The sequence below is a fragment of the Lepidochelys olivacea genome, assembly GCF_965140295.1.
Source record: "Lepidochelys olivacea isolate rLepOli2 genome assembly, chromosome: 26".
In the NCBI taxonomy this organism is placed as follows: Eukaryota; Metazoa; Chordata; order Testudines; family Cheloniidae; genus Lepidochelys; species Lepidochelys olivacea.
Window position 1 is genome coordinate 18089814 of NC_140436.1, and position 288358 is coordinate 18378171.

A 288358-nucleotide genomic window follows, 5' to 3' on the forward strand; every position below is an offset into this window, starting at 1 on the left:
TTCACAGCTCTGTTTGCTAGCTCCTGAGCCGCTGTCTGACTGGCTGCTACCTTTATAGGACCCCTAGTCAGTGAAGCCCCGCCCCCTAATCAGGGCTCAGCTTCTCTCCAAGCACAAAGCCCCTCCAAGCCTCTACACGTACAGATACTACCAATACAAAAAAACACACAAATACCTTCTCCTCCAACAGAACTCCCACTCAAACTCCCCTGTTTACAGCTCTGTTTGCTCGCTCCTGTGCCGCTGCCTGACTGGCTGCTACCTTTATAGGACCCCTAGTCAGGGAAGCCCCGCCCCCTAATCAGGGCTCAGCTTCTCTCCCAGCACAAAGCCCCTGCACATACAGATACTGACAATACAAAACCAAACACACACAAATACCTTCTCCTCCAACAGAACTCCCACTCAAACCCCCCTGTTTACAGCTCTGTTGGCTAGGTCCTGTGCCACTGCAGCTGTCTGTGCTGCTGCCTGACTGGCTGCTCCTTTTCTAGGACCCCTAATCAGTGAATCCCCGCCCACTAATCAGGGCCCAGCTTCTCTCCCATCTCAAAGCCCCTCCAAGCCTCTACACATACAGATAATACCAATACAAAAACACACAAATACCTTCTCCTCCAACAGAACTCCCACTCAAACTGCCCTGTTTACAGCTCTGTTTGCTAGCTCCTGTGCCGCTGCAGCTGTCTGTGCCGCCGCCTGACTTGCTGCTCCCTTTATAGGACCCCTAGTCAGTGAAGCCCCGCCCCCTAATCAGGGCTCAGCTTCTCTCCCAGCACAAAGCCCGTACACATACAGACACTACCAATACAAAACCGAACACACACAAATACCTTCTCCTCCAACAGAACTCCCACTCAAACTCCCCTGTTTACAGCTCTGTTTGCTAGCTCCTGTGCCGCTGCCTGACTGGCTGCTACCTTTATAGGACCCCTAGTCAGTGAAGCCCCGCCCCCTAATCAGGGCTCAGCTTCTCTCGCAGCACCTAGCCCCTCCAAGCCTCTACACATACAGATACTACCAAAACAAAAACACACACAAATACCTTCTCCTCCAACAGAACTCCTACTCAAACTCCCCTGTTCACAGCTCTGTTTGCTAGCTCCTGAGCCGCTGTCTGACTGGCTGCTACCTTTATAGGACCCCTAGTCAGTGAAGCCCCGCCCCCTAATCAGGGCTCAGCTTCTCTCCCAGCACAAAGCCCCTACACATACACATACTACCAATACAAAAACACACACACACAAATACCTTCTCCTCCAACAGAACTCCCACTCAAACTCGCCTGTTTACAGCTCTGTTTGCTAGCTCCTGTGCCGCTGCCTGACTGGCTGTTACATTTATAGGACCCCTAGTCAGTGAAGCCCCGCCCCCTAATCAGGACTCAGCTTCTCTCCAAGCACAAAGCCCCGCCAAACCAATACACATACAGATACTACCAATACAAAAAAACACACAAATACCTTCTCCTCCAACAGAACTCCCACTCAAACTGCCCTGTTTACAGCTCTGTTTGCTAGCTCCTGTGCCGCTGCCTGACTGGCTGCTACCTTTATAGGACCCCTAGTCAGTGAAGCCCCGCCCCCTAATCAGGGCTCAGCTTCTCTCCCAGCACAAAGCCCCTCCAAGCCTCTACACGTACAGATACTACCAATACAAAAGAACACACAAATACCTTCTCCTCCAACAGAACTCCCACTCAAACTCCCCTGTTTACAGCTCTGTTTGCGAACTCCTGTGCCGCTGCCTGACTGGCTGCTACCTTTATAGGACCCCTAGTCAGGGAAGCCCCGCCCCCTAATCAGGGCTCAGCTTCTCTCCCAGCACAAAGCCCGTACACATACAGACACTACCAATACAAAACCGAACACACACAAGTACCTTCTCCTCCAACAGAACTCCCACTCAAACTCCCCTGTTTACAGCTCTGTTTGCTAGCTCCTGTGCCGCTGCCTGACTGGCTGCTACCTTTATAGGACCCCTAGTCAGTGAAGCCCCGCCCCATAATCAGGGCTCAGCTTCTCTCCCAGCACAAAGCCCCTTCAAACCTCTACACATACAGATACCACCAATACAAAACAAACACAAATACCTTCTCCTCCAACAGAACTCCCACTCAAACTCCCCTGTTTACAGCTCTGTTTGCTAGCTCCTGTGCCACTGCAGCTGTCTGTTCCGCTGCCTGACTGGCTGCTACCTTTATAGGACCCCTAGTCAGTGAAGCCCCGCCCCCTAATCAGGGCTCAGCTTCTCTCCCAGCACAAAGCCCGTACACATACAGACACTACCAATACAAAACCGAACACACACAAATACCTTCTCCTCCAACAGAACTCCCACCCAAACTTCCCTGTTTACAGGTCTGTTTGCTAGCTCCTGTGCCGCTGCCTGACTGGCTGCTACCTTTATAGGACCCCTAGTCAGTGAAGCCCCGCCCCCTAATCAGGGCTCAGCTTCTATCCCAGCACAAACACCGTACACATACAGATACTACCAATACAAAACCGAACACACACAAGTACCTTCTCCTCCAACAGAACTCCCACTCAAACTCCCCTGTTTACAGGTCTGTTTGCTAGCTCCTGTGCCGCTGCCTGACTGGCTGCTACCTTTATAGGACCCCTTGTCAGTGAAGCCCCGCCCCATAATCAGGGCTCAGCTTCTCTCCCAGCACAAAGCCCCTTCAAACCTCTACACATACAGATACCACCAATACAAAACAAACACAAATACCTTCTCCTCCAACAGAACTCCCACTCAAACTCCCCTGTTTACAGCTCTGTTTGCTAGCTCCTGTGCCACTGCAGCTGTCTGTTCCGCTGCCTGACTGGCTGCTACCTTTATAGGACCCCTAGTAAGTGAAGCCCCGCCCCCTAATCAGGGCTCAGCTTCTCTCCCAGCACAAAGCCCGTACACATACAGACACTACCAATACAAAACCGAACACACACAAATACCTTCTCCTCCAACAGAACTCCCACTCAAACTCCCCTGTTTACAGCTCTGTTTGCTAGCGCCTGTGCCACTGCAGCTGTCTGTGCCGCTGCCTGACTGGCTGCTACCTTTATAGGACCCCTTGTCAGTGAATCCCCGCCCCCTAATCAGGGCTCAGCTTCTCTCCAAGCACAAAGCCCCTTCAAACCAATACACATACAGATACTACCAATACAAAACTAAACACACACAAATACCATCTCCTCCAACAGAACTCCCACTCAAACTCCCCTGTTTACAGCTCTGTTTGCTAGCTCCTGTGTCGCTGCAGCTGTCTGTGCCGCTGCCTGACTGGCTGCTACCTTTATAGGACCCCTAGTCAGTGAAGCCCCGCCCCCTAATCAGGGCTCAGCTTCTCTCCCAGCACAAAGCCCCTACACATACAGATACTACCAATACAAAACCAAACACACACAAATACCTTCTCCTCCAACAGAACTCCCACTCAAACTCCCCTGTTTACAGCTCTGTTTGCTAGCTCCTGTGCTGCTGCCTGACTGGCTGCTACCTTTATAGGACCCCAAGTCAGTGAAGCCCCGCCCCCTAATCAGGGCTCAGCTTCTCTCCCAGCACAAAGCCCCTCCAAGCCTCTACACATACAGATACTACCAATACAAAACCAAACACAGACAAATACCTCCTCCTCCAACAGAACTCCCACTCAAACTCCCCTGCTTACAGCTCTGTTTGCTAGCTCCTGTGCCGCTGTCTGACTGGCTGCTACCTTTATAGGACCCCTAGTCAGTGAAGCCCCGCCCCCAAATCAGGGCTCAGCTTCTCTCCCAGCACAAAGCCCCTACACATACACATACTACCAATACAAAACCAAACACACACAAATATCTTCTCCTCCAACAGAACTCCCACTCAAACTCCCCTGTTTACAGCTCTGTTTGCTAGCTCCTGTGCCGCTGCAGCTGTCTGTTCCGCTGCCTGACTGGCTGCTACCTTTATAGGACCCCTAGTCAGTGAAGCCCCGCCCCCTAATCAGGGCTCAGCTTCTCTCGCAGCACCTAGCCCCTCCAAGCCTATACACATACAGATAATACCAATACAAAAACACACACACCAATACCTTCTCCTCCAACAGAACTCCCACTCAAACTCCCCTCTTTACAGCTCTGTTTGCTAGCTCCTGTGCCACTGCAGCTGTCTGTGCTGCTGCCTGACTGGCTGCTCCTTTTCTAGGACCCCTAATCAGTGAAGCCCCGCCCACTAATCAGGGCCCAGCTTCTCTCCCATCTCAAAGCCCCTCCAAGCCTCTACACATACAGATAATACCAATACAAAAACACACACAAATACCTTCTCCTCCAACAGAACTCCCACTCAAACTGCCCTGTTTACAGCTCTGTTTGCTAGCTCCTGTGCCGCTGCCTGACTGGCTGGTACCTTTATAGGACCCCCATTCAGTGAAGCCCTGCCCCCTAATCAGGGCTCAGCTTCTCTCCCAGCACAAAGCCCCTCCAAGCCTCTACATATACAGATACTACCAATACAAAAAAACACACGAATACCTTCTCCTCCAACAGAACCCCCACTCAAACTCCCCTCTTTACAGCTCTGTTTGCTAGCTCCTGTGCCACTGCAGCTGTCTGTGCCGCTGCCTGACTGGCTGCTCCCTATCTAGGACCCCTAATCAGTGAAGCCCCGCCCCCTAATCAGGGCCCAGCTTCTCTCCCATCACAAAGCCCCTCCAAGCCTCTACACATACAGATAATACCAATACAAAAACACACACAAATACCTTCTCCTCCAACAGAACTCCCACTCAAACTCCCCTGCTTACAGCACTGTTTGCTAGCTCCTGTGCTGCTGTCTGACTGGCTGCTACCTTTATAGGACCCCTAGTCAGTGAAGCCTCGCCCCCTAATCAGGGCTCAGCTTCTCTCAAAGCACAAAGCCCCTCCAAGCCTCTACACATACAGATACTACCAATACAAAAAAATGCACAAATACGTTCTCCTCCAAAAGAACTCCCACTCAAACTCCCCTCTTTACAGCTCTGTTTGCTAGCTCCTGTGCCGCTGCCTGACTGGCTGCTACCTTTATAGGACCCCTAGTCAGTGAAGCCCCGCCCCCTAATCAGGGCTCAGCTTCTCTCGCAGCACCTAGCCCCTCCAAGCCTATACACATACAGATAATACCAATACAAAAACACACACAAATACCTTCTCCTCCAACAGAACTCCCACTCAAACTCCCCTCTTTACAGCTCTGTTTGCTAGCTCCTGTGCCACTGCAGCTGTCTGTGCTGCTGCCTGACTGGCTGCTCCTTTTCTAGGACCCCTAATCAGTGAAGCCCCGCCCACTAATCAGGGCCCAGCTTCTCTCCCATCTCAAAGCCCCTCCAAGCCTCTACACATACAGATAATACCAATACAAAAACACACACAAATACCTTCTCCTCCAACAGAACTCCCACTCAAACTCCCCTGTTTACAGCTCTGTTTGCTAGCTCCTGTGCCGCTGCAGCTGTCTGTGCCGCCGCCTGACTGGCTGCTCCCTTTATAGGACCCCTAGTCAGTGAAGCCCCGCCCCCTAATCAGGGCTCAGCTTCTCTCCCAGCACAAAGCCCGTACACATACAGACACTACCAATACAAAACCGAACACACACAAATACCTTCTCCTCCAACAGAACTCCCACTCAAACTCCCCTGTTTACACGTCTCTTTGCTAGCTCCTGTGCCGCTGCCTGACTGGCTGCTACCTTTATAGCACCCCTAGTCAGTGAAGCCCCGCCCCATAATCAGGGCTCAGCTTCTCTCCCAGCACAAAGCCCCTTCAAACCTCTACACATACAGATACTACCAATACAAAAAAACGCACAAATACGTTCTCCTCCAAAAGAACTCCCACTCAAACTCCCCTGTTTACAGCTCTGTTTGCTAGCTCCTGTGCCGCTGCCTGACTGGCTGCTACCTTTATAGGACCCCTAGTCAGTGAAGCCCCGCCCCCTGATCAGGGCTCAGCTTCTCTCCCAGCACAAAGCCCCTCCAAGCCTCTACATATACAGATACTACCAATACAAAAAAACACACGAATACCTTCTCCTCCAAGAGAACCCCCACTCAAACTCCCCTCTTTACCCCTCTGTTTGCTAGCTCCTGTGCCACTGCAGCTGTCTGTGCCTCTGCCTGACTGGCTGCTCCCTTTCTAGGACCCCTAATCAGTGAAGCCCCGCCCCCTAATCAGGGCCCAGCTTCTCTCCCATCACAAAGCCCCTCCAAGCCTCTACACATACAGATAATACCAATACAAAAACACACACAAATACCTACTCCTCCAACAGAACTCCCACTCAAACTCCCCTGCTTACAGCACTGTTTGCCAGCTCCTGTGCTGCTGTCTGACTGGCTGCTACCTTTATAGGACCCCTAGTCAGTGAAGCCTCTCCCCTAATCAGGGCTCAGCTTCTCTCCCAGCACAAAGCCCCTACACATACAGATACTACCAATACAAAACCAAACACACACAAATACCTTCTCCTCCAACAGAACTCCCACTCAAACTCCCCCGTTTACAGCTCTGTTTGCTAGCTCCTGTGCCACTGCAGCTGTCTGTGCCGCTGCCTGACTGGCTGCTCCCTATCTAGGACCCCTAATCAGTGAAGCCCCGCCCCCTAATCAGGGCCCAGCTTCTCTCCCATCACAAAGCCCCTCCAAGCCTCTACACATACAGATAATACCAATACAAAAACACACACAAATACCTTCTCCTCCAACAGAACTCCCACTCAAACTCCCCTGCTTACAGCACTGTTTGCTAGCTCCTGTGCCGCTGCCTGACTGGCTGCTACCTTTATAGGACCCCTAGTCAGTGAAGCCCCGCCCCCTGATCAGGGCTCAGCTTCTCTCCCAGCACAAAGCCCCTCCAAGCCTCTACATATACAGATACTACCAATACAAAAAAACACACGAATACCTTCTCCTCCAAGAGAACCCCCACTCAAACTCCCCTCTTTACAGCTCTGTTTGCTAGCTCCTGTGCCGCTGCCTGACTGGCTGCTACCTTTATAGGACCCCTAGTCAGTGAAGCCCCGCCCCCTAATCAGGGCTCAGCTTCTCTCGCAGCACCTAGCCCCTCCAAGCCTATACACATACAGATAATACCAATACAAAAACACACACACCAATACCTTCTCCTCCAACAGAACTCCCACTCAAACTCCCCTCTTTACAGCTCTGTTTGCTAGCTCCTGTGCCACTGCAGCTGTCTGTGCTGCTGCCTGACTGGCTGCTCCTTTTCTAGGACCCCTAATCAGTGAAGCCCCGCCCACTAATCAGGGCCCAGCTTCTCTCCCATCTCAAAGCCCCTCCAAGCCTCTACACATACAGATAATACCAATACAAAAACACACACAAATACCTTCTCCTCCAACAGAACTCCCACTCAAACTCCCCTGTTTACAGCTCTGTTTGCTAGCTCCTGTGCCGCTGCAGCTGTCTGTGCCGCCGCCTGACTGGCTGCTCCCTTTATAGGACCCCTAGTCAGTGAAGCCCCGCCCCCTAATCAGGGCTCAGCTTCTCTCCCAGCACAAAGCCCGTACACATACAGACACTACCAATACAAAACCGAACACACACAAATACCTTCTCCTCCAACAGAACTCCCACTCAAACTCCCCTGTTTACACGTCTCTTTGCTAGCTCCTGTGCCGCTGCCTGACTGGCTGCTACCTTTATAGCACCCCTAGTCAGTGAAGCCCCGCCCCCTGATCAGGGCTCAGCTTCTCTCCCAGCACAAAGCCCCTCCAAGCCTCTACATATACAGATACTACCAATACAAAAAAACACACGAATACCTTCTCCTCCAAGAGAACCCCCACTCAAACTCCCCTCTTTACCCCTCTGTTTGCTAGCTCCTGTGCCACTGCAGCTGTCTGTGCCTCTGCCTGACTGGCTGCTCCCTTTCTAGGACCCCTAATCAGTGAAGCCCCGCCCCCTAATCAGGGCCCAGCTTCTCTCCCATCACAAAGCCCCTCCAAGCCTCTACACATACAGATAATACCAATACAAAAACACACACAAATACCTTCTCCTCCAACAGAACTCCCACTCAAACTCCCCTGCTTACAGCACTGTTTGCCAGCTCCTGTGCTGCTGTCTGACTGGCTGCTACCTTTATAGGACCCCTAATCAGTGAAGCCTCTCCCCTAATCAGGGCTCAGCTTCTCTCCCAGCACAAAGCCCCTACACATACAGATACTACCAATACAAAACCAAACACACACAAATACCTTCTCCTCCAACAGAACTCCCACTCAAACTCCCCCGTTTACAGCTCTGTTTGCTAGCGCCTGTGCCACTGCAGCTGTCTGTGCCGCTGCCTGACTGGCTGCTACCTTTATAGGACCCCTTGTCAGTGAATCCCCGCCCCCTAATCAGGGCTCAGCTTCTCTCCCAGCACAAAGCCCCTACACATACAGATACTACCAATACAAAACCAAACACACACAAATACCTTGTCCTCCAACAGAACTCCCACTCAAACTCCCCTGTTTACAGCTCTGTTTGCTAGCTCCTGTGCCGCTGCCTGACTGGCTGCTACCTTTATAGGACCCCAAGTCAGTGAAGCCCCGCCCCCTAATCAGGGCTCAGCTTCTCTCCCAGCACAAAGCCCCTCCAAGCATCTACACATACAGGTACTACCAATACAAAACACACACACACAAATACCTTCTCCTCCAACAGAACTCCCACTCAAACTCCCCTGTTCACAGCTCTGTTTGCTAGCTCCTGTGCCGCTGCAGCTGTCTGTGCCGCTGCCTGACTGGCTGCTACCTTTATAGGACCCCTAGTCAGTGAAGTCCCGCCCCCTAATCAGGGCTCAGCTTCTCTCCCAGCACAAAGCCCCTCCAAGCCTCTACACATACAGATGCTACCAATACAAAAACACACACACACAAATACCTTCTCCTCCAACAGAACTCCCACTCAAACTCGCCTGTTTACAGCTCTGTTTGCTAGCTCCTGTGCCGCTGCCTGACTGGCTGCTACATTTATAGGACCCCTAGTCAGTGAAGCCCCGCCCCCTAATCAGGGCTCAGCTTCTCTCCAAGCACAAAGCCCCGCCAAACCAATACACATACAGATACTACCAATACAAAAAAACACACAAATACCTTCTCCTCCAAAAGAACTCTCACTCAAACTCCCCTGCTTACAGCTCTGTTTGCTAGCTCCTGTGCCGCTGCCTGACTGGCTCCTACCTTTATAGGACCCCTAGTCAATGAAGCCCCGCTCCCTGATCAGTGCTCAGCTTCTCTCCCAGCACAAAGCCCCTCCAAGCCTCTACATATACAGATACTACCAATACAAAAAAACACACAAATACCTTCTCCTCCAACAGAACTCCCACTCAAACTGCCCTGTTTACAGCTCTGTTTGCTAGCTCCTGTGCCGCTGCCTGACTGGCTGCTACCTTCATAGGACCCCTAGTCAGTGAAGCCCCGCCCCCTAATCAGGGCTCAGCTTCTCTCCCAGCACAAAGCCCCTGCACATACAGATACTGACAATACAAAACCAAACACACACAAATACCTTCTCCTCCAACAGAACTCCCACTCAAACTCCCCTCTTTACAGCTCTGTTTGCTAGCTCCTGTGCCACTGCAGCTGTCTGTGCTGCTGCCTGACTGGCTGCTGCTTTTCTAGGACCCCTAATCAGTGAAGCCCCGCCCACTAATCAGGGCCCAGCTTCTCTCCCATCTCAAAGCCCCTCCAAGCCTCTACACATACAGATAATACCAATACAAAAACACACACAAATACCTTCTCCTCCAACAGAACTCCCACTCAAACTGCCCTGTTTACAGCTCTGTTTGCTAGCTCCTGTGCCGCTGCCTGACTGGCTGGTACCTTTATAGGACCCCTAGTCAGTGAAGCCCCGCCCCCTAATCAGGGCTCAGCTTCTCTCCCAGCACAAAGCCCCTCCAAGCCTCTACACATACAGACACTACCAATACAAAAAAACACACAAATACCTTCTCCTCCAACAGAACTCCCACTCAAACTCCCCTGTTTAGAGCTCTGTTTGCTAGCTCCTGTGCCGCTGCAGCTGTCTGTGCCGCTGCCTGACTGGCTGCCACCTTTATAGGACCGCTAGTCAGTGAAGCCCCGCCCGCTAATCAGGGCTCAGCTTCTCTCCCAGCACAAAGCCCCTCAAAGCCTCTACACATACAGATACTACCAATACAAAAACACAAACACACAAATACCTTCTCCTCCAACAGAACTCCCACTCAAACTGCCCTGTTTACAGCTCTGTTTGCTAGCTCCTGTGCCGCTGCCTGACTGGCTGGTACCTTTATAGGACCCCCATTCAGTGAAGCCCTGCCCCCTAATCAGGGCTCAGCTTCTCTCCCAGCACAAAGCCCCTCCAAGCCTCTACATATACAGATACTACCAATACAAAAAAACACACGAATACCTTCTCCTCCAACAGAACCCCCACTCAAACTCCCCTCTTTACAGCTCTGTTTGCTAGCTCCTGTGCCGCTGCAGCTGTCTGTGCCGCTTCCTTTATAGGACCTCTAGTCAGAGAAGCCCCGCCCCCTAATCAGGGCTCAGCTTCTCTCCGAGCACAAAGCCCCTCCAAGACTCTACACATACAGATACTATCAATACAAAACCAAACACACAAATACCTTCTCCTCCAGCAGAACTCCCACTCAAACTCCCCTGTTTACAGCTCTGTTTGCTAGCTCCTGTGCCGCTGTCTGACTGGCTGCTACCTTTATAGGACCCCTAGTCAGGGAAGCCCCGCCCCCTAATCAGGGCTCAGCTTCTCTCCCAGCACAAAGCCCCTACACAAACAGATACTAACAATACAAAACCAAACACACACAAATACCTTCTACTCCAACAGAACTCCCACTCAAACTCCGCTGTTTACAGCTCTGTTTGCTAGCTCCAGTGCCGCTGCAGCTGTCTGTGCCGCTGCCTGACTGGCTGCTACCTTTATAGGACCCCTAGTCAGTGAAGCCCCGCCCCCTAATCAGGGCTCAGCTTCTGTCCCAGCACAAAACCCCTACACATACAGATACTACCAATACAAAACCAAACACACACAAATACCTTCTACTCCAACAGAACTCCCACTCAAACTCCCCTGTTTACAGCTCTGTTTGCTAACTCCTGTGCCGCTGCCTGACTGGCTGCAACCTTTATGGGACCCCTCGTCAGGGAAGCCCCGCCCCCTCATCAGGGCTCAGCTTCTCTCCCAGCACAAAGCCCCTACACATACAGATACCACCAATACAAAATCAAACACACACACAAATACCTTCTCCTCCAACAGAACTCCCACTCAAATTACCCTGTTTACAGCTCTGTTTGCTAGCTCCTGTGCCGCTGCCTGACTGGCTACTACCTTTATAGGACCCCTAGTCAGGGAAGCCCCGCCCCCTCATCAGGGCTCAGCTTCTCTCCCAGCACAAAGCTCCTACACATACAGATACCACCAATACAAAACCAAACACACACAAATACCTTCTCCTCCAACAGAACTCCCACTCAAACTCCCCTGTTTACAGCTCTCTTTGCCAGCTCCTGTGCCACTGCAGCTGTCTGTACCGCTGCCTGACTGGCTGCTACCTTTATAGGACCCCTAGTCAGGGAAGCCCCGCCCTCTAATCAGGGCTCAGCTGCTCTCCCAGCACAAAGCCCCTACACATACAGATACTAACAATACAAAATCAAACGCACACAAATACCTTCTCCTCCAACAGAACTCCCACTCAAACTCCCCCGTTTACAGCTCTGTTTGCTAGCTGTCTGTGCCGCTGCCTGACCAGCTGCTACCTTTACAGGACCCGTAGTCAGTCAAGCCCCATCCCCTAATCAGGGCTCAGCTTCTCTCCCAGTACAAAGCCCCCACAAGCCTCTACACATACAGATACTACCAATGCAAAACCAAACACACACAAATACCTTCTCCTCCAACAGAACTCCCCCTCAAACTCCCCTGTTTACAGCTCTGTTTGCTAGCTCCTGTGCCGCTGCAGCTGTCTGTGCCGCTGCCTGACTGGCTGCTACCTTTATAGGACGCCTAGTCAGTGAAGCCCCGCCCCCTTATCAGGGCTCAGCTTCTCTCCCAGCACAAAGCCTCTTCACATACAGATACTACCAATACAAAACCAAACACACACAAACACCTTCTCCTCCAACAGAACTCCCACTCAAACTCCCCTGTTTACAGCTCTGTTTGCTAGCTCCTGTACCGCTGCAGCTGTCTGTGTCGCTGCCTGACTGGCTGCTCCCTTTATAGGACCCCTCGTCAGTGAAGCCCCGCCCCCTAATCAGGGCTCAGCTTCTCTCCCAGCACAAAGCCCCTACACATACAGATACCACCAATACAAAACCAAACACACACACAAATACCTTCTCCTCCAACAGAACTCCCACTCAAACGCCCCTGTTTACAGCTCTCTTGGCTAGCTACTGTGCCACTGCAGCTGTCTGTGCCGCTGCCTGACTGGCTGCTGCCTTTATAGGACCCCTAGTCAGTCAAGACCCGCCCCCTAATCTGGGCTCAGCTTCTCTCCCAGCACAAAGCCCCTCCAAGCCTCTACACATACAGATACCACCAATACAAAACCAAACACACACACAAATACCTTTTCCTCCAACAGAACTCCCACTCAAACTCCTCTGTTCACAGCTCTGTTTGCTAGCTCCTGTGCCGCTGCATCTGTCTCAGCCGCTGCCTGACTGGCTGCTACCTTTATAGGACCCCTAGTCAGTGAATTCCCGCCCCCTAATCAGGGCCCAGCTTCTCTCCCAGCACAAAGCCTCTACACATACAGATAATACCAATACAAAAACACACACAAATACCTTCTCCTCCAACAGAACTCCCACTCAAACTGCCCTGTTTACAGATCTGTTTGCTAGCTCCTGTGCCGCTGCCTGACTGGCTGCCACCTTTATAGGACCCCTAGTCAGTGAAGCCCCGCCCCCTAATCAGGGCTCAGCTTCTCTCCCAGCACAAAGCCCCTCCAAGCCTCTACATATACAGATACTACCAATACAAAAAAACACACAAATACCTTCTCCTCCAACAGAACTCCCACTCAAACTCCCCTGTTTACAGCTCTGTTTGCTAGCGCCTGTGCCACTGCAGCTGTCTGTGCCGCTGCCTGACTGGCTGCTCCCTTTATAGGACCCCTAGTCAGTGAATCCCCGCCCCCTAATCAGGGCCCAGCTTCTCTCCCAGCACAAAGCCCCTCCAAGCCTCTACACATACAGATAATACCAATACAAAAACACACACAAATACCTTCTCCTCCAACAGAACTCCCACACAAACTCCCCTGTTTACAGCTCTGTTTGCTAGCTCCTGTGCCACTGCAGCTGTCTGCCGCTGCCTGACTGGCTGCTACCTTTATAGGACACCTAGTCAGTGAAGCCCCGCCCCCTAATCAGGGCTCAGCTTCTCTCCCAGCACAAAGCCCCTCCAAGCCTCTAAACATACAGGTAATACCAATACAAAAACACACACAAATACCTTCTCCTCCAACAGAACTCCCACTCAAACTCCCCTGTTTACAGCTCTGTTTGCAAGCTCCTGTGCCGCTGCAGCTGTCTGTGCCGCTTCCTGACTGGCTGCTACCTTTATAGGACCCCTAGTCAGTGAAGCCCCGCCCCCTTATCAGGGCTCAGCTTCTCTCCCAGCACAAAGCCCCTACACATACAGATACTACCAATACAAAACCAAACACACACAAATACCTCCTCCTCCAACAGAACTCCCACTCAAACTGCCCTGTTTACAGGTCTGTTTGCTAGCTCCTGTTCCACTGCAGCTGTCTGTGCCGCTGCCTGACTGGCTGCTTCCTTTCTAGGACCCCTAATCAGTTAAGCCCCGCCCCCTAATCAAGGCCCAGCTTCTCTCCCATCACAAAGCCCCTCCAAGCCTCTACACATACAGATAATACCAATACAAAAACACACACAAATACCTTCTCCTCCAACAGAACTCCCACTCAAACTCCCCTGTTTACAGCTCTGTTTGCTAGCTCCTGTGCCGCTCCCTGACTGGCTGCTACCTTTATAGGACCCCTAGTCAGTGAAGCCCCGCCCCCTAATCAGGGCTCAGCTTCTCTCCCAGCACAAAGCCCGTACACATACAGATACTACCAATCCAAACCGAACACACACAAATACCTTCTCCTCCAACACAACTCCCACTCAAACTCCCCTGTTTACAGCTCTGTTTGCTAGCTCCTGTGCCACTGCCTGACTGGCTGCTACCTTTATAGGACCCCTCGTCAGGGAAGCCCCGCCCCCTAATCAGGGCTCAGCTTCTCTCCCAGCACAAAGCCCCTGCACATACAGATACTGACAATACAAAACCAAACACACACAAATACCTTCTCCTCCAACAGAACTCCCACTCAAACTCCCCTGTTTACAGGTCTGTTTGCTAGCTCCTGTGCCACTGCAGCTGTCTGTGCCGCTGCCTGACTGGCTGCTCCCTTTCTAGGACCCCTAATCAGTTAAGCCCCGCCCCCTAATCAGGGCCCAGCTTCTCTCCCATCACAAAGCCCCTCCAAGCCTCTACACATACAGATAATACCAATTCAAAAACACACAAAAATACCTTCTCCTCCAACAGAACTCCCACTCAAACTCCCCTGCTTACAGCTCTGCTTGCTAGCTCCTGTGCCGCTGCCTGACTGGCTGCTACCTTTATAGGACCCCTAGTCAGTGAAGCCCCGCCCCCTAATCAGGGCTCAGCTTCTCTCCCAGCACAAAGCCCGTACACATACAGATACTACCAATCCAAACCGATAACACACAAATACCTTCTCCTCCAACAGAACTCCCACTCAAACTGCCCTGTTTACAGCTCTGTTTGCTAGCTCCTGTGCCACTGCAGCTGTCTGTGCCGCTGCCTGACTGGCTGCTCCCTTTCTAGGACCCCTAATCAGTGAAGCCCCGCCCCCTAATCAGGGCTCAGCTTCTCTCCAAGCACAAAGCCCCGCCAAACCCCTACACCTACAGATACTACCAATAAAAAACCAAACACACACAAATACCATCTCCTCCAACAGAACTCCCACTCAAACTCCCCTGTTTACAGCTCTGTTTGCTAGCTCCTGTGCCGCTGCCTGACTGGCTGCTACCTTTATAGGACCCCTCGTCAGGGAAGCCCCGCCCCCTAATCAGGGCTCAGCTTCTCTCCCAGCACAAAGCCCCTGCACATACAGATACTGACAATACAAAACCAAACACACACAAATACCTTCTCCTCCAACAGAACTCCCACTCAAACTCCCCTGTTTACAGGTCTGTTTGCTAGCTCCTGTGCCACTGCAGCTGTCTGTGCCGCTGCCTGACTGGCTGCTCCCTTTCTAGGACCCCTAATCAGTTAAGCCCCGCCCCCTAATCAGGGCCCAGCTTCTCTCCCATCACAAAGCCCCTCCAAGCCTCTACACATACAGATAATACCAATACAAAAACACACACAAATACCTTCTCCTCCAACAGAACTACCACTCAAACTCCCCTGCTTACAGCTCTGTTTGCTAGCTCCTGTGCTGCTGCCTGACTGGCTGCTACCTTTATAGGACCCCTGGTCAGTGAAGCCCCGCCCCCTAATCAGGGCTCAGCTTCTCTCCCAGCACAAAGCCCCTACACATACAGATACTACCAATACAAAACCAAACACATACAAATAGCTTCTCCTCCAACACAACTCCCACTCAAACTCCCCTGTTTACAGCTCTGTTTGCTAGCTCCTGTGCCACTGCAGCTGTCTGTGCCGCTGCCTGACTGGCTGCTCCCTTTCTAGGACCCCTAATCAGTGAAGCCCCGCCCCCTAATCAGGGCTCAGCTTCTCTCCAACCACAAAGCCCCGCCAAACCCCTACACCTACAGATACTACCAATAAAAAACCAAACACACACAAATACCATCTCCTCCAACAGAACTCCCACTCAAACTCCCCTGTTTAGAGCTCTGTTTGCTAGCTCCTGTGCCGCTGCAGCTCTCTGTGCTGCTGCCTGACTGGCTGCTCCCTTTACAGGACCCCTCGTCAGTGAAGCCCCGCCCCCTAATCAGGGCTCAGCTTCTCTCCCAGCACAAAGCCCGTACACATACAGACACTGCCAATACAAAACCGAACACACACAAATACCTTCTCCTCCAACAGAACTCCCACTCAAACTCCCCTGTTTACAGCGCTGTTTGCTAGCTCCTGTGCCGCTGCCTGACTGGCTGCTACCTTTATAGGACCCCTAGTCAGTGAAGCCCCGCCCCCTAATCAGGGCTCAGCTTCTCTCCCAGCACAAAGCCCGTACACTTACAGATACTACCAATACAAAACCGAACACACACAAATACCTTCTCCTCCAACAGAACTCCCACTCAAACTCCCCTGTTTACAGCTCTGTTTGCTAGCTCCTGTGCCGCTGCAGCTGTCTTTTCCGCTGCCTGAATGCCTGCTACATTTATAGGACCCCTAGTCAGGGAAGCCCCGCCCCCTAATCAGGGCTCAGCTTCTCTCCCAGCACAAATCCCCTGCACATACAGATACTGACAATACAAAACCAAACACACACAAATACCTTCTCCTCCAACAGAACGCCCACTCAAACTCCCCTGTTTACAGCTCTGTTTGCTAGCGCCTGTGCCACTGCAGCTGTCTGTGCCGCTGCCTGACTGGCTGCTGCCTTTATAGGACCCCTAGTCAGTGAAGCCCCGCCCTCTAATCAGGGCCCAGCTTCTCTCCCAGCACAAAGCCCCTCCAAGCCTCTACACATACAGATACTACCAATACAAAACTAAACACACACAAATATCTTCTCCTCCAACAGAACTCCCACTCAAACTCCCCTGCTTACAGCTCTGTTTGCTAGCTCCTGTGCCGCTGCAGCTGTCTGTGCCGCTGCCTGACTGGCTGCTACCTTTATAGGACCCCTAGTCAGTGAAGCCCCGCCCCCTAATCAGGGCTCAGCTTCTCTCCCAGCACAAAGCCCCTACACATACAGATACTACCAATACAAAACGAAACAAACACAGATACCTTCTCCTCCACCAGAACTCCCACTCAAACTCCCCTGTTCACAGCTCTGTTTGCTAGCTCCTGTGCCGCTGCCTGACTGGCTGCTACCTTTATAGGACCCCTAGTCAGGGAAGCCCCGCCCCCTAATCAGGGCTCAGCTTCTCTCCCAGCACCTAGCCCCTCCAAGCCTCTACACATACAGATACTACCAATACAAAAACACACACAAATACCTTCTCCTCCAACAGAACTCCCACTCAAACTCCCCTGCTTACAGCTCTGTTTGCGAGCTCCTGTGCGACTGCAGCTGTCTGTTCCGCTGCCTGACTGTCTGCTACCTTTATAGGACCCCTAGTCAGTGAAGCCCCGCCCCCTAATCAGGGCTCAGCTTCTCTCCAAGCACAAAGCCCAGACAAACCCCTACACATACAGATACTACCAATACAAAACCAAACACACACAAATACCATCTCCGCCAACAGAACTCCCACACAAACTCCCCTGTTTACAGCTCTGTTTGCTAGCTCCTGTGCCGCTGCAGCTGTCTGTGCCGCTGCCTGACTGGCTGCTACCTTTATAGGACCCCTAGTCAGTGAAGCCCCGCCCCCTGATCAGGGCTCAGCTTCTCTCCCAGCACAAAGCCCATACACATACAGATACTACCAATACAAAACCGAACACACACAAATACCTTCTCCTCCAACAGAACTCCCACTCAAAATCCCCTCTTTACAGCTCTGTTTGCTAGCTCCTGTGCCACTGCAGCTGTCTAGTGCCGCTGCCTGACTGGCTGCTACCTTTATAGGACCCCTAGTCAGTGAAGCCCCGCCCCCTAATCAGGGCTCAGCTTCTCTCCCAGCACAAAGCCCCTACACATACAGATACTACCAATACAAAACCGAACACACACAAATACCTTCTCCTCCAACAGAACTCCCACTCAAACTCCCCTGTTTACAGGACTGTTTGCTAGCTCCTGTGCCGCTGCCTGACTGGCTCCTACCTTTATAGGACCCCTAGTCAGTGAATCCCCGCCCCCTAATCAGGGCCCAGCTTCTCTCCCATCACAAAGCCCCTCCAAGCCTCTACACATACACATAATACCAATACAAAAACACACACAAATACCTTCTCCTCCAACAGAACTCCCACTCAAACTCCCCTGCTTACAGCTCTGTTTGATAGCTCCTGTGCCGCTGTCTGACTGGCTGGTACCTTTATAGGGCCCTAGTCAGTGAAGCCCCGCCCCCTAATCAGGGCTCAGCTTCTCTCCAAGCACAAAGCCCCGCCAAACCCCTACACATACAGATACTACCAATACAAAACCAAACACACACAAATACCTTCTCCTCCAACAGAACTCCCACTCAAACTCCCCTGCTTACAGCTCTGTTTGCTCGCTCCTGTGCCGCTGCCTGACTGGCTCCTACCTTTATAGGACCCCTAGTCAGTGAAGCCCCGCCCCCTAATCAGGGCTCAGCTTCTCTCCCGGCACAAAGCCCCTGCACATACAGATACTGACAATACAAAACCAAACACACACAAATACCTTCTCCTCCAACAGAACTCCCACTCAAACTCCCCTGTTTACAGCTCTGTTTGCTAGCTCCTGTGCCGCTGCCTGACTGGCTCCTACCTTTATAGGACCCCTAGTCAGTGAAGCCCCGCCCCCTAATCAGGGCTCAGCTTCTCTCCCAGCACAAAGCCCCTACACATACAGATACTACCAATACAAAACCGAACACACACAAATACCTTCTCCTCCAACAGAACTCCCACTCAAAATCCACACTTTACAGCTCTGTTTGCTAGCGCCTGTGCCACTGCAGCTGTCTGTGCCGCTGCCTGACTGGCTGCTACCGTTATAGGACCCCTAGTCAGTGAAGCCCCACCTCCTAATCAGGGCTCAGCTTCTCTCGCAGCACCTAGCCCATCCAAGCCTCTACACATACAGATACTAACAATACAAAATCAAACGCACACAAATACCTTCTCCTCCAACAGAACTCCCACTCAAACTCCCCCGTTTACAGCTCTGTTTGCTAGCTGTCTGTGCAGCTGCCTGACCAGCTGCTACCTTTACAGGACCCGTAGTCAGTCAAGCCCCATCCCCTAATCAGGGCTCAGCTTCTCTCCCAGCACAAAGCCTCTTCACATACAGATACTACCAATACAAAACCAAACACACACAAACACCTTCTCCTCCAACAGAACTCCCACTCAAACTCCCCTGTTTACAGCTCTGTTTGCTAGCTCCTGTACCGCTGCAGCTGTCTGTGTCGCTGCCTGACTGGCTGCTCCCTTTATAGGACCCCTCGTCAGTGAAGCCCCGCCCCCTAATCAGGGCTCAGCTTCTCTCCCAGCACAAAGCCCCTACACATACAGATACCACCAATACAGAACCAAACACATACACAAATACCTTCTCCTCCAACAGAACTCCCACTCAAACGCCCCTGTTTACAGCTCTCTTGGCTAGCTCCTGTGCCGCTGCAGCTGTCTGTGCTGCTGCCTGATTGGCTGCTACCTTTATAGGACCCCTAGTCAGGGAAGCCCCGCCCCCTAATCAGGGCTCAGCTTCTCTCCCAGCACAAAGCCCCTGCACATACAGATACCACCAATACAAAACCAAACACACACAAGTACCTTCTCCTCCAACAGAACTCCCACTCAAAGTCCCCTGTTTACAGCTCTGTTTGATAGCTCCTGTGCCGCTGCCTGACTGGCTGCTACCTTTATAGGACCCCTAGCCAGGGAAGCCCCGCCCCCTAATTAGGGCTCAGGTTCTCTCCCAGCACAAAGCCCCTACACATACAGATACCACCAATATAAAACCAAACACACACAAATACCTTCTCCTCCAACAAAACTCCCACTCAAACTCCCCTGTTTACAGCTATGTTTGCTAGCTCCTGTGCCACTGCAGCTGTCTGTGCCGCTGCCTGACTGGCTGCTGCCTTTATAGGACCCCAGTCAGTGAAGCCCCGCCCCCTCATCAGGGCTCAGCTTCTCTCCCAGCACAAAGCCCCTACACATACAGATACCACCAATACAAAACCAAACACACACCAATACCTTCTCCTCCAACAGAACTCCCCCTCAAACTCCCGTTTACAGCTCTGTTTGCTAGCTCCTGTGCAGCTGCAGCTGTCTGTGCCGCTGCTTAACTGGCTGCTCCCTTTATAGGACCCCTAGTCTGTGGAGCCCCGCCCCCTAATCAGGGCTCAGCTTCTCTCCCAGCACAAAGCCCCTACACATACAGATACTAACAACACAAAACCAAACACACACACCACAATACCTTCTCCTCCAACAGAACTCCCACTCAAACTCCCCCGTTTACAGCTCTGTTTGCTAGCTCCTGTGCCGCTGCCTGACTGGCTGCTACCTTTATAGGACCCCTAGTCAGTGAAGCCCCGCCCCCTAATCAGGGCTCAGCTTCTCTCCCAGCACAAAGCCCCTTCAAGCCTCTACACATACAGATACTACCAATACAAAAACACACACAAATACCTTCTCCTCCAACAGAACTCCCACTCAAATTCCCCTGTTTAAAGCTCTGTTTGCTAGCTCCTGTGCCACTGCAGCTGTCTGTTCCGCTGCCTGACTGGCTGCTACCTTTATAGGACCCCTAGTCAGTGAAGCCCCGCCCCCTAATCAGGGCTCAGCTTCTCTCCCAGCACAAAGCCCCTGCACATACAGATACTACCAATACAAAACCAAACACACACAAATACCTTCTCCTCCAACAGAACTCCCACTCAAACTCCCCTGTTTACAGCTCTGTTTGCTAGCTCCTGTGCCGCTGCAGCTGTCTGAGCCGCTGCCTGACTGGCTGCTACCTTTATAGGACCCCTAGTCAGTCAAGCCCCGCCCCCTAATCAGGGCTCAGCTTCTCTCCCAGCACAAAGCCCCTTCAAGCCTCTACACATACATATACTACCAATACAAAAACACACACAAATACCTTCTCCTCCAACAGAACTCCCACTCAAACTCCCCTGTTCACAGCTCTGTTTCCTAGCTCCTGTGCCGCTGCCTGACTGGCTGCTACCTTTATAGGAACCCTAGTCAGTGAAGCCCCGCCCCCTAATCAGGGCTCAGCTTCTCTCCCAGCACCTAGCCCCTCCAAGCCTCTACACATACAGATACTACCAATACAAAAACACACACAAATACCTTCTCCTCCAACAGAACTCCCACTCAAACTCCCCTGTTCACAGCTCTGTTTGCTTGCTCCTGTGCCGCTGCCTGACTGGCTGCTACCTTTATAGGACCCCTAGTCAGTGAAGCCCCGCCCCCTGATCAGGGCTCAGCTTCTCTCCCAGCACAAAGCCCCTGCACATACAGATACTGACAATACAAAACCAAACACACACAAATACCTTCTCCTCCAACAGAACTCCCACTCCAACTCCCCTGTTTAGAGCTCTGTTTGCTAGCTCCTGTGCCACTGCAGCTGTCTGTTCCGCTGCCTGACTGGCTGCTACCTTTATAGGACCCCTAGTCAGTGAAGCCCCGCCCCCTAATCAGGGTTCAGCTTCTCTACAAGCACAAAGCCCCGCCAAACCCCTTCACATACAGATACTACCAATAAAAAACCAAACACACACAAATACCTTCTCCTCCAACAGAACTCCCACTCAAACTCCCCTGCTTACAGCTCTGTTTGCTAGCTCCTGTGCCGCTGCCTGACTGGCTGGTACCTTTATAGGACCCCTAGTCACTGAAGCCCCGCCCCCTAATCTGGGCTCAGCTTCTCTCCCAGCACAAAGCCCCTCCAAGCCTCTACACATACAGATACTACCAATACAAAACCAAACACACACAAATACCTTCTCCTCCAACAGAACTACCACTCAAACTCCCCTGTTTACAGCTCTGTTTGCTAGCTCCTGTGCCGCTGCCTGACTGGCTGCTCCCTTTATAGGACACCTAGTCAGTGAAGCCCCGGCCCCTAATCAGGGCCCAGCTTCTCTCCCAGCACAAAGCCCCTCCAAGCCTCTACACATACAGATACTACCAATACAAAAACACACACAAATACCTTCTCCTCCAACAGAACTCCCACTCAAACTGCCCTGTTTACAGCTCTGTTTGCTAGCTCCTGTGCCGCTGCTTGACTGGCTGCTAGCTTTATAGGACCCCTAGTCAGTGAAGCCCCGCCCCCTGATCAGGGCTCAGCTTCTCTCCCAGCACAAAGCCCCTCCAAGCCTCTACATATACAGATACTACCAATACAAAAAAACACACAAATACTTTCTCCTCCAACAGAACTCCCACTCAAACTGCCCTGTTTACAGCTCTGTTTGCTAGCTCCTGTGCCGCTGCTTGACTGGCTGCTAGCTTTATAGGACCCCTAGTCAGTGAAGCCCCGCCCCCTGATCAGGGCTCAACTTCTCTCCCAGCACAAAGCCCCTCCAAGCCTCTACATATACAGATACTACCAATACAAAAACACACACAAATACCTTCTCCTCCAAAAGAACTCCCACTCAAATTCCCCTGTTTAAAGCTCTGTTTTACAGCTCCTGTGCCACTGCAGCTGTCTGTTCTGCTGCCTGACTGGCTGCTACCTTTATAGGACCCCTCGTCAGTGAAGCCCCGCCCCCTAATCAGGGTTCAGCTTCTCTCCCAGCACAAAGCCCCTTCAAACCTCTACACATACAGGTACTACCAATACAAAAACACACACAAATACCTTCTCCTCCAACAGAACTCCCACTCAAACTCCCCTGTTTACAGCTCTGTTTGCTAGCTCCTGTGCCGCTGCAGCCGTCTGTTCCGCTGCCTGACTGGCTGCTACCTTTATAGGACCCCTAGTCAGTGAAGCCCCGCCCCCTAATCAGGGTTCAGCTTCTCTCCAAGCACAAAGCCCCGCCAAACCCCTTCACATACAGATACTACCAATAAAAAACCAAACACACACAAATACCTTCTCCTCCAACAGAGCTCCCACTCAAACTCCCCTGCTTACAGCTCTGTTTGCTAGCTCCTGTGCCGCTGCCTGACTGGCTGGTACCTTTATAGGACCCCAAGTCACTGAAGCCCCGCCCCCTAATCAGGGCTCAGCTTCTCTCCCAGCACAAAGCCCCTCCAAGCCTCTACACATACAGATACTACCAATACAAAACCAAACACACACGAATACCTTATCCTCCAACAGAACTACCACTCAAACTCCCCTGTTTACAGCTCTGTTTGCTAGCTCCTGTGCCGCTGCCTGACTGGCTGCTCCCTTTATAGGACACCTAGTCAGTGAAGCCCCGCCCCCTAATCAGGGCCCAGCTTCTCTCCCAGCACAAAGCCCCTCCAAGCCTCTACACATACAGATACTACCTATACAAAAACACACACAAATACCTTCTCCTCCAACAGAACTCCCACTCAAACTGCCCTGTTTACAGCTCTGTTTGCTAGCTCCTGTGCCGCTGCTTGACTGGCTGCTAACTTTATAGGACCCCTAGTCAGTGAAGCCCCGCCCCCTAATCAGGGCTCAGCTTCTCTCCCAGCACGAAGCTCCTGCACATACAGATACTACCAATGCAAAACCAAACACACACAAATACCTTCTCCTCCAACAGAACTCCCACTCAAACTCCCCTGTTCACAGCTCTGTTTGCTAGCTCCTGTGCCACTGCAGCTGTCTGAGCCGCTGCCTGACTGGCTGCTACCTTTATAGGACCCCTAGTCAGAGAAGCCCCGCCCCCTAATCAGGGCGCAGCTTCTCTCCCAGCACCTAGCCCCTCCAAGCCTCTACACACACAGATATTACCAATACAAAAACACACAAAAATACCTTCTCATCCAACAGAACTCCCACTCAAACTCCCCTGTTTACAGCTCTGTTTGCTAGCTCCTGTGCCGCTGCCTGACTGGCTGCTACCTTTATAGGACCCCTAGTCAGGGAAGCCCCGCCCCCTAATCAGGGCCCAGCTTCTCTCCCATCACAAAGCCCCTCCAAGACTCTACACATACAGATAATACCAATACAAAAACACACACAAATACCTTCTCCTCCAACACAACTCCCACTCAAACTGCCCTGTTTACAGCTCTGTTTGCTAGCTCCTGTGCCGCTGCAGCTGTCTGTGCCAATGCCTGACTGGCTGCTACCTTTATAGGACCCCTAGTCAGTGAAGCCCCGCCCCCTAATCAGGGCTCAGCTTCTCTCCCAGCACAAAGCCCCTTCAAGCCTCTACACATACAGATACTACCAATACAAAAACACACACAAATACCTTCTCCTCCAACAGAACTCCCACTCAAATTCCCCTGTTTAAAGCTCTGTTTGCTAGCTCCTGTGCCACTGCAGCTGTCTGTTCCGCTGCCTGACTGCCTGCTACCTTTATAGGAACCCTAGTCAGTGAAGCCCCGCCCCCTAATCAGGGCTCATCTTCTCTCCCAGTACAAAGCCCGTCCAAGCCTCTACACATACAGATACTACCAATACAAAACCAAGCACACACAAATACCTTCTCCTCCAACAGAACTCCCACTCAAACTCCCCTGTTCACAGCTCTGTTTGCTAGCTCCTGTGCCGCTGCAGCTGTCTATGCCAATGCCTGACTGGCTGCTACCTTTATAGGACCCCTAGTCAGTGAAGCCCCGCCCCCTAATCAGGGCTCAGCTTCTCTCGCAGCACCTAGCCCCTCCAAGCCTCTAAACATACAGATAATACCAATACAAAAACACACACAAATACCTTCTCCTCCAACAGAACTCCCACTCAAACTCCCCTGTTTACAGCTCTGTTTCCTAGCTCCTGTGCCGCTGCAGCTGTCTGTGCCGCTGCCTGACTGGCTGCTACCTTTATAGGACCCCTAGTCAGTGAAGCCCCGCCCCCTAATCAGGGCTCAGCTTCTCTGGCAGCACCTAACCCCTGCAAGCCTCTACACATACAGATGCTACCAATACAAAAACACACACAAATACCTTCTCCTCCAACAGAACTCCCACTCAAACTCCCCTGTTCACAGCTCTGTTTGCTAGCTCCTGTGTCGCTGCCTGACTGGCTGCTACCTTTATAGGACCCCTAGTCAGTGAAGCCCCGCCCCCTAATCAGGGCTCAGCTTCTCTCGCAGCACCTAGCCCCTCCAAGCCTCTACACATACAGATACTACCAATACAAAAACACACACAAATACCTTCTCCTCCAAAAGAACTCCCACTCAAACTCCCCTGTTCACAGCTCTCTTTGCTAGCTCCTGTGCCGCTGCCTGACTGGCTGCTACCTTTATAGGACCCCTAGTCAGTGAAGCCCCGCCCCCTAATCAGGGCTCAGCTTCTCTACCAGCACAAAGCCCCTCCAAGCCTCTACACATACAGATACTACCAATGCAAAACCAAACACACACAAATACCTTCTCCTCCAACAGAACTCCCACTCAAACTCCCCTGTTCACAGCTCTGTTTGCTAGCTCCTGTGCCACTGCAGCTGTCTGTTCCGCTGCCTGACTGGCTGCTACCTTTATAGGACCCCTAGTCAGTGAAGCCCCGCCCCCTAATCAGGGCTCAGCTTCTCTCCCAGCACAAAGCCCCTCCAAGCCTCTACACATACAGATAATACCAATACAAAAACACACACAAATACGTTCTCCTCCAACAGAACTCCCACTCAAACTCCCCTGTTTACAGCTCTGTTTTCTAGCTCCTGTGCCGCTGCCTGACTGGCTGCTACCTTTATAGGACCCCTAGTCAGTGAAGCCCCGCCCCCTAATCAGGGCTCAGCTTCTCTCGCAGCACCTAGCCCCTCCAAGCCTCTACACATACAGATACTACCAATACAAAAACACAAACAAATAGCTTCTCCTCCAACAGAACTCCCACTCAAACTCCCCTGTTCACAGCTGTGTTTGCTAGCTCCTGTGCCGCTGCCTGACTGGGTGCTACCTTTATAGGACCCCTAGTCTGTGAAGCCCCGCCCCCTAATCAGGGCTCAGCTTCTCTCCCAGCACCTAGCCCCTAAAAGCCTCTACACATACAGATACTACCAATACAAAAACACAAACAAATACCTTCTCCTCCAACAGAACTCCCACTCAAACTCCCCTGTTCACAGCTCTGTTTGCAAGCTCCTGTGCCGCTGCCTGACTGGCTGCTACCTTTATAGGACCCCTAGTCAGTGAAGCCCCGCCCCCTAATCAGGGCTCAGCTTCTCTCCCAGCACAAAGCCCCTCCAAGCCTCTACACATACAGATAATACCAATACAAAAACACACACAAATACGTTCTCCTCCAACAGAACTCCCACTCAAACTCCCCTGTTTACAGCTCTGTTTTCTAGCTCCTGTGCCGCTGCCTGACTGGCTGCTACCTTTATAGGACCCCTAGTCAGTGAAGCCCCGCCCCCTAATCAGGGCTCAGCTTCTCTCGCAGCACCTAGCCCCTCCAAGCCTCTACACATACAGATACTACCAATACAAAAACACAAACAAATACCTTCTCCTCCAACAGAACTCCCACTCAAACTCCCCTGTTTACAGCTCTGTTTGCTAGCTCCTGTGCCGCTGCAGCTGTCTGTGCCAATGCCTGACTGGCTGCTACCTTTATAGGACCCCTAGTCAGTGAAGCCCCGCCCCCTAATCAGGGCTCAGCTTCTCTCGCAGCACCTAGCCCCTCCAAGCCTCTACACATACAGATAATACCAATACAAAAACACACACAAATACCTTCTCCTCCAACAGAACTCCCACTCAAACTCCCCTGTTCACAGCTCTGTTTGCTAGCTCCTGTGCCGCTTCAGCTGTCTGTGCCGCTGCCTGACTGGCTGCTACTTTTATAGGACCCCTAGTCAGTGAAGCCCCGCCCCCTAATCAGGGCTCAGCTTCCCTCGCAGCACCTAGCCCCTCCAAACCTCTACACGTACAGATACTTCCAATACAAAAACCACACACAAATACCTTCTCCTCCAACAGAACTCCCACTCAAACTCCCCTGTTCACAGCTCTGTTTGCTAGCTCCTGTGCCACTGCAGCTGTCTGTTCCGCTGCCTGACTGGCTGCTACCTTTATAGGACCCCTAGTCAGTTAAGCCCCGCCCCCTAATCAGGGCTCAGCTTCTCTCCAAGCACAAAGCCCCGCCAAACCCCTACACATACAGATACTACCAATACAAAACCAAACACACACAAATACCTTCTCCTCCAACAGAACTCCCACTCAAACTCCCCTGTTTACAGCTCTGTTTGCTAGCTCCTGTGCCGCTGCCTGACTGGCTGCTACCTTTATAGGACCCCTAGTCAGTGAAGCCCCGCCCCCTAATCAGGGCTCAGCTTCTCTCCCAGCACAAAGCCCCTTCAAGCCTCTACACATACAGATACTACCAATACAAAAACACACACAAATACCTTCTCCTCCAACAGAACTCCCACTCAAATTCCCCTGGTTAAAGCTCTGTTTGCTAGCTCCTGTGCCACTGCAGCTGTCTGTTCCGCTGCCTGACTGCCTGCTACCTTTATAGGAACCCTAGTCAGTGAAGCCCCGCCCCCTAATCAGGGCTCATCTTCTCTCCCAGTACAAAGCCCGTCCAAGCCTCTACACATACAGATACTACCAATACAAAACCAAGCACACACAAATACCTTCTCCTCCAACAGAACTCCCACTCAAACTCCCCTGTTTACAGCTCTGTTTGCTAGCTCCTGTGCCGCTGCAGCTGTCTGAGCCGCTGCCTGACTGGCTGCTACCTTTATAGGACCCCTAGTCAGTCAAGCCCCGCCCCCTAATCAGGGCTCAGCTTCTCTCCCAGCACAAAACCCCTGCACATACAGATACTGACAATACAAAACCAAACACACACAAATACCTTCTCCTCCAACAGAACTCCCACTCAAACTCCCCTGTTTACAGCTCTGTTTGCTAGCTCCTGTGCCGCTGCAGCTGTCTGAGCCGCTGCCTGACTGGCTGCTACCTTTATAGGACCCCTAGTCAGTCAAGCCCCGCCCCCTAATCAGGGCTCAGCTTCTCTCCCAGCACAAAGCCCCTTCAAGCCTCTACACATACATATACTACCAATACAAAAACACACACAAATACCTTCTCCTCCAACATAACTCCCACTCAAACTCCCCTGTTCACAGCTCTGTTTGCTAGCTCCTGTGCCGCTGCCTGACTGGCTGCTACCTTTATAGGACCCCTAGTCAGTGAAGCCCCGCCCCCTGATCAGGGCTCAGCTTGTCTCCCAGCACAAAGCCCCTCCAAGCCTCTACATATACAGATACTACCAATACAAAAAAACACACAAATACCTTCTCCTCCAACAGAACTCCCACTCAAACTGCCCTGTTTACCGCTCTGTTTGCTAGCTCCTGTGCCGCTGCCTGACTGGCTGCTACCTTTATAGGACCCCTAGTCAGGGAAGCCACGCCCCCTAATCAGGGCTCAGCTTCTCTCCCAGCACAAAGCCCGTACACATACAGATACTACCAATACAAAACCGAACACACACAAGTACCTTCTCCTCCAACAGAACTCCCACTCAAACTCCCCTGTTTACAGGTCTGTTTGCTAGCTCCTGTGCCGCTGCCTGACTGGCTGCTACCTTTATAGGACCCCTAGTCAGTGAAGCCCCGCCCCCTGATCAGGGTTCAGCTTCTCTCCCATCACAAAGCCCCTCCAAGCCTCTACACATACAGATAATACCAATACAAAAAAAAACACAGATACCTTCTCCTCCAACAGAACTCCCACTCAAATTCCCCTGTTTACAGCTCTGTTTGCTAGCTCCTGTGCCGCTGCCTGACTGGCTGCTACCTTTATAGGACCCCTAGTCAGGGAAGCCCCGCCCCCTAATCAGGGCTCAGCTTCTCTCCCAGCACAAAGCCCCTGCACATACAGATACTGACAATACAAAACCAAACACACACAAATACCTTCTCCAACAGAAGTCCCACTCAAACTCCCCTGTTCACAGCTCTGTTTGCTAGCTCCTGTGCCGCTGCCTGACTGGCTGCTACCTTTATAGGACCCCTAGTCAGTGAAGCCCCGCCCCCTAATCAGGGCTCAGCTACTCTCCCAGCACAAAGCCCCTGCACATACAGATACTGACAATACAAAACCAAACACACACAAATACCTTCTCCTCCAACAGAACTCCCACTCAAACTCTCCTGTTTACAGCTCTGTTTGCTAGCTCCTGTGCCGCTGCAGCTGTCTGAGCCGCTGCCTGACTGGCTGCTACCTTTATAGGACCCCTAGTCAGTCAAGCCCCGCCCCCTAATCAGGGCTCAGCTTCTCTCCCAGCACAAAGCCCCTTCAAGCCTCTACACATACATATAGTACCAATACAAAAACACACACAAATACCTTCTCCTCCAACAGAACTCCCACTCAAACTCCCCTGTTCACAGCTCTGTTTCCTAGCTCCTGTGCTGCTGCCTGACTGGCTGCTACCTTTATAGGACCCCTAGTCAGTGAAGCCCCGCCCCCTGATCAGGGCTCAGCTTCTCTCCCAGCACAAAGCCCCTGCACATACAGATACTGACAATACAAAACCAAACACACACAAATACCTTCTCCTCCAACAGAACTCCCACTCAAACTCCCCTGCTTACAGCTCTGTTTGCTAGGTCCTGTGCCGCTTCAGCAGTCTGTGCCGCTGCCTGACTGGCTGCTAACTTATAGGACCCCTAGTCAGTGAAGCCCCGCCCCCAATCAGGGCTCAGCTTCTCTCCCAGCACAAAGCCCCTCCAAGCCTCTACACATACAGATACTACCAATACAAAAAAACACACAAATACCTTCTCCTCCAAAAGAACTCCCACTCAAACTCCCCTGCTTACAGCTCTGTTTGCTAGCTCCTGTGCCACTGCCTGACTGGCTCCTACCTTTATAGGACCCCTAGTCAGTGAAGCTCCGCCCCCTGATCAGGGCTCAGCTTCTCTCCCAGCACAAAGCCCCTCCAAGCCTCTACATATACAGATACTACAAATACAAAAAAACACACAAATACCTTCTCCTCCAACAGAACTCCCACTCAAACTCCCCTGTTTACCGCTCTGTTTGCTAGCTCCTGTGCCGCTGCCTGACTGGCTGCTACCTTCATAGGACCCCTAGTCAGGGAAGCCACGCCCCCTAATCAGGGCTCAGCTTCTCTCCCAGCACAAAGCCCGTACACATACAGATACTACCAATACAAAACGGAACACACACAAGTACCTTCTCCTCCAACAGAACTCCCACTCAAACTCCCCTGTTTACAGCTCTGTTTGCTAGCTCCTGTGCCGCTGCAGCTGTCTGTGCCAATGCCTGACTGGCTGCTACCTTTATAGTACCCCTAGTCAGTGAAGCCCCGCCCCCTAATCAGGGCTCAGCTTCTCTCGCAGCACCTAGCCCCTCCAAGCCTCTACACATACAGATAATACCAATACAAAAACACACACAAATACCTTCTCCTCCAACACAACTCCCACTCAAACTCCCCTGTTCACAGCTCTGTTTGCTAGCTCCTGTGCCACTGCAGCTGTCTGTTCCGCTGCCTGATTGGCTGCTACCTTTATAGGACCCCTAGTCAGTTAAGCCCCGCCCCCTAATCAGGGCTCAGCTTCTCTCCAAGCACAAAGCCCCGCCAAACCCCTGCACATACAGATACTACCAATACAAAACCAAACACACACAAATACCTTCTCCTCCAACAGAACTCCCACTCAAACTCCCCTGTTCACAGCTCTGTTTGCTAGCTCCTGTGCCGCTGCAGCTGTCTATGCCAATGCCTGACTGGCTGCTACCTTTATAGGACCCCTAGTCAGTGAAGCCCCGCCCCCTAATCAGGGCTCAGCTTCTCTCGCAGCACCTAGCCCCTCCAAGCCTCTAAACATACAGATAATACCAATACAAAAACACACACAAATACCTTCTCCTCCAACAGAACTCCCACTCAAACTCCCCTGTTCACAGCTCTGTTTGCTAGCTCCTGTGCCACTGCAGCTGTCTGTTCCGCTGCCTGACTGGCTGCTTCCTTTATAGGACCCCTAGTCAGTTAAGCCCCGCCCCCTAATCAGGGCTCAGCTTCTCTCCAAGCACAAAGCCCCGCCAAACCCCTACACATACAGATACTACCAATACAAAACCAAACACACACAAATACCATCTCCTCCAACAGAACTCCCACTCAAACTCCCCTGTTTACAGCTCTGTTTCCTAGCTCCTGTGCCGCTGCAGCTGTCTGTGCCGCTGCCTGACTGGCTGCTACCTTTATAGGACCCCTAGTCAGTGAAGCCCCGCCCCCTAATCAGGGCTCAGCTTCTCTGGCAGCACCTAACCCCTGCAAGCCTCTACACATACAGATGCTACCAATACAAAAACACACACAAATACCTTCTCCTCCAACAGAACTCCCACTCAAACTCCCCTGTTCACAGCTCTGTTTGCTAGCTCCTGTGTCGCTGCCTGACTGGCTGCTACCTTTATAGGACCCCTAGTCAGTGAAGCCCCGCCCCCTAATCAGGGCTCAGCTTCTCTCGCAGCACCTAGCCCCTCCAAGCCTCTACACATACAGATACTACCAATACAAAAACACACACAAATACCTTCTCCTCCAAAAGAACTCCCACTCAAACTCCCCTGTTCACAGCTCTCTTTGCTAGCTCCTGTGCCGCTGCCTGACTGGCTGCTACCTTTATAGGACCCCTAGTCAGTGAAGCCCCGCCCCCTAATCAGGGCTCAGCTTCTCTACCAGCACAAAGCCCCTCCAAGCCTCTACACATACAGATACTACCAATGCAAAACCAAACACACACAAATACCTTCTCCTCCAACAGAACTCCCACTCAAACTCCCCTGTTCACAGCTCTGTTTGCTAGCTCCTGTGCCACTGCAGCTGTCTGTTCCGCTGCCTGACTGGCTGCTACCTTTATAGGACCCCTAGTCAGTGAAGCCCCGCCCCCTAATCAGGGCTCAGCTTCTCTCGCAGCACCTAGCCCCTCCAAGCCTCTACACATACAGATACTACCAATACAAAAACACAAACAAATACCTTCTCCTCCAACAGAACTCCCACTCAAACTCCCCTGTTCACAGCTCTTTTGCTAGCTCCTGTGCCGCTGCCTGACTGGCTGCTACCTTTATAGGACCCCTAGTCAGTGAAGCCCCGCCCCCTAATCAGGCCTCAGCTTCTCTCCCAGCACAAAGCCCCTCCAAGCCTCTACACATACAGATAATACCAATACAAAAACACACAAATATGTTCTCCTCCAACAGAACTCCCACTCAAACTCCCCTGTTTACAGCTCTGTTTGCTAGCTCCTGTGCCGCTGCCTGACTGGCTGCTACCTTTATAGGACCCCTAGTCAGTGAAGCCCCGCCCCCTAATCAGGGCTCAGCTTATCTCGCAGCACCTAGCCCCTAAAAGCCTCTACACATACAGATACTACCAATACAAAAACACAAACAAATAGCTTCTCCTCCAACAGAACTCCCACTCAAACTCCCCTGTTCACAGCTGTGTTTGCTAGCTCCTGTGCCGCTGCCTGACTGGGTGCTACCTTTATAGGACCCCTAGTCTGTGAAGCCCCGCCCCCTAATCAGGGCTCAGCTTCTCTCCCAGCACCTAGCCCCTAAAAGCCTCTACACATACAGATACTACCAATACAAAAACACAAACAAATACCTTCTCCTCCAACAGAACTCCCACTCAAACTCCCCTGTTCACAGCTCTGTTTGCAAGCTCCTGTGCCGCTGCCTGACTGGCTGCTACCTTTATAGGACCCCTAGTCAGTGAAGCCCCGCCCCCTAATCAGGGCTCAGCTTCTCTCCCAGCACAAAGCCCCTCCAAGCCTCTACACATACAGATAATACCAATACAAAAACACACACAAATACGTTCTCCTCCAACAGAACTCCCACTCAAACTCCCCTGTTTACAGCTCTGTTTTCTAGCTCCTGTGCCGCTGCCTGACTGGCTGCTACCTTTATAGGACCCCTAGTCAGTGAAGCCCCGCCCCCTAATCAGGGCTCAGCTTCTCTCGCAGCACCTAGCCCCTCCAAGCCTCTACACATACAGATACTACCAATACAAAAACACAAACAAATACCTTCTCCTCCAACAGAACTCCCACTCAAACTCCCCTGTTTACAGCTCTGTTTGCTAGCTCCTGTGCCGCTGCAGCTGTCTGTGCCAATGCCTGACTGGCTGCTACCTTTATAGGACCCCTAGTCAGTGAAGCCCCGCCCCCTAATCAGGGCTCAGCTTCTCTCGCAGCACCTAGCCCCTCCAAGCCTCTACACATACAGATAATACCAATACAAAAACACACACAAATACCTTCTCCTCCAACAGAACTCCCACTCAAACTCCCCTGTTCACAGCTCTGTTTGCTAGCTCCTGTGCCGCTTCAGCTGTCTGTGCCGCTGCCTGACTGGCTGCTACTTTTATAGGACCCCTAGTCAGTGAAGCCCCGCCCCCTAATCAGGGCTCAGCTTCCCTCGCAGCACCTAGCCCCTCCAAACCTCTACACGTACAGATACTTCCAATACAAAAACCACACACAAATACCTTCTCCTCCAACAGAACTCCCACTCCAACTCCCCTGTTTCCAGCTCTGTTTGCTAGCTCCTGTGCCGCTGCCTGACTGGCTGCTACCTTTATAGGACTCCTAGTCAGTGAAGCCGTGCCCCCTAATCAGGGCTCAGCTTCTCTCGCAGCACCTAGCCCCTCCAAGCCTCTACACATACAGATAATACCAATACAAAAACACACACAAATACCTTCTCCTCCAACAGAACTCCCACTCAAACTCCCCTGTTCACAGCTCTGTTTGCTAGCTCCTGTGCCACTGCAGCTGTCTGTTCCGCTGCCTGACTGGCTGCTACCTTTATAGGACCCCTAGTCAGTTAAGCCCCGCCCCCTAATCAGGGCTCAGCTTCTCTCCAAGCACAAAGCCCCGCCAAACCCCTACACATACAGATACTACCAATACAAAACCAAACACACACAAATACCATCTCCTCCAACAGAACTCCCACTCAAACTCCCCTGTTTACAGCTCTGTTTGCTAGCTCCTGTGCCGCTGCAGCTGTCTGTGCTGCTGCCTGACTGGCTGCTACCTTTATAGGACCCCTAGTCAGTGAAGCCCCGCCCCCTAATCAGGGCTCAGCTTCTCTCGCAGCACCTAACCCCTCCAAGCCTCTACACATACAGATACCACCAATACAAAAACACACACAAATACCTTCTCCTCCAACAGAACTCCCACTCAAACTCCCCTGTTTACAGGTCTGTTTGCTACCTCCCTTGCCGCTGCCTGACTGGCTGCTACCTTTATAGGACCCCTAGTCACTGAAGCCCCGCCCCCTAATCAGGGCTCAGCTTCTCTCCCAGGACAAAGCCCCTGCACATACAGATACTGACAATACAAAACCAAACACACACAAATACCTTCTCCTCCAACAGAACTCCCACTCAAACTCACCTGTTTACAGCTCTGTTTGCTAGCTCCTGTGCCGCTGCAGCTGTCTGAGCCGCTGCCTGACTGGCTGCTACCTTTATAGGACCCCTAGTCAGTCAAGCCCCGCCCCCTAATCAGGGCTCAGCTTCTCTCCCAGCACAAAGCCCCTTCAAGCCTCTACACATACATATACTACCAATACAAAAACACACACAAATACCTTCTCCTCCAACAGAACTCCCACTCAAACTCCCCTGTTCACAGCTCTGTTTCCTAGCTCCTGTGCCGCTGCCTGACTGGCTGCTACCTTTATAGGACCCCTAGTCAGTGAAGCCCCGCCCCCTAATCAGGGCTCAGCTTCTCTCCCAGCACCTAGCCCCTCCAAGCCTCTACACATACAGATACTACCAATACAAAAACACACACAAATACCTTCTCCTCCAACAGAACTCCCACTCAAACTCCCAGGTTCACAGCTCTGCTTGCTAGCTCCTGTGCCACTGCAGCTGTCTGTTCCGCTGCCTGATTGGCTGCTACCTTTATAGGACCCCTAGTCAGTGAAGCCCCGCCCCCTAATCAGGGCTCAGCTTCTCTCGCAGCACCTAACCCCTCCAAGCCTCTAAACATATAGATAATACCAATACAAAAACACACACAAATACCTTCTCCTCCAACAAAACTCCCACTCAAACTCCCCTGTTCACAGCTCTGTTTGCTAGCTCCTGTGCCGCTGCCTGACTGCCTGCTACCTTTATAGGACCCCTAGTCAGTGAAGCCCCGCCCCCTAATCAGGGCTCAGCTTCTCTCGCAGCACCTAGCCCCTCCAAGCCTCTACACATACAGATACTACCAATACAAAAACACACACAAATAGCTTCTCCTCCAACAGAACTCCCACTCAAACTCCCCTGTTCACAGCTCTGTTTGCTAGCTCCTGTGCCGCTGCCTGACTGGCTGCTACCTTTATAGGACCCCTAGTCAGTAAAGCCCCGCCCCCTAATCAGGGCTCAGCTTCTCTCCCAGCACAAAGCCCCTGCACGTACAGATACTGACAATACAAAACCAAACACACACAAATACCTTCTCCTCCAACAGAACTCCCACTCAAACTCCCCTGTTCACAGCTCTGTTTGCTAGCTCCTGTGCCACTGCAGCTGTCTGTTCCGCTGCCTGACTGGCTGCTACCTTTATAGGACCCCTAGTCAGTGAAGCCCCGCCCCCTAATCAGGGCTCAGCTTCTCTCCAAGCACAAAGCCCCGCCAAACCCCTACACATACAGATACTACCAATACAAAACCAAACACACACATATACCATCTCCTCCAACAGAACTCCCACTCAAACTCCCCTGTTTACAGCTCTGTTAGCTAGCTCCTGTGCCGCTGCAGCTGTCTGTGCCGCTGCCTGACTGGCTGCTACCTTTATAGGACCCCTAGTCAGTGAAGCCCCGCCCCCTAATCAGGGCTCAGCTTCTCTCGCAGCACCTCGCCCCTCCAAGCCTCTACACATACAGATACTACCAATACAAAAACACAAACAAATACCTTCTCCTCCAACAGAACTCCCACTCAAACTCCCCTGTTCACAGCTCTGTTTGCTAGCTCCTGTGCCGCTGCCTGACTGGCTGCTACCTTTATAGGACCCCTAGTCAGTGAAGCCCCGCCCCCTAATCAGGGCTCAGCTTCTCTCGCAGCACCTAGCCCCTCCAAGCCTCTACACATACAGATACTACCAATACAAAAACACACACAAATAGCTTCTCCTCCAACAGAACTCCCACTCAAACTCCCCTGTTCACAGCTCTGTTTGCTAGCTCCTGTGCCGCTGCCTGACTGGCTGCTACCTTTATAGGACCCCTAGTCAGTGAAGCCCCGCCCCCTAATCAGGGCTCAGCTTCTCTCCCAGCACAAAGCCCCTGCACGTACAGATACTGACAATACAAAACCAAACACACACAAATAACTTCTCCTCCAACAGAACTCCCACTCAAACTCCCCTGTTCACAGCTCTGTTTGCTAGCTCCTGTGCCACTGCAGCTGTCTGTTCCGCTGCCTGACTGGCTGCTACCTTTATAGGACCCCTAGTCAGTGAAGCCCCGCCCCCTAATCAGGGCTCAGCTTCTCTCCAAGCACAAAGCCCCGCCAAACCCCTACACATACAGATACTACCAATACAAAACCAAACACACACAAATACCATCTCCTCCAACAGAACTCCCACTCAAACTCCCCTGTTTACAGCTCTGTTAGCTAGCTCCTGTGCCGCTGCAGCTGTCTGTGCCGCTGCCTGACTGGCTGCTACCTTTATAGGACCCCTAGTCAGTGAAGCCCCGCCCCCTAGTCAGGGCTCAGCTTCTCTCGCAGCACCTCGCCCCTCCAAGCCTCTACACATACAGATACTACCAATACAAAAACACAAACAAATACCTTCTCCTCCAACAGAACTCCCACTCAAACTCCCCTGTTCACAGCTCTGTTTGCTAGCTCCTGTGCCGCTGCCTGACTGGCTGCTACCTTTATAGGACCCCTAGTCAGTGAAGCCCCGCCCCCTAATCAGGGCTCAGCTTCTCTCGCAGCACCTAGCCCCTAAAAGCCTCTACACATACAGATAATACCAATACAAAAACACACACAAACACGTTCTCCTCCAACAGAACTCCCACTCAAACTCCCCTGTTCACAGCTCTGTTTGCTAGCTCCTGTGCCGCTGCCTGACTGGCTGCTACCTTTATAGGACCCCTAGTCAGGGAAGCCCCGCCCCCTAATCAGGGCTCAGCTTCTCTCGCAGCACCTAGCCCCTCCAAGCCTCTACACATACAGATAATACCAATACAAAAACACACACAAATACCTTCTCCTCCAACAGAACTCCCACTCCAACTCCCCTGTTTACAGGTCTGTTTGCTAGCTCCTGTGCCGCTGCCTGACTGGCTGCTACCTTTATAGGACCCCTAGTCAGTGAAGCCCCGCCCCCTAATCAGGGCTCAGCTTCTCTCGCAGCACCTAGCCCCTCCAAGCCTCTACACATACAGATACTACCAATACAAAAACACGCACAAATACCTTCTCCTCCAACAGAACTCCCACTCAAACTCCCCTGTTCACAGCTCTGTTTGCTAGCTCCTGTGCCACTGCAGCTGTCTGTTCCGCTGCCTGACTGGCTGCTAACTTTATAGGACCCCTAGTCAGTGAAGCCCCGCCCCCTAATCAGGGCTCAGCTTATCTCGCAGCACCTAGCCCCTAAAAGCCTCTACACATACAGATACTACCAATACAAAAACACAAACAAATAGCTTCTCCTCCAACAGAACTCCCACTCAAACTCCCCTGTTCACAGCTGTGTTTGCTAGCTCCTGTGCCGCTGCCTGACTGGGTGCTACCTTTATAGGACCCCTAGTCTGTGAAGCCCCGCCCCCTAATCAGGGCTCAGCTTCTCTCCCAGCACCTAGCCCCTAAAAGCCTCTACACATACAGATACTACCAATACAAAAACACAAACAAATACCTTCTCCTCCAACAGAACTCCCACTCAAACTCCCCTGTTCACAGCTCTGTTTGCAAGCTCCTGTGCCGCTGCCTGACTGGCTGCTACCTTTATAGGACCCCTAGTCAGTGAAGCCCCACCCCCTAATCAGGGCTCAGCTTCTCTCCCAGCACAAAGCCCCTCCAAGCCTCTACACATACAGATAATACCAATACAAAAACACACACAAATACGTTCTCCTCCAACAGAACTCCCACTCAAACTCCCCTGTTTACAGCTCTGTTTTCTAGCTCCTGTGCCGCTGCCTGACTGGCTGCTACCTTTATAGGACCCCTAGTCAGTGAAGCCCCGCCCCCTAATCAGGGCTCAGCTTCTCTCGCAGCACCTAGCCCCTCCAAGCCTCTACACATACAGATACTACCAATACAAAAACACAAACAAATACCTTCTCCTCCAACAGAACTCCCACTCAAACTCCCCTGTTTACAGCTCTGTTTGCTAGCTCCTGTGCCGCTGCAGCTGTCTGTGCCAATGCCTGACTGGCTGCTACCTTTATAGGACCCCTAGTCAGTGAAGCCCCGCCCCCTAATCAGGGCTCAGCTTCTCTCGCAGCACCTAGCCCCTCCAAGCCTCTACACATACAGATAATACCAATACAAAAACACACACAAATACCTTCTCCTCCAACAGAACTCCCACTCAAACTCCCCTGTTCACAGCTCTGTTTGCTAGCTCCTGTGCCGCTTCAGCTGTCTGTGCCGCTGCCTGACTGGCTGCTACCTTTATAGGACCCCTAGTCAGTGAAGCCCCGCCCCCTAATCAGGGCTCAGCTTCCCTCGCAGCACCTAGCCCCTCCAAACCTCTACACGTACAGATACTTCCAATACAAAAACCACACACAAATACCTTCTCCTCCAACAGAACTCCCACTCCAACTCCCCTGTTTCCAGCTCTGTTTGCTAGCTCCTGTGCCGCTGCCTGACTGGCTGCTACCTTTATAGGACTCCTAGTCAGTGAAGCCGTGCCCCCTAATCAGGGCTCAGCTTCTCTCGCAGCACCTAGCCCCTCCAAGCCTCTACACATACAGATAATACCAATACAAAAACACACACAAATACCTTCTCCTCCAACAGAACTCCCACTCAAACTCCCCTGTTCACAGCTCTGTTTGCTAGCTCCTGTGCCACTGCAGCTGTCTGTTCCGCTGCCTGACTGGCTGCTACCTTTATAGGACCCCTAGTCAGTTAAGCCCCGCCCCCTAATCAGGGCTCAGCTTCTCTCCAAGCACAAAGCCCCGCCAAACCCCTACACATACAGATACTACCAATACAAAACCAAACACACACAAATACCATCTCCTCCAACAGAACTCCCACTCAAACTCCCCTGTTTACAGCTCTGTTTGCTAGCTCCTGTGCCGCTGCAGCTGTCTGTGCTGCTGCCTGACTGGCTGCTACCTTTATAGGACCCCTAGTCAGTGAAGCCCCGCCCCCTAATCAGGGCTCAGCTTCTCTCGCAGCACCTAACCCCTCCAAGCCTCTACACATACAGATACCACCAATACAAAAACACACACAAATACCTTCTCCTCCAACAGAACTCCCACTCAAACTCCCCTGTTTACAGGTCTGTTTGCTACCTCCCTTGCCGCTGCCTGACTGGCTGCTACCTTTATAGGACCCCTAGTCACTGAAGCCCCGCCCCCTAATCAGGGCTCAGCTTCTCTCCCAGGACAAAGCCCCTGCACATACAGATACTGACAATACAAAACCAAACACACACAAATACCTTCTCCTCCAACAGAACTCCCACTCAAACTCCCCTGTTCACAGCTCTGTTTGCTAGCTCCTGTGCCGCTGCCTGACTGGCTGCTACCTTTATAGGACCCCTAGTCAGTGAAGCCCCGCCCCCTAATCAGGGCTCTGCTTCTCTCCCAGCACCTAGCCCCTCCAAGCCTCTACACATACAGATATTACCAATACAAAAACACACAAAAATACCTTCTCCTCCAACAGAACTCCCACTCAAACTCCCCTGTTTACAGCTCTGTTTGCTAGCTCCTGTGCCGCTGCCTGACTGGCTGCTACCTTTATAGGACCCCTAGTCAGGGAAGCCCCACCCCCTAATCAGGGCTCAGCTTCTCTCCCAGCACAAAGCCCCTGCACATACAGATACTGACCATACAAAACCAAACGCACACAAATACCTTCTCCTCCAACAGAACTCCCACTCAAACTCCCCTGTTTACAGCTCTGTTTGCTAGCTTCTGTGCCGCTGCAGCTGTCTGTGCCAATGCCTGACTGGCTGCTACCTTTATAGGACCCCTAGTCAGTGAAGCCCCGCCCCCTAATCAGGGCTCAGCTTCTCTCGCAGCACCTAGCCCCTCCAAGCCTCTAAACATACAGATAATACCAATACAAAAACACACACAAATACGTTCTCCTCCAACAGAACTCCCACTCAAACTCCCCTGTTTACAGGTCTGTTTGCTACCTCCCTTGCCGCTGCCTGACTGGCTGCTACCTTTATAGGACCCCTAGTCAGTGAAGCCCCGCCCCCTAATCAGGGCTCAGCTTCTCCCGCAGCACCTAGCCCCTCCAAGCCTCTACACATACAGATACTACCAATACAAAAACACACACAAATAGCTTCTCCACCAACAGAACTCCCACTCAAACTCCCCTGTTCACAGCTCTGTTTGCTAGTTCCTGTGCCGCTGCCTGACTGGCTGCTACCTTTATAGGACCCCTAGTCAGTGAAGCCCCGCCCCCTAATCAGGGCTCAGCTTCTCTCGCAGCACCTAGCCCCTCCAAGCCTCTACACATACAGATACTACCAATACAAAAACACACACAAATACCTTCTCCTCCAACAGAACTCCCACTCAAACTTCCCTGTTCACAGCTCTGTTTGCTAGCTCCTGTGCCGCTGCCTGACTGGCTGCTACCTTTATAGGACCCCTAGTCAGTGAAGCCCCGCCCCCTAATCAGGGCTCAGCTTCTCTCCCAGGACAAAGCCCCTGCACATACAGATACTGACAATACAAAACCAAACACACACAAATACCTTCTCCTCCAACAGAACTCCCACTCAAACTCCCCTGTTTACAGCTCTGTTTGCTAGCTCCTGTGCCGCTGCAGCTGTCTGAGCCGCTGCCTGACTGGCTGCTACCTTTATAGGACCCCTAGTCAGTCAAGCCCCGCCCCCTAATCAGGGCTCAGCTTCTCTCCCAGCACAAAGCCCCTTCAAGCCTCTACACATACATATACTACAAATACAAAAACACACACAAATACCTTCTCCTCCAACAGAACTCCCACTCAAACTCCCCTGTTCACAGCTCTGTTTCCTAGCTCCTGTGCCGCTGCCTGACTGGCTGCTACCTTTATAGGACCCCTAGTCAGTGAAGCCCCGCCCCCTAATCAGGGCTCAGCTTCTCTCCCAGCACCTAGCCCCTCCAAGCCTCTACACATACAGATACTACCAATACAAAAACACACACAAATACCTTCTCCTCCAAGAGAACTCCCACTCAAACTCCCCTGTTCACAGCTCTGTTTGCTAGCTCCTGTGCCGCTGCCTGACTGGCTGCTACCTTTATAGGACCCCTAGTCAGGGAAGCCCCGCCCCCTAATCAGGGCTCAGCTTCTCTCCCAGCACAAAGCCCCTGCACATACAGATACTGACAATACAAAACCAAACACACACAAATACCTTCTCCTCCAACAGAACTCCCACTCAAACTCCCCTGTTCACAGCTCTGTTTGCTAGCTCCTGTGTCGCTGCCTGACTGGCTGCTACCTTTATAGAACCCCTAGTCAGTGAAGCCCCGCCCCCTAATCAGGGCTCAGCTTCTCTCCCAGCACAAAGCCCCTCCAAGCCTCTACACATACAGATAATACCAATACAAAAACACACACAAAAACGTTCTCCTCCAACAGAACTCCCACTCAAACTCCCCTGTTCACAGCTCTGTTTGCTAGCTCCTGTGCCGCTGCCTGACTGCCTGCTACCTTTATAGGACCCCTAGTCAGTGAAGCCCCGCCCCCTAATCAGGGCTCAGCTTCTCTCGCAGCACCTAGCCCCTCCAAGCCTCTACACATACAGATACTACCAATACAAAAACACACACAAATAGCTTCTCCTCCAACAGAACTCCCACTCAAACTCCCCTGTTCACAGCTCTGTTTGCTAACTCCTGTGCCGCTGCCTGACTGGCTGCTACCTTTATAGGACCCCTAGTCAGTGAAGCCCCGCCCCCTAATCAGGGCTCAGCTTCTCTCCCAGCACAAAGCCCCTGCACATACAGACACTGACAATACAAAACCAAACACACACAAATACCTTCTCCTCCAACAGAACTCCCACTCAAACTCCCCTGTTCACAGCTCTGTTTGCTAGCTCCTGTGCCACTGCAGCTGTCTGTTCCGCTGCCTGACTGGCTGCTACCTTTATAGGACCCCTAGTCAGTTAAGCCCCGCCCCCTAATCAGGGCTCAGCTTCTCTCCAAGCACAAAGCCCCGCCAAACCCCTACACATACAGATACTACCAATACAAAACCAAACACACACAAATACCATCTCCTCCAACAGAACTCCCACTCAAACTCCCCTGTTTACAGCTCTGTTTGCTAGCTCCTGTGCCGCTGCAGCTGTCTGTGCTGCTGCCTGACTGGCTGCTACCTTTATAGGACCCCTAGTCAGTGAAGCCCCGCCCCCTAATCAGGGCTCAGCTTCTCTCGCAGCACCTAACCCCTCCAAGCCTCTACACATACAGATACCACCAATACAAAAACACACACAAATACCTTCTCCTCCAACAGAACTCCCACTCAAACTCCCCTGTTTACAGGTCTGTTTGCTACCTCCCTTGCCGCTGCCTGACTGGCTGCTACCTTTATAGGACCCCTAGTCACTGAAGCCCCGCCCCCTAATCAGGGCTCAGCTTCTCTCCCAGGACAAAGCCCCTGCACATACAGATACTGACAATACAAAACCAAACACACACAAATACCTTCTCCTCCAACAGAACTCCCACTCAAACTCCCCTGTTTACAGCTCTGTTTGCTAGCTCCTGTGCCGCTTCAGCTGTCTGTGCCGCTGCCTGACTGGCTGCTACCTTTATAGGACCCCTAGTCAGTGAAGCCCCGCCCCCTAATCAGGGCTCAGCTTCTCTCCCAGCACCTAGCCCCTCCAAGCCTCTACACATACAGATACTACCAATACAAACAAACACACAAATACCTTCTCCTCCAACAGAACTCCCACTCAAACTCCCCTGTTTACAGCTCTGTTTGCTTGCTCCTGTGCCGCTTCAGCTGTCTGTGCCGCTGCCTGACTGGCTGCTACCTTTATAGGACCCCTAGTCAGTGAAGCCCCGCCCCCTAATCAGGGCTCAGCTTCTCTCCCAGCACCTAGCCCCTCCAAGCCTCTACACATACAGATACTACCAATACAAACAAACACACAAATACCTTCTCCTCCAACAGAACTCCCACTCAAACTCCCCTGTTCACAGCTCTGTTTGCTAGCTCCTGTGCCGCTGCCTGACTGGCTGCTACCTTTATAGGACCCCTAGTCAGTGAAGCCCCGCCCCCTAATCAGGGCTCTGCTTCTCTCCCAGCACCTAGCCCCTCCAAGCCTCTACACATACAGATATTACCAATACAAAAACACACAAAAATACCTTCTCCTCCAACAGAACTCCCACTCAAACTCCCCTGTTTACAGCTCTGTTTGCTAGCTCCTGTGCCGCTGCCTGACTGGCTGCTACCTTTATAGGACCCCTAGTCAGGGAAGCCCCACCCCCTAATCAGGGCTCAGCTTCTCTCCCAGCACAAAGCCCCTGCACATACAGATACTGACCATACAAAACCAAACGCACACAAATACCTTCTCCTCCAACAGAACTCCCACTCAAACTCCCCTGTTTACAGCTCTGTTTGCTAGCTTCTGTGCCGCTGCAGCTGTCTGTGCCAATGCCTGACTGGCTGCTACCTTTATAGGACCCCTAGTCAGTGAAGCCCCGCCCCCTAATCAGGGCTCAGCTTCTCTCGCAGCACCTAGCCCCTCCAAGCCTCTAAACATACAGATAATACCAATACAAAAACACACACAAATACGTTCTCCTCCAACAGAACTCCCACTCAAACTCCCCTGTTTACAGGTCTGTTTGCTACCTCCCTTGCCGCTGCCTGACTGGCTGCTACCTTTATAGGACCCCTAGTCAGTGAAGCCCCGCCCCCTAATCAGGGCTCAGCTTCTCCCGCAGCACCTAGCCCCTCCAAGCCTCTACACATACAGATACTACCAATACAAAAACACACACAAATAGCTTCTCCACCAACAGAACTCCCACTCAAACTCCCCTGTTCACAGCTCTGTTTGCTAGTTCCTGTGCCGCTGCCTGACTGGCTGCTACCTTTATAGGACCCCTAGTCAGTGAAGCCCCGCCCCCTAATCAGGGCTCAGCTTCTCTCGCAGCACCTAGCCCCTCCAAGCCTCTACACATACAGATACTACCAATACAAAAACACACACAAATACCTTCTCCTCCAACAGAACTCCCACTCAAACTTCCCTGTTCACAGCTCTGTTTGCTAGCTCCTGTGCCGCTGCCTGACTGGCTGCTACCTTTATAGGACCCCTAGTCAGTGAAGCCCCGCCCCCTAATCAGGGCTCAGCTTCTCTCCCAGGACAAAGCCCCTGCACATACAGATACTGACAATACAAAACCAAACACACACAAATACCTTCTCCTCCAACAGAACTCCCACTCAAACTCCCCTGTTTACAGCTCTGTTTGCTAGCTCCTGTGCCGCTGCAGCTGTCTGAGCCGCTGCCTGACTGGCTGCTACCTTTATAGGACCCCTAGTCAGTCAAGCCCCGCCCCCTAATCAGGGCTCAGCTTCTCTCCCAGCACAAAGCCCCTTCAAGCCTCTACACATACATATACTACAAATACAAAAACACACACAAATACCTTCTCCTCCAACAGAACTCCCACTCAAACTCCCCTGTTCACAGCTCTGTTTGCTAGCTCCTGTGCCGCTGCCTGACTGGCTGCTACCTTTATAGGACCCCTAGTCAGTGAAGCCCCGCCCCCTAATCAGGGCTCAGCTTCTCTCCCAGCACCTAGCCCCTCCAAGCCTCTACACATACAGATACTACCAATACAAAAACACACACAAATAGCTTCTCCTCCAACAGAACTCCCACTCAAACTCCCCTGTTCACAGCTCTGTTTGCTAGCTCCTGTGCCGCTGCCTGACTGGCTGCTACCTTTATAGGACCCCTAGTCAGGGAAGCCCCGCCCCCTAATCAGGGCTCAGCTTCTCTCCCAGCACAAAGCCCCTGCACATACAGACACTGACAATACAAAACCAAACACACACAAATACCTTCTCCTCCAACAGAACTCCCACTCAAACTCCCCTGTTCACAGCTCTGTTTGCTAGCTCCTGTGCCACTGCAGCTGTCTGTTCCGCTGCCTGACTGGCTGCTACCTTTATAGGACCCCTAGTCAGTGAAGCCCCGTCCCCTAATCAGGGCTCAGCTTCTCTCCAAGCACAAAGCCCCGCCAAACCCCTACACATACAGATACTACCAATACAAAACCAAACACACACAAATACCATCTCCTCCAACAGAACTCCTACTCAAACTCCCCTGTTTACAGCTCTGTTTGCTAGCTCCTGTGCCGCTGCAGCTGTCTGTGCTGCTGCCTGACTGGCTGCTACCTTTATAGGACCCCTAGTCAGTGAAGCCCCGCCCCCTAATCAGGGCTCAGCTTCTCTCGCAGCACCTAACCCCTCCAAGCCTCTACACATACAGATACCACCAATACAAAAACACACACAAATACCTTCTCCTCCAACAGAACTCCCACTCAAACTCCCCTGTTCACAGCTCTGTTTGCTAGCTCCTGTGTCGCTGCCTGACTGGCTGCTACCTTTATAGGACCCCTAGTCAGTGAAGCCCCGCCCCCTAATCAGGGCTCAGCTTCTCTCCCAGCACAAAGCCCCTCCAAGCCTCTACACATACAGATAATACCAATACAAAAACACACACAAATACGTTCTCCTCCAACAGAACTCCCACTCAAACTCCCCTGTTTACAGGTCTGTTTGCTACCTCCCTTGCCGCTGCCTGACTGGCTGCTACCTTTATAGGACCCCTAGTCAGTGAAGCCCCGCCCCCTAATCAGGGCTCAGCTTCTCTCGCAGCACCTAGCCCCTCCAAGCCTCTACACATACAGATACTACCAATACAAAAACACACACAAATACCTTCTCCTCCAACAGAACTCCCACTCAAACTTCCCTGTTCACAGCTCTGTTTGCTAGCTCCTGTGCCGCTGCCTGACTGGCTGCTACCTTTATAGGACCCCTAGTCAGTGAAGCCCCGCCCCCTAATCAGGGCTCAGCTTCTCTCCCAGGACAAAGCCCCTGCACATACAGATACTGACAATACAAAACCAAACACACACAAATACCTTCTCCTCCAACAGAACTCCCACTCAAACTCACCTGTTTACAGCTCTCTTTGCTAGCTCCTGTGCCGCTGCAGCTGTCTGAGCCGCTGCCTGACTGGCTGCTACCTTTATAGGACCCCTAGTCAGTCAAGCCCCGCCCCCTAATCAGGGCTCAGCTTCTCTCCCAGCACCTAGCCCCTCCAAGCTTCTACACATACAGATACTACCAATACAAAAACACACACAAATACCTTCTCCTCCAACAGAACTCCCACTCAAACTCCCCTGTTCACAGCTCTGTTTGCTAGCTCCTGTGCCACTGCAGCTGTCTGTTCCGCTGCCTGATTGGCTGCTACCTTTATAGGACCCCTAGTCAGTGAAGCCCCGCCCCCTGATCAGGGCTCAGCTTCTCTCCCAACACAAAGCCCCTCCAAGCCTCTACACATACAGATACTACCAATACAAAACCAAACACACACAAATACCTTCTCCTCCAAGAGAACTCCCACTCAAACTCCCCTGTTCACAGCTCTGTTTGCTAGCTCCTGTGCCGCTGCCTGACTGGCTGCTACCTTTATAGGACCCCTAGTCAGGGAAGCCCCGCCCCCTAATCAGGGCTCAGCTTCTCTCCCAGCACAAAGCCCCTGCACATACAGATACTGACAATACAAAACCAAACACACACAAATACCTTCTCCTCCAACAGAACTCCCACTCAAACTCCCCTGTTCACAGCTCTGTTTGCTAGCTCCTGTGTCGCTGCCTGACTGGCTGCTACCTTTATAGGACCCCTAGTCAGTGAAGCCCCGCCCCCTAATCAGGGCTCAGCTTCTCTCCCAGCACAAAGCCCCTCCAAGCCTCTACACATACAGATAATACCAATACAAAAACACACACAAAAACGTTCTCCTCCAACAGAACTCCCACTCAAACTCCCCTGTTCACAGCTCTGTTTGCTAGCTCCTGTGCCGCTGCCTGACTGCCTGCTACCTTTATAGGACCCCTAGTCAGTGAAGCCCCGCCCCCTAATCAGGGCTCAGCTTCTCTCCCAGCACCTAGCCCCTCCAAGCCTCTACACATACAGATACTACCAATACAAAAACACACACAAATAGCTTCTCCTCCAACAGAACTCCCACTCAAACTCCCCTGTTCACAGCTCTGTTTGCTAGCTCCTGTGCCGCTGCCTGACTGGCTGCTACCTTTATAGGACCCCTAGTCAGTGAAGCCCCGCCCCCTAATCAGGGCTCAGCTTCTCTCCCAGCACAAAGCCCCTGCACATACAGACACTGACAATACAAAACCAAACACACACAAATACCTTCTCCTCCAACAGAACTCCCACTCAAACTCCCCTGTTCACAGCTCTGTTTGCTAGCTCCTGTGCCACTGCAGCTGTCTGTTCCGCTGCCTGACTGGCTGCTACCTTTATAGGACCCCTAGTCAGTGAAGCCCCGTCCCCTAATCAGGGCTCAGCTTCTCTCCAAGCACAAAGCCTCGCCAAACCCCTACACATACAGATACTACCAATACAAAAACACACACAAATAGCTTCTCCTCCAACAGAACTCCCACTCAAACTCCCCTGTTCACAGCTCTGTTTGCTAGCTCCTGTGCCGCTGCCTGACTGGCTGCTACCTTTATAGGACCCCTAGTCAGGGAAGCCCCGCCCCCTAATCAGGGCTCAGCTTCTCTCGCAGCACCTAGCCCCTCCAAGCCTCTACACATACAGATACTACCAATACAAAAACACAAACAAATACCTTCTCCTCCAACAGAACTCCCACTCAAACTCCCCTGTTCACAGCTCTGTTTGCTAGCTCCTGTGCCGCTGCCTGACTGGCTGCTACCTTTATAGGACCCCTAGTCTTTGAAGCCCCGCCCCCTAATCAGGGCTCAGCTTCTCTCGCAGCACCTAGCCCCTCCAAGCCTCTACACATACATATACTACCAATACAAAAACACACCCAAATACCTTCTCCTCCAACAGAACTCCCACTCAAACTCCCCTCTTCACAGCTCTGTTTGCTAGCTCCTGTGCCGCTGCCTGACTGGCTGCTACCTTTATAGGACCCCTAGTCAGTGAAGCCCCGCCCCCTAATCAGGGCTCAGCTTCTCTCCCAGCACAAAGCCCCTCCAAGCCTCTACACATACAGATACTACCAATGCAAAACCAAACACACACAAATACCTTCTCCTCCAACAGAACTCCCACTCAGACTCCCCTGTTTACAGCTCTGTTTGCTAGCTCCTGTGCCGCTGCCTGACTGGCTGCTACCTTTATAGGACCCCTAGTCAGGGAAGCCCCGCCCCCTAATCAGGGCTCAGCTTCTCTCCCAGCACAAAGCCCCTGCACATACAGATACTGACAATACAAAACCAAACACACACAAATACCTTCTCCTCCAACAGAACTCCCACTCAAACTCCCCTGTTTACAGGTCTGTTTGCTCGCTCCCTTGCCGCTGCCTGACTGGCTGCTACCTTTATAGGACCCCTAGTCAGTGAAGCCCCGCCCCCTAATCAGGGCTCAGCTTCTCTCGCAGCACCTAGCCCCTCCAAGCCTCTACACATACAGATACTACCAATACAAAAAACACACACAAATACCTTCTCCTCCAACAGAACTCCCACTCAAACTCCCCCGTTCACAGCTCTGTTTGCTTGCTCCTGTGCCGCTGCCTGACTGGCTGCTACCTTTATAGGACCCCTAGTCAGTGAAGCCCCGCCCCCTAATCAGGGCTCAGCTTCTCTCCCAGCACAAAGCCGCTCCAAGCCTCTACACATACAGATAATACCAATACAAAAACACACACAAATACGTTCTCCTCCAACAGAACTCCCATTCAAACTCCCCTGTTTACAGGTCTGTTTGCTAGCTCCTGTGCCGCTGCCTGACTGGCTGCTACCTTTATAGGACCCCTAGTCAGTGAAGCCCCGCCCCCTAATCAGGGCTCAGCTTCTCTCGCAGCACCTAGCCCCTCCAAGCCTCTACACATACAGATACTACCAATACAAAAACACGCACAAATACCGTCTCCTCCAACAGAACTCCCACTCAAACTCCCCTGTTTATAGCTCTGTTTGCTAGCTCCTGTGCCGCTGCAGCTGTCTGTGCCAATGCCTGACTGGCTGCTACCTTTATAGGACCCCTAGTCAGTCAAGCCCCGCCCCCTAATCAGGGCTCAGCTTCTCTCCCAGCACAAAGCCCCTCCAAGCCTCTACACATACAGATACTATCAATACAAAACCAAACACACACAAATACCTTCTCCTCCAACAGAACTCCCACTCAAACTCCCCTGTTTACAGCTCTGTTTGATAGCTCCTGTGCCGCTGCAGCTGTCTGTGCCGCTGCCTGACTGGCTGCTACCTTTATAGGACCCCTAGTCAGTGAAGCCCCGCCCCCTAATCAGGGCTCAGCTTCTCTCCCAGCACCTAGCCCCTCCAAGCCTCTACACATACAGATACTACCAATACAAAAAAACACAGAAATACCTTCTCCTCCAACAGAACTCCCACTCCAACTCCCCTGTTTACAGCTCTGTTTGCTAGCTCCTGTGCCGCTGCCTGACTGGCTGCTACCTTTATAGGACCCCTAGTCAGTGAAGCCCCGCCCCCTAATCAGGGCTCAGCTTCTCTCCCAGCACAAAGCCCCTCCAAGCCTCTACACATACAGATACTACCAATACAAAACGAAACACACACAAATACCTTCTCCTCCAACAGAACTCCCACTCAAACTCCCCTGTTTACAGGTCTGTTTGCTAGCTCCTGTGCTGCTGCAGCTGTCTGTGCCGCTGCCTGACTGGCTGCTTCCCTTTATAGGACCCCTAGTCAGTGAAGCCCCGCCCCCTAATCAGGGCTCAGCTTCTCTCCAAGCACAAAGCCCCTCCACATACAGATACTACCAATACAAAACCAAACACACACAAATACCTTCTCCTCCAACAGAACTCCCACTCAAACTCCCCTGTTTACAGCTCTGTTTGCTAGCTCCTGTGCCACTGCCTGACTGGCTGCTACCTTCATATGACCCCTAGTTAGTGAAGCCCCGCCCCCTAATCAGGGCTCAGCTTCTCTCCAAGCACAAAGCCCCTCCACATACAGATACTACCAATACAAAACCAAACACACACAAATACCATCTCCTCCAACAGAACTCCCACTCAAACTCCCCTGTTCACAGCCCTGTTTGCTAGCTCCTGTGCCGCTGCAGCTGTCTGAGCCGCTGCCTGACTGGCTGCTACCTTTATAGGACCCCTAGTCAGTCAAGCCCCGCCCCCTAATCAGGGCTCAGCTTCTCTCCCAGCACAAAGCCCCTCCAAGCCTCTACACATACAGATACTACCAATACAAAAAAAACCACACAAATACCTTCTCCTCCAACAGAACTCCCACTCCAACTCCCCTGCTTACAGCTCTGTTTGCTAGCTCCTGTGCCGCTGTCTGACTGGCTGCTACCTTTATAGGACCCCTAGTCAGTGAAGCCCCGCCCCCTAATCAGGGCTCAGCTTCTCTCCCAGAACAAAGCCCCTCCAAGCCTCTGCACATACAGGTACTACCAATACAAAAAAACACACAAATACCTTCTCCTCCAACAGAACTCCCACTCCAACTCCCCTGTTTACAGCTCTGTTTGCTAGCTCCTGTGCCGCTGCAGCTGTCTGAGCCGCTGCCTGACTGGCTGCGTCCTTTATAGGAACCCTAGTCAGTCAAGCCCCGACCCCTAATCAGGGCTCAGCTTCTCTCCCAGCACAAAGCCCCTCCAAGCCTCTACACATACAGAGAGTACAAATACAAAACCAAACACACACAAATACCTTCTCCTCCAAAAGAACTCCCACAAAAACTCCCCTCTTTACAGCTCTGTTTGCTAGCTCCTGTGCCGCTGCAGCTGTCTGCCGCTGCCTGACTGGCTGCTACCTTTATTGGACCCCTAGTCAGTGAAGTCCCGCCCCCTAATCAGGGCTCAGCTTCTCTCCCAGCACAAAGCCCCTCCAAGCCTCTACACATACAGATACTACCAATACAAACCCAAACACACACAAATACCTTCTCCTCCAACAGAACTCCCACTCAAACTCCCCTGTTTACAGCTCTGTTTGCTAGCTCCTGTGCCACTGCAGCTGTCTGTGCCGCTGCCTGACTGGCTGCTACCTTTATGGGACCCCTAGTCAGTGAACACCCGCCCCCTAATCAGGGCTCAGCTTCTCTCCCAGCACAAAGCCCCTCCAAGCCTCTACACATACAGATACTACCAATACAAAAAAACGAAAAAATACCTTCTCCTCCAACAGAACTCCCACTCAAACTCCCCTGCTTACAGCTCTGTTTGCTAGCTCCTGTGCCGCTGTCTGACTGGCTGCTACCTTTATAGGACCCCTAGTCAGTCAAGCCCCGCCCCCTAATCAGGGCTCAGCTTCTCTCCCAGCACAAAGCCCCTCCAAGCCTCTACACATACAGATACTACCAATACAAAAAACACACAAATACCTTCTCCTCCAACAGAACTCCCACTCAAACTCCCCTGCTTACAGCTCTGTTTGCTAGCTCCTGTGCCGCTGTCTGACTGGCTGCTACCTTTATAGGACCCCTAGTCAGTGAAGCCCCGCCACCTAATCAGGGCTCAGCTTCTCTCCCAGCACAAAGCCCCTACACATACAGATACTGACAATACAAAACCAAACACACACAAATACCTTCTCCTCCAACAGAACTCCCACTCCAACTCCCCTCTTTACAGCTCTGTTTGCTAGCTCCTGTGCCGCTGCAGCTGTCTGAGCCGCTGCCTGACTGGCTGCGACCTTTATAGGAACCCTAGTCAGTCAAGCCCCGCCCCCTAATCAGGGCTCAGCTTCTCTCCCAGCACAAAGCCCCTTCAAGCCTCTACACATACATATACTACCAATACAAAACCAAACACACACAAATACCATCTCCTCCAACAGAACTCCCACTCAAACACCCCTGTTCACAGCTCTGTTTGCTAGCTCCTGTGCCGCTGCCTGACTGGCTGCTACCTTCATAGAACCCCTAGTCAGTGAAGCCCCGCCACCTAATCAGGGCTCAGCTTCTCTCCCAACACGAAGCCCCTACACATACAGATACGACCAATACAAAACCAAACACACACAAATACCTTCTCCTCCAACAGAACTCCCACACAAACTCCCCTGTTTACAGCTCTGTTTGCTAGCTCCTGTGCGGCTGCAGCTGTCTGTTCCGCTGCCTGACTGGCTGCTACCTTTATAGGACCCCTAGTCAGTGAAGCCCCGCCCCCTAATCAGGGCTCAGCTTCTCCCCCAGCACAAAGCCCCTCCAAGCCTCTACACATACCGATACTACCAATACAAAAAAACACACAAATACCTTCTCCTCCAACAGAACTCCCACTCAAACTCCCCTGCTTCCAGCTCTGTTTGCTAGCTCCTGTGCCGCTGTCTGACTGGCTGCTACCTTTATAGGACCCCTAGTCAGTGAAGCCCCGCCCCCTAATCAGGGCTCAGCTTCTCTCCCTGCACAAAGCCCCTGCACATACAGATACTGACAATACAAAACACACACAAATACCTTCTCCTCCAACAGAACTCCCACTCCAACTCCCCTGTTTCCAGCTCTGTTTGCTAGCTCCTGTGCCGCTGCAGCTGTCTGAGCCGCTGCCTGTCTGGCTGCTACCTTTATAGGACCCCTAGTCAGTGAAGCCCCGCCCCCTAATCAGGGCTCAGCTTCTCTCCCAGCACAAAGCCCCTCCAAGCCTCTACACATACAGATACTACCAATACAAAACCAAACACACACAAATACCTTCTCCTGCAACAGAACTCCCACTCAAACTCCCCTGTTTACAGCTCTGTTTGCTAGCTCCTGTGCCGCTGCCTGACTGGCTGCTACCCTTATAGGACCCCTAGTCAGTGAAGCCCCGCCCCCTAATCAGGGCTCAGCTTCTCTCCCAGCACAAAGCCCCTGCACATACAGATACTACCAATACAAAACCAAACACACACAAATACCTTCTCCTCCAACAGAACTCCCACTCCAACTCCCCTGTTTGCAGCTCTGTTTGCTAGCTCCTGTGCCGCTGCAGCTGTCTGAGCCGCTGCCTGACTGGCTGCTACCTTTATACGACCCCTAGTCAGTGAAGTCCCGCCCCCTAATCAGGGCTCAGCTTCTCTCGCAGCACCTAGCCCCTCCAAGCCTCTACACATACAGATACTACCAATACAAAAACACACACAAATAGCTTCTCCTCCAACAGAACTCCCACTCAAACTCCGCTGTTCACAGCTCTGTTTGCTAGCTCCTGTGCCGCTGCCTGACTGGCTGCTACCTTTATAGGACCCCTAGTCTTTAAAGCCCCGCCCCCTAATCAGGGCTCAGCTTCTCTCGCAGCACCTAGCCCCTCCAAGCCTCTACACATACAGATACTACCAATACAAAAACACACACAAATACCTTCTCCTCCAACAGAACTCCCACTCAAACTCCCCTGTTCACAGCTCTGTTTGCTAGCTCCTGTGCCGCTTCCTGACTGGCTGCTACCTTTATAGGAACCCTAGTCAGGGAAGCCCCGCCCCCTAATCAGGGCTCAGCTTCTCTCCCAGCACAAAGCCCCTGCACATACAGATACTGACAATACAAAACCAAACACACACAAATACTTTCTCCTCCAACAGAACTCCCACTCAAACTCCCCTGTTCACAGCTCTGTTTGCTAGCTCCTGTGCAACTGCAGCTGTCTGTTCCGCTGCCTGACTGGCTGCTACCTTTATAGGACCCCTAGTCAGTGAAGCCCCGCCCCCTAATCAGGGCTCAGCTTCTCTCCAAGCACAAAGCCCCGCCAAACCCCTACACATACAGATACTACCAATGCAAAACCAAACACACACAAATACCTTCTCCTCCAACAGAACTCCCACTCAAACTCCCCTGTTTACAGCTCTGTTTGCTAGCTCCTGTGCCGCTGCAGCTGTCTGTGCCAATGCCTGACTGGCTGATACCTTTATAGGACCCCTAGTCAGTAAAGCCCCGCCCCCTAATCAGGGCTCAGCTTCTCTAGCAGCACCTAGCCCCTCCAAGCCTCTACACATACAGATACCAATACAAAAACACACACAAATACCTTCTCCTCCAACAGAACTCCCACTCAAACTCCCGTGTTCACAGCTCTGTTTGCTAGCTCCTGTGCCGCTGCCTGACTGGCTGCTACCTTTATAGGACCCCTAGTCAGGGAAGCCCCGCCCCCTAATCAGGGCTCAGCTTCTCTCCCAGCACAAAGCCCCTGCACATACAGATACTGACAATACAAAACCAAACACACACAAATACTTTCTCCTCCAACAGAACTCCCACTCAAACTCCCCTGTTCACAGCTCTGTTTGCTAGCTCCTGTGCAACTGCAGCTGTCTGTTCCGCTGCCTGACTGGCTGCTACCTTTATAGGACCCCTAGTCAGTGAAGCCCCGCCCCCTAATCAGGGCTCAGCTTCTCTCCAAGCACAAAGCCCCGCCAAACCCCTACACATACAGATACTACCAATACAAAACCAAACACACACAAATACCATCTCCTCCAACAGAACTCCCACTCAAACTCCCCTGTTCACAGCTCTGTTTGCTAGCTCCTGTGCCGCTGCCTGACTGGCTGCCACCTTTATAGGACCCCTAGTCAGTGAAGCCCCGCCCCCTAATCAGGGCTCAGCTTCTCTCCCAGCACAAAGCCCCTGCACATACAGATACTGACAATACAAAACCAAACACTCACAAATACCTTCTCCTCCAACAGAACTACCACTCAAACTCCCCTGTTTACAGCTCTGTTTGCTAGCTCCTGTGCCGCTGCAGCTGTCTGTGCCAATGCCTGACTGGCTGATACCTTTATAGGACCCCTAGTCAGTGAAGCCCCGCCCCCTAATCAGGGCTCAGCTTCTCTCCCAGCACAAAGCCCCTGCACATACAGATACTGACAATACAAAACCAAACACACACAAATACCTTCTCCTCCAACAGAACTCCCACTCAAACTCCCCTGTTCACAGCTCTGTTTGCTAGCTCCTGTGCCGCTGCCTCACTGGCTGCTACATTCATAGGACCCCTAGTCAGGGAAGCCCCGCCCCCTAATCAGGGCTCAGCTTCTCTCCCAGCACAAAGCCCCTCCAAGCTTCTACACTTCAGATAATACCAATACAAAAACACACACAAATACATTCTCCTCCAACAGAACTCCAACTCAAACTCCCCTGTTTACAGGTCTGTTTGCTAGCTCCCTTGCCGCTGCCTGACTGGCTGCTACCTTTATAGGACCCCTAGTCAGTGAAGCCCCGCCCCCTAATCAGGGCTCAGCTTCTCTCCCAGCACAAAGCCCCTCCAAGCCTCTACACATACAGATACTACCAATGCAAAACCAAACACACACAAATACCTTCTCCTCCAACAGAACTCCCACTCAAACTCCCCTGTTTACAGCTCTCTTTGCTAGCTCCTGTGCCGCTGCCTGACTGGCTGCTACCTTTCTAGGACCCCTAGTCAGGGAAGCCCCGCCCCCTAATCAGGGCTCAGCTTCTCTCCCAGCACAAAGCCCCTGCACATACAGATACTACCAATACAAAACCAAACACACACAAATACCTTCTCCTCCAACAGAACTCCCACTCCAACTCCCCTGTTTGCAGCTCTGTTTGCTAGCTCCTGTGCCGCTGCAGCTGTCTGAGCCGCTGCCTGACTGGCTGCTACCTTTATACGACCCCTAGTCAGTGAAGTCCCGCCCCCTAATCAGGGCTCAGCTTCTCTCGCAGCACCTAGCCCCTCCAAGCCTCTACACATACAGATACTACCAATACAAAAACACACACAAATAGCTTCTCCTCCAACAGAACTCCCACTCAAACTCCGCTGTTCACAGCTCTGTTTGCTAGCTCCTGTGCCGCTGCCTGACTGGCTGCTACCTTTATAGGACCCCTAGTCTTTAAAGCCCCGCCCCCTAATCAGGGCTCAGCTTCTCTCGCAGCACCTAGCCCCTCCAAGCCTCTACACATACAGATACTACCAATACAAAAACACACACAAATACCTTCTCCTCCAACAGAACTCCCACTCAAACTCCCCTGTTCACAGCTCTGTTTGCTAGCTCCTGTGCCGCTTCCTGACTGGCTGCTACCTTTATAGGAACCCTAGTCAGGGAAGCCCCGCCCCCTAATCAGGGCTCAGCTTCTCTCCCAGCACAAAGCCCCTGCACATACAGATACTGACAATACAAAACCAAACACACACAAATACTTTCTCCTCCAACAGAACTCCCACTCAAACTCCCCTGTTCACAGCTCTGTTTGCTAGCTCCTGTGCAACTGCAGCTGTCTGTTCCGCTGCCTGACTGGCTGCTACCTTTATAGGACCCCTAGTCAGTGAAGCCCCGCCCCCTAATCAGGGCTCAGCTTCTCTCCAAGCACAAAGCCCCGCCAAACCCCTACACATACAGATACTACCAATGCAAAACCAAACACACACAAATACCTTCTCCTCCAACAGAACTCCCACTCAAACTCCCCTGTTTACAGCTCTGTTTGCTAGCTCCTGTGCCGCTGCAGCTGTCTGTGCCAATGCCTGACTGGCTGATACCTTTATAGGACCCCTAGTCAGTAAAGCCCCGCCCCCTAATCAGGGCTCAGCTTCTCTAGCAGCACCTAGCCCCTCCAAGCCTCTACACATACAGATACCAATACAAAAACACACACAAATACCTTCTCCTCCAACAGAACTCCCACTCAAACTCCCGTGTTCACAGCTCTGTTTGCTAGCTCCTGTGCCGCTGCCTGACTGGCTGCTACCTTTATAGGACCCCTAGTCAGGGAAGCCCCGCCCCCTAATCAGGGCTCAGCTTCTCTCCCAGCACAAAGCCCCTGCACATACAGATACTGACAATACAAAACCAAACACACACAAATACTTTCTCCTCCAACAGAACTCCCACTCAAACTCCCCTGTTCACAGCTCTGTTTGCTAGCTCCTGTGCAACTGCAGCTGTCTGTTCCGCTGCCTGACTGGCTGCTACCTTTATAGGACCCCTAGTCAGTGAAGCCCCGCCCCCTAATCAGGGCTCAGCTTCTCTCCAAGCACAAAGCCCCGCCAAACCCCTACACATACAGATACTACCAATACAAAACCAAACACACACAAATACCATCTCCTCCAACAGAACTCCCACTCAAACTCCCCTGTTCACAGCTCTGTTTGCTAGCTCCTGTGCCGCTGCCTGACTGGCTGCCACCTTTATAGGACCCCTAGTCAGTGAAGCCCCGCCCCCTAATCAGGGCTCAGCTTCTCTCCCAGCACAAAGCCCCTGCACATACAGATACTGACAATACAAAACCAAACACTCACAAATACCTTCTCCTCCAACAGAACTACCACTCAAACTCCCCTGTTTACAGCTCTGTTTGCTAGCTCCTGTGCCGCTGCAGCTGTCTGTGCCAATGCCTGACTGGCTGATACCTTTATAGGACCCCTAGTCAGTGAAGCCCCGCCCCCTAATCAGGGCTCAGCTTCTCTCCCAGCACAAAGCCCCTGCACATACAGATACTGACAATACAAAACCAAACACACACAAATACCTTCTCCTCCAACAGAACTCCCACTCAAACTCCCCTGTTCACAGCTCTGTTTGCTAGCTCCTGTGCCGCTGCCTCACTGGCTGCTACATTCATAGGACCCCTAGTCAGGGAAGCCCCGCCCCCTAATCAGGGCTCAGCTTCTCTCGCAGCACCTAGCCCCTCCAAGCCTCTACACATACAGATACTACCAATACAAAAACACAAACAAATACCTTCTCCTCCAACAGAACTCCCACTCAAACTCCCCTGTTCACAGCTCTGTTTGCTAGCTCCTGTGCCGCTGCCTGACTGGCTGCTACCTTTATAGGACCCCTAGTCAGTGAAGCCCCGCCCCCTAATCAGGGCTCAGCTTCTCTCCCAGCACAAAGCCCCTCCAAGCTTCTACACTTCAGATAATACCAATACAAAAACACACACAAATACATTCTCCTCCAACAGAACTCCAACTCAAACTCCCCTGTTTACAGGTCTGTTTGCTAGCTCCCTTGCCGCTGCCTGACTGGCTGCTACCTTTATAGGACCCCTAGTCAGTGAAGCCCCGCCCCCTAATCAGGGCTCAGCTTCTCTCCCAGCACAAAGCCCCTCCAAGCCTCTACACATACAGATACTACCAATGCAAAACCAAACACACACAAATACCTTCTCCTCCAACAGAACTCCCACTCAAACTCCCCTGTTTACAGCTCTCTTTGCTAGCTCCTGTGCCGCTGCCTGACTGGCTGCTACCTTTCTAGGACCCCTAGTCAGGGAAGCCCCGCCGCCTAATCAGGGCTCAGCTTCTCTCCCAGCACAAAGCCCCTGCACATACAGATACTGACAATACAAAACCAAACACACACAAATACCTTCTCCTCCAACAGAACTCCCACTCAAACTCCCCTGTTTACAGCTCTGATTGCTAGCTCCTGTGCCGCTGCAGCTGTCTGTGCCAATGCCTGACTGGCTGCTACCTTTATAGGACCCCTAGTCAGTGAAGCCCCGCCCCCTAATCAGGGCTCAGCTTCTCTCGCAGCACCTAGCCCCCCAAGCCTCTACACATACAGATAATACAAATACAAAAACACACACAAATACCTTCTCCTCCAACAGAACTCCCACTCAAACTCCCCTGTTCACAGCTCTGTTTGCTAGCTCCTGTGCCGCTGCCTGACTGGCTGCTACCTTTATAGGAACCCTAGTCAGGGAAGCCCGCCCCCTAATCAGGGCTCAGCTTCTCTCCCAGCACAAAGCCCCTGCACATACAGATACTGACAATACAAAACCAAACACACACAAATACTTTCTCCTCCAACAGAACTCCCACTCAAACTCCCCTGTTCACAGCTCTGTTTGCTAGCTCCTGTGCAACTGCAGCTGTCTGTTCCGCTGCCTGACTGGCTGCTACCTTTATAGGACCCCTAGTCAGTGAAGCCCCGCCCCCTAATCAGGGCTCAGCTTCTCTCCAAGCACAAAGCCCCGCCAAACCCCTACACATACAGATACTACCAATGCAAAACCAAACACACACAAATACCTTCTCCTCCAACAGAACTCCCACTCAAACTCCCCTGTTTACAGCTCTGTTTGCTAGCTCCTGTGCCGCTGCCTGACTGGCTGCTACCTTTATAGGACCCCTAGTCAGGGAAGCCCCGCCCCCTAATCAGGGCTCAGCTTCTCTCCCAGCACAAAGCCCCTGCACATACAGATACTGACAATACAAAACCAAACACACACAAATACCTTCTCCTCCAACAGAACTACCACTCAAACTCCCCTGTTTACAGCTCTGTTTGCTAGCTCCTGTGCCGCTGCAGCTGTCTGTGCCAATGCCTGACTGGCTGATACCTTTATAGGACCCCTAGTCAGTAAAGCCCCGCCCCCTAATCAGGGCTCAGCTTCTCTCGCAGCACCTAGCCCCTCCAAGCCTCTACACATACAGATACTACCAATACAAAAACACACACAAATACCTTCTCCTCCAACAGAACTCCCACTCAAACTGCCCTGTTGACAGCTCTGTTTGCTAGCTCCTGTGCCGCTGCCTGACTGGCTGCTAGCTTTATAGGACCCCTAGTCAGTGAAGCCCCGCCCCCTAATCAGGGCTCAGCTTCTCTCGCAGCATCTAGCCCCTCCAAGCCTCTACACATACAGATAATACCAATACAAAAACACACACAAATACCTTCCCCTCCAAGAGAACTCCCACTCAAACTCCCCTGTTCACAGCTCTGTTTGCTAGCTCCTGTGCCGATGCCTGACTGGCTGCTACCTTTATAGGACCCCTAGTCAGGGAAGCCCCGCCCCCTAATCAGGGCTCAGCTTCTCTCCCAGCACAAAGCCCCTGCACATACAGATACTGAAAATACAAAACCAAACACACACAAATACTTTCTCCTCCAACAGAACTCCCACTCAAACTCCCCTGTTCACAGCGCTGTTTGCTAGCTCCTGTGCAACTGCAGCTGTCTGTTCCGCTGACTGACTGGCTGCTACCTTTATAGGACCCCTAGTCAGTGAAGCCCCGCCCCCTAATCAGGGCTCAGCTTCTCTCCAAGCACAAAGCCCCGCCAAACCCCTACACATACAGATACTACCAATACAAAACCAAACACACACAAATACCATCTCCTCCAACAGAACTCCCACTCAAACTCCCCTGTTGACAGCTCTGTTTGCTAGCTCCTGGGCCGCTGCCTGACTGGCTGCTACCTTTATAGGACCCCTAGTCAGTGAAGCCCCGCCCCCTAATCAGGGCTCAGCTTCTCTCGCAGCACCTAGCCCCTCCAAGCCTCTACACATACAGATACTACCAATACAAAAACACACACAAATAGCTTCTCCTCCAACAGAACTCCCACTCAAACTCCCCTGTTCACATCTCTGTTTGCTAGCTCCTGTGCCGCTGCCTGACTGGCTGCTACCTTTATAGGACCCCTAGTCTGTGAAGCCCCGCCCCCTAATCAGGGCTCAGCTTCTCTCGCAGCACCTAGCCCCTCCAAGCCTCTACACATACAGATACTACCAATACAAAAACACACACAAATACCTTCTCCTCCAACAGAACTCCCACTCAAACTCCCCTGTTCACAGCTCTGTTTGCTAGCTCCTGTGCCGCTGCCTGACTGGCTGCTACCTTTATAGGACCCTTAGTCAGTGAAGCCCCGCCCCCTAATCAGGGCTCAGCTTCTCTCCCAGCACAAAGCCCCTCCAAGCCTCTACACATACAGATACTACCAATGCAAAACCAAACACACACAAATACCTTCTCCTCCAACAGAACTCCCACTCAAACTCCCCTGTTTACAGCTCTCTTTGCTAGCTCCTGTGCCGCTGCCTGACTGGTTGCTACCTTTCTAGGACCCCTAGTCAGGGAAGCCCCGCCGCCTAATCAGGGCTCAGCTTCTCTCCCAGCACAAAGCCCCTGCACATACAGATACTGACAATACAAAACCAAACACACACAAATACCTTCTCCTCCAACAGAACTCCCACTCAAACTCCCCTGTTTACAGCTCTGATTGCTAGCTCCTGTGCCGCTGCAGCTGTCTGTGCCAATGCCTGACTGGCTGCTACCTTTATAGGACCCCTAGTCAGTGAAGCCCCGCCCCCTAATCAGGGCTCAGCTTCTCTCGCAGCACCTAGCCCCTCCAAGCCTCTACACATACAGATAATACCAATACAAAAAGACACACAAATACCTTCTCCTCCAACAGAACTCCCACTCAAACTCCCCTGTTCACAGCTCTGTTTGATAGCTCCTGTGCCGCTGCAGCTGTCTGTTCCGCTGCCTGACTGGCTGCTACCTTTATAGGACCCCTAGTCAGTGAAGCCCCGCCCCCTAATCAGGGCTCAGCTTCTCTCCAAGCACAAAGCCCCGCCAAACCCCTACACATACAGATACTACCAATGCAAAACCAAACACACACAAATACCTTCTCCTCCAACAGAACTCCCACTCAAACTCCCCTGTTTACAGCTCTGTTTGCTAGCTCCTGTGCCGCTGCCTGACTGGCTGCTACCTTTATAGGACCCCTAGTCAGGGAAGCCCCGCCCCCTAATCAGGGCTCAGCTTCTCTCCCAGCACAAAGCCCCTGCACATACAGATACTGACAATACAAAACCAAACACACACAAATACCTTCTCCTCCAACAGAACTACCACTCAAACTCCCCTGTTTACAGCTCTGTTTGCTAGCTCCTGTGCCGCTGCAGCTGTCTGTGCCAATGCCTGACTGGCTGCTAGCTTTATAGGACCCCTAGTCAGTAAAGCCCCGCCCCCTAATCAGGGCTCAGCTTCTCTCGCAGCATCTAGCCCCTCCAAGCCTCTACACATACAGATAATACCAATACAAAAACACACACAAATACCATCTCCTCCAACAGAACTCCCACTCAAACTCCCCTGTTGACAGCTCTGTTTGCTAGCTCCTGGGCCGCTGCCTGACTGGCTGCTACCTTTATAGGACCCCTAGTCAGTGAAGCCCCGCCCCCTAATCAGAGCTCAGCTTCTCTCCCAGCACAAAGCCCCTCCAAGCCTCTACACATACAGATACTACCAATACAAAAACACACACAAATAGCTTCTCCTCCAACAGAACTCCCACTCAAACTCCCCTGTTCAAAGCTCTGTTTGCTAGCTCCTGTGCCGCTGCCTGACTGGCTGCTACCTTTGTAGGACCCCTAGTCAGTGAAGCCCCGCCCCCTAATCAGGTCTCAGCTTCTCTCCCAGCACAAAGCCCCTCCAAGCCTCTACACATACAGATACTACCAATGCAAAACCAAACACACACAAATACCTTCTCCTCCAACAGAACTCCCACTCAAACTCCACTGTTTACAGCTCTGTTTGCTAGCTCCTGTGCCGCTGCCTGACTGGCTGCTCCCTTTCTAGGACCCCTAATCAGTGAAGCCCCGCCCCCTAATCAGGGCCCAGCTTCTCTCCCATCACAAAGCCCCTCCAAGCCTCTACACATACAGATAATACGAATACAAAAACACACACAAATACCTTCTCCTCCAACAGAACTCCAACTCAAACTGCACTGTTTACAGGTCTGTTTGCTTGCTCCTGTGCCACTGCCTGACTGGCTGGTACCTTTATGGGACCCCTAGTCAGTGAAGCCCCGCCCCCTAATCAGGGCTCAGCTTCTCTCCCAGCACAAAGCCCCTCCAAGCCTCTACACATACAGACACTACCAATACAAAACCAAACACACACAAATACCTTCTCCTCCAACAGAACTCCGACTCAAACTCCCCTGTTTAGAGCTCTGTTTGCTAGCTCCTGTGCCGCTGCAGCTGTCTGTGCCGCTGCCTGACTGGCTGCTACCTTTATAGGACCCCTAGTCAGTGAAGCCCCGCCCCCTAATCAGGGCTCAGCTTCTCTCGCAGCACCTAGCCCCTCCAAGCCTCTACACATACAGATAATACCAATACAAAAACACACACAAATACCTTCTCCTCCAACAGAACTCCCACTCAAACTCCCCTGTTCACAGCTCTGTTTGCTAGCTCCTGTGCCACTGCAGCTGTCTGTTCCGCTGCCTGACTGGCTGCTACCTTTATAGGACCCCTAGTCAGTGAAGCCCCGCCCCCTAATCAGGGCTCAGCTTCTCTCCCAGCACAAAGCCCCTCCAAGCCTCTACACATACAGATACTACCAATACAAAACGAAACACACACAAATACCTTCTCCTCCAACAGAACTCCGACTCAAACTCCCCTGTTCACAGCGCTGTTTGCTAGCTCCTGTGCAACTGCAGCTGTCTGTTCCGCTGACTGACTGGCTGCTACCTTTATAGGACCCCTAGTCAGTGAAGCCCCGCCCCCTAATCAGGGCTCAGCTTCTCTCCAAGCACAAAGCCCCGCCAAACCCCTACACATACAGATACTACCAATACAAAACCAAACACACACAAATACCATCTCCTCCAACAGAACTCCCACTCAAACTCCCCTGTTGACAGCTCTGTTTGCTAGCTCCTGGGCCGCTGCCTGACTGGCTGCTACCTTTATAGGACCCCTAGTCAGTGAAGCCCCGCCCCCTAATCAGGGCTCAGCTTCTCTCGCAGCACCTAGCCCCTCCAAGCCTCTACACATACAGATACTACCAATACAAAAACACACACAAATAGCTTCTCCTCCAACAGAACTCCCACTCAAACTCCCCTGTTCACATCTCTGTTTGCTAGCTCCTGTGCCGCTGCCTGACTGGCTGCTACCTTTATAGGACCCCTAGTCTGTGAAGCCCCGCCCCCTAATCAGGGCTCAGCTTCTCTCGCAGCACCTAGCCCCTCCAAGCCTCTACACATACAGATACTACCAATACAAAAACACACACTAATACCTTCTCCTCCAACAGAACTCCCACTCAAACTCCCCTGTTCACAGCTCTGTTTGCTAGCTCCTGTGCCGCTGCCTGACTGGCTGCTACCTTTATAGGACCCCTAGTCAGTGAAGCCCCGCCCCCTAATCAGAGCTCAGCTTCTCTCCCAGCACAAAGCCCCTCCAAGCCTCTACACATACAGATACTACCAATACAAAAACACACACAAATACCTTCTCCTCCAACAGAACTCCCACTCAAACTCCCCTGTTCACAGCTCTGTTTGCTAGCTCCTGTGCCGCTGCCTGACTGGCTGCTACCTTTATAGGACCCCTAGTCAGTGAGGCCCCGCCCCCTAATCAGGGCTCAGCTTCTCTCCCAGCACAAAGCCCCTCCAAGCCTCTACACATACAGATAATACCAATACAAAAATACACACAAATACGTTCTCCTCCAACAGAACTCCCACTCAAACTCCCCTGTTTACAGGTCTGTTTGCTAGCTCCCTTGCCGCTGCCTGACTGGCTGCTACCTTTATAGGACCCCCAGTCAGTGAAGCCCCGCCCCCTAATCAGGGCTCAGCTTCTCTCGCACCACCTAGCCCCTCCAAGCCTCTACACATACAGATACTACCAATACAAAAACACACACAAATAGCTTCTCCTCCAACAGAACTCCCACTCAAACTCCCCTGTTCACAGCTCTGTTTGCTAGCTCCTGTGCCGCTGCCTGACTGGCTGCTACCTTTGTAGGACCCCTAGTCAGTGAAGCCCCGCCCCCTAATCAGGTCTCAGCTTCTCTCGCAGCACCTAGCCCCTCCAAGCCTCTACACATACAGATAATACCAATACAAAAACACACACAAATACCTTCTCCTCCAACAGAACTCCCACTCAAACTCCCCTGTTCACAGCTCTGTTTGCTAGCTCGTGTGCCACTGCAGCTGTCTGTTCCGCTGCCTGACTGGCTGCTACCTTTATAGGACCCCTAGTCAGTGAAGCCCCGCCCCCTAATCAGGGCTCAGCTTCTCTCCCAGCACAAAGCCCCTCCAAGCCTCTACACATACAGATACTACCAATACAAAACGAAACACACACAAATACCTTCTCCTCCAACAGAACTCCGACTCAAACTCCCCTGTTCACAGCGCTGTTTGCTAGCTCCTGTGCAACTGCAGCTGTCTGTTCCGCTGACTGACTGGCTGCTACCTTTATAGGACCCCTAGTCAGTGAAGCCCCGCCCCCTAATCAGGGCTCAGCTTCTCTCCAAGCACAAAGCCCCGCCAAACCCCTACACATACAGATACTACCAATACAAAACCAAACACACACAAATACCATCTCCTCCAACAGAACTCCCACTCAAACTCCCCTGTTGACAGCTCTGTTTGCTAGCTCCTGGGCCGCTGCCTGACTGGCTGCTACCTTTATAGGACCCCTAGTCAGTGAAGCCCCGCCCCCTAATCAGGGCTCAGCTTCTCTCGCAGCACCTAGCCCCTCCAAGCCTCTACACATACAGATACTACCAATACAAAAACACACACAAATGGCTTCTCCTCCAACAGAACTCCCACTCAAACTCCCCTGTTCACATCTCTGTTTGCTAGCTCCTGTGCCGCTGCCTGACTGGCTGCTACCTTTATAGGACCCCTAGTCTGTGAAGCCCCGCCCCCTAATCAGGGCTCAGCTTCTCTCGCAGCACCTAGCCCCTCCAAGCCTCTACACATACAGATACTACCAATACAAAAACACACACTAATACCTTCTCCTCCAACAGAACTCCCACTCAAACTCCCCTGTTCACAGCTCTGTTTGCTAGCTCCTGTGCCGCTGCCTGACTGGCTGCTACCTTTATAGGACCCCTAGTCAGTGAAGCCCCGCCCCCTAATCAGAGCTCAGCTTCTCTCCCAGCACAAAGCCCCTCCAAGCCTCTACACATACAGATACTACCAATACAAAAACACACACAAATACCTTCTCCTCCAACAGAACTCCCACTCAAACTCCCCTGTTCACAGCTCTGTTTGCTAGCTCCTGTGCCGCTGCCTGACTGGCTGCTACCTTTATAGGACCCCTAGTCAGTGAGGCCCCGCCCCCTAATCAGGGCTCAGCTTCTCTCCCAGCACAAAGCCCCTCCAAGCCTCTACACATACAGATAATACCAATACAAAAATACACACAAATACGTTCTCCTCCAACAGAACTCCCACTCAAACTCCCCTGTTTACAGGTCTGTTTGCTAGCTCCCTTGCCGCTGCCTGACTGGCTGCTACCTTTATAGGACCCCCAGTCAGTGAAGCCCCGCCCCCTAATCAGGGCTCAGCTTCTCTCGCACCACCTAGCCCCTCCAAGCCTCTACACATACAGATACTACCAATACAAAAACACACACAAATAGCTTCTCCTCCAACAGAACTCCCACTCAAACTCCCCTGTTCACAGCTCTGTTTGCTAGCTCCTGTGCCGCTGCCTGACTGGCTGCTACCTTTGTAGGACCCCTAGTCAGTGAAGCCCCGCCCCCTAATCAGGTCTCAGCTTCTCTCCCAGCACAAAGCCCCTCCAAGCCTCTACACATACAGATACAACCAATGCAAAACCAAACACACACAAATACCTTCTCCTCCAACAGAACTCCCACTCAAACTCCACTGTTTACAGCTCTGTTTGCTAGCTCCTGTGCCGCTGCCTGACTGGCTGCTCCCTTTCTAGGACCCCTAATCAGTGAAGCCCCGCCCCCTAATCAGGGCCCAGCTTCTCTCCCATCACAAAGCCCCTCCAAGCCTCTACACATACAGATAATACGAATACAAAAACACACACAAATACCTTCTCCTCCAACAGAACTCCAACTCAAACTGCACTGTTTACAGGTCTGTTTGCTTGCTCCTGTGCCGCTGCCTGACTGGCTGGTACCTTTATGGGACCCCTAGTCAGTGAAGCCCCGCCCCCTAATCAGGGCTCAGCTTCTCTCCCAGCACAAAGCCCCTCCAAGCCTCTACACATACAGACACTACCAATACAAAACCAAACACACACAAATACCTTCTCCTCCAACAGAACTCCGACTCAAACTCCCCTGTTTAGAGCTCTGTTTGCTAGCTCCTGTGCCGCTGCAGCTGTCTGTGCCGCTGCCTGACTGGCTGCTACCTTTATAGGACCCCTAGTCAGTGAAGCCCCGCCCCCTAATCAGGGCTCAGCTTCTCTCGCAGCACCTAGCCCCTCCAAGCCTCTACACATACAGATAATACCAATACAAAAACACACACAAATACCTTCTCCTCCAACAGAACTCCCACTCAAACTCCCCTGTTCACAGCTCTGTTTGCTAGCTCCTGTGCCACTGCAGCTGTCTGTTCCGCTGCTTGACTGGCTGCTACCTTTATAGGACCCCTAGTCAGTGAAGCCCCGCCCCCTAATCAGGGCTCAGCTTCTCTCCCAGCACAAAGCCCCTCCAAGCCTCTACACATACAGATACTACCAATACAAAACGAAACACACACAAATACCTTCTCCTCCAACAGAACTCCGACTCAAACTCCCCTGTTTAGAGCTATGTTTGTTACCTCCTGTGCCGCTGCAGCTGTCTGTGCCGCTGCCTGACTGGCTGCTACCTTTATAGGACCCCTAGTCAGTGAAGCCCCGCCCCCTAATCAGGGCTCAGCTTCTCTCGCAGCACCTAGCCCCTCAAAGCCTCTACACATACAGATAATACCAATACAAAAACACACACAAATACCTTCTCCTCCAACAGAACTCCCACTCAAACTCCCCTGTTCACAGCTCTGTTTGCTAGCTCCTGTGCCACTGCAGCTGTCTGTTCCGCTGCCTGACTGGCTGCTACCTTTATAGGACCCGTAGTCAGTGAAGCCCCGCCCCCTAATCAGGGCTCAGCTTCTCTCCCAGCACAAAGCCCCTGCACATACAGATACTGACAATACAAAACCAAACACACACAAATACTTTCTCCTCCAACAGAACTCCCACTCAAACTCCCCTGTTCACAGCTCTGTTTGCTAGCTCCTGTGCAACTGCAGCTGTCTGTTCCGCTGCCTGACTGGCTGCTACCTTTATAGGACCCCTAGTCAGTGAAGCCCCGCCCCCTAATCAGGGCTCAGCTTCTCTCCAAGCACAAAGCCCCGCCAAACCCCTACACATACAGATACTACCAATACAAAACCAAACACACACAAATACCATCTCCTCCAACAGAACTCCCACTCAAACTCCCCTGTTCACAGCTCTGTTTGCTAGCTCCTGTGCAACTGCAGCTGTCTGTTCCGCTGCCTGACTGGCTGCTACCTTTATAGGACCCCTAGTCAGTGAAGCCCCGCCCCCTAATCAGGGCTCAGCTTCTCTCCAAGCACAAAGCCCCGCCAAACCCCTACACATACAGATACTACCAATACAAAACCAAACACACACAAATACCATCTCCTCCAACAGAACTCCCACTCAAACTCCCCTGTTCACAGCTCTGTTTGCTAGCTCCTGTGCCGCTGCCTGACTGGCTGCTACCTTTATAGGACCCCTAGTCAGTGAAGCCCCGCCTCCTAATCAGGGCTCAGCTTCTCTCCCAGCACAAAGCCCCTGCACATACAGATACTGACAATACAAAACCAAACACACACAAATACCTTCTCCTCCAACAGAACTACCACTCAAACTCCCCTGTTTACACCTCTGTTTGCTAGCTCCTGTGCCGCTGCAGCTGTCTGTGCCAATGCCTGACTGGCTGATACCTTTATAGGACCCCTAGTCAGTGAAGCCCCGCCCCCTAATCAGGGCTCAGCTTCTCTCCCAGCACAAAGCCCCTGCACATACAGATACTGACAATACAAAACCAAACACACACAAATACCTTCTCCTCCAACAGAACTCCCACGCAAACTCCCCTGTTCACAGCTCTGTTTGCTAGCTCCTGTGCCGCTGCCTCACTGGCTGCTACCTTCATAGGACCCCTAGTCAGGGAAGCCCCGCCCCCTAATCAGGGCTCAGCTTCTCTCGCAGCACCTAGCCCCTCCAAGCCTCTACACATACAGATACTACCAATACAAAAACACAAACAAATACCTTCTCCTCCAAGAGAACTCCCACTCAAACTCCCCTGTTCACAGCTCTGTTTGCTAGCTCCTGTGCCGCTGCCTGACTGGCTGCTACCTTTATAGGACCCCTAGTCAGTGAGGCCCCGCCCCCTAATCAGGGCTCAGCTTCTCTCCCAGCACAAAGCCCCTCCAAGCCTCTACACATACAGATAATACCAATACAAAAATACACACAAATACGTTCTCCTGCAACAGAACTCCCACTCAAACTCCCGTGTTTACAGGTCTGTTTGCTAGCTCCCTTGCCGCTGCCTGACTGGCTGCTACCTTTATAGGACCCCCAGTCAGTGAAGCCCCGCCCCCTAATCAGGGCTCAGCTTCTCTCGCAGCACCTAGCCCCTCCAAGCCTCTACACATACAGATACTACCAATACAAAAACACACACAAATAGCTTCTCCTCCAACAGAACTCCCACTCAAACTCCCCTGTTTACAGCTCTGTTTGCTAGCTCCTGTGCCGCTTCCTGACTGGCTGCTACCTTTATAGGACCCCTAGTCAGTGAAGCCCCGCCCCCTAATCAGGGCTCAGCTTCTCTCGCAGCACCTAGCCCCTCCAAGCCTCTACACATACACATACTACCAATACAAAAACACACACAAATACCTTCTCCTCCAACAGAACTCCCACTCAAACGCCCCTGTTCAAAGCTCTGTTTGCTAGCTCCTGTGCCGCTGCCTGACTGGCTGCTACCTTTGTAGGACCCCTAGTCAGTGAAGCCCCGCCCCCTAATCAGGTCTCAGCTTCTCTCCCAGCACAAAGCCCCTCTAAGCCTCTACACATACAGATACTACCAATGCAAAACCAAACACACACAAATACCTTCTCCTCCAACAGAACTCCCACTCAAACTCCACTGTTTACAGCTCTGTTTTTTAGCTCCTGTGCCGCTGCCTGACTGGCTGCTCCCTTTCTAGGACCCCTAATCAGTGAAGCCCCGCCCCCTAATCAGGGCCCAGCTTCTCTCCCATCACAAAGCCCCTCCAAGCCTCTACACATACAGATAATACGAATACAAAAACACACACAAATACCTTCTCCTCCAACAGAACTCCAACTCAAACTGCACTGTTTACAGGTCTGTTTGCTTGCTCCTGTGCCGCTGCCTGACTGGCTGGTACCTTTATAGGACCCCTAGTCAGTGAAGCCCCGCCCCCTAATCAGGGCTCAGCTTCTCTCCCAGCACAAAGCCCCTGCACATACAGATACTGACAATACAAAACCAAACACACACAAATACCTTCTCCTCCAACAGAACTCCCACTCAAACTCCCCTGTTCACAGCTCTGTTTGCTAGCTCCTGTGCCGCTGCCTCACTGGCTGCTACCTTTATAGGACCCCTAGTCTTTGAAGTCCCGCCCCCTAATCAGGGCTCAGCTTCTCTCGCAGCACCTAGCCCCTCCAAGCCTCTACACATACAGATACTACCAATACAAAAACACACACAAATACCTTCTCCTCCAACAGAACTCCCACTCAAACTCCCCTGTTCACAGCTCTGTTTGCTAGCTCCTGTGCCGCTGCCTGACTGGCTGCTACCTTTATAGGACCCCTAGTCAGTGAAGCCCCGCCGCTTAATCAGGGCTCAGCTTCTCTCCCAGCACAAAGCCCCTGCACATACAGATACTGACAATACAAAACCAAACACACACAAATACCTTCTCCTCCAACAGAACACCCACTCAAACTCCCCTGTTTACAGCTCTGTTTGCTAGCTCCTGTGCCGCTGCAGCTGTCTGTGCCAATGCCTGACTGGCTGCTACCTTTATAGGACCCCTAGTCAGTGAAGCCCCGCCCCCTAATCAGGGCTCAGCTTCTCTCGCAGCACCTAGCCCCTCCAAGCCTCTACACATACAGATAATACCAATACAAAAACACACACAAATACCTTCTCCTCCAACAGAACTCCCACTCAAACTCCCCAGTTCACAGCTCTGTTTGATAGCTCCTGTGCCGCTGCAGCTGTCTGTGCCGCTGCCTGACTGGCTGCTACCTTTATAGGACCCCTAGTCACTGAAGCCCCGCCCCTAATCAGGGCTCAGCTTCTCTCCAAGCACAAAGCCCCGCCAAACCCCTACACATACAGATACTACCAATGCAAAACCAAACACACACAAATACCTTCTCCTCCAACAGAACTCCCACTCAAACTCCCCTGTTTACAGCTCTGTTTGCTAGCTCCTGTGCCGCTGCCTGACTGGCTGCTACCTTTATAGGACCCCTAGTCAGGGAAGCCCCGCCCCCTAATCAGGGCTCAGCTTCTCTCCCAGCACAAAGCCCCTGCACATACAGATACTGACAATACAAAACCAAACACACACAAATACTTTCTCCTCCAACAGAACTCCCACTCAAACTCCCCTGTTCACAGCTCTGTTTGCTAGCTCCTGTGCAACTGCAGCTGTCTGTTCCGCTGCCTGACTGGCTGCTACCTTTATAGGACCCCTAGTCAGTGAAGCCCCGCCCCCTAATCAGGGCTCAGCTTCTCTCCAAACACAAAGCCCCGCCAAACCCCTACACATACAGATACTACCAATACAAAACCAAACACACACAAATACCATCTCCTCCAACAGAACTCCCACTCAAACTCCCCTGTTCACAGCTCTGTTTGCTAGCTCCTGTGCCGCTGCCTGACTGGCTGCTACCTTTATAGGACCCCTAGTCAGTGAAGCCCCGCCCCCTAATCAGGGCTCAGCTTCTCTCCCAGCACAAAGCCCCTGCACATACAGATACTGACAATACAAAACCAAACACACACAAATACCTTCTCTTCCAACAGAACTCCCACTCAAACTCCCCTGTTCACAGCTCTGTTTGCTAGCTCCTGTGCCGCTGCCTCACTGGCTGCTACCTTCATAGGACCCCTAGTCAGGGAAGCCCCGCCCCCTAATCAGGGCTCAGCTTCTCTCGCAGCACCTAGCCCCTCCAAGCCTCTACACATACAGATACTACCAATACAAAAACACAAACAAATACCTTCTCCTCCAACAGAACTCCCACTCAAACTCCCCTGTTCACAGCTCTGTTTGCTAGCTCCTGTGCCGCTGCCTGACTGGCTGCTACCTTTATAGGACCCCTAGTCAGTGAAGCCCCGCCCCCTAATCAGGGCTCAGCTTCTCTCCCAGCACAAAGCCCCTCCAAGCTTCTACACTTCAGATAATACCAATACAAAAACACACACAAATACATTCTCCTCCAACAGAACTCCAACTCAAACTCCCCTGTTTACAGGTCTGTTTGCTAGCTCCCTTGCCGCTGCTTGACTGGCTGCTACCTTTATACGACCCCTAGTCAGTGAAGTCCCGCCCCCTAATCAGGGCTCAGCTTCTCTCGCAGCACCTAGCCCCTCCAAGCCTCTACACATACAGATACTACGAATACAAAAACACACACAAATAGCTTCTCCTCCAACAGAACTCCCACTCAAACTCCCCTGTTCACAGCTCTGTTTGCTAGCTCCTGTGCCGCTGCCTGACTGGCTGCTACCTTTATAGGACCCCTAGTCTTTGAAGCCCCGCCCCCTAATCAGGGCTCAGCTTCTCTCGCAGCACCTAGCCCCTCCAAGCCTCTACACATACAGATACTACCAATACAAAAACACACACAAATACCTTCTCCTCCAACAGAACTCCCACTCAAACTCCCCTGTTCACAGCTCTGTTTGCTAGCTCCTGTGCCGCTGCCTCACTGGCTGCTACCTTCATAGGACCCCTAGTCAGGGAAGCCCCGCCCCCTAATCAGGGCTCAGCTTCTCTCGCAGCACCTAGCCCCTCCAAGCCTCTACACATACAGATACTACCAATACAAAAACACAAACAAATACCTTCTCCTCCAACAGAACTCCCACTCAAACTCCCCTGTTCACAGCTCTGTTTGCTAGCTCCTGTGCCGCTGCCTGACTGGCTGCTACCTTTATAGGACCCCTAGTCAGTGAAGCCCCGCCCCCTAATCAGGGCTCAGCTTCTCTCCCAGCACAAAGCCCCTCCAAGCTTCTACACTTCAGATAATACCAATACAAAAACACACACAAATACATTCTCCTCCAACAGAACTCCAACTCAAACTCCCCTGTTTACAGGTCTGTTTGCTAGCTCCCTTGCCGCTGCCTGACTGGCTGCTACCTTTATACGACCCCTAGTCAGTGAAGTCCCGCCCCCTAATCAGGGCTCAGCTTCTCTCGCAGCACCTAGCCCCTCCAAGCCTCTACACATACAGATACTACCAATACAAAAACACACACAAATACCTTCTCCTCCAACAGAACTCCCACTCAAACTCCCCAGTTCACAGCTCTGTTTGCTAGCTCCTGTGCCGCTGCAGCTGTCTGTGCCAATGCCTGACTGGCTGATACCTTTATAGGACCCCTAGTCAGTAAAGCCCCGCCCCCTAATCAGGGCTCAGCTTCTCTCGCAGCACCTAGCCCCTCCAAGCCTCTACACATACAGATAATACCAATACAAAAACACACACAAATACGTTCTCCTCCAACAGAACTCCCACTCAAACTCCCCTGTTTACAGGTCTGTTTGCTAGCTCCCTTGCCGCTGCCTGACTGGCTGCTACCTTTATAGGACCCCTAGTCAGTGAAGCCCCGCCCCCTAATCAGGGCTCAGCTTCTCTCGCAGCACCTAGCCCCTCCAAGCCTCTACACATACAGATACTACCAATACAAAAACACACACAAATAGCTTCTCCTCCAACAGAACTCCCACTCAAACTCCCCTGTTCACAGCTCTGTTTGCTAGCTCCTGTGCCGCTGCCTGACTGGCTGCTACCTTTATAGGACCCCTAGTCAGTGAAGCCCCGCCCCCTAATCAGGGCTCAGCTTCTCTCGCAGCACCTAGCCCCTCCAAGCCTCTACACATACACATACTACCACTACAAAAACACACACAAATACCTTCTCCTCCAACAGAACTCCCACTCAAACTCCCCTGTTTACAGCTCTGTTTGCTAGCTCCTGTGCCGCTGCCTGACTGGCTGCTCCCTTTCTAGGACCCCTAATCACTGAAGCCCCGCCCCCTAATCAGGGCCCAGCTTCTCTCCCATCACAAAGCCCCTTCAAGCCTCTACACATACAGATAATACGAATACAAAAACACACACAAATACCTTCTCCTCCAACAGAACTCCCACTCAAACTGCCCTGTTGACAGCTCTGTTTGCTAGCTCCTGTGCCGCTGCCTGACTGGCTGCTAGCTTTATAGGACCCCTAGTCAGTGAAGCCCCGCCCCCTAATCAGGGCTCAGCTTCTCTCGCAGCATCTAGCCCCTCCAAGCCTCTACACATACAGATAATACCAATACAAAAACACACACAAATACCTTCTCCTCCAAGAGAACTCCCACTCAAACTCCCCTGTTCACAGCTCTGTTTGCTAGCTCCTGTGCCGATGCCTGACTGGCTGCTACCTTTATAGGACCCCTAGTCACTGAAGCCCCGCCCCCAAACCAGGGCTCAGCTTCTCTCCCAGCACAAAGCCCCTGCACATACAGATACTGACAATACAAAACCAAACACACACAAATACTTTCTCCTCCAACAGAACTCCCACTCAAACTCCCCTGTTCACAGCGCTGTTTGCTAGCTCCTGTGCAACTGCAGCTGTCTTTTCCGCTGCCTGACTGGCTGCTACCTTTATAGGACCCCTAGTCAGTGAAGCCCCGCCCCCTAATCAGGGCTCAGCTTCTCTCCAAGCACAAAGCCCCGCCAAACCCCTACACATACAGATACTACCAATACAAAACCAAACACACACAAATACCATCTCCTCCAACAGAACTCCCACTCAAACTCCCCTGTTGACAGCTCTGTTTGCTAGCTCCTGTGCCGCTGCCTGACTGGCTGCTACCTTTATAGGACCCCTAGTCAGTGAAGCCCCGCCCCCTAATCAGGGCTCAGCTTCTCTCGCAGCACCTAGCCCCTCCAAGCCTCTACACATACAGATACTACCAATACAAAAACACACACAAATAGCTTCTCCTCCAACAGAACTCCCACTCAAACTCCCCTGTTCACATCTCTGTTTGCTAGCTCCTGTGCCGCTGCCTGACTGGCTGCTACCTTTATAGGACCCCTAGTCTGTGAAGCCCCGCCCCCTAATCAGGGCTCAGCTTCTCTCCCAGCACAAAGCCCCTCCAAGCCTCTACACATACAGATACTACCAATGCAAAACCAAACACACACAAATACCTTCTCCTCCAACAGAACTCCCACTCAAACTCCCCTGTTTACAGCTCTGTTTGCTAGCTCCTGTGCCGCTGCCTGACTGGCTGCTACCTTTATAGGACCCCTAGTCAGGGAAGCCCCGCCCCCTAATCAGGGCTCAGCTTCTCTCCCAGCACAAAGCCCCTCCAAGCCTCTACACATACAGATACTGACAATACAAAACCAAACACACACAAATACCTTCTCCTCCAACAGAACTACCACTCAAACTCCCCTGTTTACAGCTCTGTTTGCTAGCTCCTGTGCCGCTGCAGCTGTCTGTGCCAATGCCTGACTGGCTGATACCTTTATAGGACCCCTAGTCAGTGAAGCCCCGCCCCCTAATCAGGGCTCAGCTTCTCTCGCAGCACCTAGCCCCTCCAAGCCTCTACACATACAGATACCAATACAAAAACACACACAAATACCTTCTCCTCCAACAGAAATCCCACTCAAACTCCCCTGTTCACAGCTCTGTTTGCGAGCTCCTGTGCCGCTGCAGCTGTCTGTGCCGCTGTCTGACTGGCTGCTACCTTTGTAGGACCCCTAGTCAGTGAAGCCCCGCCCCCTAATCAGGGCTCAGCTTCTCTCGCAGCACCTAGCCCCTCCAAGCCTCTACACATACAGATACTACCAATACAAAAACACACACAAATAGCTTCTCCTCCAACAGAACTCCCACTCAAACTCCCCTGTTCACAGCTCTGTTTGCTAGCTCCTGTGCCGCTGCCTGACTCGCTGCTACCTTTATAGGACCCCTAGTCAGTGAAGCCCCGCCCCCTAATCAGGGCTCAGCTTCTCTCGCAGCACCTAGCCCCTCCAAGCCTCTACACATACACATACTACCAATACAAAAACACACACAAATACCTTCTCCTCCAACAGAACTCCCACTCAAACTCCCCTGTTCAAAGCTCTGTTTGCTAGCTCCTGTGCCGCTGCCTGACTGGCTGCTACCTTTGTAGGACCCCTAGTCAGTGAAGCCCCGCCCCCTAATCAGGTCTCAGCTTCTCTCCCAGCACAAAGCCCCTCCAAGCCTCTACACATACAGATACTACCAATGCAAAACCAAACACACACAAATATCTTCTCCTCCAACAGAACTCCCACTCAAACTCCACTGTTTACAGCTCTGTTTGCTAGCTCCTGTGCCGCTGCCTGACTGGCTGCTCCCTTTCTAGGACCCCTAATCAGTGAAGCCCCGCCCCCTAATCAGGGCCCAGCTTCTCTCCCATCACAAAGCCCCTCCAAGCCTCTACACATACAGATAATACGAATACAAAAACACACACAAATACCTTCTCCTCCAACAGAACTCCAACTCAAACTGCACTGTTTACAGGTCTGTTTGCTTGCTCCTGTGCCGCTGCCTGACTGGCTGGTACCTTTATAGGACCCCTAGTCAGTGAAGCCCCGCCCCCTAATCAGGGCTCAGCTTCTCTCCCAGCACAAAGCCCCTGCACATACAGATACTGACAATACAAAACCAAACACACAAATACCTTCTCCTCCAACAGAACTCCCACTCAAACTCCCCTGTTTACAGCTCTGTTTGCTAGCTCCTGTGCCGCTGCCTGACTGGCTGCTACCTTTATAGGACCCCTAGTCAGTGAAGCCCCGCCCCCTAATCAGGGCTCAGCTTCTCTCCCAGCACAAAGCCCCTCCACATACAGATACTGACAATACAAAACCAAACACACACAAATACCTTCTCCTCCAACAGAACTCCCACTCAAACTCCCGTGTTTACAGCTCTGTTTGCTAGCTCCTGTGCCGCTGCAGCTGTCTGAGCCGCTGCCTGACTGGCTGCTACCTTTATAGGACCCCTAGTCAGTCAAGCCCCGCCCCCTAATCAGGGCTCAGCTTCTCTCCCAGCACAAAGCCCCTTCAAGCCTCTACACATACATATACTACCAATACAAAAACACACACAAATACCTTCTCCTCCAACAGAACTCCCACTCAAACTCCCCTGTTCACAGCTCTCTTTGCTAGCTCCTGTGCCGCTGCCTGACTGGCTGCTACCTTTATAGAACCCCTAGTCAGTGAAGCCCCGCCCCCTGATCAGGGCTCAGCTTCTCTCCCAGCACAAAGCCCCTGCACATACAGATACTGACAATACAAAACCAAAGACACACAAATACCTTCTCCTCCAACAGAACTCCCACTCCAACTCCCCTGTTTACAGCTCTGTTTGCTAGGTCCTGTGCCGCTTCAGCTGTCTGTGCCGCTGCCTGACTGCCTGCTAACTTTATAGGACCCCTAGTCAGTGAAGCCCCGCCCCCAATCAGGGCTCAGCTTCTCTCCCAGCACAAAGCCCCTCCAAGCCTCTACACATACAGATACTACCAATACAAAAACAAACACAAATACCTTCTCCTCCAACAGAACTCCCACTCAAACTCCCCTGTTCACAGCTCTGTTTGCTAGCTCCTGTGCCGCCGCCTGACTGGCTGCTACCTTTATAGAACCCCTAGTCAGTGAAGCCCCGCCCCCTGATCAGGGCTCAGCTTCTCTCCCAGCACAAAGCCCCTGCACATACAGATACTGACAATACAAAACCAAACACACACAAATACCTTCTCCTCCAAAAGAACTCCCACTCAAACTCCCCTGCTTACAGCTCTGTTTGCTAGCTCCTGTGCCACTGCCTGACTGGCTCCTACCTTTATAGGACCCCTAGTCAGTGAAGCCCCGCCCCCTAATCAGGGCCCAGCTTCTCTCCCATCACAAAGCCCCTCCAAGCCTCTACACATACAGATAATACCAATACAAAAACACACACAAATACCTTCTCCTCCAACACAACTCCCACTCAACCTGCCCTGTTTACAGCTCTGTTTGCTAGCTCCTGTGCCGCTGCAGCTGTCTGTGCCAATGCCTTACTGGCTGCTACCTTTATAGGACCCCTAGTCAGTGCAGCCCCGCCCCCTAATCAGGGCTCAGCTTCTCTCCCAGCACAAAGCCCCTTCAAGCCTCTACACATACAGATACTACCATTAAAAAGCACACACAAATACCTTCTCCTCCAACGGAACTCCCACTCAAATTCCCCTGTTTAAAGCTCTGTTTGCTAGCTCCTGTGCCACTGCAGCTGTCTGTTCTGCTGCCTGACTGGCTGCTACCTTTATAGGACCCCTAGTCAGTGAAGCCCCGCCCCCTAATCAGGGCTCAGCTTCTCTCCCAGCACAAAGCCCCTCCAAGCCTCTACACATACAGATACTACCAATACAAAACCAAACACACACAAATACCTTCTCCTCCAACAGAACTCCCACTCAAACTCCCCTGTTTACAGCTCTGTTTGCTAGCTCCTGTGCCGCTGCAGCTGTCTGAGCCGCTGCCTGACTGGCTGCTACCTTTATAGGACCCCTAGTCAGTCAAGCCCCGCCCCCTGATCAGGGCTCAGCTTCTCTCCCAGCACAAAGCCCCTTCAAGCCTCTACACATTCATATACTACCAATACAAAAACACACACAAATACCTTCTCCTCCAACAGAACTCCCACTCAAACTCCCCTGTTCACAGCTCTGTTTCCTAGCTCCTGTGCCGCTGCCTGACTGGCTGCTACCTTTATAGGACCCCTAGTCAGTGAAGCCCCGCCCCCTGATCAGGGCTCAGCTTCTCTCCCAGCACAAAGCCCCTGCACATACAGATACTGACAATACAAAACCAAACACACACAAATACCTTCTCCTCCAACAGAACTCCCACTCCAACTCCCCTGTTTACCGCTCTGTTTGCTAGCTCCTGTGCCGCTGCCTGACTGGCTGCTACCTTCATAGGACCCCTAGTCAGGGAAGCCACGCCCCCTAATCAGGGCTCAGCTTCTCTCCCAGCACAAAGCCCGTACACATACAGATACTACCAATACAAAACCGAACACACACAAGTACCTTCTCCTCCAACAGAACTCCCACTCAAACTCCCCTGTTTACAGGTCTGTTTGCTAGCTCCTGTGCCGCTGCCTGACTGGCTGCTACCTTTATAGGACCCCTAGTCAGGGAAGCCCCGCCCCCTAATCAGGGCTCAGCTTCTCTCCCAGCACAAAGCCCCTGCACATACAGATACTGACAATACAAAACCAAACACACACAAATACCTTCTCCTCCAACAGAACTCCCACTCAAACTCCCCTGTTTACAGCTCTGTTTGCTAGCTCCCTTGCCGCTGCCTGAGTGGCTGCTACCTTTATAGGACCCCTAGTCAGTGAAGCCCCGCCCCCTAATCAGGGCTCAGCTTCTCTCGCAGCACCTAGCCCCTAAAAGCCTCTACACATACAGATACTACCAATACAAAAACACAAACAAATAGCTTCTCCTCCAACAGAACTCCCACTCAAACTCCCCTGTTCACAGCTCTGTTTGCTAGCTCCTGTGCCGCTGCCTGACTGGGTGCTACCTTTATAGGACCCCTAGTCTGTGAAGCCCCGCCCCCTAATCAGGGCTCAGCTTCTCTCGCAGCACCTCGCCCCTCCAAGCCTCTACAAATACAGATACTACTAATACAAAAACACACACAAATACCTTCTCCTCCAACAGAACTCCCACTCAAACTCCCCTGTTTACAGCTCTGTTTTCTAGCTCCTGTGCCGCTGCCTGACTGGCTGCTACCTTTATAGGACCCCTAGTCAGGGAAGCCGCGCCCCCTAATCAGGGCTCAGCTTCTCTCCCAGCACAAAGCCCCTCCAAGCCTCTACACATACAAATAATACCAATACAAAAACACACACAAATACGTTCTCCTCCAACAGAACTCCCACTCAAACTCCCCTGTTTACAGGTCTGTTTGCTCGCTCCCTTGCCGCTGCCTGACTGGCTGCTACCTTTATAGGACCCCTAGTCAGTGAAGCCCCGCTCCCTAATCAGGGCTCAGCTTCTCTCGCAGCACCTAGCCCCTCCAAGCCTCTACACATACAGATACTACCAATACAAAAACACACACAATAGCTTCTCCTCCAACAGAACTCCCACTCAAACTCCCCTGTTTACAGCTCTGTTTGCTAGCTCCTGTGCCGCTGCAGCTGTCTGTTCCGCTGCCTGACTGGCTGCTACCTTTATAGGACCCCTAGTCAGTGAAGCCCCGCCCCCTAATCAGGGTTTAGCTTCTCTCCCAGCACAAAGCCCCGCCAAACCCCTTCACATACAGATACTACCAATAAAAAACCAAACACACACAAATACCTTCTCCTCCAACAGAACTCCCACTCAAACTCCTCTGTTCACAGCTCTGTTTGCTAACTCCTGTGCCGCTGCAGCTGTCTGTGCCAATGCCTTACTGGCTGCTACCTTTATAGGACCCCTAGTCAGTGAAGCCCCGCCCCCTAATCAGGGCCCAGCTTCTCTCCCATCACAAAGCCCCTCCAAGCCTCTACACATACAGATAATACCAATACAAAAACACACACAAATACCTTCTCCTCCAACACAACTCCCACTCAACCTGCCCTGTTTACAGCTCTGTTTGCTAGCTCCTGTGCCGCTGCAGCTGTCTGTGCCAATGCCTTACTGGCTGCTACCTTTATAGGACCCCTAGTCAGTGCAGCCCCGCCCCCTAATCAGGGCTCAGCTTCTCTCCCAGCACAAAGCCCCTTCAAGCCTCTACACATACAGATACTACCATTAAAAAGCACACACAAATACCTTCTCCTCCAACGGAACTCCCACTCAAATTCCCCTGTTTAAAGCTCTGTTTGCTAGCTCCTGTGCCACTGCAGCTGTCTGTTCTGCTGCCTGACTGGCTGCTACCTTTATAGGACCCCTAGTCAGTGAAGCCCCGCCCCCTAATCAGGGCTCAGCTTCTCTCCCAGCACAAAGCCCCTCCAAGCCTCTACACATACAGATACTACCAATACAAAACCAAACACACACAAATACCTTCTCCTCCAACAGAACTCCCACTCAAACTCCCCTGTTTACAGCTCTGTTTGCTAGCTCCTGTGCCGCTGCAGCTGTCTGAGCCGCTGCCTGACTGGCTGCTACCTTTATAGGACCCCTAGTCAGTCAAGCCCCGCCCCCTGATCAGGGCTCAGCTTCTCTCCCAGCACAAAGCCCCTTCAAGCCTCTACACATTCATATACTACCAATACAAAAACACACACAAATACCTTCTCCTCCAACAGAACTCCCACTCAAACTCCCCTGTTCACAGCTCTGTTTCCTAGCTCCTGTGCCGCTGCCTGACTGGCTGCTACCTTTATAGGACCCCTAGTCAGTGAAGCCCCGCCCCCTGATCAGGGCTCAGCTTCTCTCCCAGCACAAAGCCCCTGCACATACAGATACTGACAATACAAAACCAAACACACACAAATACCTTCTCCTCCAACAGAACTCCCACTCCAACTCCCCTGTTTACCGCTCTGTTTGCTAGCTCCTGTGCCGCTGCCTGACTGGCTGCTACCTTCATAGGACCCCTAGTCAGGGAAGCCACGCCCCCTAATCAGGGCTCAGCTTCTCTCCCAGCACAAAGCCCGTACACATACAGATACTACCAATACAAAACCGAACACACACAAGTACCTTCTCCTCCAACAGAACTCCCACTCAAACTCCCCTGTTTACAGGTCTGTTTGCTAGCTCCTGTGCCGCTGCCTGACTGGCTGCTACCTTTATAGGACCCCTAGTCAGGGAAGCCCCGCCCCCTAATCAGGGCTCAGCTTCTCTCCCAGCACAAAGCCCCTGCACATACAGATACTGACAATACAAAACCAAACACACACAAATACCTTCTCCTCCAACAGAACTCCCACTCAAACTCCCCTGTTTACAGCTCTGTTTGCTAGCTCCCTTGCCGCTGCCTGAGTGGCTGCTACCTTTATAGGACCCCTAGTCAGTGAAGCCCCGCCCCCTAATCAGGGCTCAGCTTCTCTCGCAGCACAAAGACCCTCCAAGCCTCTACCATACAGATACCACCAATACAAAACCAAACACACACACAAATACCTTCTCCTCCAACAGAACTCCCACTCAAACTCCCCTGTTTACATCTCTGTGTGCTAGCTCCTGTGCCGCTGCCTGACTGGGTGCTACCTTTATAGGACCCATAGTCACTGAAGCCCCGCCCCCTAATCAGGGCTCAGCTTCTCTCCCAGCACAAAGCCCCTCCAAGCCTCTACACATACAGATACAACCAATACAAAACCAAACACACACAAATACCTTCTCCTCCAACAGAACTCCCACTCAAACTGCCCTGTTTACAGCTCTGTTTGCTAGCTCCTGTGCCGCTGCTTGACTGGCTGCTAGCTTTATAGGACCCCTAGTCAGTGAAGCCCCGCCCCCTAATCAGGGCTCAGCTTCTCTCGCAGCACCTCGCCCCTCCAAGCCTCTACAAATACAGATACTACTAATACAAAAACACACACAAATACCTTCTCCTCCAACAGAACTCCCACTCAAACTCCCCTGTTTACAGCTCTGTTTTCTAGCTCCTGTGCCGCTGCCTGACTGGCTGCTACCTTTATAGGACCCCTAGTCAGGGAAGCCGCGCCCCCTAATCAGGGCTCAGCTTCTCTCCCAGCACAAAGCCCCTCCAAGCCTCTACACATACCAATAATACCAATACAAAAACACACACAAATACGTTCTCCTCCAACAGAACTCCCACTCAAACTCCCCTGTTTACAGGTCTGTTTGCTCGCTCCCTTGCCGCTGCCTGACTGGCTGCTACCTTTATAGGACCCCTAGTCAGTGAAGCCCCGCTCCCTAATCAGGGCTCAGCTTCTCTCGCAGCACCTAGCCCCTCCAAGCCTCTACACATACAGATACTACCAATACAAAAACACACACAAATACCTTCTCCTCCAACAGAACTCCCACTCAAACTCCCCTGTTTACAGCTCTGTTTGCTAGCTCCTGTGCCGCTGCAGCTGTCTGTTCCGCTGCCTGACTGGCTGCTACCTTTATAGGACCCCTAGTCAGTGAAGCCCCGCCCCCTAATCAGGGTTTAGCTTCTCTCCCAGCACAAAGCCCCGCCAAACCCCTTCACATACAGATACTACCAATAAAAAACCAAACACACACAAATACCTTCTCCTCCAACAGAACTCCCACTCAAACTCCCCTGCTTACAGCTCTGTTTGCTAGCTCCTGTGCAGCTGCCTGACTGGCTGGTACCTTTATAGGACCCATAGTCACTGAAGCCCCGCCCCCTAATCAGGGCTCAGCTTCTCTCCCAGCACAAAGCCCCTCCAAGCCTCTACACATACAGATACAACCAATACAAAACCAAACACACACAAATACCTTCTCCTCCAACAGAACTCCCACTCAAACTGCCCTGTTTACAGCTCTGTTTGCTAGCTCCTGTGCCGCTGCTTGACTGGCTGCTAGCTTTATAGGACCCCTAGTCAGTGAAGCCCCGCCCCCTAATCAGGGCTCAGCTTCTCTCCCAGCACAAAGCCCCTCCAAGCCTCTACATATACAGATACTACCAATACAAAAAAACACACAAATACCTTCTCCTCCAACAGAACTCCCACTCAAACTGCCCTGTTTACAGCTGTTTGCTAGCTCCTGTGCCGCTGCCTGACTGGCTGCTACCTTTATAGGACCCCTAGTCAGTGAAGCCCCGCCCCCTAATCAGGGCTCAGCTTCTCTCCCAGCACAAAGCCCCTGCACATACAGATACTACCAATGCAAAACCAAACACACACAAATACCTTCTCCAACAGAACTCCCACTCAAACTCCCCTGTTCACAGCTCTGTTTGCTAGCTCCTGTGCCACTGCAGCTGTCTGTGCCGCTGCCTGACTGGCTGCTACCTTTATAGGACCCCTAGTCAGAGAAGCCCCGCCCCCTAATCAGGGCTCAGCTTCTCTCCCATCACAAAGCCCCTCCAAGCCTCTACACATACAGATAATACCAATACAAAAACACACAAAAATACCTTCTCCTCCAACAGAACTCCCACTCAAACTCTCCTGTTCACAGCTCTGTTTGCTAACTCCTATGCCACTGCAGCTGTTTGTGCCAATGCCTGACTGGCTGCTACCTTTATAGGACCCCTAGTCAGTGAAGCCCCGCCCCCTAATCAGGGCTCAGCTTCTCTCCCAGCACAAAGCCTCTCCAAGCCTCTACACATACAGATACTACCAATACAAAAATACACACACACAAGTAACTTCTCCTCCAACAGAACTCCCACTCAAACGCCCCTGTTCACAGCTCTGTTTGCTAGCTCCTGTGCCGCTGCCTGAGTGGCTGGTACCTTTATAGGACCCCTAGTCACTGAAGCCCGCCCCCTAATCAGGGCTCAGCTTCTCTCCCAGCACAAAGCCCCTCCAAGCCTCTACACATACAGATACTACCAATACAAAACCAAACACACACAAATACCTTCTCCTCCAACAGAACTACCACTCAAACTCCCCTGTTTACAGCTCTGTTTGCTAGGTCCTGTGCCGCTTCAGCTGTCTGTGCCGCTGCCTGACTGGCTGCTAACTTTATAGGACCCCTAGTCAGTGAAGCCCCGCCCCCAATCAGGGCTCAGCTTCTCTCCCAGCACAAAGCCCCTCCAAGCCTCTACACATACAGATACTACCAATACAAAAAAACACACAAATACCTTCTCCTCCAACAGAACTCCCACTCAAACTGCCCTGTTTACAGCTCTGTTTGCTAACTCCTGTGCCACTGCAGCTGTCTGTTCCGCTGCCTGACTGGCTGCTACCTTTATAGGACCGCTAGTCAGTGAAGCCCCGTCCCCTAATCAGGGCTCAGCTTCTCTCCCAGCACAAAGCCCCTACACATACAGATACTACCAATACAAAACCAAACACACACAAATACCTTCTGCTCCAACAGAACTCCCACTCAAACTCCCCTGTTTACAGCTCTGTTTGCTAGCTCCTGTGCCACTGCAGCTGTCTGTACCGCTGCCTGACTGACTGCTCCCTTTCTAGGACCCCTAATCAGTGAAGCCCCGCCCCCTGATCAGGGCTCAGCTTCTCTCCCAGCACAAAGCCCCTCCAAGCCTCTACACATACAGATACTACCAATACAAAACCAAACACACACAAATACCATCTCCTCCAACAGAACTCCCACTCCAACTCCCCTGTTTACAGCTCTGTTTGCGAGCTCCTGTGCCGCTGCAGCTGTCTTAGCCGCTGCCTGACTGGCTGCTACCTTTATAGGACCCCTAGTCAGTCAGCCCCGCCCCCTAATCAGGGCTCAGCTTCTCTCCCAGCACAAAGCCCCTCCAAGCCTCTACACATACAGATACTACCAATACAAAACCAAACACACACAAATACCATCTCCTCCAACAGAACTCCCACTCAAACTCCCCTGTTTACAGCTCTGTTTGCTGGCTCCTGTGCCGCTGCAGCTGTCTGTGCGGCTGCCTGACTGGCTGCTACCTTTATAGGACCCCAAGTCAGTGAAGCCCCGCCCCTAATCAGGGCTCAGCTTCTCTCCCAGCACAAAGCCCGTACACATACAGACACTACCAATACAAAACCGAACACACACAAATACCTTCTCCTCCAACAGAACTCCCACTCAAACTCCCCTGTTTACAGCTCTGTTTGCTAGATCCTGTGCCGCTGCCTGACTGGCTGCTACCTTTATAGGACCCCTAGTCAGGGAAGCCCCGCCCCCTAATCAGGGCTCAGCTTCTCTCGCAGCACCTAGCCCCTCCAAGCCTCTACACATACAGATACTACCAATACAAAAACACACACAAATACCTTCTCCTCCAACAGAACTCCCACTCACACTCCCCTGTTCACAGCTCTGTTTGCTAGCTCCTGTGCCGCTGCCTGACTGGCTGCTACCTTTATAGGACCCCTAGTCAGGGAAGCCCCGCCCCCTAATCAGGGCTCAGCTTCTCTCGCAGCACCTAGCCCCTCCAAGCCTCTACACATACAGATACTACCAATACAAAAACACACACAAATACCTTCTCCTCCAACAGAACTCCCACTCACACTCCCCTGTTCACAGCTCTGTTTGCTAGCTCCTGTGCCGCTGCCTGACTGGCTGCTACCTTTATAGGACCCCTAGTCAGTGAGGCCCCGCCCCCAAATCAGGGCTCAGCTTCTCTCCCAGCACAAAGCCCCTCCAAGCCTCTACACATACAGATAATACCAATACAAAAACACACACAAATACGTTCTCCTCCAACAGAACTCCCACTCAAACTCCCCTGTTTACACGTCTGTTTGCTAGCTCCCTTGCCGCTGCCTGACTGGCTGCTACCTTTATAGGACCCCTAGTCAGTGAAGCCCCGCCCCCTAATCAGGGCTCAGCTTCTCTCCCAGCACAAAGCCCCTCCAAGCCTCTACACATACAGATACTACCAATGCAAAACCAAACACACACAAATACCTTCTCCTCCAACAGAACTCCCACTCAAACTCCCCTGTTTACAGCTCTGTTTGCTAGCTCCTGTGCCGCTGCTTGACTGGCTGCTAGCTTTATAGGACCCCTAGTCAGCGAAGCCCCGCCCCCTGATCAGGGCTCAGCTTCTCTCCCAGCACAAAGCCCCTCCAAGCCTCTACATATACAGATACTACCAATACAAAAAAACACACAAATACCTTCTCCTCCAACAGAACTCCCACTCAAACTGCCCTGTTCACAGCTCTGTTTGCTAGCCCTCCTGTGCCGCTGCCTGACTGGCTGCTACCTTTATAGGACCCCTACTCAGTGAAGCCCCGCCCCCTAATCAGGGCTCAGCTTCTCTCCCAGCACAAAGCCCCTGCACATACAGATACTACCAATGCAAAACCAAACACACACAAATACCTTCTCCAACAGAACTCCCACTCAAACTCCCCTGTTCACAGCTCTGTTTGCTAGCTCCTGTGCCACTGCAGCTGTCTGTGCCGCTGCCTGACTGGCTGCTACCTTTATAGGACCCCTAGTCAGAGAAGCCCCGCCCCCTAATCAGGGCTCAGCTTCTCTCCCATCACAAAGCCCCTCCAAGCCTCTACACATACAGATAATACCAATACAAAAACACACAAAAATACCTTCTCCTCCAACAGAACTCCCACTCAAACTCCCCTGTTCACAGCTCTGTTTGCTAACTCCTGTGCCACTGCAGCTGTCTGTGCCAATGCCTGACTGGCTGCTACCTTTATAGGACCCCTAGTCAGTGAAGCCCCGCCCCCTAATCAGGGCTCAGCTTCTCTCCCAGCACAAAGCCCCTTCAAGCCTCTACACATACAGATACTACCAATACAAAAACACACACACACACACAAATAACTTCTCCTCCAACAGAACTCCCACACAAACTCCCCTGTTCACAGCTCTGTTTGCTAGCTCCTGTGCCGCTGCCTGACTGGCTGCTACCTTTATAGGACCCCTAGTCAGTGAAGCCCCGCCCCCTAATCAGGGCTCAGCTTCTCTCCCAGCACAAAGCCCCTCCAAGGCTCTACACATACAGATACTACCAATGCAAAACCAAACACACACAAATACCTTCTCCTCCAACACAACTCCCACTCAAAGTCCCCTGTTTACAGCTCTGTTTGCTAGCTCCTGTGCCGCTGCCTGACTGGCTGCTACCTTTATAGGACCCCTAGTCAGGGAAGCCCCGCCCCCTAATCAGGGCTCAGCTTCTCTCCCAGCACAAAGCACCTCCAAGCCTCTACACATACAGATACTACCAATACAAAACCAAACACACACAAATACCTTCTCCTCCTACAGAACTCCCACTCAAACTCCCCTGTTTACAGCTCTGTTTGCTAGCTCCTGTGCCGCTGCAGCTGTCTGAGCCGCTGCCTGACTGGCTGCTACCTTTATAGGACCCCTAGTCAGTCAAGCCCCGCCCCCTAATCAGGGCTCAGCTTCTCTCCCTGCACAAAGCCCCTTCAAGCCTCTACACATACACATACTACCAATACAAAAACACACACAAATACCTTCTCCTCCAACAGAACTCCCACTCAAACTCCCCTGTTCACAGCTCTGTTTCCTAGCTCCTGTGCCGCTGCCTGACTGGCTGCTACCTTTATAGGACCCCTAGTCAGTGAAGCCCCGCCCCCTAATCAGGGCTCAGCTTCTCTCCCAGCACCTAGCCCCTCCAAGCCTCTACACATACAGATACTACCAATACAAAAAGACAAACAAATACCTTCTCCTCCAACAGAACTCCCACTCAAACTCCCCTGTTCACAGCTCTGTTTGCTAGCTCCGGTGCCGCTGCAGCTGTCTGTGCCGCTGCCTGACTGGCTCCTACCTTTATAGGACCCCTAGTCAGTGAAGCCCCGCCCCCTGATCAGGGCTCAGCTTCTCTCCCAGCACAAAGCCCCTCCAAGCCTCTACACATACAGATACTACCAATACAAAACCAAACACACACAAATACCATCTCCTCCAACAGAACTCCCACTCCAACTCCCCTGTTTACAGCTCTGTTTGCTAACTCCTGTGCCGCTGCCTGACTGGCTGCTACCTTTATAGGACGCCTAGTCAGTGAAGCCCCACCCACTAATCAGGGCTCAGCTTCTCTCCCAGCACAAAGCCCCTCCAAGCCTCTACACATACAGATACTACCAATACAAAACCAAACACACACAAATACCTTCTCCTCCAACAGAACTCCCACTCCAACTCCCCTGTTTACAGCTCTGTTTGCTAGCTCCTGTGCCGCTGCAGCTGTCTGAGCCGCTGCCTGACTGGCTGCTACCTTTATAGGACCCCTAGTCAGTCAAGCCCCGCCCCCTAATCAGGGCTCAGCTTCTCTCCCAGCACAAAGCCCGTACACATACAGATACTACCAATACGAAACCAAACACACACAAATACCATCTCCTCCAACAGAACTCCCACTCAAACTCCCCTGTTTAGAGCTCTGTTTGCTAGCTCCTGTTGCGCTGCCTGACTGGCTGCTACCTTTATACGACCCCTAGTCAGGGAAGCCCCGCCCCCTAATCAGGGCTCAGCTTCTCTCCCAGCACAAAGCCCCTGCACATACAGATACTGACAATACAAAACCTAACACACAGAAATACCTTCCCCTCCAACAGAACTCCCACTCAAACTCCCCTGTTCACAGCTCTGTTTGCTAGCTCCTGTGCCGGTGCCTGACTGGCTCCTACCTTTATAGGACCCCTAGTCAGTGAAGCCCCGCCCCCTGATCAGGGCTCAGCTTCTCTTCCAGCACAAAGCCCGTACACATACAGATACTACCAATACAAAACCAAACACACACAAATACCTTCTCCTCCAACAGAACTCCCACTCAAACTCCCCTGTTTACAGGTCTGTTTGCTAGCTCCTGTGCCGCTGCCTGACTGGCTGCTACCTTTATAGGACCCCTAGTCAGTGAAGCCCCGCCCCCTAATCAGGGCTCAGCTTCTCTCCCAGCACCTAGCCCCTCCAAGCCTCTACACATACAGATACTACCAATACAAAAACACACACAAATACCTTCTCCTCCAACAGAACTCCCACTCAAACTCCCCTGTTCACAGCTCTGTTTGCTAGCTCCTGTGCCGCTGCCTGACTGGCTGCTACCTTTATCGGACCCCTAGTCAGTGAAGCCCCGCCCCCTAATCAGGGCTCAGCTTCTCTCGCAGCATCTAGCCCCTCCAAGCCTCAACACATGCAGATACTACCAATACAAAACCAAACACACACAAGTACCTTCTCCTCCAACAGAACTCCCACTCAAACTCCCCTGTTTACAGGTCTGTTTGCTAGCTCCTGTGCCGCTGCCTGACTGGCTGCTACCTTTATAGGACCCCTAGTCAGTCAAGCCCCTCCCCCTAATCAGGGCTCAGCTTCTCTCCCAGCACAAAGCCCCTTCAGGCCTCTACACATACATATACTACCAATACAAAAACACACACAAATACCTTCTCCTCCAACAGAACTCCCACTCAAACTCCCCTGTTCACAGCTCTGTTTGCTAGCTCCTGTGCCGCTGCCTGACTGGCTGCTACCTTTATAGGACCCCTAGTCAGTGAAGCCCCGCCCCCTAATCAGGGCTCAGCTTCTCTCCCAGCACCTAGCCCCTCCAAGCCTCTACACATACAGATACTACCAATACAAAAACACACACAAATACCTTCTCCTCCAACAGAACTCCCACTCAAACTCCCCTGTTCACAGCTCTGTTTGCTAGCTCCTGTGCCGCTGCCTGACTGGCTGCTACCTTTATCGGACCCCTAGTCAGTGAAGCCCCGCCCCCTAATCAGGGCTCAGCTTCTCTCGCAGCATCTAGCCCCTCCAAGCCTCTACACATGCAGATACTACCAATACAAAACCAAACAAACACAAATACCTTCTCCTCCAAAAGAACTCCCACTCAAACTCCCCTGCTTACAGCTCTGTTTGCTAGCTCCTGTGCCACTGCCTGACTGGCTCCTACCTTTATAGGACCCCTAGTCAGTGAAGCCCCGCCCCCTGATCAGGGCTCAGCTTCTCTCCCAGCACAAAGCCCCTCCAAGCCTCTACATATACAGATACTACCAATACAAAAAAACACACAAATACCTTCTCCTCCAACAGAACTCCCACTCAAACTCCCCTGTTTACCGCTCTCTTTGCCAGCTCCTGTGCCGCTGCCTGACTGGCTGCTACCTTCATAGGACCCCTAGTCAGTGAAGCCACGCCCCCTAATCAGGGCTCAGCTTCTCTCCCAGCACAAAGCCCGTACACATACAGATACTACCAATACAAAACCGAACACACACAAGTACCTTCTCCTCCAACAGAACTCCCACTCAAACTCCCCTGTTTACAGGTCTGTTTGCTAGCTCCTGTGCCGCTGCCTGACTGGCTGCTACCTTTATAGGACCCCTAGTCAGTGAAGCCCCGCTCCCTGATCAGGGCTCAGCTTCTCTCCCAGCACAAAGCCCCTCCAAGCCTCTACATATACAGATACTACCAATACAAAAAAACACACAAATACCTTCTCCTCCAACAGAACTCCCACTCAAACTCCCCTGTTTACAGCTCTGTTTGCTTGCTCCTGTGCCACTGCAGCTGTCTGTGCCGCTGCCTGACTGGCTGCTCCCTTTCTAGGACCCCTAGTCAGTGAAGCCCCGCCCCCTAATCAGGGCTCAGCTTCTCTCCCAACACCTAGCCCCTCCAAGCCTCTACACATACAGATATTACCAATACAAAAACACACATATACCTTCTCCTCCAACAGAACTCCCACTCAAACTCCCCTGTTCACAGCTCTGTTTGCTAGCTCCTGTGCCGCTGCCTGACTGGCTGCTACCTTTATAGGAGCCCTAGTCAGTGAAGCCCCGCCCCCTAATCAGGGCTCAGCTTCTCTCGCAGCATCTAGCCCCTCCAAGCCTCTACACATACAGATACTACCAATACAAAACCAAACACACACAAATACCTCCTCCTCCAACAGAACTCCCACTCAAACTCCCCTGCTTACAGCTCTGTTTGCTAGCTCCTGTGCCACTGCCTGACTGGCTCCTACCTTTATAGGACCCCTAGTCAGTGAAGCCCCGCCCCCTGATCAGGGCTCAGCTTCTCTCCCAGCACAAAGCCCCTCCAAGCCTCTACATATACAGATATTACCAATACAAAAAAACACACAAATACCTTCTCCTCCAACAGAACTCCCACTCAAACTCCCCTGTTCAGAGCTCTGTTTGCCAGCTCCTGTGCCGCTGCCTGACTGGCTGCTACCTTTATAGGACCCCTAGTCAGTGAAGCCCCGCCCCCTAATCAGGGCTCAGCTTCTCTCGCAGCACCTAGCCCCTCCAAGCCTCTACACATACAGATACTACCAATACAAAAACACACACAAATACCTTCTCCTCCAACAGAACTCCCACTCAAACTCCCCTGTTCACAGCTCTGTTTGCTAGCTCTTGTGCCGCTGCCTGACTGGCTGCTACCTTTATAGGACCCCTAGTCAGGGAAGCCCCGCCCCCTAATCAGGGCTCAGCTTCTCTCCCAGCACAAAGCCCCTGCACATACAGATACTGACAATACAAAACCAAACACACACAAATACCTTCTCCTCCAACAGAACTCCAACTCCCCTGTTCACAGCTCTGTTTGCTAGCTCCTGTGCCGCTGCCTGACTGGCTGCTACCTTTATAGGACCCCTAGTCAGGGAAGCCCCGCCCCCTAATCAGGGCTCAGCTTCTCTCCCAGCACAAAGCCCCTCAAAGCGTCTAGACATACAGATACCACCAATACAAAAACACACACAAATACCTTCTCCTCCAACAGAACTCCCACTCCAACTCCCCTGTTCACAGCTCTGTTTCCTAGCTCCTGTGCCGCTGCAGCTGTCTGTGCCGCTGCCTGACTGGCTCCTACCTTTATAGGACCCCTAGTCAATGAAGCCCCGCCCCCTGATCAGGGCTCAGCTTCTCTCCCAGTACAAAGCCCCTCCAAGCCTCTACACATACAGATACTACCAATACAAAAACACACACAAATACCTTCTCCTCCAACAGAACTCCCACTCAAACTCCCCTGTTTACAGCTCTGTTTGCTAGCTCCTGTGCCGCTTCAGCTGTCTGTGCCGCTGCCTGACTGGCTGCTACCTTTATAGGACCCCTAGTCAGTGAAGCCCCGCCCCCTAATCAGGGCTCAGCTTCTCTCCAAGCACAAAGCACCGCCAAACCCCTACACATACAGATACTACCAATACAAAACCAAACACACACAAGTACCATCTCCTCCAACAAAACTCCCACTCAAACTCCCCTGTTTACAGCTCTGTTTGCTAACTCCTGTGCCGCTGCCTGACTGGCTGCTACCTTTATAGGACGCCTAGTCAGTGAAGCCCCGCCCACTAATCAGGGCTCAGCTTCTCTCCCAGCACAAAGCCCCTCCAAGCCTCTACACATACAGATACTACCTTTACAAAACCAAACACACACAAATACCTTCTCCTCCAACAGAACTCCCACTCCAACTCCCCTGTTTACAGCTCTGTTTGCTAGCTCCCGTGCCGCTGCAGCTGTCTGAGCCGCTGCCTGACTGGCTGCTACCTTTATAGGACCCCTAGTCAGTCAAGCCCCGCCCCCTAATCAGGGCTCAGCTTCTCTCCCAGCACAAAGCCCGTACACATACAGATACTACCAATACGAAACCAAACACACACAATTACCATCTCCTCCAACAGAACTCCCACTCAAACTCCCCTGTTTACAGCTCTGTTTGCTAGCTCCTGTTGCGCTGCCTGACTGGCTGCTACCTTTATACGACCCCTAGTCAGTGAAGCCCCGCCCCCTGATCAGGGCTCAGCTTCTCTCCCAGCACAAAGCCCGTACACATACAGATACTACCAATACAAAACCAAACACACACAAATACCTTCTCCTCCAACAGAACTCCCACTCAAACTCCCCTGTTTACAGCTCTGTTTGCTAGCGCCTGTGCCACTGCAGCTGTCTGTGCCGCTGCCTGACTGGCTGCTCCCTTTATAGGACCTCTAGTCAGTGGAGGCCCGCCCCCTAATCAGGGCCCAGCTTCTCTCCCAGCACAAAGCCCCTCCAAGCCTCTACACATACAGATACTACCAATAAAACAAAACACACACAAATACCTTCTCCTCCAACAGAACTCCCACTCAAACTCCCCTGTTCACAGCTCTGTTTGCTAGCTCCTGTGCCGCTGCCTGACTGGCTGCTACCTTTATAGGACCCCTAGTCAGGGAAGCCCCGCCCCCTAATCAGGGCTCAGCTTCTCTCCCAGCACCTAGCCCCTCCAAGCCTCTACACATACAGATACTAACAATAAAAAACACACACAAATACCTTCTCCTCCAACAGAACTCCCACTCAAACTCCCCTGTTCACAGCTCTGTTTGCTAGCTCCTGTGCCGCTGCCTGACTGGCTGCTACCTTTATAGGACCCCTAGTCAGGGAAGCCCCGCCCCCTAATCAGGGCTCAGCTTCTCTCCCAGCACAAAGCCCCTGCACATACAGACACTGACAATACAAAACCAAACACACACAAATACCTTCTCCTCCAACAGAACTCCCACTCAAACTCCCCTGTTTACAGCTCTGTTTGCTAGCTCCTGTGCCGCTTCAGCTGTCTGTGCCGCTGCCTGACTGGCTGCTACCTTTATAGGACCCCTAGTCAGGGAAGCCCCGCCCCCTAATCAGGGCTCAGCTTCTCTCGCAGCATCTAGCCCCTCCAAGCCTCTACACATACAGATACTACCAATACAAAACCAAACACACACAAATACCTCCTCCTCCAACAGAACTCCCACTCAAACTCCCCTGTTTACAGCTCTGTTTGCTAGCTCCTGTGCCACTGCAGCTGTCTGTTCCGCTGCCTGACTGGCTGCTACCTTTATAGGACCCCTAGTCAGGGAAGCCACGCCCCCTAATCAGGGCTCAGCTTCTCTCCCAGCACAAAGCCCGTACACATACAGATACTACCAATACAAAACCGAACACACACAAGTACCTTCTCCTCCAACAGAACTCCCACTCAAACTCCCCTGTTTACAGCTCTGTTTGCTAGCTCCTGTGCCGCTGCCTGACTGGCTGCTACCTTTATAGGACCCCTAGTCAGTGAAGCCCCGCCCCCTAATCAGGGCTCAGCTTCTCTCCAAGCACAAAGCCCCGCCAAACCCCTACACATACAGATACTACCAATACAAAACCAAACACACACAAATACCATCTCCTCCAACAAAACTCCCACTCAAACTCCCCTGTTTACAGCTCTGTTTGCTAGCTCCTGTGCCGCTGCCTGACTGGCTGCTACCTTTATAGGACGCCTAGTCAGTGAAGCCCCGCCCCCTAATCAGGGCTCAGCTTCTCTCCCAGCACAAAGCCCCTGCACATACAGATACTGACAATACAAAACCAAACACACACAAATTCCTTCTCCTCCAACAGAACTCCCACTCAAACTCCCCTGTTCACAGCTCTGTTTGCTAGCTTCTGTGCCGCTGCAGCTGTCTGTGCCAATGCCTGACTGGCTGCTACCTTTATAGGACCCCTAGTCAGTCAAGCCCCGCCCCCTAATCAGGGCTCAGCTTCTCTCCCAGCACAAAGCCCCTTCAAGCCTCTACACATACATATACTACCAATACAAAAACACACACAAATACCTTCTCCTCCAACAGAACTCCCACTCAAACTCCCCTGTTCACAGCTCTGTTTGCTAGCTCCTGTGCCACTGCCTGACTGGCTGCTACCTTTATAGGACCCCTAGTCAGTGAAGCCCCGCCCCCTAATCAGGGCTCAGCTTCTCTCCCAGCACCTAGCCCCTCCAAGCCTCTACACATACAGATATTACCAATACAAAAACACACACAAATACCTTCTCCTCCAACAGAACTCCCACTCAAACTCCCCTGTTCACAGCTCTGTTTGCTAGCTCCTGTGCCGCTGCCTGACTGGCTGCTACCTTTATCGGACCCCTAGTCAGTGAAGCCCCGCCCCCTAATCAGGGCTCAGCTTCTCTCGCAGCATCTAGCCCCTCCAAGCCTCTACACATACAGATACTACCAATACAAAAAAACACACAAATTCCTTCTCCTCCAACAGAACTCCCACTCAAACTCCCCTGTTTACAGCTCTGTTTGCTAGCTCCTGTGCCGCTGCAGCTGTCTGTGCCAATGCCTGACTGGCTGCTACCTTTATAGGACCCCTAGTCAGTCAAGCCCCGCCCCCTAATCAGGGCTCAGCTTCTCTCCCAGCACAAAGCCCCTTCAAGCCTCTACACATACATATACTACCAATACAAAAACACACACAAATACCTTCTCCTCCAACAGAACTCCCACTCAAACTCCCCTGCTTACAGCTCTGTTTGCTAGCTCCTGTGCCACTGCCTGACTGGCTCCTACCTTTATAGGACCCCTAGTCAGTGAACCCCGCCCCCTGATCAGGGCTCAGCTTCTCTCCCAGCACAAAGCCCCTCCAAGCCTCTACATATACAGATACTACCAATACAAAAAAACACACAAATACCTTCTCCTCCAACAGAACTCCCACTCAAACTCCCCTGTTTACCGCTCTGTTTGCCAGCTCCTGTGCCGCTGCCTGACTGGCTGCTACCTTCATAGGACCCCTAGTCAGGGAAGCCACGCCCCCTAATCAGGGCTCAGCTTCTCTCCCAGCACAAAGCCCGTACACATACAGATACTACCAATACAAAACCGAACACACACAAGTACCTTCTCCTCCAACAGAACTCCCACTCAAACTCCCCTGTTTACAGGTCTGTTTGCTAGCTCCTGTGCCGCTGCCTGACTGGCTGCTACCTTTATAGGACCCCTAGTCAGTGAACCCCCGCCCCCTAATCAGGGCTCAGCTTCTCTCCAAGCACAAAGCCCCGCCAAACCCCTACACATACAGATACTACCAATACAAAACCAAACACACACAAATACCATCTCCTCCAACAAAACTCCCACTCAAACTCCCCTGTTTACAGCTCTGTTTGCTAGCTCCTGTGCCGCTGCCTGACTGGCTGCTACCTTTATAGGACGCCTAGTCAGTGAAGCCCCGCCCCTAATCAGGGCTCAGCTTCTCTCCCAGCACAAAGCCCCTCCAAGCCTCTACACATACAGATACTACCAATACAAAACCAAACACACACACAAATACCTTCTCCTCCAACAGAACTCCCACTCAAACTCCCCTGTTTACAGCTCTGTTTGCTAGCTCCTGTGCCGCTGCAGCTGTCTGTGCCAATGCCTGACTGGCTGCTACCTTTATAGGACCCCTAGTCAGGGAAGCCCCGCCCCCTAATCAGGGCTCAGCTTCTCTCCCAGCACAAAGCCCCTGCACATACAGATACTGACAATACAAAACCAAACACACACAAATACCTTCTCCTCCAACAGAACTCCCACTCAAACTCCCCTGTTTACAGCTCTGTTTGCTAGCTCCTGTGCCGCTGCAGCTGTCTGTGCCAATGCCTGACTGGCTGCTACCTTTATAGGACGCCTAGTCAGTCAAGCCCCGCCCCCTAATCAGGGCTTAGCTTCTCTCCCAGCACCTAGCCCCTCCAAGCCTCTACACATACAGATATTACCAATACAAAAACACACACATCTACCTTCTCCTCCAACAGAACTCCCACTCAAACTCCCCTGTTCACAGCTCTGTTTGCTAGCTCCTGTGCCGCTGCCTGACTGGCTGCTACCTTTATAGGACCCCTAGTCAGTGAAGCCCCGCCCCCTAATCAGGGCCCAGCTTCTCTCGCAGCATCTAGCCCCTCCAAGCCTCTACACATACAGATAATACCAATACAAAAACACACACAAATACCTTCTCCTCCAACAGAACTCCCACTCAAACTCCCCTGTTTACAGCTCTGTTTGCTAGCTCCTGTGCCGCTGCCTGACTGGCTGCTACCTTTATAGGACCCCTAGTCAGTGAAGCCCCGCCCCCTGATCAGGGCTCAGCTTCTCTCCGAGCACAAAGCCCCTCCAAGCCTCTACACATACAGATACTACCAATACAAAACCAAACACACACAAATACCATCTCCTCCAACAGAACTCCCACTCCAACTCCCGTTTACAGCTCTGTTTGCTAGCTCCTGTGCCGCTTCAGCTGTCTGTGCCGCTGCCTGACTGGCTGCTACCTTTATAGGACCCCTAGTCAGTGAAGCCCCGCCCCCTAATCAGGGCTCAGCTTCTCTCCAAGCACAAAGCCCCGCCAAACCCCTACACATACAGATACTACCAATACAAAACCAAACACACACAAATACCATCTCCTCCAACAAAACTCCCACTCAAACTCCCCTGTTTACAGCTCTGTTTGCTAGCTCCTGTGCCGCTGCCTGACTGGCTGCTACCTTTATAGGACGCCTAGTCAGTGAAGCCCCGCCCCCTAATCAGGGCTCAGCTTCTCTCCCAGCACAAAGCCCCTCCAAGCCTCTACACATACAGATACTACCAATACAAAACCAAACACACACAAATACCTTCTCCTCCAACAGAACTCCCACTCAAACTCCCCTGTTTACAGCTCTGTTTGCTAGCTCCTGTGCCGCTGCAGCTGTCTGTGCCGCTGCCTGACTGGCTGCTACCTTTATAGGACCCCTAGTCAGGGAAGCCCCGCCCCCTAATCAGGGCTCAGCTTCTCTCCCAGCACAAAGCCCCTGCACATACAGATACTGACAATACAAAACCAAACACACACAAATACCTTCTCCTCCAACAGAACTCCCACTCAAACTCCCCTGTTCACAGCTCTGTTTGCTAGCTCCTGTGCCACTGCCTGACTGGCTCCTACCTTTATAGGACCCCTAGTCAGTGAAGCCCCGCCCCCTAATCAGGGCTCAGCTTCTCTCCCAGCACAAAGCCCCTACACATACAGATACTACCAATACAAAACCAAACACACACAAATACCTTCTCCTCCAACAGAACTCCCACTCAAACTCCCCTGTTTACAGCTCTGTTTGCTAGCTCCTGTGCCGCTGCAGCTGTCTGTGCCGCTCCCTGACTGGCTGCTACCTTTATAGGACCCCTAGTCAGTGAAGCCCCGCCCCCTAATCAGGGCTCAGCTACTCTCCCAGCACAAAGCCCCTACACATACAGATACTAACAATACAAAACCAAACACACACAAATACCTTCTCCTCCCACCCAAACTCCCCGTTTACAGCTCTGTTTGATAGCTCCTGTGCCGCTGCCTGACTGGCTGCAACCTTATAAGACCCCTAGTCAGGGAAGCCCCGCCCACTAATCAGGGCTCAGCTTCTTTCCCAGCACAAAGCCCCTCCAAGCCTCTACACATACAGATACCACCAATACAAAACCAAACACACACACAAATACCTTCTCCTCCAACAGTACTCCCACTCAAACTCCCCTGTTTACAGCTCTGTTTGCTAGCTCCTGTGCCGCTGCCTGACTGGCTGCTACCTTTATAGGACCCCTAGTCAGGAAAGCCCCGCCCCTAATCAGGGCTCAGCTTCTCTCCCAGCACAAAGCCCCTACACATACAGATACTAACAATACAAAACCAAACACACACAAATACCTTCTCCTCCCACTCAAACTCCCCTGTTTACAGGTCTGTTTGCTAGCTCCTGTGCCGCTGCAGCTGTCTGTGCCGCTGCCTGACTGGCTGCTACCTTTATAGGACCCCTACTCAGTGAAGCCCCGCCCCCTAATCAGGGCTCAGCTTCTCTCCCAGCACAAAGCCCCTGCACATACAGATACTACCAATGCAAAACCAAACACACACAAATACCTTCTCCAACAGAACTCCCACTCAAACTCCCCTGTTCACAGCTCTGTTTGCTAGCTCCTGTGCCACTGCAGCTGTCTGTGCCGCTGCCTGACTGGCTGCTACCTTTATAGGACCCCTAGTCAGAGAAGCCCCGCCCCCTAATCAGGGCTCAGCTTCTCTCCCATCACAAAGCCCCTCCAAGCCTCTACACATACAGATAATACCAATACAAAAACACACAAAAATACCTTCTCCTCCAACAGAACTCCCACTCAAACTCCCCTGTTCACAGCTCTGTTTGCTAACTCCTGTGCCACTGCAGCTGTCTGTGCCAATGCCTGACTGGCTGCTACCTTTATAGGACCCCTAGTCAGTGAAGCCCCGCCCCCTAATCAGGGCTCAGCTTCTCTCCCAGCACAAAGCCCCTTCAAGCCTCTACACATACAGATACTACCAATACAAAAACACACACACACACACAAATAACTTCTCCTCCAACAGAACTCCCACACAAACTCCCCTGTTCACAGCTCTGTTTGCTAGCTCCTGTGCCGCTGCCTGACTGGCTGCTACCTTTATAGGACCCCTAGTCAGTGAAGCCCCGCCCCCTAATCAGGGCTCAGCTTCTCTCCCAGCACAAAGCCCCTCCAAGGCTCTACACATACAGATACTACCAATGCAAAACCAAACACACACAAATACCTTCTCCTCCAACACAACTCCCACTCAAAGTCCCCTGTTTACAGCTCTGTTTGCTAGCTCCTGTGCCGCTGCCTGACTGGCTGCTACCTTTATAGGACCCCTAGTCAGGGAAGCCCCGCCCCCTAATCAGGGCTCAGCTTCTCTCCCAGCACAAAGCACCTCCAAGCCTCTACACATACAGATACTACCAATACAAAACCAAACACACACAAATACCTTCTCCTCCTACAGAACTCCCACTCAAACTCCCCTGTTTACAGCTCTGTTTGCTAGCTCCTGTGCCGCTGCAGCTGTCTGAGCCGCTGCCTGACTGGCTGCTACCTTTATAGGACCCCTAGTCAGTCAAGCCCCGCCCCCTAATCAGGGCTCAGCTTCTCTCCCTGCACAAAGCCCCTTCAAGCCTCTACACATACACATACTACCAATACAAAAACACACACAAATACCTTCTCCTCCAACAGAACTCCCACTCAAACTCCCCTGTTCACAGCTCTGTTTCCTAGCTCCTGTGCCGCTGCCTGACTGGCTGCTACCTTTATAGGACCCCTAGTCAGTGAAGCCCCGCCCCCTAATCAGGGCTCAGCTTCTCTCCCAGCACCTAGCCCCTCCAAGCCTCTACACATACAGATACTACCAATACAAAAAGACACACAAATACCTTCTCCTCCAACAGAACTCCCACTCAAACTCCCCTGTTCACAGCTCTGTTTGCTAGCTCCGGTGCCGCTGCAGCTGTCTGTGCCGCTGCCTGACTGGCTCCTACCTTTATAGGACCCCTAGTCAGTGAAGCCCCGCCCCCTGATCAGGGCTCAGCTTCTCTCCCAGCACAAAGCCCCTCCAAGCCTCTACACATACAGATACTACCAATACAAAACCAAACACACACAAATACCATCTCCTCCAACAGAACTCCCACTCCAACTCCCCTGTTTACAGCTCTGTTTGCTAACTCCTGTGCCGCTGCCTGACTGGCTGCTACCTTTATAGGACGCCTAGTCAGTGAAGCCCCACCCACTAATCAGGGCTCAGCTTCTCTCCCAGCACAAAGCCCCTCCAAGCCTCTACACATACAGATACTACCAATACAAAACCAAACACACACAAATACCTTCTCCTCCAACAGAACTCCCACTCCAACTCCCCTGTTTACAGCTCTGTTTGCTAGCTCCTGTGCCGCTGCAGCTGTCTGAGCCGCTGCCTGACTGGCTGCTACCTTTATAGGACCCCTAGTCAGTCAAGCCCCGCCCCCTAATCAGGGCTCAGCTTCTCTCCCAGCACAAAGCCCGTACACATACAGATACTACCAATACGAAACCAAACACACACAAATACCATCTCCTCCAACAGAACTCCCACTCAAACTCCCCTGTTTAGAGCTCTGTTTGCTAGCTCCTGTTGCGCTGCCTGACTGGCTGCTACCTTTATACGACCCCTAGTCAGGGAAGCCCCGCCCCCTAATCAGGGCTCAGCTTCTCTCCCAGCACAAAGCCCCTGCACATACAGATACTGACAATACAAAACCTAACACACAGAAATACCTTCCCCTCCAACAGAACTCCCACTCAAACTCCCCTGTTCACAGCTCTGTTTGCTAGCTCCTGTGCCGGTGCCTGACTGGCTCCTACCTTTATAGGACCCCTAGTCAGTGAAGCCCCGCCCCCTGATCAGGGCTCAGCTTCTCTTCCAGCACAAAGCCCGTACACATACAGATACTACCAATACAAAACCAAACACACACAAATACCTTCTCCTCCAACAGAACTCCCACTCAAACTCCCCTGTTTACAGGTCTGTTTGCTAGCTCCTGTGCCGCTGCCTGACTGGCTGCTACCTTTATAGGACCCCTAGTCAGTGAAGCCCCGCCCCCTAATCAGGGCTCAGCTTCTCTCCCAGCACCTAGCCCCTCCAAGCCTCTACACATACAGATACTACCAATACAAAAACACACACAAATACCTTCTCCTCCAACAGAACTCCCACTCAAACTCCCCTGTTCACAGCTCTGTTTGCTAGCTCCTGTGCCGCTGCCTGACTGGCTGCTACCTTTATCGGACCCCTAGTCAGTGAAGCCCCGCCCCCTAATCAGGGCTCAGCTTCTCTCGCAGCATCTAGCCCCTCCAAGCCTCAACACATGCAGATACTACCAATACAAAACCAAACACACACAAGTACCTTCTCCTCCAACAGAACTCCCACTCAAACTCCCCTGTTTACAGGTCTGTTTGCTAGCTCCTGTGCCGCTGCCTGACTGGCTGCTACCTTTATAGGACCCCTAGTCAGTCAAGCCCCTCCCCCTAATCAGGGCTCAGCTTCTCTCCCAGCACAAAGCCCCTTCAGGCCTCTACACATACATATACTACCAATACAAAAACACACACAAATACCTTCTCCTCCAACAGAACTCCCACTCAAACTCCCCTGTTCACAGCTCTGTTTGCTAGCTCCTGTGCCGCTGCCTGACTGGCTGCTACCTTTATAGGACCCCTAGTCAGTGAAGCCCCGCCCCCTAATCAGGGCTCAGCTTCTCTCCCAGCACCTAGCCCCTCCAAGCCTCTACACATACAGATACTACCAATACAAAAACACACACAAATACCTTCTCCTCCAACAGAACTCCCACTCAAACTCCCCTGTTCACAGCTCTGTTTGCTAGCTCCTGTGCCGCTGCCTGACTGGCTGCTACCTTTATCGGACCCCTAGTCAGTGAAGCCCCGCCCCCTAATCAGGGCTCAGCTTCTCTCGCAGCATCTAGCCCCTCCAAGCCTCTACACATGCAGATACTACCAATACAAAACCAAACAAACACAAATACCTTCTCCTCCAAAAGAACTCCCACTCAAACTCCCCTGCTTACAGCTCTGTTTGCTAGCTCCTGTGCCACTGCCTGACTGGCTCCTACCTTTATAGGACCCCTAGTCAGTGAAGCCCCGCCCCCTGATCAGGGCTCAGCTTCTCTCCCAGCACAAAGCCCCTCCAAGCCTCTACATATACAGATACTACCAATACAAAAAAACACACAAATACCTTCTCCTCCAACAGAACTCCCACTCAAACTCCCCTGTTTACCGCTCTCTTTGCCAGCTCCTGTGCCGCTGCCTGACTGGCTGCTACCTTCATAGGACCCCTAGTCAGTGAAGCCACGCCCCCTAATCAGGGCTCAGCTTCTCTCCCAGCACAAAGCCCGTACACATACAGATACTACCAATACAAAACCGAACACACACAAGTACCTTCTCCTCCAACAGAACTCCCACTCAAACTCCCCTGTTTACAGGTCTGTTTGCTAGCTCCTGTGCCGCTGCCTGACTGGCTGCTACCTTTATAGGACCCCTAGTCAGTGAAGCCCCGCTCCCTGATCAGGGCTCAGCTTCTCTCCCAGCACAAAGCCCCTCCAAGCCTCTACATATACAGATACTACCAATACAAAAAAACACACAAATACCTTCTCCTCCAACAGAACTCCCACTCAAACTCCCCTGTTTACAGCTCTGTTTGCTTGCTCCTGTGCCACTGCAGCTGTCTGTGCCGCTGCCTGACTGGCTGCTCCCTTTCTAGGACCCCTAGTCAGTGAAGCCCCGCCCCCTAATCAGGGCTCAGCTTCTCTCCCAACACCTAGCCCCTCCAAGCCTCTACACATACAGATATTACAAATACAAAAACACACATATACCTTCTCCTCCAACAGAACTCCCACTCAAACTCCCCTGTTCACAGCTCTGTTTGCTAGCTCCTGTGCCGCTGCCTGACTGGCTGCTACCTTTATAGGAGCCCTAGTCAGTGAAGCCCCGCCCCCTAATCAGGGCTCAGCTTCTCTCGCAGCATCTAGCCCCTCCAAGCCTCTACACATACAGATACTACCAATACAAAACCAAACACACACAAATACCTCCTCCTCCAACAGAACTCCCACTCAAACTCCCCTGCTTACAGCTCTGTTTGCTAGCTCCTGTGCCACTGCCTGACTGGCTCCTACCTTTATAGGACCCCTAGTCAGTGAAGCCCCGCCCCCTGATCAGGGCTCAGCTTCTCTCCCAGCACAAAGCCCCTCCAAGCCTCTACATATACAGATATTACCAATACAAAAAAACACACAAATACCTTCTCCTCCAACAGAACTCCCACTCAAACTCCCCTGTTCAGAGCTCTGTTTGCCAGCTCCTGTGCCGCTGCCTGACTGGCTGCTACCTTTATAGGACCCCTAGTCAGTGAAGCCCCGCCCCCTAATCAGGGCTCAGCTTCTCTCCCAGCACAAAGCCCCTGCACATACAGATACTGACAATACAAAACCAAACACACACAAATACCTTCTCCTCCAACAGAACTCCAACTCCCCTGTTTACAGCTCTGTTTGCTAGCTCCTGTGCCGCTGCAGCTGTCTTAGCCGCTGCGTGACTGGCTGCTACCTTTATAGGACCCCTAGTCAGTGAAGCCCCGCCCCCTAATCAGGGCTCAGCTTCTCTCGCAGCACCTAGCCCCTCCAAGCCTCTACACATACAGATACTACCAATACAAAAAAACACACAAATACCTTCTCCTCCAACAGAACTCCCACTCAAACTCCCCTGTTTACAGCTCTGTTTGCTAGCTCCTGTGCCGCTGCCTGACTGCCTGCTACCTTTATAGGACCCCTAGTCAGTGAAGCCCCGCCCCCTAATCAGGGCTCAGCTTCTCTCCCAGCACAAAGCCCCTCAAAGCGTCTAGACATACAGATACCACCAATACAAAAACACACACAAATACCTTCTCCTCCAACAGAACTCCCACTCCAACTCCCCTGTTCACAGCTCTGTTTCCTAGCTCCTGTGCCGCTGCAGCTGTCTGTGCCGCTGCCTGACTGGCTCCTACCTTTATAGGACCCCTAGTCAATGAAGCCCCGCCCCCTGATCAGGGCTCAGCTTCTCTCCCAGTACAAAGCCCCTCCAAGCCTCTACACATACAGATACTACCAATACAAAAACACACACAAATACCTTCTCCTCCAACAGAACTCCCACTCAAACTCCCCTGTTCACAGCTCTGTTTGCTAGCTCCGGTGCCGCTGCAGCTGTCTGTGCCGCTGCCTGACTGGCTCCTACCTTTATAGGACCCCTAGTCAGTGGAGCCCCGCCTCCTGATCAGGGCTCAGCTTCTCTCCCAGCACAAAGCCCCTCCAAGCCTCTACACATACAGATACTACCAATACAAAACCAAACACACACAAATACCATCTCCTCCAACAGAACTCCCACTCAAACTCCCCTGTTTACAGCTCTGTTTGCTAGCTCCTGTGCCGCTTCAGCTGTCTGTGCCGCTGCCTGACTGGCTGCTACCTTTATAGGACCCCTAGTCAGTGAAGCCCCGCCCCCTAATCAGGGCTCAGCTTCTCTCCAAGCACAAAGCACCGCCAAACCCCTACACATACAGATACTACCAATACAAAACCAAACACACACAAGTACCATCTCCTCCAACAAAACTCCCACTCAAACTCCCCTGTTTACAGCTCTGTTTGCTAACTCCTGTGCCGCTGCCTGACTGGCTGCTACCTTTATAGGACGCCTAGTCAGTGAAGCCCCGCCCACTAATCAGGGCTCAGCTTCTCTCCCAGCACAAAGCCCCTCCAAGCCTCTACACATACAGATACTACCTTTACAAAACCAAACACACACAAATACCTTCTCCTCCAACAGAACTCCCACTCCAACTCCCCTGTTTACAGCTCTGTTTGCTAGCTCCCGTGCCGCTGCAGCTGTCTGAGCCGCTGCCTGACTGGCTGCTACCTTTATAGGACCCCTAGTCAGTCAAGCCCCGCCCCCTAATCAGGGCTCAGCTTCTCTCCCAGCACAAAGCCCGTACACATACAGATACTACCAATACGAAACCAAACACACACAATTACCATCTCCTCCAACAGAACTCCCACTCAAACTCCCCTGTTTACAGCTCTGTTTGCTAGCTCCTGTTGCGCTGCCTGACTGGCTGCTACCTTTATACGACCCCTAGTCAGTGAAGCCCCGCCCCCTGATCAGGGCTCAGCTTCTCTCCCAGCACAAAGCCCGTACACATACAGATACTACCAATACAAAACCAAACACACACAAATACCTTCTCCTCCAACAGAACTCCCACTCAAACTCCCCTGTTTACAGCTCTGTTTGCTAGCGCCTGTGCCACTGCAGCTGTCTGTGCCGCTGCCTGACTGGCTGCTCCCTTTATAGGACCTCTAGTCAGTGGAGGCCCGCCCCCTAATCAGGGCCCAGCTTCTCTCCCAGCACAAAGCCCCTCCAAGCCTCTACACATACAGATACTACCAATAAAACAAAACACACACAAATACCTTCTCCTCCAACAGAACTCCCACTCAAACTCCCCTGTTCACAGCTCTGTTTGCTAGCTCCTGTGCCGCTGCCTGACTGGCTGCTACCTTTATAGGACCCCTAGTCAGGGAAGCCCCGCCCCCTAATCAGGGCTCAGCTTCTCTCCCAGCACCTAGCCCCTCCAAGCCTCTACACATACAGATACTAACAATAAAAAACACACACAAATACCTTCTCCTCCAACAGAACTCCCACTCAAACTCCCCTGTTCACAGCTCTGTTTGCTAGCTCCTGTGCCGCTGCCTGACTGGCTGCTACCTTTATAGGACCCCTAGTCAGGGAAGCCCCGCCCCCTAATCAGGGCTCAGCTTCTCTCCCAGCACAAAGCCCCTGCACATACAGACACTGACAATACAAAACCAAACACACACAAATACCTTCTCCTCCAACAGAACTCCCACTCAAACTCCCCTGTTTACAGCTCTGTTTGCTAGCTCCTGTGCCGCTTCAGCTGTCTGTGCCGCTGCCTGACTGGCTGCTACCTTTATAGGACCCCTAGTCAGGGAAGCCCCGCCCCCTAATCAGGGCTCAGCTTCTCTCGCAGCATCTAGCCCCTCCAAGCCTCTACACATACAGATACTACCAATACAAAACCAAACACACACAAATACCTCCTCCTCCAACAGAACTCCCACTCAAACTCCCCTGTTTACAGCTCTGTTTGCTAGCTCCTGTGCCACTGCAGCTGTCTGTTCCGCTGCCTGACTGGCTGCTACCTTTATAGGACCCCTAGTCAGGGAAGCCACGCCCCCTAATCAGGGCTCAGCTTCTCTCCCAGCACAAAGCCCGTACACATACAGATACTACCAATACAAAACCGAACACACACAAGTACCTTCTCCTCCAACAGAACTCCCACTCAAACTCCCCTGTTTACAGCTCTGTTTGCTAGCTCCTGTGCCGCTGCCTGACTGGCTGCTACCTTTATAGGACCCCTAGTCAGTGAAGCCCCGCCCCCTAATCAGGGCTCAGCTTCTCTCCAAGCACAAAGCCCCGCCAAACCCCTACACATACAGATACTACCAATACAAAACCAAACACACACAAATACCATCTCCTCCAACAAAACTCCCACTCAAACTCCCCTGTTTACAGCTCTGTTTGCTAGCTCCTGTGCCGCTGCCTGACTGGCTGCTACCTTTATAGGACGCCTAGTCAGTGAAGCCCCGCCCCCTAATCAGGGCTCAGCTTCTCTCCCAGCACAAAGCCCCTGCACATACAGATACTGACAATACAAAACCAAACACACACAAATTCCTTCTCCTCCAACAGAACTCCCACTCAAACTCCCCTGTTCACAGCTCTGTTTGCTAGCTCCTGTGCCGCTGCAGCTGTCTGTGCCAATGCCTGACTGGCTGCTACCTTTATAGGACCCCTAGTCAGTCAAGCCCCGCCCCCTAATCAGGGCTCAGCTTCTCTCCCAGCACAAAGCCCCTTCAAGCCTCTACACATACATATACTACCAATACAAAAACACACACAAATACCTTCTCCTCCAACAGAACTCCCACTCAAACTCCCCTGTTCACAGCTCTGTTTGCTAGCTCCTGTGCCACTGCCTGACTGGCTGCTACCTTTATAGGACCCCTAGTCAGTGAAGCCCCGCCCCCTAATCAGGGCTCAGCTTCTCTCCCAGCACCTAGCCCCTCCAAGCCTCTACACATACAGATATTACCAATACAAAAACACACACAAATACCTTCTCCTCCAACAGAACTCCCACTCAAACTCCCCTGTTCACAGCTCTGTTTGCTAGCTCCTGTGCCGCTGCCTGACTGGCTGCTACCTTTATCGGACCCCTAGTCAGTGAAGCCCCGCCCCCTAATCAGGGCTCAGCTTCTCTCGCAGCATCTAGCCCCTCCAAGCCTCTACACATACAGATACTACCAATACAAAAAAACACACAAATTCCTTCTCCTCCAACAGAACTCCCACTCAAACTCCCCTGTTTACAGCTCTGTTTGCTAGCTCCTGTGCCGCTGCAGCTGTCTGTGCCAATGCCTGACTGGCTGCTACCTTTATAGGACCCCTAGTCAGTCAAGCCCCGCCCCCTAATCAGGGCTCAGCTTCTCTCCCAGCACAAAGCCCCTTCAAGCCTCTACACATACATATACTACCAATACAAAAACACACACAAATACCTTCTCCTCCAACAGAACTCCCACTCAAACTCCCCTGCTTACAGCTCTGTTTGCTAGCTCCTGTGCCACTGCCTGACTGGCTCCTACCTTTATAGGACCCCTAGTCAGTGAACCCCGCCCCCTGATCAGGGCTCAGCTTCTCTCCCAGCACAAAGCCCCTCCAAGCCTCTACATATACAGATACTACCAATACAAAAAAACACACAAATACCTTCTCCTCCAACAGAACTCCCACTCAAACTCCCCTGTTTACCGCTCTGTTTGCCAGCTCCTGTGCCGCTGCCTGACTGGCTGCTACCTTCATAGGACCCCTAGTCAGGGAAGCCACGCCCCCTAATCAGGGCTCAGCTTCTCTCCCAGCACAAAGCCCGTACACATACAGATACTACCAATACAAAACCGAACACACACAAGTACCTTCTCCTCCAACAGAACTCCCACTCAAACTCCCCTGTTTACAGGTCTGTTTGCTAGCTCCTGTGCCGCTGCCTGACTGGCTGCTACCTTTATAGGACCCCTAGTCAGTGAAGCCCCGCCCCCTAATCAGGGCTCAGCTTCTCTCCAAGCACAAAGCCCCGCCAAACCCCTACACATACAGATACTACCAATACAAAACCAAACACACACAAATACCATCTCCTCCAACAAAACTCCCACTCAAACTCCCCTGTTTACAGCTCTGTTTGCTAGCTCCTGTGCCGCTGCCTGACTGGCTGCTACCTTTATAGGACGCCTAGTCAGTGAAGCCCCGCCCCTAATCAGGGCTCAGCTTCTCTCCCAGCACAAAGCCCCTCCAAGCCTCTACACATACAGATACTACCAATACAAAACCAAACACACACACAAATACCTTCTCCTCCAACAGAACTCCCACTCAAACTCCCCTGTTTACAGCTCTGTTTGCTAGCTCCTGTGCCGCTGCAGCTGTCTGTGCCGCTGCCTGACTGGCTGCTACCTTTATAGGACCCCTAGTCAGGGAAGCCCCGCCCCCTAATCAGGGCTCAGCTTCTCTCCCAGCACAAAGCCCCTGCACATACAGATACTGACAATACAAAACCAAACACACACAAATACCTTCTCCTCCAACAGAACTCCCACTCAAACTCCCCTGTTTACAGCTCTGTTTGCTAGCTCCTGTGCCGCTGCAGCTGTCTGTGCCAATGCCTGACTGGCTGCTACCTTTATAGGACGCCTAGTCAGTCAAGCCCCGCCCCCTAATCAGGGCTTAGCTTCTCTCCCAGCACCTAGCCCCTCCAAGCCTCTACACATACAGATATTACCAATACAAAAACACACACATCTACCTTCTCCTCCAACAGAACTCCCACTCAAACTCCCCTGTTCACAGCTCTGTTTGCTAGCTCCTGTGCCGCTGCCTGACTGGCTGCTACCTTTATAGGACCCCTAGTCAGTGAAGCCCCGCCCCCTAATCAGGGCCCAGCTTCTCTCGCAGCATCTAGCCCCTCCAAGCCTCTACACATACAGATAATACCAATACAAAAACACACACAAATACCATCTCCTCCAACAGAACTCCCACTCCAACTCCCGTTTACAGCTCTGTTTGCTAGCTCCTGTGCCGCTTCAGCTGTCTGTGCCGCTGCCTGACTGGCTGCTACCTTTATAGGACCCCTAGTCAGTGAAGCCCCGCCCCCTAATCAGGGCTCAGCTTCTCTCCAAGCACAAAGCCCCGCCAAACCCCTACACATACAGATACTACCAATACAAAACCAAACACACACAAATACCATCTCCTCCAACAAAACTCCCACTCAAACTCCCCTGTTTACAGCTCTGTTTGCTAGCTCCTGTGCCGCTGCCTGACTGGCTGCTACCTTTATAGGACGCCTAGTCAGTGAAGCCCCGCCCCCTAATCAGGGCTCAGCTTCTCTCCCAGCACAAAGCCCCTCCAAGCCTCTACACATACAGATACTACCAATACAAAACCAAACACACACAAATACCTTCTCCTCCAACAGAACTCCCACTCAAACTCCCCTGTTTACAGCTCTGTTTGCTAGCTCCTGTGCCGCTGCAGCTGTCTGTGCCGCTGCCTGACTGGCTGCTACCTTTATAGGACCCCTAGTCAGGGAAGCCCCGCCCCCTAATCAGGGCTCAGCTTCTCTCCCAGCACAAAGCCCCTGCACATACAGATACTGACAATACAAAACCAAACACACACAAATACCTTCTCCTCCAACAGAACTCCCACTCAAACTCCCCTGTTCACAGCTCTGTTTGCTAGCTCCTGTGCCACTGCCTGACTGGCTCCTACCTTTATAGGACCCCTAGTCAGTGAAGCCCCGCCCCCTAATCAGGGCTCAGCTTCTCTCCCAGCACAAAGCCCCTACACATACAGATACTACCAATACAAAACCAAACACACACAAATACCTTCTCCTCCAACAGAACTCCCACTCAAACTCCCCTGTTTACAGCTCTGTTTGCTAGCTCCTGTGCCGCTGCAGCTGTCTGTGCCGCTCCCTGACTGGCTGCTACCTTTATAGGACCCCTAGTCAGTGAAGCCCCGCCCCCTAATCAGGGCTCAGCTACTCTCCCAGCACAAAGCCCCTACACATACAGATACTAACAATACAAAACCAAACACACACAAATACCTTCTCCTCCCACCCAAACTCCCCGTTTACAGCTCTGTTTGATAGCTCCTGTGCCGCTGCCTGACTGGCTGCAACCTTATAAGACCCCTAGTCAGGGAAGCCCCGCCCACTAATCAGGGCTCAGCTTCTTTCCCAGCACAAAGCCCCTCCAAGCCTCTACACATACAGATACCACCAATACAAAACCAAACACACACACAAATACCTTCTCCTCCAACAGTACTCCCACTCAAACTCCCCTGTTTACAGCTCTGTTTGCTAGCTCCTGTGCCGCTGCCTGACTGGCTGCTACCTTTATAGGACCCCTAGTCAGGAAAGCCCCGCCCCTAATCAGGGCTCAGCTTCTCTCCCAGCACAAAGCCCCTACACATACAGATACTAACAATACAAAACCAAACACACACAAATACCTTCTCCTCCCACTCAAACTCCCCTGTTTACAGGTCTGTTTGCTAGCTCCTGTGCCGCTGCAGCTGTCTGTGCCGCTGCCTGACTGGCTGCTACCTTTATAGGACCCCTAGTCAGTGAAGCCCCGCCCCCTAATCAGGGTTCAGCTTCTGTCCCAGCACAAAGCCCCTACACACACAGATACTACCAATACAAAACCAAACACACACAAGTACCTTCTACTCCAACAGAACTCCCACTCAAACTCCCCTGTTTACAGCTCTGTTTGATAGCTCCTGTGCCGCTGCCTGACTGGCTGCAACCTTATAGGACCCCTAGTCAGGGAAGCCCCGCCCACTAATCAGGGCTCAGCTTCTTTCCCAGCACAAAGCCCCTCCAAGCCTCTACACATACAGATACCACCAATACAAAACCAAACACACACACAAATACCTTTTCCTCCAACAGAACTCCCACTCAAACTCCCCTGTTTACAGCTCTGTTTGCTAGCTCCTGAGCCGCTGCCTGACTGGCTGCAACCTTTATAGGACCGCTAGTCAGGGAAGCCCCGCCCCCTAATCAGGGCTCAGCTTCTCTCCCAGCACAAAGCCCCTACACATACAGATACTAACAATACAAATCCAAACACACACAAATACCTTCTACTCCAACAGAACTCCCACTCAAACTCCCCTGTTTACAGCTCTGTTTGCTAGCTCCTGAGCCGCTGCCTGACTGGCTGCAACCTTTATAGGACCGCTAGTCAGGGAAGCCCCGCCCCCTAATCAGGGCTCAGCTTCTCTCCCAGCACAAAGCCCCTACACATACAGATACTAACAATACAAATCCAAACACACACAAATACCTTCTCCTCCAACAGAACTCCCACTCAAACTCCCCTGTTTACAGCTCTGTTTGCCAGCTCCTGTGCCGCTGCAGCTTTCTGTGCGGCTGCCTGACTGGCTGCTACCTTTATAGGACCCCTAGTCAGTGAAGCCCCGCCCCCTAATCAGGGCTCAGCTTCTGTCCCAGCACAAAGCCCCTACACACACAGATACTACCAATACAAATCCAAACACACACAAATACCTTCTACTCCAACAGAACTCCCACTCAAACTCCCCTGTTTACAGCTCTGTTTGATAGCTCCTGTGCCGCTGCCTGACTGGCTGCAACCTTTATAGGACCCCTAGCCAGGGAAGCCCCGCCCCCTAATCAGGGCTCAGCTTCTCTCCCAGGACAAAGCCCCTACACATACAAATACCACCAATACAAAACCAAACAGAACTCCCACTCAAACTCCCCTGTTTACAGCTCTGTTTGCGAGCTCCTGTGCCGCTGCAGCTGTTTGTGCCGCTGCCTGACTGGCTGATACCTTTATAGGACCCCTAGTCAGGGAAGCCCCGCCCCCTAATCAGGGCTCAGCTTCTCTCCCAGCACAAAGCCCATACACATACAGATACTACCAATACAAAACCAAACACACACAAATACCTTCTCCTCCAACAGAACTCCCACTCAAACTCCCCTGTTTACAGCTCTGTTTGCTAGCTCCTGTGCCGCTGCCTGACTGGCTGCTACCTTTATAGGACCCCTAGCCAGGGAAGCCCCGCCCCCAAATCAGGGCTCAGCTTCTCTCCCATGACAAAGCCCCTACACATACAGATACCACCAATACAAAAAAAACACACACACAAATACCTTCTCCTCCAACAGAACTCCCACTCAAACCCGCCTGTTTACAGCTCTGTTTGCTAGCTCCTGTGCCGCTGCAGCTGTCTGTGCCGCTGCCTGACTGGCTGCGACCTTTATAGGACCCCTAGTCAGTCAAGCCCCGCCCCCTAATCAAGGCTCAGCTTCTGTCCCAGCACAAAGCCCCTACACACACAGATACTACCAATACAAAACCAAACACACACAAATACCTTCTACTCCAACAGTACTCCCACTCAAACTCCCCTGTTTACAGCTCTGTTTGATAGCTCCTGTGCCGCTGCAGCTGTCTGTGCCGCTGCCTGACTGGCTGATACCTTTATAGGACCCCTAGTCAGTGAAGCCCCGCCCCTAATCACGGCTCAGCTTCTCTCCCAGCACAAAGCCCCTACACATACAGATAACACCAATACAAAACCAAACACACACCAATACCTTCTCCTCCAACAGAAATCCCACTCAAACTCCCCTGTTTACAGCTCTGCTTGCTAGCTCCTGTGCCGCTGCAGCTGTCTGTGGCGCTGCCTGATTGCCTGCTACGTTTATAGGACCCCTAGTCAGGGAAGCCCCGCCCCCTAATCAGGCCTCAGCTTCTCACCCAGCACAAAGCCCCGACACATACAAATAATACCAATACAAAACCAAACACACACAAATACCTTCTCCTCCAACAGAACTCCCACTCAAATCCCCCTGTTTACAGCTCTGTTTGCTAGCTCCTGTGCCGCTGCAGCTGTCTGTGCCGCTGCCTGACTGTCTGATACCTTTATAGGACCCCTAGTCAGTGAAGCCCCGCCCCCTAATCAGGGCTCAGCTTCTCTCCCAGCACAAAGCCCCTACACATACAGATACTACCAATACAAAACCAAACACACACAAATACCTTCTACTCCAACAGAACTCCCACTCAAACTCCCCTGTTTACAGCTCTGTTTGATAGCTCCTGTGCCGCTGCCTGACTGGCTGCAACCTTATAGGACCCCTAGTCAGGGAAGCCCCGCCCCCTAATCACGGCTCAGCTTCTCTCCCAGCACAAAGCCCCAACACATACAGATACTACCAATACAAAACCAAACACACACACAAATACCTTCTCCTCCAACAGAACTCCCACTCAAACTCCCCTGTTTACAGCTCTGTTTGCTAGCTCCTGTGCCGCTGCCTGACTGGCTGCTACCTTTATAGGACCCCTAGTCAGGGAAGCCCCGCCCCCTAATCAGGGCTCAGCTTCTCTCCCAGCACAAAGCCTCTACACATACAAATACTACCAATACAAATCCAAACACACAAATACCTTCTCCTCCAACAGAACTCCCACTCAAACTCCCCTGTTTACATCTCTGTGTGCTAGCTCCTGTGCCGCTGCCTGACTGGCTGCTACCTTTATAGGACCCCTTGTCAGGGAAGCCCCGCCCCCTAATCAGGGCTCAGCTTCTCTCCCAGCACAAAGCCTCTACACATACAAATACTACCAATACAAATCCAAACACACACAAATACCTTCTCCTCCAACAGAACTCTCACTCCAACTCCCCTGTTTACAGCTCTGTTTGCTAGCTCCTGTGCCGCTGCAGCTGTCTGTGCCGCTGCCTGACTGGCTGCTACCTTTATAGGACCCCTAGTCAGTCAAGCCCCGCCCCCTAATCAGGCCTCAGCTTCTCTCCCAGCACAAAGCCCCTACACATACAGATACTATCAATACAAAACCAAACACACACAAATACCTTCTTCTCCAACAGAACTCCCACTCAAACTCCCCTGTTTACAGCTCTGTTTGCTAGCTCCTGTGCCGCTGCCTGACTGGCTGCTACCTTTATAGGACCCCTAGTCAGGGAAGCCCCGCCCCCTAATCAGGGCTCAGCTTCTCTCCCAGCACAAAGCCCCTACACATACAGATACTAACAATACAAAACCAAACACACACAAATACCTTCTCCTCCAACAGAACTCCCACTCAAACTCCCCTGTTTACATCTCTGTGTGCTAGCTCCTGTGCCGCTGCCTGACTGGCTGCTACCTTTATAGGACCCCTAGTCAGTGAAGCCCCGCCCCCTAATCAGGGCTCAGCTTCTGTCCCAGCACAAAGCCCCTACACATACAGATACTAACAATACAAAACCAAACAAACACAAATACCTTCTCCTCCAACAGAAATCTCACTCAAACCCGCCTGTTTACAGCTCTGTTTGCTAGCTCCTGTGCCGCTGCAGCTGTCTGTGCCGCTGCCTGACTGGCTGCGACCTTTATAGGACCCCTAGTCAGTCAAGCCCCGCCCCCTAATCAGGGCTCAGCTTCTGTCCCAGCACAAAGCCCCTACACACACAGATACTACCAATACAAAACCAAACACACACAAATACCTTCTACTCCAACAGTACTCCCACTCAAACTCCCCTGTTTACAGCTCTGTTTGATAGCTCCTGTGCCGCTGCAGCTGTCTGTGCCGCTGCCTGACTGGCTGATACCTTTATAGGACCCCTAGTCAGTGAAGCCCCGCCCCTAATCACGGCTCAGCTTCTCTCCCAGCACAAAGCCCCTACACATACAGATACTACCAATAAAAAAACACACACAAATACCTTCTCCTCCAACAGAACTCCCACTCAAACTCCCCTGTTTACAGCTCTGTTTGCTAGCTCCTGTGCCGCTGCCTGACTGGCTGCTACCTTTATAGGACCCCTAGTCAGGGAAGCCCCGCCCCCAAATCAGGGCTCAGCTTCTCTCCCAGCACAAAGCCCCTACACATACAGATACTACCAATACAAAACCAAACACACACAAATACCTTCTCCTCCAAAAGAACTCCCACTCAAACTCCCCTGTTTACTGCTCTGTTTGCTAGCTCCTGTGCTGCTGCAGCTGTCTGTGCCGCTACCTGACTGGCTGCTACCTTTATAGGACCCCTAGTCAGGGAAGCCCCGCCCCCTAATCAGGGCTCAGCTTCTCTCCCAGCACAAAGCCCCTACACATACAGATAACACCAATACAAAACCAAACACACACCAATACCTTCTCCTCCAACAGAAATCCCACTCAAACTCCCCTGTTTACAGCTCTGTTTGCTAGCTCCTGTGCCGCTGCAGCTGTCTGTGGCGCTGCCTGATTGCCTGCTACGTTTATAGGACCCCTAGTCAGGGAAGCCCCGCCCCCTAATCAGGGCTCAGCTTCTCACCCAGCACAAAGCCCCGACACATACAAATAATACCAATACAAAACCAAACACACACAAATACCTTCTCCTCCAACAGAACTCCCACTCAAACCCCCCTGTTTACAGCTCTGTTTGCTAGCTCCTGTGCCGCTGCAGCTGTCTGTGCCGCTGCCTGACTGTCTGATACCTTTATAGGACCCCTAGTCAGTGAAGCCCCGCCCCCTAATCAGGGCTCAGCTTCTCTCCCAGCACAAAGCCCCTACACATACAGATACTACCAATACAAAACCAAACACACACAAATACCTTCTACTCCAACAGAACTCCCACTCAAACTCCCCTGTTTACAGCTCTGTTTGATAGCTCCTGTGCCGCTGCCTGACTGGCTGCAACCTTATAGGACCCCTAGTCAGGGAAGCCCCGCCCCCTAATCACGGCTCAGCTTCTCTCCCAGCACAAAGCCCCAACACATACAGATACTACCAATACAAAACCAAACACACACACAAATACCTTCTCCTCCAACAGAACTCCCACTCAAACTCCCCTGTTTACATCTCTGTTTGCTAGCTCCTGTGCCGCTGCCTGACTGGCTGCTACCTTTATAGGACCCCTAGTCAGGGAAGCCCCGCCCCCTAATCAGGGCTCAGCTTCTCTCCCAGCACAAAGCCTCTACACATACAAATACTACCAATACAAATCCAAACACACAAATACCTTCTCCTCCAACAGAACTCCCACTCAAACTCCCCTGTTTACATCTCTGTGTGCTAGCTCCTGTGCCGCTGCCTGACTGGCTGCTACCTTTATAGGACCCCTTGTCAGGGAAGCCCCGCCCCCTAATCAGGGCTCAGCTTCTCTCCCAGCACAAAGCCTCTACACATACAAATACTACCAATACAAATCCAAACACACACAAATACCTTCTCCTCCAACAGAACTCTCACTCCAACTCCCCTGTTTACAGCTCTGTTTGATAGCTCCTGTGCCGCTGCAGCTGTCTGTGCCGCTGCCTGACTGGCTGATACCTTTATAGGACCCCTAGTCAGTGAAGCCCCGCCCCTAATCACGGCTCAGCTTCTCTCCCAGCACAAAGCCCCTACACATACAGATAACACCAATACAAAACCAAACACACACCAATACCTTCTCCTCCAACAGAAATCCCACTCAAACTCCCCTGTTTACAGCTCTGTTTGCTAGCTCCTGTGCCGCTGCAGCTGTCTGTGGCGCTGCCTGATTGCCTGCTACGTTTATAGGACCCCTAGTCAGGGAAGCCCCGCCCCCTAATCAGGGCTCAGCTTCTCACCCAGCACAAAGCCCCGACACATACAAATAATACCAATACAAAACCAAACACACACAAATACCTTCTCCTCCAACAGAACTCCCACTCAAACCCCCCTGTTTACAGCTCTGTTTGATAGCTCCTGTGCCGCTGCCTGACTGGCTGCAACCTTATAGGACCCCTAGTCAGGGAAGCCCCGCCCCCTAATCACGGCTCAGCTTCTCTCCCAGCACAAAGCCCCAACACACACAGATACTACCAATACAAAACCAAACACACACACAAATACCTTCTCCTCCAACAGAACTCCCACTCAAACTCCCCTGTTTACAGCTCTGTTTGCTAGCTCCTGTGCCGCTGCCTGACTGGCTGCTACCTTTATAGGACCCCTAGTCAGGGAAGCCCCGCCCCCTAATCAGGGCTCAGCTTCTCTCCCAGCACAAAGCCTCTACACATACAAATACTACCAATACAAATCCAAACACACAAATACCTTCTCCTCCAACAGAACTCCCACTCAAACTCCCCTGTTTACATCTCTGTGTGCTAGCTCCTGTGCCGCTGCCTGACTGGCTGCTACCTTTATAGGACCCCTAGTCAGTGAAGCCCCGCCCCCTAATCAGGGCTCAGCTTCTGTCCCAGCACAAAGCCCCTACACATACAGATACTAACAATACAAAACCAAACAAACACAAATACCTTCTCCTCCAACAGAAATCTCACTCCAACTCCCCTGTTTAGAGCTCTGTTTGCTAGCTCCTGTGCCGCTGCAGCTGTCTGTGCCGCTGCCTGACTGGCTGATACCTTTCTAGGACCCCTAGTAAGTGAAGCCCCGCCCCCTAATCACGGCTCAGCTTCTCTCCCAGCACAAAGCCCCTTCACATACAGATACTAACAATACAAAACCAAACACACACAAATACCTTCTCCTCCAACAGAACTCCCACTCAAACACGCCTGTTTACAGCTCTGTTTGCTAACTCCTGTGCCGCTGCAGCTGTCTGTGCCGCTGCCTGACTGGCTGCGACCTTTATAGGACCCCTAGTCAGTCAAGCCCCGCCCCCTAATCAGGGCTCAGCTTCTGTCCCAGCACAAAGCCCCTACACACACAGATACTACCAATACAAAACCAAACACACACAAATACCTTCTACTCCAACAGTACTCCCACTCAAACTCCCCTGTTTACAGCTCTGTTTGATAGCTCCTGTGCCGCTGCAGCTGTCTGTGCCGCTGCCTGACTGGCTGATACCTTTATAGGACCCCTAGTCAGTGAAGCCCCGCCCCTAATCACGGCTCAGCTTCTCTCCCAGCACAAAGCCCCTACACATACAGATACTACCAATACAAAAACACACACAAATACCTTCTCCTCCAACAGAACTCCCACTCAAACTCCCCTGTTTACAGCTCTGTTTGCTAGCTCCTGTGCCGCTGCCTGACTGGCTGCTACCTTTATAGGACCCCTAGTCAGGGAAGCCCCGCCCCCAAATCAGGGCTCAGCTTCTCTCCCAGCACAAAGCCCCTACACATACAGATACTACCAATACAAAACCAAACACACACAAATACCTTCTCCTCCAAAAGAACTCCCACTCAAACTCCCCTGTTTACTGCTCTGTTTGCTAGCTCCTGTGCTGCTGCAGCTGTCTGTGCCGCTACCTGACTGGCTGCTACCTTTATAGGACCCCTAGTCAGGGAAGCCCCGCCCCCTAATCAGGGCTCAGCTTCTCTCCCAGCACAAAGCCCCTACACATACAGATAACACCAATACAAAACCAAACACACACCAATACCTTCTCCTCCAACAGAAATCCCACTCAAACTCCCCTGTTTACAGCTCTGTTTGCTAGCTCCTGTGCCGCTGCAGCTGTCTGTGGCGCTGCCTGATTGCCTGCTACGTTTATAGGACCCCTAGTCAGGGAAGCCCCGCCCCCTAATCAGGGCTCAGCTTCTCACCCAGCACAAAGCCCCGACACATACAAATAATACCAATACAAAACCAAACACACACAAATACCTTCTCCTCCAACAGAACTCCCACTCAAACCCCCCTGTTTACAGCTCTGTTTGCTAGCTCCTGTGCCGCTGCAGCTGTCTGTGCCGCTGCCTGACTGTCTGATACCTTTATAGGACCCCTAGTCAGTGAAGCCCCGCCCCCTAATCAGGGCTCAGCTTCTCTCCCAGCACAAAGCCCCTACACATACAGATACTACCAATACAAAACCAAACACACACAAATACCTTCTACTCCAACAGAACTCCCACTCAAACTCCCCTGTTTACAGCTCTGTTTGATAGCTCCTGTGCCGCTGCCTGACTGGCTGCAACCTTATAGGACCCCTAGTCAGGGAAGCCCCGCCCCCTAATCACGGCTCAGCTTCTCTCCCAGCACAAAGCCCCAACACATACAGATACTACCAATACAAAACCAAACACACACACAAATACCTTCTCCTCCAACAGAACTCCCACTCAAACTCCCCTGTTTACAGCTCTGTTTGCTAGCTCCTGTGCCGCTGCCTGACTGGCTGCTACCTTTATAGGACCCCTAGTCAGGGAAGCCCCGCCCCCTAATCAGGGCTCAGCTTCTCTCCCAGCACAAAGCCTCTACACATACAAATACTACCAATACAAATCCAAACACACAAATACCTTCTCCTCCAACAGAACTCTCACTCCAACTCCCCTGTTTACAGCTCTGTTTGCTAGCTCCTGTGCCGCTGCAGCTGTCTGTGCCGCTGCCTGACTGGCTGCTACCTTTATAGGACCCCTAGTCAGTCAAGCCCCGCCCCCTAATCAGGCCTCAGCTTCTCTCCCAGCACAAAGCCCCTACACATACAGATACTATCAATACAAAACCAAACACACACAAATACCTTCTTCTCCAACAGAACTCCCACTCAAACTCCCCTGTTTACAGCTCTGTTTCCTAGCTCCTGTGCCGCTGCCTGACTGGCTGCTACCTTTATAGGACCCCTAGTCAGGGAAGCCCCGCCCCCTAATCAGGGCTCAGCTTCTCTCCCAGCACAAAGCCCCTACACATACAGATACTAACAATACAAAACCAAACACACACAAATACCTTCTCCTCCAACAGAACTCCCACTCAAACTCCCCTGTTTACATCTCTGTGTGCTAGCTCCTGTGCCGCTGCCTGACTGGCTGCTACCTTTATAGGACCCCTAGTCAGTGAAGCCCCGCCCCCTAATCACTGCTCAGCTTCTGTCCCAGCACAAAGCCCCTACACATACAGATACTAACAATACAAAACCAAACAAACACAAATACCTTCTCCTCCAACAGAAATCTCACTCCAACTCCCCTGTTTAGAGCTCTGTTTGCTAGCTCCTGTGCCGCTGCAGCTGTCTGTGCCGCTGCCTGACTGGCTGATACCTTTCTAGGACCCCTAGTAAGTGAAGCCCCGCCCCCTAATCACGGCTCAGCTTCTCTCCCAGCACAAAGCCCCTTCACATACAGATACTAACAATACAAAACCAAACACACACAAATACCTTCTCCTCCCAAAGAACTCCCACTCAAACTCCCCTGTTTACAGCTCTGTTTGCTAGCTCCTGTGCTGCTGCAGCTGTCTGTGCCGCTACCTGACTGGCTGCTACCTTTATAGGACCCCTAGTCAGTCAAGCCCCGCCCCCTAATCAGGGCTCAGCTTCTCACCCAGCACAAAGCCCCGACACATACAAATACCAATACAAAACCAAACACACACAAATACCTTCTCCTCCAACAGAACTCCCACTCAAACCCCCCTGTTTACAGCTCTGTTTGCTAGCTCCTGTGCCGCTGCAGCTGTCTGTGCCGCTGCCTGACTGGCTGCTACCTTTATAGGACCCCTAGTCAGTCAAGCCCCGCCCCCTAATCAGGGGTCAGCTTCTCTCCCAGCACAAAGCCCCTACACATACAGATACTACCAATACAAAACCAAACACACACAAATACCTTCTCCTCCCACTCAAACTCCCCGTTTACAGCTCTGTTTGCTAGCTCCTGTGCCGCTGCAGCTGTCTGTGCCGCTGTCTGACTGGCTGCTACCTTTATAGGACCCCTAGTCAGTGAAGCCCCGCCCCCTAATCAGGGTTCAGCTTCTGTTCCAGCACAAAGCCCCTACACACAGAGATACTACCAATACAAAACCAAACACACACAAATACCTTCTACTCCAACAGAACTCCCACTCAAACTCCCCTGTTTACAGCTCTGTTTGCTAGCTCCTGTGCCGCTGCCTGAGTGGCTGCTACCTTATCAGACCCCTAGTCAGGGAAGCCCCGCCCCTAATCAGGGCTCAGCTTCTCTCCCAGCACAAAGCCCCTACACATTCAGATACTAACAATACAAAACCAAACACACACAAATACCTTCTCCTCCAAAAGAACTCCCACTCAAACTCCCCTGTTTACAGCTCTGTTTGATTGCTCCTGTGCCGCTGCCTGACTGGCTGCAACCTTTATAGGACCCCTAGTCAGGGAAGCCCCGCCCCCTAATCAGGGCTCAGCTTCTCTCCCAGCACAAAGCCCCTACACATACAGATACTAAGAATACAAAACCAAACACACACAAATACCTTCTCCTCCCACTCAAACTCCCCTGTTTACAGGTCTGTTTGCTAGCTCCTGTGCCGCTGCAGCTGTCTGTGCCGCTGCCTGACTGGCTGCTACCTTTATAGGACCCCTAGTCAGTGAAGCCCCGCCCCCTAATCAGGGCTCAGCTTCTCTCCCAGCACAAAGCCCATACACATACAGATACTACCAATACAAAACCAAACACACACAAATACCTTCTCCTCCAACAGAACTCCCACTCAAACCCCCCTGTTTACAGCTCTGTTTGCTAGCTCCTGTGCCGCTGCAGCTGTCTGTGCCGCTGCCTGACTGGCTGCTACCTTTATAGGACCCCTAGTCAGTGAAGCCCCGCCCCCTAATCAGGGTTCAGCTTCTGTCCTAGCACAAAGCCCCTACACACACAGGTACTACCAATACAAAACCAAACACACACAAATACCTTCTACTCCAACAGAACTCCCACTCAAACTCCCCTGTTTACAGCTCTGTTTGATAGCTCCTGTGCCGCTGCCTGACTGGCTGCAACCTTATAGGACCCCTAGTCAGGGAAGCCCCGCCCACTAATCAGGGCTCAGCTTCTTTCCCAGCACAAAGCCCCTCCAAGCCTCTACACATACAGATACCACCAATACAAAACCAAACACACACACAAATACCTTTTCCTCCAACAGAACTCCCACTCAAACTCCCCTGTTTACAGCTCTGTTTGCTAGCTCCTGTGCCGCTTCCTGACTGGCTGCTACCTTTATAGGACCCCTAGTCAGGGAAGCCCCGCCCCCTAATCAGGGCTCAGCTTCTCTCCCAGCACAAAGCCCCTACACATACAGATACTAACAATACAAAACCAAACACACACAAATACCTTCTCCTCCAACAGAACTCCCACTCAAACTCCCCTGTTTACAGCTCTGTTTGCTAGCTCCTGTGCCGCTGCAGCTGTCTGTGCGGCTGCCTGACTGGCTGCTACCTTTATAGGATCCCTAGTCAGGGAAGCCCCGCCCACTAATCAGGGCTCAGCTTCTCTCCCAGCACAAAGCCCCTCCAAGCCTCTACACATACAGATACTACCAATACAAAACCAAACACACACAAATACCTTCTCCTCCAACAGAACTCCCACTCAAACTCCCCTGTTTACAGCTCTGTTTGCTAGCTCCTGTGCCACTGCCTGACTGGCTGCTACCTTTATAGGACCCCTAGTCAGGGAAGCCCCGCCCCCTAATCAGGGCTCATCTTCTCTCCCAGCACAAAGCCCCAAAACATACAGATACTACCAACACAAAACCAAACACACACACAAATACCTTCTCCACCAACAGAACTCCCACTCAAACTCCCCTGTTTACATCTCTGTGTGCTAGCTCCTGTGCCGCTGCCTGACTGGCTGCTACCTTTATAGGACCCCTAGTCAGGGAAGCCCCGCCCCCTAATCAGGGCTCAGCTTCTCTCCCAGCACAAAGACCCTATACATACAGATACTAACAATACAAAACCAAACACACACAAATACCTTCTCCTCCCACTCAAACTCCCCTGTTTACAGCTCTGTTTGCTAGCTCCTGTGCCGCTGCCTGACTGGCTGCAACCTTTATAGGACCCCTAGTCAGGGAAGCCCCGCCCCCTAATCAGGGCTCAGCTTCTCCCCCAGCACAAAGCCCCTACACATACAGATACTAAGAATACAAAACCAAACACACACAAATACCTTCTCCTCCCACTCAAACTCCCCTGTTTACAGGTCTGTTTGCTAGCTCCTGTGCCGCTGCAGCTGTCTGTGCGGCTGCCTGACTGGCTGCTACCTTTATAGGACCCCTAGTCAGGGAAGCCCCGCCCACTAATCAGGGCTCAGCTTCTCTCCCAGCACAAAGCCCCTCCAAGCCTCTACACATACGGATACCACCAATACAAAACCAAACACACACAAATACCTTCTCCTCCAACAGAACTCCCACTCAAACTCCCCTGTTTACAGCTCTGTTTGCTAGCTCCTGTGCCGCTGCAGCTGTCTGTGCGGCTGCCTGACTGGCTGCTACCTTTATAGGACCCCTAGTCAGGGAAGCCCCGCCCACTAATCAGGGCTCAGCTTCTCTCCCAGCACAAAGCCCCTCCAAGCCTCTACACATACAGATACTACCAATACAAAACCAAACACACACAAATACCTTCTCCTCCAACAGAACTCCCACTCAAACTCCCCTGTTTACAGCTCTGTTTGCTAGCTCCTGTGCCGCTGCAGCTGTCTGTGCCGCTGCCTGACTGGCTGCGACCTTTATAGGACCCCTAGTCAGTGAAGCCCCGCCCCCTAATCAGGGCTCAGCTTCTGTCCCAGCACAAAGCCCCTACACACACAGATACTACCAATACAAAACCAAACACACACAAATACCTTCTCCTCCAACAGAACTCCCACTCAAACTCCCCTGTTTACAGCTCTGTTTGCTAGCTCCTGTGCCGCTGCCTGACTGGCTGCTACCTTTATAGGACCCCTAGTCAGGGAAGCCCCGCCCCCTAATCAGGGCTCAGCTTCTCTCCCAGCACAAAGCCCATACACATACAGATACTACCAATACAAAACCAAACACACACAAATACCTTCTCCTCCAACAGAACTCCCACTCAAACCCCCCTGTTTACAGCTCTGTTTGCTAGCTCCTGTGCCGCTGCAGCTGTCTGTGCCGCTGCCTGACTGGCTGATACCTTTATAGGACCCCTAGTCAGTGAAGCCCCGCCCCCTAATCAGGGCTCAGCTTCTCTCCCAGCACAAAGCCCCTACACATACAGATACTACCAATACAAAACCAAACACACACAAATACCTTCTCCTCCCACTCAAACTCCCCTGTTTACAGCTCTGTTTGCTAGCTCCTCTGCCGCTGCAGCTGTCTGTGCCACTGCCTGACTGTCTGCTACCTTTATAGGACCCCTAGTCAGTGAAGCCCCGCCCCCTAATCAGGGTTCAGCTTCTGTCCTAGCACAAAGCCCCTACACACACAGATACTACCAATACAAAACCAAACACACACAAATACCTTCTACTCCAACAGAACTCCCACTCAAACTCCCCTGTTTACAGCTCTGTTTGATAGCTCCTGTGCCGCTGCCTGACTGGCTGCAACCTTATAGGACCCCTAGTCAGGGAAGCCCCGCCCACTAATCAGGGCTCAGCTTCTTTCCCAGCACAAAGCCCCTCCAAGCCTCTACACATACAGATACCACCAATACAAAACCAAACACACACACAAATACCTTTTCCTCCAACAGAACTCCCACTCAAACTCCCCTGTTTACAGCTCTGTTTGCTAGCTCCTGTGCCGCTGCCTATCTGGCTGCTACCTTTATAGGACCCCTAGTCAGGGAAGCCCCGCCCCCTAATCAGGGCTCAGCTTCTCTCCCAGCACAAAGCCCCTACACATACAGATACTAACAATACAAAACCAAACACACAAATACCTTCTCCTCCAACAGAACTCCCACTCAAACTCCCCTGTTTACAGCTCTGTTTGCTAGCTCCTGTGCCGCTGCAGCTTTCTGTGCGGCTGCCTGACTGGCTGCTACCTTTATAGGATCCCTAGTCAGGGAAGCCCCGCCCACTAATCAGGGCTCAGCTTCTCTCCCAGCACAAAGCCCTTCCAAGCCTCTACACATACAGATACTACCAATACAAAACCAAACACACACAAATACCTTCTCCTCCAACAGAACTCCCACTCAAACTCCCCTGTTTACAGCTCTGTTTGCTAGCTCCTGTGCCGCTACCTGACTGGCTGCTACCTTTATAGGACCCCTAGTCAGTGAAGCCCCGCCCCCCGATCAGGGCTCAGCTTCTGTCTCAGCACAAAGCCCCAAAACATACAGATACTACCAACACAAAACCAAACACACACACAAATACCTTCTCCACCAACAGAACTCCCACTCAAACTCCCCTGTTTATATCTCTGTGTGCTAGCTCCTGTGCCGCTGCCTGACTGGCTGCTACCTTTATAGGACCCCTTGTCAGGGAAGCCCCGCCCCCTAATCAGGGCTCAGCTTCTCTCCCAGCACAAAGAGCCTACACATACAGATACTAACAATACAAAACCAAACACACACAAATACCTTCTCCTCCAACAGAACTCCCACTCAAACTCCCCTGTTTACAGCTCTGTTTGATAGCTCCTGTGCCGCTGCCTGACTGGCTGCAACCTTATAGGACCCCTAGTCAGGGAAGCCCCGCCCACTAATCAGGGCTCAGCTTCTTTCCCAGCACAAAGCCCCTCCAAGCCTCTACACATACAGATACCACCAATACAAAACCAAACACACACACAAATACCTTTTCCTCCAACAGAACTCCCACTCAAACTCCCCTGTTTACAGCTCTGTTTGCTAGCTCCTGTGCCGCTTCCTGACTGGCTGCTACCTTTATAGGACCCCTAGTCAGGGAAGCCCCGCCCCCTAATCAGGGCTCAGCTTCTCTCCCAGCACAAAGCCCCTACACATACAGATACTAACAATACAAAACCAAACACACACAAATACCTTCTCCTCCAACAGAACTCCCACTCAAACTCCCCTGTTTACAGCTCTGTTTGCTAGCTCCTGTGCCGCTGCAGCTGTCTGTGCGGCTGCCTGACTGGCTGCTACCTTTATAGGATCCCTAGTCAGGGAAGCCCCGCCCACTAATCAGGGCTCAGCTTCTCTCCCAGCACAAAGCCCCTCCAAGCCTCTACACATACAGATACTACCAATACAAAACCAAACACACACAAATACCTTCTCCTCCAACAGAACTCCCACTCAAACTCCCCTGTTTACAGCTCTGTTTGCTAGCTCCTGTGCCACTGCCTGACTGGCTGCTACCTTTATAGGACCCCTAGTCAGGGAAGCCCCGCCCCCTAATCAGGGCTCATCTTCTCTCCCAGCACAAAGCCCCAAAACATACAGATACTACCAACACAAAACCAAACACACACACAAATACCTTCTCCACCAACAGAACTCCCACTCAATCTCCCCTGTTTACATCTCTGTGTGCTAGCTCCTGTGCCGCTGCCTGACTGGCTGCTACCTTTATAGGACCCCTAGTCAGGGAAGCCCCGCCCCCTAATCAGGGCTCAGCTTCTCTCCCAGCACAAAGACCCTATACATACAGATACTAACATACAAAACCAAACACACACAAATACCTTCTCCTCCAACAGAACTCCCACTCAAACTCCCCTGTTTACAGCTCTGTTTGCTAGCTCCTGTGCCGCTGCCTGACTGGCTGCTACCTTTATAGGACCCCTAGTCAGGGAAGCCCCGCCCCCTAATCAGGGCTCAGCTTCTCTCCCAGCACAAAGCCCCTACACACACAGATACTACCAATACAAAACCAAACACACACAAATACCTTCTCCTCCAACAGAACTCCCACTCAAATCCCCCTGTTTACAGCTCTGTTTGCTAGCTCCTGTGCCGCTGCAGCTGTCTGTGCCGCTGCCTGACTGGCTGCTACCTTTATAGGACCCCTAGTCAGTGAAGCCCCGCCCCCTAATCAGGGCTCAGCTTCTCTCCCAGCACAAAGCCCCTACACATACAGATACTAACAATACAAAACCAAACACACACAAATACCTTCTCCTCCCACTCAAACTCCCCTGTTTACAGCTCTGTTTGCTAGCTCCTGTGCCGCTGCCTGACTGGCTGCAACCTTTATAGGACCCCTAGTCAGGGAAGCCCCGCCCCCTAATCAGGGCTCAGCTTCTCCCCCAGCACAAAGCCCCTACACATACAGATACTAAGAATACAAAACCAAACACACACAAATACCTTCTCCTCCCACTCAAACTCCCCTGTTTACAGGTCTGTTTGCTAGCTCCTGTGCCGCTGCAGCTGTCTGTGCGGCTGCCTGACTGGCTGCTACCTTTATAGGACCCCTAGTCAGGGAAGCCCCGCCCACTAATCAGGGCTCAGCTTCTCTCCCAGCACAAAGCCCCTCCAAGCCTCTACACATACGGATACCACCAATACAAAACCAAACACACACAAATACCTTCTCCTCCAACAGAACTCCCACTCAAACTCCCCTGTTTACAGCTCTGTTTGCTAGCTCCTGTGCCGCTGCAGCTGTCTGTGCGGCTGCCTGACTGGCTGCTACCTTTATAGGACCCCTAGTCAGGGAAGCCCCGCCCACTAATCAGGGCTCAGCTTCTCTCCCAGCACAAAGCCCCTCCAAGCCTCTACACATACAGATACTACCAATACAAAACCAAACACACACAAATACCTTCTCCTCCAACAGAACTCCCACTCAAACTCCCCTGTTTACAGCTCTGTTTGCTAGCTCCTGTGCCGCTGCAGCTGTCTGTGCCGCTGCCTGACTGGCTGCGACCTTTATAGGACCCCTAGTCAGTGAAGCCCCGCCCCCTAATCAGGGCTCAGCTTCTCTCCCAGCACAAAGCCCATACACATACAGATACTACCAATACAAAACCAAACGCACACAAATACCTTCTCCTCCAACAGAACTCCCACTCAAACCCCCCTGTTTACAGCTCTGTTTGCTAGCTCCTGTGCCGCTGCAGCTGTCTGTGCCGCTGCCTGACTGGCTGATACCTTTATAGGACCCCTAGTCAGTGAAGCCCCGCCCCCTAATCAGGGCTCAGCTTCTCTCCCAGCACAAAGCCCCTACACATACAGATACTACCAATACAAAACCAAACACACACAAATACCTTCTCCTCCCACTCAAACTCCCCTGTTTACAGCTCTGTTTGCTAGCTCCTCTGCCGCTGCAGCTGTCTGTGCCGCTGCCTGACTGGCTGCTACCTTTATAGGACCCCTAGTCAGTGAAGCCCCGCCCCCTAATCAGGGTTCAGCTTCTGTCCTAGCACAAAGCCCCTACACACACAGATACTACCAATACAAAACCAAACACACACAAATACCTTCTACTCCAACAGAACTCCCACTCAAACTCCCCTGTTTACAGCTCTGTTTGATAGCTCCTGTGCCGCTGCCTGACTGGCTGCAACCTTATAGGACCCCTAGTCAGGGAAGCCCCGCCCACTAATCAGGGCTCAGCTTCTTTCCCAGCACAAAGCCCCTCCAAGCCTCTACACATACAGATACCACCAATACAAAACCAAACACACACACAAATACCTTTTCCTCCAACAGAACTCCCACTCAAACTCCCCTGTTTACAGCTCTGTTTGCTAGCTCCTGTGCCGCTGCCTATCTGGCTGCTACCTTTATAGGACCCCTAGTCAGGGAAGCCCCGCCCCCTAATCAGGGCTCAGCTTCTCTCCCAGCACAAAGCCCCTACACATACAGATACTAACAATACAAAACCAAACACACAAATACCTTCTCCTCCAACAGAACTCCCACTCAAACTCCCCTGTTTACAGCTCTGTTTGCTAGCTCCTGTGCCGCTGCAGCTTTCTGTGCGGCTGCCTGACTGGCTGCTACCTTTATAGGATCCCTAGTCAGGGAAGCCCCGCCCACTAATCAGGGCTCAGCTTCTCTCCCAGCACAAAGCCCTTCCAAGCCTCTACACATACAGATACTACCAATACAAAACCAAACACACACAAATACCTTCTCCTCCAACAGAACTCCCACTCAAACTCCCCTGTTTACAGCTCTGTTTGCTAGCTCCTGTGCCGCTACCTGACTGGCTGCTACCTTTATAGGACCCCTAGTCAGTGAAGCCCCGCCCCCCGATCAGGGCTCAGCTTCTGTCTCAGCACAAAGCCCCAAAACATACAGATACTACCAACACAAAACCAAACACACACACAAATACCTTCTCCACCAACAGAACTCCCACTCAAACTCCCCTGTTTATATCTCTGTGTGCTAGCTCCTGTGCCGCTGCCTGACTGGCTGCTACCTTTATAGGACCCCTAGTCAGGGAAGCCCCGCCCCCTAATCAGGGCTCAGCTTCTCTCCCAGCACAAAGAGCCTACACATACAGATACTAACAATACAAAACCAAACACACACAAATACCTTCTCCTCCAACAGAACTCCCACTCAAACTCCCCTGTTTACAGCTCTGTTTGCTAGCTCCTGTGCCGCTGCCTGACTGGCTGCTACCTTTATAGGACCCCTAGTCAGGGAAGCCCCGCCCCCTAATCAGGGCTCATCTTCTCTCCCAGCACAAAGCCCCAAAACATACAGATACTACCAACACAAAACCAAACACACACACAAATACCTTCTCCACCAACAGAACTCCCACTCAAACTCCCCTGTTTACAGCTCTGTTTGTAGCTCCTGTGCCGCTGCCTGACTGGCTGCTACCTTTCTAGGACTCCTAGTCAGTGAAGGCCCGCCCCCTAATCAGGGCTCAGCTTCTGTCCCAGCACAAAGCCCCTACACACACAGATACTACCAATACAAAACCAAACACACACATATACCTTCTACTCCAACAGTACTCCCACTCAAACTCCCCTGTTTACAGCTCTGTTTGATAGCTCCTGTGCCGCTGCAGCTGTCTGTGCCGCTGCCTGACTGGCTGATACCTTTATAGGACCCCTAGTCAGTGAAGCCCCGCCCCCTAATCTCGGCTCAGCTTCTCTCCCAGCACAAAGCCCCTACACATACAGATACTACCAATACAAAAACACACACAAATACCTTCTCCTCCAACAGAACTCCCACTCAAACTCCCCTGTTTACAGCTCTGTTTGCTAGCTCCTGTGCTGCTGCAGCTGTCTGTGCCACTACCTGACTGGCTGCTACCTTTATAGGACCCCTAGTCAGTGAAGCCCCGCCCCCCAATCAGGGCTCAGCTTCTGTCTCAGCACAAAGCCACTACACACACAGATACTACCAATACAAAACCAAACACACACACAAATACCTTCTCCTCCAACAGTACTCCCACTCAAACTCCCCTGTTTACAACTCTGTTTGCTAGCTCCTGTGCCGCTGCCTGACTGGCTCCTACCTTTATAGGACCCCTAGTCAGGAAAGCCCCGCCCCTAATCAGGGCTCAGCTTCTCTCCCAGCACAAAGCCCCTACACATACAGATACTAACAATACAAAACCAAACACACACAAATACCTTCTCCTCCAAAAGAACTCCCACTCAAACTCCCCTGTTTACAGCTCTGTTTGCTAGCTCCTGTGCTGCTGCAGCTGTCTGTGCCACTACCTGACTGGCTGCTACCTTTATAGGACCCCTAGTCAGGGAAGCCCCGACCCCTAATCAGGGCTCAGCTTCTCTCCCAGCACAAAGCCCCTACACATACAGGTACTAAGAATACAAAACCAAACACACACAAATACCTTCTCCTCCAAAAGAACTCCCACTCAAACTCCCCTGTTTACAGCTCTGTTTGCTAGCTCCTGTGCCGATGCAGCTGTCTGTGCCGCTGCGTAACTGGCTGATACCTTTTTAGGACCCCTAGTCAGTGAAGCCCCGCCCCCTAATCAGGGCTCAGCTTCTCTCCCAGCACAAAGCCCCTACACATACAGATACTAACAATACAAAACCAAACACACACAAATACCTTCTCCTCCCACTCAAACTCCCCTGTTTACAACTCTGTTTGATAGCTCCTGTGCCGCTGCCTGACTGGCTGCAACCTTATAGGACCCCAAGTCAGGGAAGCCCCGCCCCCTAATCAGGGCTCAGCTTCTCTCCCAGCACAAAGCCCCTACACATACAGATACTAACAATACAAAACCAAACACACACAAATACCTTCTCCTCCAACAGAACTCCCACTCCAACTTTTGTCTTTACAGCTCTGTTTGCTAGCTCCTGTGCCGCTGCAGCTGTCTGTGCCGCTGCCTGACTGGCTGCTACCTTTATAGGACCCCTAGTCAGGGAAGCCCCGCCCCCTAATCAGGGCTCAGCTTCTCTCCCAGCACAAAGACCCTCCAAGCCTCTACCATACAGATACCACCAATACAAAACCAAACACACACAAATACCTTCTCCTCCAACAGAACTCCCACTCAAACTCCCCTGTTTACAGCTCTGTTTGATAGCTCCTGTGCCGCTGCCTGACTGGCTGCAACCTTTATAGGACCCCTAGCCAGGGAAGCCCCGCCCCCAAATCAGGGCTCAGCTTCTCTCCCAGCACAAAGCCCCTACACATACAGATACTAACAATACAAAACCAAACACACACAAATACCTTCTCCTCCAAAAGAACTCCCACTCAAACTCCCCTGTTTACAGCTCTGTTTGCTAGCTCCTGTGCCGCTGCAGCTGTCTGTGCCGCTGCCTGACTGGCTGCGACCTTTATAGGACCCCTAGTCAGTGAAGCCCCGCCCCCTAATCAGGGCTCAGCTTCTGTCCCAGCACAAAGCCCCTACACACACAGATACTACCAATACAAAACCAAACACACACAAATACCTTCTCCTCCAACAGAACTCCCACTCAAACTCCCCTGTTTACAGCTCTGTTTGCTAGCTCCTGTGCCGCTGCCTGACTGGCTGCTACCTTTATAGGACCCCTAGTCAGGGAAGCCCCGCCCCCTAATCAGGGCTCAGCTTCTCTCCCAGCACAAAGCCCATACACATACAGATACTACCAATACAAAACCAAACACACACAAATACCTTCTCCTCCAACAGAACTCCCACTCAAACCCCCCTGTTTACAGCTCTGTTTGCTAGCTCCTGTGCCGCTGCAGCTGTCTGTGCCGCTGCCTGACTGGCTGATACCTTTATAGGACCCCTAGTCAGTGAAGCCCCGCCCCCTAATCAGGGCTCAGCTTCTCTCCCAGCACAAAGCCCCTACACATACAGATACTACCAATACAAAACCAAACACACACAAATACCTTCTCCTCCCACTCAAACTCCCCTGTTTACAGCTCTGTTTGCTAGCTCCTCTGCCGCTGCAGCTGTCTGTGCCGCTGCCTGACTGGCTGCTACCTTTATAGGACCCCTAGTCAGTGAAGCCCCGCCCCCTAATCAGGGTTCAGCTTCTGTCCTAGCACAAAGCCCCTACACACACAGATACTACCAATACAAAACCAAACACACACAAATACCTTCTACTCCAACAGAACTCCCACTCAAACTCCCCTGTTTACAGCTCTGTTTGATAGCTCCTGTGCCGCTGCAGCTTTCTGTGCGGCTGCCTGACTGGCTGCTACCTTTATAGGATCCCTAGTCAGGGAAGCCCCGCCCACTAATCAGGGCTCAGCTTCTCTCCCAGCACAAAGCCCTTCCAAGCCTCTACACATACAGATACTACCAATACAAAACCAAACACACACAAATACCTTCTCCTCCAACAGAACTCCCACTCAAACTCCCCTGTTTACAGCTCTGTTTGCTAGCTCCTGTGCCGCTACCTGACTGGCTGCTACCTTTATAGGACCCCTAGTCAGTGAAGCCCCGCCCCCCGATCAGGGCTCAGCTTCTGTCTCAGCACAAAGCCCCAAAACATACAGATACTACCAACACAAAACCAAACACACACACAAATACCTTCTCCACCAACAGAACTCCCACTCAAACTCCCCTGTTTATATCTCTGTGTGCTAGCTCCTGTGCCGCTGCCTGACTGGCTGCTACCTTTATAGGACCCCTAGTCAGGGAAGCCCCGCCCCCTAATCAGGGCTCAGCTTCTCTCCCAGCACAAAGAGCCTACACATACAGATACTAACAATACAAAACCAAACACACACAAATACCTTCTCCTCCAACAGAACTCCCACTCAAACTCCCCTGTTTACAGCTCTGTTTGCTAGCTCCTGTGCCGCTGCCTGACTGGCTGCTACCTTTATAGGACCCCTAGTCAGGGAAGCCCCGCCCCCTAATCAGGGCTCATCTTCTCTCCCAGCACAAAGCCCCAAAACATACAGATACTACCAACACAAAACCAAACACACACACAAATACCTTCTCCACCAACAGAACTCCCACTCAAACTCCCCTGTTTACAGCTCTGTTTGTAGCTCCTGTGCCGCTGCCTGACTGGCTGCGACCTTTATAGGACCCCTAGTCAGTCAAGCCCCGCCCCCTAATCAGGGCTCAGCTTCTGTCCCAGCACAAAGCCCCTACACATACAGATACTACCAATACAAAACCAAACACACAAATACCTTCTCCTCCAACAGAACTCCCACTCAAACTCCCCTGTTTACAGCTCTGTTTGCTAGCTCCTGTGCCGCTGCAGCTGTCTGTGCCGCTGCCTGACTGGCTGCTACCTTTCTAGGACTCCTAGTCAGTGAAGGCCCGCCCCCTAATCAGGGCTCAGCTTCTGTCCCAGCACAAAGCCCCTACACACACAGATACTACCAATACAAAACCAAACACACACATATACCTTCTACTCCAACAGTACTCCCACTGAAACTCCCCTGTTTACAGCTCTGTTTGATAGCTCCTGTGCTGCTGCAGCTGTCTGTGCCGCTGCCTGACTGGCTGATACCTTTATAGGACCCCTAGTCAGTGAAGCCCCGCCCCCTAATCTCGGCTCAGCTTCTCTCCCAGCACAAAGCCCCTACACATACAGATACTACCAATACAAAAACACACACAAATACCTTCTCCTCCAACAGAACTCCCACTCAAACTCCCCTGTTTACAGCTCTGTTTGCTAGCTCCTGTGCTGCTGCAGCTGTCTGTGCCACTACCTGACTGGCTGCTACCTTTATAGGACCCCTAGTCAGTGAAGCCCCGCCCCCCAATCAGGGCTCAGCTTCTGTCTCAGCACAAAGCCACTACACACACAGATACTACCAATACAAAACCAAACACACACACAAATACCTTCTCCTCCAACAGTACTCCCACTCAAACTCCCCTGTTTACAACTCTGTTTGCTAGCTCCTGTGCCGCTGCCTGACTGGCTCCTACCTTTATAGGACCCCTAGTCAGGAAAGCCCCGCCCCTAATCAGGGCTCAGCTTCTCTCCCAGCACAAAGCCCCTACACATACAGATACTAACAATACAAAACCAAACACACACAAATACCTTCTCCTCCAAAAGAACTCCCACTCAAACTCCCCTGTTTACAGCTCTGTTTGCTAGCTCCTGTGCTGCTGCAGCTGTCTGTGCCACTACCTGACTGGCTGCTACCTTTATAGGACCCCTAGTCAGGGAAGCCCCGACCCCTAATCAGGGCTCAGCTTCTCTCCCAGCACAAAGCCCCTACACATACAGGTACTAAGAATACAAAACCAAACACACACAAATACCTTCTCCTCCAAAAGAACTCCCACTCAAACTCCCCTGTTTACAGCTCTGTTTGCTAGCTCCTGTGCCGATGCAGCTGTCTGTGCCGCTGCGTAACTGGCTGATACCTTTTTAGGACCCCTAGTCAGTGAAGCCCCGCCCCCTAATCAGGGCTCAGCTTCTCTCCCAGCACAAAGCCCCTACACATACAGATACTAACAATACAAAACCAAACACACACAAATACCTTCTCCTCCCACTCAAACTCCCCTGTTTACAACTCTGTTTGATAGCTCCTGTGCCGCTGCCTGACTGGCTGCAACCTTATAGGACCCCAAGTCAGGGAAGCCCCGCCCCCTAATCAGGGCTCAGCTTCTCTCCCAGCACAAAGCCTCTACACATACAGATACTACCAATACAAATCCAAACACACACAAATACCTTCTCCTCCAACAGAACTCCCACTCCAACTTTTGTCTTTACAGCTCTGTTTGCTAGCTCCTGTGCCGCTGCAGCTGTCTGTGCCGCTGCCTGACTGGCTGCTACCTTTATAGGACCCCTAGTCAGGGAAGCCCCGCCCCCTAATCAGGGCTCAGCTTCTCTCCCAGCACAAAGACCCTCCAAGCCTCTACCATACAGATACCACCAATACAAAACCAAACACACACAAATACCTTCTCCTCCAACAGAACTCCCACTCAAACTCCCCTGTTTACAGCTCTGTTTGATAGCTCCTGTGCCGCTGCCTGACTGGCTGCAACCTTTATAGGACCCCTAGCCAGGGAAGCCCCGCCCCCTAATCAGGGCTCAGCTTCTCTCCCAGCACAAAGCCCTTACACATACAGATACCACCAATACAAATCCAAACACACACAAATACCTTCTCCTCCAAAAGAACTCCCACTCAAACTCCCCTGTTTACAGCTCAGTTTGCTAGCTCCTGTGCCGCTGCAGCTGTCTGTGCCGCTGCCTGACTGGCTGCTACCTTTATAGGACCCCTAGTCAGTCAAGCCCCGCCCCCTAATCAGGGCTCAGCTTCTCTCCCAGCACAAAGCCCTTACACATACAGATACCACCAATACAAATCCAAACACACACAAATACCTTCTCCTCCAACAGAACTCCCACTCGAACTCCCCTGTTTACAGCTCTGTTTGTAGCTCCTGTGCCGCTGCCTGACTGGCTGCTACCTTTATAGGACCCCTCGTCAGGGAAGCCCCGCCCCCTAATCAGGGCTCAGCTTCTTTCCCAGCACAAAGCCCCTCCAAGCCTCTACACATACAGATACTACCAATACAAAACCAAACACACACACAAATACCTTCTCCTCCAACAGAACTCCCACTCCAACTCCCCTGTTTACAGCTCTGTTTGCTAGCTCCTGTGCCGATGCAGCTGTCTGTGCCGCTGCCTGACTGGCTGATACCTTTTTAGGACCCCTAGTCAGTGAAGCCCCGCCCCCTAATCAGGGCTCAGCTTCTCTCCCAGCACAAAGCCTCTACACATACAGATACTACCAATACAAAACCAAACACACACAAATACCTTCTCCTCCAACAGAACTCCCACTCCAACTTTCCTCTTTACAGCTCTGTTTGCTAGCTCCTGTGCCGCTGCAGCTGTCTGTGCCGCTGCCTGACTGGCTGCTACCTTTATAGGAACCCTAGTCAGTCAAGCCCCGCCCCTAATCAGGGCTCAGTTTCTCTCCCAGCACAGAGCCCCTACACATACAGATACTACCAATACAAAACCAAACACACACCAATACCTTCTCCTCCAACAGAACTCCCACTCAAACTCCACTGTTTACAGCTCTGTTTGCTAGCTCCTGTGCCGCTGCAGCTGTCTGTGCCGCTGCCTGACTGGCTGCTACCTTTATAGGACCCCTAGTCAGGGAAGACCCGCCCCCTAATCAGGGCTCAGCTTCTGTCCCAGCACAAAGCCCCTACACACACAGATACTACCAATACAAAACCAAACACACAAATACCTTCTCCTCCAACAGAACTCCCACTCAAACTCCCCTGTTTACAGCTCTGTTTGCTAGCTCCTGTGCCGCTGCCTGACTGGTTGCTACCTTTATAGGACACCTAGTCAGGGAAGCCCCGCCCCCTAATCAGGGCTCAGCTTCTCTCCCAGCACAAAGCCCCTACACATACAGATACTACCAATACAAAAACACACACAAATACCTTCTCCTCCAACAGAACTCCCACTCAAACTCCCCTGTTTACAGCTCTGTTTGCTAGCTCCTGTGCCGCTGCCTGACTGGCTGCTACCTTTATAGGACCCCTAGTCAGGAAAGCCCCGCCCCCTAATCAGGGCTCAGCTTCTCTCCCAGCACAAAGCCCCTACACATACAGATACTAACAATACAAAACCAAACACACACAAATACCTTCTCCTCCAAAAGAACTCCCACTCAAACTCCCCTGTTTACATCTCTGTGTGCTAGCTCCTGTGCCGCTGCCTGACTCGCTGCTACCTTTATAGGACCCCTAGTCAGGGAAGCCCCGCCCCCTAATCAGGGCTCAGGTTCTGTCCCAGCACAAAGCCCCTACACATACAGATACTAACAATACAAAACCAAACACACACAAATACCTTCTCCTCCAACAGAACTCCCACTCAAACTCCCCTGTTTAGAGCTCTGTTTGCTAGCTCCTGTGCCGCTGCAGCTGTCTGTGCCGCTGCCTGACTGGCTGCAACCTTTATAGGACCCCTAGTCGGTGAAGCCCCGCCCCCTAATCAGGGTTCAGCTTCTGTCCCAGCACAAAGCCCCTACACACACAGATACTACCAATACAAAACCAAACACACACAAATACCTACTACTCCAACAGAACTCCCACTCAAACTCCCCTGTTTACAGCTCTGTTTGATAGCTCCTGTGCCGCTGCCTGACTGGCTGCAACCTTTATAGGACCCCTAGTCGGTGAAGCCCCGCCCCCTAATCAGGGTTCAGCTTCTCTCCCAGCACAAAGCCCCTACACATACATATACTAACAATGCAAAACCAAACACACAGAAATACCTTCTCCTCCAACAGAACTCCCACTCAAACTCCCCTGTTTACAGCTCTGTTTGCTAGCTCCTGTGCCGCTGCCTGACTGGCTGCTACCTTTATAGGACCCCTAGTCAGGGAAGCCCCGCCCCCTAATCAGGGCTCAGTTTCTCTCCCAGCACAGAGCCCCTACACATACAGATACTACCAATACAAAACCAAACACACACAAATACCTTCTCCTCCAACAGAACTCCCACTCCAACTCCACTGTTTACAGCTCTGTTTCCTAGCTCCTGTGCCGCTGCAGCTGTCTGTGCCGCTGCCTGACTGGCTGCTACCTTTATAGGACCCCTAGTCAGGGAAGACCCGCCCCCTAATCAGGGCTCAGCTTCTGTCCCAGCACAAAACCCCTACACACACAGATACTACCAATACAAAACCAAACACACAAATACCTTCTCCTCCAACAGTACTCCCACTCAAACTCCCCTGTTTACAGCTCTGTTTGCTAACTCCTGTGCCGATGCAGCTGTCTGTGCCGCTGCCTGACTGGCTGATACCTTTTTAGGACCCCAAGTCAGGGAAGCCGCGCCCCCTAATCAGGGCTCAGCTTCTCTCCCAGCACAAAGCCCCTACACATACAGATACCACCAATACAAAACCAAACACACACAAATACCTTCTCCTCCAACAGAACTCCCACTTCAACTTTCCTCTTTACAGCTCTGTTTGCTAGCTCCTGTGCCGCTGCAGCTGTCTGTTCCGCTGCCTGACTGGATGCTACCTTTATAGGACCCCTAGTCAGTCAAGCCCCGCCCCCTAATCAGGGCTCAGCTTCTGTCTCAGCACAAAGCCCCTACACACACAGATACTACCAATACAAAACCAAACACACAAATACCTTCTCCTCCAACAGTACTCCCACTCAAACTCCCCTGTTTACAGCTCTGTTTGCTAGCTCCTGTGCCTCTGCCTGACTGCCTGCTACCTTTATAGGACCCCTAGTAAGGGAAGCCGCGCCCCCTAATCAGGGCTCAGCTTCTCTCCCAGCACAAAGCCCCTACACATACAGATACCACCAATACAAAACCAAACACACACAAATACCTTCTCCTCCAACAGAACTCCCACTCAAACTCCCCTGTTTACAGCTCTGTTTGCTAGCTCCTGTGCCGCTGCAGCTGTCTGTGCCGCTGCCTGACTGGCTGATACCTTTATAGGACCCATAGTCAGTGAAGCCCCGCCCCCTAATCAGGGCTCAGCTTCTCTCCCAGCACAAAGCCCCTACACATACAGATACTACCAATACAAAACCAAACACACACAAATACCTTCTACTCCAACAGAACTCCCACTCAAACTCCCCTGTTTACAGCTCTGTTTGATAGCTCCTGTGCCGCTGCCTGACTGGCTGCAACCTTATAGGACCCCTAGTCAGGGAAGCCCCGCCCACTAATCAGGGCTCAGCTTCTTTCCCAGCACAAAGCCCCTACACATACAGATACCACCTATACAAAACCAAACACACACAAATACCTTCTCCTTCAACAGAACTCCCACTCAAACTCCCCTGTGTACAGCTCTGTTTGCTAGCTCCTGTGCCGCTGCAGCTGTCTGTGCCGCTGCCTGATTGGCTGCTACCTTTATAGGACCCCTAGTCAGGGAAGCCCCGCCCCCTAATCAGGGCTCAGCTTCTCTCCCAGCACAAAGCCTCTACACATACAAATACTACCAATACAAATCCAAACACACACAAATACCTTCTCCTCCAACAGAACTCTCACTCCAACTCCCCTGTTTACAGCTCTGTTTGCTAGCTCCTGTGCCGCTGCAGCTGTCTGTGCCGCTGCCTGACTGGCTGCTACCTTTATAGGACCCCTAGTCAGTCAAGCCCCGCCCCCTAATCAGGCCTCAGCTTCTCTCCCAGCACAAAGCCCCTACACATACAGATACTAACAATACAAAACCAAACACACACAAATACCTTCTTCTCCAACAGAACTCCCACTCAAACTCCCCTGTTTACAGCTCTGTTTGCTAGCTCCTGTGCAGCTGCCTGACTGGCTGCAACCTTTATAGGACCCCTAGTCAGGGAAGCCCCGCCCACTAATCAGGGCTCAGCTTCTCTCCCAGCACAAAGCCCCTCCAAGCCTCTACACATACAGATACCACCAATACAAAACCAAACACACACAAATACCTTCACCTCCAACAGAACTCCCACTCAAACTCCCCTGTTTACAGCTCTGTTTGCTAGCTCCTGTGCCGCTGCCTGACTGGTTGCTACCTTTATAGGACACCTAGTCAGGGAAGCCCCGCCCCCTAATCAGGGCTCAGCTTCTCTCCCAGCACAAAGCCCCTACACATACAGATACTACCAATACAAAAACACACACAAATACCTTCTCCTCCAACAGAACTCCCACTCAAACTCCCCTGTTTACAGCTCTGTTTGCTAGCTCCTGTGCCGCTGCCTGACTCGCTGCTACCTTTATAGGACCCCTAGTCAGGGAAGCCCCGCCCCCTAATCAGGGCTCAGCTTCTGTCTCAGCACAAAGCCCCTACACACACACATACTACCAATACAAAACCAAACACACACAAATACCTTCTCCTCCAACAGTACTCCCACTCAAACTCCCCTGTTTACAGCTCTGTTTGATAGCTCCTGTGCCGCTGCCTGACTGGCTGCAACCTTTATAGGACCCCTAGTCAGGGAAGCCCTGCCCCCTAATCAGGGCTCAGCTTCTCTCCCAGCACAAAGCCCCTACACATACAGATACTAAGAATACAAAACCAAACACACACAAATACCTTCTCCTCCCACTCAAACTCCCCTGTTTACAGGTCTGTTTGCTAGCTCCTGTGCCGCTGCAGCTGTCTGTGCCGCTGCCTGACTGGCTGCTACCTTTAGAGGACCCCTAGTCGGTGAAGCCCCGCCCCCTAATCAGGGTTCAGCTTCTGTCCCAGCACAAAGCCCCTACACACACAGGTACTACCAATACAAAACCAAACACACACAAATACCTTCTACTCCAACAGAACTCCCACTCAAACTCCCCTGTTTACAGCTCTGTTTGATAGCTCCTGTGCCGCTGCCTGACTGGCTGCAACCTTTATAGGACCCCTAGTCGGTGAAGCCCCGCCCCTAATCAGGGTTCAGCTTCTCTCCCAGCACAAAGCCCCTACACATACGTATACTAACAATGCAAAACCAAACACACACAAATACCTTCTCCTCCAACAGAACTCCCACTCAAACTCCCCTGTTTACAGCTCTGTTTGCTAGCTCCTGTGCCGCTGCAGCTGTCTGTGCGGCTGCCTGACTGGCTGCTACCTTTATAGGACCCCTAGTCAGGGAAGCCCCGCCCACTAATCAGGGCTCAGCTTCTCTCCCAGCACAAAGCCCCTCCAAGCCCCTACACATACATATACTAACAATGCAAAACCAAACACACACAAATACCTTCTCCTCCAACAGAACTCCCACTCAAACTCCCCTGTTTACAGCTCTGTTTGCTAGCTCCTGTGCCGCTGCAGCTGTCTGTGCCGCTGCCTGACTGGCTGCTACCTTTATAGGACCCCTAGTCAGGGAAGCCCCGCCCCCTAATCAGGGCTCAGCTTCTCTCCCAGCACAAAGCCCCTACACATACAGATACTAACAATACAAAACCAAACACACACAAATACCTTCTCCTCCAACAGAACTCCCACTCAAACTCCCCTGTTTACAGCTCTGTTTGCTAGCTCCTGTGCCGCTGCAGCTGTCTGTGCGGCTGCCTGACTGGCTGCTACCTTTATAGGACCCCTAGTCAGGGAAGCCCCGCCCACTAATCAGGGCTCAGCTTCTCTCCCAGCACAAAGCCCCTCCAAGCCTCTACACATACAGATACTACCAATACAAAACCAAACACACACAAACACCTTCTCCTCCAACAGAACTCCCACTCAAACTCCCCTGTTTACAGCTCTGTTTGCTAGCTCCTGTGCCGCTGCAGCTGTCTGTGCCGCTGCCTTATTGGCTGCTACCTTTATAGGACCCCTAGTCAGGGAAGCCCCGCCCACTAATCAGGGCTCAGCTTCTCTCCCAGCACAAAGCCCCTCCAAGCCTCTACACATACAGATACTACCAATACAAAACCAAACACACACAAACACCTTCTCCTCCAACAGAACTCCCACTCAAACTCCCCTGTTTACATCTCTGTGTGCTAGCTCCTGTGCCGCTGCCTGACTGGCTGCAACCTTTATAGGACCCCTAGTCGGTGAAGCCCCGCCCCTAATCACGGCTCAGCTTCTCTCCCAGCACAAAGCCCCGACACATACAGATACTACCAATACAAAACCAAACACACACGTAAATACCTTCTACTCCAACAGAACTCCCACTCAAACTCCCCTGTGTACAGCTCTGTTTGCTAGCTCCTGTGCCGCTGCCTGACTGGCTGCAACCTTATAGGACCCCTAGACAGGGAAGCCCCGCCCCCTAATCAGGGCTCAGCTTCTCTCCCAGCACAAAGCCTCTACACACACAAATACTACCAATACAAATCCAAACACACAAATACCTTCTCCTCCAACAGAACTCCCACTCAAACTCCCCTGTTTACATCTCTGTGTGCTAGCTCCTGTGCCGCTGCCTGACTGGCTGCTACCTTTATAGGACCCCTAGTCAGGGAAGCCCCGCCCCCTAATCAGGGCTCAGCTTCTCTCCCAGCACAAAGCCTCTACACATACAAATACTACCAATACAAATCCAAACACACACAAATACCTTCTCCTCCAACAGAACTCTCACTCCAACTCCCCTGTTTACAGCTCTGTTTGCTAGCTCCTGTGCAGCTGCCTGACTGGCTGCAACCTTTATAGGACCCCTGGTCAAGGAAGCCCCGCCCACTAATCAGGGCTCAGCTTCTCTCCCAGCACAAAGCCCCTCCAAGCCTCTACACATACAGATACCACCAAAACAAAACCAAACACACACAAATACCTTCTCCTCCAACAGAACTCCCACTCAAACTCCCCTGTTTACAGCTCTGTTTGCTAGCTCCTGTGCCGCTGCCTGACTGGCTGCTACCTTTATAGGACCCCTAGTCAGTGAAGCCCCCCCCCCTAATCAGGGCTCAGCTTCTGTCTCAGCACAAAGCCCCTACACACACACATACTACCAATACAAAACCAAACACACACAAATACCTTCTCCTCCCACTCAAACTCCCCTGTTTACAGCTCTGTTTGATAGCTCCTGTGCCGCTGCCTGACTGGCTGCTACCTTTATAGGACCCCTAGTCAGTGAAGCCCCGCCCCCTAACTAGGGCTCAGCTTCTCTCCCAGCACAAAGCCCCTACACATACAAATACTAAGAATACAAAACCAAACACACACAAATACCTTCTCCTCCCACTCAAACTCCCCTGTTTACAGCTCTGTTTGATAGCTCCTGTGCCGCTGCCTGACTGGCTGCAACCTTTATAGGACCCCTAGTCGGTGAAGCCCCGCCCCCTAATCAGGGTTCAGCTTCTCTCCCAGCACAAAGCCCCTACACATACATATACTAACAATGCAAAACCAAACACACACAAATACCTTCTCCTCCAACAGAACTCCCACTCAAACTCCCCTGTTTACAGCTCTGTTTGCTAGCTCCTGTGCCGCTGCAGCTCTCTGTGCGGCTGCCTGACTGGCTGCTACCTTTATAGGACCCCTAGTCAGGGAAGCCCCGCCCACTAATCAGGGCTCAGCTTCTCTCCCAGCACAAAGCCCCTCCAAGCCTCTACACATGCAGATACTACCAATACAAAATCAAACACACACAAATACCTTCTCCTCCAACAGAACTCCCACTCAAACTCCCCTGTTTACAGCTCTGTTTGCTAGCTCCTGTGCCGCTGCCTGACTGGCTGCTACCTTTATAGGACCCCTAGTCAGGGAAGCCCCGCCCCCTAATCAGGGCTCAGCTTCTCTCCCAGCACAAAGCCCCTACACATACAGATACTAACAATACAAAACCAAACACACACAAATACCTTCTCCTCCAACAGAACTCCCACTCAAACTCCCCTGTTTACAGCTCTGTTTGCTAGCTCCTGTGCCGCTGCAGCTGTCTGTGCCGCTGCCTGACTGGCTGCGACCTTTATAGGACCCCTAGTCAGTCAAGCCCCGCCCCCTAATCAGGGCTCAGCTTCTGTCCCAGCACAAAGCCCCTACACACACAGATACTACCAATACAAAACCAAACACACACAAATACCTTCTCCTCCAACAGAACTCCCACTCAAACTCCCCTGTTTACAGCTCTGTTTGCTAGCTCCTGTGCCGCTGCCTGACTGGCTGCTACCTTTACAGGACCCCTAGTCAGGGAAGCCGCGCCCCCTAATCAGGGCTCAGCTTCTCACCCAGCACAAAGCCCCGACACATACAGATACCACCAATACAAAACCAAACACACACAAATACCTTCTCCTCCAACAGAACTCCCACTCAAACTCCCCTGTTTACAGCTCTGTTTTCTCGATCCTGTGCCGCTGCAGCTGTCTGTGCCGCTGCCTGATTGGCTGCTACGTTTATAGGACCCCTCGTCAGGGAAGCCCCGCCCCCTAATCAGGGCTCAGCTTCTCACCCAGCACAAAGCCCCGACACATACAAATAATACCAATACAAAACCAAACACACAAACACCTTCTCCTCCAACAGAACTCCCACTCAAACCCCCCTGTTTACAGCTCTGTTTGCTAGCTCCTGTGCCGCTGCAGCTGTCTGTGCCGCTGCCTGACTGGCTGATACCTTTATAGGACCCATAGTCAGTGAAGCCCCGCCCCCTAATCAGGGCTCAGCTTCTCTCCCAGCACAAAGCCCCTACACATACAGATACTACCAATACAAAACCAAACACACACAAATACCTTCTACTCCAACAGAACTCCCACTCAAACTCCCCTGTTTACAGCACTGTTTGATAGCTCCTGTGCCGCTGCCTGACTGGCTGCAACCTTATAGGACCCCTAGTCAGGGAAGCCCCGCCCACTAATCAGGGCTCAGCTTCTTTCCCAGCACAAAGCCCCTACACATACAGATACCACCTATACAAAACCAAACACACACAAATACCTTCTCCTTCAACAGAACTCCCACTCAAACTCCCCTGTTTACAGCTCTGTTTGATAGCTCCTGTGCCGCTGCAGCTGTCTGTGCCGCTGCCTGACTGGCTGATACCTTTATAGGACCCCTAGTCAGTGAAGCCCCGCCCCTAATCACGGCTCAGCTTCTCTCCCAGCACAAAGCCCCTACACATACAGATACTACCAATACAAAAACACACACAAATACCTTCTCCTCCAACAGAACTCCCACTCAAACTCCCCTGTTTACAGCTCTGTTTGCTAGCTCCTGTGCCGCTGCCTGACTGGCTGCTATCTTTACAGGACCCCTAGTCAGGGAAGCCGCGCCCCCTAATCAGGGCTCAGCTTCTCACCCAGCACAAAGCCCCGACACATACACATACCACCAATACAAAACCAAACACACACAAATACCTTCTCCTCCAACAGAACTCCCACTCAAACTCCCCTGTTTACAGCTCTGTTTTCTCGCTCCTGTGCCGCTGCAGCTGTCTGTGCCGCTGCCTGATTGGCTGCTACCTTTATAGGACCCCTCGTCAGGGAAGCCCCGCCCCCTAATCAGGGCTCAGCTTCTCACCCAGCACAAAGCCCCGACACATACAAATAATACCAATACAAAACCAAACACACACAAATACCTTCTCCTCCAACAGAACTCTCACTCCAACTCCCCTGTTTACAGCTCTGTTTGCTAGCTCCTGTGCCGCTGCCTGACTGGCTGCTACCTTTATAGGACCCCTAGTCAGGGAAGCCCCGCCCCCTAATCAGGGCTCAGCTTCTCTCCCAGCACAAAGCCTCTACACATACAAATACTACCAATACAAATCCAAACACACACAAATACCTTCTCCTCCAACAGAACTCTCACTCCAACTCCCCTGTTTACAGCTCTGTTTGCTAGCTCCTGTGCCGCTGCAGCTGTCTGTGCCGCTGCCTGACTGGCTGCTACCTTTATAGGACCCCTAGTCAGTCAAGCCCCGCCCCCTAATCAGGCCTCAGTTTCTCTCCCAGCACAAAGCCCCTACACATACAGATACTATCAATACAAAACCAAACACACACAAATACCTTCTTCTCCAACAGAACTCCCACTCAAACTCCCCTGTTTACAGCTCTGTTTGCTAGCTCCTGTGCCGCTGCCTGACTGGCTGCAACCTTTATAGGACCCCTAGTCAGGGAAGCCCCGCCCACTAATCAGGGCTCAGCTTCTCTCCCAGCACAAAGCCCCTCCAAGCCTCTACACATCCAGATACCACCAATACAAAACCAAACACACACAAATACCTTCTCCTCCAACAGAACTCCCACTCAAACTCCCCTGTTTACAGCTCTGTTTGCTAGCTCCTGTGCCGCTGCCTGACTGGTTGCTACCTTTATAGGACCCCTAGTCAGGGAAGCCCCGCCCCCTAATCAGGGCTCAGCTTCTCTCCCAGCACAAAGCCCCTACACATACAGATACTACCAATACAAAAACACACACGAATACCTTCTCCTCCAACAGAACTCCCACTCAAACTCCCCTGTTTACAGCTCTGTGTGCTAGCTCCTGTGCCGCTGCCTGACTGGCTGCTACCTTTATAGGACCCCTAGTCAGTCAAGCCCCGCCCCCTAATCAGGGGTCAGCTTCTGTCTCAGCACAAAGCCCCTACACACACACATACTACCAATACAAAACCAAACACACACAAATACCTTCTACTCCAACAGTACTCCCACTCAAACTCCCCTGTTTACAGCTCTCTTTGATAGCTCCTGTGCCGCTGCCTGACTGGCTGCAACCTTTATAGGACCCCTAGTCAGGGAAGCCCTGCCCCCTAATCAGGGCTCAGCTTCTCTCCCAGCACAAAGCCCCTACACATACAGATACTAAGAATACAAAACCAAACACACACAAATACCTTCTCCTCCCACTCAAACTCCCCTGTTTACAGGTCTGTTTGCTAGCTCCTGTGCCGCTGCAGCTGTCTGTGCGGCTGCCTGACTGGCTGCTACCTTTATAGGACCCCTAGTCAGGGAAGCCCCGCCCACTAATCAGGGCTCAGCTTCTCTCCCAGCACAAAGCCCCTCCAAGCCTCTACACATGCAGATACTACCAATACAAAATCAAACACACACAAATACCTTCTCCTCCAACAGAACTCCCACTCAAACTCCCCTGTTTACAGCTCTGTTTGCTAGCTCCTGTGCCGCTGCCTGACTGGCTGCTACCTTTATAGGACCCCTAGTCAGGGAAGCCCCGCCCCCTAATCAGGGCTCAGCTTCTCTCCCAGCACAAAGCCCCTACACATACAGATACTAACAATACAAAACCAAACACACACAAATACCTTCTCCTCCAACAGAACTCCCACTCAAACTCCCCTGTTTACAGCTCTGTTTGCTAGCTCCTGTGCCGCTGCAGCTGTCTGTGCGGCTGCCTGACTGGCTGCTACCTTTATAGGACCCCTAGTCAGGGAATCCCCGCCCACTAATCAGGGCTCAGCTTCTCTCCCAGCACAAAGCCCCTCCAAGCCTCTACACATACAGATACTACCAATACAAAACCAAACACACACAAATACCTTCTCCTCCAACAGAACTCCCACTCAAACTCCCCTGTTTACAGCTCTGTTTGCTAGCTCCTGTGCCGCTGCAGCTGTCTGTGCCGCTGCCTTATTGGCTGCTACCTTTATAGGACCCCTAGTCAGGGAAGCCCCGCCCCCTAATCACGGCTCAGCTTCTCTCCCAGCACAAAGCCCCGACACATACAGATACTACCAATACAAAACCAAACACACACACAAATACCTTCTCCTCCAACAGAACTCCCACTCAAACCCGCCTGTTTACAGCTCTGTTTGCTAGCTCCTGTGCCGCTGCAGCTGTCTGTGCCGCTGCCTGACTGGCTGCGACCTTTATAGGACCCCTAGTCAGTCAAGCCCCGCCCCCTAATCAGGGCTCAGCTTCTGTCCCAGCACAAAGCCCCTACACATACAGATACTACCAATACAAAACCAAACACACACAAATACCTTATACTCCGACAGTACTCCCACTCAAACTCCCCTGTTTACAGCTCTGTTTGATAGCTCCTGTGCCGCTGCCTGACTGGCTGCAACCTTTATAGGACCCCTAGTCAGGGAAGCCGCGCCCCCTAATCAGGGCTCAGCTTCTCTCCCAGCACAAAGTCCCTACACATACAGATACTACAAATACAAAACCAAACACACACAAATACCTTCTCCTCCAACAGAACTCCCACTCAAACTCCCCTGTTTACAGCTCTGTTTGCTAGCTCCTGTGCCGCTGCCTGACTGGCTGCTACCTTTATAGGACCCCTAGTCAGGGAAGCCCCGCCCCCTAATCAGGGCTCAGCTTCTCTCCCAGCACAAAGCCTCTACACATACAAATACTACCAATACAAATCCAAACACACACAAATACCTTCTCCTCCAACAGAACTCTCACTCCAACTCCCCTGTTTACAGCTCTGTTTGCTAGCTCCTGTGCCGCTGCAGCTGTCTGTGCCGCTGCCTGACTGGCTGCTACCTTTATAGGACCCCTAGTCAGTCAAGCCCCGCCCCCTAATCAGGCCTCAGCTTCTCTCCCAGCACAAAGCCCCTACACATACAGATACTATCAATACAAAACCAAACACACACAAATACCTTCTCCTCCAACAGAACTCCCACTCAAACTCCCCTGTTTACAGCTCTGTTTGATAGCTCCTGTGCCCCTGCAGCTGTCTGTGCCGCTGCCTGATTGGCTGCTACGTTTATAGGACCCCTAGTCAGGGAAGCCCCGCCACCTAATCAGGGCTCAGCTTCTCACCCCGCACAAAGCCCCGACACATACAAATACCAATACAAAACCAAACACACACAAATACCTTCTCCTCCAACAGAACTCCAACTCAAACCCCCCTGTTTACAGCTCTGTTTGCTAGCTCCTGTGCCGCTGCAGCTGTCTGTGCCGCTGCCTGACTGGCTGCAACCTTATAGGACCCCTAGTCAGGGAAGCCCCGCCCACTAATCAGAGCTCAGCTTCTTTCCCAGCACAAAGCCCCTCCAAGCCTCTACACATACAGATACCACCAATACAAAACCAAACACACACACAAATACCTTTTCCTCCAACAGAACTCCCACTCAAACTCCCCTGTTTACAGCTCTGTTTGCTACCTCCTGTGCCGCTGCCTGACTGGCTGCTACCTTTATAGGACCCCTAGTCAGGGAAGCCCCGCCCCCTAATCAGGGCTCAGCTTCTCTCCCAGCACAAAGCCCCTACACATACATATACTAACAATGCAAAACCAAACACACACAAATACCTTCTCCTCCAACAGAACTCCCATTCAAACTCCCCTGTTTACAGCTCTGTTTGCTAGCTCCTGTGCCGCTGCAGCTGTCTGTGCCGCTGCCTGACTGGCTGCTACCTTTATAGGACCCCTAGTCAGGGAAGCCCCGCCCCCTAATCAGGGCTCAGCTTCTCTCCCAGCACAAAGCCCCTACACATACAGATACTAACAATACAAAACCAAACACACACAAATACCTTCTCCTGCAACAGAACTCCCACTCAAACTCCCCTGTTTACAGCTCTGTTTGCTAGCTCCTGTGCCGCTGCAGCTGTCTGTGCCGCTGCCTGACTGGCTGCTACCTTTATAGGACCCCTAGTCAGTGAAGCCCCGCCCCCCAATCAGGGCTCAGCTTCTGTCTCAGCACAAAGCCCCTACACACACACAGATACTACCAATACAAAACCAAACACACAGAAATACCTTCTACTCCGACAGTACTCCCACTCAAACTCCCCTGTTTACAGCTCTGTTTGATAGCTCCTGTGCCGCTGCCTGACTGGCTGCAACCTATATAGGACCCCTAGTCAGGGAAGCCCCGCCCCCTAATCAGGGCTCAGCTTCTCTCCCAGCACAAAGCCCCTACACATACAGATACCACCAATACAAAACCAAACACACACAAATACCTTCTCCTCCAACAGAACTCGCACTCAAAATCCCCTGTTTACAGCTCTGTTTGCTAGCTCCTGTGCCGCTGCAGCTGTCTGTGCCGCTGCGTGACTGGCTGATACCTTTATAGGACCCCTAGTCAGGGAAGCCCCGCCCCCTAATCAGGGCTCAGCTTCTCTCCCAGCACAAAGCCCATACACATACAGATACTAACAATACAAAACCAAACACACACAAATACCTTCTCCCCCAACAGAACTCCCACTACAACTCCCCTGTTTACAGCTCTGTTTGCTAGCTCCTGTGCCGCTGCAGCTGTCTGTGCCGCTGCCTGACTGGCTGATACCTTTATAGGACCCCTAGTCAGTGAAGCCCCGCCCCTAATCACGGCTCAGCTTCTCTCCCAGCACAAAGCCCCTACACATACAGATACTACCAATACAAAAACACACACAAATACCTTCTCCTCCAACAGAACTCCCACTCAAACTCCCCTGTTTACAGCTCTGTTTGCTAGCTCCTGTGCCGCTGCCTGACTGGCTGCTACCTTTACAGGACCCCTAGTCAGGGAAGCCGCGCCCCCTAATCAGGGCTCAGCTTCTCACCCAGCACAAAGCCCCGACACATACAGATACCACCAATACAAAACCAAACACACACAAATACCTTCTCCTCCAACAGAACTCCCACTCAAACTCCCCTGTTTACAGCTCTGTTTTCTCGCTCCTGTGCCGCTGCAGCTGTCTGTGCCGCTGCCTGATTGGCTGCTACGTTTATAGGACCCCTCGTCAGGGAAGCCCCGCCCCCTAATCAGGGCTCAGCTTCTCACCCAGCACAAAGCCCCGACACATACAAATAATACCAATACAAAACCAAACACACAAACACCTTCTCCTCCAACAGAACTCCCACTCAAACCCCCCTGTTTACAGCTCTGTTTGCTAGCTCCTGTGCCGCTGCAGCTGTCTGTGCCGCTGCCTGACTGGCTGATACCTTTATAGGACCCATAGTCAGTGAAGCCCCGCCCCCTAATCAGGGCTCAGCTTCTCTCCCAGCACAAAGCCCCTACACATACAGATACTACCAATACAAAACCAAACACACACAAATACCTTCTACTCCAACAGAACTCCCACTCAAACTCCCCTGTTTACAGCTCTGTTTGATAGCTCCTGTGCCGCTGCCTGACTGGCTGCCACCTTATAGGACCCCTAGTCAGGGAAGCCCCGCCCACTAATCAGGGCTCAGCTTCTTTCCCAGCACAAAGCCCCTACACATACAGATACCACCTATACAAAACCAAACACACACAAATACCTTCTCCTTCAACAGAACTCCCACTCAAACTCCCCTGTTTACAGCTCTGTTTGCTAGCTCCTGTGCCGCTGCCTGACTGCCTGCTACCTTTATAGGACCCCTAGTCAGGGAAGCCCCGCCCCCTAATCAGGGCTCAGCTTCTCTCCCAGCACAAAGCCTCTACACATACAAATACTACCAATACAAATCCAAACACACAAATACCTTCTCCTCCAACAGAACTCCCACTCAAACTCCCCTGTTTACATCTCTGTGTGCTAGCTCCTGTGCCGCTGCCTGACTGGCTGCTACCTTTATAGGACCCCTAGTCAGGGAAGCCCCGCCCACTAATCAGGGCTCAGCTTCTCTCCCAGCACAAAGCCCCTCCAAGCCTCTACACATCCAGATACCACCAATACAAAACCAAACACACACAAATACCTTCTCCTCCAACAGAACTCCCACTCAAACCCGCCTGTTTACAGCTCTGTTTGCTAGCTCCTGTGCCGCTGCAGCTGTCTGTGCCGCTGCCTGACTGGCTGCGACCTTTATAGGACCCCTAGTCATTCAAGCCCCGCCCCCTAATCAGGGCTCAGCTTCTGTCCCAGCACAAAGCCCCTACACACACAGATACTACCAATACAAAACCAAACACACACAAATACCTTCTACTCCAACAGAACTCCCACTCAAACTCCCCTGTTTACAGCTCTGTTTGATAGCTCCTGTGCCGCTGCCTGACTGGCTGCAACCTTATTGGACCTCTTGTCAGGGAAGCCCCGCCCACTAATCAGGGCTCAGCTTCTTTCCCAGCACAAAGCCCCTCCAAGCCTCTACACATACAGATACCACCAATACAAAACCAAACACACACAAATACCTTCTACTCCAACAGAACTCCCACTCAAACCCGCCTGTTTACAGCTCTGTTTGCTAGCTCCTGTGCCGCTGCAGCTGTCTGTGCCGCTGCCTGACTGGCTGCTACCTTTATAGGACCCCTAGTCAGGGAAGACCCGCCCCCTAATCAGGGCTCAGCTTCTGTCCCAGCACAAAGCCCCTACACACACAGATACTACCAATACAAAACCAAACACACACACAAATACCTTCTCCTCCAACAGTACTCCCACTCAAACTCCCCTGTTTACAGCTCTGTTTGTAGCTCCTGTGCCGCTGCCTGACTGGCTGCTACCTTTATAGGACCCCTCGTCAGGGAAGCCCCGCCCCCTAATCAGGGCTCAGCTTCTTTCCCAGCAAAAAGCCCCTACACATACAGATACTACCAATACAAAACCAAACACACACAAATACCTTCTCCTCCAACAGAACTCCCACTCAAACCCGCCTGTTTACAGCTCTGTTTGCTAGCTCCTGTGCCGCTGCAGCTGTCTGTGCCGCTGCCTGACTGGCTGCGACCTTTATAGGACCCCTAGTCAGTCAAGCCCCTCCCCCTAATCAGGGCTCAGCTTCTGTCCCAGCACAAAGCCCCTACACACACAGATACTACCAATACAAAACCAAACACACACAAATACCTTCTACTCCAACAGAACTCCCACTCAAACTCCCCTGTTTACAGGTCTGTTTGATAGCTCCTGTGCCGCTGCCTGACTGGCTGCAACCTTTATAGGACCCCTAGACAGGGAAGCCCCGCCCCCTAATCAGGGCTCAGCTTCTCTCCCAGCACAAAGACCCTCCAAGCCTCTACCATACAGATACTAACAATACAAAACCAAACACACACAAATACCGTCTCCTCCCACTCAAACTCCCCGTTTACAGCTCTGTTTGCTAGCTCCTGTGCCGCTGCCTGACCGGCTGCTACCTTTATAGGACCCCTAGCCAGGGAAGCCCCGCCCCCTAATCAGGGCTCAGCTTCTCTCCCAGGACAAAGCCCCTACACATACAGATACCACCAATACAAAACCAAACACACACAAATACCTTCTCCTCCAACAGAACTCCCACTCAAACTCCCGTTTACAGCTCTGTTTGCTAGCTCCTGTGCCGCTGCATTGTCTGTGCCGCTGCCTGACTGGCTGATACCTTTCTAGGACCCCTAGTAAGTGAAGCCCCGCCCCCTAATCACGGCTCAGCTTCTCTCCCAGCACAAAGCCCCTTCACATACAGATACTACCAATACAAAACCAAACACACACGAATACCTTCTCCTCCAACAGAACTCCCACTCGAACTCCCCTGTTTACAGCTCTGTTAGCTAGCTCCTGTGCCGCTGCCTGACTGGCTGCGACCTTTATAGGACCCCTAGTCAGTCAAGCCCCGCCCCCTAATCAGGGCTCAGCTTCTGTCCCAGCACAAAGCCCCTACACACACAGATACTACCAATACAAAACCAAACACACAAATACCTTCTACTCCAACAGTACTCCCACTCAAACTCCCCTGTTTACAGCTCTGTTTGCTAGCTCCTGTGCCGCTGCCTGACTGGCTGCTACCTTTATAGGACCCCTAGTCAGGGAAGCCCCGCCCCCAAATCAGGGCTCAGCTTCTCTCCCAGCACAAAGCCCCTACACATACAGATACTAACAATACAAAACCAAACACACACAAATACCTTCTCCTCCAAAAGAACTCCCACTCAAACTCCCCTGTTTACTGCTCTGTTTGCTAGCTCCTGTGCTGCTGCAGCTGTCTGTGCCGCTACCTGACTGGCTGCTACCTTTATAGGACCCCTAGTCAGTGAAGCCCCGCCCCCCAATCAGGGCTCAGCTTCTGTCTCAGCACAAAGCCCCTACACACACAGATACTACCAGTACAAAACCAAACACACACAAATACCTTCTCCTCCAACAGAACTCCCACTCAAACCCCCCTGTTTACAGCTCTGTTTGCTAGCTCCTGTGCCGCTGCAGCTGTCTGTGCCGCTGCCTGACTGGCTGCGACCTTTATAGGACCCCTAGTCAGTCAAGCCCCGCCCCCTAATCAGGGCTCAGCTTCTGTCCCAGCACAAAGCCCCTACACATACAGATACTACCAATACAAAACCAAACACACACAAATACCTTATACTCCGACAGTACTCCCACTCAAACTCCCCTGTTTACAGCTCTGTTTGATAGCTCCTGTGCCGCTGCCTGACTGGCTGCAACCTTTATAGGACCCCTAGTCAGGGAAGCCGCGCCCCCTAATCAGGGCTCAGCTTCTCTCCCAGCACAAAGCCCCTACACATACAGATACTACCAATACAAAACCAAACACACACAAATACCTTCTCCTCCAACAGAACTCCCACTCAAACTCCCCTGTTTACAGCTCTGTTTGCTAGCTCCTGTGCCGCTGCCTGACTGGCTGCTACCTTTATAGGACCCCTAGTCAGGGAAGCCCCGCCCCCTAATCAGGGCTCAGCTTCTCTCCCAGCACAAAGCCCCTACACATACAGATACTATCAATACAAAACCAAACACACACAAATACCTTCTTCTCCAACAGAACTCCCACTCAAACTCCCCTGTTTACAGCTCTGTTTGCTAGCTCCTGTGCCGCTGCCTGACTGGCTGCAACCTTTATAGGACCCCTAGTCAGGGAAGCCCCGCCCACTAATCAGGGCTCAGCTTCTCTCCCAGCACAAAGCCCCTACACATACAGATACCACCAATACAAAACCAAACACACACAAATACCTTCTCCTCCAACAGAACTCCCACTCAAACCCGCCTGTTTACAGCTCTGTTTGCTAGCTCCTGTGCCGCTGCAGCTGTCTGTGCCGCTGCCTGACTGGCTGCGACCTTTATAGGACCCCTAGTCAGTCAAGCCCCGCCCCCTAATCAGGGCTCAGCTTCTGTCCCAGCACAAAGCCCCTACACACACAGATACTACCAATACAAAACCAAACACACACAAATACCTTCTACTCCAACAGAACTCCCACTCAAACTCCCCTGTTTACAGCTCTGTTTGATAGCTCCTGTGCCGCTGCCTGACTGGCTGCAACCTTATTGGACCTCTTGTCAGGGAAGCCCCGCCCACTAATCAGGGCTCAGCTTCTTTCCCAGCACAAAGCCCCTCCAAGCCTCTACACATACAGATACCACCAATACAAAACCAAACACACACAAATACCTTCTACTCCAACAGAACTCCCACTCAAACTCCCCTGTTTACAGCTCTGTTTGCTACTCCTGTGCCGCTGCCTGACTGGCTGCTACCTTTATAGGACCCCAAGTCAGGGAAGCCCCGCCCCCTAATCAGGGCTCAGCTTCTCTCCCAGCACGAAGCCTCTACACATACAGATACTACCAATACAAATCCAAACACACACAAATACCTTCTCCTCCAACAGAACTCCCACTCAAACTCCACTGTTTACAGCTCTGTTTGCTAGCTCCTGTGCCGCTGCAGCTGTCTGTGCCGCTGCCTGACTGGCTGCTACCTTTATACGACCCCTAGTCAGGGAAGACCCGCCCCCTAATCAGGGCTCAGCTTCTGTCCCAGCACAAAGCCCCTACACACACAGATACTACCAATACAAAACCAAACACACACACAAATACCTTCTCCTCCAACAGTACTCCCACTCAAACTCCCCTGTTTACAGCTCTGTTTGTAGCTCCTGTGCCGCTGCCTGACTGGCTGCTACCTTTATAGGACCCCTCGTCAGGGAAGCCCCGCCCCCTAATCAGGGCTCAGCTTCTTTCCCAGCAAAAAGCCCCTACACATACAGATACTACCAATACAAAACCAAACACACACAAATACCTTCTACTCCAACAGAACTCCCACTCAAACCCGCCTGTTTACAGCTCTGTTTGCTAGCTCCTGTGCCGCTGCAGCTGTCTGTGCCGCTGCCTGACTGGCTGCGACCTTTATAGGACCCCTAGTCAGTCAAGCCCCTCCCCCTAATCAGGGCTCAGCTTCTGTCCCAGCACAAAGCCCCTACACACACAGATACTACCAATACAAAACCAAACACACACAAATACCTTCTACTCCAACAGAACTCCCACTCAAACTCCCCTGTTTACAGCTCTGTTTGATAGCTCCTGTGCCGCTGCCTGACTGGCTGCTACCTTTATAGGACCCCTAGTCAGTGAAGCCCCGCCCCCTAATCAGGGCTCAGCTTCTGTCCAGCACAAAGCCCCTACACACACAGATACTACCAATACAAATCCAAACACACACAAATACCTTCTACTCCAACAGAACTCCCACTCAAACTCCCCTGTTTACAGGTCTGTTTGATAGCTCCTGTGCCGCTGCCTGACTGGCTGCAACCTTTATAGGACCCCTAGTCAGGGAAGCCCCGCCCCCAAATCAGGGCTCAGCTTCTCTCCCAGCACAAAGCCCCTACACATACAGATACTAACAATACAAAACCAAACACACACAAATACCTTCTCCTCCAAAAGAACTCCCACTCAAACTCCCCTGTTTACTGCTCTGTTTGCTAGCTCCTGTGCTGCTGCAGCTGTCTGTGCCGCTACCTGACTGGCTGCTACCTTTATAGGACCCCTAGTCAGTGAAGCCCCGCCCCCCAATCAGGGCTCAGCTTCTGTCTCAGCACAAAGCCCCTACACACACAGATACTACCAGTACAAAACCAAACACACACAAATACCTTCTCCTCCAACAGAACTCCCACTCAAACCCCCCTGTTTACAGCTCTGTTTGCTAGCTCCTGTGCCGCTGCAGCTGTCTGTGCCGCTGCCTGACTGGCTGCTACCTTTATAGGACCCCTAGTCAGTGAAGCCCCGCCCCCTAATCAGGGGTCAGCTTCTCTCCCAGCACAAAGCCCCTACACATACAGATACTACCAATACAAAACCAAACACACACAAATACCTTCTCCTCCAACAGAACTCCCACTCAAACTCCCCTGTTTACAGCTCTGTTTGCTAGCTCCTGTGCCGCTGTCTGACTGGCTGCTACCTTTATAGGACCCCTAGTCAGTGAAGCCCCGCCCCCTAATCAGGGTTCAGCTTCTATCCCAGCACAAAGCCCCTACACACACAGATACTACCAATACAAAACCAAACACACACAAATACCTTCTCCTCCCACTCAAACTCCCCGTTTACAGCTCTGTTTGCTAGCTCCTGTGCCGCTGCAGCTGTCTGTGCCGCTGTCTGACTGGCTGCTACCTTTATAGGACCCCTAGTCAGTGAAGCCCCGCCCCCTAATCAGGGTTCAGCTTCTATCCCAGCACAAAGCCCCTACACACACAGATACTACCAATACAAAACCAAACACACACAAATACCTTCTCCTCCAACAGAACTCCCACTCAAACTCCCCTGTTTACAGCTCTGTTTGATAGCTCCTGTGCCGCTGCCTGACTGGCTGCAACCTTATAAGACCCCTAGTCAGGGAAGCCCCGCCCACTAATCAGGGCTCAGCTTCTTTCCCAGCACAAAGCCCCTCCAAGCCTCTACACATACAGATACCACCAATAGAAAACCAAACACACACAAATACCTTCTCCTCCAACAGAACTCCCACTCAAACTCCCCTGTTTACAGCTCTGTTTGCGAGCTCCTGTGCCGCTGCAGCTGTCTGTGCCGCTGCCTGACTGGCTGATACCTTTATAGGACCCCTAGTCAGGGAGGCCCCGCCCCCTAATCAGGGCTCAGCTTCTCTCCCAGCACAAAGCCCATACACATACAGATACTAACAATACAAAACCAAACACACACAAATACCTTCTCCTCCAACAGAACTCCCACTCAAACTCCCGTTTACAGCTCTGTTTGCTAGCTCCTGTGCCGCTGCAGCTGTCTGTGCCGCTGCCTGACTGGCTGATACCTTTCTAGGACCCCTAGTAAGTGAAGCCCCGCCCCCTAATCACGGCTCAGCTTCTCTCCCAGCACAAAGCCCCTTCACATACAGATACTACGAATACAAAACCAAACACACACGAATACCTTCTCCTCCAACAGAAGTCCCACTCGAACTCCCCTGTTTACAGCTCTGTTTGTAGCTCCTGTGCCGCTGCCTGACTGGCTGCTACCTTTATAGGACCCCTAGTCAGGGAAGCCCCGCCCCCTAATCAGGGCTCAGCTTGTTTCCCAGCACAAAGCCCCTCCAAGCCTCTACACATACAGGTACTACCAATACAAAACCAAACACACACACAAATACCTTCTCCTCCAACAGAACTCCCACTCAAACCCGCCTGTTTACAGCTCTGTTTGCTAGCTCCTGTGCCGCTGCAGCTGTCTGTGCCGCTGCCTGACTGGCTGCGACCTTTATAGGACCCCTAGTCAGTCAAGCCCCGCCCCCTAATCAGGGCTCAGCTTCTGTCCCAGCACAAAGCCCCTACACACACAGATACTACCAATACAAAACCAAACACACAAATACCTTCTACTCCAACAGTACTCCCACTCAAACTCCCCTGTTTACAGCTCTGTTTGCTAGCTCCTGTGCCGCTGCCTGACTGGCTGCTACCTTTATAGGACCCCTAGTCAGGGAAGCCCCGCCCCCAAATCAGGGCTCAGCTTCTCTCCCAGCACAAAGCCCCTACACATACAGATACTAACAATACAAAACCAAACACACACAAATACCTTCTCCTCCAAAAGAACTCCCACTCAAACTCCCCTGTTTACTGCTCTGTTTGCTAGCTCCTGTGCTGCTGCAGCTGTCTGTGCCGCTACCTGACTGGCTGCTACCTTTATAGGACCCCTAGTCAGTGAAGCCCCGCCCCCCAATCAGGGCTCAGCTTCTGTCTCAGCACAAAGCCCCTACACACACAGATACTACCAATACAAAACCAAACACACACAAATACCTTCTACTCCGACAGTACTCCCACTCAAACTCCCCTGTTTACAGCTCTGTTTGATAGCTCCTGTGCCGCTGCCTGACTGTCTGCAACCTATATAGGACCCCTAGTCAGGGAAGCCCCGCCCACTAATCAGGGCTCAGCTTCTTTCCCAGCACAAAGCCCCTCCAAGCCTCTACACATACAGATACCACCAATACAAAACCAAACACACACACAAATACCTTTTCCTCCAACAGAACTCCCACTCAAACTCCCCTGTTTACAGCTCTGTTTGCTAGCTCCTGTGCCGCTGCCTGACTGGCTGCTACCTTTATAGGACCCCTAGTCAGGGAAGCCCCGCCCCCTAATCAGGGCTCAGCTTCTCTCCCAGCACAAAGCCCCTACACATACAGATACTAACAATACAAAACCAAACACACACAAATACCTTCTCCTCCAACAGAACTCCCACTCAAACTCCCCTGTTTACAGCTCTTTGCTTGCTCCTGTGCCGCTGCAGCTGTCTGTGCGGCTGCCTTACTGGCTGCTACCTTTATAGGACCCCTAGTCAGGGAAGCCCCGCCCACTAATCAGGGCTCAGCTTCTCTCCCAGCACAAAGCCCCTCCAAGCCTCTACACATACAGGTACTACCAATACAAAACCAAACACACACAAATACCTTCTCCTCCAACAGAACTCCCACTCAAACTCCCCTGTTTACAGCTCTGTTTGATAGCTCCTGTGCCGCTGCCTGACTGGCTGCAACCTTATAAGACCCCTAGTCAGGGAAGCCCCGCCCACTAATCAGGGCTCAGCTTCTTTCCCAGCACAAAGCCCCTCCAAGCCTCTACACATACAGATACCACCAATAGAAAACCAAACACACACACAAATACCTTTTCCTCCAACAGAACTCCCACTCAAACTCCCCTGTTTACAGCTCTGCTTGCTAGCCCCTGTGCCGCTGCAGCTGTCTGTGCCGCTGCCTGACTGGCTGCTACCTTTATAGGACCCCTAGTCAGGGAAGCCCCGCCCCCTAATCAGGGCTCAGCTTCTGTCCCAGCACAAAGCCCCTACACACACAGATACTACCAATACAAAACCAAACACACACACAAACACCTTCTCCTCCAACAGTACTCACACTCAAACTGCCCTGTTTACAGCTCTGTTTGCTAGCTACTGTGCCGCTGCCTGACTGGCTGCTACCTTTATAGGACACCTAGTCAGGAAAGCCCCGCCCCTAATCAGGGCTCAGCTTCTCTCCCAGCACAAAGCCCCTACACATACAGATACTAACAATACAAAACCAAACACACACAAGTACCTTCTCCTCCAAAAGAACTCCCACTCAAACTCCCCTGTTTACAGCTCTGTTTGCTAGCTCCTGTGCTGCTGCAGCTGTCTGTGCCACTACCTGACTGGCTGCTACCTTTATAGGACCCCTAGTCAGTGAAGCCCCGCCCCCTAATCAGGGCTCAGCTTCTGTCTCAGCACAAAGCCCCTACATACACACATACTACCAATACAAAACCAAACACACACAAAAACCTTCTACTCCAACAGTACTCCCACTCAAACTCCCCTGTTTACAGCTCTGTTTGATAGCTCCTGTGCCGCTGCCTGACTGGCTGCAACCTTTATAGGACCCCTAGTCAGGGAAGCCCCGCCCCCAAATCAGGGCTCAGCTTCTCTCCCAGCACAAAGCCCCTACACATACAGATACTAACAATACAAAACCAAACACACACAAATACCTTCTCCTCCAAAAGAACTCCCACTCAAACTCCCCTGTTTACTGCTCTGTTTGCTAGCTCCTGTGCTGCTGCAGCTGTCTGTGCCGCTACCTGACTGGCTGCTACCTTTATAGGACCCCTAGTCAGTGAAGCCCCGCCCCCCAATCAGGGCTCAGCTTCTGTCTCAGCACAAAGCCCCTACACATACAGATACTACCATTACAAAACCAAACACACACAAATACCTTCTCCTCCCACTCAAACTCCCCTGTTTACAGCTCTGTTTGCTAGCTCCTGTGCCGCTGCAGCTGTCTGTGCCGCTGTCTGACTGGCTGCTACCTTTATAGGACCCCTAGTCAGTGAAGCCCCGCCCCCTAATCAGGGTTCAGCTTCTATCCCAGCACAAAGCCCCTACACACACAGATACTACCAATACAAAACCAAACACACACAAATACCTTCTCCTCCAACAGAACTCCCACTCAAACTCCCCTGTTTACAGCTCTGTTTGATAGCTCCTGTGCCGCTGCCTGACTGGCTGCAACCTTATAAGACCCCTAGTCAGGGAAGCCCCGCCCACTAATCAGGGCTCAGCTTCTTTCCCAGCACAAAGCCCCTCCAAGCCTCTACACATACAGATACCACCAATAGAAAACCAAACACACACACAAATACCTTTTCCTCCAACAGAACTCCCACTCAAACTCCCCTGTTTACAGCTCTGCTTGCTAGCCCCTGTGCCGCTGCAGCTGTCTGTGCCGCTGCCTGACTGGCTGCTACCTTTATAGGACCCCTAGTCAGGGAAGCCCCGCCCCCTAATCAGGGCTCAGCTTCTGTCCCAGCACAAAGCCCCTACACACACAGATACTACCAATACAAAACCAAACACACACACAAACACCTTCTCCTCCAACAGTACTCCCACTCAAACTCCCCTGTTTACAGCTCTGTTTGCTAGCTACTGTGCCGCTGCCTGACTGGCTGCTACCTTTATAGGACACCTAGTCAGGAAAGCCCCGCCCCTAATCAGGGCTCAGCTTCTCTCCCAGCACAAAGCCCCTACACATACAGATACTAACAATACAAAACCAAACACACACAAATACCTTCTCCTCCAAAAGAACTCCCACTCAAACTCCCCTGTTTACAGCTCTGTTTGCTAGCTCCTGTGCTGCTGCAGCTGTCTGTGCCACTACCTGACTGGCTGCTACCTTTATAGGACCCCTAGTCAGTGAAGCCCCGCCCCCTAATCAGGGCTCAGCTTCTGTCTCAGCACAAAGCCCCTACATACACACATACTACCAATACAAAACCAAACACACACAAAAACCTTCTACTCCAACAGTACTCCCACTCAAACTCCCCTGTTTACAGCTCTGTTTGATAGCTCCTGTGCCGCTGCCTGACTGGCTGCTACATTTATAGGACCCCTAGTCAGGGAAGCCCCGCCCCCTAATCAGGGCTCAGCTTCTGTCCCAGCACAAAGCCCCTACACACACAGATACTAAGAATACAAAACCAAACACACACAAATACCTTCTCCTCCAAGAGAACTCCCACTCAAACTCCCCTGTTTACAGCTCTGTTTGCGAGCTCCTGTCCCGCTGCAGCTGTCTGTGCCGCTGCCTGACTGGCTGCGACCTTTATAGGACCCCTAGTCAGTCAAGCCCCGCCCCCTAATCAGGGCTCAGCTTCTCTCCCAGCACAAAGCCCCTACACACACAGATACTACCAATACAAAACCAAACACACAAATACCTTCTACTCCAACAGTACTCCCACTCAAACTCCCCTGTTTACAGCTCTGTTTGCTAGCTCCCGTGCCGCTGCCTGACTGGCTGCTACCTTTATAGGACCCCTAGTCAGTGAAGCCCCGCCCCCTAATCAGGGCTCAGCTTCTCTCCCAGCACAAAGACCCTCCAAGCCTCTACCATACAGATACCACCAATACAAAACCAAACACACACACAAATACCTTCTCCTCCAACAGAACTCCCACTCAAACTCCCCTGTTTACAGCTCTGTTTGCTAGCTCCTGTGCCGCTGCCTGACTGGCTGCTACCTTTATAGGACCCCTAGCCAGGGAAGCCCCGCCCCCTAATCAGGGCTCAGCTTCTCTCCCAGGACCACCCCCTACACATACAGATACCACCAATACAAAACCAAACACACACACAAATACCTTCTCCTCCAACATAACTCCCACTCAAACCCGCCTGTTTACAGCTCTGTTTGCTAGCTCCTGTGCCGCTGCAGCTGTCTGTGCCGCTGCCTGACTGGCTGCGACCTTTATAGGACCCCTAGTCAGTCAAGCCCCGCCCCCTAATCAGGGCTCAGCTTCTGTCCCAGCACAAAGCCCCTACACACACAGATACTACCAATACAAAACCAAACACACAAATACCTTCTACTCCAACAGTACTCCCACTCAAACTCCCCTGTTTACAGCTCTGTTTGCTAGCTCCTGTGCCGCTGCCTGACTGGCTGCTACCTTTATAGGACCCCTAGTCAGGGAAGCCCCGCCCCCAAATCAAGGCTCAGCTTCTCTCCCAGCACAAAGCCCCTACACATACAGATACTAACAATACAAAACCAAACACACACAAATACCTTCTCCTCCAAAAGAACTCCCACTCAAACTCCCCTGTTTACTGCTCTGTTTGCTAGCTCCTGTGCTGCTGCAGCTGTCTGTGCCGCTACCTGACTGGCTGCTACCTTTATAGGACCCCTAGTCAGTGAAGCCCCGCCCCCCAATCAGGGCTCAGCTTCTGGCTCAGCACAAAGCCCCTACACAAACAGATACTACCAATACAAAACCAAACACACACAAATACCTTCTACTCCGACAGTACTCCCACTCAAACTCCCCTGTTTACAGCTCTGTTTGATAGCTCCTGTGCCGCTGCCTGACTGGCTGCAACCTTTATAGGACCCCTAGTCAGGGAAGCCCCGCCCCCTAATCAGGGCTCAGCTTCTCACCAAGCACAAAGCCCCGACACATACAAATAATACCAATACAAAACCAAACACACACAAATACCTTCTCCAACAGAACTCCCACTCAAACCCCCCTGTTTACAGCTCTGTTTGCTAGCTCCTGTGCCGCTGCAGCTGTCTGTGCCGCTGCCTGACTGGCTGCTACCTTTATAGGACCCCTAGTCAGTGAAGCCCCGCCCCCTAATCAGGGGTCAGCTTCTCTCCCAGCACAAAGCCCCTACACATACAGATACTACCAATACAAAACCAAACACACACAAATACCTTCTCCTCCAACAGAACTCCCACTCAAACTCCCCTGTTTACAGCTCTGTTTGCTAGCTCCTGTGCCGCTGCAGCTGTCTGTGCCGCTGCCTGACGGCTGCTACCTTTATAGGACCCCTAGTCAGTGAAGCCCCGCCCCCTAATCAGGGCTCAGCTACTCTCCCAGCACAAAGCCCCTACACATACAGATACTAAGAATACAAAACCAAACACACACAAATACCTTCTACTCCAACAGAACTCCCACTCAAACTCCCCTGTTTACAGCTCTGTTTGATAGCTCCTGTGCCGCTGCCTGACTGGCTGCAACCTTATAGGACCCCTAGTCAGGGAAGCCCCGCCCACTAATCAGGGCTCAGCTTGTTTCCCAGCACAAAGCCCCTCCAAGCCTCTACACATACAGATACCACCAATACAAAACCAAACACACACACAAATACCTTTTCCTCCAACAGAACTCCCACTCAAACTCCCCTGTTTACAGCTCTTTGCTTGCTCCTGTGCCGCTGCAGCTGTCTGTGCGGCTGCCTTACTGGCTGCTACCTTTATAGGACCCCTAGTCAGGTAAGCCCCGCCCACTAATCAGGGCTCAGCTTCTCTCCCAGCACAAAGCCCCTCCAAGCCTCTACACATACAGGTACTACCAATACAAAACCAAACACACACAAATACCTTCTCCTCCAACAGAACTCCCACTCAAACTCCCCTGTTTACAGCTCTGTTTGATAGCTCCTGTGCCGCTGCCTGACTGGCTGCAACCTTATATGACCCCTAGTCAGGGAAGCCCCGCCCCCTAATCAGGGCTCAGCTTCTGTCCCAGCACAAAGCCCCTACACACACAGATACTACCAATACAAAACCAAACACACACACAAACACCTTCTCCTCCAACAGTACTCCCACTCAAACTCCCCTGTTTACAGCTCTGTTTGCTAGCTACTGTGCCGCTGCCTGACTGGCTGCTACCTTTATAGGACACCTAGTCAGGAAAGCCCCGCCCCTAATCAGGGCTCAGCTTCTCTCCCAGCACAAAGCCCCTACACATACAGATACTAACAATACAAAACCAAACACACACAAATACCTTCTCCTCCAAAAGAACTCCCACTCAAACTCCCCTGTTTACAGCTCTGTTTGCTAGCTCCTGTGCTGCTGCAGCTGTCTGTGCCACTACCTGACTGGCTGCTACCTTTACAGGACCCCTAGTCAGTGAAGCCCCGCCCCCTAATCAGGGCTCAGCTTCTGTCTCAGCACAAAGCCCCTACATACACACATACTACCAATACAAAACCAAACACACACAAAAACCTTCTACTCCAACAGTACTCCCACTCAAACTCCCCTGTTTACAGCTCTGTTTGCTAGCTCCTGTGCCGCTGCCTGACTGGCTGCAACCTTTATAGGACCCCTAGTCAGGGAAGCCCCGCCCCCTAATCAGGGCTCAGCTTCTCTCCCAGCACAAAGCCCCTACACATACAGATACTACCAATACAAAACCAAACACACACAAATACCTTCTCCTCCAACAGAACTCCCACTCAAACCCCCTGTTTACAGCTCTGTTTGCTAGCTCCTGTGCCGCTGCAGCTGTCTGTGCCGCTGCCTGACTGGCTGCTACATTTATAGGACCCCTTGTCAGTGAAGCCCCGCCCCCTAATCAGGGCTCAGCTTCTCTCCCAGCACAAAGCCCCTACACATACAGATACTAAGAATACAAAACCAAACACACACAAATACCTTCTCCTCCCACTCAAACTCCCCTGTTTACAGCTCTGTTTGCTAGCTCCTGTGCCGCTGCAGCTGTCTGTGCCGCTGCCTGACTGGCTGCTACCTTTATAGGACCCCTAGTCAGTGAAGCCCCGCCCCCTAATCAGGACTCAGCTTCTGTCCCAGCACAAAGCCCCTACACACACAGATACTACCAATACAAAACCAAACACACACAAATACCTTCTACTCCGACAGTACTCCCACTCAAACTCCCCTGTTTACAGCTCTGTTTGCTAGCTCCCTTGCCGCTGCCTGAGTGGCTGCTACCTTTATAGGACCCCTAGTCAGTGAAGCCCCGCCCACTAATCAGGGCTCAGCTTCTCTCCCAGCACAAAGCCCCTCCAAGCCTCTACACATACAGATACTAACAATACAAAACCAAACACACACAAATACCTTCTCCTCCAACAGAACTCCCACTCAAACTCCCCTGTTTACATCTCTGTGTGCTAGCTCCTGTGCCGCTGCAGCTGTCTGTGCCGCTGCCTGACTGGCTGCTACCTTTATAGGACCCCTAGTCAGTGAAGCCCCGCCCCCTAATCAGGGCTCAGCTTCTGTCTCAGCACAAAGCCCCTACACACACAGATACTACCAATACAAAACCAAACACACACAAATACCTTCTACTCCGACAGTACTCCCACTCAAACTCCCCTGTTTACAGCTCTGTTTGCTAGCTCCTGTGCCGCTGCCTGACTGGCTGCTACCTTTATAGGACCCCTAGCCAGGGAAGCCCCGCCCCCTAATCAGGGCTCAGCTTCTCTCCCAGGACAACCCCCTACACATACAGATACCACCAATACAAAACCAAACACACACAAATACCTTCTCCTCCAACATAACTCCCACTCAAACTCCCCTGTTTACAGCTCTGTTTGCTAGCTCCTGTGCCGCTGCAGCTGTCTGTGCCGCTGCCTGACTGGCTGATACCTTTCTAGGACCCCTAGTAAGTGAAGCCCCGCCCCCTAATCACGGCTCAGCTTCTCTCCCAGCACAAAGCCCCTTCACATACAGATACTACCAATACAAAACCAAACACACACGAATACCTTCTCCTCCAACAGAACTCCCACTCGAACTCCCCTGTTTACAGCTCTGTTTGTAGCTCCTGTGCCGCTGCCTGACTGGCTGCTACCTTTATAGGACCCCTAGTCAGGGAAGCCCCGCCCCCTAATCAGGGCTCAGCTTCTTTCCCAGCACAAAGCCCCTCCAAGCCTCTACACATACAGATACTACCAATACAAAACCAAACACACACACAAATACCTTCTCCTCCAACAGAACTCCCACTCAAACCCGCCTGTTTACAGCTCTGTTTGCTAGCTCCTGTGCCGCTGCAGCTGTCTGTGCCGCTGCCTGACTGGCTGCGACCTTTATAGGACCCCTAGTCAGTCAAGCCCCGCCCCCTAATCAGGGCTCAGCTTCTGTCCCAGCACAAAGCCCCTACACACACAGATACTACCAATACAAAACCAAACACACAAATACCTTCTACTCCAACAGTACTCCCACTCAAACTCCCCTGTTTACAGCTCTGTTTGATAGCTCCTGTGCCGCTGCCTGACTGTCTGCAACCTTTATAGGACCCCTAGTCAGGGAAGCCCCGCCCCCTAATCAGGGCTCAGCTTCTCACCAAGCACAAAGCCCCGACACATACAAATAATACCAATACAAAACCAAACACACACAAATACCTTCTCCAACAGAACTCCCACTCAAACCCCCCTGTTTACAGCTCTGTTTGCTAGCTCCTGTGCCGCTGCAGCTGTCTGTGCCGCTGCCTGACTGGCTGCTACCTTTATAGGACCCCTAGTCAGTGAAGCCCCGCCCCCTAATCAGGGGTCAGCTTCTCTCCCAGCACAAAGCCCCTACACATACAGATACTACCAATACAAAACCAAACACACACAAATACCTTCTCCTCCAACAGAACTCCCACTCAAACCCCCCTGTTTACAGCTCTGTTTGCTAGCTCCTGTGCCGCTGCAGCTGTCTGTGCCGCTGCCTGACTGGCTGCTACCTTTATAGGACCCCTAGTCAGTGAAGCCCCGCCCCCTAATCAGGGCTCAGCTACTCTCCCAGCACAAAGCCCCTACACATACAGATACTAACAATACAAAACCAAACACACACAAATACCTTCTCCTCCCACTCAAACTCCCCTGTTTAGAGGTCTGTTTGCTAGCTCCTGTGCCGCTGCAGCTGTCTGTGCCGCTGCCTGACTGGCTGCTACCTTTATAGGACCCCTAGTCAGTGAAGACCCGCCCCCTAATCAGGGTTCAGCTTCTGTCCCAGCACAAAGCCCCTACACACACAGATACTACCAATACAAAACCAAACACACACAAATACCTTCTCCTCCAACAGAACTCCCACTCAAACTCCCCTGTTTACAGCTCTTTGCTTGCTCCTGTGCCGCTGCAGCTGTCTGTGCGGCTGCCTTACTGGCTGCTACCTTTATAGGACCCCTAGTCAGGGAAGCCCCGCCCACTAATCAGGGCTCAGCTTCTCTCCCAGCACAAAGCCCCTCCAAGCCTCTACACATACAGGTACTACCAATACAAAACCAAACACACACAAATACCTTCTCCTCCAACAGAACTCCCACTGAAACTCCCCTGTTTACAGCTCTGTTTGCTAGCTCCTGTGCCGCTGCCTGACTGGCTGCTACCTTTATAGGACCCCTAGTCAGGGAAGCCCCGCCCCCTAATCAGGGCTCAGCTTCTCTCCCAGCACAAAGCCCCTACACATACAGATACTAACAATACAAAACCAAACACACACAAATACCTTCTCCTCCAACAGAACTCCCACTCAAACTCCCCTGTTTACAGCTCTGTGTGCTAGCTCCTGTGCCGCTGCCTGACTGGCTGCTACCTTTCTAGGACCCCTAGTAAGTGAAGCCCCGCCCCCTAATCACGGCTCAGCTTCTCTCCCAGCACAAAGCCCCTTCACATACAGATACTAACAATACAAAACCAAACACACACAAATACCTTCTCCTCCAAAAGAACTCCCACTCAAACTCCCCTGTTTACAGCTCTGTTTGCTAGCTCCTGTGCTGTTGCAGCTGTCTGTGCCAATACCTGACTGGCTGCTACCTTTATAGGACCCCTAGTCAGTGAAGCCCCGCCCCCCAATCAGGGCTCAGCTTCTGTCTCAGCACAAAGCCCCTACACACACAGATACTACCAATACAAAACCAAACACACACAAATACCTTCTACTCCGACAGTACTCCCACTCAAACTCCCCTGTTTACAGCTCTGTTTGATAGCTCCTGTGCCGCTGCCTGACTGGCTGCAACCTTTATAGGACCCCTAGTCAGGGAAGCCCCGCCCCCTAATCAGGGCTCAGCTGCTCTCCCAGCACAAAGCCTCTACACATACAGATACCACCAATACAAAACCAAACACACACAAATACCTTCTCCTCCAAAAGAACTCCCACTCAAACTCCCCTGTTTACAGCTCTGTTTGCTAGCTCCTGTGCCGCTGCAGCTGTCTGTGCCGCTGCCTGACTGGCTGCTTCCTTTATAGGACCCCTAGTCAGTCAAGCCCCGCCCCCTAATCAGGGGTCAGCTTCTCTCCCAGCACAAAGCCCCTACACATACAGATACTACCAATACAAAACCAAACACACACACAAATACCTTCTCCTCCAACAGTACTCCCACTCAAACTCCCCTGTTTACAGCTCTGTTTGCTAGCTCCTGTGCCGCTGCCTGACTGGCTGCTACCTTTATAGGACCCCTAGTCAGGAAAGCCCCGCCCCTAATCAGGGCTCAGCTTCTCTCCCAGCACAAAGCCCCTACACATACAGATATTAACAATACAAAACCAAACACACACAAATACCTTCTCCTCCAAAAGAATTCCCACTCAAACTCCCCTGTTTACAGCTCTGTTTGCTATCTCTTGTGCTGCTGCAGCTGTCTGTGCCACTACCTGACTGGCTGCTACCTTTATAGGACCCCTAGTCAGTGAAGCCCCGCCCCCTAATCAGGGCTCAGCTTCTCTCCCAGCACAAAGCCCCTACACATACAGATACTAAGAATACAAAACCAAACACACACAAATACCTTCTCCTCCAACAGAACTCCCACTCAAACTCCCCTGTTTACAGCTCTGTTTGCTAGCTCCTGTGCCGCTGCAGCTGTCTGTGCCGCTGCCTGACTGGCTGCTACCTTGATAGGACCCCTAGTCAGTGAAGCCCCGCCCCCTAATCAGGGCTCAGCTTCTCTCCCAGCACAAAGCCCCTACACACACAGATACTACCAATACAAATCCAAACACACACAAACACCTTCTACTCCAACAGAACTCCCACTCAAACTCCCCTGTTTACAGCTCTGTTTGATAGCTCCTGTGCCGCTGCCTGACTGGCTGCAACCTTTATAGGACCCCTAGCAGGGAAGCCCCGCCCCCTAATCAGGGCTCAGCTTCTCTCCCAGGACAAAGCCCCTACACATACAGATACCACCAATACAAAACCAAACACACACAAATACCTTCTCCTCCAACAGAACTCCCACTCAAACTCCCCTGTTTACAGCTCTGTTTGCGAGCTCCTGTGCCGCTGCAGCTGTCTGTGCCGCTGCCTGACTGGCTGATACCTTTATAGGACCCCTAGTCAGGGAAGCCCCGCCCCCTAATCAGGGCTCAGCTTCTCTCCCAGGACAAAGCCCATACACATACAGATACTAACAATACAAAACCAAACACACACAAATACCTTCTCCTCCAAGAGAACTCCCACTCAGACTCCCCTGTTTACAGCTCTGTTTGCTAGCTCCTGTGCCGCTGCAGCTGTCTGTGCCGCTGCCTGACTGGCTGCTACCTTTATAGGACCCCTAGTCAGTGAAGCCCCGCCCCCTAATCAGGGCTCAGCTTCTCTCCCAGGACAAAGCCCCTACACATACAGATACTAACAATACAAAACCAAACACACACAAATACCTTCTCCTCCAACAGAACTCCCACTCAAACTCCCCTGTTTACATCTCTGTGTGCTAGCTCCTGTGCCGCTGCCTGACTGGCTGCTACCTTTATAGGACCCCTAGTCAGGAAAGCCCCGCCCCCTAATCAGGGCTCAGCTTCTGTCCCAGCACAAAGCCCCTACACATACAGATACTACCAATACAAAACCAAACACACACAAATACCTTCTCCTCCAACAGAACTCTCATTCCAACTCCCCTGTTTAGAGCTCTGTTTGCTAGCTCCTGTGCCGCTGCAGCTGTCTGTGCCGCTGCCTGACTGGCTGATACCTTTCTAGGACCCCTAGTAAGTGAAGCCCCGCCCCCTAATCACGGCTCAGCTTCTCTCCCAGCGCAAAGCCCCTTCACATACAGATACTAACAATACAAAACCAAACACACACAAATACCTTCTCCTCCAAAAGAACTCCCACTCAAACTCCCCTGTTTACAGCTCTGTTTGCTAGCTCCTGTGCTGTTGCAGCTGTCTGTGCCGCTACCTGACTGGCTGCTACCTTTATAGGACCCCTAGTCAGTGAAGCCCCGCCCCCCAATCAGGGCTCAGCTTCTGTCTCAGCACAAAGCCCCTACACACACAGATACTACCAATACAAAACCAAACACACACAAATACCTTCTACTCCGACAGTACTCCCACTCAAACTCCCCTGTTTACAGCTCTGTTTGATAGCTCCTGTGCCGCTGCCTGACTGGCTGCAACCTTTATAGGACCCCTAGTCAGGGAAGCCCCGCCCCCTAATCAGGGCTCAGCTTCTCTCCCAGCACAAAGCCTCTACACATACAGATACCACCAATACAAAACCAAACACACACAAATACCTTCTCCTCCATAAGAACTCCCACTCAAACTCCCCTGTTTACAGCTCTGTTTGCTAGCTCCTGTGCCGCTGCAGCTGTCTGTGCCGCTGCCTGACTGGCTGCTTCCTTTATAGGACCCCTAGTCAGTCAAGCCCCGCCCCCTAATCAGGGGTCAGCTTCTCTCCCAGCACAAAGCCCCTACACATACAGATACTAACAATACAAAACCAAACGCACACAAATACCTTCTCCTCCCACTCAAACTCCCCGTTTACAGCTCTGTTTGCTAGCTCCTGTGCCGCTGCAGCTGTCTGTGCCGCTGCCTGACTGGCTGCTACCTTTATAGGACCCCTAGTCAGTGAAGCCCCGCCCCCTAATCAGGGCTCAGCTTCTGTCCCAGCACAAAGCCCCTACACACACAGATACTACCAATACAAAACCAAACACACACACAAATACCTTCTCCTCCAACAGTACTCCCACTCAAACTCCCCTGTTTACAGCTCTGTTTGCTAGCTCCTGTGCCGCTGCCTGACTGGCTGCTACCTTTATAGGACCCCTAGTCAGGAAAGCCCCGCCCCTAATCAGGGCTCAGCTTCTCTCCCAGCACAAAGCCCCTACACATACAGATACTAACAATACAAAACCAAACACACACAAATACCTTCTCCTCCAAAAGAATTCCCACTCAAACTCCCCTGTTTACAGCTCTGTTTGATAGCTCCTGTGCCGCTGCCTGACTGGCTGCAACCTTATAGGACCCCTAGTCAGGGAAGCCCCGCCCCCTAATCACGGCTCAGCTTCTCTCCCAGCACAAAGCCCCTTCACATACAGATACTAACAATACAAAACCAAACACACACAAATACCTGCTCCTCCCACTCAAACTCCCCGTTTACAGCTCTGTTTGCTAGCTCCTGTGCCGCTGCAGCTGTCTGTGCCGCTGCCTGACTGGCTGCTACCTTTATAGGACCCCTAGTCAGTGAAGCCCCGCCCCCTAATCAGGGCTCAGCTACTCTCCCAGCACAAAGCCCCTACACATACAGATACTAACAATACAAAACCAAACACACACAAATACCTTCTCCTCCCACTCAAACTCCCCGTTTACAGCTCTGTTTGCTAGCTCCTGTGCCGCTGCAGCTGTCTGTGCCGCTGCCTGACTGGCTGCTACCTTTATAGGACCCCTAGTCAGTGAAGCCCCGCCCCCTAATCAGGGCTCAGCTACTCTCCCAGCACAAAGCCCCTACACACACAGATACTACCAATACAAAACCAAACACACACAAATACCTTCTCCTCCAACAGAACTCCCACTCAAACTGCCCTGTTTACAGCTCTGTTTGCTAGCTCCTGTGCCGCTGCAGCTGTCTGTGCCGCTGCCTGACTGGCTGCTACCTTTATAGGACCCCTAGTCACTGAAGCCCCGCCCCCTAATCAGGGCTCAGCTACTCTCCCAGCACAAAGCCCCTACACACACAGATACTACCAATACAAATCCAAACAAACACAAATACCTTCTACTCCAACAGAACTCCCACTCAAACTCCCCTGTTTACAGCTCTGTTTGATAGCTCCTGTACCGCTGCCTGACTGGCTGCAACCTTTATAGGACCCCTAGTCAGGGAAGCCCCGCCCCCTAATCAGGGCTCAGCTACTCTCCCAGCACAAAGCCCCTACACACACAGATACTACCAATACAAAACCAAACACACACAAATACCTTCTCCTCCAACAGAACTCCCACTCAAACTCCCCTGTTTACAGCTCTGTTTGCCAGCTCCTGTGCCGCTGCAGCTGTCTGTGCGGCTGCCTGACTGGCTGCTACCTTTATAGGACCCCTAGTCAGGGAAACGCCGCCCACTAATCAGGGCTCAGCGTCTCTCCCAGCACAAAGCCCATACACATACAGATACTAACAATACAAAACCAAACACACACAAATACCTTCTCCTCCAACAGAACTCCCACTCCAACTCCCCTGTTTACAGCTCTGTTTGCTAGCTCCTGTGCCGCTGCCTGACTGGCTGCTACCTTTATAGGACCCCTAGCCAGGGAAGCCCCGCCCCCTAATCAGGGCTCAGCTTCTCTCCCAGGACAAAGCCCCTACACACACAGATACTACCAATACAAAACCAAACACACACAAATACCTTCTACTCCAACAGAACTCCCACTCAAACTCCCCTGTTTACAGCTCTGTTTGATAGCTCCTGTGCCGCTGCCTGACTGGCTGCAACCTTATAGGACCCCTAGTCAGGGAAGCCCCGCCCACTAATCAGGGCTCAGCTTCTTTCCCAGCACAAAGCCCCTCCAAGCCTCTACACATACAGATACCACCAATACAAAACCGAACACACACACAAATACCTTTTCCTCCAACAGAACTCCCACTCAAACTCCCCTGTTTACAGCTCTGTTTGCCAGCTCCTGTGCCGCTGCAGCTGTCTGTGCGGCTGCCTTACTGGCTGCTACCTTTATAGGACCCCTAGTCAGGGAAGCCCCGCCCACTAATAAGGGCTCAGCTTCTCTCCCAGCACAAAGCCCCTCCAAGCCTCTACACATACAGGTACTACCAATACAAAACCAAACACACACAAATACCTTCTCCTCCAACAGAACTCCCACTCAAACTCCCCTGTTTACAGCTCTGTTTGCTAGCTCCTGTGCCGCTGCCTGACTGGCTGCTACCTTTATAGGACCCCTAGTCAGGGAAGCCCCGCCCCCTAATCAGGGCTCAGCTTCTCTCCCAGCACAAAGCCCCTACACATACAGATACTAACAATACAAAACCAAACACACACAAATACCTTCTCCTCCAACAGAACTCCCACTCAAACTCCCCTGTTTACATCTCTGTGTGCTAGCTCCTGTGCCGCTGCCTGACTGGCTGCTACCTTTATAGGACCCCTAGTCAGGAAAGCCCCGCCCCCTAATCAGGGCTCAGCTTCTGTCCCAGCACAAAGCCCCTACACATACAGATACTACCAATACAAAACCAAACACACACAAATACCTTCTCCTCCAACAGAACTCTCATTCCAACTCCCCTGTTTAGAGCTCTGTTTGCTAGCTCCTGTGCCGCTGCAGCTGTCTGTGCCGCTGCCTGACTGGCTGATACCTTTCTAGGACCCCTAGTAAGTGAAGCCCCGCCCCCTAATCACGGCTCAGCTTCTCTCCCAGCACAAAGCCCCTTCACATACAGATACTAACAATACAAAACCAAACACACACAAATACCTTCTCCTCCAAAAGAACTCCCACTCAAACTCCCCTGTTTACAGCTCTGTTTGCTAGCTCCTGTGCTGTTGCAGCTGTCTGTGCCGCTACCTGACTGGCTGCTACCTTTATAGGACCCCTAGTCAGTGAAGCCCCGCCCCCCAATCAGGGCTCAGCTTCTGTCTCAGCACAAAGCCCCTACACACACAGATACTACCAATACAAAACCAAACACACACAAATACCTTCTACTCCGACAGTACTCCCACTCAAACTCCCCTGTTTACAGCTCTGTTTGATAGCTCCTGTGCCGCTGCCTGACTGGCTGCAACCTTTATAGGACCCCTAGTCAGGGAAGCCCCGCCCCCTAATCAGGGCTCAGCTTCTCTCCCAGCACAAAGCCTCTACACATACAGATACCACCAATACAAAACCAAACACACACAAATACCTTCTCCTACAAAAGAACACCCACTCAAACTCCCCTGTTTACAGCTCTGTTTGCTAGCTCCTGTGCCGCTGCAGCTCTCTGTGCCGCTGCCTGACTGGCTGCTTCCTTTATAGGACCCCTAGTCAGTCAAGCCCCGCCCCCTAATCAGGGGTCAGCTTCTCTCCCAGCACAAAGCCCCTACACATACAGATACTACCAATACAAAACCAAACACACACAAATACCTTCTCCTCCAACAGAACTCCCACTAAAACTCCCCTGTTTACAGCTCTGTTTGCTAGCTCCTGTGCCGCTGCAGCTGTCTGTGCCGCTGCCTGACTGGCTGCTACCTTTATAGGACCCCTAGTCAGTGAAGCCCCGCCCCCTAATCAGGGCTCAGCTACTCTCCCAGCACAAAGCCCCTACACATACAGATACTAACAATACAAAACCAAACACACACAAATACCTTCTCCTCCAACAGAACTCCCACTCAAATTCCCCTGTTTACAGCTCTGTTTGCTAGCTCCTGTGCCGCTGCAGCTGTCTGTGCCGCTGCCTGACTGGCTGCTACCTTTATAGGACCCCTAGTCAGTCAAGCCCCGCCCCCTAATCAGGGCTCAGTTTCTTTCCCAGCACAAAGCCCCTACACACACAGATACTACCAATACAAAACCAAACACACACACAAATACCTTCTCCTCCAACAGTACTCCCACTCAAACTCCCCTGTTTACAGCTCTGTTTGCTAGCTCCTGTGCCGCTGCCTGACTGGCTGCTACCATTATAGGACCCCTAGTCAGGAAAGACCCGCCCCTAATCAGGGCTCAGCTTCTCTCCCAGCACAAAGCCCCTACACATACAGATACTAACAATACAAAACCAAACACACACAAATACCTTCTCCTCCAAAAGAATTCCCACTCAAACTCCCCTGTTTACAGCTCTGTTTGCTAGCTCCTGTGCTGCTGCAGCTGTCTGTGCCACTACCTGACTGGCTGCTACCTTGATAGGACCCCTAGTCAGTGAAGCCCCGCCCCCTAATCAGGGCTCAGCTTCTCTCCCAGCACAAAGCCCCTACACAGACAGATACTAAGAATACAAAACCAAACACACACAAATACCTTCTACTCCCACTCAAACTCCCCTGTTTACAGGTCTGTTTGCTAGCTCCTGTGCCGCTGCAGCTGTCTGTGCCGCTGCCTGACTGGCTGCTACCTTTATAGGACCCCTAGTCAGTGAAGCCCCGCCCCCTAATCAGGGTTCAGCTTCTGTCCCAGCACAAAGCCCCTACACACACAGATACTACCAATACAAAACCAAACACCCACAAATACCTTCTCCTCCAACAGAACTCCCACTCAAACTCCCCTGTTTACAGCTCTGTTTGCTAGCTCCTGTGCCGCTGCAGCTGTCTGTGCCGCTGCCTGACTGGCTGCTACCTTTATAGGACCCCTAGTCAGTGAAGCCCCGCCCCCTAATCAGGGCTCAGCTACTCTCCCAGCACAAAGCCCCTACACACACAGATACTACCAATACAAATCCAAACACACACAAATACCTTCTACTCCAACAGAACTCCCACTCAAACTCCCCTGTTTACAGCTCTGTTTGATAGCTCCTGTACCGCTGCCTGACTGGCTGCAACCTTTATAGGACCCCTAGTCAGGGAAGCCCCGCCCCCTAATCAGGGCTCAGCTTCTCTCCCAGCACAAAGCCCCTACACATACAGATACTAACAATACAAAACCAAACACACACAAATACCTTCTCCTCCAACAGAACTCCCACTCAAACTCCCCTGTTTACAGCTCTGTTTGCCAGCTCCTGTGCCGCTGCAGCTGTCTGTGCGGCTGCCTGACTGGCTGCTACCTTTATAGGACCCCTAGTCAGGGAAACGCCGCCCACTAATCAGGGCTCAGCTTCTCTCCCAGCACAAAGCCCCTCCAAGCCTCTACACATACATATACTACCAATACAAAACCAAACACACACAAATACCTTCTAATCCAAGAGAACTCCCACTCAGACTCCCCTGTTTACAGCTCTGTTTGCTAGCTCCTGTGCCGCTGCAGCTGTCTGTGCCGCTGCCTGACTGGCTGATACCTTTATAGGACCCCTAGTCAGGGAAGCCCCGCCCCCTAATCAGGGCTCAGCTTCTGTCCCAGCACAAAGCCCCTACACACACAGATACTACCAATACAAATCCAAACACACACAAACACCTTCTACTCCAACAGAACTCCCACTCAAACTCCCCTGTTTACAGCTCTGTTTGATAGCTCCTGTGCCGCTGCCTGACTGGCTGCAACCTTTATAGGACCCCTAGCCAGGGAAGCCCCGCCCCCTAATCAGGGCTCAGCTTCTCTCCCAGGACAAAGCCCCTACACATACAGATACCACCAATACAAAACCAAACACACACAAATACCTTCTCCTCCAACAGAACTCCCACTCAAACTCCCCTGTTTACAGCTCTGTTTGCTAGCTCCTGTGCCGCTGCCTGACTGGCTGCTACCTTTATAGGACCCCTAGTCAGGGAAGCCCCGCCCCCTACTCAGGGCTCAGCTTCTCTCCCAGCACAAAGCCCCTACACATACAGATACTAACAATACAAAACCAAACACACACAAATACCTTCTCCTCCAACAGAACTCTGATTCCAACTCCCCTGTTTAGAGCTCTGTTTGCTAGCTCCTGTGCCGCTGCAGCTGTCTGTGCCGCTGCCTGACTGGCTGCTTCCTTTATAGGACCCCTAGTCAGTCAAGCCCCGCCCCCTAATCAGGGGTCAGCTTCTCTCCCAGCACAAAGCCCCTACACATACAGATACTACCAATACAAAACCAAACACACACAAATACCTTCTCCTCCAACAGAACTCCCACTAAAACTCCCCTGTTTACAGCTCTGTTTGCTAGCTCCTGTGCCGCTGCAGCTGTCTGTGCCGCTGCCTGACTGGCTGCTACCTTTATAGGACCCCTAGTCAGTCAAGCCCCGCCCCCTAATCAGGGCTCAGTTTCTTTCCCAGCACAAAGCCCCTACACATACAGATACTACCAATACAAAACCAAACACACACAAATACCTTCTCCTCCAACAGAACTCCCACTCAAACTCCACTGTTTACAGCTCTGCTTGCTAGCCCCTGTGCCGCTGCAGCTGTCTGTGCCGCTGCCTGACTGGCTGCTACCTTTCTAGGACCCCTAGTCAGGAAAGCCCCGCCCCCTAATCAGGGCTCAGCTTCTGTCCCAGCACAAAGCCCCTACACATACAGATACTACCAATACAAAACCAAACACACACACAAATACCTTCTCCTCCAACAGTACTCCCACTCAAACTCCCCTGTTTACAGCTCTGTTTGCTAGCTCCTGTGCCGCTGCCTGACTGGCTGCTACCTTTATAGGACCCCTAGTCAGTGAAGCCCCGCCCCCTAATCAGGGCTCAGCTACTCTCCCAGCACAAAGCCCCTACACACACAGATACTACCAATACAAAACCAAACACACACAAATACCTTCTCCTCCAACAGAACTCCCACTCAAACTCCCCTGTTTACAGCTCTGTTTGCTAGCTCCTGTGCCGCTGCAGCTGTCTGTGCCGCTGCCTGACTGGCTGCTACCTTTATAGGACCCCTAGTCAGTGAAGCCCCGCCCCCTAATCAGGGCTCAGCTACTCTCCCAGCACAAAGCCCCTACACACACAGATACTACCAATACAAATCCAAACACACACAAATACCTTCTACTCCAACAGAACTCCCACTCAAACTCCCCTGTTTACAGCTCTGTTTGATAGCTCCTGTACCGCTGCCTCACTGGCTGCAACCTTTATAGGACCCCTAGTCAGGGAAGCCCCGCCCCCTAATCAGGGCTCAGCTTCTCTCCCAGCACAAAGCCCCTACACATACAGATACTAACAATACAAAACCAAACACACACAAATACCTTCTCCTCCAACAGAACTCCCACTCCAACTCCCCTGTTTACAGCTCTGTTTGCTAGCTCCTGTGCCGCTGCCTGACTGGCTGCTACCTTTATAGGACCCCTAGCCAGGGAAGCCCCGCCCCCTAATCAGGGCTCAGCTTCTCTCCCAGGACAAAGGCCCTACACATACAGATACCACCAATACAAAACCAAACACACACAAATACCTTCTCCTCCAACAGAACTCCCACTCAAACTCCCCTGTTTACAGCTCTGTTTGCTAGCTCCTGTGCCGCTGCAGCTGTCTGTGCCGCTGCCTGACTGGCTGATACCTTTCTAGGACCCCTAGTAAGTGAAGCCCCGCCCCCTAATCACGGCTCAGCTTCTCTCCCAGCACAAAGCCCCTTCACATACAGATACTACCAATACAAAACCAAACACACACGAATACCTTCTCCTCCAACAGAACTCCCACTCGAACTCCCCTGTTTACAGCTCTGTTTGTAGCTCCTGTGCCGCTGCCTGACTGGCTGCTACCTTTATAGGACCCCTAGTCAGTGAAGCCCCGCCCCCTAATCAGGGCTCAGCTTCTTTCCCAGCACAAAGCCCCTCCAAGCCTCTACACATGCAGATACTACCAATACAAAAAAAACACACACACAAATACCTTCTCCTCCAACAGAACTCGCACTCGAACTCCCCTGTTTACAGCTCTGTTTGTAGCTCCTGTGCCGCTGCCTGACTGGCTGCTACCTTTATAGGACCCCTAGTCAGGGAAGCCCCGCCCCCTAATCAGGGCTCAGCTTCTCTCCCAGCACAAAGCCCCTACACATACAGATACTAACAATACAAAACCAAACACACACAAATACCTTCTCCTCCAACAGAACTCCCACTCAAACTCCCCTGTTTACAGCTCTGTTTGCCAGCTCCTGTGCCGCTGCAGCTGTCTGTGCGGCTGCCTGACTGGCTGCTACCTTTATAGGACCCCTAGTCAGGGAAACGCCGCCCACTAATCAGGGCTCAGCTTCTCTCCCAGCACAAAGCCCCTCCAAGCCTCTACACATACAGATACTACCAATACAAAACCAAACACACACAAATACCTTCTCCTCCAAGAGAACTCCCACTCAGACTCCCCTGTTTACAGCTCTGTTTGCTAGCTCCTGTGCCGCTGCAGCTGTCTGTGCCGCTGCCTGATTGGCTGCTACCTTTATAGGACCCCTAGTCAGTGAAGCCCCGCCCCCTAATCAGGGCTCAGCTTCTGTCCCAGCACAAAGCCCCTACACACACAGATACTACCAATACAAATCCAAACACACACAAACACCTTCTACTCCAACAGAACTCCCACTCAAACTCCCCTGTTTACAGCTCTGTTTGATAGCTCCCGTGCCGCTGCCTGACTGGCTGCAACCTTTATAGGACCCCTAGCCAGGGAAGCCCCGCCCCCTAATCAGGGCTCAGCTTCTCTCCCAGGACAAAGCCCCTACACATACAGATACCACCAATACAAAACCAAACACACACAAATACCTTCTCCTCCAACAGAACTCCCACTCAAACTCCCCTGTTTACAGCTCTGTTTGCGAGCTCCTGTGCCGCTGCAGCTGTCTGTGCCGCTGCCTGACTGGCTGCTACCTTTATAGGACCCCTAGTCAGGGAAGCCCCGCCCACTAATCAGGGCTCAGCTTCTCTCCCAGCACAAAGCCCCTCCAAGCCTCTACACATACAGGTACTACCAATACAAAACCAAACACACACAAATACCTTCTCCTCCAACAGAACTCCCACTCAAACTCCCCTGTTTACAGCTCTGTTTGCTAGCTCCTGTGCCGCTGCCTGACTGGTTGCTACCTTTATAGGACCCCTAGTCAGGGAAGCCCCGCCCCCTAATCAGGGCTCAGCTTCTCTCCCAGCACAAAGCCCCTACACATACAGATACTAACAATACAAAACCAAACACACACAAATACCTTCTCCTCCAACAGAACTCCCACTCAAACTCCCCTGTTTACATCTCTGTGTGCTAGCTCCTGTGCCGCTGCAGCTGTCTGTGCCGCTGCCTGACTGGCTGCTACCTTTATAGGACCCCTAGTCAGTGAAGCCCCGCCCCCTAATCAGGGCTCAGCTTCTGTCTCAGCACAAAGCCCCTACACACACAGATACTACCAATACAAAACCAAACACACACAAATACCTTCTACTCCGACAGTACTCCCACTCAAACTCCCCTGTTTACAGCTCTGTTTGCTAGCTCCTGTGCCGCTGCCTGACTGCCTGCTACCTTTATAGGACCCCTAGCCAGGGAAGCCCCGCCCCCTAATCAGGGCTCAGCTTCTCTCCCAGGACAACCCCCTACACATACAGATACCACCAATACAAAACCAAACACACACAAATACCTTCTCCTCCAACATAACTCCCACTCAAACTCCCCTGTTTACAGCTCTGTTTGCTAGCTCCTGTGCCGCTGCAGCTGTCTGTGCCGCTGCCTGACTGGCTGATACCTTTCTAGGACCCCTAGTAAGTGAAGCCCCGCCCCCTAATCACGGCTCAGCTTCTCTCCCAGCACAAAGCCCCTTCACATACAGATACTACCAATACAAAACCAAACACACACGAATACCTTCTCCTCCAACAGAACTCCCACTCGAACTCCCCTGTTTACAGCTCTGTTTGTAGCTCCTGTGCCGCTGCCTGACTGGCTGCTACCTTTATAGGACCCCTAGTCAGGGAAGCCCCGCCCCCTAATCAGGGCTCAGCTTCTTTCCCAGCACAAAGCCCCTCCAAGCCTCTACACATACAGATACTACCAATACAAAACCAAACACACACACAAATACCTTCTCCTCCAACAGAACTCCCACTCAAACCCGCCTGTTTACAGCTCTGTTTGCTAGCTCCTGTGCCGCTGCAGCTGTCTGTGCCGCTGCCTGACTGGCTGCGACCTTTATAGGACCCCTAGTCAGTCAAGCCCCGCCCCCTAATCAGGGCTCAGCTTCTGTCCCAGCACAAAGCCCCTACACACACAGATACTACCAATACAAAACCAAACACACAAATACCTTCTACTCCAACAGTACTCCCACTCAAACTCCCCTGTTTACAGCTCTGTTTGATAGCTCCTGTGCCGCTGCCTGACTGGCTGCTACCTTTATAGGACCCCTAGTCAGTGAAGCCCCGCCCCCTAATCAGGGGTCAGCTTCTCTCCCAGCACAAAGCCCCTACACATACAGATACTACCAATACAAAACCAAACACACACAAATACCTTCTCCTCCAACAGAACTCCCACTCAAACTCCCCTGTTTACAGCTCTGTTTGCTAGCTCCTGTGCCGCTGCAGCTGTCTGTGCCGCTGCCTGACGGCTGCTACCTTTATAGGACCCCTAGTCAGTGAAGCCCCGCCCCCTAATCAGGGCTCAGCTACTCTCCCAGCACAAAGCCCCTACACATACAGATACTAACAATACAAAACCAAACACACACAAATACCTTCTCCTCCCACTCAAACTCCCCGATTACAGCTCTGTTTGCTAGCTCCTGTGCCGCTGCCTGACTGGCTGCAACCTTATAAGACCCCTAGTCAGGGAAGCCCCGCCCACTAATCAGGGCTCAGCTTCTTTCCCAGCACAAAGCCCCTCCAAGCCTCTACACATACAGATACCACCAATAGAAAACCAAACACACACACAAATACCTTTTCCTCCAACAGAACTCCCACTCAAACTCCCCTGTTTACAGCTCTGTTTGATAGCTCCTGTGCCGCTGCCTGACTGGCTGCAACCTTTATAGGACCCCTAGTCAGGGAAGCCCCGCCCCCTAATCAGGGCTCAGCTTCTCTCCCAGCACAAAGCCCCTACACATACAGATACTACCAATACAAAACTAAACACACACAAATACCTTCTCCTCCCACTCAAACTCCCCTGTTTAGAGGTCTGTTTGCTAGCTCCTGTGCCGCTGCAGCTGTCTGTGCCGCTGCCTGACTGGCTGCTACCTTTATAGGACCCCTAGTCAGTGAAGACCCGCCCCCTAATCAGGGTTCAGCTTCTGTCCCAGCACAAAGCCCCTACACACACAGATACTACCAATACAAAACCAAACACACACAAATACCTTCTCCTCCAACAGAACTCCCACTCAAACTCCCCTGTTTACAGCTCTTTGCTTGCTCCTGTGCCGCTGCAGCTGTCTGTGCGGCTGCCTTACTGGCTGCTACCTTTATAGGACCCCTAGTCAGGGAAGCCCCGCCCACTAATCAGGGCTCAGCTTCTCTCCCAGCACAAAGCCCCTCCAAGCCTCTACACATACAGGTACTACCAATACAAAACCAAACACACACAAATACCTTCTCCTCCAACAGAACTCCCACTGAAACTCCCCTGTTTACAGCTCTGTTTGCTAGCTCCTGTGCCGCTGCCTGACTGGCTGCTACCTTTATAGGACCCCTAGTCAGGGAAGCCCCGCCCCCTAATCAGGGCTCAGCTTCTCTCCCAGCACAAAGCCCCTACACATACAGATACTAACAATACAAAACCAAACACACACAAATACCTTCTCCTCCAACAGAACTCCCACTCAAACTCCCCTGTTTACAGCTCTGTGTGCTAGCTCCTGTGCCACTGCCTGACTGGCTGCTACCTTTCTAGGACCCCTAGTAAGTGAAGCCCCGCCCCCTAATCACGGCTCAGCTTCTCTCCCAGCACAAAGCCCCTTCACATACAGATACTAACAATACAAAACCAAACACACACAAATACCTTCTCCTCCAAAAGAACTCCCACTCAAACTCCCCTGTTTACAGCTCTGTTTGCTAGCTCCTGTGCTGTTGCAGCTGTCTGTGCCGCTACCTGACTGGCTGCTACCTTTATAGGACCCCTAGTCAGTGAAGCCCCGCCCCCCAATCAGGGCTCAGCTTCTGTCTCAGCACAAAGCCCCTACACACACAGATACTACCAATACAAAACCAAACACACACAAATACCTTCTACTCCGACAGTACTCCCACTCAAACTCCCCTGTTTACAGCTCTGTTTGATAGCTCCTGTGCCGCTGCCTGACTGGCTGCAACCTTTATAGGACCCCTAGTCAGGGAAGCCCCGCCCCCTAATCAGGGCTCAGCTGCTCTCCCAGCACAAAGCCTCTACACATACAGATACCACCAATACAAAACCAAACACACACAAATACCTTCTCCTCCAAAAGAACTCCCACTCAAACTCCCCTGTTTACAGCTCTGTTTGCTAGCTCCTGTGCCGCTGCAGCTGTCTGTGCCGCTGCCTGACTGGCTGCTTCCTTTATAGGACCCCTAGTCAGTCAAGCCCCGCCCCCTAATCAGGGCTCAGCTTCTGTCCCAGCACAAAGCCCCTACACACACAGATACTACCAATACAAATCCAAACACACACAAATACCTTCTACTCCAACAGAACTCCCACTCAAACTCCCCTGTTTACAGCTCTGTTTGATAGCTCCTGTGCCGCTGCCTGACTGGCTGCAACCTTTATAGGACCCCTAGCCAGGGAAGCCCCGCCCCCTAATCAGGGCTCAGCTTCTCTCCCAGGACAAAGCCCCTACACATACAGATACCACCAATACAAAACCAAACACACACAAATACCTTCTCCTCCAACAGAACTCCCACTCAAACTCCCCTGTTTACAGCTCTGTTTGTGAGCTCCTGTGCCGCTGCCTGACTGGCTGCTACCTTTATAGGACCCCTAGCCAGGGAAGCCCCGCCCCCTAATCAGGGCTCAGCTTCTCTCCCAGGACCACCCCCTACACATACAGATACCACCAATACAAAACCAAACACACACACAAATACCTTCTCCTCCAACATAACTCCCACTCAAACCCGCCTGTTTACAGCTCTGTTTGCTAGCTCCTGTGCCGCTGCAGCTGTCTGTGCCGCTGCCTGACTGGCTGCGACCTTTATAGGACCCCTAGTCAGTCAAGCCCCGCCCCCTAATCAGGGCTCAGCTTCTGTCCCAGCACAAAGCCCCTACACACACAGATACTACCAATACAAAACCAAACACACAAATACCTTCTACTCCAACAGTACTCCCACTCAAACTCCCCTGTTTACAGCTCTGTTTGCTAGCTCCTGTGCCGCTGCCTGACTGGCTGCTACCTTTATAGGACCCCTAGTCAGGGAAGCCCCGCCCCCAAATCAAGGCTCAGCTTCTCTCCCAGCACAAAGCCCCTACACATACAGATACTAACAATACAAAACCAAACACACACAAATACCTTCTCCTCCAAAAGAACTCCCACTCAAACTCCCCTGTTTACTGCTCTGTTTGCTAGCTCCTGTGCTGCTGCAGCTGTCTGTGCCGCTACCTGACTGGCTGCTACCTTTATAGGACCCCTAGTCAGTGAAGCCCCGCCCCCCAATCAGGGCTCAGCTTCTGTCTCAGCACAAAGCCCCTACACAAACAGATACTATCAATACAAAACCAAACACACACAAATACCTTCTACTCCGACAGTACTCCCACTCAAACTCCCCTGTTTACAGCTCTGTTTGATAGCTCCTGTGCCGCTGCCTGACTGGCTGCAACCTTTATAGGACCCCTAGTCAGGGAAGCCCCGCCCCCTAATCAGGGCTCAGCTTCTCACCAAGCACAAAGCCCCGACACATACAAATAATACCAATACAAAACCAAACACACACAAATACCTTCTCCAACAGAACTCCCACTCAAACCCCCCTGTTTACAGCTCTGTTTGCTAGCTCCTGTGCCGCTGCAGCTGTCTGTGCCGCTGCCTGACTGGCTGCTACCTTTATAGGACCCCTAGTCAGTGAAGCCCCGCCCCCTAATCAGGGGTCAGCTTCTCTCCCAGCACAAAGCCCCTACACATACAGATACTACCAATACAAAACCAAACACACACAAATACCTTCTCCTCCAACAGAACTCCCACTCAAACTCCCCTGTTTACAGCTCTGTTTGATAGCTCCTGTGCCGCTGCCTGACTGGCTGCAACCTTATAGGACCCCTAGTCAGGGAAGCCCCGCCCCCTAATCAGGGCTCAGCTTCTCTCCCAGCACAAAGCCCCTACACATACAGATACTAACAATACAAAACCAAACACACACAAATACCTTCTCCTCCAACAGAACTCCCACTCAAACTCCCCTGTTTACAGCTCTTCGCTTGCTCCTGTGCCGCTGCAGCTGTCTGTGCGGCTGCCTTACTGGCTGCTACCTTTATAGGACCCCTAGTCAGGGAAGCCCCGCCCACTAATCAGGGCTCAGCTTCTCTCCCAGCACAAAGCCCCTCCAAGCCTCTACACATACAGGTACTACCAATACAAAACCAAACACACACAAATACCTTCTCCTCCAACAGAACTCCCACTCAAACTCCCCTGTTTACAGCTCTGTTTGCTAGCTCCTGTGCCGCTGCCTGACTGGCTGCTACCTTTATAGGACCCCTAGTCAGGGAAGCCCCGCCCCCTAATCAGGGCTCAGCTTCTCTCCCAGCACAAAGCCCCTACACATACAGATACTAACAATACAAAACCAAACACACACAAATACCTTCTCCTCCAACAGAACTCCCACTCAAACTCCCCTGTTTACATCTCTGTGTGCTAGCTCCTGTGCCGCTGCAGCTGTCTGTGCCGCTGCCTGACTGGCTGCTACCTTTATAGGACCCCTAGTCAGTGAAGCCCCGCCCCCTAATCAGGGCTCAGCTTCTGTCTCAGCACAAAGCCCCTACACACACAGATACTACCAATACAAAACCAAACACACACAAATACCTTCTACTCCGACAGTACTCCCACTCAAACTCCCCTGTTTACAGCTCTGTTTGCTAGCTCCTGTGCCGCTGCAGCTGTCTGTGCCGCTGCCTGACTGGCTGCGACCTTTATAGGACCCCTAGTCAGTCAAGCCCCGCCCCCTAATCAGGGCTCAGCTTCTGTCCCAGCACAAAGCCCCTACACACACAGATACTACCAATACAAAACCAAACACACAAATACCTTCTACTCCAACAGTACTCCCACTCAAACTCCCCTGTTTACAGCTCTGTTTGATAGCTCCTGTGCCGCTGCCTGACTGTCTGCAACCTTTATAGGACCCCTAGTCAGGGAAGCCCCGCCCCCTAATCAGGGCTCAGCTTCTCACCAAGCACAAAGCCCCGACACATACAAATAATACCAATACAAAACCAAACACACACAAATACCTTCTCCAACAGAACTCCCACTCAAACCCCCCTGTTTACAGCTCTGTTTGCTAGCTCCTGTGCCGCTGCAGCTGTCTGTGCCGCTGCCTGACTGGCTGCTACCTTTATAGGACCCCTAGTCAGTGAAGCCCCGCCCCCTAATCAGGGGTCAGCTTCTCTCCCAGCACAAAGCCCCTACACATACAGATACTACCAATACAAAACCAAACACACACAAATACCTTCTCCTCCAACAGAACTCCCACTCAAACTCCCCTGTTTACAGCTCTGTTTGCTAGCTCCTGTGCCGCTGCAGCTGTCTGTGCCGCTGCCTGACGGCTGCTACCTTTATAGGACCCCTAGTCAGTGAAGCCCCGCCCCCTAATCAGGGCTCAGCTACTCTCCCAGCACAAAGCCCCTACACATACAGATACTAACAATACAAAACCAAACACACACAAATACCTTCTCCTCCCACTCAAACTCCCCGATTACAGCTCTGTTTGCTAGCTCCTGTGCCGCTGCCTGACTGGCTGCAACCTTATAAGACCCCTAGTCAGGGAAGCCCCGCCCACTAATCAGGGCTCAGCTTCTTTCCCAGCACAAAGCCCCTCCAAGCCTCTACACATACAGATACCACCAATAGAAAACCAAACACACACACAAATACCTTTTCCTCCAACAGAACTCCCACTCAAACTCCCCTGTTTACAGCTCTGTTTGATAGCTCCTGTGCCGCTGCCTGACTGGCTGCAACCTTTATAGGACCCCTAGTCAGGGAAGCCCCGCCCCCTAATCAGGGCTCAGCTTCTCTCCCAGCACAAAGCCCCTACACATACAGATACTACCAATACAAAACCAAACACACACAAATACCTTCTCCTCCAACAGAACTCCCACTCAAACTCCCCTGTTTACAGCTCTTTGCTTGCTCCTGTGCCGCTGCAGCTGTCTGTGCGGCTGCCTTACTGGCTGCTACCTTTATAGGACCCCTAGTCAGGGAAGCCCCGCCCACTAATCAGGGCTCAGCTTCTCTCCCAGCACAAAGCCCCTCCAAGCCTCTACACATACAGGTACTACCAATACAAAACCAAACACACACAAATACCTTCTCCTCCAACAGAACTCCCACTGAAACTCCCCTGTTTACAGCTCTGTTTGCTAGCTCCTGTGCCGCTGCCTGACTGGCTGCTACCTTTATAGGACCCCTAGTCAGGGAAGCCCCGCCCCCTAATCAGGGCTCAGCTTCTCTCCCAGCACAAAGCCCCTACACATACAGATACTAACAATACAAAACCAAACACACACAAATACCTTCTCCTCCAACAGAACTCCCACTCAAACTCCCCTGTTTACATCTCTGTGTGCTAGCTCCTGTGCCGCTGCCTGACTGGCTGCTACCTTTCTAGGACCCCTAGTCAGGGAAGCCCCGCCCCCTAATCACGGCTCAGCTTCTCTCCCAGCACAAAGCCCCTTCACATACAGATACTAACAATACAAAACCAAACACACACAAATACGTTCTCCTCCAAAAGAACTCCCACTCAAACTCCCCTGTTTACAGCTCTGTTTGCTAGCTCCTGTGCTGTTGCAGCTGTCTGTGCCGCTACCTGACTGGCTGCTACCTTTATAGGACCCCTAGTCAGTGAAGCCCCGCCCCCCAATCAGGGCTCAGCTTCTGTCTCAGCACAAAGCCCCTACACACACAGATACTACCAATACAAAACCAAACACACACAAATACCTTCTACTCCGACAGTACTCCCACTCAAACTCCCCTGTTTACAGCTCTGTTTGATAGCTCCTGTGCCGCTGCCTGACTGGCTGCAACCTTTATAGGACCCCTAGTCAGGGAAGCCCCGCCCCCTAATCAGGGCTCAGCTTCTCTCCCAGCACAAAGCCTCTACACATACAGATACCACCAATACAAAACCAAACACACACAAATACCTTCTCCTCCAAAAGAACTCCCACTCAAACTCCCCTGTTTACAGCTCTGTTTGCTAGCTCCTGTGCCGCTGCAGCTGTCTGTGCCGCTGCCTGACTGGCTGCTTCCTTTATAGGACCCCTAGTCAGTCAAGCCCCGCCCCCTAATCAGGGGTCAGCTTCTCTCCCAGCACAAAGCCCCTACACATACAGATACTACCAATACAAAACCAAACACACACAAATACCTTCTCCTCCAACAGAACTCCCACTAAAACTCCCCTGTTTACAGCTCTGTTTGCTAGCTCCTGTGCCGCTGCAGCTGTCTGTGCCGCTGCCTGACTGGCTGCTACCTTTATAGGACCCCTACTCAGTGAAGCCCCGCCCCCTAATCAGGGCTCAGCTACTCTCCCAGCACAAAGCCCCTACACATACAGATACTAACAATACAAAACCAAACACACACAAATACCTTCTCCTCCAACAGAACTCCCACTCAAACTCCCCTGTTTACAGCTCTGTTTGCTAGCTCCTGTGCCGCTGCAGCTGTCTGTGCCGCTGCCTGACTGGCTGCTACCTTTATAGGACCCCTAGTCAGTCAAGCCCCGCCCCCTAATCAGGGCTCAGTTTCTTTCCCAGCACAAAGCCCCTACACATACAGATACTACCAATACAAAACCAAACACACACAAATACCTTCTCCTCCAACAGAACTCCCACTCAAACTCCACTGTTTACAGCTCTTCTTGCTAGCCCCTGTGCCGCTGCAGCTGTCTGTGCCGCTGCCTGACTGGCTGCTACCTTTATAGGACCCCTAGTCAGGGAAGCCCCGCCCCCTAATCAGGGCTCAGCTTCTGTCCCAGCACAAAGCCCCTACACACACAGATACTACCAATACAAAACCAAACACACACACAAATACCTTCTCCTCCAACAGTACTCCCACTCAAACTCCCCTGTTTACAGCTCTGTTTGCTAGCTCCTGTGCCGCTGCCTGACTGGCTGCTACCTTTATAGGACCCCTAGCCAGGGAAGCCCCGCCCCCTAATCAGGGCTCAGCTTCTCTCCCAGGACAAAGGCCCTACACATACAGATACCACCAATACAAAACCAAACACACACAAATACCTTCTCCTCCAAAAGAATTCCCACTCAAACTCCCCTGTTTACAGGTCTGTTTGCTAGCTCCTGTGCCGCTGCAGCTGTCTGTGCCGCTGCCTGACTGGCTGCTACCTTTATAGGACCCCTAGTCAGTGAAGCCCCGCCCCCTAATCAGGGCTCAGCTTCTTTCCCAGCACAAAGCCCCTCCAAGCCTCTACACATGCAGATACTACCAATACAAAAAAAACACACACACAAATACCTTCTCCTCCAACAGACCTCGCACTCAAACTCCCCTGTTTACAGCTCTCTTTGCTAGCTCCTGTGCCGCTGCAGCTGTCTGTGCCGCTGCCTGACTGGCTGCGATCTTTATAGGACCCCTAGTCAGTCAAGCCCCGCCCCCTAATCAGGGCTCAGCTACTCTCCCAGCACAAAGCCCCTACACATACAGATACTAACAATACAAAACCAAACACACACAAATACCTTCTCCTCCCACTCAAACTCCCCGTTTACAGCTCTGTTTGCTAGCTCCTGTGCCGCTGCAGCTGTCTGTGCCGCTGCCTGACTGGCTGCTACCTTTATAGGACCCCTAGTCAGTGAAGCCCCGCCCCCTAATCAGGGCTCAGCTACTCTTCCAGCACAAAGCCCCTACACACACAGATACTACCAATACAAAACCAAACACACACAAATACCTTCTCCTCCAACAGAACTCCCACTCAAACTCCCCTGTTTACAGCTCTGTTTGCTAGCTCCTGTGCCGCTGCAGCTGTCTGTGCCGCTGCCTGACTGGCTGCTACCTTTATAGGACCCCTAGTCAGTGAAGCCCCGCCCCCTAATCAGGGCTCAGCTACTCTCCCAGCACAAAGCCCCTACACACACAGATACTACCAATACAAATCCAAAAACACACAAATACCTTCTACTCCAACAGAACTCCCACTCAAACTCCCCTGTTTACAGCTCAGTTTGATAGCTCCTGTACCGCTGCCTGACTGGCTGCAACCTTTATAGGACCCCTAGTCAGGGAAGCCCCTCCCCCTAATCAGGGCTCAGCTTCTCTCCCAGCACAAAGCCCCTACACATACAGATACTAACAATACAAAACCAAACACACACAAATACCTTCTCCTCCAACAGAACTCCCACTCAAACTCCCCTGTTTACAGCTCTGTTTGCCAGCTCCTGTGCCGCTGCAGCTGTCTGTGCGGCTGCCTGACTGGCTGCTACCTTTATAGGACCCCTAGTCAGGGAAACGCCGCCCACTAATCAGGGCTCAGCTTCTCTCCCAGCACAAAGCCCCTCCAAGCCTCTACACATACAGATACTACCAATACAAAACCAAACACACACAAATACCTTCTCCTCCAAGAGAACTCCCACTCAGACTCCCCTGTTTACAGCTCTGTTTGCTAGCTCCTGTGCCGCTGCAGCTGTCTGTGCCGCTGCCTGACTGGCTGCTACCTTTATAGGACTCCTAGTCAGTGAAGCCCCGCCCCCTAATCAGGGCTCAGCTTCTGTCCCAGCACAAAGCCCCTACACACACAGATACTACCAATACAAATCCAAACACACACAAACACCTTCTACTCCAACAGAACTCCCACTCAAACTCCCCTGTTTACAGCTCTGTTTGATAGCTCCTGTGCCGCTGCCTGACTGGCTGCAACCTTTATAGGACCCCTAGTCAGGGAAGCCCCGCCCCCTAATCAGGGCTCAGCTTCTCTCCCAGCACAAAGCCCCTACACATACAGATACTAACAATACAAAACCAAACACACACAAATACCTTCTCCTCCAACAGAACTCCCACTCAAACTCCCCTGTTTACATCTCTGTGTGCTAGCTCCTGTGCCGCTGCCTGACTGGCTGCTACCTTTATAGGACCCCTAGTCAGGAAAGCCCCGCCCCCTAATCAGGGCTCAGCTTCTGTCCCAGCACAAAGCCCCTACACATACAGATACTACCAATACAAAACCAAACACACACAAATACCTTCTCCTCCAACAGAACTCTCATTCCAACTCCCCTGTTTAGAGCTCTGTTTGCTAGCTCCTGTGCCGCTGCAGCTGTCTGTGCCGCTGCCTGACTGGCTGATACCTTTCTAGGACCCCTAGTAAGTGAAGCCCCGCCCCCTAATCACGGCTCAGCTTCTCTCCCAGCACAAAGCCTCTACACATACAGATACCACCAATACAAAACCAAACACACACAAATACCTTCTCCTCCAAAAGAACTCCCACTCAAACTCCCCTGTTTACAGCTCTGTTTGCTAGCTCCTGTGCCGCTGCAGCTGTCTGTGCCGCTGCCTGACTGGCTGCTTCCTTTATAGGACCCCTAGTCAGTCAAGCCCCGCCCCCTAATCAGGGGTCAGCTTCTCTCCCAGCACAAAGCCCCTACACATACAGATACTACCAATACAAAACCAAACACACACAAATACCTTCTCCTCCAACAGAACTCCCACTAAAACTCCCCTGTTTACAGCTCTGTTTGCTAGCTCCTGTGCCGCTGCAGCTGTCTGTGCTGCTGCCTGACTGGCTGCTACCTTTATAGGACCCCTAGTCAGTGAAGCCCCGCCCCCTAATCAGGGCTCAGCTTCTGTCCCAGCACAAAGCCCCTACACACACAGATACTACCAATACAAAACCAAACACACACACAAATACCTTCTCCTCCAACAGTACTCCCACTCAAACTCCCCTGTTTACAGCTCTGTTTGCTAGCTCCTGTGCCGCTGCCTGACTGGCTGCTACCTTTATAGGACCCCTAGTCAGGAAAGCCCCGCCCCTAATCCGGGCTCAGCTTCTCTCCCAGCACAAAGCCCCTACACATACAGATACTAACAATACAAAACCAAACACACACAAATACCTTCTCCTCCAAAAGAATTCCCACTCAAACTCCCCTGTTTACAGGTCTGTTTGCTAGCTCCTGTGCCGCTGCAGCTGTCTGTGCCGCTGCCTGACTGGCTGCTACCTTTATAGGACCCCTAGTCAGTGAAGCCCCGCCCCCTAATCAGGGCTCAGCTACTCTCCCAGCACAAAGCCCCTACACATACAGATACTAACAATACAAAACCAAACACACAAAAATACCTTCTCCTCCCACTCAAACTCCCCTGTTTACAGCTCTGTTTGCTAGCTCCTGTGCCGCTGCAGCTGTCTGTGCCGCTGCCTGACTGGCTGCTACCTTTATAGGACCCCTAGTCAGTGAAGCCCCGCCCCCTAATCAGGGCTCAGCTACTCTCCCAGCACAAAGCCCCTACACACACAGATACTACCAATACAAATCCAAACACACACAAATACCTTCTATTCCAACAGAACTCCCACTCAAACTCCCCTGTTTACAGCTCTGTTTGATAGCTCCTGTACCGCTGCCTGACTGGCTGCAACCTTTATAGGACCCCTAGTCAGGGAAGCCCCGCCCCCTAATCAGGGCTCAGCTTCTCTCCCAGCACAAAGCCCCTACACATACAGATACTAACAATACAAAACCAAACACACACAAATACCTTCTCCTCCAACAGAACTCCCACTCCAACTCCCCTGTTTACAGCTCTGTTTGCTAGCTCCTGTGCCGCTGCCTGACTGGCTGCTACCTTTATAGGACCCCTAGCCAGGGAAGCCCCGCCCCCTAATCAGGGCTCAGCTTCTCTCCCAGGACAAAGCCCCTACACATACAGATACCACCAATACAAAACCAAACACACACAAATACCTTCTCCTCCAACAGAACTCCCACTCAAACTCCCCTGTTTACAGCTCTGTTTGCTAGCTCCTGTGCCGCTGCAGCTGTCTGTGCCGCTGCCTGACTGGCTGATACCTTTCTAGGACCCCTAGTAAGTGAAGCCCCGCCCCCTAATCACGGCTCAGCTTCTCTCCCAGCACAAAGCCCCTTCACATACAGATACTACCAATACAAAACCAAACACACACGAATACCTTCTCCTCCAACAGAACTCCCACTCGAACTCCCCTGTTTACAGCTCTGTTTGTAGCTCCTGTGCCGCTGCCTGACTGGCTGCTACCTTTATAGGACCCCTAGTCAGTGAAGCCCCGCCCCCTAATCAGGGCTCAGCTTCTTTCCCAGCACAAAGCCCCTCCAAGCCTCTACACATGCAGATACTACCAATACAAAAAAAACACACACACAAATACCTTCTCCTCCAACAGAACTCGCACTCAAACTCCCCTGTTTACAGCTCTGTTTGCTAGATCCTGTGCCGCTGCAGCTGTCTGTGCCGCTGCCTGACTGGCTGCGATCTTTATAGGACCCCTAGTCAGTCAAGCCCCGCCCCCTAATCAGGGCTCAGCTACTCTCCCAGCACAAAGCCCCTACACATACAGATACTAACAATACAAAACCAAACACACACAAATACCTTCTCCTCCAACAGAACTCCCACTCAAACTCCCCTGTTTACAGCGCTGTTTGCCAGCTCCTGTGCCGCTGCAGCTGTCTGTGCGGCTGCCTGACTGGCTGCTACCTTTATAGGACCCCTAGTCAGGGAAACGCCGCCCACTAATCAGGGCTCAGCTTCTCTCCCAGCACAAAGCCCCTCCAAGCCTCTACACATACAGATACTACCAATACAAAACCAAACACACACACAAATACCTTCTCCTCCAACAGAACTCCCACTCAAACTCCCCTGTTTACAGCTCTGTGTGCTAGCTCCTGTGCCGCTGCCTGACTGGCTGCTACCCTTATAGGACCCCTAGTCAGGGAAGCCCCGCCCCCTAATCAGGGCTCAGCTTCTCTCCCAGCACAAAGCCTCTACACATACAAATACTATCAATACAAATCCAAACACACACAAATACCTTCTCCTCCAACAGAACTCTCACTCCAACTCCCCTGTTTACAGCTCTGTTTGCTAGCTCCTGTGCCGCTGCCTGACTGGCTGCTACCTTTATAGGACCCCTAGTCTGGGAAGCCCCGCCCCCTAATCAGGGCTCAGCTTCTGTCCCAGCACAAAGCCCCTACACATACAGATACTAACAATACAAAACCAAACACACACAAACACCTTCTCCTCCAACAGAAATCTCACTCCAACTCCCCTGTTTAGAGCTCTGTTTGCTAGCTCCTGTGCCGCTGCAGCTGTCTGTGCCGCTGCCTGACTGGCTGATACCTTTCTAGGACCCCTAGTAAGTGAAGCCCCGCCCCCTAATCACGGCTCAGCTTCTCTCCCAGCACAAAGCCCCTTCACATACAGATACTAACAATACAAAACCAAACACACAAAAATACCTTCTCCTCCAAAAGAACTCCCACTCAAACTCCCCTGTTTACAGCTCTGTTTGCTAGCTCCTGTGCTGCTTCAGCTGTCTGTGCCGCTACCTGACTGGCTGCTACCTTTATAGGACCCCTAGTCAGTGAAGCCCCGCCCTCCAATCAGGGCTCAGCTTCTGTCTCAGCACAAAGCCCCTACACACACAGATACTACCAATACAAAACCAAACACACACAAATACCTTCTACTACGACAGTACTCCCACTCAAACTCCCCTGTTTACAGCTCTGTTTGATAGCTCCTGTGCCGCTGCCTGACTGGCTGCTACCTTTATAGGACCCCTAGTCAGTCAAGCCCCGCCCCCTAATCAGGGCTCAGCTTCTCACCCAGCACAAAGCCCCGACACATACAAATACCAATACAAAACCAAACACACACAAATACCTTCTCCTCCAACAGAACTCCCACTCAAACCCCCCTGTTTAGAGCTCTGTTTGCTAGCTCCTGTGCCGCTGCAGCTGTCTGTGCCGCTGCCTGACTGGCTGCTACCTTTATAGGACCCCTAGTCAGTCAAGCCCCGCCCCCTAATCAGGGGTCAGCTTCTCTCCCAGCACAAAGCCCCTACACATACAGATACTACCAATACAAAACCAAACACACAGAAATACCTTCTCCTCCAACAGAACTCCCACTCAAACTCCCCTGTTTACAGCTCTGTTTGATAGCTCCTGTGCCGCTGTCTGACTGGCTGCAACCTTATAAGATCCCTAGTCAGGGAAGCCCCGCCCACTAATCAGGGCTCAGCTTCTTTCCCAGCACAAAGCCCCTCCAAGCCTCTACACATACAGATACCACCAATACAAAACCAAACACACACACAAATACCTTTTCCTCCAACAGAACTCCCACTCAAACTCCCCTGTTTACAGCTCTGTTTGCTAGCTCCTGTGCCGCTGCAGTTGTCTGTGCCGCTGCCTGACTGGCTGCTACCTTTATAGGACCCCTAGTCAGGGAAGCCCCGCCCCCTAATCAGGGCTCAGCTTCTGTCCCAGCACAAAGCCCCTACACACACAGATACTACCAATACAAAACCAAACACACACACAAATACCTTCTCCTCCAACAGTACTCCCACTCAAACTCCCCTGTTTACAGCTCTGTTTCCTAGCTCCTGTGCCGCTGCCTGACTGGCTGCTACCTTTATAGGACCCCTAGTCAGGGAAGCCCCGCCCCCTAATCAGGGCTCAGCTTCTCTCCCAGCACAAAGCCTCTACACATACAGATACCACCAATACAAAACCAAACACACACAAATACCTTCTCCTCCAAAAGAACTCCCACTCAAACTCCCCTGTTTACAGCTCTGTTTGCTAGCTCCTGTGCCGCTGCAGCTGTCTGTGCCGCTGCCTGACTGGCTGCTTCCTTTATAGGACCCCTAGTCAGTCAAGCCCCGCCCCCTAATCAGGGGTCAGCTTCTCTCCCAGCACAAAGCCCCTACACATACAGATACTACCAATACAAAACCAAACACACACAAATACCTTCTCCTCCAACAGAACTCCCACTAAAACTCCCCTGTTTACAGCTCTGTTTGCTAGCTCCTGTGCCGCTGCAGCTGTCTGTGCCGCTGCCTGACTGGCTGCTACCTTTATAGGACCCCTAGTCAGTGAAGCCCCGCCCCCTAATCAGGGCTCAGCTACTCTCCCAGCACAAAGCCCCTACACATACAGATACTACCAATACAAAACCAAACACACACAAATACCTTCTCCTCCAACAGAACTCCCACTCAAACTCCACTGTTTACAGCTCTGCTTGCTAGCCCCTGTGCCGCTGCAGCTGACTGTGCCGCTGCCTGACTGGCTGCTACCTTTATAGGACCCCTAGTCAGGGAAGCCCCGCCCCCTAATCAGGGCTCAGCTTCTGTCCCAGCACAAAGCCCCTACACACACAGATACTACCAATACAAAACCAAACACACACACAAATACCTTCTCCTCCAACAGTACTCCCACTCAAACTCCCCTGTTTACAGCTCTGTTTGCTAGCTCCTGTGCCGCTGCCTGACTGGCTGCTACCTTTATAGGACCCCTAGTCAGGAAAGCCCCGCCCCTAATCAGGGCTCAGCTTCTCTCCCAGCACAAAGCCCCTACACATACAGATACTAACAATACAAAACCAAACACACACAAATACCTTCTCCTCCAAAAGAATTCCCACTCAAACTCCCCTGTTTACAGGTCTGTTTGCTAGCTCCTGTGCCGCTGCAGCTGTCTGTGCCGCTGCCTGACTGGCTGCTACCTTTATAGGACCCCTAGTTAGTGAAGCCCCGCCCCCTAATCAGGGCTCAGCTACTCTCCCAGCACAAAGCCCCTACACATACAGATACTAACAATACAAAACCAAACACACAAAAATACCTTCTCCTCCCACTCAAACTCCCCTGTTTACAGCTCTGTTTGCCAGCTCCTGTGCCGCTGCAGCTGTCTGTGCGGCTGCCTGACTGGCTGCTACCTTTATAGGACCCCTAGTCAGGGAAACGCCGCCCACTAATCAGGGCTCAGCTTCTCTCCCAGCACAAAGCCCCTCCAAGCCTCTACACATACAGATACTACCAATACAAAACCAAACACACACACAAATACCTTCTCCTCCAACAGAACTCCCACTCAAACTCCCCTGTTTACAGCTCTGTGTGCTAGCTCCTGTGCCGCTGCCTGACTGGCTGCTACCCTTATAGGACCCCTAGTCAGGGAAGCCCCGCCCCCTAATCAGGGCTCAGCTTCTCTCCCAGCACAAAGCCTCTACACATACAAATACTATCAATACAAATCCAAACACACACAAATACCTTCTCCTCCAACAGAACTCTCACTCCAACTCCCCTGTTTACAGCTCTGTTTGCTAGCTCCTGTGCCGCTGCCTGACTGGCTGCTACCTTTATAGGACCCCTAGTCAGGGAAGCCCCGCCCCCTAATCAGGGCTCAGCTTCTGTCCCAGCACAAAGCCCCTACACATACAGATACTAACAATACAAAACCAAACACACACAAACACCTTCTCCTCCAACAGAAATCTCACTCCAACTCCCCTGTTTAGAGCTCTGTTTGCTAGCTCCTGTGCCGCTGCAGCTGTCTGTGCCGCTGCCTGACTGGCTGATACCTTTCTAGGACCCCTAGTAAGTGAAGCCCCTCCCCCTAATCACGGCTCAGCTTCACTCCCAGCACAAAGCCCCTTCACATACAGATACTAACAATACAAAACCAAACACACAAAAATACCTTCTCCTCCAAAAGAACTCCCACTCAAACTCCCCTGTTTACAGCTCTGTTTGCTAGCTCCTGTGCTGCTTCAGCTGTCTGTGCCGCTACCTGACTGGCTGCTACCTTTATAGGACCCCTAGTCAGTGAAGCCCCGCCCTCCAATCAGGGCTCAGCTTCTGTCTCAGCACAAAGCCCCTACACACACACATACTACCAATACAAAACCAAACACACACAAATACCTTCTACTACGACAGTACTCCCACTCAAACTCCCCTGTTTACAGCTCTGTTTGATAGCTCCTGTGCCGCTGCCTGACTGGCTGCTACCTTTATAGGACCCCTAGTCAGTCAAGCCCCGCCCCCTAATCAGGGCTCAGCTTCTCACCCAGCACAAAGCCCCGACACATACAAATACCAATACAAAACCAAACACACACAAATACCTTCTCCTCCAACAGAACTCCCACTCAAACCCCCCTGTTTAGAGCTCTGTTTGCTAGCTCCTGTGCCGCTGCAGCTGTCTGTGCCGCTGCCTGACTGGCTGCTACCTTTATAGGACCCCTAGTCAGTCAAGCCCCGCCCCCTAATCAGGGGTCAGCTTCTCTCCCAGCACAAAGCCCCTACACATACAGATACTACCAATACAAAACCAAACACACACAAATACCTTCTCCTCCAACAGAACTCCCACTCAAACTCCCCTGTTTACAGCTCTGTTTGATAGCTCCTGTGCCGCTGTCTGACTGGCTGCAACCTTATAAGATCCCTAGTCAGGGAAGCCCCGCCCACTAATCAGGGCTCAGCTTCTTTCCCAGCACAAAGCCCCTCCAAGCCTCTACACATACAGATACCACCAATACAAAACCAAACACACACACAAATACCTTTTCCTCCAACAGAACTCCCACTCAAACTCCCCTGTTTACAGCTCTGTTTGCTAGCTACTGTGCCGCTGCAGTTGTCTGTGCCGCTGCCTGACTGGCTGCTACCTTTATAGGACCCCTAGTCAGGGAAGCCCCGCCCCCTAATCAGGGCTCAGCTTCTGTCCCAGCACAAAGCCCCTACACACACAGATACTACCAATACAAAACCAAACACACACACAAATACCTTCTCCTCCAACAGTACTCCCACTCAAACTCCCCTGTTTACAGCTCTGTTTCCTAGCTCCTGTGCCGCTGCCTGACTGGCTGCTACCTTTATAGGACCCCTAGTCAGGAAAGCCCCGCCCCCTAATCAGGGCTCAGCTTCTCTCCCAGCACAAAGCCCCTACACATACAGATACTAACAATACAAAACCAAACGCACACAAATACCTTCTCCTCCAAAAGAACTCCCACTCAAACTCCCCTGTTTACAGCTCTGTTTGCTAGCTCCTGTGCTGCTGCAGCTGCCTGTGCCACTACCTGACTGGCTGCTACCTTTATAGGACCCCTAGTCAGTGAAGCCCCGCCCCCTAATCAGGGCTCAGCTTCTGTCTCAGCACCAAGCCCCTACACACACACATACTACCAATACAAAACCAAACACACACAAAAACCTTCTACTCCAACAGTACTCCCACTCAAACCCCCTGTTTACAGCTCTGTTTGCTAGCTCCTGTGCCGCTGCAGCTGTCTGTGCCGCTGCCTGACTGGCTGATACCTTTCTAGGACCCCTTGTCAGGAAAGCCCCGCCCCCTAATCAGGGCTCAGCTTCTCTCCCAGCACAAAGCCCCTACACATACAGATACTAAGAATACAAAACCAAACACACACAAATACCTTCTCCTCCCACTCAAACTCCCCTGTTTACAGGTCTGTTTGCTAGCTCCTGTGCCGCTGCAGCTGTCTGTGCCGCTGCCTGACTGGCTGCTACCTTTATAGGACCCCTAGTCAGTGAAGCCCCGCCCCCTAATCAGGGCTCAGCTTCTTTCCCAGCACAAAGCCCCTCCAAGCCTCTACACATACAGATACCACCAATACAAAACCAAACACACACACACATACCTTTTCCTCCAACAAAACTCCCACTCAAACTCCCCTGTTTACAGCTCTGTTTGGTAGCTCCTGTGCCGCTGCCTGACTGGCTGCTACCTTTATAGGACCCCTAGTCAGGGAAGCCCCGCCCCCTAATCAGGGCTCAGCTTCTCTCCCAGCACAAAGCCCCTCCAAGCCTCTACACATACAGATACTAACAATACAAAACCAAACACACACAAATACCTTCTCCTCCAACAGAACTCCCACTCGAACTCCCCTGTTTACAGCTCTGTTTGCTAGCTCCTGTGCCGCTGCCTGACTGGCTGCTACCTTTATAGGACCCCTAGTCAGGGAAGCCCCGCCCCCTAATCAGGGCTCAGCTTCTCTCCCAGCACAAAGCCCCTCCAAGCCTCTACACATACAGATACTAACAATACAAAACCAAACACACACAAATACCTTCTCCTCCAACAGAACTCCCACTCAAACTCCCCTGTTTACAGCTCTGTTTGCTAGCTCCTGTGCCGCTGCAGCTGTCTGTGCGGCTGCCTGACTGGCTGCTACCTTTCTAGGACCCCTAGTCAGGGAAGCCCCGCCCGCTAATCAGGGCTCAGCTTCTCTCCCAGCACAAAGCCTCTCCAAGCCTCTACACATACAGATACTACCAATACAAAACCAAACACACACAAATACCTTCTCCTCCAACAGAACTCCCACTCAAACTCCCCTGTTTACAGCTCTGTTTGCTAGCTCCTGTGCCGCTGCAGCTGTCTGTGCCGCTGCCTGACTGGCTGCGACCTTTATAGGACCCCTAGTCAGTGAAGCCCCGCCCCCTAATCAGGGCTCAGCTTCTGTCCCAGCACAAAGCCCCTACACACACAGATACTACCAATACAAAACCAAACACACACAAATACCTTCTCCTCCAACAGAACTCCAACTCAAACTCCCCTGTTTACAGCTCTGTTTGCTAGCTCCTGTGCCGCTGCCTGACTGGCTGCTACCTTTATAGGACCCCTAGTCAGGGAAGCCCCGCCCCCTAATCAGGGCTCAGCTTCTCTCCCAGCACAAAGCCCCTACACATACAGATACTACCAATACAAAACCAAACACACACAAATACCTTCTCCTCCAACAGAACTCCCACTCAAACCCCCCTGTTTACAGCTCTGTTTGCTAGCTCCTGTGCCGCTGCACCTGTCTGTGCCGCTGCCTGACTGGCTGATACCTTTATAGGACCCCTAGTCAGTGAAGCCCCGCCCCCTAATCAGGGCTCAGCTTCTCTCCCAGCACAAAGCCCCTACACACACAGATACTACCAATACAAAACCAAACACACACAAATACCTTCTACTCCAACAGTACTCCCACTCAAACTCCCCTGTTTACAGCTCTGTTTGATAGCTCCTGTGCCGCTGCCTGACTGGCTGCTACCTTTATAGGACCCCTAGTCAGGGAAGCCCCGCCCCCTAATCAGGGCTCAGCTTCTCTCCCAGCACAAAGCCCCTACACATACAGATACTAACAATACAAAACCAAACACACACAAATACCTTCTCCTCCAACAGAAGTCCCACTCAAACTCCCCTGTTTACAGCTCTGTTTGCTAGCTCCTGTGCCGCTGCAGCTGTCTGTGCCGCTGCCTGACTGGCTGCGACCTTTATAGGACCCCTAGTCAGTGAAGCCCCGCCCCCTAATCAGGGCTCAGCTTCTGTCCCAGCACAAAGCCCCTACACACACAGATACTACCAATACAAAACCAAACACACACAAATACCTTCTCCTCCAACAGAACTCCCACTCAAACTCCCCTGTTTACAGCTCTGTTTGATAGCTCCTGTGCCGCTGCCTGACTGGCTGCAACCTTTATAGGACCCCTAGTCAGGGAAGCCCCGTCCCCTAATCAGGGCTCAGCTTCTCTCCCAGCACAAAGCCCCTACACATACAGATACTACCAATACAAAACCAAACACACACAAATACCTTCTCCTCCAACAGAACTCCCACTCAAATCCCCCTGTTTACAGCTCTGTTTGCTAGCTCCTGTGCCGCTGCAGCTGTCTGTGCCGCTGCCTGACTGGCTGCTACCTTTATAGGACCCCTAGTCAGTGAAGCCCCGCCCCCTAATCAGGGTTCAGCTTCTGTCCTAGCACAAAGCCCCTACACACACAGATACTACCAATACAAAACCAAACACACACAAATACCTTCTACTCCAACAGAACTCCCACTCAAACTCCCCTGTTTACAGCTCTGTTTGATAGCTCCTGTGTCGCTGCCTGACTGGCTGCAACCTTATAGGACCCCTAGTCAGGGAAGCCCCGCCCACTAATCAGGGCTCAGCTTCTTTCCCAGCACAAAGCCCCTCCAAGCCTCTCCACATACAGATACCACCAATACAAAACCAAAAACACACAAATACCTTTTCCTCCAACAGAACTCCCACTCAAACTCCCCTGTTTACAGCTCTGTTTGATAGCTCCTGTGCCGCTGCCTGAGTGGCTGCAACCTTATAGGACCCCTAGTCAGGGAAGCCCCGCCCCCTAATCAGGGCTCAGCTTCTGTCCCAGCACAAAGCCCCTACACACACAGATACTACCAATACAAAACCAAACACACACAAATACCTTCTCCTCCAACAGTACTCGCACTCAAACTCCCTGTTTACAGCTCTGTTTGATAGCTCCTGTGCCGCTGCCTGACTGGCTGCTACCTTTATAGGACCCCTAGTCAGGGAAGCCCCGCCCCTAATCAGGGCTGAGCTTCTCTCCCAGCACAAAGCCTCTACACATACAAATACTACCAATACAAATCCAAACACACACAAATACCTTCTCCTCCAACAGAACTCTCACTCCAACTCCCCTGTTTACAGCTCTTTTTGCTAGCTCCTGTGCCGCTGCAGCTGTCTGTGCCGCTGCCTGACTGACTGCTACCGTTATAGGACCCCTAGTCAGTGAACCCCGCCCCCTAATCAGGGCTCAGCTACTCTCCCAGCACAAAGCCCCTACACACACAGATACTACCAATACAAAACCAAACACACACAAATACCTTCTACTCCAACAGAACTCCCACTCAAACTCCCCTGTTTACAGCTCTGTTTGATAGCTCCTGTGCCGCTGCCTGACTGGCTGCAACCTTATAAGACCCCTAGTCAGGGAAGCCCCGCCCACTAATCAGGGCTCAGCTTCTTTCCCAGCACAAAGCCCCTACACATACAGATACCACCAATACAAAACCAAACACACACACAAATACCTTTTCCTCCAACAGAACTCCCACTCAAACTCCCCTGTTTACAGCTCTGTTTGCTAGCTCCTGTGCCGCTGCAGCTGTCTGTGCCGCTGCCTGACTGGCTGCTACCTTTATAGGACCCCTAGTCAGTCAAGCCCCGCCCCCTAATCAGGGCTCAGTTTCTTTCCCAGCACAAAGCCCCTACACATACAGATACTACCAATACAAAACCAAACACACACAACTACCTTCTACCCCAACAGAACTCCCACTCAAACTCCCCTGTTTACAGCTCTGTTTGATAGCTCCTGTGCCGCTGCCTGACTGGCTGCAACCTTACAGGACCCCTAGTCAGGGAAGCCCCGCCCACTAATCAGGGCTCAGCTTCTTTCCCAGCACAAAGCCCCTCCAAGCCTCTACACATACAGATACTACCAATGCAAAACCAAACACACACAAATACGTTCTCCTCCAACAGATCTCCCACTCAAACTCCCCTGTTTACAGCTCTGTTTGCTAGCTCCTGTGCCGCTGCCTGACTGGCTGCTACCTTTATAGGACCCCTAGTCAGGGAAGCCCCGCCCCCTAATCAGGGCTCAGCTTCTCTCCCAGCACAAAGCCCCTACACATACAGATACTAACAATACAAAACCAAACACACACAAATACCTTCTCCTCCAACAGAACTCCCACTCAAACTCCCCTGTTTACAGCTCTGTTTGCTAGCTCCTGTGCCGCTGCAGCTGTCTGTGCGGCTGCCTGACTGGCTGCTACCTTTATAGGACCCCTAGTCAGGGAAGCCCCGCCCACTAATCAGGGCTCAGCTTCTCTCCCAGCACAAAGCCCCTCCAAGCCTCTACACATACAGATACTACCAATACAAAACCAAACACACACAAATACCTTCTCCTCCAACAGAACTCCCACTCAAACTCCCCTGTTTACAGCTCTGTGTGCTAGCTCCTGTGCCGCTGCCTGACTGGCTGCTACCCTTATAGGACCCCTAGTCAGGGAAGCCCCGCCCCCTAATCAGGGCTCAGCTACTCTCCCAGCACAAAGCCTCTACACATACAAATACTATCAATACAAATCCAAACACACACAAATACCTTCTCCTCCAACAGAACTCTCACTCCAACTCCCCTGTTTACAGCTCTGTTTGATAGCTCCTGTGCCGCTGCCTGACTGGCTGCTACCTTTATAGGACCCCTAGTCAGGGAAGCCCCGCCCCCTAATCAGGGCTCAGCTTCTGTCCCAGCACAAAGCCCCTACACATACAGATACTAACAATACAAAACCAAACACACACAAACACCTTCTCCTCCAACAGAAATCTCACTCCAACTCCCCTGTTTAGAGCTCTGTTTGCTAGCTCCTGTGCCGCTGCTGCTGTCTGTGCCGCTGCCTGACTGGCTGATACCTTTCTAGGACCCCTAGTAAGTGAAGCCCCGCCCCCTAATCACGGCTCAGCTTCTCTCCCAGCACAAAGCCCCTTCACATACAGATACTAACAATACAAAACCAAACACACAAAAATACCTTCTCCTCCAAAAGAACTCCCACTCAAACTCCCCTGTTTACAGCTCTGTTTGCTAGCTCCTGTGCTGCTTCAGCTGTCTGTGCCGCTACCTGACTGGCTGCTACCTTTATAGGACCCCTAGTCAGTGAAGCCCCGCCCTCCAATCAGGGCTCAGCTTCTGTCTCAGCACAAAGCCCCTACACACACAGATACTACCAATACAAAACCAAACACACACAAATACCTTCTACTACGACAGTACTCCCACTCAAACTCCCCTGTTTACAGCTCTGTTTGATAGCTCCTGTGCCGCTGCCTGACTGGCTGCTACCTTTATAGGACCCCTAGTCAGTCAAGCCCCGCCCCCTAATCAGGGCTCAGCTTCTCACCCAGCACAAAGCCCCGACACATACAAATACCAATACAAAACCAAACACACACAAATACCTTCTCCTCCAACAGAACTCCCACTCAAACCCCCCTGTTTAGAGCTCTGTTTGCTAGCTCCTGTGCCGCTGCAGCTGTCTGTGCCGCTGCCTGACTGGCTGCTACCTTTATAGGACCCCTAGTCAGTCAAGCCCCGCCCCCTAATCAGGGGTCAGCTTCTCTCCCAGCACAAAGCCCCTACACATACAGATACTACCAATACAAAACCAAACACACACAAATACCTTCTCCTCCAACAGAACTCCCACTCAAACTCCCCTGTTTACAGCTCTGTTTGATAGCTCCTGTGCCGCTGTCTGACTGGCTGCAACCTTATAAGATCCCTAGTCAGGGAAGCCCCGCCCACTAATCAGGGCTCAGCTTCTTTCCCAGCACAAAGCCCCTCCAAGCCTCTACACATACAGATACCACCAATACAAAACCAAACACACACACAAATACCTTTTCCTCCAACAGAACTCCCACTCAAACTCCCCTGTTTACAGCTCTGTTTGCTAGCTACTGTGCCGCTGCAGTTGTCTGTGCCGCTGCCTGACTGGCTGCTACCTTTATAGGACCCCTAGTCAGGGAAGCCCCGCCCCCTAATCAGGGCTCAGCTTCTGTCCCAGCACAAAGCCCCTACACACACAGATACTACCAATACAAAACCAAACACACACACAAATACCTTCTCCTCCAACAGTACTCCCACTCAAACTCCCCTGTTTACAGCTCTGTTTCCTAGCTCCTGTGCCGCTGCCTGACTGGCTGCTACCTTTATAGGACCCCTAGTCAGGAAAGCCCCGCCCCCTAATCAGGGCTCAGCTTCTCTCCCAGCACAAAGCCCCTACACATACAGATACTAACAATACAAAACCAAACGCACACAAATACCTTCTCCTCCAAAAGAACTCCCACTCAAACTCCCCTGTTTGCAGCTCTGTTTGCTAGCTCCTGTGCTGCTGCAGCTGCCTGTGCCACTACCTGACTGGCTGCTACCTTTATAGGACCCCTAGTCAGTGAAGCCCCGCCCCCTAATCAGGGCTCAGCTTCTGTCTCAGCACCAAGCCCCTACACACACACATACTACCAATACAAAACCAAACACACACAAAAACCTTCTACTCCAACAGTACTCCCACTCAAACCCCCTGTTTACAGCTCTGTTTGCTAGCTCCTGTGCCGCTGCAGCTGTCTCTGCCGCTGCCTGACTGGCTGCTACATTTATAGGACCCCTTGTCAGTGAAGCCCCGCCCCCTAATCAGGGCTCAGCTTCTTTCCCAGCACAAAGCCCCTCCAAGCCTCTACACATACAGATACCACCAATACAAAACCAAACACACACACAAATACCTTTTCCTCCAACAAAACTCCCACTCAAACTCCCCTGTTTACAGCTCTGTTTGCTAGCTCCTGTGCCGCTGCCTGACTGGCTGCTACCTTTATAGGACCCCTAGTCAGGGAAGCCCCGCCCTCTAATCAGGGCTCAGCTTCTCTCCCAGCACAAAGCCCCTACACATACAGATACTAACAATACAAAACCAAACACACACAAATACCTTCTCCTCCAACAGAACTCCCACTCAAACTCCCCTGTTTACAGCTCTGTTTGATAGCTCCTGTGCCGCTGCCTGACTGGCTGCAACCTTATAGGACCCCTAGTCAGGGAAGCCCCGCCCCCTAATCAGGGCTCAGCTTCTCTCCCAGCACAAAGCCCCTCCAAGCCTCTACACATACAGATACTAACAATACAAAACCAAACACACACAAATACCTTCTCCTCCAACAGAACTCCCACTCAAACTCCCCTGTTTACAGCTCTGTTTGCTAGCTCCTGTGCGGCTGCCTGACTGGCTGCTACCTTTATAGGACCCCTAGTCAGGGAAGCCCCGCCCGCTAATCAGGGCTCAGCTTCTCTCCCAGCACAAAGCCCCTCCAAGCCTCTACACATACAGATACTACCAATACAAAACCAAACACACACAAATACCTTCTCCTCCAACAGAACTCCCACTCAAACTCCCCTGTTTACAGCTCTGTTTGCTAGCTCCTGTGCCGCTGCAGCTGTCTGTGCCGCTGCCTGACTGGCTGCGACCTTTATAGGACCCCTAGTCAGTGAAGCCCCGCCCCCTAATCAGGGCTCAGCTTCTGTCCCAGCACAAAGCCCCTACACACACAGATACTACCAATACAAAACCAAACACACACAAATACCTTCTCCTCCAACAGAACTCCAACTCAAACTCCCCTGTTTACAGCTCTGTTTGCTAGCTCCTGTGCCGCTGCCTGACTGGCTGCTACCTTTATAGGACCCCTAGTCAGGGAAGCCCCGCCCCCTAATCAGGGCTCAGCTTCTCTCCCAGCACAAAGCCCCTACACATACAGATACTACCAATACAAAACCAAACACACACAAATACCTTCTCCTCCAACAGAACTCCCACTCAAACCCCCCTGTTTACAGCTCTGTTTGCTAGCTCCTGTGCCGCTGCACCTGTCTGTGCCGCTGCCTGACTGGCTGCTACCTTTATAGGACCCCTAGTCAGTGAAGCCCCGCCCCCTAATCAGGGTTCAGCTTCTGTCCTAGCACAAAGCCCCTACACACACAGATACTACCAATACAAAACCAAACACACACATATACCTTCTACTCCAACAGAACTCCCACTCAAACTCCCCTGTTTACAGCTCTGTTTGATAGCTCCTGTGTCGCTGCCTGACTGGCTGCAACCTTATAGGACCCCTAGTCAGGGAAGCCCCGCCCACTAATCAGGGCTCAGCTTCTTTCCCAGCACAAAGCCCCTCCAAGCCTCTCCACATACAGATACCACCAATACAAAACCAAAAACACACAAATACCTTTTCCTCCGACAGAACTCCCACTCAAACTCCCCTGTTTACAACTCTGTTTGCTAGCTCCTGTGCCGATGCAGCTGTCTGTGCCGCTGCGTGACTGGCTGATCACTGACTAGGGGTCCTAAAAAGGTAAGCCCCGCCCCCTAATCAGGGCTCAGCTTCTCTCCCAGCACAAAGCCCCTACACATACAGATACTAACAATACAAAACCAAACAAACACAAATACCTTCTTCTCCCACTCAAACTCCCCTGTTTACAGCTCTGTTTGATAGCTCCTGTGCCGCTGCCTGAGTGGCTGCAACCTTATAGGACCCCTAGTCAGGGAAGCCCCGCCCCCTAATCAGGGCTCAGCTTCTCTCCCAGCACAAAGCCCCTACACATACAGATACTAACAATACAAAACCAAACACACACAAATACCTTCTCCTCCAACAGAACTCCCACTCAAACTCCCCTGTTTACAGCTCTGTTTGCTAGCTCCTGTGCCGCTGCAGCTGTCTGTGCGGCTGCCTGACTGGCTGCTACCTTTATAGGACCCCTAGTCAGGGAAGCCCCGCCCACTAATCAGGGCTCAGCTTCTTTCCCAGCACAAAGCCCCTCCAAGCCTCTCCACATACAGATACCACCAATACAAAACCAAAAACACACAAATACCTTTTCCTCCAACAGAACTCCCACTCAAACTCCCCTGTTTACAGCTCTGTTTGCTAGCTCCTGTGCCGATGCAGCTGTCTGTGCCGCTGCGTGACTGGCTGATCACTGACTAGGGGTCCTAAAAAGGTAAGCCCCGCCCCCTAATCAGGGCTCAGCTTCTCTCCCAGCACAAAGCCCCTACACATACAGATACTAACAATACAAAACCAAACACACACAAATACCTTCTCCTCCCACTCAAACTCCCCTGTTTACAGCTCTGTTTGATAGCTCCTGTGCCGCTGCCTGAGTGGCTGCAACCTTATAGGACCCCTAGTCAGGGAAGCCCCGCCCCCTAATCAGGGCTCAGCTTCTGTCCCAGCACAAAGCCCCTACACACACAGATACTACCAATACAAAACCAAACACACACAAATACCTTCTCCTCCAACAGTACTCGCACTCAAACTCCCTGTTTACAGCTCTGTTTGCTAGCTCCTGTGCCGCTGCCTGACTGGCTGCTACCTTTATAGGACCCCTAGTCAGGGAAGCCCCGCCCCTAATCAGGGCTGAGCTTCTCTCCCAGCACAAAGCCTCTACACATACAAATACTACCAATACAAATCCAAACACACACAAATACCTTCTCCTCCAACAGAACTCTCACTCCAACTCCCCTGTTTACAGCTCTTTTTGCTAGCTCCTGTGCCGCTGCAGCTGTCTGTGCCGCTGCCTGACTGTCTGCTACCTTTATAGGACCCCTAGTCAGTGAAGCCCCGCCCCCTAATCAGGGCTCAGCTTCTCTCCCAGCACAAAGACCCTCCAAGCCTCTACCATACAGATACCACCAATACAAAACCAAACACACACAAATACCTTCTCCTCCAACAGAACTCCCACTCAAACTCCCCTGTTTACAGCTCTGTTTGATAGCTCCTGTGCCGCTGCCTGACTGGCTGCAACCTTTATAGGACCCCTAGCCAGGGAAGCCCCGCCCCCTAATCAGGGCTCAGCTTCTCTCCCAGCACAAAGCCCTTACACATACAGATACCACCAATACAAATCCAAACACACACAAATACCTTCTCCTCCAAGAGAACTCCCACTCAGACTCCCCTGTTTACAGCTCTGTTTGCTAGCTCCTGTGCCGCTGCAGCTGTCTGTGCCGCTGCCTGACTGACTGCTACCTTTATAGGACCCCTAGTCAGTGAACCCCGCCCCCTAATCAGGGCTCAGCTACTCTCCCAGCACAAAGCCCCTACACACACAGATACTACCAATACAAAACCAAACACACACAAATACCTTCTACTCCAACAGAACTCCCACTCAAACTCCCCTGTTTACAGCTCTGTTTGATAGCTCCTGTGCCGCTGCCTGACTGGCTGTAACCTTATAAGACCCCTAGTCAGGGAAGCCCCGCCCACTAATCAGGGCTCAGCTTCTTTCCCAGCACAAAGCCCCTACACATACAGATACCACCAATACAAAACCAAACACACACACAAATACCTTCTCCTCCAAAAGAACTCCCACTCAAACTCCCCTGTTTACAGCTCTGTTTGCTAGCTCCTGTGCTGCTGCAGCTGTCTGTGCCACTACCTGACTGGCTGCTACCTTTATAGGACCCCTAGTCAGTGAAGCCCCGCCCCCTAATCAGGGCTCAGCTTCTCTCCCAGCACAAAGCCCCTACACATACAGATACTACCAATACAAAACCAAACACACACAAATACCTTCTCCTCCCACTCAAACTCCCCTGTTTACAGATCTGTTTGCTAGCTCCTGTGCCGCTGCAGCTGTCTGTGCGGCTGCCTGACTGGCTGCTACCTTTATAGGACCCCTAGTCAGGGAAGCCCCGCCCACTAATCAGGGCTCAGCTTCTCTCCCAGCACAAAGCCCCTCCAAGCCTCTACACATACAGGTACTACCAATACAAAACCAAACACACACAAATACCTTCTCCTCCAACAGAACTCCCACTCAAACTCCCCTGTTTACAGCTCTGTTTGCTAGCTCCTGTGCCGCTGCCTGACTGGCTGCTACCTTTATAGGACCCCTAGTCAGGGAAGCCCCGCCCCCTAATCAGGGCTCAGCTTCTCTCCCAGCACAAAGCCCCTACACATACAGATACTAACAATACAAAACCAAACACACACAAATACCTTCTCCTCCAACAGAACTCCCACTCAAACTCCCCTGTTTACAGCTCTGTTTGCTAGCTCCTGTGCCGCTGCCTGACTGGCTGCTACCTTTATAGGACCCCTAGTCAGGGAAGCCCCGCCCCCTAATCAGGGCTCAGCTTCTCTCCCAGCACAAAGCCCCTACACATACAGATACTAACAATACAAAACCAAACACACACAAATACCTTCTTCTCCAAAAGAACTCCCACTCAAACTCCCCTGTTTAGAGCTCTGTTTGCTAGCTCCTGTGCCGCTGCAGCTGTCTGTGCCGCTGCCTGACTGGCTGATACCTTTCTAAGACCCCTAGTAAGTGAAGCCCCGCCCCCTAATCACGGCTCAGCTTCTCTCCCAGCACAAAGCCCCTTCACATACAGATACTAACAATACAAAACCAAACACACACAAATACCTTCTCCTCCAAAAGAACTCCCACTCAAACTCCCCTGTTTACAGCTCTGTTTGCTAGCTCCTGTGCTGCTGCAGCTGTCTGTGCCGCTACCTGACTGGCTGCTACCTTTATAGGACCCCTAGTCAGTGAAGCCCCGCCCCCCAATCAGGGCTCAGCTTTTGTCTCAGCACAAAGCCCCTACAGACACAGACACTACCAATACAAAACCAAACACACACAAATACCTTCTACTCCGACAGTACTCCCACTCAAACTCCCCTGTTTACAGCTCTGTTTGATAGCTCCTGTGCCGCTGCCTGACTGGCTGCAACCTTTATAGGACCCCTAGTCAGGGAAGCCCCGCCCCCTAATCAGGGCTCAGCTTCTCTCCCAGCACAAAGCCCCGACACATACAAATACCAATACAAAACCAAACACACACAAATACCTTCTCCTCCAACAGAACTCCCACTCAAACCCCCCTGTTTACAGCTCTGTTTGCTAGCTCCTGTGCCGCTGCAGCTGTCTGTGCCGCTGCCTGACTGGCTGCTACCTTTATAGGACCCCTAGTCAGTGAAGCCCCGCCCCCTAATCAGGGCTCAGCTACTCTCCCAGCACAAAGCCCCTACACATACAGATACTAACAATACAAAACCAAACACACACAAATACCTTCTCCTCCCACTCAAACTCCCAGTTTACAGCTCTGTTTGCTAGCTCCTGTGCTGCTGCCTGACTGGCTGCAACCTTATAAGACCCCTAGTCAGGGAAGCCCCGCCCAGTAATCAGGGCTCAGCTTCTTTCCCAGCACAAAGCCCCTCCAAGCCTCTACACATACAGATACCACCAATACAAAACCAAACACACACAAATACCTTCTACTCCAACAGTACTCCCACTCAAACTCCCCTGTTTACAGCTCTGTTTGATAGCTCCTGTGCCGCTGCAGCTGTCTGTGCCGCTGCCTGACTGGCTGATACCTTTATAGGACCCCTAGTCAGTGAAGCCCCGCCCCTAATCACGGCTCAGCTTCTCTCCCAGCACAAAGCCCCTACACATACAGATACTACCAATACAAAAACACACACAAATACCTTCTCCTCCAACAGAACTCCCACTCAAACTCCCCTGTTTACAGCTCTGTTTGCTAGCTCCTGTGCCGCTGCCTGACTGGCTGCTACCTTTATAGGACCCCTAGTCAGGGAAGCCCCGCCCCCAAATCAGGGCTCAGCTTCTCTCCCAGCACAAAGCCCCTACACATACAGATACTACCAATACAAAACCAAACACACACAAATACCTTCTCCTCCAAAAGAACTCCCACTCAAACTCCCCTGTTTACTGCTCTGTTTGCTAGCTCCTGTGCTGCTGCAGCTCTCTGTGCCGCTACCTGACTGGCTGCTACCTTTATAGGACCCCTAGTCAGTGAAGCCCCGCCCCCCAATCAGGGCTCAGCTTCTGTCTCAGCACAAAGCCCCTACACACACAGATACTACCAATACAAAACCAAACACACACAAATACCTTCTACTCCGACAGTACTCCCACTCAAACTCCCCTGTTTACAGCTCTGTTTGATAGCTCCTGTGCCGCTGCCTGACTGTCTGCAACCTTTATAGGACCCCTAGTCAGGGAAGCCCCGCCCCCTAATCAGGGCTCAGCTTCTCTCCCAGCACAAAGCCCCTACACATACAGATACCACCAATACAAAACGAAACACACACAAATACCTTCTCCTCCAACAGAACTCCCACTCAAACTCCCCTGTTTACAGCTCTGTTTGCTAGCTCCTGTGCCGCTGCAGCTGTCTGTGCCGCTGCCTGATTGCCTGCTACGTTTATAGGACCCCTAGTCAGGGAAGCCCCGCCCCCTAATCAGGGCTCAGCTTCTCACCCAGCACAAAGCCCCGACACATACAAATAATACCAATACAAAACCAAACACACACAAATACCTTCTCCTCCAACAGAACTCCCACTCAAACTCCCCTGTTTACAGCTCTGTTTGCTAGCTCCTGTGCCGCTGCAGCTGTCTGTGCCGCTGCCTGACTGGCTGATACCTTTATAGGACCCCTAGTCAGTGAAGCCCCGCCCCCTAATCAGGGCTCAGCTTCTCTCCCAGCACAAAGCCCCTACACATACAGATACTACCAATACAAAATCAAACACACACAAATACCTTCTACTCCAACAGAACTCCCACTCAAACTCCCCTGTTTACAGCTCTGTTTGATAGCTCCTGTGCCGCTGCCTGACTGGCTGCAACCTTATAGGACCCCTAGTCAGGGAAGCCCCGCCCACTAATCAGGGCTCAGCTTCTTTCCCAGCACAAAGCCCCTACACATACAGATACCACCAATACAAAACCAAACACACACAAATACCTTCTCCTTCAACAGAACTCCCACTCAAACTCCCCTGTTTACAGCTCTGTTTGCTAGCTCCTGTGCCGCTGCAGCTGTCTGTGCCGCTGCCTGACTGGCTGCTACCTTTATAGGACCCCTAGTCAGTCAAGCCCCGCTCCCTAATCAGGCCTCAGCTTCTCTCCCAGCACAAAGCCCCTACACATACAGATACTATCAATACAAAACCAAACACACACAAATACCTTCTTCTCCAACAGAACTCCCACTCAAACTCCCCTGTTTACAGCTCTGTTTGCTAGCTCCTGTGCCGCTGCCTGACTGGCTGCTACCTTTATAGGACCCCTAGTCAGGGAAGCCCCGCCCCCTAATCAGGGCTCAGCTTCTCTCCCAGCACAAAGCCCCTACACATACAGATACTAACAATACAAAACCAAACACACACAAATACCTTCTCCTCCAACAGAACTCCCACTCAAACTCCCCTGTTTACATCTCTGTGTGCTAGCTCCTGTGCCGCTGCCTGACTGGCTGCTACCTTCATAGGACCCCTAGTCAGTGAAGCCCCGCCCCCTAATCAGGGCTCAGCTTCTGTCCCAGCACAAAGCCCCTACACATACAAATACTAACAATACAAAACCAAACACACACAAATACCTTCTCCTCCAACAGAAATCTCACTCCAACTCCCCTGTTTAGAGCTCTGTTTGCTAGCTCCTCTGCCGCTGCAGCTGTCTGTGCCGCTGCCTGACTGGCTGATACCTTTCTAGGACCCCTAGTAAGTGAAGCCCCGCCCCCTAATCACGGCTCAGCTTCTCTCCCAGCACAAAGCCCCTTCACATACAGATACTAACAATACAAAACCAAACACACACAAATACCTTCTCCTCCAAAAGAACTCCCACTCAAATGCCCCTGTTTACAGCTCTGTTTGATAGCTCCTGTGCTGCTGCAGCTGTCTGTGCCGCTACCTGACTGGCTGCTACCTTTATAGGACCCCTAGTCAGTGAAGCCCCGCCCCCCAATCAGGGCTCAGCTTCTGTCTCAGCACAAAGCCCCTACACACACAGATACTACCAATACAAAACCAAACACACACAAATACCTTCTACTCCGACAGTACTCCCACTCAAATTCCCCTGTTTACAGCTCTGTTTGATAGCTCCTGTGCCGCTGCCTGACTGTCTGCTACCTTTATAGGACCCCTAGTCAGTCAAGCCCCGCCCCCTAATCAGGGCTCAGCTTCTCTCCCAGCACAAAGCCCCGACACATACAAATACCAATACAAAACCAAACACACACAAATACCTTCTCCTCCAACAGAACTCCCACTCAAACCCCGCTGTTTACAGCTCTGTTTGCTAGCTCCTGTGCCGCTGCAGCTGTCTGTGCCGCTGCCTTACTGGCTGCTACCTTTATAGGACCCCTAGTCAGTGAAGCCCCGCCCCCTAATCAGGGTTCAGCTTCTGTCCCAGCACAAAGCCCCTCCAAGCCTCTACACATACAGATACCACCAATACAAAACCAAACACACACACAAATACCTTTTCCTCCAACAGAACTCCCACTCAAACTCCCCTGTTTACAGCTCTGTTTGCTATCTCCTGTGCCGCTGCCTGACTGGCTGCTACCTTTATAGGACCCCTAGTCAGGGAAGCCCCGCCCTCTAATCAGGGCTCAGCTTCTCTCCCAGCACAAAGCCCCTACACATACAGATACTAACAATACAAAACCAAACACACACAAATACCTTCTCCTCCAACAGAACTCCCACTCAAACTCCCCTGTTTACATCTCTGTGTGCTAGCTCCTGTGCCGCTGCCTGACTGGCTGCTACCTTTATAGGACCCCTAGTCAGTGAAGCCCCGCCCCCTAATCAGGGCTCAGCTTCTGTCCCAGCACAAAGCCCCTACACATACAAATACTAACAATACAAAACCAAACACACACAAATACCTTCTCCTCCAACAGAAATCTCACTCCAACTCCCCTGTTTAGAGCTCTGTTTGCTAGCTCCTCTGCCGCTGCAGCTGTCTGTGCCGCTGCCTGACTGGCTGATACCTTTCTAGGACCCCTAGTAAGTGAAGCCCCGCCCCCTAATCACGGCTCAGCTTCTCTCCCAGCACAAAGCCCCTTCACATACAAATACCAATACAAAACCAAACACACACAAATACCTTCTCCTCCAAAAGAACTCCCACTCAAACCCCGCTGTTTACAGCTCTGTTTGCTAGCTCCTGTGCCGCTGCAGCTGTCTGTGCCGCTGCCTGACTGGCTGATACCTTTATAGGACCCCTAGTCAGTGAAGCCCCGCCCCCTAATCAGGGCTCAGCTTCTCTCCCAGCACAAAGCCCCTACACAAACAGATACTAACAATACAAAACCAAACACACACAAATACCTTCTACTCCAACAGAACTCCCACTCAAACTCCCCTGTTTACAGCTCTGTTTGATAGCTCCTGTGCCGCTGCCTGACTGGCTGCAACCTTATAGGACCCCTAGTCAGGGAAGCCCCGCCCACTAATCAGGGCTCAGCTTCTTTCCCAGCACAAAGCCCCTCCAAGCCTCTACACATACAGATACCACCAATACAAAACCAAACACACACACAAATACCTTTTCCTCCAACAGAACTCCCACACAAACTCCCCTGTTTACAGCTCTGTTTGCTAGCTCCTGTGCCACTGCAGCTGTCTGTGCCGCTACCTGACTGGCTGCTACCTTTATAGGACCCCTAGTCAGTGAAGCCCCGCCCCCTAATCAGGGCTCAGCTTCTCTCCCAGCACAAAGCCCCTACACAAACAGATACTAACAATACAAAACCAAACACACACAAATACCTTCTACTCCAACAGAACTCCCACTCAAACTCCCCTGTTTACAGCTCTGTTTGATAGCTCCTGTGCCGCTGCCTGACTGTCTGCAACCTTTATAGGACCCCTAGTCAGGGAAGCCCCGCCCCCTAATCAGGGCTCAGCTTCTCACCCAGCACAAAGCCCCGACACATACAAATAATACCAATACAAAACCAAACACACACAAATACCTTCTCCAACAGAACTCCCACTCAAACCCCCCTGTTTACAGCTCTGTTTCCTAGCTCCTGTGCCGCTGCAGCTGTCTGTGCCGCTGCCTGACTGGCTGCTACCTTTATAGGACCCCTAGTCAGTGAAGCCCCGCCCCCTAATCAGGGGTCAGCTTCTCTCCCAGCACAAAGCCCCTACACATACAGATACTACCAATACAAAACCAAACACACACAAATACCTTCTCCTCCCACTCAAACTCCCCTGTTTACAGCTCTGTTTGATAGCTCCTGTGCCGCTGCCTGACTGGCTGCAACCTTATAGGACCCCTAGTCAGGGAAGCCCCGCCCACTAATCAGGGCTCAGCTTCCTTCCCAGCACAAAGCCCCTCCAAGCCTCTACACATACAGATACCACCAATACAAAACCAAACACACACACAAATACCTTTTCCTCCAACAGAACTCCCACTCAAACTCCCCTGTTTACAGCTCTGTTTACTAGCTCCTGTGCCGCTGCCTGACTGGCTGCTACCTTTATAGGACCCCTAGTCAGGGAAGCCCCGCCCCCTAATCAGGGCTCAGCTTCTCTCCCAGCACAAAGCCCCTACACATACAGATACTAACAATACAAAACCAAACACACACAAATACCTTCTCCTCCAACAGAACTCCCACTCAAACTCCCCTGTTTACAGCTCTGTTTGCTAGCTCCTGTGCCGCTGCCTGACTGGCTGCTACCTTTATAGGACCCCTAGTCAGGGAAGCCCCGCCCCCTAATCAGGGCTCAGCTTCTCTCCCAGCACAAAGCTCCTACACATACAGATACTAACAATACAAAACCAAACACACACAAATACCTTCTCCTCCAACAGAACTCCCACTCAAACTCCCCTGTTTACAGCTCTGTTTGCTAGCTCCTGTGCCGCTGCAGCTGTCTGTGCGGCTGCCTGACTGGCTGCTACCTTTATAGGACCCCTAGTCAGGGAAGCCCCGCCCACTAATCAGGGCTCAGCTTCTCTCCCAGCACAAAGCCCCTCCAAGCCTCTACACATACAGATACTACCAATACAAAACCAAACACACACAAATACCTTCTCCTCCAACAGAACTCCCACTCAAACTCCCCTGTTTACAGCTCTGTTTGCTAGCTCCTGTGCCGCTGCAGCTGTCTGTGCCGCTGCCTGACTGGCTGCGACCTTTATAGGACCCCTAGTCAGTGAAGCCCCGCCCCCTAATCAGGGCTCAGCTTCTGTCCCAGCACAAAGCCCCTACACACACAGATACTACCAATACAAAACCAAACACACACAAATACCTTCTCCTCCAACAGAACTCCCACTCAAACTCATCTGTTTACAGCTCTGTTTGATAGCTCCTGTGCCGCTGCCTGACTAGCTGCAACCTTATAGGACCCCTAGTCAGGGAAGCCCCGCCCACTAATCAGGGCTCAGCTTCTCTCCCAGCACAAAGCCCCTCCAAGCCTCTACACATACAGATACTACCAATACAAAACCAAACACACACAAATATCTTCTCCTCCAACAGAACTCCCACTCAAACTCCCCTGTTTACAGCTCTGTTTGCTAGCTCCTGTGCCGCTGCCTGACTGGCTGCTACCTTTATAGGACCCCTAGTGAAGGAAGCCCCGCCCCCTAATCAGGGCTCAGCTTCTCTCCCAGCACAAAGCCCCTACACATACAGATACTAACAATACAAAACCAAACACACACAAATACCTTCTCCTCCAACAGAACTCCCACTCAAACTCCCCTGTTTACAGCTCTGTTTGCTAGCTCCTGTGCCGCTGCAGCTGTCTGTGCGGCTGCCTGACTGGCTGCTACCTTTATAGGACCCCTAGTCAGGGAAGCCCCGCCCACTAATCAGGGCTCAGCTTCTCTCCCAGCACAAAGCCCCTACACACACAGATACTACCAATACAAAACCAAACACACACAAATACCTTCTACTCCAACAGAACTCCCACTCAAACTCAGCTGTTTACAGCTCTGTTTGATAGCTCCTGTGCCGCTGCCTGACTGGCTGCAACCTTATAGGACCCCTAGTCAGGGAAGCCCCGCCCACTAATCAGGGCTCAGCTTCTTTCCCAGCACAAAGCCCCTCCAAGCCTCTACACATACAGATACCACCAATACAAAACCAAACACACAGACAAATACCTTTTCCTCCAACAGAACTCCCACTCAAACTCCCCTGTTTACAGCTCTGTTTGCTAGCTCCGGTGCCGCTGCCTGACTGGCTGCTACCTTTATAGGACCCCTAGTCAGGGAAGCCCCGCCCTCTAATCAGGGCTGAGCTTCTCTCCCAGCACAAAGCCCCTACACATACAGATACTAACAATACAAAACCAAACACACACAAATACCTTCTCCTCCAACAGAACTCCCACTCAAACTCCCCTGTTTACAGCTCTGTTTGATAGCTCCTGTGCCGCTGCCTGACTGGCTGCAACCTTATAGGACCCCTAGTCAGGGAAGCCCCGCCCACTAATCAGGGCTCAGCTTCTCTCCCAGCACAAAGCCCCTCCAAGCCTCTACACATACAGATACTACCAATACAAAACCAAACACACACAAATACCTTCTCCTCCAACAGAACTCCCACTCAAACTCCCCTGTTTACAGCTCTGTTTGCTAGCTCCTGTGCCGCTGCCTGACTGGCTGCTACCTTTATAGGACCCCTAGTCAGGGAAGCCCCGCCCCCTAATCAGGGCTCAGCTTCTCTCCCAGCACAAAGCCCCTACACATACAGATACTAACAATACAAAACCAAACACACACAAATACCTTCTCCTCCAACAGAACTCCCACTCAAACTCCCCTGTTTACAGCTCTGTTTGCTAGCTCCTGTGCCGCTGCAGCTGTCTGTGCGGCTGCCTGACTGGCTGCTACCTTTATAGGACCCCTCGTCAGTGAAGCCCCGCCCCCTAATCAGGGCTCAGCTTCTGTCTCAGCACAAAGCCCCTACACACACACATACTACCAATACAAAACCAAACACACACAAATACCTTCTCCTCCAACAGAACTCCCACTCAAACTCAGCTGTTTACAGCTCTGTTTGATAGCTCCTGTGCCGCTGCCTGACTGGCTGCAACCTTATAGGACCCCTAGTCAGGGAAGCCCCGCCCACTAATCAGGGCTCAGCTTCTTTCCCAGCACAAAGCCCCTCCAAGCCTCTACACATACAGATACCACCAATACAAAACCAAACACACAGACAAATACCTTTTCCTCCAACAGAACTCCCACTCAAACTCCCCTGTTTACAGCTCTGTTTGCTAGCTCCTGTGCCGCTGCCTGACTGGCTGCTACCTTTATAGGACCCCTAGTCAGGGAAGCCCCGCCCTCTAATCAGGGCTGAGCTTCTCTCCCAGCACAAAGCCCCTACACATACAGATACTAACAATACAAAACCAAACACACACAAATACCATCTCCTCCAACAGAACTCCCACTCAAACTCCCCTGTTTACAGCTCTGTTTGCTAGCTCCTGTGCCGCTGCAGCTGTCTGTGCGGCTGCCTGACTGGCTGCTACGTTTATAGGACCCCTCGTCAGTGAAGCCCCGCCCCCTAATCAGGGCTCAGCTTCTGTCCCAGCACAAAGCCCCTACACACACAGATACTACCAATACAAAACCAAACACACACAAATACCTTCTCCTCCAACAGAACTCCCACTCAAACTCCCCTGTTTACAGCTCTGTTTGCTAGCTCCTGTGCCGCTGCCTGACTGGCTGCTACCTTTATAGGACCCCTAGTCAGGGAAGCCCCGCCCCCTAATCAGGGCTCAGCTTCTCTCCCAGCACAAAGCCCCTACACATAGAGATACTACCAATACAAAACCAAACACACACAAAAACCGTCTACTCCAACAGTACTCCCACTCAAACTCCCCTGTTTACAGCTCTGTTTGCTAGCTCCTGTGCTGCTGCAGCTGTCTGTGCCACTACCTGACTGGCTGCTACCTTTATAGGACCCCTAGTCAGTGAAGCCCCGCCCCCTAATCAGGGCTCAGCTTCTGTCTCAGCACAAAGCCCCTACACACACACATACTACCAATACAAAACCAAACACACACAAATACCTTCTCCTCCAACAGAACTCCCACTCAAACTCCCCTGTTTACAGCTCTGTTTGATAGCTCCTGTGCCGCTGCAGCTGTCTGTGCCGCTGCCTGACTGGCTGCTACCTTTATAGGACTCCTAGTCAGTGAAGCCCCGCCCCCTAATCAGGGCCCAGCTTCTGTCCCAGCACAAAGCCCCTACACACACAGATACTACCAATACAAAACCAAACACACACAAATACCTTCTACTCCAACAGTACTCCCACTCAAACTCCCCTGTTTACAGCTCTGTTTGCTAGCTCCTGTGCCGCTGCAGCTGTCTGTGCCGCTGCCTGACTGGCTGATACCTTTCTAGGACCCCTAGTAAGTGAAGCCCCGCCCCCTAATCACGGCTCAGCTTCTCTCCCAGCACAAAGCCCCTTCACATACAGATACTAACAATACAAAACCAAACACACACAAATACCTTCTCCTCCAAAAGAATTCCCACTCAAACTCCCCTGTTTACAGCTCTGTTTGCTAGCTCCTGTGCTGCTGCAGCTGTCTGTGCCGCTACCTGACTGGCTGCTACCTTTATAGGACCCCTAGTCAGTGAAGCCCCGCCCCCCAATCAGGGCTCAGCTTCTGTCTCAGCGCAAAGCCCCTACACACACAGATACTACCAATACAAAACCAAACACACACAAATACCTTCTACTCCGACAGTACTCCCACTCAAACTCCCCTGTTTAGAGCTCTGTTTGATAGCTCCTGTGCCGCTGCCTGACTGGCTGCAACCTTTATAGGACCCCTAGTCAGGGAAGCCCCGCCCCCTAAGCAGGGCTCAGCTTCTCTCCCAGAACAAAGCCCCTACACATACAGATACCACCAATACAAAACCAAACACACACAAATACCTTTTCCTGCAACAGAACTCCCACTCAAACTCCCCTGTTTACAGCTCTGTTTGATAGCTCCTGTGCCGCTGCCTGACTGGATGATACCTTTATAGGACCCCTAGTCAGGGAAGCCCCGCCCCCTAATCAGAACTCAGCTTCTTTCCCAGGACAAAGCCCCTACACATACACATACCACCAATACAAAACCACACACACACAAATACATTCTCCTCCAACAGAACTCCCACTCAAACTCCTCTGTTTGCTAGCTCCTGTGCCGCTGCAGCTGTCTGTGCCGCTGCCTGACTGGCTGCTGCCTTTATAGGACCCCTAGTCAGTCAAGCCCCGCCCCCTAATCAGGGCTCATTTTCTGTCCCAGCACAAAGCCCCTACACATACAGATACCACCAATACAAAACCAAACACACAAAAATACCTTCTCCTCCAACAGAACTCCCACTCAAACTCCGCTGTTTACAGCTCTGTTTGCTAGCTCCTGTGCCGCTGCAGCTGTCTTTGCCGCTGCCTGACTGGCTGCTACCTTTATAGGACCCCTAGTCAGTGAAGCCCCGCCCCCTAATCAGTGCTCAGCTTCTCTCCCAGCACAAAGCCCCTACACATACAGATACTACCAAAACAAAACCGAACACACACACACACACACACACACACAAATACCTTCTCCTCCAACAGAACACCCACACAAACTCCCCTGTTTACAGCTCTGTTTGCTAGCTCCCGTGCCGCTGCCTGACTGGCTGCTACCTTTATAGGACCCCTAGTCAGGGAAGCCCCGCCCCCTAATCAGGGCTCAGATTCTCTCCCAGCACAAAGCCCCTGCACATACAGATACTAACAATACAAAACCAAACACACACACACAAATACCTTCTCCTCCAACAGAACTCCCACTCAAACTCCCCTGTTTACAGCTCTGTTTGCTAGCTCCTGTGCCGCTGCAGCTGTCTGTGCCGCTGCCTGACTAGCTGCTACCTTTATAGGACCCCAGTCAGTGAAGCCCCGCCCCCTAATCAGGGCTCAGCTTCTGTCCCAGCACAAAGCCCCTACACATACAGATACGACCAATACAAAACCCAACACACACACAAATACCTTCTACTCCAACAAAACTCCCACTCAAACTCCCCTGTTTACAGCTCTGTTTGATAGCTCCTGTGCCGCTGCCTGACTGGCTGCAACCTTTATAGGACCCCTAGTCAGGGAAGCCCCGCCCACTAATCAGGGCTCAGCTTCTCTCCCAGCACAAAGCCCCTGCACATACAGATACCACCAATACAAAACCAAACACACACACAAATACCTTTTCCTCCAACAGAACTCCCACTCCAACTCCCCTGTTTACAGCTCTGTTTGCTCGCTCCTGTGCCGCTGCAGCTGTCTGTGCCGCTGCCTGACTGGCTGATACCTTTCTAGGACCCCTAGTCAGTGAAGCCCCGCCCCCTAATCACGGCTCAGCTTCTCTCCCAGGACAAAGCCCCTACACATACAGATACCACCAATACAAAACCAAACACACACAAATACCTTCTCCTCCAACAGAACTCCCACTCAAACTCCCCTGTTTACAGCTCTGTTTGCTAGCTCCTGTGCCGCTGCCTGACTGGCTGCTACCTTTACAGGACCCCTAGTCAGGGAAGCCCCGCCCCCTAATCAGGGCTCATCTTCTGTCCCAGCACAAAGCCCCTACACATACAGATACCACCAATACAAAACCAAACACACACAAATACCTTCTCCTCCAACAGAACTCCCACTCCAACTCTCCTGTTTACAGCTCTGTTTGCTAGCTCCTGTGCCGCTGCAGCTGTCTGTGCCGCTGCCTGACTGGCTGATACCTTTATAGGACCCCTAGTCAGTGAAGCCCCGCCCCCTAATCAGCGCTCAGCTTCTCTCCCAGCACAAAGACCCTGCACATACAGATACCACCAATACAAAACCAAACACACACAAATACCTTCTCCTCCAACAGAACTCCCACTCACACTCCCCTGTTTACAGCTCTGTTTGCTAGCTCCTGTGCCGCTGCCTGACTGGCTGCTACATTTATAGGACCCCTAGTCAGGGAAGCCCCGCACCCTAATCAGGGCTCATCTTCTCTCCCAGGACAAAGCCCCTACACATACAGATACCACCAATACAAAACCAAACACACAAAAATACCTTCTCCTCCAACAGAACTCCCACTCAAACTCCGCTGTTTACAGCTCTGTTTGCTAGCTCCTGTGCCGCTGCCTGACTGGCTGCAACCTTTATAGGACCCCTAGTCAAGGAAGCCCCGCCCACTAATCAGGGCTCAGCTTCTCTCCCAGCACAAAGCCCCTCCAAGCCTCTACACATACAGATACCACCAATACAAAACCAAACACACACACAAATACCTTTTCCTGCAACAGAACTCCCACTCAAACTCCCCTGTTTACAGCTCTGTTTGCTAGCTCCTGTGCCGCTGCCTGACTGGCTGCAACCTTTATAGGACCCCTAGTCAGGGAAGCCCCGCCCACTAATCAGGGCTCAGCTTCTCTCCCAGCACAAAGCCCCTCCAAGCCTCTACACATACAGATACCACCAATACAAAACCAAACACACACACAAATACCTTTTCCTGCAACAGAACTCCCACTCAAACTCCCCTGTTTACAGCTCTGTTTGCTAGCTCCTGTGCCGCTGCAGCTGTCTTTGCCGCTGCCTGACTGGCTGATACCTTTATAGGACCCCTAGCCAGGGAAGCACCGCACCCTAATCAGGGCTCAGCTTCTCTCCTAGGACAAAGCCCCTACACATACAGATACCACCAATACAAAACCAAACACACAAAAATACCTTCTCCTCCAACAGAACTCCCACTCAAACTCCGCTGTTTACAGCTCTGTTTGCTAGCTCCTGTGCCGCTGCCTGACTGGCTGCAACCTTTATAGGACCCCTAGTCAAGGAAGCCCCGCCCACTAATCAGGGCTCAGCTTCTCTCCCAGCACAAAGCCCCTCCAAGCCTCTACACATACAGATACCACCAATACAAAACCAAACACACACACAAATACCTTTTCCTGCAACAGAACTCCCACTCAAACTCCCCTGTTTACAGCTCTGTTTGCTAGCTCCTGTGCCGCTGCCTGACTGGCTGCAACCTTTATAGGACCCCTAGTCAGGGAAGCCCCGCCCACTAATCAGGGCTCAGCTTCTCTCCCAGCACAAAGCCCCTCCAAGCCTCTACACATACAGATACCACCAATACAAAACCAAACACACACACAAATACCTTTTCCTGCAACAGAACTCCCATTCAAACTCCCCTGTTTACAGCTCTGTTTGCTAGCTCCTGTGCCGCTGCCTGACTGGCTGCAACCTTTATAGGACCCCTAGTCAGGGAAGCCCCGCCCACTAATCAGGGCTCAGCTTCTGTCCCAGCACAAAGCCCCTGCACATACAGATACTACCAATACAAAACCAGACACCCACAAATACCTTCTCCTCCAACAGAACTCCCACTCAAACTCCCCTGTTTACAGCTCTGTTTGCTAGCTCCTGTGCCGCTGCCTGACTGGCTGCTACCTTTATAAGACCCCTAGTCAGGGAAGCCCCGCCCCCTAATCAGGGCTCATCTTCTGTCCCAGCACAAAGCCCCTACACATACAGATACCACCAATACAAAACCAAACACACACAAATACCTTCTCCTCCAACAGAACTCCCATTCAAACTCCCCTGTTTACAGCTCTGTTTGCTAGCTCCTGTGCCGCTGCCTGACTGGCTGCTACCGTTATAGGACCCCTAGTCAGGGAAGCCCCGCCCCCTAATCACGGCTCAGCTTCTCTCCCAGCACAAAGCCCCTACACATACAGATACTACCAAAACAAAACCGAACACACACACACACACAAATACCTTCTCCTCCAACAGAACACCCACACAAACTCGCCTGTTTACAGCTCTGTTTGCTCGCTCCCGTGCCGCTGCCTGACTGGCTGCTACCTTATAGGACCCCTAGTCAGGGAAGCCCCGCCCCCTAATCAGGGCTCAGATTCTCTCCCAGCACAAAGCCCCTGCACATACAAATACTAACAATACAAAACCAAACACACACACACAAATACCTTCTCCTCCAACAGAACTCCCAGTCAAACTCCCCTGTTTACAGCTCTGTTTGCTAGCTCCTGTGCCGCTGCAGCTGTCTGTGCCGCTGCCTGACTAGCTGCTACCTTTATAGGACCCCAGTCAGTGAAGCCCCGCCCCCTAATCAGGGCTCAGCTTCTGTCCCAGCACAAAGCCCCTACACATACAGATACGACCAATACAAAACCAAACACACACAAATCCCTTCTACTCCAACAAAACTCCCACTCAAACTCCCCTGTTTACAGCTCTGTTTGATAGCTCCTGTGCCGCTGCCTGACTGGCTGCAACCTTTATAGGACCCCTAGTCAGGGAAGCCCCGCCCACTAATCAGGGCTCAGCTTCTCTCCCAGAACAAAGCCCCTCCAAGCCTCTACACATACAGATACCACCAATACAAAACCAAACACACACAAATACCTTCTCCTCCAACAGAACTCCCACTCAAACTCCGCTGTTTACAGCTCTGTTTGCTAGCTCCTGTGCCGCTGCCTGACTGGCTGCTACCTTTACAGGACCCCTAGTCAGGGAAGCCCCGCCCCCTAATCAGGGCTCATCTTCTGTCCCAGCACAAAGCCGCTACACATACAGATACCACCAATACAAAACCAAACACACACAAATACCTCCTCCTCCAACAGAACTCCCACTCCAACTCTCCTGTTTACAGCTCTGTTTGCTAGCTCCTGTGCCGCTGCAGCTGTCTGTGCCGCTGCCTGACTGGCTGATACCTTTATAGGACCCCTAGTCAGTGAAGCCCCGCCCCCTAATCAGCGCTCAGCTTCTCTCCCAGCACAAAGACCCTGCACATACAGATACCACCAATACAAAACCAAACACACACAAATACCTTCTCCTCCAACAGAACTCCCACTCAAACTCCCCTGTTTACAGCTCTGTTTGCTAGCTCCTGTGCCGCTGCCTGACTGGCTGCTACCTTTATAGGACCCCTAGCCAGGGAAGCCCCGCCCCCTAATCAGGGCTCAGCTTCTCACCCAGGACAAAAGACCCTACACATACAGATACCACCAATACAAAACCAAACACACACAAATACCTTCTCCTCCAACAGAACTCCCACTCAAACTCCCCTGTTTACAGCTCTGTTTGCTAGCTCCTGTGCCGCTGCCTGACTGGCTGCAACCTTTATAGGACCCCTAGTCAGGGAAGCCCCGCACCCTAATCAGGGCTCATCTTCTCTCCCAGGACAAAGCCCCTACACATACAGATACCACCAATACAAAACCAAACACACACACAAATACCTTTTCCTGCAACAGAACTCCCACTCAAACTCCCCTGTTTACAGCTCTGTTTGCTCGCTCCTGTGCCGCTGCAGCTGTCTGTGCCGCTGCCTGATTGGCTGCTACCTTTATAGGACCCCTAGCCAGGGAAGCCCCGCACCCTAATCAGGGCTCAGCTTCTCTCCTAGGACAAAGCCCCTACACATACAGATACCACCAATACAAAACCAAACACACAAAAATACCTTCTCCTCCAACAGAACTCCCACTCAAACTCCGCTGTTTACAGCTCTGTTTGCTAGCTCCTGTGCCGCTGCCTGACTGGCTGCTACCTTTATAGGACCCCTAGTCAGGGAAGCCCCGCCCACTAATCAGGGCTCAGCTTCTGTCCCAGCACAAAGCCCCTGCACATACAGATACTACCAATACAAAACCAGACACCCACAAATACCTTCTCCTCCAACAGAACTCCCACTCAAACTCCCCTGTTTACAGCTCTGTTTGCTAGCTCCTGTGCCGCTGCCTGACTGGCTGCTACCTTTATAAGACCCCTAGTCAGGGAAGCCCCGCCCCCTAATCACGGCTCAGCTTCTCTCCCAGCACAAAGCCCCTGCACATACACATACCACCAATACAAACCAAACACACACAAATACCTTCTCCTCCAGCAGAACTCCCACTCAAACTCCCCTGTTTACAGCTCTGTTTGCTAGCTCCTGTGCCGCTGCAGCTGTCTGTGCCACTGCCTGATTGGCTGCTACCTTTATAGGACCCCTAGTCAGTGAAGCCCCGCCCCCTAATCACGGCTCAGCTTCTCTCCCAGCACAAAGCCCCTGCACATACAGATACCACCAATACAAAACCAAACACACACAAATACCTTCTTCTCCAGCAGAACTCCCACTCAAACTCCCGTGTTTACAGCTCTGTTTGCTAGCTCCTGTGCCGCTGCAGCTGTCTGTGCTGCTACCTTTATAGGACCCCTAGTCAGGGAAGCCCCGCCCACTAATCAGGGCTCAGCTTCTCTCCCAGCACAAAGCCCCTCCAAGCCTCTACACATACAGATACCACCAATACAAAACCAAACACACACACAAATACCTTTTCCTGCAACAGAACTCCCACTCAAACTCCCCTGTTTACAGCTCTGTTTGCTAGCTCCTGTGCCGCTGCAGCTGTCTTTGCCGCTGCCTGACTGGCTGATACCTTTATAGGACCCCTAGCCAGGGAAGCACCGCACCCTAATCAGGGCTCAGCTTCTCTCCTAGGACAAAGCCCCTACACATACAGATACTACCAATACAAAACCAAACACACACACAAATACCTTCTCCTCCAACAGAACTCCCACTCAAACTCCCCTGTTTACAGCTCTGTTTGCTAGCTCCTGTGCCGCTGCCTGACTGGCTGCTACCTTTATAGGACCCCTAGTCAGGGAAGCCCCGCCCACTAATCAGGGCTCAGCTTCTGTCCCAGCACAAAGCCCCTGCACATACAGATACTACCAATACAAAACCAGACACCCACAAATACCTTCTCCTCCAACAGAACTCCCACTCAAACTCCCCTGTTTACAGCTCTGTTTGCTAGCTCCTGTGCCGCTGCCTGACTGGCTGCTACCTTTATAAGACCCCTAGTCAGGGAAGCCCCGCCCCCTAATCAGGGCTCATCTTCTGTCCCAGCACAAAGCCCCTACACATACAGATACCACCAATACAAAACCAAACACACACAAATACCTTCTCCTCCAACAGAACTCCCATTCAAACTCCCCTGTTTACAGCTCTGTTTGCTAGCTCCTGTGCCGCTGCCTGACTGGCTGCTACCGTTATAGGACCCCTAGTCAGGGAAGCCCCGCCCCCTAATCACGGCTCAGCTTCTCTCCCAGCACAAAGCCCCTACACATACAGATACTACCAAAACAAAACCGAACACACACACACACACAAATACCTTCTCCTCCAACAGAACACCCACACAAACTCGCCTGTTTACAGCTCTGTTTGCTCGCTCCCGTGCCGCTGCCTGACTGGCTGCTACCTTATAGGACCCCTAGTCAGGGAAGCCCCGCCCCCTAATCAGGGCTCAGATTCTCTCCCAGCACAAAGCCCCTGCACATACAAATACTAACAATACAAAACCAAACACACACACACAAATACCTTCTCCTCCAACAGAACTCCCAGTCAAACTCCCCTGTTTACAGCTCTGTTTGCTAGCTCCTGTGCCGCTGCAGCTGTCTGTGCCGCTGCCTGACTAGCTGCTACCTTTATAGGACCCCAGTCAGTGAAGCCCCGCCCCCTAATCAGGGCTCAGCTTCTGTCCCAGCACAAAGCCCCTACACATACAGATACGACCAATACAAAACCAAACACACACAAATCCCTTCTACTCCAACAAAACTCCCACTCAAACTCCCCTGTTTACAGCTCTGTTTGATAGCTCCTGTGCCGCTGCCTGACTGGCTGCAACCTTTATAGGACCCCTAGTCAGGGAAGCCCCGCCCACTAATCAGGGCTCAGCTTCTCTCCCAGAACAAAGCCCCTCCAAGCCTCTACACATACAGATACCACCAATACAAAACCAAACACACACAAATACCTTCTCCTCCAACAGAACTCCCACTCAAACTCCGCTGTTTACAGCTCTGTTTGCTAGCTCCTGTGCCGCTGCCTGACTGGCTGCTACCTTTACAGGACCCCTAGTCAGGGAAGCCCCGCCCCCTAATCAGGGCTCATCTTCTGTCCCAGCACAAAGCCGCTACACATACAGATACCACCAATACAAAACCAAACACACACAAATACCTCCTCCTCCAACAGAACTCCCACTCCAACTCTCCTGTTTACAGCTCTGTTTGCTAGCTCCTGTGCCGCTGCAGCTGTCTGTGCCGCTGCCTGACTGGCTGATACCTTTATAGGACCCCTAGTCAGTGAAGCCCCGCCCCCTAATCAGCGCTCAGCTTCTCTCCCAGCACAAAGACCCTGCACATACAGATACCACCAATACAAAACCAAACACACACAAATACCTTCTCCTCCAACAGAACTCCCACTCAAACTCCCCTGTTTACAGCTCTGTTTGCTAGCTCCTGTGCCGCTGCCTGACTGGCTGCTACCTTTATAGGACCCCTAGCCAGGGAAGCCCCGCCCCCTAATCAGGGCTCAGCTTCTCACCCAGGACAAAAGACCCTACACATACAGATACCACCAATACAAAACCAAACACACACAAATACCTTCTCCTCCAACAGAACTCCCACTCAAACTCCCCTGTTTACAGCTCTGTTTGCTAGCTCCTGTGCCGCTGCCTGACTGGCTGCAACCTTTATAGGACCCCTAGTCAGGGAAGCCCCGCACCCTAATCAGGGCTCATCTTCTCTCCCAGGACAAAGCCCCTACACATACAGATACCACCAATACAAAACCAAACACACACACAAATACCTTTTCCTGCAACAGAACTCCCACTCAAACTCCCCTGTTTACAGCTCTGTTTGCTCGCTCCTGTGCCGCTGCAGCTGTCTGTGCCGCTGCCTGATTGGCTGCTACCTTTATAGGACCCCTAGCCAGGGAAGCCCCGCACCCTAATCAGGGCTCAGCTTCTCTCCTAGGACAAAGCCCCTACACATACAGATACCACCAATACAAAACCAAACACACAAAAATACCTTCTCCTCCAACAGAACTCCCACTCAAACTCCGCTGTTTACAGCTCTGTTTGCTAGCTCCTGTGCCGCTGCCTGACTGGCTGCTACCTTTATAGGACCCCTAGTCAGGGAAGCCCCGCCCACTAATCAGGGCTCAGCTTCTGTCCCAGCACAAAGCCCCTGCACATACAGATACTACCAATACAAAACCAGACACCCACAAATACCTTCTCCTCCAACAGAACTCCCACTCAAACTCCCCTGTTTACAGCTCTGTTTGCTAGCTCCTGTGCCGCTGCCTGACTGGCTGCTACCTTTATAAGACCCCTAGTCAGGGAAGCCCCGCCCCCTAATCACGGCTCAGCTTCTCTCCCAGCACAAAGCCCCTGCACATACACATACCACCAATACAAACCAAACACACACAAATACCTTCTCCTCCAGCAGAACTCCCACTCAAACTCCCCTGTTTACAGCTCTGTTTGCTAGCTCCTGTGCCGCTGCAGCTGTCTGTGCCACTGCCTGATTGGCTGCTACCTTTATAGGACCCCTAGTCAGTGAAGCCCCGCCCCCTAATCACGGCTCAGCTTCTCTCCCAGCACAAAGCCCCTGCACATACAGATACCACCAATACAAAACCAAACACACACAAATACCTTCTTCTCCAGCAGAACTCCCACTCAAACTCCCGTGTTTACAGCTCTGTTTGCTAGCTCCTGTGCCGCTGCAGCTGTCTGTGCTGCTACCTTTATAGGACCCCTAGTCAGGGAAGCCCCGCCCACTAATCAGGGCTCAGCTTCTCTCCCAGCACAAAGCCCCTCCAAGCCTCTACACATACAGATACCACCAATACAAAACCAAACACACACAAATACCTTCTCCTCCAGCAAAACTCCCACTCAAAATCCCCTGTTTACAGCTCTGTTTGCTAGCTCCTGTGCCGCTGCAGCTGTCTGTGCTGCTGCCTGACTGGCTGCTACCTTTATAGGACCCCTAGTCAGTGAAGCCCCGCCCCCTAATCAGGGCTCAGCTTCTCTCCCAGCACAAAGCCCCAACACACACAGATACTACCAATACAAAACCAAACACCCACAAATACCTTCTCCTCAAACAGAACTCCCACTCAAACTCCCCTGTTTACAGCTCTGTTTGATAGCTCCTGTGCCGCTGCCTGACTGGCTGTAACCTTTATAGAACCCCTAGTCAGGGAAGCCCCGCCCACTAATCAGGGCTCAGCTTCTCTCCCAGCACAAAGCCCCTCCAAGCCTCTACACATACAGATACCACCAATACAAAACCAAACACACACACAAATACCTTTTCCTCCAAGAGAACTCGCACTCAAACTCCCCTGTTTACAGCCCTGTTTGCTAGCTCCTGTGCCGCTGCAGCTGTCTGTGCCACTGCCTGATTGGCTGCTACCTTTATAGGACCCCTAGTCAGTGAAGCCCCGCCCCCTAATCACGGCTCAGCTTCTCTCCCAGCACAAAGCCCCTGCACATACAGATACCACCAATACAAAACCAAACACACACAAATACCTTCTCCTCCAGCAGAACTCCCACTCAAACTCCCCTGTTTACAGCTCTGTTTGCTAGCTCCTGTGCCGCTGCAACTTTCTGTGCTGCTACCTTTATAGGACCCCTAGTCAGTGAAGCCCCGCCCACAATCAGGGCTCAGCTTCTCTCCCAGCACAAAGCCCCTACACATACAGATACTACCAATACAAAACCAAACACAAACAAATACCTTCTCCTCCAACAGAACTCCCACTCAAAATCCCCTGTTTACAGCTCTGTTTGCTAGCTCCTGTGCCACTGCCTGAGTGGCTGCTACCTTTATACGACCCCTAGACAGTGAACCCCCGCCCCCTAATCAGGGCTCAGCTTCTCTCCCAGCACAAAGCCCCTCCAAGCCTCAACACATACAGATACCACCAATACAAAACCAAACACACACAAATACCTTCTCCTCCAACAGAACTCCCACTCAAACTCCCCTGTTTACAGCTCTGTTTGCTAGCTCCTGCGCCGCTGCAGCTGTCTGTGCCGCTGCCTTTATTGGACACCTAGTCAGGGAAGCCCCGCCCCCGAATCAGGGCTCAGCTTCTCTCCCAGCACAAAGCCCCTCCAAGCCTCAACACATACAGATACCACCAATACAAAACCAAACACACACAAATACCTTCTCCTCCAACAGAACTCCCACTCAAACTCCCCTGTTTACAGCTCTGTTTGCTCGCCCCTGTGCCGCTGCAGCTGTCTGTGCCGCTGCCTTTATTGGACTCCTAGTCAGGGAAGCCCCGCCCCCTAATCAGGGCTCAGCTTCTCTCCCAGCACAAAGCCCCTCCAAGCCTCTACACATACAGATACTACCAATGCAAAACCAAACACACACAAATACCTTCTCCTCCAACAGAGCTCCCACTCAAACTCCCCTGTTTACAGCTCTGCTTGCCAGCTCCTGTGCCGCTGCAGCTGTCGTTCCGCTGCCTGACTGGCTGCTCCATTTATAGGACCCCTAGTCAGTGAAGCCCTGCCCCCTAATCAGGGCTCACCTTCTCTCCCAGCACAAAGCCCCTACACATACAGATTCTACCAATACAAAACCAAACACACACAAATACCTTCTCCTCCAACAGAACTCCCACTCAAACTCCCCTGTTTACAGCTCTGTTTGGTAGCTCCTGTGCCGCTGCAGCTGTCTGTGCTGCTGCCTGACTGGCTGCTACCTTTATAGGACCCCTAGTCAGTGAAGCCCCGCCCCCTAATCAGGGCTCAGCTTCTCTCCCTGCACAAAGCCCCTACACATACAGATACTACCAATACAAAACCAAACACACACAAATACCTTCTCCTCCAACAGAACTCCCACTCAAACTCCCCTGTTTACAGCTCTGTTTGCTAGCTCCTGTGCCACTGCCTGAGTGGCTGCTACCTTTATACGACCCCTAGTCAGTGAAGCCCCGCCCCCTAATCAGGGCTCAGCTTCTCTCCCAGCACAAAGCCCCTCCAAGCCTCAACACATACAGATACCACCAATACAAAACCAAACACACACAAATACCTTCTCCTCCAACAGAACTCCCACTCAAACTCCCCTGTTTACAGCTCTGTTTGCTAGCTCCTGTGCCGCTGCAGCTGTCTGTGCCGCTGCCTTTATTGGACCCCTAGTCAGGGAAGCCCCGCCCCCTAATCAGGGCTCAGCTTCTCTCCCAGCAAAAAGCCCCTCCAAGCCTCAACACATACAGATACCACCAATACAAAACCAAACACACACAAATACCTTCTCCTCCAACAGAACTCCCACTGAAACTCCCCTGTTTACAGCTCTGTTTGCTAGCTCCTGTGCCGCTGCCTGACTGGCTGCTCCTTTTCTAGGACCCCTAGTCAGGGAAGCCCCGCCCCCTAATCAGGGCTCAGCTTCTCTCCCAGCACAAAGCCCCTACACATACAGATACTACCAATCAAAAACCAAACACACACAAATACCTTCTCCTCCAACAGAACTCCCACTCAAACTCCCCTGTTTACAGCTCTGTTTGCTAGCTCCTGTGCCACTGCAGCTGTCTGTGCCGCTGCCTGACTGGCTGCTACCTTCATAGGACCCCTAGTCAGGGAAGCCCCGCCCCCTAATCAGGGCTCAGCTTCTCTCCCACCACAAAGCCCCTCCAAGCCTCAACACATACAGATACCACCAATACAAAACCAAACACACACAGATACCTTCTCCTCCAACAGAACTCCCACTCAAACTCCCCTGTTTACAGCTCTGTTTGCTAGCTCCTGTGCCGCTGCAGCTGTCTGTGCCGCTGCCTTTATTGGACCCCTAGTCAGGGAAGCCCCGCCCCCTAGTCAGGGCTCAGCTTCTCTCCCAGCACAAAGCCCCTCCAAGCCTCTACACATAGAGATACTACAAATACAAAACCAAACACACACACACACAAATACCTTCTCCTCCAACAGAACTCCCACTCAAACTCCCCTGTTTAGAGCTCTGTTTGCTAGCTCCTGTGCCGCTGCAGCTGTCTGTGCCGCTGCCTGACTGGCTGCTACCGTCATATGTCCCCTAGTCAGTGAAGCCCCGCCCCCTAATCTGGGCTCAGCTTCTCTCCCAGCACAAAGCCCCTACACATACAGGTACTACCAATACAAAACCAAACACACACAAATACCTTCTCCTCCAACAGAACTCCCACTCAAACTCCCCTGTTTACAGCTCTGTTTGCTAGCTCCTGTGCCGCTGCAGCTGTCTGTGCCGCTGCCTTTATTGGACCCCTAGTCAGGGAAGCCCCGCCCCCTAATCAGGAATCAGCTTCTCTCCCAGCACAAAGCCCCTACACATACAGATACTACCAATACAAAACCAAACACACACACACAAATACCTTCTCCTCCAACCGAACTCCCACTCAAACTCCGCTGTTTACAGCTCTGTTTGCTAGCTCCTGTGCCGCTGCCTGACTGGCTGCTCCCTTTCTAGGACCCCTAGTCAGTGAAGCCCCGCCCCCTAATCAGGGCTCAGCTTCTCTCCCAGCACAAAGTCCCTACACATACAGATACTACCAATACAAAACCAATCACAAACAAATACCTTCTCCTCCAACAGAACTCCCACTCAAACTCCGCTGTTTACAGGTCTGTTTGCTAGCTCCTGTGCCGCTGCCTGACTGGCTGCTACCTTTATAGGACCCCTAGTCAGGGAAGCCCCGCCCCCTAATCAGGGCCCAGCTTCTCTCCCAGAACAAAGCCCCTACACATACAGATACTACCAATACAAAACCAAACACACAAGAATAACTTCTCCTCCAACAGAACTCGCACTCCAACTCCCCTGTTTACATCTCTGTTTGCAAGCTCCTGTGCCGCTGCCTGACTGTCTGCTCCCTTAATAGGACCCCTAGTCAGGGAAGCCCCGCCCCCTAATCAGGGCCCAGCTTCTCTCCCAGAACAAAGCCCCTACACATACGTATACTACCTATACAAAACCAAACACACACAAATACCTTCTCCTCCAACAGAACTCCCACTGAAACTCCCCTGTTTACAGCTCTGTTTGCTAGCTCCTCTGCCGCTGCAGCTGTCAGTGCCGCTGCCTGACTGGCTGCTACCTTCATAGGACCCCTAGTCAGTGAAGCCCCGCCCCCTAATCAGGGCTCAGCTTCTCTCCCAGCACAAAGCCCCTCCAACCTCAACACATACAGATACCACCAATACAAAACCAAACACACACAAATACCTTCTCCTCCAACGGAACTCCCACTCAAACTCCCCTGTTTACAACTCTGTTTGCTAGCTCCTGTGCCGCTGCAGCTGTCTGTGCCGCTGCCTTTATTGGACCCCTAGTCAGGGAAGCCCCCCCCCTAATCAGGGCTCAGCTTCTCTCCCAGCACAAAGCCCCTACACATAAAGATACCACCAATACAAAACCAAACACACACAAATACCTTCTCCTCCAACAGAACTCCCACTCAAACTCCCCTGTTTACAGCTCTGTTTGGTAGCTCCTGTGCCGCTGCAGCTGTCTGTGCCGCTGCCTGACTGGCTGCAACCTTTATAGGACCCCTTGTCAGTGAAGCCCCGCCCCCAAATCAGGGCTCAGCTTCTCTCCCTGCACAAAGCCCCTCCAAGCCTCAACACATACAGATACCACCAATACAAAACCAAACACACACAAATACCTTCTCCTCCAACAGAACTCCCACTCAAACTCCCCTGTTTACAGCTCTGTTTGCTAGCTCCTGTGCCGCTGCAGCTGTCTGTGCCACTACCTTTATAGGACCCCTAGTCAGTGAAGCCCCGCCCCCTAATCAGGGCTCAGCTTCTCTCCCAGCACAAAGCCCCTACACATACAGATACCACCAATACAAAACCAAAGACACACAAATACCTTCTCCTCCAACAAAACTCCCACTCAAAATCCCCTGTTTACAGCTCTGTTTGCTAGCTCCTGTGCCGCTGCAGCTGTCTGTGCCACTACCTTTATAGGACCCCTAGTCAGTGAAGCCCCGCCCCCTAATCAGGGCTCAGTTTCTCTCCCAGCACAAAGCCCCTACACATACAGATTCTACCAATACAAAACCAAACACACACAAATACCTTCTCCTCCAACAGAACTCCCACTCAAACTCCCCTGTTTACAGCTCTGTTTGCTAGCTCCTGTGCTGCTGCAGCTGTCTGTGCCGCTGCCTTTATTGGACCCCTAGTCAGGGAAGCCCCGCCCCCTAGTCAGGGCTCAGCTTCTCTCCCAGCAGAAAGCCCCTCCAAGCCTCTACACATAGAGATACTACAAATACAAAACCAAACACACACACACACAAATACCTTCTCCTCCAACAGAACTCCCACTCAAACTCCCCTGTTTACAGCTCTGTTTGCTAGCTCCTGTGCCGCTGCAGCTGTCTGTGCCGCTGCTTTTATTGGACCCCTAGTCAGGGAAGCCCCGCCCCCTAATCAGGGCTCAGCTTCTCTCCCAGCACAAAGCCCCTACACATAAAGATACCACCAATACAAAACCAAACACACACAAATACCTTCTCCTCCAACAGAGCTCCCACTCAAACTCCCCTGTTTACAGCTCTGTTTGCCAGCTCCTGTGCCGCTGCAGCTGTCGTTCCGCTGCCTGACTGGCTGCTCCCTTTATAGGACCCCTAGTCAGTGAAGCCCCGCCCCCTAATCAGGGCTCAGCTTCTCTCCCAGCACAAAGCCCCTACACATACAGATACCACCAATACAAAACCAAAGACACACAAATACCTTCTCCTCCAACAGAACTCCCACTCAAAATCCCCTGTTTACAGGTCTGTTTGCTAGCTCCTGTGCCGCTGCAGCTGTCTGTGCCACTACCTTTATAGGACCCCTAGTCAGTGAAGCCCCGCCCCCTAATCAGGGCTCAGTTTCTCTCCCAGCACAAAGCCCCTACACATACAGATTCTACCAATACAAAACCAAACACACACAAATACCTTCTCCTCCAACAGAACTCCCACTCAAACTCCCCTGTTTACAGCTCTGTTTGCTAGCTCCTGTGCTGCTGCAGCTGTCTGTGCCGCTGCCTTTATTGGACCCCTAGTCAGGGAAGCCCCGCCCCCTAATCAGGGCTCAGCTTCTCTCCCAGCAAAAAGCCCCTCCAAGCCTCAACACATACAGATACCACCAATACAAAACCAAACACACACAAATACCTTCTCCTCCAACAGAACTCCCACTCAAACTCCCCTGTTTACAGCTCTGTTTGCTAGCTCCTGTGCCGCTGCAGCTGTCTGTGCCGCTGCCTTTATTGGACCCCTAGTCAGGGAAGCCCCGCCCCCTAATCAGGGCTCAGCTTCTCTCCAAGCACAAAGCCCCTACACATACAGATACTACCAATCAAAAACCAAACACACACAAATACCTTCTCCTCCAACAGAACTCCCACTCAAACTCCCCTGTTTACAGCTCTGTTTGCTAGCTCCTGTGCCGCTGCAGCTGTCTGTGCCGCTGCCTTTATTGGACCCCTAGTCAGGGAAGCCCCGCCCCCTAGTCAGGGCTCAGCTTCTCTCCCAGCACAAAGCCCCTACACATACAGATACTACCAATACAAAACCAAACACACACACACAAATACCTTCTCCTCCAACCGAACTCCCACTCAAACTCCGCTGTTTACAGCTCTGTTTGCTAGCTCCTGTGCCGCTGCCTGACTGGCTGCTTCCTTTCTAGGACCCCTAGTCAGGGAAGCCCCGCCCCCTAATCAGGGCTCAGCTTCTCTCCCAGCACAAAGCCCCTACACATACAGATACTACCAATACAAAACCAATCACAAACAAATACCTTCTCCTCCAACAGAACTCCCACTCAAACTCCCCTGTTTACAGCTCTGTTTGCTAGCTCCTGTGCCGCTGCAGCTGTCTCTGCCACTGCCTGACTGGCTGCTACCTTTATACGCCCCCTAGTCAGTGAAGCCCCGCCCCCAAATCAGGGCTCAGCTTCTCTCCCTGCACAAAGCCCCTACACATACAGATACTACCAATACAAAACCAAACACACACAAATACCTTCTCCTCCTACAGAACTCCCACTCGAACTCCCCTCTTCACAGCTCTGTTTGCTAGCTCCTGTGCCGCTGCAGCTGTCTGTGCTGCTGCCTGACTGGCTGCTACCTTTATACGCCCCCTAGTCAGTGAAGCCCCGCCCCCAAATCAGGGCTCAGCTTCTCTCCCTGCACAAAGCCCCTACACATACAGATACTACCAATACAAAACCAAACACACACAAATACCTTCTCCTCCTACAGAACTCCCACTCGAACTCCCCTCTTCACAGCTCTGTTTGCTAGCTCCTGTGCCACTGCCTGAGTGGCTGCTACCTTTATACGACCCCTAGTCACTGAAGCCCCGCCCCCTAATCAGGGGTCAGCTTCTCTCCCAGCACAAAGCCCCTCCAACCCTCAACACATACAGATACCACCAATACAAAACCAAACACACACAAATACCTTCTCCTCCAACAGAACTCCCACTCAAACTCCCCTGTTTACAGCTCTGTTTGCTACCTCCTGTGCCGCTGCAGCTGTCTGTGCCGCTGCTTTTATTGGACCCCTAGTCAGGGAAGCCCCGCCCCCTAATCAGGGCTCAGCTTCTCTCCCAGCACAAAGCCCCTACACATAAAGATACCACCAATACAAAACCAAACACACACAAATACCTTCTCCTCCAACAGAACTCCCACTCAAACTCCCCTGTCTACAGCTCTGTTTGCTAGCTCCTGTGCCGCTGCAGCTGTCTCTGCCACTGCCTGACTGGCTGCTACCATTTATAGGATCCCTAGTCAGTGAAGCCCCGCCCCCTAATCAGGGCTCAGCTTCTCTCCCAGCACAAAGCCCCTCCAAGCCCCTACACATACCGAAAGTACCAATACAAAACCAAACACACACAAATACCTTCTCCTCCAACAGAACTCGCACTCAAACTCCCCTGTTTACAGCTCGGTTGCTAGCTCCTGTGCCACTGCGTGACTGGCTGCTACCTTCATAGGACCCCTAGTCAGAGATGCCCCGCCCCCTAATCAGGGCTCAGCTTCTCTCCCAGCACAAAGCCCCTCCAAGCCCCTACACATACCGAAAGTACCAATACAAAACCAAACACACACAAATACCTTCTCCTCCAACAGAACTCGCACTCAAACTCCCCTGTTTACAGCTTGGTTGCTAGCTCCTGTGCCGCTGCGTGACTGGCTGCTACCTTAATAGGACCCCTAGTCAGAGATGCCCCGCCCCCTAATCAGGGATCAGCTTCTCTCCCAGCTCAAAGCCCCTACACATACAGATACTACCAGTAGAAAACCAAACACACACAAATACCTTCTCCTCCAACAGAACTCCCCATCAAACTCCCCTGTTTACAGCTCTGTTTGCTAGCTCCTGTGCCGCTGCAGCTGTCTGTGCCACTACCTTTATAGGACCCCTAGTCAGTGAAGCCCCGCCCCCTAATCAGGGCTCAGCTTCTCTCCCACCACAAAGCCCCTACACATACAGATACTACCAATACAAAACCAAACACACACAAATACCTTCTCCTCCAACAGAACTCGCACTCAAACTCCCCTGTTTACAGCTTGGTTGCTAGCTCCTGTGCCGCTGCGTGACTGGCTGCTACCTTAATAGGACCCCTAGTCAGAGATGCCCCGCCCCCTAATCAGGGATCAGCTTCTCTCCCAGCTCAAAGCCCCTACACATACAGATACTACCAATACAAAACCAAACACACACAAATACCTTCTCCTCCAACAGAACTCCCACTCAAACTCCCCTGTTTACAGCTCTGTTTGCTAGCTCCTGTGCCGCTGCAGCTGTCTGTGCCGCTGCCTTTATTGGACCCCTAGTCAGGGAAGCCCCGCCCCCTAATCAGGGCTCAGCTTCTCTCCCAGCACAAAGCCCCTTCAAGGCTCTACACATACAGATACTACCAATACAATACCAAACACACACACAAATACCTTCTACTCCAACAGAACTCCCACTCAAACTCCCCTGTTTACAGCTCTGTTTGCTAGCTCCTGTGCCGCTGCAGCTCTCTGTGCCGCTGCCTGACTGGCTGCAACCTTCATAGGACCCTTAGTCAGTGAAGCCCCGCCCCCAAATCAGGGCTCAGCTTCTCTCCCTGCACAAAGCCTCTACACATACAGATACTACCAATACAAAAAACACACACAAATACCTTCTCCTGCAAAAGAACTCCCACTCAAACTCCCCTGTTTACAGCTCTGTTTGCTAGCTCCTGTGCCACTGCACTTGTCTGTGCCGCTCTCTGACCGGCTGCTAGCTTTATAGGACCCCTAGTCAGTGAAGCCCCGCCCCCTAATCAGGGCTCAGCTTCGCTCCCAGCACAAAGCCCCTCCAAGCCTCTACACATACAGATATTACCAATACAATACCAAACACACACACAAATACCTTCTCCTCCAACAGAACTCCCACTCCAACTCCCCTGTTTACAGCTCTGTTTGCAAGCTCCTGTGCCACCGCAGCTGTCTGTTCCGCTGCCTGACTGGCTGCTAGCTTTATAGGACCCCTAGTCAGGGAAACCCCGCCCCCTAATCAGGGCTCAGCTTCTCTCCCAGCACAAAGCCCCTCCAAGCCTCTACACATACAGATACCACCAATACAAAACCAAACACACACACAAATACCTTCTCCTCCAACAGAACTCCCACTCAAACTCCCCTGTTTACAGCTCTTTGCTAGCTCCTGGGCCGCTGCATTTCTCTCTGCCGCTACCTTTATAGGACCCCTAGTCAGGGAAGCCCCGCCCCCTAATCAGGGCTCAGCTTCTCTCCCAGCACAAAGCACCTACACATACAGATACTACCAGTACAAAACCAAACTAACACAAATACCTTCCCCTCCAACAGAACTCCCACTCAAACTCCCCTGTTTACACCTGTTTGCTAGCTCCTGTGCCGCTGCAGCTGTCTTTTCCGCTGCCTGACTGGCTGCTACCCTTATAGGACCCCTAGTCTGTGAAGCCCCGCCCCCTAATCAGGGCTCAGCTTCCCCCCCAACACAAAGCCCCGCCAAGCCCCTACACATACAGATACTACCAGTACAAAACCAAACACACACAAATACCTTCTCCTCCAACAGAACTCCCACTCAAACTCCCCTGTTTACAGCTCTGTTTGCTAGCTCCTGTGCCGCTCCCTGACTGGCTGCTCGCTTTCTAGGACCCCTAGTCAGTGAAGCCCCGCCCCCTAATCAGGGCTCAGCTTCTCTCCCAGCACAAAGCCCCTACACATACAGATACTACCAATACAAAACCAAGCACACACACAGAAATACCTTCTTCTCCAACAGAACTCCCACTCAAACTCCCCTGTTTACAGCTCTGTTTGCTAGCTCCTGTGCCGCTGCAGCTGTCTGTGCCGCTGCCTGACTGGCTGCTACCTTCATAGGACCCCTAGTCAGCGAAGCCCCGCCCCCTAATCAGGGCTCAGTTTGTCTCCCAGCACAAAGCCCCTCCAAGCCTCTACACATACAGATACCACCAATACAAAACCAAACACACACAAATACCTTCTCCTCCAACAGAACTCCCACTCAAACTCCCCTGTTTACAGCTCTGTTTGCTAGCTCCTGTGCCGCTGCAGCTGTCTGTGCCGCTGCCTTTATTGGACCCCTAGTCAGGGAAGCCCCGCCCCCTAATCAGGGCTCAGCTTCTCTCCCAGCACAAAGCCCCTCCAAGGCTCTACACATACAGATACTACCAATACAATACCAAACACACACACAAATACCTTCTACTCCAACAGAACTCCCACTCAAACTCCCCTGTTTACAGCTCTGTTTGCTAGCTCCTGTGCCGCTGCAGCTCTCTGTGCCGCTGCCTGACTGGCTGCAACCTTCATAGGACCCTTAGTCAGTGAAGCCCCGCCCCCAAATCAGGGCTCAGCTTCTCTCCCTGCACAAAGCCTCTACACATACAGATACTACCAATACAAAAAACACACACAAATACCTTCTCCTGCAAAAGAACTCCCACTCAAACTCCCCTGTTTACAGCTCTGTTTGCTAGCTCCTGTGCCACTGCAGCTGTCTCTGCCGCTGCCTGACTGGCTGCTACCTTTATAGGACCCCTAGTCAGTGAAGCCCCGCCCCCTAATCAGGGCTCAGCTTCTCTCCCATCACAAAGCCCCACCAAGCCTCTGCACATACAAATGCTACCAATACAAAACCAAACACACACAAATATCTTCTCCTCCAACAGAACTCCCACTCAAACTCCCCTGTTTACAGCTCAGTTTGCAAGCTCCTGTGCCACTGCACTTGTCTGTGCCGCTCTCTGACCGGCTGCTAGCTTTATAGGACCCCTAGTCAGTGAAGCCCCGCCCCCTAATCAGGGCTCAGCTTCGCTCCCAGCACAAAGCCCCTCCAAGCCTCTACACATACAGATATTACCAATACAATACCAAACACACACACAAATACCTTCTCCTCCAACAGAACTCCCACTCCAACTCCCCTGTTTACAGCTCTGTTTGCAAGCTCCTGTGCCACCGCAGCTGTCTGTTCCGCTGCCTGACTGGCTGCTAGCTTTATAGGACCCCTAGTCAGGGAAACCCCGCCCCCTAATCAGGGCTCAGCTTCTCTCCCAGCACAAAGCCCCTCCAAGCCTCTACACATACAGATACCACCAATACAAAACCAAACACACACACAAATACCTTCTCCTCCAACAGAACTCCCACTCAAACTCCCCTGTTTACAGCTCTTTGCTAGCTCCTGGGCCGCTGCATTTCTCTCTGCCGCTACCTTTATAGGACCCCTAGTCACGGAAGCCCCGCCCCCTAATCAGGGCTCAGCTTCTCTCCCAGCACAAAGCACCTACACATACAGATACTACCAGTACAAAACCAAACTAACACAAATACCTTCCCCTCCAACAGAACTCCCACTCAAACTCCCCTGTTTACACCTGTTTGCTAGCTCCTGTGCCGCTGCAGCTGTCTTTTCCGCTGCCTGACTGGCTGCTACCCTTATAGGACCCCTAGTCTGTGAAGCCCCGCCCCCTAATCAGGGCTCAGCTTCCCCCCCAACACAAAGCCCCGCCAAGCCCCTACACATACAGATACTACCAGTACAAAACCAAACACACACAAATACCTTCTCCTCCAACAGAACTCCCACTCAAACTCCCCTGTTTACCACTCTGTTTGCTAGCTCCTGTGCCGCTGCCTGACTGGCTGCTACCTTTATAGGACCCCTAGTCAGTGAAGCCCCGCCCCTAATCAGGGCTCAGCTTCTCTCCCAGCACAAAGCCCCTACACATACAGATACGAACAATACAAAACCAAACACACACACACAAATACCTTCTCCTCCAACAGAACTCCCGCTCAAACTCCCCTGTTTACCGCTCTGTTTGCTAGCTCCTGTACCGCTGCCTGACTGGCTGCTCCCTTTATAGGACCCCTAGTCAGTGAAGCCCCGCCCCTAATCAGGGCTCAGCTTCTCTCCCAGCACAAAGCACCTACACATACAGATACGAACAATACAAAACCAAACACTCACACACAAATACCTTCTCCTCCAACAGAACTCCCACTCAAACTCCCCTGTTTCAGCTCTGTTTGCTAGCTCCTGTGCTGCTGCAGCTCTCTGTGCCACTGCAGCTGTCTGTGCCGCTACCTTTATAGTACCACTAGTCAGGAAGCCCCGCCCCCTAATCAGGGCTCAGCTTCTCTCCCAGCACAAAGCCCCTACACATACAGATACTACCAGTACAAAACCAAACTAACACAAATACCTTCCCCTCCAACAGAACTCCCACTCAAACTCCCCTGTTTACAGCTGTTTGCTAGCTCCTGTGCCGCTGCAGCTGTCTTTTCCGCTGCCTGACTGGCTGCTACCCTTATAGGACCCCTAGTCAGTGAAACCCCGCCCCCTAATCAGGGCTCAGCTTCTCTCCCAGCACAAAGCCCCTACACATACAGGTACTACCAATGCAAAACCAAACACAAACAAATACCTTCTGCTCCAACAGAACTCCCACTCAAACTCCCCTGTTTACAGCTCTCTCTGCTAGCTCCTCTGCCACTGCAGCTGTCTGTGCCGCTGACTGACTGGCTGCTGCCTTTATAGGACCCCTAGTCAGCGAAGCCCCGCCCCCTAATCAGGGCTCAGCTTCTCTCCCAGCACAAAGCCCCTCCAAGCCTCTACACATACAGATACCACCAATACAATACCAAACACACACACCAATACCTTCTCCTCCAGCAGAACTCCCACTCCAACTCCCCTGTTTACAGCTCTGTTTGCTAGCTCCTCTGCCCCTGCCTGACTGGCTGCTACCGTTATAGGACCCCTAGTCAGTGAAGCCCCGCCCCCTAATCAGGGCTCAGCTTCTCTCCCAGCACAAAGCCCCTGCACATACAGATACCACCAATACAAAACCAAACACACACAAATACCTTCTCCTCCAACATAACTCCCACTCAAAGTCCCCTGTTTACAGCTCTGTTTGCTAGCTCCTGTGCTGCTGCAGCTCTCTGTGCCGCAGCCTGACAGGCTGCTACCTTTATAGGTCCCCTAGTCAGTGAAGCCCCGCCCCCTAATCAGGGCTCAGCTTCTCTCCCAGCACAAAGCCCCTACACATACAGATACTACCAGTACAAAACCAAACTCACACAAATACCTTCTCCTCCAACAGAACTCCCACTCAAACTCCCCTGTTTACAGCTGTTTGCTAGCTCCTGTGCCGCTGCAGCTGTCTGTTCCGCTGCCTGACTGGCTGCTACTTTTATAGGACCCCTACTCAGTGAAGCCCCGCCCCTAATCAGGGCTCAGCTTCTCTCCCAACACAAAGCCCCGCCAAGCCCCTACACATACAGATACTACCAGTACAAAACCAAACTCACACAAATACCTTCTCCTCCAACAGAACTCCCACTCAAACTCCCCTGTTTACCGCTCTGTTTGCTAGCTCCTGTACCGCTGCCTGACTGGCTGCTCCCTTTATAGGACCCCTAGTCAGTGAAGCCCCGCCCCTAATCAGGGCTCAGCTTCTCTCCCAGCACAAAGCACCTACACATACAGATACGAACAATACAAAACCAAACACTCACACACAAATACCTTCTCCTCCAACAGAACTCCCACTCAAACTCCCCTGTTTACAGCTCTGTTTGCTAGCTCCTGTGCCGCTGCAGCTGTCTGTGCCGCTGCCTGACTGGCTGCTACCTTCATAGGACCCCTAGTCAGCGAAGCCCCGCCCCCTAATCAGGGCTCAGTTTGTCTCCCAGCACAAAGCCCCTCCAAGCCTCTACACATACAGATACCACCAATACAAAACCAAACACACACAAATACCTTCTCCTCCAACAGAACTCCCACTCAAACTCCCCTGTTTACAGCTCTGTTTGCTAGCTCCTGTGCCGCTGCAGCTGTCTGTGCCGCTGCCTTTATTGGACCCCTAGTCAGGGAAGCCCCGCCCCCTAATCAGGGCTCAGCTTCTCTCCCAGCACAAAGCCCCTCCAAGGCTCTACACATACAGATACTACCAATACAATACCAAACACACACACAAATACCTTCTACTCCAACAGAACTCCCACTCAAACTCCCCTGTTTACAGCTCTGTTTGCTAGCTCCTGTGCCGCTGCAGCTCTCTGTGCCGCTGCCTGACTGGCTGCTACCTTTATAGGACCCTTAGTCAGTGAAGCCCCGCCCCCAAATCAGGGCTCAGCTTCTCTCCCTGCACAAAGCCTCTACACATACAGATACTACCAATACAAAAAACACACACAAATACCTTCTCCTGCAAAAGAACTCCCACTCAAACTCCCCTGTTTACAGCTCTGTTTGCTAGCTCCTGTGCCACTGCAGCTGTCTCTGCCGCTGCCTGACTGGCTGCTACCTTTATAGGACCCCTAGTCAGTGAAGCCCCGCCCCCTAATCAGGGCTCAGCTTCTCTCCCATCACAAAGCCCCACCAAGCCTCTGCACATACAAATGCTACCAATACAAAACCAAACACACACAAATATCTTCTCCTCCAACAGAACTCCCACTCAAACTCCCCTGTTTACAGCTCAGTTTGCAAGCTCCTGTGCCACTGCACTGGTCTGTGCCGCTCTCTGACCGGCTGCTAGCTTTATAGGACCCCTAGTCAGTGAAGCCCCGCCCCCTAATCAGGGCTCAGCTTCGCTCCCAGCACAAAGCCCCTCCAAGCCTCTACACATACAGATATTACCAATACAATACCAAACACACACACAAATACCTTCTCCTCCAACAGAACTCCCACTCCAACTCCCCTGTTTACAGCTCTGTTTGCAAGCTCCTGTGCCACCGCAGCTGTCTGTTCCGCTGCCTGACTGGCTGCTAGCTTTATAGGACCCCTAGTCAGGGAAACCCCGCCCCCTAATCAGGGCTCAGCTTCTCTCCCAGCACAAAGCCCCTCCAAGCCTCTACACATACAGATACCACCAATACAAAACCAAACACACACACAAATACCTTCTCCTCCAACAGAACTCCCACTCAAACTCCCCTGTTTACAGCTCTTTGCTAGCTCCTGGGCCGCTGCATTTCTCTCTGCCGCTACCTTTATAGGACCCCTAGTCACGGAAGCCCCGCCCCCTAATCAGGGCTCAGCTTCTCTCCCAGCACAAAGCACCTACACATACAGATACTACCAGTACAAAACCAAACTAACACAAATACCTTCCCCTCCAACAGAACTCCCACTCAAACTCCCCTGTTTACACCTGTTTGCTAGCTCCTGTGCCGCTGCAGCTGTCTTTTCCGCTGCCTGACTGGCTGCTACCCTTATAGGACCCCTAGTCTGTGAAGCCCCGCCCCCTAATCAGGGCTCAGCTTCCCCCCCAACACAAAGCCCCGCCAAGCCCCTACACATACAGATACTACCAGTACAAAACCAAACACACACAAATACCTTCTCCTCCAACAGAACTCCCACTCAAACTCCCCTGTTTACAGCTCTGTTTGCTAGCTCCTGTGCCGCTCCCTGACTGGCTGCTCGCTTTCTAGGACCCCTAGTCAGTGAAGCCCCGCCCCCTAATCAGGGCTCAGCTTCTCTCCCAGCACAAAGCCCCTACACATACAGATACTACCAATACAAAACCAAGCACACACAAATACCTTCTCCTCCAACAGAACTCCCACTCAAACTCCCCTGTTTACAGCTCTGTTTGCTAGCTCCTGTGCCGCTGCAGCTGTCTGTGCCGCTGCCTTTATTGGACCCCTAGTCAGGGAAGCCCCGCCCCCTAATCAGGGCTCAGCTTCTCTCCCAGCACAAAGCCCCTCCAAGGCTCTACACATACAGATACTACCAATACAATACCAAACACACACACAAATACCTTCTACTCCAACAGAACTCCCACTCAAACTCCCCTGTTTACAGCTCTGTTTGCTAGCTCCTGTGCCGCTGCAGCTCTCTGTGCCGCTGCCTGACTGGCTGCAACCTTCATAGGACCCTTAGTCAGTGAAGCCCCGCCCCCAAATCAGGGCTCAGCTTCTCTCCCTGCACAAAGCCTCTACACATACAGATACTACCAATACAAAAAACACACACAAATACCTTCTCCTGCAAAAGAACTCCCACTCAAACTCCCCTGTTTACAGCTCTGTTTGCTAGCTCCTGTGCCACTGCAGCTGTCTCTGCCGCTGCCTGACTGGCTGCTACCTTTATAGGACCCCTAGTCAGTGAAGCCCCGCCCCCTAATCAGGGCTCAGCTTCTCTCCCATCACAAAGCCCCACCAAGCCTCTGCACATACAAATGCTACCAATACAAAACCAAACACACACAAATATCTTCTCCTCCAACAGAACTCCCACTCAAACTCCCCTGTTTACAGCTCAGTTTGCAAGCTCCTGTGCCACTGCACTTGTCTGTGCCGCTCTCTGACCGGCTGCTAGCTTTATAGGACCCCTAGTCAGTGAAGCCCCGCCCCCTAATCAGGGCTCAGCTTCGCTCCCAGCACAAAGCCCCTCCAAGCCTCTACACATACAGATATTACCAATACAATACCAAACACACACACAAATACCTTCTCCTCCAACAGAACTCCCACTCCAACTCCCCTGTTTACAGCTCTGTTTGCAAGCTCCTGTGCCACCGCAGCTGTCTGTTCCGCTGCCTGACTGGCTGCTAGCTTTATAGGACCCCTAGTCAGGGAAACCCCGCCCCCTAATCAGGGCTCAGCTTCTCTCCCAGCACAAAGCCCCTACACATACAGATACGAACAATACAAAACCAAACACACACACACAAATACCTTCTCCTCCAACAGAACTCCCACTCAAACTCCCCTGTTTACCGCTCTGTTTGCTAGCTCCTGTACCGCTGCCTGACTGGCTGCTCCCTTTATAGGACCCCTAGTCAGTGAAGCCCCGCCCCTAATCAGGGCTCAGCTTCTCTCCCAGCACAAAGCACCTACACATACAGATACGAACAATACAAAACCAAACACTCACACACAAATACCTTCTCCTCCAACAGAACTCCCACTCCAACTCCCCTGTTTCAGCTCTGTTTGCTAGCTCCTGTGCTGCTGCAGCTCTCTGTGCCACTGCAGCTGTCTGTGCCGCTACCTTTATAGTACCACTAGTCAGGAAGCCCCGCCCCCTAATCAGGGCTCAGCTTCTCTCCCAGCACAAAGCCCCTACACATACAGATACTACCAGTACAAAACCAAACTAACACAAATACCTTCCCCTCCAACAGAACTCCCACTCAAACTCCCCTGTTTACAGCTGTTTGCTAGCTCCTGTGCCGCTGCAGCTGTCTTTTCCGCTGCCTGACTGGCTGCTACCCTTATAGGACCCCTAGTCAGTGAAGCCCCGCCCCCTAATCAGGGCTCAGCTTCTCTCCCAGCACAAAGCCCCTACACATACAGGTACTACCAATGCAAAACCAAACAGAAACAAATACCTTCTGCTCCAACAGAACTCCCACTCAAACTCCCCTGTTTACAGCTCTCTCTGCTAGCTCCTCTGCCACTGCAGCTGTCTGTGCCGCTGACTGACTGGCTGCTGCCTTTATAGGACCCCTAGTCAGCGAAGCCCCGCCCCCTAATCAGGGCTCAGCTTCTCTCCCAGCACAAAGCCCCTCCAAGCCTCTACACATACAGATACCACCAATACAATACCAAACACACACACCAATACCTTCTCCTCCAGCAGAACTCCCACTCCAACTCCCCTGTTTACAGCTCTGTTTGCTAGCTCCTCTGCCCCTGCCTGACTGGCTGCTACCGTTATAGAACCCCTAGTCAGTGAAGCCCCGCCCCCTAATCAGGGCTCAGCTTCTCTCCCAGCACAAAGCCCCTGCACATACAGATACCACCAATACAAAACCAAACACACACAAATACCTTCTCCTCCAACATAACTCCCACTCAAAGTCCCCTGTTTACAGCTCTGTTTGCTAGCTCCTGTGCTGCTGCAGCTCTCTGTGCCGCAGCCTGACAGGCTGCTACCTTTATAGGTCCCCTAGTCAGTGAAGCCCCGCCCCCTAATCAGGGCTCAGCTTCTCTCCCAGCACAAAGCCCCTACACATACAGATACTACCAGTACAAAACCAAACTCACACAAATACCTTCTCCTCCAACAGAACTCCCACTCAAACTCCCCTGTTTACAGCTGTTTGCTAGCTCCTGTGCCGCTGCAGCTGTCTGTTCCGCTGCCTGACTGGCTGCTACTTTTATAGGACCCCTAGTCAGTGAAGCCCCGCCCCTAATCAGGGCTCAGCTTCTCTCCCAACACAAAGCCCCGCCAAGCCCCTACACATACAGATACTACCAGTACAAAACCAAACTAACACAAATACCTTCTCCTCCAACAGAACTCCCACTCAAACTCCCCTGTTTACCGCTCTGTTTGCTAGCTCCTGTACCGCTGCCTGACTGGCTGCTCCCTTTATAGGACCCCTAGTCAGTGAAGCCCCGCCCCTAATCAGGGCTCAGCTTCTCTCCCAGCACAAAGCACCTACACATACAGATACGAACAATACAAAACCAAACACTCACACACAAATACCTTCTCCTCCAACAGAACTCCCACTCAAACTCCCCTGTTTACAGCTCTGTTTGCTAGCTCCTGTGCCGCTGCCTGACTGGCTGCTACCTTTATAGGACCCCTAGTCAGTCAAGCCCCGCCCCCTAATCAGGGCTCAGCTTCTCTCCCAGGACAAAGCCCCTCCAAGCATCTACACATACAGATACCACCAATACAAAACCAAACACACACAAATACCTTCTCCTCCAACAGAACTCCCTCTCAAACTCCCCTGTTTACAGCTCTGTTTGCTAGCTCCTGTGCCGCTGCAGCTGTCTGTACCGCTGCCTGACTGGCTGCTACCTTTATAGAACCCCAAGTCATTGAAGCCCCGCCCCCAATCAGGGCTCAGCTTTTCTCCCAGCACAAAGCCCCTACACATACAGATACTACCAATACAAAACCAAACACACACAAATACCTTCTCCTCCAACAGAACTCCCTCTCAAACTCCCCTGTTCCCAGCTCTGTTTGCTCGCTCCTGTGCCGCTGCAGCTGTCTGTGCTGCTGCCTGACTGGCTGCTACCTTTATAGGACCCCTAGTCAGTGAAGCCCCGCCCCCTAATCAGGGCTCATCTTCTGTCCCAGCACAAATCCCCTCCAAGCCTCTACATATACAGATACCACCAATACAAAACCAAGCACACACACAAATACCTTCTCCAACAGAACTCCCACTCAAACTCCCCTGCTTACAGCTCTGTTTGCTAGCTCCTCTGCCGCTGCAGCTGTCTGTGCCGCTGCCTGACTGGCTGCTACCTTTATAGGACCCCTAGTCACTCAAGCCCCGCCCCCTAATCAGGGCTCAGCTTCAACGTGGGGAAGCCACTAACAAAGTTATTCACCATTTGCTGGCCTGCTTTTCTGTTATGGGTCGCCCCTGCCGAATAAAAACAGATAATGCCCCAGCCTACTGCTCTGCAGCCCTCTCCACCTTTTGTGCCCACTGGGACGTCCGTCTTAAACACGGAATCCCTTATAATTCCACGGGCCAAGTCATTGTTGAACGTGCCAATCGCATACTCAAAACCTTGCTTGATAAACAATTAAAACAAGGGGAGCTGCGTCTCCGAACCTTAGGAGACATTCAACAACAAATGCATATCCTCTTGTTTACTTTAAATAATTTAACATTGAATGCAGATCAGCAGACCCCTGCGGATTGGCATTTTCACAAATCTGAGGTACTGGAAAGACCGTGTGTCTTTTACTGTCAGCTGCCTGATCCACAGTGGCTGGGCCCAGTACCTCTAATCACTTGGGGTCGGGGATATGCTGCTGTGTCTCTCCCTGCAGGACCGTTGTGGGTTCCAGCTCGGTGTGTGTGACCGGCACTTAAACAACATGGCATGGCACCAGGGGCTGTCGAATCCCATACCAGAGTTTCAGCTGACTTTGGAGGAGACCGCGTTGTCCCCCGAGTCGACAACGACGGGACGGAAACGGAGGAGACGTAGTGTCCCAAACCGGCCCGTGACATGGGGAGCAGTAAAAGCATTGGTCGCCGTGGCCCAACAAAGACTGGCAGCAGATCAACAGCCAGAGACTCCTAAGACTTTGTTTGTGGCAATTCTCGCCCAAATCACTGCTAATTCTGTGATGATTGTGTGCCTTTTGTGCCTGCTATTTCCTGTAGGGGTTGGCTCGGACGCGCTTCCCCCGTTATGAGCCCGAATGACATATAACATATGGGAAAGATTGGCTTCAATAGCAAATGTTACCCACTTTTGTCTATCTAATTCTTTAGCAGCCGGAGATTTGTTAGGTACATGCCTTATTCCAATATGTCATCACCCTGAGGAGATGGAAAATAAGACACTGTTTTCTCCTTATGAGAATCTTTCTTCCCAGTACTCTAGCATGGCTAATTGGGGCCCGGCCAACTATACTCTGCCTCGCACGGCTATATCCCTCCACACACTGTACCCGGCCGGGGCTGACAATGTCACCTGTGCGCGTGTAGTTAACTGCACTAGTACAAACGTGCCTTTGGGCTGTCGAAAAATTTCTCAACCACTTTTAAATTGTTCCCATGCTGTTAATGTTTCATACAATTATGGCCATATCATCCTACCATCAGGATGGTTTTTTACTTGCGGTTCACGCACTTTTAATTATATCCCTGCAAATTTAAGTGATGGCACCCTTTGCTGTCTTAGTAGAATGACACTTATATTGCCTTTTGCTGGTCAAAAACGTAGTAGAAGAAGTGTACACCTTTCATATGATTGTATTGCAGATGTTGAGCTTTTTAGTCGTGCTGAGTATACTGCTTTAGCAGCCTCTATTGTTGGGGTCCCCACGCTTGCCATGTATTCAGCCAGAACTTTAAATAACCTGGCATGCTTTGCAGCAAAGGCAATTAATACAACATCCCAGGCTAGTGCCTTACTTAACACAGAACAACACGAATTAAGGGATGCAATCTTGGATAACAGAGCAGCCATTGATTTTCTGCTCCTGAAACACCATCTAGGCTGCTCCACGTTTCAGCACATGTGTTGCTTTAATTTAACTGATAATAGTCGCTCCATAGAAACTAGACTGGCTGAATTGGCCAATCTTACAACACACATACGCCAAGATCTGGGGTTTGAGGGTTTTTGGAATTGGCTTACAGGTTGGCTGCCCTCTCTAGAATGGCTGCGACAGCTTTTCGGTTATGCTGTGTTTGTAATTATTGGGCTTATTTTTTGCTGCTCCTGTGTACAATGTATTCCTTCCTTGTTAAGATTTTGTGAAATTTCGCCCTGGAAAGCGCCCCAAGTTATGTCCTTGTCTGTCTGGGAGTTAAACAGCATGACAAAACAAATTGACGGCTACCATGAGATGGCCGAATATCATTAAATAAAAAACGGGGGGATGAAGGGTTCATGTTTAGTTATTCCACCTGGAAGCAGGCAGGGCACACCCTGACTGTTTTGTAGAAGCAATGCACACATTGGTCTATCCAAGGACAAGGGCTAGATATGAACCATGAGAACTTGATTGTTGGGACAGTGACTGTGGGAAGCTTTCTTAGCCTGGGCTCAAGGCCTGAGAACCAGCATTGTAGTAGATAAAAGATGGTAAATAAGTATATTAATCAACGTCATACTTTCCTTTGTGCAACTTTTTGCGGTAGCAGTGTGAAATGCTTAGGGGGGAGAAATATAATAAAAGGAGAAGGAGGAAGGCGGGGGGGCAGAACAGCCCATCTCAGCTGACCAGCCTGCTTCCTTGCACAAAAGCTGTGTTCTGTCTCATCATTGAATTGCCACATCCCATTACACCTTGAGCATCCCAACCAAAATCTCCTTTTCTTACGGCACCCCACAGAGTCACTCTGCTCAAGAGACTCTGGCCCCTCTCCACCTACATCCCCCCGAGCCCTGTCCCCAGCGAGGACGCCCACGGCCGCTGAGGAGGACGACAGCGACTGCGGACGAGGAACTGGAAGCACTGACCTGGCAGCCAGGTCTGCAGAGGGCAGAGAGCGGAGGCCTTGTTCCGCCCCCTTGGAAAGAGGCCCAAGCGGCTCAGGCCCCCTCCTGCCGTGTTTCCCTCCGGCGAGAGCTCCGGCACCATTCCTCGCCAGAGCCGCTGCGAAAGCCGAGCCGGAGCCCTCGCTCCACAGCGCTCATCATGTTGTGGGTCGTCTTGTGTTGCGTGTGACATGTTGTGGGTTATTTTGTGTTGAGTGAGTGTGTGTTTGTGAGATGTTGTGGGTCGTGTGTGTGATGTTTTGTGTGTGTTGCTTTCCGTGTCGCGGTGTGTGTGTGTCTTTGTCGTGTGTTATTTTTGTGTGTCGTGTTCTGTGCCCTTCTGTGTCATCGTATCGAAAAGCATTTTGGTGAATAATTCGAGGAGAGCTTTAGCACTAGTACTTGTCGATAATTTAAGTCTCCTTAGGAGTAATTTTCTTGACCCAATCGCTACGAACTCTTCAGGAGAGACGCTGGATTGCTGGAGTCTTTACCACTAGATACTTGTAAAGAATGATTTTCTACCTTGAGTCCTTTGCACGAACCGATCTGTTCCAACGCACCAAGGGAGAATGCCTTTGCTTTTCTGCTGGAGGATTCCGTGGGAAATTTATCAGAGGACGGCTGAGGAATGAATTGTCTCATTCCTTGTCAGTTTCACGGACCGATTTTAGTCCAAATCTCCAGGAGCTAATTATGAACATAGTACGGAGGATGATTCCATGTGTAATTAATTGCTAACATTGATCAGAAAGAACTGCCTCCTTTTTAGTCATTTCTACCAAATCGTCAACTGATATCTACCTAATCACAAGGAGCCAATCTGAAAGGCTTTTGGAGGAGGATTCCATTTGTCATTGATTATAAGCATTGATCAGTTATAACTTTCTCTTTTTTAGCAATTTTCTCGATAAATCCTTGCTAAATGCCAAAGAGAGAATAGACTTGCTTTTTGGTGCATGGTTCCATGAGGAGGACATCAGGATACCTGATTTCGAATGACGTTCTCATTTTCAGTAATTTTCGCAACCTGCTCTGTACCGTCTGACGAGAAGTGAATCCTCGGGGCTTTCAGGAAGATTCCTTCTCAAATTTATCTGTCGCACAGATCAAAGATGAATTTCTCTATTTTAGTATATTTCGAGAAACGATTTCTTCCAAATCACCAGCAGGGAATCGAAAAGCGTTTTGGTGAATCATTCGAGGAGAAATGGATCACTAGTACTTGTCAATAATGTATGTCTCATGATGAGTAATTTTCTTGAACAGATCTCTACCAAATGATCAGGCGAGATTACGTATGGCTTTTCGAGGAAGAGTGCATGAGACATCAACGGCTACATCTGATTAGTAATGAAAGTCTCATTTTTAGCACTTTACACTACCCATCTGTATGTGTCACGTGTTCTGTGTGTGTGTGCGTCGGTATCGTGCTGTGTGTGTTGTCTTGGGTGGCCACAACACAGGGAAATGCACAAAGCATTCCCCTCCTGGAGGAAGAGTGACACGACGTGGCCACTCAGGAGTAATACACAAACAATCCCAAGCCTCCCCCCCACCCCCCACCCCGGAGCAACAGTGATGTCTGTGGCCAATTCAGGTCATTCAGAAAGCATTTCCCTCATGGAGCAACAGTGACACTGGGTGGCCACTTGGAGTAATGCAGAAAGCATTTCCCTCACGGAGCAATGGTGAAACTGCGTGGCCAATTCAGGTAGTGCTCATATCATTTCCCTCCCGGAGCAACAGTGACACCGGGCAGCCCCTTGGAGTAAGACACAAATCATTTCCTCACGGAGCACCAGTTGCACAAAATGAGTTGAATAATAATAATAATCATTAATAATAAAACTAAACAAAAAATAGGTAGGTAGATTTTCAATAATTGGAAGGTAGAGCAAACAGAAGAAGGCAGATTTCTAAGCAACTACAAATTCGCACGCATACTGAGCCTAAGATCTTCAAGAGACTGGATTCAACAAGTATTTTCCCATCCTACATGTCTTTCGGCAACTTGAAGAGTTTCTGTAGATTAGATTTGCCGTTGTTTCTCTTTACAGATTACACTCCTGTGTTAGGCTGGACTTCCCCCTTCTCGTTTCCTTTGTCTCTTCAGGTACTTTCAGCAGCCTTTCTACTGCCCTGCATGATCTTCGTCCTCTCCGACTTTTCCATGGCTCCCGAGACCTCACTTGTGGGAATGCACACCTACCCGCGTCCTGTGAAGGGACACGGCACGAGGAGAGAAGAGGAGAGACGAGAAAGAGAGAGTTGGCGAACACAGGAGAGAAAACAGAGAAACAGGAGAGGAAGGCGAGCAACTCACCACCTGGAGTCATCCTCTTGGATCCAAGCTTCAGCTGTGGAGAAGACACCGTTCCTGACCAGAGAAACGAGCAGCCTCTGAAAATGGGGCCTTTTCTCCCTCCTAGCCACAGCTGGTCAGGATCCTTTGCTTACAAACCGAACCCTAATGGACGGGGCTTCCCGACCCGGACTCAGGTGGGGCGTGTGAGAAGTGGGACTGTTCTTAATGTTTCCTCTGAATAGTGTGGGGGTGCCTCAGTTTCCCCTAGGCAGTTCTTAAGTATCTAGGGGGTGGAGTAAGGGTGTATGATCATTGCAGAGCCCTAGAGGGCATGTGTGTGCAGGAGTCTGGACACAGAGAATGGCCAACACCCTGTTTCCTGGCAACTGATGGCCTGGGCCCTTCCCCCCCTGCAAGGGGAGAGCTGAAGGGTTGGAGAACAAAGGAATCAGGTGACCTCCTGGCCCGGGAAAGGGACAAAGCCCAGAGGAGGAGGGGCTGGAGGGGGGTTTCAGTTTGGGGCTGGCTGGGACATGGAGTGAAGTGCAGACGTGGTTGTCTGGCTCACTGCCCCCCAAAATGGACCCAGCTGAGGGGTCCCGTTCTCTGCACCTGCAAGCTCTGTTTTAGACCATGTTTCTGTCGTCAAATAAACATTCTGTTTTACTGGCTGGCTGAGAGTCACATCTGACTGCGGAGTTGGGGTGCAGGACCCTCTGGCTTCCCCAGGAGCCCCGCCTGAGCGGACTCGCTGGGGGGAAGCGCACGGAGGGGCAGAGGAGGCTGAATGCTCCGAGGTCAGACCCAGGAAGGTGGAAGCTGTGTGAGCTGTGAGTCCTGAAGACAGGCTGCTCACAGAAAAGCGACTGCCCCAGAGTTCTGACTGGCTTCATAGGGAGCAGTTTCAGAGCATGCCGGGGACTCCGTGACAGGGCGTGAGCAGAGTCCTCACCAAACCAGACACTTCTCTCTCCGAGACTGGCGAGAGCTCAGCTCCCAGATGGAGGGCTCTTGCCTGGCATCACCAACGGTCACAGGCTCGCTGCTCTCACTCACATTCCGTCGCATGAGGGCAGTAGATTCTGAGGCTTGACTTCTTTTTCCTTGCTACTAAAGCCAGCCCAAGGGGAAAAAAACAAGTAAGTTACCATCTCAGGCGGCAACGTCTCAGAGGCTCCTCTGTTTGCCTCTTCCACACGGCGGGGATCCGCCCTCCACTCTCCTCCCATTACACCTTGAGCATCCCAACCAAAATCTCCTTTTCTTACGGCACCCCACAGAGTCACTCTGCTCAAGAGACTCTGGCCCCTCTCCACCTACATCCCCCCGAGCCCTGTCCCCAGCGAGGACGCCCACGGCCGCTGAGGAGGACGACAGCGACTGCGGACGAGGAACTGGAAGCACTGACCTGGCAGCCAGGTCTGCAGAGGGCAGAGAGCGGAGGCCTTGTTCCGCCCCCTTGGAAAGAGGCCCAAGCAGCTCAGGCCCCCTCCTGCCGTGTTTCCCTCCGGCGAGAGCTCCAGCACCATTCCTCGCCAGAGCCGCTGCGAAAGCCGAGCCGGAGCCCTAGCTCCACAGCGCTCATCATGTTGTGGGTCGTCTTGTGTTGCGTGTGACATGTTGTGGGTTATTTTGTGTTGAGTGAGTGTGTGTTTGTGAGATGTTGTGGGTCGTGTGTGTGATGTTTTGTGTGTGTTGCTTTCCGTGTCGCGGTGTGTGTGTGTCTTTGTCGTGTGTTATTTTTGTGTGTCGTGTTCTGTGCCCTTCTGTGTCATCGTATCGAAAAGCATTTTGGTGAATAATTCGAGGAGAGCTTTAGCACTAGTACTTGTCGATAATTTAAGTCTCCTTAGGAGTAATTTTCTTGACCCAATCGCTACGAACTCTTCAGGAGGGACGCTGGATTGCTGGAGTCTTTACCACTAGATACTTGTAAAGAATGATTTTCTACCTTGAGTCCTTTGCACGAACCAATCTGTTCCAACGCACCAAGGGAGAATGCCTTTGCTTTTCTGGTGGAGGATTCCGTGGGAAATTTATCAGAGGACGGCTGAGGAATGAATTGTCTCATTCCTTGTCAGTTTCACGGACCGATTTTAGTCCAAATCTCCAGGAGCTAATTATGAACATAGTACGGAGGATGATTCCATGTGTAATTAATTGCTAACATTGATCAGAAAGAACTGCCTCCTTTTTAGTCATTTCTACCAAATCGTCAACTGATATCTACCTAATCACAAGGAGCCAATCTGAAAGGCTTTTGGAGGAGGATTCCATTTGTCATTGATTATAAGCATTGATCAGTTATAACTTTCTCTTTTTTAGCAATTTTCTCGATAAATCCTTGCTAAATGCCAAAGAGAGAATAGACTTGCTTTTTGGTGCATGGTTCCATGAGGAGGACATCAGGATACCTGATTTCGAATGACGTTCTCATTTTCAGTAATTTTCGCAACCTGCTCTGTACCGTCTGACGAGAAGTGAATCCTCGGGGCTTTCAGGAAGATTCCTTCTCAAATTTATCTGTCGCACAGATCAAAGATGAATTTCTCTATTTTAGTATATTTCGAGAAACGATTTCTTCCAAATCACCAGCAGGGAATCGAAAAGCGTTTTGGTGAATCATTCGAGGAGAAATGGATCACTAGTACTTGTCAATAATGTATGTCTCATGATGAGTAATTTTCTTGAACAGATCTCTACCAAATGATCAGGCGAGATTACGTATGGCTTTTCGAGGAAGAGTGCATGAGACATCAACGGCTACATCTGATTAGTAATGAAAGTCTCATTTTTAGCACTTTACACTACCCATCTGTATGTGTGACGTGTTCTGTGTGTGTGTGCGTCGGTATCGTGCTGTGTGTGTTGTCTTGGGTGGCCACAACACAGGGAAATGCACAAAGCATTCCCCTCCTGGAGGAAGAGTGACACGACGTGGCCACTCAGGAGTAATACACAAACAATCCCAAGCCTCCCCCCCACCCCCCACCCCGGAGCAACAGTGATGTCTGTGGCCAATTCAGGTCATTCAGAAAGCATTTCCCTCATGGAGCAACAGTGACACTGGGTGGCCACTTGGAGTAATGCAGAAAGCATTTCCCTCACGGAGCAATGGTGAAACTGCGTGGCCAATTCAGGTAGTGCTCATATCATTTCCCTCCCGGAGCAACAGTGACACCGGGCAGCCCCTTGGAGTAAGACACAAATCATTTCCTCACGGAGCACCAGTTGCACAAAATGAGTTGAATAATAATAATAATCATTAATAATAAAACTAAACAAAAAATAGGTAGGTAGATTTTCAATAATTGGAAGGTAGAGCAAACAGAAGAAGGCAGATTTCTAAGCAACTACAAATTCGCACGCATACTGAGCCTAAGATCTTCAAGAGACTGGATTCAACAAGTATTTTCCCATCCTACATGTCTTTCGGCAACTTGAAGAGTTTCTGTAGATTAGATTTGCCGTTGTTTCTCTTTACAGATTACACTCCTGTGTTAGGCTGGACTTCCCCCTTCTCGTTTCCTTTGTCTCTTCAGGTACTTTCAGCAGCCTTTCTACTGCCCTGCATGATCTTCGTCCTCTCCGACTTTTCCATGGCTCCCGAGACCTCACTTGTGGGAATGCACACCTACCCGCGTCCTGTGAAGGGACACGGCACGAGGAGAGAAGAGGAGAGACGAGAAAGAGAGAGTTGGCGAACACAGGAGAGAAAACAGAGAAACAGGAGAGGAAGGCGAGCAACTCACCACCTGGAGTCATCCTCTTGGATCCAAGCTTCAGTTGTGGAGAAGACACCGTTCCTGACCAGAGAAACGAGCAGCCTCTGAAAATGGGGCCTTTTCTCCCTCCTAGCCACAGCTGGTCAGGATCCTTTGCTTACAAACCGAACCCTAATGGACGGGGCTTCCCGACCCGGACTCAGGTGGGGCGTGTGAGAAGTGGGACTGTTCTTAATGTTTCCTCTGAATAGTGTGGGGGTGCCTCAGTTTCCCCTAGGCAGTTCTTAAGTATCTAGGGGGTGGAGTAAGGGTGTATGATCATTGCAGAGCCCTAGAGGGCATGTGTGTGCAGGAGTCTGGACACAGAGAATGGCCAACACCCTGTTTCCTGGCAACTGATGGCCTGGGCCCTTCCCCCCCTGCAAGGGGAGAGCTGAAGGGTTGGAGAACAAAGGAATCAGGTGACCTCCTGGCCCGGGAAAGGGACAAAGCCCAGAGGAGGAGGGGCTGGAGGGGGGTTTCAGTTTGGGGCTGGCTGGGACATGGAGTGAAGTGCAGACGTGGTTGTCTGGCTCACTGCCCCCCAAAATGGACCCAGCTGAGGGGTCCCGTTCTCTGCACCTGCAAGCTCTGTTTTAGACCATGTTTCTGTCGTCAAATAAACATTCTGTTTTACTGGCTGGCTGAGAGTCACATCTGACTGCGGAGTTGGGGTGCAGGACCCTCTGGCTTCCCCAGGAGCCCCGCCTGAGCGGACTCGCTGGGGGGAAGCGCACGGAGGGGCAGAGGAGGCTGAATGCTCCGAGGTCAGACCCAGGAAGGTGGAAGCTGTGTGAGCTGTGAGTCCTGAAGACAGGCTGCTCACAGAAAAGCGACTGCCCCAGAGTTCTGACTGGCTTCATAGGGAGCAGTTTCAGAGCATGCCGGGGACTCCGTGACAGGGCGTGAGCAGAGTCCTCACCAAACCAGACACTTCTCTCTCCGAGACTGGCGAGAGCTCAGCTCCCAGATGGAGGGCTCTTGCCTGGCATCACCAACGGTCACAGGCTCGCTGCTCTCACTCACATTCCGTCGCATGAGGGCAGTAGATTCTGAGGCTTGACTTCTTTTTCCTTGCTACTAAAGCCAGCCCAAGGGGAAAAAAACAAGTAAGTTACCATCTCAGGCGGCAACGTCTCAGAGGCTCCTCTGTTTGCCTCTTCCACACGGCGGGGATCCGCCCTCCACTCTCCTCCCATTACACCTTGAGCATCCCAACCAAAATCTCCTTTTCTTACGGCACCCCACAGAGTCACTCTGCTCAAGAGACTCTGGCCCCTCTCCACCTACATCCCCCCGAGCCCTGTCCCCAGCGAGGACGCCCACGGCCGCTGAGGAGGACGACAGCGACTGCGGACGAGGAACTGGAAGCACTGACCTGGCAGCCAGGTCTGCAGAGGGCAGAGAGCGGAGGCCTTGTTCCGCCCCCTTGGAAAGAGGCCCAAGCAGCTCAGGCCCCCTCCTGCCGTGTTTCCCTCCGGCGAGAGCTCCAGCACCATTCCTCGCCAGAGCCGCTGCGAAAGCCGAGCCGGAGCCCTAGCTCCACAGCGCTCATCATGTTGTGGGTCGTCTTGTGTTGCGTGTGACATGTTGTGGGTTATTTTGTGTTGAGTGAGTGTGTGTTTGTGAGATGTTGTGGGTCGTGTGTGTGATGTTTTGTGTGTGTTGCTTTCCGTGTCGCGGTGTGTGTGTGTCTTTGTCGTGTGTTATTTTTGTGTGTCGTGTTCTGTGCCCTTCTGTGTCATCGTATCGAAAAGCATTTTGGTGAATAATTCGAGGAGAGCTTTAGCACTAGTACTTGTCGATAATTTAAGTCTCCTTAGGAGTAATTTTCTTGACCCAATCGCTACGAACTCTTCAGGAGGGACGCTGGATTGCTGGAGTCTTTACCACTAGATACTTGTAAAGAATGATTTTCTACCTTGAGTCCTTTGCACGAACCAATCTGTTCCAACGCACCAAGGGAGAATGCCTTTGCTTTTCTGGTGGAGGATTCCGTGGGAAATTTATCAGAGGACGGCTGAGGAATGAATTGTCTCATTCCTTGTCAGTTTCACGGACCGATTTTAGTCCAAATCTCCAGGAGCTAATTATGAATATAGTACGGAGGATGATTCCATGTGTAATTAATTGCTAACATTGATCAGAAAGAACTGCCTCCTTTTTAGTCATTTCTACCAAATCGTCAACTGATATCTACCTAATCACAAGGAGCCAATCTGAAAGGCTTTTGGAGGAGGATTCCATTTGTCATTGATTATAAGCATTGATCAGTTATAACTTTCTCTTTTTTAGCAATTTTCTCGATAAATCCTTGCTAAATGCCAAAGAGAGAATAGACTTGCTTTTTGGTGCATGGTTCCATGAGGAGGACATCAGGATACCTGATTTCGAATGACGTTCTCATTTTCAGTAATTTTCGCAACCTGCTCTGTACCGTCTGACGAGAAGTGAATCCTCGGGGCTTTCAGGAAGATTCCTTCTCAAATTTATCTGTCGCACAGATCAAAGATGAATTTCTCTATTTTAGTATATTTCGAGAAACGATTTCTTCCAAATCACCAGCAGGGAATCGAAAAGCGTTTTGGTGAATCATTCGAGGAGAAATGGATCACTAGTACTTGTCAATAATGTATGTCTCATGATGAGTAATTTTCTTGAACAGATCTCTACCAAATGATCAGGCGAGATTACGTATGGCTTTTCGAGGAAGAGTGCATGAGACATCAACGGCTACATCTGATTAGTAATGAAAGTCTCATTTTTAGCACTTTACACTACCCATCTGTATGTGTGACGTGTTCTGTGTGTGTGTGCGTCGGTATCGTGCTGTGTGTGTTGTCTTGGGTGGCCACAACACAGGGAAATGCACAAAGCATTCCCCTCCTGGAGGAAGAGTGACACGACGTGGCCACTCAGGAGTAATACACAAACAATCCCAAGCCTCCCCCCCACCCCCCACCCCGGAGCAACAGTGATGTCTGTGGCCAATTCAGGTCATTCAGAAAGCATTTCCCTCATGGAGCAACAGTGACACTGGGTGGCCACTTGGAGTAATGCAGAAAGCATTTCCCTCACGGAGCAATGGTGAAACTGCGTGGCCAATTCAGGTAGTGCTCATACCATTTCCCTCCCGGAGCAACAGTGACACCGGGCAGCCCCTTGGAGTAAGACACAAATCATTTCCTCACGGAGCACCAGTTGCACAAAATGAGTTGAATAATAATAATAATCATTAATAATAAAACTAAACAAAAAATAGGTAGGTAGATTTTCAATAATTGGAAGGTAGAGCAAACAGAAGAAGGCAGATTTCTAAGCAACTACAAATTCGCACGCATATTGAGCCTAAGATCTTCAAGAGACTGGATTCAACAAGTATTTTCCCATCCTACATGTCTTTCGGCAACTTGAAGAGTTTCTGTAGATTAGATTTGCCGTTGTTTCTCTTTACAGATTACACTCCTGTGTTAGGCTGGACTTCCCCCTTCTCGTTTCCTTTGTCTCTTCAGGTACTTTCAGCAGCCTTTCTACTGCCCTGCATGATCTTCGTCCTCTCCGACTTTTCCATGGCTCCCGAGACCTCACTTGTGGGAATGCACACGTACCCGCGTCCTGTGAAGGGACACGGCACGAGGAGAGAAGAGGAGAGACGAGAAAGAGAGAGTTGGCGAACACAGGAGAGAAAACAGAGAAACAGGAGAGGAAGGCGAGCAACTCACCACCTGGAGTCATCCTCTTGGATCCAAGCTTCTTTTGTGGAGAAGACACCGTTCCTGACCAGAGAAACGAGCAGCCTCTGAAAATGGGGCCTTTTCTCCCTCCTAGGCACAGCTGGTCAGGATCCTTTGCTTACAAACCGAACCCTAATGGACGGGGCTTCCCGACCCGGACTCAGGTGGGGCGTGTGAGAAGTGGGACTGTTCTTAATGTTTCCTCTGAATAGTGTGGGGGTGCCTCAGTTTCCCCTAGGCAGTTCTTAAGTATCTAGGGGGTGGAGTAAGGGTGTATGATCATTGCAGAGCCCTAGAGGGCATGTGTGTGCAGGAGTCTGGACACAGAGAATGGCCAACACCCTGTTTCCTGGCAACTGATGGCCTGGGCCCTTCCCCCCCTGCAAGGGGAGAGCTGAAGGGTTGGAGAACAAAGGAATCAGGTGACCTCCTGGCCCGGGAAAGGGACAAAGCCCAGAGGAGGAGGGGTTGGAGGGGGGTTTCAGTTTGGGGCTGGCTGGGACATGGAGTGAAGTGCAGACGTGGTTGTCTGGCTCACTGCCCCCCAAAATGGACCCAGCTGAGGGGTCCCGTTCTCTGCACCTGCAAGCTCTGTTTTAGACCATGTTCCTGTCCTCTAATAAACCTTCTGTTTTACTGGCTGGCTGAGAGTCACATCTGACTGCGGAGATGGGGTGCAGGATCCCCTGGCTTCCCCAGGAGCCCCGCCTGAGCGGACTCGCTGGGGGGAAGCGCACGGAGGGGCAGAGGAGGCTGAATGCTCCGAGGTCAGACCCAGGAAGGTGGAAGCTGTGTGAGCTGTGAGTCCTGAAGACAGGCTGCTCACAGAAAAGCGACTGCCCCAGAGTTCTGACTGGCTTCATAGGGAGCAGTTTCAGAGCATGCCGGGGACTCCGTGACAGGGCGTGAGCAGAGTCCTCACCAAACCAGACACTTCTCTCTCCGAGACTGGCGAGAGCTCGGCTCCCAGATGGAGGGCTCTTGCCTGGCATCACCAACGGTCACAGGCTCGCTGCTCTCACTCACATTCCGTCGCATGAGGGCAGTAGATTCTGAGGCTTGACTTCTTTTTCCTTGCTACTAAAGCCAGCCCAAGGGGAAAAAAACAAGTAAGTTACCATCTCAGGCGGCAACGTCTCAGAGGCTCCTCTGTTTGCCTCTTCCACACGGCGGGGATCCGCCCTCCACTCTCCTCCCATTACACCTTGAGCATCCCAACCAAAATCTCCTTTTCTTACGGCACCCCACAGAGTCACTCTGCTCAAGAGACTCTGGCCCCTCTCCACCTACATCCCCCCGAGCCCTGTCCCCAGCGAGGACGCCCACGGCCGCTGAGGAGGACGACAGCGACTGCGGACGAGGAACTGGAAGCACTGACCTGGCAGCCAGGTCTGCAGAGGGCAGAGAGCGGAGGCCTTGTTCCGCCCCCTTGGAAAGAGACCCAAGCGGCTCAGGCCCCCTCCTGCCGTGTTTCCCTCCGGCGAGAGCTCCGGCACCATTCCTCGCCAGAGCCGCTGCGAAAGCCGAGCCGGAGCCCTAGCTCCACAGCGCTCATCATGTTGTGGGTCGTCTTGTGTTCCGTGTGACATGTTGTGGGTTATTTTGTGTTGAGTGAGTGTGTCTAGTGTGTCACACACAAATACCTTCTCCTCCGAAAGAACTCCCACTCAAACCCGCCTGTTTACAGCTCTGTTTGCTAGCTCCTGTGCCGCTGCAGCTGTCTGTGCCGCTGCCTGATTGGCTGCTACCTTTATAGGACCCCTAGTCAGGGAAGCCCCGCCCCCTAATCACGGCTCAGCTTCTCTCCCAGCACAAAGCCCCGACACATACAGATACTACCAATACAAAACCAAACACACACACAAATACCTTCTCCTCCAACAGAACTCCCACTCAAACCCGCCTGTTTACAGCTCTGTTTGCTAGCTCCTGTGCCGCTGCAGCTGTCTGTGCCGCTGCCTGACTGGCTGCGACCTTTATAGGACCCCTAGTCAGTCAAGCCCCGCCCCCTAATCAGGGCTCAGCTTCTGTCCCAGCACAAAGCCCCTACACACACAGATACTACCAATACAAAACCAAACACACACAAATACCTTCTACTCCAACAGTACTCCCACTCAAACTCCCCTGTTTACAGCTCTGTTTGATAGCTCCTGTGCCGCTGCAGCTGTCTGTGCCGCTGCCTGACTGGCTGCGACCTTTATAGGACCCCTAGTCAGTCAAGCCCCGCCCACTAATCAGGGCTCAGCTTCTCTCCCAGCACAAAGCCCCTCCAAGCCTCTACACATGCAGATACTACCAATACAAAACCAAACACACACAAATACCTTCTCCTCCAACATAACTCCCACTCAAACTCCCCTGTTTACAGCTCTGTTTGCTAGCTCCTGTGCCGCTGCCTGACTGGCTGCTACCTTTATAGGACCCCTAGTCAGTGAAGCCCCGCCCCTAATCACGGCTCAGCTTCTCTCCCAGCACAAAGCCCCTACACATACAGATACTACCAATACAAAAACACACACAAATACCTTCTCCTCCAACAGAACTCCCACTCAAACTCCCCTGTTTACAGCTCTGTTTGCTAGCTCCTGTGCCGCTGCCTGACTGGCTGCTACCTTTACAGGACCCCTAGTCAGGGAAGCCCCGCCCCCTAATCAGGGCTCAGCTTCTCTCCCAGCACAAAGCCCCTACACATACAGATACTAACAATACAAAACCAAACACACACAAATACCTTCTCCTCCAAAAGAACTCCCACTCAAACTCCCCTGTTTACGGCTCTGTTTGCTAGCTCCTGTGCTGCTGCAGCTGTCTGTGCTGCTACCTGACTGGCTGCTACCTTTGTAGGACCCCTAGTCAGTGAAGCCCCGCCCCCCAATCAGGGCTCAGCTTCTGTCTCAGCACAAAGCCCCTACACACACAGATACTACCAATACAAAACCAAACACACAAATACCTTATACTCCGACAGTACTCCCACTAAAACTCCCCTGTTTACAGCTCTGTTTGATAGCTCCTGTGCCGCTGCCTGACTGGCTGCAACCTTTATAGGACCCCTAGTCAGGGAAGCCGCGCCCCCTAATCAGGGCTCAGCTTCTCTCCCAGCACAAAGCCCCTACACATACAGATACCACCAATACAAAACCAAACACACACAAATACCTTCTCCTCCAACAGAACTCCCACCAAACTCCCCTGTTTACAGCTCTGTTTGCTAGCTCCCGTGCCGCTTCCTGACTGGCTGCTACCTTTATAGGACCCCTAGTCAGGGAAGCCCCGCCCCCTAATCAGGGCTCAGCTTCTCTCCCAGCACAAAGCCCCTGCACATACAGATACTAACAATACAAAAAAACACACACACAAATACCTTCTCCTCCAACAGAACTCCCACTCAAACTCCCCTGTTTACAGCTCTGTTTGCTAGCTCCTGTGCCGCTGCCTGACTGGCTGCTACCTTTATAGGACCCCTTGTCAGCGAAGCCCCGCCCCCTAATCAGGGCTCAGCTTCTGTCCCAGCACAAAGCCTCTACACATACAGATACTAACAATACAAAACCAAACACATACAAATACCTTCTCCTCCAACAGAACTCCCACTCAAACTCCCCTGTTTACAGCTCTGTTTGCTAGCTCCTGTGCGCTGCAGCTGTCTGTGCCGCTAGCTGACTGGTTGCTACCTTTATAGGACCCTAGTCAGTGAAGCCCCGCCCCCTAATCAGGGCTCAGCTTCTGTCCCAGCACAAAGCCCCTACACATACAGATACGACCAATACAAAACAAAACACACACAAATACCTTGTACTCCAACAGAACTCCCACTCAAACTCCCCTGTTTACAGCTCTGTTTGCTAGCTCCTGTGCCGCTGCCTGACTGGCTGCTACCTTTATAGGACCCCTAGCCAGGGAAGCCCCGCCCCCTAATCAGGGCTCATATTCTCTCCCAGCACAAAGCCCCTGCACATACAGATACTAACAATACAAAACCAAACACACACACAAAAATACCTTCTCCTCCAACAGAACTCCCACTCAAACTCCCCTGTTTACAGCTCTGTTTGCTAGCTCCTGTGCCGCTGCCTGACTGGCTGCAACCTTTATAGGACGCCTAGTCTGGGAAGCCCCGCCCCCTAATCAGGGCTCATCTTCTCTCCCAGCACAAAGCCCCTACACATACAGATACTACCAATACAAAACCAAACACACACACACAAATACCTTCTCCTCCAACAGAACTCCCACTCAAACTCCCCTGTTTACAGCTCTGTTTGCTAGCTCCTGTGCCGCTGCAGCTGTCTGTACCGCTGCCTGACTGGCTGCTCCCTTTATAGGACCCCTAGTCAGTGAAGCCCCGCCCCCTAATCAGGGCTCAGCTTCTCTCCCAGCACAAAGCCCCTACACATACAGGTACTACCAATGCAAAACCAAACACAAACAAATACCTTCTGCTCCAACAGAACTCCCACTCAAACTCCCCTGTTTACAGCTCTCTCTGCTAGCTCCTCTGCCACTGCAGCTGTCTGTGCCGCTGACTGACTGGCTGCTGCCTTTATAGGACCCCTAGTCAGCGAAGCCCCGCCCCCTAATCAGGGCTCAGCTTCTCTCCCAGCACAAAGCCCCTACACATACAGATACTACCAGTACAAAACCAAACTCACACAAATACCTTCTCCTCCAACAGAACTCCCACTCAAACTCCCCTGTTTACAGCTGTTTGCTAGCTCCTGTGCCGCTGCAGCTGTCTGTTCCGCTGCCTGACTGGCTGCTACTTTTATAGGACCCCTAGTCAGTGAAGCCCCGCCCCTAATAAGGGCTCAGCTTCTCTCCCAACACAAAGCCCCGCCAAGCCCCTACACATACAGATACTACCAGTACAAAACCAAACTAACACAAATACCTTCTCCTCCAACAGAACTCCCACTCAAACTCCCCTGTTTACCGCTCTGTTTGCTAGCTCCTGTACCGCTGCCTGACTGGCTGCTCCCTTTATAGGACCCCTAGTCAGTGAAGCCCCGCCCCTAATCAGGGCTCAGCTTCTCTCCCAGCACAAAGCACCTACACATACAGATACGAACAATACAAAACCAAACACTCACACACAAATACCTTCTCCTCCAACAGAACTCCCACTCAAACTCCCCTGTTTACAGCTCTGTTTGCTAGCTCCTGTGCCGCTGCCTGACTGGCTGCTACCTTTATAGGACCCCTAGTCAGTCAAGCCCCGCCCCCTAATCAGGGCTCAGCTTCTCTCCCAGGACAAAGCCCCTCCAAGCATCTACACATACAGATACCACCAATACAAAACCAAACACACACAAATACCTTCTCCTCCAACAGAACTCCCTCTCAAACTCCCCTGTTTACAGCTCTGTTTGCTAGCTCCTGTGCCGCTGCAGCTGTCTGTACCGCTGCCTGACTGGCTGCTACCTTTATAGAACCCCAACTCATTGAAGCCCCGCCCCCAATCAGGGCTCAGCTTTTCTCCCAGCACAAAGCCCCTACACATACAGATACTACCAATACAAAACCAAACACACACAAATACCTTCTCCTCCAACAGAACTCCCTCTCAAACTCCCCTGTTCACAGCTCTGTTTGCTCGCTCCTGTGCCGCTGCAGCTGTCTGTGCTGCTGCCTGACTGGCTGCTACCTTTATAGGACCCCTAGTCAGTGAAGCCCCGCCCCCTAATCAGGGCTCATCTTCTGTCCCAGCACAAATCCCCTCCAAGCCTCTACATATACAGATACCACCAATACAAAACCAAGCACACACACAAATACCTTCTCCAACAGAACTCCCACTCAAACTCCCCTGCTTACAGCTCTGTTTGCTAGCTCCTCTGCCGCTGCAGCTGTCTGTGCCGCTGCCTGACTGGCTGCTACCTTTATAGGACCCCTAGTCACTCAAGCCCCGCCCCCTAATCAGGGCTCAGCTTCAACGTGGGGAAGCCACTAACAAAGTTATTCACCATTTGCTGGCCTGCTTTTCTGTTATGGGTCGCCCCTGCCGAATAAAAACAGATAATGCCCCAGCCTACTGCTCTGCAGCCCTCTCCACCTTTTGTGCCCACTGGGACGTCCGTCTTAAACACGGAATCCCTTATAATTCCACGGGCCAAGTCATTGTTGAACGTGCCAATCGCATACTCAAAACCTTGCTTGATAAACAATTAAAACAAGGGGAGCTGCGTCTCCGAACCTTAGGAGACATTCAACAACAAATGCATATCCTCTTGTTTACTTTAAATAATTTAACATTGAATGCAGATCAGCAGACCCCTGCGGATTGGCATTTTCACAAATCTGAGGTACTGGAAAGACCGTGTGTCTTTTACTGTCAGCTGCCTGATCCACAGTGGCTGGGCCCAGTACCTCTAATCACTTGGGGTCGGGGATATGCTGCTGTGTCTCTCCCTGCAGGACCGTTGTGGGTTCCAGCTCGGTGTGTGTGACCGGCACTTAAACAACATGGCATGGCACCAGGGGCTGTCGAATCCCATACCAGAGTTTCAGCTGACTTTGGAGGAGACCGCGTTGTCCCCCGAGTCGACAACGACGGGACGGAAACGGAGGAGACGTAGTGTCCCAAACCGGCCCGTGACATGGGGAGCAGTAAAAGCATTGGTCGCCGTGGCCCAACAAAGACTGGCAGCAGATCAACAGCCAGAGACTCCTAAGACTTTGTTTGTGGCGATTCTCGCCCAAATCACTGCTAATTCTGTGATGATTGTGTGCCTTTTGTGCCTGCTATTTCCTGTAGGGGTTGGCTCGGACGCGCTTCCCCCGTTATGAGCCCGAATGACATATAACATATGGGAAAGATTGGCTTCAATAGCAAATGTTACCCACTTTTGTCTATCTAATTCTTTAGCAGCCGGAGATTTGTTAGGTACATGCCTTATTCCAATATGTCATCACCCTGAGGAGATGGAAAATAAGACACTGTTTTCTCCTTATGAGAATCTTTCTTCCCAGTACTCTAGCATGGCTAATTGGGGCCCGGCCAACTATACTCTGCCTCGCACGGCTATATCCCTCCACACACTGTACCCGGCCGGGGCTGACAATGTCACCTGTGCGCGTGTAGTTAACTGCACTAGTACAAACGTGCCTTTGGGCTGTCGAAAAATTTCTCAACCACTTTTAAATTGTTCCCATGCTGTTAATGTTTCATACAATTATGGCCATATCATCCTACCATCAGGATGGTTTTTTACTTGCGGTTCACGCACTTTTAATTATATCCCTGCAAATTTAAGTGATGGCACCCTTTGCTGTCTTAGTAGAATGACACTTATATTGCCTTTTGCTGGTCAAAAACGTAGTAGAAGAAGTGTACACCTTTCATATGATTGTATTGCAGATGTTGAGCTTTTTAGTCGTGCTGAGTATACTGCTTTAGCAGCCTCTATTGTTGGGGTCCCCACGCTTGCCATGTATTCAGCCAGAACTTTAAATAACCTGGCATGCTTTGCAGCAAAGGCAATTAATACAACATCCCAGGCTAGTGCCTTACTTAACACAGAACAACACGAATTAAGGGATGCAATCTTGGATAACAGAGCAGCCATTGATTTTCTGCTCCTGAAACACCATCTAGGCTGCTCCACGTTTCAGCACATGTGTTGCTTTAATTTAACTGATAATAGTCGCTCCATAGAAACTAGACTGGCTGAATTGGCCAATCTTACAACACACATACGCCAAGATCTGGGGTTTGAGGGTTTTTGGAATTGGCTTACAGGTTGGCTGCCCTCTCTAGAATGGCTGCGACAGCTTTTCGGTTATGCTGTGTTTGTAATTATTGGGCTTATTTTTTGCTGCTCCTGTGTACAATGTATTCCTTCCTTGTTAAGATTTTGTGAAATTTCGCCCTGGAAAGCGCCCCAAGTTATGTCCTTGTCTGTCTGGGAGTTAAACAGCATGACAAAACAAATTGACGGCTACCATGAGATGGCCGAATATCATTAAATAAAAAACGGGGGGATGAAGGGTTCATGTTTAGTTATTCCACCTGGAAGCAGGCAGGGCACACCCTGACTGTTTTGTAGAAGCAATGCACACATTGGTCTATCCAAGGACAAGGGCTAGATATGAACCATGAGAACTTGATTGTTGGGACAGTGACTGTGGGAAGCTTTCTTAGCCTGGGCTCAAGGCCTGAGAACCAGCATTGTAGTAGATAAAAGATGGTAAATAAGTATATTAATCAACGTCATACTTTCCTTTGTGTAACTTTTTGCGGTAGCAGTGTGAAATGCTTAGGGGGGAGAAATATAATAAAAGGAGAAGGAGGAAGGCGGGGGGGCAGAACAGCCCATCTCAGCTGACCAGCCTGCTTCCTTGCACAAAAGCTGTGTTCTGTCTCATCATTGAATTGCCACATCCCATTACACCTTGAGCATCCCAACCAAAATCTCCTTTTCTTACGGCACCCCACAGAGTCACTCTGCTCAAGAGACTCTGGCCCCTCTCCACCTACATCCCCCCGAGCCCTGTCCCCAGCGAGGACGCCCACGGCCGCTGAGGAGGACGACAGCGACTGCGGACGAGGAACTGGAAGCACTGACCTGGCAGCCAGGTCTGCAGAGGGCAGAGAGCGGAGGCCTTGTTCCGCCCCCTTGGAAAGAGGCCCAAGCGGCTCAGGCCCCCTCCTGCCGTGTTTCCCTCCGGCGAGAGCTCCGGCACCATTCCTCGCCAGAGCCGCTGCGAAAGCCGAGCCGGAGCCCTAGCTCCACAGCGCTCATCATGTTGTGGGTCGTCTTGTGTTGCGTGTGACATGTTGTGGGTTATTTTGTGTTGAGTGAGTGTGTGTTTGTGAGATGTTGTGGGTCGTGTGTGTGATGTTTTGTGTGTGTTGCTTTCCGTGTCGCGGTGTGTGTGTGTCTTTGTCGTGTGTTATTTTTGTGTGTCGTGTTCTGTGCCCTTCTGTGTCATCGTATCGAAAAGCATTTTGGTGAATAATTCGAGGAGAGCTTTAGCACTAGTACTTGTCGATAATTTAAGTCTCCTTAGGAGTAATTTTCTTGACCCAATCGCTACGAACTCTTCAGGAGGGACGCTGGATTGCTGGAGTCTTTACCACTAGATACTTGTAAAGAATGATTTTCTACCTTGAGTCCTTTGCACGAACCGATCTGTTCCAACGCACCAAGGGAGAATGCCTTTGCTTTTCTGCTGGAGGATTCCGTGGGAAATTTATCAGAGGACGGCTGAGGAATGAATTGTCTCATTCCTAGTCATTTTCACGGACCGATTTTAGTCCAAATCTCCAGGAGCTAATTATGAACATAGTACGGAGGATGATTCCATGTGTAATTAATTGCTAACATTGATCAGAAAGAACTGCCTCCTTTTTAGTCATTTCTACCAAATCGTCAACTGATATCTACCTAATCACAAGGAGCCAATCTGAAAGGCTTTTGGAGGAGGATTCCATTTGTCATTGATTATAAGCATTGATCAGTTATAACTTTCTCTTTTTTAGCAATTTTCTCGATAAATCCTTGCTAAATGCCAAAGAGAGAATAGACTTGCTTTTTGGTGCATGGTTCCATGAGGAGGACATCAGGATACCTGATTTCGAATGACGTTCTCATTTTCAGTAATTTTCGCAACCTGCTCTGTACCGTCTGACGAGAAGTGAATCCTCGGGGCTTTCAGGAAGATTCCTTCTCAAATTTATCTGTCGCACAGATCAAAGATGAATTTCTCTATTTTAGTATATTTCGAGAAACGATTTCTTCCAAATCACCAGCAGGGAATCGAAAAGCGTTTTGGTGAATCATTCGAGGAGAAATGGATCACTAGTACTTGTCAATAATGTATGTCTCATGATGAGTAATTTTCTTGAACAGATCTCTACCAAATGATCAGGCGAGATTACGTATGGCTTTTCGAGGAAGAGTGCATGAGACACCAACGGCTACATCTGATTAGTAATGAAAGTCTCATTTTTAGCACTTTACACTACCCATCTGTATGTGTGACGTGTTCTGTGTGTGTGTGCGTCGGTATCGTGCTGTGTGTGTTGTCTTGGGTGGCCACAACACAGGGAAATGCACAAAGCATTCCCCTCCTGGAGGAAGAGTGACACGACGTGGCCACTCAGGAGTAATACACAAACAATCCCAAGCCTCCCCCCCACCCCCCACCCCGGAGCAACAGTGATGTCTGTGGCCAATTCAGGTCATTCAGAAAGCATTTCCCTCATGGAGCAACAGTGACACTGGGTGGCCACTTGGAGTAATGCAGAAAGCATTTCCCTCACGGAGCAATGGTGAAACTGCGTGGCCAATTCAGGTAGTGCTCATATCATTTCCCTCCCGGAGCAACAGTGACACCGGGCAGCCCCTTGGAGTAAGACACAAATCATTTCCTCACGGAGCACCAGTTGCACAAAATGAGTTGAATAATAATAATAATCATTAATAATAAAACTAAACAAAAAATAGGTAGGTAGATTTTCAATAATTGGAAGGTAGAGCAAACAGAAGAAGGCAGATTTCTAAGCAACTACAAATTCGCACGCATACTGAGCCTAAGATCTTCAAGAGACTGGATTCAACAAGTATTTTCCCATCCTACATGTCTTTCGGCAACTTGAAGAGTTTCTGTAGATTAGATTTGCCGTTGTTTCTCTTTACAGATTACACTCCTGTGTTAGGCTGGACTTCCCCCTTCTCGTTTCCTTTGTCTCTTCAGGTACTTTCAGCAGCCTTTCTACTGCCCTGCATGATCTTCGTCCTCTCCGACTTTTCCATGGCTCCCGAGACCTCACTTGTGGGAATGCACACCTACCCGCGTCCTGTGAAGGGACACGGCACGAGGAGAGAAGAGGAGAGACGAGAAAGAGAGAGTTGGCGAACACAGGAGAGAAAACAGAGAAACAGGAGAGCAAGGCGAGCAACTCACCACCTGGAGTCATCCTCTTGGATCCAAGCTTCAGTTGTGGAGAAGACACCGTTCCTGACCAGAGAAACGAGCAGCCTCTGAAAATGGAGCCTTTTCTCCCTCCTAGCCACAGCTGGTCAGGATCCTTTGCTTACAAACCGAACCCTAATGGACGGGGCTTCCCGACCCGGACTCAGGTGGGGCGTGTGAGAAGTGGGACTGTTCTTAATGTTTCCTCTGAATAGTGTGGGGGTGCCTCAGTTTCCCCTAGGCAGTTCTTAAGTATCTAGGGGTGGAGTAAGGGTGTATGATCATTGCAGAGCCCTAGAGGGCATGTGTGTGCAGGAGTCTGGACACAGAGAATGGCCAACACCCTGTTTCCTGGCAACTGATGGCCTGGGCCCTTCCCCCCCTGCAAGGGGAGAGCTGAAGGGTTGGAGAACAAAGGAATCAGGTGACCTCCTGGCCCGGGAAAGGGACAAAGCCCAGAGGAGGAGGGGTTGGAGGGGGGTTTCAGTTTGGGGCTGGCTGGGACATGGAGTGAAGTGCAGACGTGGTTGTCTGGCTCACTGCCCCCCAAAATGGACCCAGCTGAGGGGTCCCGTTCTCTGCACCTGCAAGCTCTGTTTTAGACCATGTTCCTGTCCTCTAATAAACCTTCTGTTTTACTGGCTGGCTGAGAGTCACATCTGACTGCGGAGTTGGGGTGCAGGACCCCCTGGCTTCCCCAGGAGCCCCGCCTGAGCGGACTCGCTGGGGGGAAGCGCACGGAGGGGCAGAGGAGGCTGAATGCTCCGAGGTCAGACCCAGGAAGGTGGAAGCTGTGTGAGCTGTGAGTCCTGAAGACAGGCTGCTCACAGAAAAGCGACTGCCCCAGAGTTCTGACTGGCTTCATAGGGAGCAGTTTCAGAGCATGCCGGGGACTCCGTGACAGGGCGTGAGCAGAGTCCTCACCAAACCAGACACTTCTCTCTCCGAGACTGGCGAGAGCTCGGCTCCCAGATGGAGGGCTCTTGCCTGGCATCACCAACGGTCACAGGCTCGCTGCTCTCACTCACATTCCGTCGCACGAGGGCAGTAGACTCTGAGGCTTGACTTCTTTTTCCTTGCTGCTAAAGCCAGCCCAAGGGGAAAAAAACAAGTAAGTTACCATCTCAGGCGGCAACGTCTCAGAGGCTCCTCTGTTTGCCTCTTCCACACGGCGGGGATCCGCCCTCCACTCTCCTCCCATTACACCTTGAGCATCCCAACCAAAATCTCCTTTTCTTACGGCACCCCACAGAGTCACTCTGCTCAAGAGACTCTGGCCCCTCTCCACCTACATCCCCCAGAGCCCTGTCCCCAGCGAGGACGCCCACGGCCGCTGAGGAGGACGACAGCGACTGCGGACGAGGAACTGGAAGCACTGACCTGGCAGCCAGGTCTGCAGAGGGCAGAGAGCGGAGGCCTTGTTCCGCCCCCTTGGAAAGAGGCGCAAGCGGCTCAGGCCCCCTCCTGCCGTGTTTCCCTCCGGCGAGAGCTCCGGCACCATTCCTCGCCAGAGCCGCTGCGAAAGCCGAGCCGGAGCCCTAGCTCCACAGCGCTCATCATGTTGTGGGTCGTCTTGTGTTGCGTGTGACATGTTGTGGGTTATTTTGTGTTGAGTGAGTGTGTGTTTGTGAGATGTTGTGGGTCGTGTGTGTGATGTTTTGTGTGTGTTGCTTTCCGTGTCGCGGTGTGTGTGTGTCTTTGTCGTGTGTTATTTTTGTGTGTCGTGTTCTGTGCCCTTCTGTGTCATCGTATCGAAAAGCATTTTGGTGAATAATTCGAGGAGAGCTTTAGCACTAGTACTTGTCGATAATTTAAGTCTCCTTAGGAGTAATTTTCTTGACCCAATCGCTACGAACTCTTCAGGAGAGACGCTGGATTGCTGGAGTCTTTACCACTAGATACTTGTAAAGAATGATTTTCTACCTTGAGTCCTTTGCACGAACCGATCTGTTCCAACGCACCAAGGGAGAATGCCTTTGCTTTTCTGCTGGAGGATTCCGTGGGAAATTTATCAGAGGACGGCTGAGGAATGAATTGTCTCATTCCTTGTCAGTTTCACGGACCGATTTTAGTCCAAATCTCCAGGAGCTAATTATGAATATAGTACGGAGGATGATTCCATGTGTAATTAATTGCTAACATTGATCAGAAAGAACTGCCTCCTTTTTAGTCATTTCTACCAAATCGTCAACTGATATCTACCTAATCACAAGGAGCCAATCTGAAAGGCTTTTGGAGGAGGATTCCATTTGTCATTGATTATAAGCATTGATCAGTTATAACTTTCTCTTTTTTAGCAATTTTCTCGATAAATCCTTGCTAAATGCCAAAGAGAGAATAGACTTGCTTTTTGGTGCATGGTTCCATGAGGAGGACATCAGGATACCTGATTTCGAATGACGTTCTCATTTTCAGTAATTTTCGCAACCTGCTCTGTACCGTCTGACGAGAAGTGAATCCTCGGGGCTTTCAGGAAGATTCCTTCTCAAATTTATCTGTCGCACAGATCAAAGATGAATTTCTCTATTTTAGTATATTTCGAGAAACGATTTCTTCCAAATCACCAGCAGGGAATCGAAAAGCGTTTTGGTGAATCATTCGAGGAGAAATGGATCACTAGTACTTGTCAATAATGTATGTCTCATGATGAGTAATTTTCTGGAACAGATCTCTACCAAATGATCAGGCGAGATTACGTATGGCTTTTCGAGGAAGAGTGCATGAGACATCAACGGCTACATCTGATTAGTAATGAAAGTCTCATTTTTAGCACTTTACACTACCCATCTGTATGTGTGACGTGTTCTGTGTGTGTGTGCGTCGGTATCGTGCTGTGTGTGTTGTCTTGGGTGGCCACAACACAGGGAAATGCACAAAGCATTCCCCTCCTGGAGGAAGAGTGACACGACGTGGCCACTCAGGAGTAATACACAAACAATCCCAAGCCTCCCCCCCACCCCCCACCCCGGAGCAACAGTGATGTCTGTGGCCAATTCAGGTCATTCAGAAAGCATTTCCCTCATGGAGCAACAGTGACACTGGGTGGCCACTTGGAGTAATGCAGAAAGCATTTCCCTCACGGAGCAATGGTGAAACTGCGTGGCCAATTCAGGTAGTGCTCATATCATTTCCCTCCCGGAGCAACAGTGACACCGGGCAGCCCCTTGGAGTAAGACACAAATCATTTCCTCACGGAGCACCAGTTGCACAAAATGAGTTGAATAATAATAATAATCATTAATAATAAAACTAAACAAAAAATAGGTAGGTAGATTTTCAATAATTGGAAGGTAGAGCAAACAGAAGAAGGCAGATTTCTAAGCAACTACAAATTCGCACGCATACTGAGCCTAAGATCTTCAAGAGACTGGATTCAACAAGTATTTTCCCATCCTACATGTCTTTCGGCAACTTGAAGAGTTTCTGTAGATTAGATTTGCCGTTGTTTCTCTTTACAGATTACACTCCTGTGTTAGGCTGGACTTCCCCCTTCTCGTTTCCTTTGTCTCTTCAGGTACTTTCAGCAGCCTTTCTACTGCCCTGCATGATCTTCGTCCTCTCCGACTTTTCCATGGCTCCCGAGACCTCACTTGTGGGAATGCACACCTACCCGCGTCCTGTGAAGGGACACGGCACGAGGAGAGAAGAGGAGAGACGAGAAAGAGAGAGTTGGCGAACACAGGAGAGAAAACAGAGAAACAGGAGAGCAAGGCGAGCAACTCACCACCTGGAGTCATCCTCTTGGATCCAAGCTTCAGTTGTGGAGAAGACACCGTTCCTGACCAGAGAAACGAGCAGCCTCTGAAAATGGAGCCTTTTCTCCCTCCTAGCCACAGCTGGTCAGGATCCTTTGCTTACAAACCGAACCCTAATGGACGGGGCTTCCCGACCCGGACTCAGGTGGGGCGTGTGAGAAGTGGGACTGTTCTTAATGTTTCCTCTGAATAGTGTGGGGGTGCCTCAGTTTCCCCTAGGCAGTTCTTAAGTATCTAGGGGTGGAGTAAGGGTGTATGATCATTGCAGAGCCCTAGAGGGCATGTGTGTGCAGGAGTCTGGACACAGAGAATGGCCAACACCCTGTTTCCTGGCAACTGATGGCCTGGGCCCTTCCCCCCCTGCAAGGGGAGAGCTGAAGGGTTGGAGAACAAAGGAATCAGGTGACCTCCTGGCCCGGGAAAGGGACAAAGCCCAGAGGAGGAGGGGTTGGAGGGGGGTTTCAGTTTGGGGCTGGCTGGGACATGGAGTGAAGTGCAGACGTGGTTGTCTGGCTCACTGCCCCCCAAAATGGACCCAGCTGAGGGGTCCCGTTCTCTGCACCTGCAAGCTCTGTTTTAGACCATGTTCCTGTCCTCTAATAAACCTTCTGTTTTACTGGCTGGCTGAGAGTCACATCTGACTGCGGAGTTGGGGTGCAGGACCCCCTGGCTTCCCCAGGAGCCCCGCCTGAGCGGACTCGCTGGGGGGAAGCGCACGGAGGGGCAGAGGAGGCTGAATGCTCCGAGGTCAGACCCAGGAAGGTGGAAGCTGTGTGAGCTGTGAGTCCTGAAGACAGGCTGCTCACAGAAAAGCGACTGCCCCAGAGTTCTGACTGGCTTCATAGGGAGCAGTTTCAGAGCATGCCGGGGACTCCGTGACAGGGCGTGAGCAGAGTCCTCACCAAACCAGACACTTCTCTCTCCGAGACTGGCGAGAGCTCGGCTCCCAGATGGAGGGCTCTTGCCTGGCATCACCAACGGTCACAGGCTCGCTGCTCTCACTCACATTCCGTCGCATGAGGGCAGTAGATTCTGAGGCTTGACTTCTTTTTCCTTGCTGCTAAAGCCAGCCCAAGGGGAAAAAAACAAGTAAGTTACCATCTCAGGCGGCAACGTCTCAGAGGCTCCTCTGTTTGCCTCTTCCACACGGCGGGGATCCGCCCTCCACTCTCCTCCCATTACACCTTGAGCATCCCAACCAAAATCTCCTTTTCTTACGGCACCCCACAGAGTCACTCTGCTCAAGAGACTCTGGCCCCTCTCCACCTACATCCCCCCGAGCCCTGTCCCCAGCGAGGACGCCCACGGCCGCTGAGGAGGACGACAGCGACTGCGGACGAGGAACTGGAAGCACTGACCTGGCAGCCAGGTCTGCAGAGGGCAGAGAGCGGAGGCCTTGTTCCGCCCCCTTGGAAAGAGGCGCAAGCGGCTCAGGCCCCCTCCTGCCGTGTTTCCCTCCGGCGAGAGCTCCGGCACCATTCCTCGCCAGAGCCGCTGCGAAAGCCGAGCCGGAGCCCTAGCTCCACAGCGCTCATCATGTTGTGGGTCGTCTTGTGTTGCGTGTGACATGTTGTGGGTTATTTTGTGTTGAGTGAGTGTGTGTTTGTGAGATGTTGTGGGTCGTGTGTGTGATGTTTTGTGTGTGTTGCTTTCCGTGTCGCGGTGTGTGTGTGTCTTTGTCGTGTGTTATTTTTGTGTGTCGTGTTCTGTGCCCTTCTGTGTCATCGTATCGAAAAGCATTTTGGTGAATAATTCGAGGAGAGCTTTAGCACTAGTACTTGTCGATAATTTAAGTCTCCTTAGGAGTAATTTTCTTGACCCAATCGCTACGAACTCTTCAGGAGAGACGCTGGATTGCTGGAGTCTTTACCACTAGATACTTGTAAAGAATGATTTTCTACCTTGAGTCCTTTGCACGAACCGATCTGTTCCAACGCACCAAGGGAGAATGCCTTTGCTTTTCTGCTGGAGGATTCCGTGGGAAATTTATCAGAGGACGGCTGAGGAATGAATTGTCTCATTCCTTGTCAGTTTCACGGACCGATTTTAGTCCAAATCTCCAGGAGCTAATTATGAATATAGTACGGAGGATGATTCCATGTGTAATTAATTGCTAACATTGATCAGAAAGAACTGCCTCCTTTTTAGTCATTTCTACCAAATCGTCAACTGATATCTACCTAATCACAAGGAGCCAATCTGAAAGGCTTTTGGAGGAGGATTCCATTTGTCATTGATTATAAGCATTGATCAGTTATAACTTTCTCTTTTTTAGCAATTTTCTCGATAAATCCTTGCTAAATGCCAAAGAGAGAATAGACTTGCTTTTTGGTGCATGGTTCCATGAGGAGGACATCAGGATACCTGATTTCGAATGACGTTCTCATTTTCAGTAATTTTCGCAACCTGCTCTGTACCGTCTGACGAGAAGTGAATCCTCGGGGCTTTCAGGAAGATTCCTTCTCAAATTTATCTGTCGCACAGATCAAAGATGAATTTCTCTATTTTAGTATATTTCGAGAAACGATTTCTTCCAAATCACCAGCAGGGAATCGAAAAGCGTTTTGGTGAATCATTCGAGGAGAAATGGATCACTAGTACTTGTCAATAATGTATGTCTCATGATGAGTAATTTTCTGGAACAGATCTCTACCAAATGATCAGGCGAGATTACGTATGGCTTTTCGAGGAAGAGTGCATGAGACATCAACGGCTACATCTGATTAGTAATGAAAGTCTCATTTTTAGCACTTTACACTACCCATCTGTATGTGTGACGTGTTCTGTGTGTGTGTGCGTCGGTATCGTGCTGTGTGTGTTGTCTTGGGTGGCCACAACACAGGGAAATGCACAAAGCATTCCCCTCCTGGAGGAAGAGTGACACGACGTGGCCACTCAGGAGTAATACACAAACAATCCCAAGCCTCCCCCCCACCCCCCACCCCGGAGCAACAGTGATGTCTGTGGCCAATTCAGGTCATTCAGAAAGCATTTCCCTCATGGAGCAACAGTGACACTGGGTGGCCACTTGGAGTAATGCAGAAAGCATTTCCCTCACGGAGCAATGGTGAAACTGCGTGGCCAATTCAGGTAGTGCTCATATCATTTCCCTCCCAGAGCAACAGTGACACCGGGCAGCCCCTTGGAGTAAGACACAAATCATTTCCTCACGGAGCACCAGTTGCACAAAATGAGTTGAATAATAATAATAATCATTAATAATAAAACTAAACAAAAAATAGGTAGGTAGATTTTCAATAATTGGAAGGTAGAGCAAACAGAAGAAGGCAGATTTCTAAGCAACTACAAATTCGCACGCATACTGAGCCTAAGATCTTCAAGAGACTGGATTCAACAAGTATTTTCCCATCCTACATGTCTTTCGGCAACTTGAAGAGTTTCTGTAGATTAGATTTGCCGTTGTTTCTCTTTACAGATTACACTCCTGTGTTAGGCTGGACTTCCCCCTTCTCGTTTCCTTTGTCTCTTCAGGTACTTTCAGCAGCCTTTCTACTGCCCTGCATGATCTTCGTCCTCTCCGACTTTTCCATGGCTCCCGAGACCTCACTTGTGGGAATGCACACCTACCCGCGTCCTGTGAAGGGACACGGCACGAGGAGAGAAGAGGAGAGACGAGAAAGAGAGAGTTGGCGAACACAGGAGAGAAAACAGAGAAACAGGAGAGCAAGGCGAGCAACTCACCACCTGGAGTCATCCTCTTGGATCCAAGCTTCAGTTGTGGAGAAGACACCGTTCCTGACCAGAGAAACGAGCAGCCTCTGAAAATGGAGCCTTTTCTCCCTCCTAGCCACAGCTGGTCAGGATCCTTTGCTTACAAACCGAACCCTAATGGACGGGGCTTCCCGACCCGGACTCAGGTGGGGCGTGTGAGAAGTGGGACTGTTCTTAATGTTTCCTCTGAATAGTGTGGGGGTGCCTCAGTTTCCCCTAGGCAGTTCTTAAGTATCTAGGGGTGGAGTAAGGGTGTATGATCATTGCAGAGCCCTAGAGGGCATGTGTGTGCAGGAGTCTGGACACAGAGAATGGCCAACACCCTGTTTCCTGGCAACTGATGGCCTGGGCCCTTCCCCCCCTGCAAGGTGAGAGCTGAAGGGTTGGAGAACAAAGGAATCAGGTGACCTCCTGGCCCGGGAAAGGGACAAAGCCCAGAGGAGGAGGGGTTGGAGGGGGGTTTCAGTTTGGGGCTGGCTGGGACATGGAGTGAAGTGCAGACGTGGTTGTCTGGCTCACTGCCCCCCAAAATGGACCCAGCTGAGGGGTCCCGTTCTCTGCACCTGCAAGCTCTGTTTTAGACCATGTTCCTGTCCTCTAATAAACCTTCTGTTTTACTGGCTGGCTGAGAGTCACATCTGACTGCGGAGTTGGGGTGCAGGACCCCCTGGCTTCCCCAGGAGCCCCGCCTGAGCGGACTCGCTGGGGGGAAGCGCACGGAGGGGCAGAGGAGGCTGAATGCTCCGAGGTCAGACCCAGGAAGGTGGAAGCTGTGTGAGCTGTGAGTCCTGAAGACAGGCTGCTCACAGAAAAGCGACTGCCCCAGAGTTCTGACTGGCTTCATAGGGAGCAGTTTCAGAGCATGCCGGGGACTCCGTGACAGGGCGTGAGCAGAGTCCTCACCAAACCAGACACTTCTCTCTCCGAGACTGGCGAGAGCTCGGCTCCCAGATGGAGGGCTCTTGCCTGGCATCACCAACGGTCACAGGCTCGCTGCTCTCACTCACATTCCGTCGCATGAGGGCAGTAGATTCTGAGGCTTGACTTCTTTTTCCTTGCTGCTAAAGCCAGCCCAAGGGGAAAAAAACAAGTAAGTTACCATCTCAGGCGGCAACGTCTCAGAGGCTCCTCTGTTTGCCTCTTCCACACGGCGGGGATCCGCCCTCCACTCTCCTCCCATTACACCTTGAGCATCCCAACCAAAATCTCCTTTTCTTACGGCACCCCACAGAGTCACTCTGCTCAAGAGACTCTGGCCCCTCTCCACCTACATCCCCCCGAGCCCTGTCCCCAGCGAGGACGCCCACGGCCGCTGAGGAGGACGACAGCGACTGCGGACGAGGAACTGGAAGCACTGACCTGGCAGCCAGGTCTGCAGAGGGCAGAGAGCGGAGGCCTTGTTCCGCCCCCTTGGAAAGAGGCCCAAGCGGCTCAGGCCCCCTCCTGCCGTGTTTCCCTCCGGCGAGAGCTCCGGCACCATTCCTCGCCAGAGCCGCTGCGAAAGCCGAGCCGGAGCCCTAGCTCCACAGCGCTCATCATGTTGTGGGTCGTCTTGTGTTGCGTGTGACAAGTTGTGGGTTATTTTGTGTTGAGTGAGTGTGTGTTTGTGAGATGTTGTGGGTCGTGTGTGTGATGTTTTGTGTGTGTTGCTTTCCGTGTCGCGGTGTGTGTGTGTCTTTGTCGTGTGTTATTTTTGTGTGTCGTGTTCTGTGCCCTTCTGTGTCATCGTATCGAAAAGCATTTTGGTGAATAATTCGAGGAGAGCTTTAGCACTAGTACTTGTCGATAATTTAAGTCTCCTTAGGAGTAATTTTCTTGACCCAATCGCTACGAACTCTTCAGGAGAGACGCTGGATTGCTGGAGTCTTTACCACTAGATACTTGTAAAGAATGATCTTCTACCTTGAGTCCTTTGCACGAACCGATCTGTTCCAACGCACCAAGGGAGAATGCCTTTGCTTTTCTGCTGGAGGATTCCGTGGGAAATTTATCAGAGGACGGCTGAGGAATGAATTGTCTCATTCCTTGTCAGTTTCACGGACCGATTTTAGTCCAAATCTCCAGGAGCTAATTATGAACATAGTACGGAGGATGATTCCATGTGTAATTAATTGCTAACATTGATCAGAAAGAACTGCCTCCTTTTTAGTCATTTCTACCAAATCGTCAACTGATATCTACCTAATCACAAGGAGCCAATCTGAAAGGCTTTTGGAGGAGGATTCCATTTGTCATTGATTATAAGCATTGATCAGTTATAACTTTCTCTTTTTTAGCAATTTTCTCGATAAATCCTTGCTAAATGCCAAAGAGAGAATAGACTTGCTTTTTGGTGCATGGTTCCATGAGGAGGACATCAGGATACCTGATTTCGAATGACGTTCTCATTTTCAGTAATTTTCGCAACCTGCTCTGTACCGTCTGACGAGAAGTGAATCCTCGGGGCTTTCAGGAAGATTCCTTCTCAAATTTATCTGTCGCACAGATCAAAGATGAATTTCTCTATTTTAGTATATTTCGAGAAACGATTTCTTCCAAATCACCAGCAGGGAATCGAAAAGCGTTTTGGTGAATCATTCGAGGAGAAATGGATCACTAGTACTTGTCAATAATGTATGTCTCATGATGAGTAATTTTCTGGAACAGATCTCTACCAAATGATCAGGCGAGATTACGTATGGCTTTTCGAGGAAGAGTGCATGAGACATCAACGGCTACATCTGATTAGTAATGAAAGTCTCATTTTTAGCACTTTACACTACCCATCTGTATGTGTGACGTGTTCTGTGTGTGTGTGCGTCGGTATCGTGCTGTGTGTGTTGTCTTGGGTGGCCACAACACAGGGAAATGCACAAAGCATTCCCCTCCTGGAGGAAGAGTGACACGACGTGGCCACTCAGGAGTAATACACAAACAATCCCAAGCCTCCCCCCCACCCCCCACCCCGGAGCAACAGTGATGTCTGTGGCCAATTCAGGTCATTCAGAAAGCATTTCCCTCATGGAGCAACAGTGACACTGGGTGGCCACTTGGAGTAATGCAGAAAGCATTTCCCTCACGGAGCAATGGTGAAACTGCGTGGCCAATTCAGGTAGTGCTCATATCATTTCCCTCCCGGAGCAACAGTGACACCGGGCAGCCCCTTGGAGTAAGACACAAATCATTTCCTCACGGAGCACCAGTTGCACAAAATGAGTTGAATAATAATAATAATCATTAATAATAAAACTAAACAAAAAATAGGTAGGTAGATTTTCAATAATTGGAAGGTAGAGCAAACAGAAGAAGGCAGATTTCTAAGCAACTACAAATTCGCACGCATACTGAGCCTAAGATCTTCAAGAGACTGGATTCAACAAGTATTTTCCCATCCTACATGTCTTTCGGCAACTTGAAGAGTTTCTGTAGATTAGATTTGCCGTTGTTTCTCTTTACAGATTACACTCCTGTGTTAGGCTGGACTTCCCCCTTCTCGTTTCCTTTGTCTCTTCAGGTACTTTCAGCAGCCTTTCTACTGCCCTGCATGATCTTCGTCCTCTCCGACTTTTCCATGGCTCCCGAGACCTCACTTGTGGGAATGCACACCTACCCGCGTCCTGTGAAGGGACACGGCACGAGGAGAGAAGAGGAGAGACGAGAAAGAGAGAGTTGGCGAACACAGGAGAGAAAACAGAGAAACAGGAGAGCAAGGCGAGCAACTCACCACCTGGAGTCATCCTCTTGGATCCAAGCTTCAGTTGTGGAGAAGACACCGTTCCTGACCAGAGAAACGAGCAGCCTCTGAAAATGGAGCCTTTTCTCCCTCCTAGCCACAGCTGGTCAGGATCCTTTGCTTACAAACCGAACCCTAATGGACGGGGCTTCCCGACCCGGACTCAGGTGGGGCGTGTGAGAAGTGGGACTGTTCTTAATGTTTCCTCTGAATAGTGTGGGGGTGCCTCAGTTTCCCCTAGGCAGTTCTTAAGTATCTAGGGGTGGAGTAAGGGTGTATGATCATTGCAGAGCCCTAGAGGGCATGTGTGTGCAGGAGTCTGGACACAGAGAATGGCCAACACCCTGTTTCCTGGCAACTGATGGCCTGGGCCCTTCCCCCCCTGCAAGGGGAGAGCTGAAGGGTTGGAGAACAAAGGAATCAGGTGACCTCCTGGCCCGGGAAAGGGACAAAGCCCAGAGGAGGAGGGGTTGGAGGGGGGTTTCAGTTTGGGGCTGGCTGGGACATGGAGTGAAGTGCAGACGTGGTTGTCTGGCTCACTGCCCCCCAAAATGGACCCAGCTGAGGGGTCCCGTTCTCTGCACCTGCAAGCTCTGTTTTAGACCATGTTCCTGTCCTCTAATAAACCTTCTGTTT